This window comes from Chiloscyllium punctatum, chromosome 4 (genome assembly GCF_047496795.1).
Source record: "Chiloscyllium punctatum isolate Juve2018m chromosome 4, sChiPun1.3, whole genome shotgun sequence".
NCBI classification, from domain to species: Eukaryota; Metazoa; Chordata; class Chondrichthyes; order Orectolobiformes; family Hemiscylliidae; genus Chiloscyllium; species Chiloscyllium punctatum.
Genome location: NC_092742.1, coordinates 42,146,358 through 42,420,487, shown reverse-complemented (window position 1 = coordinate 42,420,487; position 274,130 = coordinate 42,146,358). Strand labels below are relative to the sequence as shown.

The following is a 274,130-nucleotide window of genomic DNA, read 5'->3' as shown; positions in this document are numbered from 1 at the left end:
CTTACTACCACCACCTTCCAATTTGTCCTGTGTATTTAAATTGTTAGATTGCTTCTCCAATATGTAATACTAGATGAGTAGTGGCTTTCTCCGCTTTATATTGGGAAGATTGAAGCTATCGTCTTCGGTTTTCAGCACAAACTCTGTACCCTTGCCTTTGACTCCATCTCTCCCCAGTATTTATCTGAGACTGACCCAGACTGTTCACATCCTTTAGTATCATCTGATTTCAATGACCTTCTGGCTACATATTTCCCATCAATAAGACCCCCAATTTCCACTTTCATTATATCTCCCAACAACTCTTCTGATTTTGCTTTCTGTTGCAACAGACACTCCAGGTACTAGGCTAGAGGCTGAAATAATAAGCTAGAATGCTTGACTAATCCAAAGCATTCCTGACTAGTCTATCTTCTATATCCACCATAAATCCGTTACAGGGGTTCTCTGATTTACAACTTACGAATGCCATCCTATACAGGGGTGTAATTTTAAAGATCTTGACATACAAAAATTTCCTTTACTTTTGAATGGCTACTTTCTATTGTTCTGCATTGTGTTCCAACTTGTGTACAAATCAACTTGTAAACAGTTTGCAGCCTCGGAACTGTAGTTATCCAGAATTTAGTGTCCTATGAACAAAATCAAGGTCACCTATCATTTTAAGTTCTTACTGACTAATACCAATTCCAAGATTAAGGAAAACTTTGCTTTTAAAAGTTGCATCCTTATTTTTAAATCTACCCATGACTAATGTCTATAATCTCCTCCAGTCCATCAAGATGCCTCTGCTCCTCCAATTCTGGTCTCTTCAGGATTCTGGATTTTAAATTGCTGCACAGTTGGCAGATATGCCTTAAGCTCTGGGCTACTCTCCCTAAAACTCACTAATTCTCCTATCTGATATTCCTTTAAAACCCATGTTTTGAGAAAGGTTTTGGTTATCTGCCGTTGTTTCCTGTGTGACTTGGTGTAAAATTTTGTTTGATCCAATACTTTGTGAAGTGCCTTTGGGAATTTAATACACAAAGGACATTATACAAATGCAAGATATTTGTGTAGTTCAAAAGTATTATAAAATAATATACAAACTACATTAATAATATAAGAAACAATGTTAGATGTTGAATTGTTTATTGAGTTCTTTTTCAAATGGATTAAATACTAAAGTCTTATTTAGACAATGTAATGATTAGTTTACTATTATTTTCTATTTATAATTCTGTAAAATGTTACTAGAATGTAGAAACGTCAGTGTTGACTTGCCAATAAATTTGGAATCATGTATATGGTTGAAAAATGAACCTTCCACAGGAATTATGTTTCCATATGATTTAGAACCGGACTGAAATGGTTTGGTTCTTTGACGACAAGCAAAATGGGATGAAGTACAGAAAAATGATAAATGGAGCAAACTAGTATTTTGTTCTTCTAATAAAAAAAAGCTAAAAATGAAAAAAGACTGAAAGAAATATTAATTCACCAAACAGCAAATGTTAAAGATGTAAACCATTTTATTAAGACTCTGACATAATTGTGTTTTCTAGAAAACAAGTTAAATGGTTGCAATGTACTAAAATAAGGCACTTTGGTATTCCATTTTATTTAATGATTGCAACTTTTTAATAAAAATGCACTTGAACAGGCTAGAAAAATATTGTGGTTCAATCCATTAAAATGCTCAATCCAGTTACTTTAGCCTAAAGAAAATCAAAAATCTATGTACAAAGATCATAAATATTGTAATATTTCTGTGAAAATACATAAACAGTTTAAAACTATTTGATGAAATTAAAAGTGAATTAAATTTCACTAGTGCAGATCAATATTTTAGGACAGAGACACAAACGCTGGTGTTTGTCTCTTATGGACGATTTGTGAAGATTGGAGGAGTGAAGCATATTAACCAATGTCTTCAGCTTTTGATCAACAAGTAAAATAATTTTATCCAACTTATTTCAGGTTAATATATCAGATATCAATTTGGGCTTATTCAATTTTTTTCAATGTGAGCTTTTAAACATAAGGCCTTCTAATATGAAATAAGTGAACATTTGATTGTAGCCCTGATTAAAAACTGAAGTTAGGAATAAGGCACAAACCTAATGATTGGCTTGTAGCCCAGTGGAAGACAGTTTAAAATATGATCTTTTACAATTTTTTTAAAAATTACAAAAGCTTTGATGTATAAAGGAGAATGGTTATTGAATAATCTTGAATTGTATTTGTTCTCAGTAGCCTTCACTTTTTCTTTCTGTAGAAGAGGGTAAATTGTAACATTTTGTAGTAGGTTTCCGTTTTCCTGGACACTATAAATAAATAAAAACTTAATGAATATAAGAGTAACAATATCAACCCCTGAAAGTATTTCTCTGTCATCTAATGCAGAATATGAAAATTGTAATGCTGATATGAAAGTGATCATAACTATTTGCTCATTACAGACAACTGGTGATGGTTTAACCTGAGGGTCACAATGCCTCAAGCAAGGAGTGAGGTTGAGGCAGAGATGACTTCTTTGTAACTTCAATTGGTGCTGGCATTGAATACACGCTGTTGGAGTTACTCTGCATCTCAAACCAGCCATCTAACCACTTAACTAACTCACCCCAATTGCAGATATTATGCATTTTAAGAATGCACAACTCTTCTTGAAGAAACTGCCATTCTGTGGTGTGAAAACTCTTTTTGATTTGAATATTAATTTGAAAATAGTGCAATATACACATGTACATAGTTTAAATGGAACTTATGATCAAACCATTTCCCCATATCATGCTTAATATCACAAACCAAAAGACAACATATTTTTCATTTTGAAAATATCACTAGTAGCTCTTATCAACACATACCATGGGTTCAGCTTCTTCTGTGTCTCTTGATTAGCCAAGTGGTTTAAATCAGATGTTACAGGTGAAGGGCACAGTTAGGAAATTCACTTTTAAAATATTTAACGATCAAGTTAATTACGTAGAATAGAAATAATTGGATGTATACTATGGGTAAGAAACTCTACAACTCTAGGAATTGAAATATTCAGAAGATCGAAAGAACTACTATCTGAGCCATGTGCAAAATGGCAGCAGGCATATAGGATCAGAGAGGTTAAAAGGATTCCTCAGAGATTTGAATGGGAGAAATTGCTTCTGACGCATGGGACACTGGCACCAGTACTGGGGAAAGAGCTGTTCTGTTGGGACAGGCTTATTTGAACTATTTTGGGACCAATGTACTGGTGAATTGCATAACTCAGATTATAATCAGTGCATCGGAGCTAATTAGAGAAAGGGGTAGATTCAATTGAAGAGAAGGTTTGAAAAATCAAAATGAAACAATCAAAATGAAATGAGCAGTGGTGCACGGTAGTGTAGAGGTGAATGATAATCAGACTGACTGGAAGGGCTAGATGATACATACAGGGTAGAGTTGAAATTAGAACCAGAATACATGAGTGGTAAAAAGTCAAAGTTTAAGGTTCTTTCATCTGAATGCATGCAGCATCTGTAACAAGACAGATGAGTTGATGGTACAGAGAAAAAGAAATGCATATGACTTGATTGTAGTAACAGAGTTATGATTCCAGAGTGACCAGGACGAACTTGATGTTTTGTGAAAGGAAAAGCTGATGGGGTAGTATTGTTAATAAAGGATGATATCAGTGTTGTGGTGAGTAGTGATACAGGTGCAATGGATACTTAAGTGGAATCCCTGGGTGAAAACAAGGAATATCAAGGGAAAGAGGTCTTTGGTGGTAGTTGTTATCAGTTCCTAGGTTGCCTTACTCTAGGACAAAGTATAAATCCGGAAATAATTCAAAGCATATAAGATGGTGACTCTCAAGTGTTATAGTGATATTAATCTGCTCATGGATGAGAGAAATGTGCAAGGGTAACATGGAAGACAAATTTGTGAAATGCATCAGAGATTGTTTCTCAGAGCAGTACATTGCACAACTTAAGCAAGAACAGGCTATTTAGATCTAGTATTCTATAATTAAGCAGGATTAATAAGAGAACTCTTAATTAAGAATCTCTAGTGGGTAATGATCATAATGCAGAATTTTAAATTCAGTCCCATGGGGCGAAAATCTGGTCTCAAATTAGTGTTCTCAACTTAAAAAAGTACAGCTATAAAGGTGTTAAGGAGGAGTATTCTGAAGTGGGTTGGGGACAACAGGTGAATGGGAAAGTCATTAGATGAGTAATGGCAGATATTTGGATTTAAATATTGTGACTGGAGAATTGATAATGGGGGACAGGGCAATAGCAGGTAATTGATACCAATATTCTGCATTGGTGTAAACATCCCAAAAAAAAATTACATTAGCAAAGCACTAATGGAAGTAAAGGCCTCTTAACAGTGCCTTTCATAAGGAACAAAGTAGTTGATAAAATAATGAGATTGTAGGCAGACTCGTCACCAGGACCTCATGGTTTGCACTTAGGGGTTTTAAAGGGAGTGACTGCAGAAAGAGTGGAGGCATTGGTCTAAATATTCTAAAACTCACTGGAATCTGGGAGGGTTCCAATGGATTGGAGAACTGCTAATATGTGACATCTCTGTTTGAGAAGGGAGGGAAACAAAGACGTGTGTTACAATGTGATGTAACAAATTCATTTTAAAAAAACCACAAGTCAACCAAACCAAATAATGGATTGGAGACAGCAAAGAGGTCAAGGGAGGTGTCATGGGGTACATGTGAATCATAAATCATAAATCATACAGTAAAGAAGAGGCCCTTAAGACTGTTAAGACTGTACTGACAAAAACTACTCTCAATTTATAGCAGTTCTACTTTCCAGCTCTTGGCCTAGTCATTTTATAATCAACTATTAAGATGTCATTACACTCTTCTAGACCAGGTCTCCTGGTGATTCCAGGCCTCCTGGTTTAGGAGTGGAGACACAACTACTTCACCAAAAGGGCCCTTCAACACTTGGCCGAGACATTTTCTAATCAACCTGTTCAAATATGTTATGATAGGCCTCTGGAGCATGTGGGACTTGAACTCAGGCCTTCTAGCTCAGAGGCAGGGACGCTACCACTGTACCATAAGTGCCCTAGTGCTTAGCCTCTTGAACGGTACTCCATATAATCAGAACTAGTCAAGTTATGTCTGCTTACCTAAGTTGACTTATTACAACTTTGGTAGAATTAGCATGCCTCGAGCTGAGGATGGTTGTTTCGAGAAATGCAATTGTAGATAATTTCTTAAATCAGTTTCTGTTCAGAGATGTTAACAGGCGGGACTTGAACCCAGGCCTTCTGGCTCAGAGGAAGGGACACTTGGCCTATTTTTCTTTGTATCCAGAAGTGCTCTTACACACAACTGAATGGCCTTTTCAACTGAACTGTCTTTTTTCTGTCACCAAACTTTAATCTATTTTTCTTAAAAAAACTGTTCAGAGATGTCATTACACACTTCTGGAGTAGGTCGGACTTGAATCTGGGCCTCCTGATATGAAGGTAGGGACACTGCCACTGTCTGCATAAGTCTCAGTATGAAGCCTATTTTCCTAACAAACTGTTCATACATGTTACTACACACCTCTGAAGCAGGTGAGAGTTAACCTGGGCCTCCTGACTTGGAGGTAGGGACAGAGAATATAGAACAGTACAGCACAGGAACTAGCCCTTTGCCCCATGATGATGTGCCACACATGATGCTAAATTAAACTCAACCTTTTCGCCTGCCCTTGGTGCATAACACTTAATTCCTTGCATATTTATGTGTTTATGTAAAAGTCCTTTAAATGTCCTTATCGTATCTGCCTCCACCACCGTCCTTGGCACAGCATTCCAGACACCTACCACTCTCCATATAAAATACCTGCCCCTCACATCTCCTTTGAACTTCCCCACGCACCCCTCCCCCAATACTCCTCCTCCCCACCCCTCACCTTAAATGCATGCCCTCCAGTATTAAATCTATTTCCCAGAGTTGAAATATCATGACTGCCACACCTATCTATGCACCTCATAATTTTATGGACTTTTCAAGTCTCCCCTCAGCCTCTGCTGCTCCAGAGAAAAAAACTCCTAGTTTTTCTAGCCTCATAACCTCTAATCCAGGCAACATCCTGGTAAACCTTGTCTCAACTCTCTCCAAACCTTCCACATTCTTCCTGTAATGTAGCAATCAGAACTGAATGCAAACTCTTAAGTGCGGCCTAACCAAAGTATTATGAAGCTGCAACATGACATCCTGACTCTTAATCAAACTGTCCAGAGATGTTATTACAACCTCTGAAGGAGGTGGGAGTTTACCTGGGCCTCCTGACTTGGAGGTAGGAACATAGAAAGTACAGCACATGAACAGGCCTTTTGTCCCAAGCCCTGATCAATAAAGACAAGCATTCTATATGCCTCCTTTACCATCTTATCTATTGTGTGGCCATTTTGACGAAACTAAAGTCTTGAACTCCAAGATCCTTCTGTACATCAATGCTGTTCAGGGTCCTGCTATTAACTGTACACCTTCCCTTAATATTTGAACTCCCAAAGTGCAACACCTCATACTTGCCTGATTAAATGTCACCTGCCAGTTCTTCACTCATTTGCAACTGATCTATATCCCACCATATTCTTTGAGAACCTTCTACACTATCCACAACTCCATTGATCTTTTTTGTCATCTGCAAACTTACTAACCCACCTATCTATGTTTCCATTCATTTATATATATCACAAACAGCAGAGCTCCTAGTATGTATTCATGTGGACCAACACTAGTCACAGCCAGAAAAATATCCTTCCACATCTACCTTCTGCCTTCTCCAGGCAAGCCAATTCTGAATCCAAGCAGGTATCTCACCACGGATCCCACACATCTCAATCTTTTAGATGAGTCTACTATCAGGAACCTTGTTGAAAGCTTTACTAAAATCCACGTAGACAACATCCACACTCTATCCTCGTCGACCACCTTTGTCACTGCCTTGAAAAATTCAATCAAGTTGGTAAGATGTGACCTGCTCCGCAGAAAGCCATGCTGAATGTCCCTAATTAGGCCATGCTTTTCCAAATGCATCTAAATCTTATACCCAAGAATTCTCTCCAATAACTTCCCAACCACCGAGGCTCACTGGTCTATAGTTTTTTGAATTATCCCTATTCCCTTCTTGAACAGAGGATCGACATTAGCTACTCGCCAATCCTCTGGGACCTCTGCAGTGGCTGGTAAGGATATGAAGATCTTGATCAAAGCCTCAGCAATCTCCTCTCTTGCCTCTCTCAATAAGCTGAAATAGATATCATCGTCCCTGGGGACTAATCTATCTTAGTGCTCTTCAAGAGATCACTTCTTTGCTGGTTTCAAAATACCCCAGCATATTAGCATAGTCCACACTAATCTCACTATCCTTCATGTCCTTCTCCTGGGTTAATACCGACACAAGGTACTCATTTAGGATCTCATCCAAATCCTCTGCCTCCAAACACAAGTTTCCTCCTTTTTCTTTGAGTGGTCCCACCTTCTCGCTAGTTATCTTTTTATTTTTTATGTATAGAATACCTTGGGATTCTCTTTAACCATACTTGCCAAGGTCATTTCAGGACACTGCAACTGTGCTATATGAGTTCCAGTACTTGGCCTATTTTCCTAATCAACCTGTTCAGAGATGTTATTATGCACCTCTAGAACAGATAGACTTGAAACAGAGTATCTCGGTCTAGGGGTAGGGATACTCTCACTGCACCACAAGACGGCTCCTTCCAGCACTTGGCCTACAGCCTTCAATGTGCGCTAAAGCAGCTGTTCCTGTGCTGCCTGAACTGCTGTGCTTTTCCAGCACCTCTAATCTAGAATCTGGTTTCCAGCATCTGTAGTCATTGTTTTTACCTCTTTGCTGAAGGGTCAATAACTAGGGATTTAGGGCGAAAGGCAGGAGACTTGGAGGGGATGTGACGAAAAGCTTTCTCACCAGAGGGTAGTGGAAATCTGGAAAGCACTGCCTAGGATGGGGCAGTGGGGGGGTGGTATGGCGTAGAGGCAGGAAGCTTCACAACTTTTTAAAAAATGTGGATGAGCACTTAAAATGTTGTGACATATGGGCCAAATGCTGTAAAGTGGGATTAGTGTAGATAGATTGACACAAACTTGATGGATGAAGGGCCTCTTGTGCTGTATGAATTATAACTCCCTTCCTCTCACATAGTCAGCAACTATAGATATTTTCAAATCAATTGTTCAACAATGTTATTACACACCTCTGGAATAGGTCAGACTTGATCCTTGGTCTCCTGCCTCAAAGGGAGGAACACTATCATTGCACCTCAAGAGCCCTCAACCAACCAATTAAAGTCTATAGGTCTATCATAACTATTAATTCAATTATGATCCTTAGCATTAATATATAACACAACTGTAAGCTTCAACATTATCCTATTTTTACACGGCATAAAATGATTTGTGATGTTAAGATTGATTATCACAAACTAAAACAAATTAGTTTGAATGCAAGTCATACTAAGTACTAAGTGATATATTCAATTGTTTGGATCACGATATTTATGTTCTCAAATGATTAATTTAAAAGACAACTCCAAAATTTAATCCAAAAACTTTTTTTCCAAAATTCACTACATACAAGAAAGAATAATATAAAGCTATTATAGGCAAAATTCTTATTTTATGACCATTTTAAGCTACGGCCTAAATTCAACAATGAACTTGGCAATGGTTGCTGTTATGGAATACTGTAATTTGACAATTTGAGCTGACTGTCCAGATGAAGCATTTGTTTTCGGGCATTTTTGTTTTAGCTACTATTAGCAACAGCAGAGCCTGCTGAGCAGGGCATCCACCATTAGCAAGGCACTGGTCATCAGCAGTGTTCAGGAACATGATGGTTGTGTGGAATTTTCTTTTTGTATATATCTGAACTTAAAATTTTTACTGAAATTTGCACAAACGTATCACTAATTAAAGTTTTGAGGCCTTATGTTCAGAATATATTGCTAATTGAATCTTTTTTCCAACTTTTACTTCATAAATATCCGAGAGAATAAATTTGGTAGAAATCAATTTTACACAAACCTGTGTGGCTGACATGTAGGTTAGCTGTTTTTACAGAAATGATGAAATCATTCACCCAGAGGGCACCATTTGAATAAAATTAAAATAAACCATTTCTTCGCAACTAATTGATGTCGGCCATTTTAAAAAAAAAGAAACAGACTAGATCTAAAAGTTGAAGTTTTAAATTGGAGAAAGGCCAATTTTGATGGTATTAGGCAAGAACTTTTAAAAGTGGATTGGGGACAAATGTTCTGGATTAGTGGTGCTGGAAGAGCACAGCAGTTCAGGCAGCATCCAAGTAGCTTCGAAATCGACGTTTCAAGCAAAAGCCCTTCATCAGGAATAAAGGCAGTGAGCCTGAAGTGTGGAGAGATAAGCTAGAGGAGGGTGGGGGTGACAAATGTTCACAGGTAAAGGGACGGCTGGAAAATGGGAAGTCAACTCTAGAGAGGACCTGCACCATAACTGGATAAATTGCAAAAAGTTCATTAGGAAAGGTACCGACCACATCGAGACTTCGTCAGGAACCACAAGGTTCAGGTGTTGTTGACAATCCTTTATGACCTGCCCTAAACAGTCTAGACATGACAGCAATTCAAATCCCATAAAACCATAGTAAAATTAAGTCATCCTCAATTCTGAAGGACTGTCTAAGAAGAAGTAGGGAAAACAGAAAGGGTTATGCTGATAGAATTAATTGAAACAGGATGGGAAGACTCATGTGGAGCATCAGAACATAGAACAGAACAACACAGCACAGACCCATCAGCCCTCAATGTTGTGCTGGCCTTTTATCTTACTCTAAGATCAGACTAACCTACATACCCTTCATTGTACTATCTTCCACATGCCTGTCCAAGTAAAAGTCCCTAATGTATCTGACCCTACTACCACTGGCGGCAGTGCATTCCATGCACCCACCACTGACCTCTCCCCCAAACCATCCTCCAATTACCTTAAAATTATGCCCCTTCATGATAGACATTTCTGCCATGGGAAAAAGTCTCTGGCTATCCACTCTATCGATGCCTCTCATTATCTTGTATATCTCTATCAAATCACCTCTCATCCTTCTTCGCTCCAATGAGAAAAGCCCTAGCGCCCTCAACCTTTCTTCATAAGACATACCATCCAGTCCAGATAGCATCCTGGTAAGTTTCCTCAGCAGCATCTCTAAAGCTTCCACATCTTTCCTATCATGAGGTGTCCAGAACTGAACACAATATTCCAAGTATGGTCTAATCAGAGTTTGAAAGAGCTGCAGCATAACCTCATGGCTCTTAAACTCAATTGCCCTGCTAATGAAAGGCAATACACCACACGCCTGCTTAACAGCCCTATCAACTTGGGTGGAACATTGAGGAATCTGCGGACATGGACCCTAAGATCCCTGTGTTCCTCCACACAGCCAAGAATTGTGCCTTTAACCCCGTATTCTGCATTCAAATTCAACTTTCAAAGTGAATGACTTCACACTTTTTGAGGTTGAACTCCATCTGCCACTTCTCAGCACAGATCTGCATTCTTCCATGTTCTCCAGACCAAAAGGTTAGCCATGGGCATCCGCATGGACCCAGCTATGCCAGTCACTTCATTCGATATATGGAACAGTCCATCTTCCGCAGCTACATTGGCACCACTCCCCACCTTTTCCTCCGCTACATCGATCACTGTATTGGCGCCACCTTATGCTCCCATGAGGAGGTTAAACAACTCATCAACTTCACGAACACTTCCACCCTGACCTCAAGTTCACCTAGACCATCTCGGACACCTCCCTCCCCTTGTTGGACCTCTCCATCTCCATTTCTGCCTCAACATGGACATATACTTCAAACCCACCGACTCCCACAGCTGCATGGACTACATCTCCTCCCATCCTGCCTCCTGCAAAAATGCTATTCCTTACTCCCAATTCCTCTGCCTCTGCCGCATCTACTCCCAGGAGGACCAATTCCAACATAGAACATCCCAGATGGCCTCCTTCATCAGGGACCACAATTTCCCCTCCCATGTGGTCAATGATGTCCTCTAAACATTTCCTCCACTTAGCGAACCTCCACCCTGAACCCCACCCCTCCAATCACAACAAACACAGAACCCTCTCCGGTCCTCCCCTTCCACCTGGCCAACCTCTGGATACAACCCTCTGCCATTTCTAATCATAGAAGATTATCAGAGAATCCCTACAGTGTGGAATCAGGCCATTTGGCCCAACAAGTCCACACTGACCCTCTGAAGACTATCCCACCCAGACCCTTTCCCCTATCTGATTACTCTACATTTCCCATGACTAATGCACATCATCTACATATCCTTGGACACCATGGGCAATTTAGCATAGCCAATTCACCTACTGCACATCTTTGGACCATGGCAGGAAACCGGAAGGAAACCCATGCAGACATGGGGAAAATGTGCAAACTCCACATAGACAATTGCCTGAGGCTGGAATTGAACCCAGGTCCCTGGCACTGTGAGACAGCTGTGCTAACCACTGAGCCACCATGCCGGCCTACAGACAGGCCCCATCACTAGGGATATAATTTCCTCCCCACCCCTATCTCTTTCCGCAGAGACCATTCCCTCTGTGACTCCCTTGTTAGGTCCACACCACCCACCAACACACCTTCCATTCCTGGCACCTTCCCTTGCCACTGCAAGAAGGGCAAAACCTGCGCCCACACCTCCACCCTCACCTCTGCCCAAGGTCTCAGTGGATCCTTTCCGTCCGACAGTGATTTACCTGTACTTCTCCACACGTATTTATGTTACTCTTCATGTGGTCTCCTCTACATTGGATGCCAACTTGCAGAACGTTTCAGAAAACATCTCTGGGACACACACACACACGAATCAATCCCACCACCCTGTGGCTGAACACTTCAATTCCCCCTCCCATTCTGCCAAGGACATGCAAGTACTTGGCCTCCTATTTGGTCAAACACTAGCCACCAGATGCCTGCAGGAAGAATGTCTTATCTTCTGCCTTGGGACCCGCCAATCACATGGGATCCATGTTGATTTCACCAGTTTCCTCATTTCCCATATCTCCCACCTTATCCCAGATTAAACCCTCTAACATGGCACTGCCCTCTTGATCTGTTCTATCTTTCCACCTCCCTTCCCACCGATCCGCTCCCCCCTCCTCTCCGACCTATCACTATCACCCCCCACCTTCATCCACATATCGCATTCCCAGATACCTTCCCCCTGGCCCCACACCCTTCCCATTTATCTCTCAGCGCCCTTGCCCAACACCCACCCCCGCACGATGAAGAGCTTATGCTTGATATGTCAACTCTCCTGCTCCTCAGATGCTTCCTGACTGGCTGTGCTTTTTCAGTACCACATTTTTCAACTCTGATCTCCAGAATCTGCAGTCCTCACTTTCTCCCAGTTCTGCACCCCGTCAATGTCCCACTGCAACCTACAACAGCTCTTCACACTATCCACAACTCCACCAACCTCCATGTCATTGACAAACTTACTAGCCCACTCTTCCACTTCCTCATCAAAGTCATTCATAAAAATCACAAAACGTAGAGGTCCAGAACCGATCCCGGCGGCCACCATTACTTGCAGCATTCACTCGATAATCCGAATTTGCTCTTTCTGAACTGTATTTTCTGTTTACCACCATGCAATTCAGTTTTCTACAGTACATTCAATTTCCTAGCCATAGATAATTTGCCTTCATTTCCATTAGCTTTGATTTTTGCTAACTACCTCTAATGTGGATCTTATTTCCACACAATCATAACAAAAATGCATCTTCACTAAACATGGCCGTTTCACTGTTTCTAAAAGGCAGGCCATCTATAATCACCTCCAATTTCTCTAGTGTTCCATCATTCCCTTTATTACAATAGGTAATTGTTGCTAATTACAGTAAGTTACCTCAAGAAATTTTAGACAAACAGATCTATAATTTCCTAGTTTCATTATCTCACCTTACATACATAGTAAGATTTGTAACTTTTGATCTAAAAGGACAACTTCTAAATCAGTTGAATTTTGGAAGATTATGGCTAAAGCGACTGTAATTTTATTATCTACTTTCTTTAAAACACTGAGGTGGAAACCATTAAATTCTGAGACTTTTGGCTATCTCACTGTCATTATTTTTTTCTAATATTATTTGCCTGCCTATATTAACTGAAATGAGTTCCAGACCTTGAATCATAATCAATTTTCCTGGGATATTAGCTATATGTAATCCTTTCCCTCCAATGCCATATTAGACTGCCACAAATTATTAAACAAGTCTACCATTTCCTTATTTTGTTTTAAAGCACCTTGACTACTCTTTTTCTTACATTGTTATAATAATCTTTCTGCTTCTGAAAACTATGCATATGTGCTGCAAGAAACATGCACATTTAAATGCTTGGCAAGGATAAGAGTACGCTCAGTTACAAAATACTTTCAGATGAAAACAAATCATTTGGACCATTACATCTGGTACCATACCTTAGAAACACAGAAAATAGGAGCAGAACTTTGGCCCTTTTAGTTTCCTCTGCTATTCAATATGATTATTGCTGATGATCCGTCTCAGTAATGCTTTTCCACTTTCTCCTCATACGACTTGATCCCTTTTAGTCCTTGGAACTATATTTAACTCCTTGAGAACATTCAATGTTTTGGCGTGAACCACCTTCTGTGGCAGAGAATTCCACAGGCTCACTATTCTCATGGTGAAGAGATTTATCCTCATCTGTCCTAAATGGCATACTCTGTATCCTTAAACTGTGACGGAAGTATAGTTTAGCATAACTACCTTATCTTTTGGAGAGGTTAGAGGATAAAGCAAACAGTGCCAAAAAAATTAATTTATACATACATGATTTATCTTCATTTGCATATAGTTCTTAAGATCTTGTGAATTTTTCATTAATTCATGTTTCAGGAATGTAGACAAAATGAAAATAGCTGCATTGCCTTGTAATCTGCAACGGAGGTAGCAATGGCAATGGATTCAAATGGAAATAATTTGAAGGTGTTAGTGTCCCTGTAATTAACTAAGCTGGTTGCCCATGGTATATACACTTTTATGCAAATAATTGAAATATGCCAAATATAAATGAAGTAGTGTACCACTGTTGATTGGAACCAATAAACTAGAATTCTGGCAGTGAAATGATCTCTAACCTGAAATGTCTGTTTCAAATCTTTAAAGTGAGCATGAAGTACAAAATGGTTAGGATTTTTTGATAAAATAAATGTAGCCTTTTACTAGAGCTGAACGAAAGATAAATTTCATACCTTGCTTTTTCCAATGTATTGTACAGATGGCACTTGGGGTAGAGTTCCATTTTCAGCCCTTGATGCTGTTGGAAAGACAGACTTTAAAGTCTGATTTGGGTAGGCAACAATCTTTGTTGTAGCTGGAACATTCAGCTTTGGCAGCTCCACAGGATATGGAGGAATCTGGCGTCGTATAGGAATTGCCTGTGGATAATTTTAATGCTGAAATAAACTTTGCTTGTTTAACAATTAGCCAATTAATTTTCATCGTGTCAATATTTGTATCCGATATGGTTTGGCATAAATTTTGAAAGATGGCATCCGAAGTAAAAGAATTGTAATGGTCATTAAACATCATTTTAAATTAAGGATCATATAACTTTACAGTAACCACCATAAAACGAAATATTATTGTGAATGGCTATATACTCCATGGTTTAAAAAAAAACTAATTATATTCTACAAAATTATATGTACGCTCAATAAATACGCAAAAGAATTGTTTAAAATGGGAAATTAAGTAGTTGAGAAACAACATGGTAAGTTTTGTTCTCACTGCCAACAGCTAATGCACCTATTGAATGCAAAAAATGTTTTCCAATACCGCTTCTTACAAATTTGACTTTTTAAAAATCAATTATTGGGATCACAGAATCCCTACAGTGTGGAAACAGGCCATTTGGCCTGACAAGTCCACACTAACCTTCTGAACAGTAACGCACCCAGCCCATTCCCTACCCTATTACTGTACATTTTCCATGATTAACACACCTAACCTGCACATCCCTGAACATGACAGGTGAATTGGCCATGCTAAATTGCCTAACCTGCACACCTTTTCGATCATGGGAGGAAACTGGAGCACCGGGAGGAAACCCATGCAGACATGGGGAAAACGTGCAAGCATTCACACAGACAGTTACCTGAGACTGGAATCAAACCTGGGTCCCTGGCATTCTGAGGCAGCAGTGCTAACCACTAAGCCACCATGCTAGAGTATCTCTTGCAAGACTTATATTTACTGACTATCCCTCGTGGCACTTTCAGAAGTGGTTGTGGGTCTTCTTTTTCAACAAATGCAGTCCATAAGGTGAAGCACATTTAGATAGGGGAGCTTCAGGACTTTAACAGAATGGTAATGAGAAAATGCCGATTTGTGTCCAAATTGCTGTGCCCTGTAACTTGAAGGAGAACTTGGGAGGTGATTGCATTTTCATGTTCCTGCTGCTCTTGTCCTTCCAGGGACTGGAAGTTGCAGATTTGGGAGAAACTGGCAGTGTATTCAGTAGATGGTACACACTGAAACCACAGAACCCCTGTAGTTGAACATGGAGTGCTGTTCAAGTGGATTGCTTCATCCTGTAAAATGCTGAGCTTCCAGAGTTTCTCACAAATGGACCAAAAGCAACCACCTCCGGACTTGAAAAGGACTCAGTCTATCTCAAATTACCTTGGAAAGACAAAGTGGGTACCTAGTGGCTATGGGTAGTATTTTCCACTAACAGGAAGTCAACATCAATTCAAAAGATGTTCTATCTACCACAAAACAGCAAAATTGTGTTTGTACTGCATTGCTGGTGCAACCTTTTAGAAATTTGTTTCTGAGATATGGATGCTGCTTTCTAGGCCAGCATTTATTGCCCTCGAGAAGGAGGTGCTAAACTGCATTCTTAACACTTGTAGGTCTCGAGGTATAGATATATTCACTGTTGTTAAAAACTTAATTTCAGGATTTTGACCCAGCAAAAGTGGAACAATGTTCATTCGCCTCCAGTGAGCAATGATCCTCAACTGCCGGTGATGACTCGCTGCCAGGTGGAGTGACCTCCCAGCCTGGGATGGCAATCTCCTGAACTGGTGCAGTGGCTTCCCGATGTGGATTGGCGACCTCCAGATCTGATACAATGGCCTCCTCCTGTAGGGGCCTTTCGGCATGGCTAGGCGATCTTCTAGCTTCCTGCAGCAGTGCTCTCATGTAGTGGCCTTCAGCTGGCATGGCGACCTTCCAACTTCCTGCAGTGGCCCCCCCCCGCATGGCGTGTCACCAGTGTGATGTGGTGCCAGAGCCCAGTGTGGATTAGAAGCTAAGTGCCAACAACTCTTCTCTATAATGCTGGACATTTTACTTTGTAACAAAAGATGTGCTTAGATACTTTTGTATCTAAGTTGCCACTGTAATTGGTGACATATAAACTTTTCACTAAACTCATTGAGTGACGTCGAACACTTCTTCCGCCGCCTCCGCCTCAGAGTTTACTTTTACAATCAGGACTCCCGCCACCTTCTGAAGACCCCTTCACTCGCCTCCAACACACTCCATCCACCTGGACACCCCGTGCTGGCCTATTAACCGCCCTCGACCTCCTCATTTCCAACTGCTGTTGAGACATTAACCATCTCAAACTGTCTACCCCCCACCCCCACTCCAACCTCTCACCCTCACAACACGCAGCTCTCCACTCCCTCTGCTCCAATCCCAACCTCACCATCAAATCAACAGATAAAAGGGGTACCTCTACATCGCTGAGGCCAGATGCCAACTCGAAGACACCTCCTCCTACTGCCCCCTCACCCCCATCACCAAACCATCATCTCCCAGACCATACACAACCTCATTACCTCAGGAGATCTCCCACCCACAGCTTCCAACTCTGTAGTCTGGGAACTCTGTACCGCCCGATTCTACCTCCTTCCCAAGATCCACAAGCCTGACCACCCTGGTCGACCCATTGTCTCAGCCTGCTCCTGCCCCACCAAACACATCTCCACCTACCTTGATACTGTCCTATTCCCCCCTAGTCCAGGAACTCCCCACATATGTTTGAGACACCACCCACGCCCTCCAGCTCCTCCAAGGCTTCAGTTTCCCCGGCCCCCAACACCTCATCTTTACCATGGACATCCAGTCCCTCTACACCTCCATCCGCCATGACCAGGGCCTCCAAGCCCTCTGTTTCCTCCTCTCCCGACATCCCCAACAGTAGCCTTCCACTGACACTCTCATTTGTTTGGCTGAACTGGTCCTCACCCTTAACAATTTCTCCTTCAAATTCTCCCACTTCCTCCATACCAAAGGGGTAGCCACGGGCACCCATATGGGCCCCAGGTATGCCTGTCTCTTTGTCAGCTACGTAGAACAGTCCATCTTCCGTAGTTACACCAGCAACACTCCCCACCTCTTCCTCTGCTATATTGATGACTGCATCGGCGCCACCTTGTGCTCCCACGAGGAGGTTGAGCAGTTCATCAACTTCACCAACACATTCCACCCCGACCTTAAATTCACCTGGGCCATCTCTGACACCTCCCTCCCCTTCCTGGACCTCTCCATCTCCATTAATGATAACCGACTTGACACTGACATTTTTTACAAACCCACCAACTCCCACAGCCACCTGGATTACACCTCTTCCCAACCCACCTCCTGCAAAAATGCCATTCCCGTATTCCCAATTCCTCCACCTCCACCGTATCTGTTCCCAGAAGGACTAGTTCAACCACAGAACACACCAGATGGCCTCCTTCTTTAGAGATCGCAATTTCCCTTCTCATGTGGTTGAAGATGCCCTCCAACGTATCTCATCCACATCTCGCACCTCCGCCCTTAAACCCCACCCCTCCAACCATAACAAGGACAGAATCCCCCTGGTCCTCACTTTTCACCCTACCAACCTTCGCATTAACCATATCATCTGCCGACATTTCTGCCAGCTCCAAACGGACCCCACTACCAGGAATATATTTCCCTACCCACCCCTTTCCAATTTGCGCAAAGACTGTTCCCTCCGTGACTACCTGGTCAGGTCCACACCCCCCACCCTCCCGTCCTGGCACACTCCCCTGCCACCACAGGAATTGCAAAACCTGCGCCCACACCTCCTCCCTCACCATGCCCACACCTCCTCACTCACCACCATCCCAAAGGAGCCTTCCAATCCAAAGTTTCACCTGCACATCCATCAATGTCATTTATTCTATCCGTTGTTCCCGATGCGGTTTCCTCTACATTAGGGAGACTGGACACCTCCTCGCAGAACACTTCAGGGAACATTTCCGGGACACCCGCACCAATCAACCCCACCGCTCTGTGGCCCAACATTTCAACTCCCCCTCCCACTCTGCTGAGGACATGCAGATCCTGGGCCTCCTCCACCACCACTCCCTCACCACCCAACACCTGGAGGAAGAACACCTCATCTTCCGCCTCAGAACACTTCAACCCCAGGGCATCAATGTGGACTTCACCAGTTTCCTCATTTTCCCTGCCCCCACCTCACCTCAGTTCCAACCTTCCAGCTCAGCACCTTCCTCATAACCTGTCTTACCTGCCTATCTCCCTTCCCACCTATTCGCTCCACCCTCCCCTCTGACCTATCACCCCATTCATCTATTGTACTCTTTGCTACCTTCGTCCACCGTCCTTCCTGACCTATCATCTCCATCCCCACCCCCATTCACCTATTGAACTCTTCGCTACTTTCTCCCCAGACCCCCACCCCCCATTTATCTCCACCCTGGAGGCTTCCTGCCTCTACTCTTGATGAAGGGCTTTTGCCCGAAATGTTGATTTTCCTGCTTCTCGGATGCTGCCTGACCTGCTGTGCTTTTCCAGCACCACTCTGATCTAAACCCTGGTTTCCAGCATCTGCAGTCCTCACTTTTGCCTCATTGAGTATATATGACAATAAAGGCTATTCTATTCTATTGAATGTTAATATATTCCAGAGGAAGGAGACTAGATGGCTTGCAGGTAAGTTGGTGCTTTTTCCATGCTTTTGCCCATCTAGGTAATCAAGGGCAAAGGTTTGAACACATTGTCAAACAAGCCTTGGTGGGTTGCTGTAATGGAACGTGTAGATGGTGCACACTGCTACACTGTGGGTGAATGCAGTGGGTCAAGGCAGTGAATGTTGAAAGTGGTGGCTCGATATCAATCAAGCTGGCTGTTCTTCTTTAGGTACTGACAGCTTTGTGTATTGCTGAACTAGTACCAATCTGGGCGAGTGCAGATTATTCCTTTACACTCCTGACTTGTGCCTTGTAGATGGTGCTCAGTCATTAGAAACAGTAGAAAAGATAAATTCAGAATTCCTAGACTGTGACCTGCTCTTGTAGCCATAGTATTTATGTGGTCAGTCCAGTTCAGTTTCCCATCAACAGTAAATCCTAGGATTAGTGATTGCTAAGGAACATAGGAACAAGAGTAGGCACTCAGCACCTACTTAGCATTCAGGAGCAGCAATGCCTAAATGTCAAGGGGTAATGTTTAGATTCTCTTTTTTTGCAGATGGTTATTAGAACTTTTGTGTGTGCTGCAAACGTTATTTGCTGCTTATAAACCTGTGACTGAATGCTGTTTAGGTCTTGCTGCATTGGACACTGAATCCCAACTTCTGGCCTTATGTTTATTGATGAAACACCAGGTGATGTCTGGGCTGAGAGCACTACTCGGGGAACTCCTGCAGTGACATCCCAGAACTGAGACAATTGACGTCCAATAATCATACCGCCTTCCTTAATTCTACGTTTGTCGCAACCAACAGTATTTTTCCCCAGACTCCCAGTGACTGCAGTTTTGCTACGACTCCCAAATACCGTATGTGGCCTCTTCTTCCCACTTTTCCAAGTCAGTCAGGTTTATTCTGAATATAAATGACCCAAGACATTTCTAACAACAGAATATATTCAATGTTCTTTATTTTAATGAACTAGAAAACAAATACTGCAAAAATATTACCCACTTAATGTTTACAATCACAAGTGAACCCTTGAACATGGACTTGTCCAAGTATCAGACTAGAACAGACAATTAGCTGGTTCAGTCTCAACTTCTAGTCAGTGATTAACCAATGTTTTCTCTGTGCTAGCTAATTTTGTTTTGAGGCAAGGGTTTTTTATAGTGAGGATTTTTTTTCCATGTTGCTTGATTAATGAACTTAGGACTTGCTTATATCTCCTGGGAGAGAGAGGCTTATCTCCCACTTTAATGAACTCTGACCTCAGCTTTAGCTTGCTTTTCACCATTTTGATGTCATCCAATCAACTGTATGATTGGATATTACCAAGTTACATTATTTGATGTAAACAAACACAATCCTTCAGCAAAATACAAACCAGTGACCTTTCTTATCATTTAGGTCATACCAGACTTCATATGACTTTGCCATCTCACTTAATTTCATTTCATTTAACTTCATTTCAGCTCACCCATTGCTATCTATGCATATTCAGTAACACGCAGCCTTGATGTCAAAGGCAGTAAACACTCACCTTATCTGAGATTCAGCTCATTTGTCCATGTTTGGTCCAAGGCATCATATCCTCTCTGCTCTTGTAATAAATGTCTTGACTAATAAAAGCAAGTAAAGTATATGCCTTAAGTACCTTTTCCACTTCAACAGTTGCCTTCAAGGATTTGTAGGTGTGCACACCAAAGTCACCCTAATTCTCTTTATGTTTTAGGGTCCTTTCATTCATTACATAATAATTTTCCATGTTCGTCCTACCAAAATGCATCGCCTCACTTTTTCAGGGTTAAATTCCATTTGCCACCATTCTGCCTATATGACCAACTGTCTACATAACGTACAGTCCAAAGCTTTCCTCCTCGCTATTTACCACACCACCACTTTTCATGTTATCTATGAACTTACAAATCAAACCTGCTCAATTTGTGTTTAGATAAATAATTGACACTACAAACAGCAAAGGACACAGTGCCAATTCCTACAGCATGCAGGTGGACGCAGACTTCCAGTCACAAAATCAATCTTTAACGGTTAGCCTCTGCCTCCTCCTACCAAGTCCATTATAAATCCAATTTTGAGAAAGTGAGGACTGCAGATGCTGGAGATCAGAGCTGAAAAATGTGTTGCTGGAAAAGCACAGCAGGTCAGGCAGCATCCAAGGAGCAGGAGAATCACCCGAAATGTTGATTCTCCTGTTCCTTGGATGCTGCCTGACCTGCTGTGCTTTTCCAGCAACACATTTTTCAGCTCTAAATCCAATTTTCCAAATTTCCCTGGATACCATGGGACTTACCTTCTTAAAGAGTCTCCCATGCAATGTGTGTCAGAAGGGAGGGGAGGTAATGGCAAATTGTTATCACTTGATTATTAATCCAGAGATCCAGGTTCAAATCCTGCCATTGTTTATGGTAAAATTTGAATTCAATAAAACTCTGGAGTTAAAAGGTTTAATGAAGCCATTGCCAATTGCTGGAGGAAAACCTATCTAATTCACTAATATCCTTTTGGGAATCTACCATCCTTACCTGGTATAGCCTACACATGACCCACAGCAATCTGGTTGATTCCTAACTGTTTTCTGGACAATTAACGATAAGAAAAAATTTTTGTGAATGAATTTTTAAAAATGTTGTTATTGAATTCTATGTAGAGAACATCAACAACACTATACTCATCCAACTACTAACCTCCTTAAAAAACTCAAATCAAATCTGTCAGATGTGATCACCCTCTGACAAAGACATCCCTGATTAATCCTTGCCTTTCCAAGTAGAGATTAATTTGGCCCCTCAGAGGTTTTTCCAAAAGTTTCCTTATCACTGATGTTAAACTCACGGGCCTATCATTCCCACGTTTATCCCTATCATCCTTCTTGAAAAATGGTACATCAACAGTCCTCCCAGTCCCTGGCATCTCCATGTGGCCAGAGAAGATTTGAAAATAAATGTCAGGACGCCTGTAATCTCTTACCTTGCCTGCTGCAGCCTAACTCATTGGGACTTGAAGATCTGTTCAATTTTAAACCTGCATAAACCACAAAAACTCTTCTTTCTCAATTGTATTTTAAGTATATCACAGTTTTCTTCCCTGATTTCCATACCCATATCATATTTCTCAATAGTAATGCAAAGTATTCATTTAAAGCCTCAGCTATATCTTCTGGATCCACACACTTTGGATAAGTCCTGCCCTTTCCCCCTAATACAATAGATTGAGATTTAGGTGATCGTGTGCATTAAGCACAAAAAAGGTTAGCATCATGTGCAGCAAGTAATTAAGAAGGCAAATGGAATTTTGGCCTTTTATTGCTGGAGTTTAAAAATAGGCAAGTTTTGTCACAACTATAGAGGCTGTACCTAGGGAACTGTGTACAATTTGGTGCCCAAATTTAAGTATCCATGATGATTATGCATGTGGGAGGTGCATCAGCTGCATCTCCCGATTGCCACATGTAGCACCTGGAGCTGCATATGGATTCACCATGATACATTCTTGAGGCTGAGAATGTCATGACTCGTATTTCAGTGAGTTGGTCACACTACTAGTAAAGGCTACACAGACCAAAAAAAAAAGTTGGATGATCACCAGGAAGACTAGTAAGTTTGGCCGTGCAGCAGACTATTGTGGCCATTCCTCTCTCAAAAGATACACAGCCTTGGATACTTTAGACAGAATGACCTCTCACAAGAAAACAACAGTAGCAGTCAGATCAGTGGCAACACAACTGGCTCTTTTGTATAGCCGGGAGGTTTGAAGTGTAGGCAAGTAGCAATGATAGGGTCTTCTTTAGGGGCACAGATAGGCATTTGTATGGCCACAAGCGAGATTCCAGGATGGTGTGTTGTCTCCCTGGTATCAGGGTCAAGAATGTCTCCAAGAGTGCACAGGATATTCTGAGGGGGAAGATGAGCAGCCAGAGATCATGGCTGCTCATCTTCCCCCTCAGAGTATTGGTACTAACCATACAGACAGAAAGACAAATGAAGTCCTGTAGAGTGAATCAGGAAGTAGGAAGTTGAAAAACAGGACCTCTATGGACATCGACCCTTTGCAGGTAGATGGGATTAGTTAGAACATCATTGTGGTTGGCACAAACCTGGTTGGCCGAAGGGCCTGTTCCTCTCCTGTACTGCTCTGTTTTAAGAAGTGAATTCCAGAATCTGTAAAGGATGTACTGACATTGCAGGCAGTTCAAAACAGATTTGCTGGGTTGGCTCTTTAGATGAAGATGACTAATTCAGAATGACTACACGTTAGGTATTTATTCATTATAGTTTAGAAGAATAAGTAGTGATCTTCTTCAAACATGCAAGATTTTAAGAGGTCTTGACAGGATGGACGTTGAGAAGATGTTTGCATTAAGGGAGGAATCTCAAACTAAAGAACATAGTTACATAATAAGGTAACACTCATTTAAAACAAAGATGCAAAGGAATTTCTTCAGCTAGAGGGTCATGAATGTCTGGAATTCTCAATCCCAGAGGATTGTGAAAGCAAGATCACTAAAATATTTAAAGAGGTAAACAGAAGATTGAAATATTGGGAAATTGAAGGTTGAGTCTTAGAGTCATACAGCACAAAAACAGACCTTTCGGTCCAACCAGTCCATGCCAACCATAAGCCCAAACTAAACTAGTTCCACCTGCCTCCACTTGATCCATATGCCTCCAAACATTTCTTATTCATATATTTATCATCTCTCTTTATGGCAGTAATTGACTCTTTGATTAATATTGTGACATACTTTTCTTTTACACTCCCCTCTAATGTGAAGATTTGATATGCCAGATTATTGTGCGGGCAGTCTTGCCCAACCTCAATCATGTATCTGTGATAGCAATGATGTCATATTCTCATGTTAATTAGCATCCTCAACTCATCTGGTTTATTATCATTTGTAAAGAGAGAAACAGGATTAATGTTGAGTCAAGTTAAGAACAGTCACACTGGACTTGAAATGTTAACATTGTTTCTCTTTCCACAGATGTTGCCAGATCTGTTAAACTTCTCTAGCATTTTCTTTGTGTTTCAGATTTCCAGCATCCACAGTATTTTGCTTTCATCCCATTGCCCCAGATGTATGTTTAAATATGTCTGAACAAATTGATGAAAAATAACCCACGCAGAAATGGATCTTGGGATCTAGGAATCTAAAGCCCTCCATTCTGCACCAAGTCTTCAGCCTAACAATGTGCTGGGGGTTATCACTAACCAGAAACTGAAATGAACTAGCTATACTTGTAAAGAACTAAACTGGACAAACCACCTGACATAAACCTATACACTGTTCTTCACACCCAGCAACTGGCAGGTTGAATCAAACAGCACGTTCTTTTGGTTGTCTGTAATAGTTACAGGAGAAAGTGAGGACTGCAGATGCTGGAGATCAGAGAGCTGAAAATGTGTTGCTGGAAAAGCGCAGCAGGTCAGGCAGCATCCAAGGAGCAGGAGAATTGACGTTTCGGGCATGAGCCCTTCTTCAAGAAGAAGGGCTGAAGATTCCTGAAGAAGGGCTCATGCCCGAAACGTCGATTCTCCTGCCCCTTGGATGCTGCCTGACCTGCTGCGCTTTGTAATAGTTACAGGACAAATCTGTGCATACAAAATATCTATTGTTAGATGTGATTCTGTGAACTTATTAAATAATTCTGACTGCACTACTAATTACACTCATGACTAATTTAGGTTAATCAGTCAATCTCCTAGTATGTTCTGAAGAAGGGTCACTGGACTTGCAACAGTCACTCTGATTTCACTGCCAGACTTGCTGAGGTTCTCCAGCAATTTCTATTTTTATTTGTTTCAGATCTCCCAGCATGGTTCATTTACGCTTGCTGAAAGCGACTTATATAGACAAAGACCCATTCCTTGCATATAAAAGGAACATGTTCAAACTTTTTGCTGTTTTTGAATAATCTGGGAGTGTGTAGAACTTAGTTTCCCATTACTTTCTCCTCAGCCAGTTAAATTACCAATGTCCTTTCCTCCTAATTGTTCAGCATTTGTGATTAGGACACAGCTAGCCAACATGTCAGTACCAGCAGCCCTGTGTCCATCAAGGTTTTTTCAACAAAATGTCATTGATCTGAAATGTTAACAGTCTCTCTCTCCCTCTACAGATAACAACTGGATTTGCTGAATATTCACAATATTCTAACTGTAGTCTAACCATTGCCTTTGCACAAACTCAAGTACCACACAATACAATCAGGTATATTTCTGGCTACTCAAGTGATTCACATGTCTCGGTCAAATGCAGATGGAAACTCGGATGGGAAGGATTATATATCTTATTTAATCCACTGAAGCCTCATTTACTCACATAGAGAATCAAACCAATCATCAGCAACTGATCCTGACTACCACATTCGGCATTTTACCCAGTCCACAGTTAAGATCCAAGTAATGGATAATAGATTATTTGATTGATGAAGGAATCTGCTAGTTTAAGAACAAAGAACAATCCAGCAGAGAAACAGGCACTTCAATGCTCCAAGCCTGCGCTGACACATTTTACCCCTCCATACTAAAACTGTCTTCCCTTATAGAATCCATATCCCTTTATTCCCTTCCTATTCTTGTATTCATCCAAGTGTTTCTTGAATGCTGCTATTCTGTCTGCTTCCATCACCTCCTTTGGCAATGCAATTTTTACACTCACCACCCTTCATGTGAAACACTTGCCTTGCACATCTCTTTTAAACTTCATCCCTCACACCTTGAACCTGTGATCCCTAGTAATTGGCCACTCCACCCTGGGAAAAAGCCTCATACTTTCTACTCTATCCATGCTTTTCACAATCTTACAAAGTTCTATCCAGTTGTCCCACAACCTCCTATGTTCCAGTGATAACAAATCCAGTATATCCAACCTTTCTTATTAGCTAAAATCCCACATACCAGGCAACATCCTGGTAAATCTTTTCTGTACCCTCTCCAAAGCATCCATATCTTCTGGTAGTGTGGTGACCAGAACTGCATGCACTATTCCAAGTGTGGCCTAAATAAATTGCACAAAGTTTCAGCATAACTTGTCTATCCTTAAACTCTATGCCCCTTCCAATGAAGGCAAGCTTGCCATAAGCCTTTTTTACTATCTTAACTACCTCTGCTGCCACCATCAGTGATTTGTGGACCTGCACCCCCAGATCCCTCTGCATATCAATGCACACATGGATTCTGCCAGTGTATAATTTCCACCTGTATGTGACCTTCCAAATGCAGGACCTCACGTTTGTCCAGATTAAACTCTATCTGCCATTTTTCCGTCCATGCTTCCAACTGACCTATATCCACTCCTACCCTCGGGAATCCTCCTCACTATCTGCAAACTCCACCAATCTTTATGTCGTCTGCAAACTTACTAATTAGACCAGCTGCATTTTCCTCCAAATCAGTTATGTAGATCACTAACAGCAGAGGTCCCAGCATTGATGCCTGTGGAATACCACTAGGTCACAACCCCCCATTCCAAAAAGCATCCTTCTACCACTATTCTTTGTCTCCTATGACTAAGCTAGTTCTGTGTACATCCTGCCAGCTCACCACTAAAACCATGTGACTTCATCTTGAAGTCTGTCATGAAGGATCTTTTCAAAAGCTTTACTGAAGTCCATGTAGAGAACAGCAACCACTTTTCCCTCAATTATCTTTGTCACCTCCTCAAAAAACTCAATCAAGTTAGTGAGGTATGTCCTTCCCCGTACAAAACCATGCTGTCTGTCGCTAATAAGTCTATTTACTTCTAAGTGTGTATAGACCTTGTCCCTGAGAATTTTTTCTAATAATTTCCCTATAACCGACATTAGTTTCACAGGCCTGTAATTTCCAGGATCACCCCTGTTACCCATCTTAAACATTGGTTCTTCTGGGACCTCACCTGTGGCCAAAGAGGATACAAAAATGTCTGTCAATGCCCCAGCAATTGGTTCTCTTGTCTTCCTCAACATTCTGGGATAGATGCCATCATGACCCGGGGACTTACCTACCTTAATACTTTTTAAGACGCACAACACCTCTTCCATTTTAATAGCAACTTGGCTTAGAAACTCCAAAAACTCATGGAACAGTTCAGTGAACATCTCTGATCCACACGCACTAACCAACCCCATCTTCCCTGAGATCATCCTTTCCCTGTCTACCCTATTGCTTCATAAATGTACATATATAATATATATTAAAGTGTTTTGAGAAGATTTGTAGCTCAGGTCGAGGATGTAGGTTCGCTCGCTGAGCTGGAAGGTTCATTTTCATTTTCATTGAAAACAAACCTTCCAGCTCAGCAAGCAAACCTACATCCAAATGCTAATTATTTTTCATGACTTATTTTCACCCTAATTCCTTGTTTAAGTTCTTTCCTGCTTTCCTTACATATTTTAGCATTATTAAACTTATTTTTACATGAGAGAAAGCATTGTAAATTGCTAAGATAGCTAAATGGGCAGACAGGTAGCAGAGGAAGGTCAATATGGAGAAGTGTGAGGTGTTGCATTTTGGGAGGATGAACATGGACAGACAGTATACAACAGGGAATACTAAGGAATGTAGAAGCAGATGAACTGGATTTTTATGTGCATGTTTCATTGAATGTAGCAGATCAAGTGAAATAAACAATATTATGAGTTTAATAAAGATATAGAGTACAAGAGGAAGGGTTATATAGAACTTATACGTTTGTTAGACCATTGCTGGTGAATTATGTACAATTTTGGATGCAACACTGTAAAAAGGATTTGAATGCAATGGACAGAGGTCAGCACAGATGAACAAAATTGACAGAGATGAGTAACTTAAGTGAGGGGAAGTGTGACAGAAATTTTCAAAATACAGACCATTCTGCTATAATGTGCGATTTGTTAACACAAATTTGCTATAAAACACTGATTGACAAATTGGGGGCACTGTTTCTAAAGTGGGAAGTTTTAAAGCACGTATTGACTATAATGCAATTCTGGCCCCAATATTTAAATGGTGCTGCTATTACCCAATTTTCTTCTAACAGAGGATTGCATAAGAACGGAATTACCGCATTACAGCGGAACTGACTGTATAGAGATGTGGATAGTGTATTTAAGAATAAACTGCTCCTGCTCATAAATGGATTGAGAACAAATGGCCACAGATTTAGTTATTTGCAAACATAGTTGTGATAAACTTCTTCATAAAATGAGTGGTTCAGGTCTGGAATTTAGTGCCTGCATGTGTGGCAAGACAGAGTCTATGAAACATTACAGATGGCATTAGATGATTATTTGAATATAAACAATATGCAAGGTTATGGAGACAAGACTGACACCAAGTCAATGATTGTTGGAAAGCCAATGCAGACATAATAGGCTGAATGGCAACCTTCTGTTCTGTAACAATGCTGTGACAGGAGATTGTGAGGACTGTAGATGCTGGAGAGTCAGAGTAGATAGAGCGTAGTGGTGGAGAAAGCACAGCAGGTCAGGCAGCATTTGATGTGCAGGAGAGTTGACATTTCAGGCAGGACCTTTCATCAAGACTAAAGAGGGGGAAGGGGGCTGAGAAATAAATAAGGTGAGGAGGGTGGGCTGAGCAAAAGGTAGGTGGGATGGCGACAGTTGGATGCAGGTAAGAGGGGATTGTGATAGGTCGGTGAGAGAGGTGAAGCAAATAGGTGGAAAGAGAGATGGACAGGTAGGTCAGGTCAAGAGTCGGAGGGCTGGATCTGGGATGGAGAGGGGAAATTTGAAAAATGGTGAATTCAATGTTGAGGCCATGTGGTTGTAGGCTCCTGAGGTGCAAGATGATTTGTTCATCCTCCAGTTTGCGGGTGGTCATGTTTAGGCAGCAGAGGAAGTACAGAATGGACATGTCATGTGGGAGTGGGAGGGAGAGTTGAACTGGATAGCTATCAGAAGGTGGGGTTGGTTGGTGTGTATGGACCAGAAATGTTCCCTGAACTGTTCCATGAGTTTTTGGAGTTACCCACTGAAGAATATCCAGTCTCTGACCTGTTCTTGTAACCATTACATTTCTGAGCTAATCCATTTAAACTCTGGTCAATGATAAATCCTAGAATGCTGATAATAAGGGACTCAGTGATGGTAATGTACTTAAGTGTGAAGGAAAATTCTCTTCTTCTTGTAATTGGTAATTGCCTGACACTTGCACAATGTGTATATTACTTGCTACTTATCAGCCAGTTTCATTAGAGTCATCTTGTTACATGCAGGCACAGACAGTTACAGTATCTAAAATGTCACAATTGTACTGAATGCAGTGCAATAATCATCAAATGTCCTCACCTCTGAACTTATGTTAGAGGGATGGTCATTGGTGAGCAGCTGAAAATGAAAGCTATTGGATACCGTCTGATTAACTCTTGTCCAAGAAATGACCCCAATTGTTGAAATATCAGCTTTACTAGCATTCCTTGATTCCTCATTTGAGCAACAGCTACTTTGTTGTCCCAACAATCATTCTCACATTGCCTCCAGAATTTAACACTTTTGCGCACATTTGAATCAATGAGTTTTAGAGCCAAGTGGCCCTGGTGAAACCTTTGCAGTGTGCCCACTTCCTCCATTGTCTGATGAATGTCTAATGAACAGAAATGCTACAGCTGCAAATGCTGATGGGTGTTCCTGCTGCTGGCCTTCATGAAGCTGGAGCTCTCCTTGCATCTTGGTCTTCCTGCTATATTATCTTGGACTGTGGATAAGCAAAGTCCATACTGATTTGAAAGATTACGGCTGAAAATTGGAGATTAGACATACAATCCTCTAAAATCATAAGGGCTCTTGTGGTACAGTGGTAGTGTATTAGGTCCTAAGCTAGAAGACCTGGGTTCAAGTCTCACCTTCTTCAGGAGTGTATAATGAACAGGTTGATTCAGAAAAAAAATACAAGTCCCACCTGCTCCAGATGTGTGCCTGAGCAGGTTGAGTTTTTTAAAAATCCTCCATCCTTCTCTACTTCTGAGCCAGGAAGCCTGAGTTTAAGTCCACCAGTTCCAAAGATTTGTAATTAAACCTCTGAACTGGTTGATAAGAAAGCATCTCCTCCAAAGTTGTGAACATTGTCTCTCTCACACAATTAGACAAAATTTAATATTTTTATCTGAATATTTTAACTGATGTATTGTCATGACACTTCTATGGAGTGGGTTGGACTTTAACTCAGGCCCTTTGACCCAGAGGTAAGGGCACTATCATTGTGCCACAAGAACCCTTGCAACTGATCTGTCAAATTACAACCCAGAAAGTGAACTCCTTGTTCTTCAATGGTAAATCATACTGCTTTATTGTTTTCTCAAAAGGTGATAGGTCTGGGCAAAAACACATTTGTTACTGAAATTTACAGAATTTTGTCCTTTAAGTCTATATTAAATATTAAATGTGTTATAAAACATGAAACTAGAGTAATATGTAAAATTCTCATTTCTGCTGAAGAAAAGTCTATGGTTCTGATTCCAATTTAAAAATATCTAAGGTTATAGAAATATGATGCAAATATTTACACTATTACCGAATTATGTACTTATTTCAGATAAATTCATTTGCAAAATAATTGATATTTGTTTTAATGGTGGAACTGTTGACTTTCTGTTAGAACTGAGAAAGGCAGGGTGGCAAGTACCAAAGTTTCTTATTTTACCTGCTTACGCCCCTTATGAATTCTCCAGAGGTTGTGCACCACAGCCGTGCTTAGATTGTTTTCATTCCCTTCTAAGCATCTAACTCTACGCTGGAAGGTGGCAGCTTGTTTCTCCGCTAATCTACAGGAAGGAGGCAATGCATAAATGTGCATAGTTTTGTTACTTAAAATGAATTAACATCTTTCTTCCTAAACTTAATAATCTATACAACTCATTAAAGATCTTAAATCAGACTCAATTTCCTATCCATTAACCTTACTCTAGCTGACAAATTGTGGTTACGAGTTTGTTTAAAATTTTATACATTCTAAAATCCCAATAGCACACTTACCATTCAGTTTTCCAATCTTAACTTTCAGCATTTGTTGATTTATCAATCAAATAATTCAAAATGTTTTTTCTAGATATCCCAGGTAGGTGTGGAGGGCACAAAGAAATGGCCCTGCACCAAAATAACAAAGCCAGAGGCACTCTGGACATTTGAGCCATTGGCCTCAATATACACATGTCGCAAATAAGGTGGAATGAAAAAGAATGGAACAAAGCAATGTAATTTCATGTAATTATGATGAATGGGAAGACAACAACTGGGTAGGAAGAATGGATCGTTGGTGGCAACTTAAAAGATGATCACTTAAAGAACTGACAATTAAGCCACATGAAAACCTAGTTTTTCAGATTCAAGCCAAGGCATTGTCAGCCATATTTTATATATTCTTTTATTTCCATAAGACTATAAGAAATAGGAACAAGTAGACCATTTGGCCCCTCAAGTCTGGTCCGCCATTCAATAAGATCATGGCTGATCTAACATTCCTCACATCTACCTTGCTGCCCTTTCCCCGTAATCCTCGATTCTCCTCCTGATCAAGAACCTAGAGATATCAGCAATATACAGAGGAACTGCAATTATCCGAATATCAATTACCCAAATATTGGATTATCTGAAGGAGATGTCGAGGTGCCGATAGAAACCTTACATCAAAGAGCTGTTTCTCTGATTGCATCTTTTGCTCACAGGTATAATGATTAAAAATGAACTCAGCTCACTGAAATGCTGCAAGAACAGTCCTGGACAGTCCAGTCACCATCTCTAAATGAATAACCTCCCGCTCTCTCTCCTCACACTTTCCCTGGAGTTCTACACAGGGATGTACCCTAAACCTGCCTTCCCCAGATAACCTCTCCAACATTAGTCATTACAGGGCAAAGGTGAAACCTGTCAAAAAGTCACAGTAAAACGTTATGTGTGTGTGTGCGCACGCGCACACGTGCTCTATTTGGAGACTTGTCCCACAAAGGCAGCAGCAGTCATACTGTTGGTGTACAGTCCGGCGAAGGGGAGGGAGGAGTCAGTCGGGGATGAGGCCACAGACGGGGGTCAGATAATGGGTGGGGTGGAAGGGGTAGGGTTGGAGGGCGGGCAGGGGAAGGGGTGGATGGGTTGGGGAGCGGATGGGGTGGGGGGGGGGTTTGAGGACAGGCGGGAGGTGGACAGGGGGGGCGAACGGTGGCAGGGTTGGGGGTCTGGGTGGGAGCAAACTGGGTGGGGGTGGGTCTTTTGGGGGGCAGGGTCAGACATAGATGGGGCAGAGTTTGGGGATGGGTGGATAGCAGGGATTGGTGCGTGGGTGTTCGCATGTGCTACTGCCTAGTCTCCTGAATGGGGAGCAGATTTCACAGAAAACTCCGAGCCCTAGAGGAGAGCCACTGAATCAATTAATCAAATTAATCAGTTATCCAAATGAAACAGTGCCTACCCATCTCTTTCAGATAATTGAGGTTCCTCTGTATAAGGATCCTAGCCTCATAGCTGTCTGTGGCAAAGAGTTCCAAAGACTCTCAACCTTCTGACAGAAGAAATTCCTCCTCAAGCTTAAAGTGGTAACCTTTTATTCTGAGAGTATGCCCTATGGTTCTAGACTCTCCCATGTGGGGGGATATTTTCTCAGCTTTTATCCTGTCAAGCCTCTTAAGCTTTATTTTTATTTCAATACAATCACCTCTCATTCTCCTAAATTCCAATCAGAACAGTCCTACCCAATTGAACCATCATGCATAAAACAATCCCTCCATATTAGGGATCATCCCAGTGAACAGGCTCTGAACCTGCTGCCAATGAAATTATATGTTTTCTTAAATAGGGCCAAAACTGCTCACAGCACTCCAGCACCTTGTGAAGTTGTAGTAAGACTTGCCTACTCTTATATTCCAACTGCCTTGAAATAAGGCTTAACACCCAATTAGCCTTCCTGATTACCTTCTGCATCTGTGCTAACTTTCTGTGTTTCATGCACAAGTACTCCCAAGTCCTTTTATGTTACCGCATTTTGCAGTTTCTCTTCATTAAAATAATATTGTTCTTTTGTTATCCCTTCCAAAATGAACAATTTTACATTTTCCCACATAATACTCCATTTGCCAACATTTTGCCCACTTATTTAACCCATCAACATCTCTCTGCAAACTGTATGTATCCTTTTCACAACCTGCCTTTCCACCTGTTTTTGTGTCATCTGCAAATTTGGCTACAATATATTCACTTCTTTCCAATAAATAATTAATATATATTGTAAACAGTTGTGGTCTCAGCACTGATCCCTGTGGAACCCCACCTGAAAAGTAATCTATGAGAAATCATTTAACAGGGTGGCTTAGAAATACAGTTACACAACACCCATTAAACAGATTCCTGAGTCTCCAGTAAGGAATGCCAAAAGCTCATGCTCAGGATGGTTCTAAAATAAGGTTAAAAGGCATCTGGATGGGTATATGAATAGGAAGGGTTTCGAGGGATATGGGCCAAGTGCTGAGAAATGGGACTAGATTAGGTTAGGATATCTGGTTGGCATAGATGAGTTGGACCGAAGGGTCTGTTTCCATGCCTTACATCTCTATGACACCAAAGTCAGTGATAGCACCAAAGACTAGGATAAATTCAGAATCCAGCAAAGGAAGACTAAAAAGAGAATAAAGACAGAGAAAATAACCTACAAGGGCATACTAGTGAGGAGTATAAATACTTGACAATACGTGCTTCTTTAAATATATAAAAAAGGAGAGAGAGGTCAAAATGAATGTCAAACTTAGAAAATGAATCTGGGAGATGGTTTAGGGGGAACAAGGAAATGGCAGAGGAGCTAAACAGATATTTTGCATCAGTCTTTACAGTGGAAGTTGCTTCGTACATTCCATTAATACTAAATAATATGGGGGAGCCAGCCTGAAAAAAACCCTTATCCACACTCGCTGTTTCCTGCTCATTAGCCAATTCTCTATCCATGCCAATATACTTCCTTTAACACCATGGGCTCTTATCTTAAGATTTAACATTTTGTGAGGTATCTTGTGGAAAGCCTTCTTTCAATGGAATATTTGAAGTATCTTCCACTGTAAACACTGATGCAAAATATCTGTTTAACTCTTCTGGTATTTTCTTGTCCCCTTAACCGGAGTCTTTTTTTTAAATTTTGACCTCTCTTCTCTTTTATATACGTAAAGAAGATCTTATTGTCAAGTATTTATATTCTCACTAGTTTGCCCTTGTAGTTTATGTTGTCTATCTTCACTTTCTTTTTAATCCTCCTTTGCTAGATTCTGAATTTACCTCAGTCTTTGGTGAATTTATCTCAGTCTTTCACTGACTTTGATGTCCTTATATTTTTGACCCATCATGAGCACGAGCTTCTGGCATTCCTTATGCTGTACATCTCTATGACTTATACTGGAGGTTCAGGAATCTGTTTAATGGGTGCTATGTAACCGTATTTGTAAGCCACCCTGTTAAGTGATTTCTCGCAGTCTACTTTGGATATTACTACTGCAAAGGAATAATTGCTTGGTAGTACAAAAACTTAAACAATGCTGCAAAGAAACAAAGCAAATGCTTAACATCATCTCATCAAGACTGATAACTAAGAAACCAAAATTGGAAAGGGGACACCAATTTACGTCACATGAGAACAGGGTGCTGATTGGTTGGCCAGGAGATAATTGGGAACTTTTAACTGTCAATCTTAGCAGAAAAGAACACAGATCAGGCAAATTGCACAGGATGTTGCTGTGGAGAATGCAGCTGGGATTGACAGTCTCCATAACCCTTTTCCAATGAAAATGGTGCAACATTTGGACAAACAGGGTTCTTCGTGTTAATACATGTCATTTCTAGCAGATGAAAACGTCTGCACTGTCAGCACAACTATTCATTCTGTATTAATTGATGTTCCTTTTACAAGTCTGGTTTCAAGCGTGACAGTGATGAGTGAGACATAATCAAAATAAATTAAATATTATTTTAAGGCAACCAATCCATAATGTCCCAGTTAGCATTTCCTTTGTGGAGAAAATACAGAATGAGGGGACATTCAACTTTATACCTATAAATCAAACCAATTTCTCAAGTGTAAAATAAAATGTTATTATTTTAATGAAAATATTTTCAAAACAATTGAAGAAACTTCATTGAGTGACAGGTGTGGAACAGCTCATTTGTCCAGTAGAAATATCTAGATTTGAACAGAGCAATAAACATAAATTCTCACTACATCTTTAAACAACTCCCACCTTCCAAAAGTAGGCTTAACCTGCAAGTAGCTGCTCCCAGTCTATGTTTGCCAGATCATATTTTAATGATATTGAAACTGGCCTGCTCCCATTTTAAACATTTAATGTCTGCACTATCCTTATCCCTTTCCACAATGAATGAAACTTAGAGTTGTGGTCACTATCCCCAAAATGCTCTCCCAAACCCAAACTGAAACTTCAATCATTTGACCAGCATCACTCCCTAGGTTTGGGTCTAACACTGCCACATCTCTCAGACTATACATGTACAGACACAAAATGCTCTCCTGGATGTACTTCTAAAATTCCAACCCATCTAATCCTTTCAGAATAAGGCGATCCCAGTTAATGTTAGCAAAGTTGAAATCCTCAACAACTATAATACTATTTTGCACTTATCTGTGATTTGCCTGCATATTTGCTCCTCTGTCTTACTCTGACTGTTAGGAGGCTGGTAGGTCCCAGCAAAGTAAACATCTCTTTTGATTTCTAAGCTCTACCCAGATGACCTCATTTGAACAGCCTTCTAGGAAATCCTCCCTCAGTACTGAAGTGATAGTGTCCTTTATCAATAATGCACTGTCCCCAACGTCCCATCTGAAGCTTCTATATTCTGGAATGTTGAGCTGCCCTTCATTCAACCAAGTCTCAGTGATTACAACAATATCATATTACCACATGCTGACCAATGCTTTAAGTTCATCCATTTTACTAGTCAAGCTCCTTGCATGAAGATATTTACAATTTAGCTTTCCAGACCTCTCATCATGCCCATGTTTTCTCTGCTGGACTATTTTAGCATTCCTTCTATGTCTGATTGGATCTTACTCCTGACTTTACATCTACTCTGTTCCCCATTCCCTGCCAAATTAGTTTAAAACCTCCCCAATAGCATGTGCAAACCTCTCAGTAATAATACTGTACTCACTCCAGTTCAGGTGCAACCCAGATGGCTTGTGGAGGTCCCACCTACCCCGCAAGCTGTCCCAATGAACCAAAAATCTAAAGCCTTCCCTCCTACACTATTCTTTGAGATACATTTTCCAATTACTACACCAGAAGCTCTGGCACTGCAAGTAATCCAGAGATTACAACTTCAGTAGTCTCTAACTCTCTAAATGCCTATTGCAGGAGGCAACCTCATTTCTTTTCTAATCCATATCACTGGTACTGATATGTACCTTAACTGCTGGCTGTTTACCCTCACCCTTCAGAATGTCCTGCAGCAGCCCCTGTGAAACATCCTTGAATGTGGCACCAGAGGGGTAACATACCATTCAAAAGTCTTGGTTGCTACCACAGAACTGCCTATCAGTTCCCCTTACAGTCAAGTCCCCTTCCACTGAAGGTCTCCTCATCTTTTTCCTCCCCTGCTCTGCAGTAGAGCCAACCATGATGCCACAAACTTGACTGTTGCCTGAGAGGTACCCCATCCTGCCAACAGTATCCAACATGGTATATCTGTTTGAGGTGGGGATGGCTACAGGGAACTCCTGTACGAGCTGGCTATGCTTACCAGTCTTCCCGTTGACCACTCAATGCTTTTCTGTCTGTGCAGCCCTTACTTGTGGCGTGACCACATCATTATATATACTATCCATGACATCCTCCAGTTGCTCCATGCGGTCAATCAGGAGTTGCAGCTGATAATATTTCCTGAATATGTGGTCACCATGAACACTTGAAGTGTTCCCGATTTCACACATATTGTTGGAGCAGCATTCTGCATGGAAGACTGGTCCATAAGGTAAGAGCCCACGGGATCCAAGGCAAGTTGGCAAACTGGATCCAAAGTCACAAAGTGTGGTGCTGGAAAAGCACAGCTGGTCAGGCACCATCCGAGTCGCAGGACGGTTGACGTTCTGAGCATAAGCTCTTCGTCAGGAATGGTGGGGGGGGGGGGGGGGGGGGGGGCAAGGGGCTGAAAGATAAATGGGAGGGGGTAGGATTGAGGGGGGGTGGGGGGAGGGAAGGTAGCTGCCAATGTGATAGGTAGATGGATGTTGGGAATGATGGTGATAGGTCGCAGCGGTTAGGTCAGAGGGAAGATGGACAGGTAGGACAGTTCAAAAGGGCGTTGCTGAGTTGAAGGGTTGAAGGGTTGAATCTGGGATAAGGTGGGGGGAGGGGGAGATTAGGAAACTGGTGAAATCGACATTGATCCCATGTGGTTTGAGGGTCCCAAGGTGGAAGATGAGGTGTTTTTCCTCCAGGTGTTGGGTGTTTAGAATTTGGCAGTAGAGGAGGCCCAGGACTTGCATGTCCTTGGTGGAGTGGGAGGGTGAGTTGAAGTATCAACCCCACTTCTGATACTGATCTCCCCTCTCCCCCCTTATCCCAGATCCTCCAACTCAGCATTGCCCTCTTGAACTGTCCTACCTGTCCATCTTCCTTCCCACCTATTTGCTCCACCCTATTGCCATCATACCCCAACTCCATCTACCTATTGCATTCCCAGCTACCTTCCAGCCAGCCCCACACCCCTCCCATTTAACTCTCAGCTATCCTGGGCACCCCCCACATTCCTGATGAAGAGCTTATGCTCAAAACATTGACTCTCCTGCTCCTCGAATGCTACCTGACCAGGTATTCTTTTCCAGCACCATACCTTTTGACTCTGATCTCCAGCATCTGCAGTCCTCAATTTCTCCAAACTGGATCCAAAGTTAGTTTGCAAATAGTGACACAGGGTAATAGTAGAGGGTCATTTTGGTGATTGGTACACTGCTGGTCATAGGCTTCCAAAGGGATCACTGTTGGGACCCTTGCTGTTATGTATGTTGCCGAGTTGAAGGTATAATTAGTAAGCTTGCATGTGACATGAAAATTGGTGGTGGTGTTAATAAAGAGGAGGATGGTCTCAGACTACAGCTGATAAATTGGACATAGAAAAGGCAAATGGAATTTAATCCTGGCAAGTGCAACATGATGCATTTGGGAGGTCTAATTAGGGAACGACATACACAATGAATGGTATGTCCCTTGAGAGTAAGGACGAACAAAGGGTCCTTGGTGTACAAGTCCATAGTTCCCTGATGGTGTCAGCACAGTAGACAGGTGAAGAAGGCATACAGGATGCTTGCCTTCATGAGCCAGGATGTAGAATAGAGGAGCAAGGAAGTTTTGTTACAACTTCATAAAACATGGGGGGGGGGGGGGGGGGCGGCGGTCACAGATGGAATACAAGGCGAAAATGAGGATTGCACACTTAACGTGGTGCTGGAATAGCACAACAGTTCAGACAGCATCGGAGGAGCAGGAAAATCGATGTTTTGGGGAAAAGCCCTTCATCAGGAATGAGGCAGGGGGCCTCTTGAATGGAGAGATAAATAGGAGGGGGGTGGGGCTGGGGAGAAGGTAGTGAATGTGCAATAGGTGGATGGAGGTGGGGATGAAGGTGATAGGTTGGAGAGGAGGGTGGAGCACCTCCATTCACCACTACACTCTTAGCTACCTTCTCCCCAGCCCAACCCCCCTCCCATTTATCTGTCCAGCGTGGAGGTTCCCTGCCTCATTCCTGATGAAGGGCTTTTCCCCGAAACATCCTGCTCCTCTGATGCTGTCTGACCTGCTGGGTTTTTCCACCACCACTCTCATCTTGAAAGATGGAATTCAGAAGTCCCCCCGCTGTACCTGCAGGGGTTACGTTCCAGGACCTACTGTGGAAGCCCAAAACCGCAGATAGGAGTGAACCCATTTATTTAAATGGGAAATGTACCTTCCCAGCAACCTCCTGATCTCTGGTGCTGGAACGTTCTCAATAATATGCTCGGACCATGATAATCCGTAGATAACTGAAACTTCGGAAGACAATTCCATTGATATGGGGGTCGCCCTGTACTGTATGCAAATCTGGTCACCACACTATAGGAAGGATGTGACTGCACTGGAGAGGGTGCAGAGGAGATTCACCAGGATGTTGCCTGGGATAAAAAGTCCTAGTTATGAGGACAGAGGCTGTGTTTGTTTTCTCAGGAGCACAGGAGGCTGAGGAGGGGGCCAAAATTATAAGAAACATAGGGTAGACCATGAGAATCTTTTCCCCGTGGCAGAATGTCTATGACCAGATAGCACAATTTTATTATGAGAAGTGATTTAAAGGGGATCAGAGGAATATTTTTCCCCACCAGAGGACAACAGAAATATGGAATGCACTGCCTGAGAGGGTAGTGGGAGCAGGAACATTCGCAACATTTAAACAGCTACTCGATAAGCACTCAAAATGCCAGGACATACTAAGCTATGTACCAAATACAATGGGATTAGTGTAGTTTGGGGTTTGTTGGTCAGTATAGACATGGTGGGATGAAAGGCCTGATTCTCTGCTGTATGATTATTCATTTTATAGTCAAAGACAGATTTAACACTGAATGGAAGGAAATAAATTTGCTTTACCTCAATTCACGAAAGTAAGGATGTTGTAATGCCCGCTTAGCAGTGATCCTTTCTTCAGGGTCATACTCCATCATTGCATTCATCAGCGAAATACTCTCAGAAGTTGTGTGTGGAATGAGGCAAGATATTCCTATTCCCTTTTTCTGTGGAAAGTCAAAACTCATTGCCCGAGTTCTACATTAAAAATCATATAAAAATAATAATTAATATAATTGAGTAGTTTTGTTTAAAACCAAACCATTTAAACATTAAGTAGAAGAAATCTACAAACATGAACAGAGGAAACCAAACACGTTGTTTGAACTTCAGTACTTGAGTATGGTTTTATAGAATTGCCTACTTCGTAAAACATCACCATTCAGCACTTTTAAGTATCAGAGTAATGACAAGATTACTAACAGAAAATGACAAAGGTTTCAAAGGCTTTGAAATTTCTTTTCCCATAACGAGAATATATCAACCAATTGATCTTTCTTCTACTAGATATTGTAAAAGCATCTTCAGTCAAACTGCAATTAGCACAGCACAGTAATAATGAGAAATTATACCCACTCTAGGGTACCATTATAACAGGCACCAATTGTCCACCAAAGAATGAGTGACAGTTGCAGTGACGTTTACTCATAATTGGAATGCACCTGCCTTTGCTTTAGTACTTCTAAGATACTGGCTACCATGCCAAATTGCCCTTGTCTTTGCTCTTTACAGCAAGGCAGTTGAAGGATATTATGAGAGACAAACTTTGGATTTGAACATAAAGGTCCAAATTTGCGTAAGCTGTATGAGATGTCCATTATTTAAGCCAAGAAGGAGAGTTGGGATACATCAGGAAAGGAAAAGGAAATAAACCAACCAAGCAGCTCTGCACTAGCTGGCATGATCATTCCCCTGAAAAACACGTATACAGTTTTGGATACTGTTGAGGGGGATGACTTACCAGAAGTATGCAGTGGGGCCCAGGTCTCTGGCACAGAGCCTGTCCCTGTTGTACAGAAGGGAAGGAGGAAAAGGGGGAGAGTGTTAGTCACTGGGGACCCAATAGTTAGAGGCTCAGATAGAAGGTTTGTTGGGAGTGAACGAGACTTGCGGTAGGTGTGTTGCCTCCCAGGTGCCAAGGTCTTGATGTCTTGGATCAGATCTCTGGGGTCCTGAAGGGAGAGGGTGGCCAGCCTCAAGTCGTTTTCCATGTAGGTACCAATGACATAGGTAGAAAGAGGGATAGGGATGCAAGGCAGGATTTCAGGGAGCTAGGTGGAAGCTGAGAGCTAGAACAAACAGAGTTGTTATCTCTGGTTTGTTACCCATGCCATGTGATAGCAAGGCAAGGAATAGGGAGAGATATCAGCTGCAAGGATGGTGCAGGAGGGAGGGTTTCAGGTTCTTGGATAATTAGGGCTCATTCTGGGGAAGGCGGGACTTGTACAAACAGGACGGTCTTCACTTGAACCAGGGGTACTAATATCCTGGGTGGGAAATTTGCTGGTGCTATTCGGGTGGTTTAAACTAGCCCAGCAGGGTGATGGGAACCGGAGGTATAGCTGCAGTGCACAGGAGGATGAGAGTACGAGGAACAGGGACAGGATTTCAGGGTCACAGGAATGTGCTGGCAGACAGCAAACTGGTTTGAAGTGTGTCTACTTCAATGCCAGAAGTATCTGAAATAAGGTAGGTGAGCTTGCAGCATGGATAGGTACCTGGGACTTTGATGTTGTGGAGACATGGATAGAGCAGGGTGAGGAAAGGATGTTGAAGTTCCAGGTTTAGATCTTTCATTAAGAACAGGCAAGGTGGTTAAAGAGGGGGAGGTATGGCCTTGTTAATCAAGGATAGTATAATGGTGAGAGAACTTTTGATAACGACTCGTCTACTGAGGTAGTGTGGACTGAAGTTAGAAACAGGAGAGGAGAGGTCACACTGCTTGGAGTTTTTATAGGCCTCTGCAGAGTTCCAGGGAGGTGGAAGAGAGGATTGACAAAATTATTCTGGGTAGGAGTGAAAGGAACAGGGTGGTCAAAATGGGAGCCTTTAACTTCCCCAACATTGACTGGAAATGCTTTAACTATAGTGTGTCAGATGGATCGTTTTTTGTCCAATGTGTACAGGAGAGTTTCCTGACACAGTATGTCGAAGGGCCGACAAGAGGGGAGGCTACACTGGATCTGGCGCTTAGTAATGAACCAGGCCAGGTGTTTGATTTAGTTGTAGGTGAGCACTTTGGAGAGAGTGACCATAATTCAGTTACGTTTAGTTTAGTGATGGAAAAGTGCATGCCACAGGTCAAGAGTTATCGATGGGGCATGGGCAATTATAATGTGATTAGGCAAGAATTAGGATACATAGAATGGGGAAGCAAAATGCAGGGGATGCAGACAATGGAAAGGTGGAGCTGGTTTAAGGAACAGATATTGCGTGTCCTTGATAGGTATGTCCCTGTCAGGCAGGGAGGAAATGATAAGGTAAGGGAACTGTGGTTTACTACAGAAATTGCATCTCTTGTTAAGAAGAAGGAGGCTTATGTGTTGATGAAGCAAGATGGTTCAGATGAGGCGATGGAGAGTTACAGATCAGCTAGGAAGGATTTAAAGAAAGAGTTAAGAAGAGCAAAGAGAGGACAACAGCAGTCTTTAGCAAATAGAATAAAGGAGAACCCTAAAGCTTTCTATAGGTATGTGAGGAATAAAAGGACAATTAGGGTAGGAATAGGTTCAGTCAAAGACAGAAGTGGGGAGCTGAGTATGGACCCTGTGGAGATCGGAGAGGTGCTAAACGAACATTTCTCATCGGTTTTCACTCCAGAAAAGGAGAATTTTGTAGAGGAGAAGAATGAGGTACATTATATTAGACTAGAAAGGATCGAGGTTACAAACAGGTGTTATCAATTCTAAAAGGAGTGAAAGTAGATAAGTCCCCTGGGACGGATGGGATTTATCCGAGGATTCTCTGGGAAACTAGGGAGGAGATAACAGAGCCCTTGGCTTTGATATTTGAGTCGTCATTGTCTACAGGTTTAGTACCAGAGGACTGGAGGATTGCAAATGTTGTGCCCTTGTTCAAGAAGGGCAGTAGAGATGACCCAGATAATTATGGACCAGTGAGCCTTACTTCCGTTGTAGGAAAGGCTTTGGAAAGGATTATAAGAGATAAGATTTATAATCATCTAGCAAGCATTAATTTGATTTCAGATAGTCAACATGGTTTCATCAAAGGCAGGTCATGTCTCACAAACCTCATTAAGGTTTTGAGAAGGTGACCAAGTATGTAGATGAGGGTAGGGCAGTTGATGTGGCATATATGGACTTCAGTAAAGCCTTTGTTAAGGTTCCACAAGGTAGGTTGTTGGAGAAAATGCAGAGGCATGGAATTGAGGGTGATTTAGCAGTTTGGATTAGAAACTGGCATACTGAAAGAAGGCAGCGAGTGGTGGTTGATGGAAAGTATTCAGCCTGTAGTCTGGTTACTAGTGGTGTGCCACAAGGATCTACTTTGGGACCACTGCTGTTTGTCATTTTTATAAATGACTTAGACGCAGGCATAGGTGGATGGATTAGTATATTTGCAGATGACACTAAAGTCGGTGGAGTAGTGGATAGTTTAGAAGAATTTTACAGGTTACAAGGGACTTGGATAAGCTGCAGAATTGGGCTGAGAGATGGCAAATGGAGTTCAATTGCAGCTAAATGTGAGATGATGCACTTTGGTAAGAATAACAGGAAGGCAGAGTACTGGGTCAATGGAAAGATTCTTGGTAGTGTGGATGTGCAGAAGGATCTTGGAGTCCATGTACATAGATCCCTGAAAGTTGCCACCGAGGTGGATAGTGCTGTTAAGAAGGCATACGGTGTGTTAGGTTTCATTTGTAGAGGGATTGAGTTCCGCAAGATCATGCTGCAACTATACAAAACGCTGGTGTGGCCACACTTGGAATGTTGTATACAGTTCTAGCCCCCATATTTCAGGAAGGGTGTGGAAGCACTGGAAACGGTGCAAAGGAGATTTACCAGGATGTTGCCTGATCTGAAGGGAAGGTCTTATGAGGGAAGGCTAAGAGACATGGGTCTGTTCTCATTGAAACGAAGAAGGCTGAGAGGGGATTTGATAGATGCATACAAGATGATCAGAGGATTAGATAGGGTAGACAGTGAAAGTCTTTTTCCTACGATGATGATGTCAGCTTGTACGAGGGGGCATAACTACAAATTGAGGGGTGATAGATTTCAGACAGATGTCAGAGACAGGTTCTTTACGAGAGAGTGGTAAGGGCGTGGAATGCCCTACCTGCTAATGTAGTCAACTCAGCCACATTAGGGAGATTTAAACAATCTTTAGATAAGCACATGGATGATTTTGGGATAATGTAGGGAGACAAGCTGAGAATAGTTCACAGGTTGGCGCAACATCGAGGGCTGAAGGGCCTGTTCTGCGCTATATTGTTCTATGTTCTATCTCATTGAATGGTGGAGCAAAATGATCTACTTCTGATTCTACACAGTCATAATCACAGAGTCTTACAGCACGGAAACAGACTCTTCAGTCCAACCAGGTCATGATGAACATAATCGCCAAACTAAACTAGTCTGCTCCCGGCCCATATCTCTCCAACCTTTCCTATTCATGTACTTATCCAAATATCTTTTAAATGCTGTAATTGTGCCTACATCCACCACTTCCTCAGAAGGTCATTCCTCACACGAACCACACTGTGTTAAAGAATTGCCCCCCATGAATTTTTTTAAATCCCTTTCTCCTTAAAAATGTGTCCACTATCCTTGAAATCCCCACCGTTGGGAAAAGGCAACTACCATTAACCCTATCTATATCCCCCATGATTTTACATACTTCTGTAAACATCTTGTGATCTTACAGGTTAGACACAGCCAAGTTTCCAGTTTTACCTTGCCTCTCCCTACATCCTTCCGGACAGTCAGTATCCAGTGGTCACACAGTAAGTGTTTCCCAGTCTATGTTCAGCATTGTCATATCTCACTTGTTATCCCCACAGTGGCAGTGTGGATGTCCAAATGGTCCTGATCCAATGGCCAACAGTTTTTAGGTATATGGCTGTCATTGACCTTATAACCACAGCTTAGCCAGTGTTATTGGGTTTAGAAATGTAGGTGAGATGGGGCCAAAAAAATCCCTTAACAGTAAATGGTCCAAATCAATATTCTATAAATTATCAGCGTTTATTGTAATTTAGGATCTACTTACTGTTTGAATTTCCTTAGCGTTTCAGAGTTCGGAGTTCCAATGACTTCATGGATCTTTGCAATTTGGTCAACTTCATTAGAACCAGGAAAAAGTGGCTGTAGACTGTGGTAAAACAATTTTGGAAATAAATCTGAAGTAATAATTCTGTGTTTCATTATGATAAAAAATTAAGTGTGTTGGAGATACTGGTTCATCTGTGGATACAGACGTTACAGAATTTTGGCCCACCAAATCCATATCAACATTTATCTATCCTGTGACTTCTTATAAAATGTAACCATTTCATTACAGTATACTTTCATCAACCACTCAATTTAATTTTTAATGTTGATTTTGTTTCCATTTCACCCACCAATTCTGAATGGAAATCCTCGAAACTCTTTTGGGAAAGAGCGTTCTCCTGTAATCTGGTTTACATGTTTTGCATTTAACCTTGATGTTTCATATATAGGATCCATCAGATTCTATCAAGCCTATCCTTTCAGAATTTTCTATATTTTCATATTAGCAAAGCATCTGCAATGCTCTAATGCAAAAAAAATCTATTTTCTACATGCCAGGCAGCATCTTAAAGTTTAGTCATTGTATCACCTCAGAAGCAACAACATCCTACCTGTAGGTTGTAGCTCTATACTATAGATAGTACTGTAACTGAGGGCTTGAGATTTTACACAGGCTGATTATTTTACCACTTGTTCCTGACATTCTATACTACTTGTGATAAATCCTCGAACTTGATTAACTTTGCTGCTTTGTCATTGTGAGATATCATCTTCCATGTCTTCTTGATATGCATCTCAAAATTCCTTAGTTCTTTCACAGCATAAACACTGCCACCATTCTGAATGTAAAGTTAATAAGGATTGAATGAGATTCATCCAAGGATACGGAGGAAAGTAAGGAAATTCCAATGGCACTGGCCAAAATTTTCCAAACCGCCTTACATGCAGGTGTGGTGCCAGAGGAATGGAGATTGGAAATGTTATACTCTTGCTCAATAAATGATGCAAGGCTGAGCCAATAAATTATAAACCATCCAATTAATCTCTATGATGGGAAACCTTTCATAAGTAACTACAGTGTATTCAGAACAAAACTAACACTCACTTGGACAAAAATAAACAAAGAACCATTGAAATCTGAAATAAATGTTTCAGTTTTTGTCTCAGTCACTTGAACAAATATAGATTAAGGAAAGCCACATGGATTTGTTAAAGGAAATTTGCTTGACCTTTTCGAGGAAGTAACACAGCCAGTTGATATTGGTATTTTTGGTGATGTACGTGGAGTGCCAAAAGGCTTTTTGAAAAAATGCCTCACAACAAGCCTGTCAGCAGAGTTACACCCCATGGAATAAAAGCAGTATAGAAAAAGATTAAGTGTGTGAGTGAAAGGTACAGATAGAGTTGATGGTGGTTGTCTTTTCCCTAAAATGGAGAATTTCAAGACTAGTTGGCACATTTTTAAAGTCAGAGGAAAGAGATTTTAAAAAAGACAGGGGAGGCAAATCTTTTTTTTACACATGTGGAATAAACTTGCTGAGGAAGTGATGGTTTCAGGCACAATTTCAAAGTTTAAAAGGCATTTGGATGGATATATGTATAGGAAAGGTTTGGAGGGATATGGGCCTGGGGCAGACGGGTGGGATTAGTTTAGTTTGGAATTATATTCAGCATAGACTGGTTAGACTGAAGGGTCTGTTTCTGTGCTTTATGACTCTATGAAACAATGGTGATGATTGTTTTTTTAGACCATCGATAGGTATATGTTGACCCCTTGGAATCCCAGAATTGGGCTCCTACTTTTCCTAATAAGTATAAATAACCTAAATTTTAGCACACAGGATACATTTAAAAGTTTGCAGATGTCACATGAAAAAACATGAAAGTACCATGAACTATGAAGAATAGTGAAGACAGACAAAATTGACTGCAGGAAACTTGAAATTATTCTTTGTTAAAAGAATGGGAAAGTTAGTACAAACTAAATGGTTCAACTTTAAAGTCAATGCAAGTGGTGACAGAACAGAAAATATATGTTTATAGATCATTTAAGGTCAGAAATCACATGACACCATGTTATAGTCCAACATGTTTATTTGAAATTACAAGCATTCAGAACACTGTTCCTTTGTCAGGACTTCACCTGACGATTTCAAATAAACCGTTGGACTATAACCTGGTGTTGTATGACTTTGTCCATCCCATTCTAACACTGGCACCTTCATGTCATTTAACTGGCAGAGTAGATAGACAGAAACTGTTCCTGTTCATACAAGGATCAAGAATCAAAATGGGAGTGAATTAAGATGATTGGCAAAATGAAGCAATGGGGACATTACAATTTTTTAGTATAAAAGATGGCTGGGATCTGGAATGCATTATCAAAAAAGGTGGAGGAGGCAAATTTCATCCCGACTTTCAAAATTGAATTGGGCAATCATATGGAGAGAGATAATATGGACAGCTAAAGGGAAATTAAGCATGTTGCTCTTGCAGAGTCAGCAGAGACACAATGTGTCCAAATGTTTGCCTCTATTCTATTCTATGATTCCATCAATATTTTTTCATTTGTAACCTCATTTGAAGTTATTGTTTTAAAGAATGAGTTATATCCCTTATTTTGCAATAAGGGGCAGAGTGATTATTTTAGATCAATACTAATTCATTAATATACATAATGAACAGAATTTGAAACATATATAATTCACTTCCAAACCACACTGAAAAGCTATTAACTGTATATCAGTTTCTCTTTTCTCTTAGCTTTGTATCTATTAATTTCCAGCGTGTTTTTTTTTAAAAAAAGGCTTTCTTAAAGGACTTGCACACTATATCACCGCATTTTCCATTTCTTTGCTCTTCAAAAGAATTTTAAGTAGTTTGTCAGGCATGTTTGTATTTTTAGAAAATTTTTGCTAGCTATTTCCAACTATTTTCTCAACAGTCGGACATGCTTTATTAATATCTCTGAAGTTTCCCCAATCATGGAAGCTAATCTCCTTCTACCTTTTTAAAAATTGGCACAGTATTGGTCACTTTTCAATTCTCTAGCATACATCCGCACTCAATTAACCTTTTAAATAGAAGTTCTGGGCTGTGCAAAATTCTCCTGCTGGAGCAGAAAATGTAACATAAGTTAAATGAACTTGATGACTTAGAAATAGGAGATCATGACACAAAATTTGATTTTCAGTGCATACAAATATATACACATGTAGCATGCAATGTTCAGAAAAACAATATTCAAAATCTAATTTATATTAATTTAAACACAATGCATTTTTATAGCTCGATCATTAACAGAGGTTTAAATAGATTAGTGATGCGTTACATTTTTATGTATTGTAAATTTGTCTACTTAGAAACAAGCACTGCATTTCAAAATAATTTATCAAATATAATTTGGAAGAACCCAAATTATTCAGTCAAAAAGATGCTTAACATAATACACATCTGCTTTAAGAATGTCATAATAAAAGTGACAAGACGACAAAAGTGATTACTGCAGATGCTGGAGAATAGAGCCAAGAATGTGGTGCTGGAAAAGCATAGCCAGTAAGGCAGCATCTGAGGAGCAGGAAAATCGATGTTTTGGGCAGAAGCCCTTCATCAGGAATGAGAGTGGGAGCCTCGGGGTGGAGAGATAAATGGAAGGAGAGTGGGGCTGGGGAGGAAGCTAGCTGAGAGTGGATGGAGGTGGGGTAATGGTGATAGGTCAGAGGGGAGAGTAGAGTGGATAGGTGGGATGGAAGATGGACAGGGAGACAGGTCATGAGGGCGGTGCTGTGCTGGAAGGTTGGAACTTGGGTAAGGTGGAGGGGGGGGGGGGAAGAGTGGGGAAACTGGTGAAATCCACATTGATGGATGTGGCATGGTGGCACATTGGTTAGCACTTTTGCCTCACAGCGCCAGAGACCCAGGTTCAATTCCCGCCTCAGGCGACTAACTGTGTGGAGTTTGCAAATTCTCCCCGTGTCTGCGTGGGTTTCCTCCAGGTGCTCCGGTTTCCTCCTACAGTCCAAAAATGTGCAGGTTAGGTGAATTGGCCATCCTAAATTGCCCGTAGTGTTAGGTGAAAGGGTAAATGTAGGGGAGGAGGTCTGGGTGGGTTGCACTTCGGTGGGTCGGTGTGAACTTGTTGGGCCGAAGGGCCTGTTTCCACACTGTAAATAATCTAATCTAACGTTTGATGCCATGGGGTTGGATGGTCCTGAGGCAGAAGATGAGGCATTTTTCCTCCAGGCATTGGGTGGTAAGGGAGTGGCAATGGAGGAGGCCCAGGACCTGCATGTCATCAGCAGAGTGGGAGGGGGAGTTAAAGTGTTCAGCTACGGGGTGATGGGGTTGATTGGTGCGGGTGAAAGTGACAAGAGACAGTGCTCATATTGATCGGATATCCATATATAGCCTGGATAACAGGAGAGTAGAAGTAGAAAATGGAAGTTAAAATACCATTGAGGGATAACAACCACAGAATTATTAGGGCAATATAAACTGGGATTCAGAAATATCAAAAGTCAAATTGTATTCATTCACAGGATTTGGGCTTCACTGGTAATGACAGTATTTATTACACATTCCAGATGTGCTGGAGAACAGGGAGGTGACATGCTTCTTGAACTGAAGTCTGTGTTATATAGGTACTTCCATACTGGTCCCAGGTGGGAAATACCAGGATTTTGGATGATAGTGAAGGAACAGTGATACATTTCCAAGTCAGGGTGGCAAGGGAGGCAATTGTAAATGGCAGTGTTCCCATGCATTTACTGCATTATCCAGATAGATGGAAGAAATTCCAGTTTGTGAGCTGCTATGGAAGGATGTTTGCAAATGTACTGTGGTTCATTTTGTAGAAGATTCATGCTGCAGCCACTTTGCACTGATGATGGAAGAAGTGAATGTTTAAGGTGGTAAATGTGTATCAGTCAAATGGAATGCTTAACCTGGCTGATGTGAGAGACATACTCTCCAAACAATTGGAGAGTATTCCCATTTACTCTTGATCTGTGCCTTTTAGGTAGTAGAAAGACTAACGAGTCAAGTGAGTCACTTGCCACAAACTATCCAACATTTAACCTGCTGTGGTAGCCAAAGTATGGATGCGGCTCATCCAGTTAAGTTTGTGATCACCCTCTAGATTTTTACAATGTCAGATACAAAAATGGTAAATACCATTGAACATTAAGGGAAGGCAATTACACTCTATCTAGTTGGAGATGGCACTTGTCTTGCGTGAATCTCAATTGCTGGTCTTCATTCTAATTTGAAAGTTTTTCAGGTTTTGTTGCAACTTTGAAGAGATTGCTTCTTATCTTAGGAATTGAGAATGGAACTAAATAGTGCAAAATTGTCAATAAACAACTCCAATTCTGACAATATTTTATGTTTAAAGGAAGTGAATTGAAAAAAGTGAATGAACAACTTAAACAAATTGATTTCATAGGGAGTTCTTCAAAATCACTCCAGTAGAGGGCATATTGAGAAGATCTCTGAAAGCGTAACGATGAACATGGAAGATATTATAATTCAACGTATTAAGCGTAAACTAAAACAAGCATGATCCTAAGCATGAGCCTGTAAATTAAAGCAAACCAAAGAGGAAAAGTTACATTTATAAAACTTAAGCAAGACTAGGTATGAAATTCATTATTCTTTCAGAAAGCTATCTTACGCCTACTGTGCCAAATAGGCTTTGGGGTATATGATTCAATACAGAAAACATCTCAACATAATGATTACAGAAGAGAAAAACCTAGAAAGAAGCACTTCTGTAGACAAAATGTAACAATTAAAAAAAAACATAACTTGAACAAATTAACCTGAAATATAACAGTTAACATTCCAAATCACCCCTTTTTCCAAGTATTCATAAGGGTACCCTTTCCAAACAGGATAGCAATGGCATGGCAATTCAATGATTTTTAAATAAATATAAGTCTTCAATAGATCTAAAGAGCTGGACACCAGTTAATAACTAGGGATAGAAGATATTTATTAATGAGTACTATGAGATGTAAGGATGAAATTTATGAAAGGTTGTCAATCATTATAAGGCAGTTACTAAACACAATGGAAGCATCAGCAGTTTGGAAACATTAATTTTATGACCATTCTTAAAACTACAATAAGTTAATCATAGACCACAGTGCACCCATTAATCTTGCTTCATTCCCATATAAAACTGTATTTTTGATTACTGGGAGTAAATATTAAAAGCTGTGAATGTTCGTTAGAATCTCTAAACTAATGCTCATTGCCAAAGGCACTCTGACTCAAACTCTACAACTAAATTTTAATGGACACTTTCCTAAATACTGTGCAGTTTTGCAATTTTAATCTCTTGGAAACTACATTTAACTTAATAATAACACTTTCAATATTAACTGCTAGGCAAGCCTATTGTGGCACTGTCAGAAATCTACTTCAGCAGTGTGAGTCGAGAGTGCGAACCAGAGGGCAGCTGGGAAGGTAAGTTAGAATGTAAAATACTTACCTCATGAATCAGCAGCCTCCACATCAGCAGGAGTCATGAGAGCACAAGCCAGGAGCAGCTGGGAAGGAAAATTTGAATATTAAATACTTACCTCATGAATTAGCACAGCGAAAGCTGAACAGAAACAGAAGTGGACACGGGGACTGCTGGGTAAGTGAACTAATAAATTTGGGTAGTGGCTAAACCTGAAACACTACACATGTGGTGCCTCCCACTGTCCTCCTCCTCCTCCTCTGACTAAAAAAAGACTGTGTGGAGGGTTGGTAAGGTAAGCTTTTTTAAATTTTTTTTTTTGGCAATTGTGAGCAGAGGGGATGGAAGCTATGGCAGTTATATGCTCTTTTTGTAGGATGTGGGAGATAAGGGTCACCACTACTGTCCCTGCTGACTTCACCAGCAAGAAATGCATTCAACTCCAGCTCCTCACAGACCACGTTAGAGAACTGGAGCTGGATGACCTTCAGGTCATTCAGGAGGCAGAGGTGGTGATAGAGAGGAGTTATAGGGAGGTAGTCACATCTAAATTACAGGATTAAGATGGCTGGATGACCATCAGGAGATGGAAAGGGAATAGGCAGTCAGTGCAGGGATCCCCTATGGCTATTCCCCTAAGAAGGAAATGGGGGGAGAATAGGAGAGTGATAGTGATATGAGATTCAATGGTTAGAGGAACAGACAGGAGATTCTGTGGTCGTGAACGAGACTTCTGGATGGTATACTGCCTCCTGGGTGCCAGGGTCAGGGATGTCTTGGATTGGGTCTACAGAATTCTTAAAGAGGAGGGCGAGCAGCCAGAAGTCATGGTACACGTTAGTAGCAATGACATAGCTAGGAAAAGGGATGAGGGCCGAAAAAATGAATATTGGAAGTTAGGTTGGAAGCTAAAAGGCAGGATGAGTAGAGTAGAAAGTTCAAGATTGCTAGCGGTGTCACGGGCTAGTGAAGCAAGGAACAGAGAGTGAGCGTAGCTGAACACATGGCTTCAGGGCTGATGTAGGAGGGAGGGCTTCAGATATGTGGTTCATTGGGATACCATCTCTGGGGGAGCTGGAACCTGTACAAGGAGGACAAGTTGCACTTGATCTTCAGGGGTACCAATATCCTGGGCGGGAGGTTTGCTAGAGCTCTTCAGGTGGGGGATGGGAACTGGAGCTACAGATCAGAGGATGGGGTAGCTGGTGAATATGTAGATACAGCGTGCAGAGACTCTGTGAGGAAGAACATATAGTTGATAGGACAAAGTTGCAGTCAGTGTGATGGGTCTATTTTAGTGCAAAAAGTGCCAGAAATAAGGGTAATGAACTTACAACATGGATCAGTACTTGTAACTATGATGTTGTGGCCATTACGAAGACTTGGATATCACTGACGCAGGAATGATTGTTAGATGTTCCAAGGTTTAGATATTTCAAATCGAACAGGGAGGTAGGTAAAAGAGGTGGGGAAGTGGCATTGCTAATCAGGGACAGTATCACAGCTGCAGAAAGGGAGGTCATCGAGGAGGGTTTGTCTACTGAGTCATTAGGGATGGAAGTCAGAAACTGGAAAAGGAGCAGTCACTTTATTGGGAGTTTTCTACAGACCCCCGCATATGCAACAGAGATACAGAGAAGCAGATTGGAGGCAGATTTTGGAAAGATGCAGAAGTAACAGGGTTGTTGCCATGGGTGACTTCAACTTCCCTAATATTGATTGGAACCTCCTTAGTGCGAATACTTTGGATGGAGCAGATTTTATCAGGTGTGTCCAGGATCTGACTCAGTATGTAGACAGGCCAATTAGAGGGGTAGTATTAGGAAGATGTGAGTGTACTGTACGTTTAAGAGAGTTAAAAGCTAGCAGAACTACCTGACACAGCACCAAGGGTTCCGAATAAGGTAACAATGTAACATTTGGTCGAAAGTGGTTGCCTGAATGCAAAAACAAATTCGAATTAGGCCAATCAGTTTAAATTATGCCCCCCAAAAAAACCCCAAACTCCAATCAAGTTTGAATTTAGTATATTGACAATCTTAAAAGCCAATGACACAGTCCGATTCTTTGAGGGTATAAGACCAGGGAAAATTGAACAGTTGAGAGGAGAACTGCCAAGCAACGACATCTGCAGACCGTCTGGAGAGTAGCTCTCTTAAATGTATCTTTATCGATCCATGACATGTGAAGCATAAGAAGAAGAAAAGAAGACACAAGAATATCCAAACAGAAGGTTTGATAGCTGGCTGGTTTTGAAAACTTGAATTTTTGGCTAATCCTAAATCAGTTGGGGGTGTTGGTTATATCGGATTAGAATTGTAGAGGCGGAAAGTAAAAGATAGATTAGAGGAAGGGGTTGTAAATAATTGTTAGTTAATTATTCTCTGTTATACCTTAAGAAATGAAGTTGTTAATTTCCTCCTTAAATAGTTCTTGGCCTCTCGAATTTTCACAGATGACTCCTCGGGATAAATCGTTTTTTGTGTTGCTGGTTTAAATTAAGCAGGAGGGTTTACAAAGTGTCGTATCAGAGGCCATATTGGAGTTGATGCTTGGCAACAACCCAGTTCAGGTGTCAGATCTCTCAGTGAGAAAGCATTTCAGTGACAGTAATTACAACTCCCTGACCTTTACTATACTCATGAAGAGGAATAGGAGCAGACGGTATGGGAAAGTGCTTAATTGGGGGAGGGGGAATTACCATGCTATTAGGCAGGAAGTATGGAGCATAAATTGGGATCAGATATTCTCAGAGAAATACACAAAAGAAATGTGGAGATTGTTTAAGGAGTACTTGCTGCGAGTGCTGGATAGGTTTGTCCCACTGAGGCAAGGATAGGATGGTAAGATGAAGGAACCTCGGGTGACAAGAGATGTGGAACATCTCTTGAAAAGGAAGAAGGAAGCTTACTTAAACTTGAGGAAGCAAGGATCAGACTGGGCTCTAGAGTGTTACAAGGTGGCCAGGAAGGAACTGAAGAATGGACTTAGGACAGCTAGAAGGGGGCATGAAAATGTCTTGGTGGGTAGGATTAAGGAAAACCCCATGGCATTTTACACTTAAGTGAAGAACAAGAGGAGGGCCAGAGTGAGGGTCAGGTTGATCAAGGATACTGGAGGGAATTTGTACCTGGAGTCAGAGGTGGAAGGGGGGTCCTTACTGAATACTTTGCTTCAGTATTCACTACTGAGAGGGACCTTGTTGTTTGTAAGGACAGTGTGAAACACACTGATATGCTCGAACAGTTTGATGTTAAGGTGTAGGATATGCTGGTAAATTTTGTAAAACATGAGGATAGATCAGTCCCCTGGGCCAGACGGGATATACCCAAAGTTACTATGGAAAGCAAGAGAAAATACTTCTGAGCCTTTGGCAATGATCTTTGTGTTCTCACTGTCCACTGGAGTAGTAGCAAATAATTAGAGTCTGGCAAACATTCAAGAAAGGGAATGGGAGTAACCCTGAGAAGTACAGAGCAGTTAGTCATACGTCAGTGGTGGACAAATTATTGGACAAGATTTATGATTACTTGGAAAAGCACAGATTGATTAGAGAGAGTCAGCATGGCTTTGAGAGGGGCAGGTCATGCCTCACAAGCCTTACTGAATTCTTTGAGGATGTGAGAAAACACAGCTATAATGACATTAGGAAATAAGTAGCCCTGGCGGGAGCCAAACTGAGTATAAACCTGTAACTCAGAAAAATAAGAACTTCAGATACATGGGAACACCACCACCTACAAGTTCCCTCCAAGCCACACAATCTTGCCTTAGAACTATATTGTAATTCCCTCACCATTGCTGGGACAAAATCCTACAACTTATTACTAAGAGTTGAGGACTTCTTACTACACCTGAAGGACTGCCGTGGTTCACAATTTATGGATTTTTTTCCAGGGAAATAAAGGATGGGCAACAAATGTCAGTAGAGCTAGTGCCACCCCATATACCACGGATGAATCAAACAAACATAAGAAATAGGAGTAGATCATTTGGCCCATTGAACCTATTCTGCCATGTTAAGATTACCACCAACTTGATTGTCACCTTAGCTCCACTTTTCTGGCTATTTCCATCAGCTTTTAATTCCTTTGTTGATCAAAAATCTGACTAAAACAGTTTTGAATACATTACACATACTAGTTTCATGTTTTGCTGTGGAAAAGAATTCCAAAAGTCTTGATGAATCTCTGCAAACAGAAATATTTCCTTGTTGCCATCTTTTAAACTGTGACCACCCCAGCTCTCGATTTTCCAATGAGAGAAAATGTTTCCCAGAATCTATCATAAAGTCAGAGTCCTCCAGCAAAGGCTTGCCCTTTGGTCCAAATTAGACCATGCCGATCAAAATGTCCGTCCATGCTAACTCGATTTCGCCGTACTTGGCCAGTATCCTTCTAAACCTTTCCTATCCATGTATTTGTCCAAATGCCTTTTAAATGTTGTTAATGTACCCGCTTCAACCACTTATGCAGGCAGCTCATTCTATATGCGTACCACCCTCTGTGTAAAAAAGTTGTCCCTCAAGCTCCCCTTTATTCTTTCCCCTCTAACCTTAAACTCTCAATCCTGGGAAAAAGACTAAGTGCATTCACACTATCCATTCCTCTCATGATCTTATACACTCTTGTCATGTCAAGCCCTTTTGGAATCTTATAATTCAATAATATTTACTATCATTCTTCTAAGTTTCAAAGAGTGCAGAAAACATAGTTGTGAACCACAAGAAGGTCATTTATCTGTTTATCTCTCAACAAACCCCACTAAAACAGATGATCTTGTCATATATTACTTGAATTTTTTTTGAGTGATCTTGCTGTAGCATATTGGTTACTGTGATTTCTTCCATTATTATCAGAACTGTACTTGGATATGTGGAAAAACCCTAATATGAATTTCCTTTCATCTAACACTTTTAAAACTTAACTCCAAACCAGCTTGACTGGATTTTAAATCAGAGCTTCTTACTTTATATCTAACATACAAATCAGAGCTTTGTATTTAACAAAACAGCCATTGTTATAATGATTAGTTGCTAGTTAACTATAAGAATATGTAATTGTTAAAATAGGGAAAAAATTTTCAAAAGATTTGAAGATGTATAAAGTTTATGATATCTTTCAGATTTGCCACCTTAACTCTGCGGCCTCCTTTAGCCTTGAAAAACATCTTTTTAGCATTCCTCCAAAACGGCATGTTCCTCTGACTGACTGACATTTTGGACATGACAAACCCTTCTCTTTGACTCACCATCCATAGCTATATCTTTCATGGTCTGGGCTGATGTTACTGGAATGCTCTCCCAAACCCCCTAATGCTTAAACTGCAAACTCTGTTGGCGGCATGATGTGGGCTGGTGAAGTCTGGCGTGGGACTATAATGGCAGCGAAGAAAAGGTTGGACTCTCTTTAAGTTAATTACTTTTTAATTTTAGGTTAATGAGAATGCTGTTGATTCATGGCAATTGTATAAACTTTTCACTCAATACATTTGACAATAATTTATTCAATCAATCAGCCAAATTTTCAGTTTAGGAAGCCTTCCTGAAACCTATCTCTTTGTCAATGGTTAAGTATCCAGTATCTTCCTGTTTGGCTAAACATTTATGGCAGGAGTCATAACTGCCACAAAAGAAGATGGTTGGCGGTCAGTCATTCCGTACTAGGACATCACTGCAGGAGTTCCTCAAAAGGCCCAACTATTTTCAGTGCTTAAACAACTTTCCTTCCATCATAAAATCAGAAATGCAGTTGTTTGCTGATGACTGAACAATTATCAGCACCATCTGCAACTCCTCAGATCTGGAGCAACCATTGTCAAAATACAACCAGACCTGGAAAATATGCAGGTTTGGGCTGACAAGTGGCAAGTAATTTCTGCACTGTACAAGAAAATAAACTTTGAGGATAAACTTACAAGTAATATCAAGATGGACAGCAGGAGCTTCTTTAAATACATGACAATAAAACTGACCTAAATATGTAAAAAGAAAGAGAGTGGCTAATGGGAACACAGGACCCTTAGAGAATGAGACTGGTGAAATAATGATAGTGAATCAGGAAACACAGAGTTATAGAGAGGTACAGCATGGAAACAGACCCTCGTTTATGCCGACCAGATATCCTAATCTAATCTAGTCCCATTTGCCAGCACTTGACCCATATCCCTCTAAATCCCTCCTATTCATAAACCCATCTAGATGCCTTTTAAATGCTGTAATTTGTACCAGTCTCCAGCACTTCCTCTGGCAGCTCATTCTATACAGCACCACCCACTGCATGAAAACGTTGCCCCTTAGGTCCCTTTTATATCTTTCCCCTCTCATCCTGAACTTATGCCCTCTAGTTCTGGACTCCCTCATCCTAGGGAAAAGATCTTGTCTATTTACTCTATCCAGTTTAAGGTCACCCTGACTTAAACCTACCAAGTTTTGCTCACCCATTATTTGTTTAATAATGTTCTTGTGAAGAGCTGCAGCTATTTTATTACATTAAAAGCATCATATAAATTGTTGTTATTGCTTCATAACTTCATTCTGCCAAGATATGGTTCCATAGTTTCCCTTTTGTCAGTCACCCAGTTTTCATGATGGGCTATTTGACCACAGTGTATCATAAGGTGGCATGATTGTTCAGTGGTTAGCACTGCTGCCTCACAGCGCAAGGGACTTGGGTTTGATTCCAACTCGGGTGACTGTCTGTGGGAAGTTTTAATGTTCTCCCCGTATCTGCGTGCTCCGGTTTCTTTTCCCCCCGCAGCAGAGGAGTTTAAATAATTTGCATTAGTACTCACAATAAAAAATATTAAAAGCATTCTAAAAATACCATCTAATTAAAGAGGAAAAGGGGAGAGGAAATAAGTAATTATGACGACAGAAAGAGTACTAAACAATCTACTGGGGCGAAAGACTAAGTCCCTTGAACCGCATGGGATATTAAAAGAAGTTGCTTCCAATATTGTTTAGATTCTGGAAAAGTACTTGAGACTTGGAAAACTGCTAAAGTAACACCTTTATTCAAAAACACAGGAGGTAAAAAAAAAAAGTGCCAGTTAACTTAATGTCAGTTGTTGGGAAATGTAGGGTGTACTGTACAGCATGCAATAGCAGAGCATTTGAAAACACATAATATAATCAAGCAGAGTCAGCAAGACTTTAATGAAGAGTAAAGAGGTAAGAAACAGGATAAAGGGAAAGAAGGGGATGTGATATATTTGGATTTCCAGTTGGTATAAGTTAGCACATATTTGGGTTAGCAAGTTTTGAGAAGATCTCTAGTTCAAGTTGAGATTCTGGATGTAGTTTTGCTCACTGAGCTGGAAGGCTAATTTTCAGACATTTCGTCACCATACTAGGCAACACCAGTGAGCCTGTGGACAAAGCACTGCTGATGATTCCTGCTTTCTTTTTATATGTTTGGGTTTATTTGGGTTGGTGATGTCATTTCCTGTTCTTTTCTCAGGAAGTGGTAAGTGGGGTCCAAGTCAATGTGTTTGTTGATAGAACTCTGGGTGGAATGCCATGCTTCTAGGAATTCATGCATGTGAATTCCTTGAAACTTGGCATTCCAACAGGAACACTATCAACAAATGCATTGACTTGGACCCCATTTACCACTCCCTGAGAAAAGAACAGGAAATGACATTATAGGAAACAGCATCACCAACCAAAGAAACTCAAACATATAAAAAGAAAGCAGGAATCATCGGCAGTGCTTTGTCTGGAGGCTCACTGAAGATGTTGCCTAGTATGGTGACAAAATGTCTGAAAATCAACCTTTCAGCTCAGCGAGCAAACCTACATCCAGAACATATTTGAGTATTCAATAAGATAAGAGCCCATAGTTGTGGAGGTCATATATTAACATACATTGAGGAGTGGCTAACTAATAGAAGGCAGAAAGTTTGGACAAAGGGATAGGGACATTTTAAAGGATGGCAACCCAAAATGAATGGAAAACCACAAGGATCAATGTTGGGGTCACATATATAAATGACTCGGATGAGGAAAGTAAAAATGTAGCAGTCAAGTTTGCAGATAACATAAAGATCGGGGGAAGGCAAGTGAGTCAGGAATGACAAAGAGTATGCAGAAGAATAAAGATAGGTCAAGTGACTAAGTAGAAACTTGGCACATGAAATGTATTGTAGGAAAGTGTGAGGTTTTTCACCTTAGCAGTGAGAAGAGGAGATGAACATTATTTAAATAGAGGAAGACTGCAGAAATCTACAGAAGACAATTTCGAAGCCTTGTGCATAAATTACAAAAAAGCTAACATACAAGTTCAGCAGGTATAAGGAAAGCAGACAAAATGTTGTCCTTTATTTCAAAGGAAACAGAGTATAAAATTAGGGTAAGACTTACTAAAACTGTACAAGATACTAGTTAGACCACAGCTGGAAAACGGAACAGTTTTGGTTCCCTTTTCTAAGGGACACAGTCCAGAGAAGGCTCACTAAGTTGATCTCTGATATAGAGGGACTATCTTTTGAGGAGAACTTTGTACTCATTGGGAATTTCGAAGAATGAGAGGCAACCTTATTGAAACATATATGATTCTTAGGGTACTTGACAGGGTAGATGCGGAGAAGATGCTTCCACTTGTGGGAGAATCTGGCATCAGAGGGGACATTCTCAGAGTACAGGGTTGCCCAATTACAGCACAGATGAGGAGGAATTTCTTCCTTCGGAGGGTCATGATTCTGTGGATTCTTTACCACAGAAGGCTCTAGAGTCTAATTCGAAGGTGAGATAGGCAGACTTTTAGCCAGTGAGGAAATCAAGGGTTAAGGGAAACTTGATTGAGGCAAGTGGAGTTGAGGATTATCAGATTAGCCATGATGTCACTGAATGGCAAAGAAGCCCCGATGTGCCAAATGGCTTTTTCTGTTCTTACATCTTCTGGTCTAGGACAAACATTTTTCAACAACATCACATAATAATTCGATAACAGTAGAATTCAAAGTTCACCTTGTTATTTCATAGAAAACACAGCCTGTGCTCCAGATGTCCATTTTGAAGCTGTAGTACCCATCTGTAAGAAGACATTCCGGGGCTCTATACCATCGGGTAGAAATATATTCTGTATATGGCTGCTTGGAGAGGACACTCCTACACGAACCAAAATCTGCCAACTTCAGCACGTTTTGCTGCAAGGTAAACCCAGCATATTTAAAACATGGAATAGTTACCAATATCATCTTTCTATTGGAATAAACTGTCCAGTTACAGAAAAGATCATAAAATCCACTTCATTTGTCTACTTCAATTTCCTTTTCTGAATGATTTTATTGGACTAAGTTGGAGTCATCCAAGGGACCAAATGGAAGAAGGGACTAACCTCAGCTAACAGAACTGATCATGATATAAATACAGGTTTCCATTTTAGTGAGCATTAGTAATTTAATAAATTTTAATTTTAGGCAAAGCTAGTTTCTCTTTCAATCGATTTCCCTCTAAATATTGTAATCAAACTCACTAAACAATCACGTGTTACCATTTGAATTTTTCTTTTTAACATTTTATTTCAGTAAAATACCCAAACCATTACATAGCCCTCAATAACCAATTTTAAAAGATAGCTGTTCATTTCATAACAAAAACATACTTTATTCATAATTTCTTAAACATGACTATCCAATCACATTCCGCAGGGAAGCACAAATTCTAGATGGACATCAATCCTTATTGCTCAAACAACAGCTCACATCCAAGTCTCTAAAGAACACAGAAGAGCAGGGATCACTGCTCCCCAATAAACCGTGACCTTAGTCTTGTATTTGAGATCTTGGTCCTCGGTCAACAAAAGGCTGAATTGGTGTGTTGGAGACCGATGAATTTCATTGTCCATACCTACCTTGCCAAGAGGTGGTTCTAAAGACATAAAAAATTATGTATTTTTCTTTCATGGGATATGGGAATCATTGGTGCCAGATTTTGTTGTTCATCCCTATTTGCCCTCAAGCAGCCAATCCCCTTCTTGAACTGCTGCAGACCTTGTGGTGTAGGGGTACACTCATAGTATTAAAGTTAACTACTTTTTCCAGGAACTTATCTATTTCTCACATGCTTCAGAGAAACAAACAAAATTGACCCTAATAAAAACAGAAGTTACTGGAAAAAGAATCAGTAGGTCTGACAGCAAGTATGTAAAGATAGCAGAATTAACATTAAGCAGAGCTAACAACTTTATAGAACACTTAAATTCTGACCACAAAAGTAACCCTAAACTTCCTGTTCCCTGGCTAACATCTCTCTCTCATGTTAGTTGCAGTGCTTCAGTAAAGATCAGGACAAACTGAAAGAACAGCAACTCATTTTCAACTTGGGGACCCTGCAGTCTCAGGACTCAATACTGAGTTATTTTTCCATGTCCCTACCCCAATCCCCAGGCCTTGTCATCATGTGGGCTGCTACCACAACCAACCCATTGTAATCTACTAATAGTTCCCATTTGCAACTCTTGATTCTCCCAGGCTGACCATTACCCATTCCTTTGTCTGCCCAAGCATTGTTCTCTATCTCTCTGGGCTCCAAATATCATTTACTCCTCTCACCCTAACTTCAGCACATATACTGACCTTTTCCTAGTTACAAATCAGTTCTGAAGAAGGGTCACTGGATCCAAAACATTAACTCTGCTTTCTCTCCACAGATGTTGTCAGACCTGTTGAGTTTTCTCCATCAATTTCTACTTTTGTTTTTGATTTCCAACATGTGAAGTTCTTCGGATGTTTTTTGTTTAAAATTGACATGAAGTTCAGTGTATGTGTAGGTGAATACACAAACACTACAAGCATTCTCTAGCTCTATGAATGAAGTTAAAGTGGTTTAATTTTGGACTGAAGGCAGTATAGATTTCCAACAAGGTCACCATGCCAGTAGGTAATTTGCTAGCTGTGAGATGCAATTTACAGCAAGGAAAAATGGAGGAGAGACAATGTGAAGGAAAACTGCTTTGGCTACATTGGCTGTACAACAAGTGCAAAATTCCAAATAAATGTCCTGATCTCCATTGTTAATTAAAGTATATTGGTCAGTCTGATGCCCTTCTCCCACCATTGAAAAGATAGATTTCAGTCTGACTGTTAAAAGTAATATGTCCTTAATTGTTCTGACAGATTGCAAACATACAGTGGAGATAGAGGTCACATTGCGACAGCAAGGCAAGCATTCACTGAAGGGGACAATTGTATTTCTCCAAACATTCCCTTTTTTATTAGCTTTTTCCATAGTATTTAGGTCTCTTAAAGGTCCTCTGGTATTAGCTGACTCCTAGGCGATGTTACTATTTCAGCTTTTTCATTTTCTCGCAGAGAATGTTGCAGTGGTAACTATTGTGTTTATCTAGTTTCGTTGCTAACAATAACTTTCTGGGATTGATGATCACTCTATACTCTGCGAAGGTGTAGTGGATATTGTCTTGACCCAATGCTTGCAGTGAAGGCACAGTTTTTCTAAGAAAAATCTCTGACTGCGATGATATATCTGGTCCTTGTTCTGATGAAGAGTCACAGGACTCAAAATGAAAACTGCTTTCTTCATGATTTTTAAACTTCTCTAAGGTCACTCCTCAGTCTCCAGCATTATTCAGCTTATTCAGCTTCTCCCTAAAGCTCAAATTCTCCAACGTTGGCAACATCCTTATAAATCTTTTGTGAACCCTTCCAAGTTTAACAACATCCTTTCTATAGCAGGGAAACTAGAATTGCACTCATTATTCCAAAAGTGGCCAAACCAATGTTCTGTACAGCCACAACATGACCTCCCAACTCCTGTACTCAATACGCTGACCAATAAAGGAAAGCATACCAAATGCTTTCTTCACTATCCTATCTACCTGTGACTCCATTTTCAAGGAGCTATGAACCTGCACTCCAAGGTCTCTTTGTTCAGCAACACTCTCCAGGACCTTACCATTAAGTGTATAAGTCTTGCTCTGATTTGGCTTTCCAAAATGCAGCATCTCACATTTATCTGAATTAAACTCCGCATCTGCCACTCCTCAGTCCACTGGCCAATCTCAACAAATCACGTTGTACTCTGAGGTAACCTTCTTCACTGTCCACTCCACCACCAAATTTGGTGTCATCTGAAAACTTACTAACCTTACCTCCTATATTCACATTCAAATCATTTATATACACGATTATACAAAAAGCAGTGGACCCAGCACTGAACCTCGTGGCACACCGCTGGTCACAGGCCTCTAGTCTGAAAAGCAACCCTCTGCCACTATCCCTCTCTCCTATATTTGAGCCAGTTCTGTATCAGAATGGCTACATAGCCCTGTATTTCATGTGATCTAACTTTGCCAACCAGTCTACCATGCGGAACCTTGTTGAATGCCTTATTGAAATCCATATAGATCACGTCCACCACTCTGCCTTCAATCATGTTCGTTTCTTCCTCAAAAAACTTAATCAAGTTAGTGAGACATGATCTCCCACTTACAAAGTCACACTGACTATCCTTAAATCAGTCCATACCTTTCCAAATACATGTAAATCCTGTCCCTCAAGATCCCCTTTAACAACTGTCCACCACTGATGTCAGGGTCACAGATCTATAATTTCTTGGTTTTTCCTTACCACCTTTCTTAAATAATAGTGAAGAGAGATTGGATAGACTGGGGTTGTTATCCTTGGAGCAGAGGAGGCTGAGAGGAACATGATTGAGATGTATAAAATTATGAGGGGCACAGACAGGTAGATTGGAACAAACATTTCCTCTTGATGAAGGATCAATAACCAGGGGACTGATTTAAGGTAATGGGGCAGGAGGTTTAGATGAGGTGAGAGTGAAAAAAACTTTCATCCAAAGGGTGGTGAGATTGTGGAACTCACCTCCTGGAAGGGTGGTAGAGGCAGAAATTCTCAAACATTTAAGTAGTGTTTAGATGTTCACTTGCGATGCCAAGGCATAGAAGGATTATAGGCCAAGTGCTGAAAAATGGGATTAAAATAGGTGGCTGTTTTTGACTGGCATAGACTTAATAAGCTGAAGAGTCTTTTTCTATGCCGTAGACCTCTATGACTTTATGACAAGAACAAGGAAGCACTAACTCCAAGAAATCCCTAATCCTTGTCCCAGCAAACTGATCCTGCTTGGAGATTTCTTCCTCCTGAGAAGGAAGACAATCTCTGGAAAACTGCAACATGAAGGGAAGGAATCAAGAAAATGAACTTCACAGAAATCTTCAACCTGACAAAATGTCTAGAACATGACAGTGTCATATTCTGACAGTGAGACAAGGGGACTGCAGCAGGTTTACACCATGTGTGCCATGACCGGTATTGACTTACACTGGATCAATCACCATCTTATCCAATTTACCATCTCAATCTATTTGGCCTCTAAACAGCAGAGGTAATAGAAGCAATGCTGCAAAAATATTAATGACTTAGGCCACTAAGGTACCAGCAAGGAGGCCCTTTTGTGTCAGTGCCTCATTACCAACCTCTCCAGCTCCTACAGCTAGAGTATATTTTTTCTGCTCAAACCTGAAGTCCACCATAACAAGCATCTATGATGAGGTCTTTGATCCTGACTAGCAAAAAACATCAGGACTCAACAAAATTATCAAGAGATACCTAACTGAGTACAAGTACAAAGTTTTCCTTGACTGGAAATTTTTCCATGGCTCAAGAGAAAAGCAGCAGTCTTACTGGTGTCAGAAAGTAACTCTATAGCAAAAAAAAACACAAAATAAAAGAACAAATAGTGGGTAAAAAGACTGCAGGAGATCCAGCGACTTGTAGACACCAACAAACACAGTTTCTTCAATACTATTGAGATGATAATCTATAGCCCAAGTCCAAAAGAACTTTCCCAGCTGAGAGTCAAGCATGAAAAGGAGCTCATCAAAAATGTGTTTTTGTGCAGTGTTCAGTGGACTGAATATTCTGCAGAATTCTTCAACTCCTTCAGCTTGAATGTCCTCAACTCCATTCCTCCATACCTGTCAAGCTAACACAGCCCAGAACAAAGCTGTAAAAGTATTTCAGTAAATGAGAAACAATTAGACCTCCATTGTTCATGGAATCTTTGCTGCAATTCAAAAAAATGACAACAATTCTTTACCATGGTATCCACCACCTAGCAAGCATACTGCACTTCTCATTCAATAAAATCTATTCTCCACCTTCCATCAAGAAGGGAGATTAAATTTATGTAGCAGTTTTTGTTGTTTCTGCAGGTACATTTTCTTTACACATTATAATGAATTACCAGCTCTCTGCTGTCTTCAATTTTAGGAGCCAGAATTTCTTCGTCCTCCACTTGGCCACTTACCTTTTAGGTAACCTTCCTTTTACATGGCTCCAGCAGCACTAGAAATTCCAAACAAGTGAGCACTAAGCATTAGGTATATTCCATATGGAAAGCTTCCCTGCATAAGTTAGACTAACCCCTGCTATTTTGTGGTCAGCAACTTTAGAAGTCTAATACCCAGAACACAAACCTATAGTTTTATATGTCAGAAATAATTAATATCAAGTTGGCATGGCAACACTCAATAACAGCTGGAAGACCCAGCAGTCTGTGGTGTCCAGGACACTGAACAACCTGTAGCCATTCCTAATAGAATGAAAGAATATATTTATGCAAATTTTTTTTTGGTAAATCAAACTGATTAACAGCTAATAATTTTACTTTGAGACACATAATTGGCATTATTACGTATGTAATTGCTGCCCAGCACAGTTATACATGCTCATACCCACATAGCTGGCACAGACAAAGAAGAAACTTAAGTTACAGAAAAATGGATAATACATGTAATTCTATCCACAAAATACTCCGAAGTTAAAGAAACAGGAAATTATATAGCAACATTTATAAATATGGTGTCACATGGTGTCAAAAAAAGCCAAATGAGTCTGCATAGTTGAACAACCTGATGAAAAATCTGAGATTAATCCATCTTGAATCTCTAATGTTCAGCCCATCACTTTCTATTTGGAGAAGACAAAAAGTTATGTTGCAAAGATAACACCTGCATTAGGGACATTTGTCATTGTGAAGTTGGGAAAAACTATTATCTGCTGTGAGGAGACTGGAAAATCATATGATAGGATTCTGTGGGACTCTTTCTGATGCCAACGATATATTTGGACTGGACCATTATACCATTCCCAACATGCATCCTGGGGTTCCAAAGCTATTTTCAATTCTTGCATTGTCAAATTCCAATGTACTTTTTAGCAAACATCCAGACCTAGTCCATTCACTATTCCCCAACTACCAGTTTAGATAATGTGTATATCACATTATCAAGGATTTAAAGTCTCAACATATAATATATCAATGCATTTACAGTACAGCATCATTGCTAATTCAATTTTAATCCAAATTAGTCAATGATTTTTCTTTGTATTCTGCAAGCCATATAGTTCAATTTTTGCAAAGATACAATGCCGATTCTTGTGCTTGTGAAAGTGACATCTCATGTTTGTGAGAAGCAATTTTAGTTTGCATATGCTACACATACAGAGTAAACTTCCCTCTACTCCACCTCAATCTCAAAAGTTCATGCATGCTAATTCAATTTGATCTTCTCGATTTCTCAGTCAAGAGCCTGAGTACATTCCCCTGGCAACACAGCTAGGATTGATAAATCACCATGTAACGGACGGCATAGCAAGACTGTGCCTGTGCCAGGTGGTGAGGCAACCATTAAGACAGAAAAATACTTATCCGATCTTGTCCTCACCAATCTATGTCACAGATTGGTCTGTTCATGATAGTTTCATTAGGAGTGACAATCATACAGCTGTTGTGGTGACCCAGTTCCTCCCATCCTGAGGTGTGGCACTGCCTCCATGCTAAATGGGACAGACTTTGAACAGGTCTAGTAACTCAAACATAAACAGAAGTTGCTGGAGAAACTTGGCAAGTCTGGCAGCATCCGTGGAGTGAAAAGAGTTGTTAACATTTCGAGTCTGGTGACCCTTCTTCAGAGCAGAATGATCTGAAGAATGATCAATGGCACATTTGACATCATCTTCAAGCCTACAAACTAGATAAAAGAGCATGTGAAGCAAGTGCGGGTTTCCTTCAAAGTCGCACATCATTCTGACTTAGAAGTAGATCACTGTTCCTTCACTGTCATTGAGTCAAAATTCTAGAACACCATTCCTGAAGAATTATGGATGTTCATACAATATATGGACTACAGCAGTTCAAGAAGGCAGCTCACCACCACGTTCTCCAGAGCAAATGGGACAGACACATGTTGGTCTGGACAAAAATACCCACATCTCATGAACGAATTTACAAAGAAATGCCACTACTCTGTAATACTGAGAGTTGAATCACATTTTTTTTTAAAAACCTACCTTAATTAAAATGTTTTCTGGCTTTACATCTCTGTGAAAAATTCCATTTCTGTGATGAATAAAAGCTTTGATGAACTAAATCAGTTGATCCATGATTTTCATTTATAATTCTCTCAGCAATTTCATCACTATACCATTCATATAACAATCAACTGTTATCAGTGGAGATATTTTTGTTTTACAATGAACATGTATATCTTGAACAGATTATTGCCACTATAATCCATTCAACAGTCCTAAAATTAAAATTTTTTTTAGACAGGTATTTCACACCACTGAAGCAGGGAGATTTGAAACCAGACCATAGTGTCCCTACCTCTGGACCACATCACTGTGCCACAAGAAGCATTCAGTCCATAAATTTGAACATCTTAAATTAATTGCTTAGTAATTAGCAAACAAAGGTAAGTCATACAATAGAGGCACTTCTACACACTGAGTCTCCACTGACTTAAAAAAAAACCTTTCTATACTAATGTTACTTTCCAGCATTTACCCACAACCTTGAATATTATGAAATTTTAAGTGCTCATCCAAGTGCTTTTTCAAGGTTGCGAGATATCGCATTTCTACTACCCACTCAGGCATTATGTTCCAGATTCCCAGCAGCCTCAGGGTCAAAAAGAACTTTTCCCTTAGTCCCCTCAAAACTTCCTGGCTTTCACCTTAAAATTATACCACCTTGTTATTGACCCTTGAACTAAGTTGTTCTATCTAACCGATCCACAGCCCTCACAATTTTATGCACCTCAGTCAGGTTCCCCTCAGGCTCCACTGGTCTACAACCAAGCCTATACAATCTCACTTCATAGCTAAAACACTCCATCCAGGCAATATCCTAGCGAATTTCCTCTGCAACCCTACAACGTAAACCCATCCTTCCCACTGTGTGGCAGCTGGATTTGTACAGAGTACTCCAACCGTGGCCTAACAGAAGTTTTGTACAGCTTCCAGTATCCCTGCTCTTATAATCTATGCCACAAACTGATAAAAGGTAAGCTTCCCATTTGGCTTCTTAACCATCCTCTGTTACATTGAGGTTCCTAGTGCCCTGTCATTCATTTAGTACTCCTTGTCTTGCACTTTGGAAGAAGTAACATCATGTCACACTTTTCAGAATTAAATTCCATCCTCCACTGATTTGCTTATCTGACCAACTCATTTTTATTTCTTTGTAACCTAAGACCTTCTTACTTTCTGTTAACAACCTCGCCAAACTTTGTGTCATCCACAAACTTATCTGCTCCACATTCTCAATTATATTGTTAGTATATACCACAAATATTCAGGGATTAAGCATAAGGGATTAGCCTCTAGTCACACCACATAGACAACCTTCAACCACCACCCTGTCTACTACCACTAAGCTAATTTTGGATCTAACTTGCCAAGTTATCCTGGATCCCATGTGTGTATACCTTCTTTATCAGTTTACCACTTAGCTTAACATTATTGGCTGGAAAATATTTATGATACCTATTTTCACTGCATATACTTTCCTTACCTGTGCATGTAATCAAGGGACTTACATAGTTGATACATGTAACTCTTTATTTTACCTTCAGGCAATGGGTTCCTCCGCCCTGTAAATAAAAGTGTTGGACATCTTAGTAAAGTCAACTGTGCTATTAAACAATAATTTTGCCTGCAGTCAAACTACTGCAGTTAAAGTAAAACTACAAACAGATAGAATGTGCTGGTTTATTTTTCACAGTCAAACTATTATTTGGTCTGCTCAATTTTAACTAATGCATGGAGTCATTAATGGAGGTGACTTTAAGTTTTGAGTTTCTGAGTGTTATAGTGACTTTTTCTTTATATTTCACAAGGACAGACATTATAATAACCATTCCATATTGAGATTTATTAAAATATAGAGTAATGGCTGAGACCATGACTAGAAATGTGCTACAAATCTCGTTATCCACACATCCACAATCTGGATGATTAATGAACTGTGAGAATTTCAAAACAAATAGGAGATTAATACAAATATAGAAGATAGGAGCAGGTGTAGCCATTCTCCCCCTTGAGTCTGCTCCACCATTCAATATGATCATGGCTGATCATCGCGCTCAATGCCCTGATTCTCACTCTCCCCCGGTATCCCTTGATCCTTTTAGCCACAACAGCTATATCTACTTTGCTCTTTAAAACACAATGTTTTGACCTCAGCCACTTTCTGTTGTCGGGAATTCTACAGGTTCACAACTTGCTGGGCAAAGACATTTCTCCTCATCTCATCTTAAAAGGTTTACTCCCTTATCCTAAACCATAAAGCCTGGTTCTGGACTTCCCCACTAATCAGGAACATTCTTCCTGCATCTAACCTGTCTAGTTCTGTTAGAATTTCATAGCTTTCTAGGAGGTCTCTCATCATTCTTCTATACTCCAGTGGGTACAATCTATTTCACTCAATCTCTCCTCATACATCAATCTGCCATCACAGGAATCAATTTGGTGAACGTTCACTGCAGTCTCTCAACAGCAAGAACATTCTTTCTTAAACAGATGACCAAAATTGTTATTATACTCCAGGTGTCATCTCACCAATGCCTTGTGTATAGCAGTTCAGACTACCAATAGTTTCATCTTTTACGGTTTCATCTGACAGCCTACCAACCAAGAACTTTGTCACAGAACTCCACTAGCCATTCCTATGTTGTTGAATAAAAGATATACTGACTGTAACATCACTTGATATTGTAACAAATACTAAAAAACCTAAGGCTCCCTTTCTGTTCTTTACTCTCGAGGCTTGGCTTTGCATTCAAAGCATTTGCCTCAAAAATAAGACTCCCTGCTACCAGCTCCAAAAATCTGAGGACACCAGTCATACTGAAACCTACCCTGAAATTAAATAAGATCATGTCTTTTTTTCTACATCCTCCTTTGTTTACATCAATATATAAAAACATTTAGTGGCATAGAAACACATTGGCTCTGATATTCTGCTGGGGCACAAAGCTACCAGAAACATGACAGTGACAATGAGATGATTCTTTCAGTTTCTTGGCTCAATGCATATTGTATAGCACAAGCAAGTACCAAACACTGTAAATACCAACTGGGATTTTGTGCCTTTTGCATGGAACCTAGTTGCTTTTTGCAGTAAATTCTTTAAGTTTCCTGAGTTATACAAGGTCACATGGTAAATAAATGCAGTTGTCACTGCTTTATAACTTCATATTGTTTTAATATTTAAATAGAGATAAGAACACATTGACAGGTCTGAAGAACTTAAACATCAGATTACTTATGCTCTTTGAGGAAACCCTGTAAGTACACCATAAAGAAGTTATCAAAAATGCTAGAGAGTGTGCCAGTTGAAATTTTGATAATCTGTTTCTCCTTCAATTATATTACTAATTAATTACCAATAAAGTAAATCAGGAAACCCTAGTATTATTTCTTCAGTTAAATGTGATGGCTGTGTTTAGTTAGGTACATTAGTCAGGGTAAATGTAGAGTAATAGGATAGGGAAATGGGTCTGGGGTAGATTACTCGTCAGAGGGTTGGCGTGGACTTGTTGGGCCAAATGATCAGTTTCCACACTGTAGGGATTCTATGAACAACTTCACATTCTTCTATATTATACTTCATTTGCCAACTTTTTGCCTATTTATTTATCCTGGCAATTTCTGTCTGTAAACGTTATGTATCCATCCTGCAACTGCCTTTCCACCTAACTTTGTGTTGTCTACAAATGTGGCTACAGTACCATTCACTTCCTTCTTCTAAGTCATTAATATACATTACACAGTCGTGGTCCCAGCACTGATCCCCATGCAATGCTACTGGTCATGAGGTGCAAACCTGAAAAAGAATCCCGTAAACAAAAACAGAAATTACTGGCAAAACTCAGCAGGTTTGGCAGCATCTGTGGGGAGAAATTTGAATCTAGTGACTCTTCATCAGAACTCCTTATTCCCACTTGCTGTTTCCTGTCATTAGCCAATTTTCTACCCATGCCAATAAAGTACCTCCAACATTGTGGGCTCTTATTTTAATACTCAACCATTTGTGAAGTACTTTGTCAAACAACTTCTGGAAGTCCAAATACAACACATCTACTGGATTCCTTCTATCCAAGCTGGTCGAGACTTCCTCAAAAAACTGTAATAAATTAATTAGACATGAGTTCCCTTGCACAAAATCACAGAAACTCCACAGCATGGAAGCAGACCATTCAGCCCAACTAGTCTACAACCACTCTCCAAACAGCATCCCACCCAGACCAACTCCCCTATCCTGCATTTCCCATGGCTAATCCACGTAACCTACATATCCATGGACGCTATGGAAACTTTAGCAGGGCCTAACCACCTAGCCTACACATCTTTGGTCTGTGGAAGGAAACTAGAGCACCCAGAGGAAACCCACACAGACACAGGGAGAACATGCAAACTCCACGCAGACAGTTCCTTGAGTGTAAAATTGAACCCAGGTCACTGGTGCTGTGAGGCAGCAGTGCTAACCACTGAGCTACTGTGCAGCCATGAAACCACGTCAACTCTGCTTGGTTAGATTATCATTTGCTAAACGTACTGCTATTACTTCCTAAATAATTGATTCCATACTTTTCCACCAATAAACATTGGGCTAATCATCTTACACTTACCTGGTTTTTGCCTCCTTTTCTTTTTAAATAGGGGTTTTATATTAGCAATTTTCCAAACCTCTGGTGCTTCTCCAGAACCCAACAATTTTTGAAAAAGTACAATTAATGCATTCAGTATGTATGGAGCTATTTCTTTTAGGATCCTAGGATGCAAGACATAGGGCCAGGGGACTTATCTGCCTTTAGCCCCATTAGTTTATCTAATACTACTTCTATAGTGATGGTGATGGCACTTAATTCTTTCCTTGCATTCTTTAGTAATAATTGGATGTCCAAAGTATCTTCCATGATAAAGACTAATGCAAAATATCTATTTAACTCCTTTGTTATTTCTTTCTTCCTCAAAATCATCTCCCCAGAATCATTTTCTAAGGGGTCTTTGTTCACTTTGATTTCTCTCTTTATTTTTATAGAGTTGTGGGAAGTGGAGCAGATGCACTGGAGCGCATTTTTGGCCACATGGGAGGAGAAATTGCGGTCCTTGAGGTTTCACGCCATCTGGGATGTTCTGAGTGGAATTACTCCTCCTGGGAACAGATGCGGTGGGGGTGGAGGAATTGGGAGTAAGGGATAGCATTTTTATTTGGGGGGGCGGGGGGGGACAGACGGACGGTGTTGAGAGGAGGTGGTTTGGAAGTAGTTGTCTGTGCTGAGTCAGTCATTGGAAATGGTGATGGAGACGTCCAGGAAGGGAAGGGAGATGTCCGAGATGGTCCAGGTGAACTGGAGGTCAGCGTGAAAAGGTGTTTGTGAAGTTGATGAACTGTTCAACCTCCTCGTGGGAGCACGAGGTGGTGCCAATACAGTCATCAATGTAGCAGAGGAACAGGTGGATAATAGTGTCGGTGTAACTAAAAAAGATGGACTATTCCACATACCTAAAAAGGCAGGCATAGCCAGGGCCCATGCGGGTGCCCATGGCTACCCCTTTGGTCTAGAAAAAGTCGGAGGGAAGATTTGAAGAAGAAGTTGTTGAGGGTGAGGACCAGTTCAGCCAATTGAAAAAGTGTGTCGGTTGAGGGGTACGGAGGGCTTAGAGGCCGTCGTCATGGCAGATGGATGTGCACAGGGACTGGATGTCTATGGTGAAGATGAGGCATTGGGGGCTGGGGAACTGAAAGTCATGGAGGATTTGGAGGCCATGCTCTTGATGTGGTCCCCTCTACATTGGGAAGACAGGATACCAAATTGCGGAACCGTTCAGAGAACCCCTCCTGGAAACACGCACCCAACAACCCCACTGCTCTGTGGCTGGCCACTTCAATCCCCCTCCCACTCCACCAAGGACATGCAAGTCCTGGGACTCCTCCACTGCCAAATCCAAGCCACCTGCCGCCTGGAGGAAGAATGCCTCATCCGCTTGCGAATCCCTAACCACTTGGCATTAATGTCAATTTCACCAGTTTCCTCATCTCCCCTCCGCCCACCTTATTTCAGATCCAACCCTCCAACTTGGCACCACCCTCTTGAACTATCCTAAGTATTCATCTTCCTTTCCACTTATCCGCTCCTCCCTCTGCTCCGACCTATCACCATCACCCCCCCCACCCAAATCTCCTACTATCACCTTCCAAGCTACCTTCCCCCAGCCCCACCCCCCTCCCATTTATCTCTCAGCCCCCACCAACCCACGCAGATTCCTGATGAAGGGCTTATGCCCAAAACGTCAACTTTCCTACTCCTCAGATGGTGCCTGACCTGCTGTGCTTTTCCAGCACCACACGTTTTGACTCTGATCTCCAGTCCTCACTTTCTCCTTCAGTTATATAGGGCATTGGTGAGCTCACATCTGGTGGTCTATCTGTAATACTGGTCTCCATACTTATGGAAGGATGTTAATGCATTGGAAGCAGTTTGGAGAAGGTTTAGTGATCTAATACTGGAATGAGCAGATCATCTCATCAGGAAAGGCTAGATAGATTAGGCTGAATATTGAATTTAGAAAAGTCACAAAGTGACTTCACTGAAACAGAAGAGCCTGAGGGAACCTGACTGGGTGAATGTCAAAAGGACTTTTCCTCTTGGGAAGAACTCTGAACTAGAGGTCACAGATTACAAAATAGGGGGCCACCCTTTTAAGAGCGAAGAAGAAACATTTTTTGTCTCAGAAGATTTGAAGTCTTCAGATTTCCCTTCCTCAAAAGATGTAGATAGTTTCCTGATTACTTAGGGAATGAAAAATTTGTAGATGTGCAGGAAGATAGAGGTTAAAATCAGATCAGCTGTAATCTTGTTGAATAGCAAAGCAGCCCCGAAGAGCCAAGTAGCTTACTCTTGCTCCTTGTTCGGATGAAAGAACACAAGTCATCAGAGCTCAATTCGATGACATTGAACCCAGTGATGCATTACAGGCAGACTAAAGAAAAGAGAAGGTAGATCCTGAAAGAGGGATTAGACAAACGTATAGTTGTTGTAGCTCTTTCCACTACTTAAAGATAAGATTGGTGGATCTTTGAAATTCCAGAGCATTGTAAGCAAAACCTGAAGAGGCTTTCCACGCATGTTTCATTTCTGGTGTAGACTGTCCATCAAATCTAGGTTGGCTGACATTGGTTAGGAATCAGACTGAAGTGTAGAAGCTGAAAATATTCATGAGTAATTTTGAACACTTTATGACTGAGATTGATGATAAATATGCCGAGTATATTGTAAATTATGAATTGGTTTAACAATCAACCTAATTCACCCATTAATTCTGTTTAATTGATGTGAATGTTGGATTTTAGAATATAGGTAGTGACTGCTTGTTTTTGGATTCTGTGTAGTAAACACTGAGTTTAAATGTTGGAATCTGACCACTTCATTCTTTCAGTCTAACTTGCATAAGGTTATATTATTCAATGAATAGATGTGAAGTGTTCAAGTATTTAATTAAGCTTCTGCTGGCTAAACATAAAATTTACTATTTCATTTTAACAAATCACTCTATTAAGTACAAGTAAAATGTGAAAAAAAAACTATGTTCATTATGTGCTTAAATTAGTTAAGCATCAATTTTGGGAATAACATAAGAAAATAATTTTCAAAATTTGTTTCACAGTACCTATTCAATGGTGGAGGATCTATATGCATCTGAAAAAAGAGATTTCAAGCCAAATTACTAAAAGTAAAAGCTTTCTGTATGTTTATTATTTCCTCTACTTTTTGCTGGCCAGTTTAAACTTAGAATCAGAGTTGTTAAAGTGCTGAATGAGACCACTAGACCCATTATGTTTGATATTTCAACTTAGTGACAATCTCCTTTCCTCGTAACCTTGCACATTGGGTGATTATTTATTTGGAAACAATGCCAACTTGAATGCCTCAATCTAACCTGCTTCCACCAATCTTTGAGAACTGCTGACCCTAACCTGTGTGTTTATGTTTTATATTTAGAGAGGTGTTTCAAAACAATAGGACAATCTTTCTTAATTAAATTTATTTCAAAACTTTCGGAAAGATTGGATTTCCTTAGAGATCAGATTATCAAAGATCATCTTACATTGTGGATGTAGGTTTCCTTGCTGAGCTGGATGGTTCATTTTTAGATGCTTTACCACCACACTAGGTAACATCATCATAGCTTCTGGATGAAGCACTGGTGGCGTGGCCCACTTTCTATTTATGTGTTTAGGTTCCCTTGGGTTGGTGATGTAATTCTCTGTGGTGACATCATTTCCTGTTCTTTTTCTTAGGGGGTGGTAAATGGGATCCAAGTTTATTGATAGAGTTCGAGTTGGAATGCCATGCTTCTGGGAATTCTCATGCGTGTCTCTGTTTGGCTTGTCCTAGGATGGATGTGTTGTCCCAGTCGAGGTGGTGTCCTTCCTCATCTGTATGTAAAGGTATTAGAGTGAATCATGTCTTTTTGTGGCTAGTTGATGTTCACGTATCCTGGTGGCTAGTTTTCTGCCTGTTTGTCCAATGTAGTAGACTGTAACAAACATTACAGAGAATTCCCAAAAACATGGCATTCCAACTCGAACTCTATCAACAACCACACTGACTTGGACACAAATTTCCCACCCCCTGAGAAAAAAACAGGGAATGACATCATCAACCCAAGGAAACCTAAAGACATAAATTGAAAGCGGGCCAGGCCACCAGTGCTTTATCTGGACGCTCACTGATGATGTTACCTAGTGTGGTGACAAAACATCTGAAAATGAACCTTCCAGTTCAGCAAGCAAACCTACATCCAGAACCTCAACCTGGACTACAAATCTCCTCAAAGCTAGGTCACCATCTTTTTCAAAACACTTCAAAACTGTATCCTCTAGTTCTCAATCTGTTTACAACAGTTTCTCCCTATCTACTCTGCCCAGAACCTTCATGATTTTGAAAACTCCTATCAAATCTCTTCTAATTGTCTTCTGTCTAAAGGAAACAACTTCCCTAGCCTTTCCTTATAATTGAAATGTCTCATCCCTGAAACCACTTTTACAAATCTCTGCTGCACTTCCTCCAACGCATTCACGTCCTTTCTATAGGGTGGCATCCAAAATTGTATGTACTACTCAGCTGAGGTCTAACTAGTGTTACACTAGTATCCTAGGTAAAAACAATGACTGCAGATGCTGGAAACCAGATTCTGGATTAGTGGTACGAGAAGAGCACAGCAGTTCAGGTAGCATCCAAGTAGCTTCGAAAATCGACGTTTCAGGCAAAAGCCCTGGATTCCTGATGAAGGGCTTTTGCCCGAAACGTCGATTTTGAAGCTACTTGGATGCTACCTGAACTGCTGTGCTCTTCCAGCACCACTAATCCAGAATTACACTATATCCTCCCCTCTCTTACACTATACTCCTATAATGAAGCCTACCTATTCTGCCACCTTTAATGACTTACGCACTCACCTTTTGCGCACCCTTTAGAGTACCCTTTACCCATTACTTTCCACTGTCCCACTGCGTCCCCATACCAAAGGTTTATCACCTCACAGTTCTCTGCACTGAACTTTATCTACCAACTACAAGCACACTCTACCAATATATCTTTTTGAGGTTCTATACTGCTTTTCTCACAATTTACAGGGACCAATACCAAACTAGAGACTCAGACAAACACCCGGCAACTATAGTAAGGACTGAATGACATCACAGACTCTAAAAAGAGACAGTGCAAGATAGCAGACGATGACACATTCCTCCCAGATCATTTCAATGCCTTCAATGCTCGCTTGGTGCAGAATTTCAGCAGAGAGGTAACACCTATTCTGACAAGTCCTGACAAAGCTATCCCAACAGTCACTGCATCAGAGGTCAGATCAGTTTTCCTTTGTGTGAATCCAAGGAAAGCGATGGGACCAGATGGAGTACCAGGCCGTGCACTCAGAAAATGCACAGATCAACTGGCAGAAGTCTTCTCGGACATCTTCAACCTGACTCTCCCTGTTCAAGAGGGCCAACATCATCCCTGTGCCTAAGAAGGCTCATGCAGCATGTCTCAATGACTACCGCCCAGTGGCCCTAACTTCGGTGGTCATGGCATTAATCAACTCCAGCCTCCCCATTATTCTTGACCCACTCCAATTTGCCTATCTGACCAACAGATCCACATAAGATGCTATATCATTTGCCCTTCACTCCTCCCTAGAACATCTTGACACCAAGAATAGCTAAGTGAGAATCCTACTCATTGACTACAGTTCAGTCGTCAAAATTATTATTTCCTCGAGACTGAATACTAAACTTAGGATCTCGGACTAATCCCCACTCTCTGCAACTGGATCCTCAGTTTCCTGACCCACAGGCCACAATCAGTGAAGATTGGGGACAATATTTCATCCTCACTAACACTCAACACTGGAGCCTCCCAGGGTGCGTACTCAAGCCCATACTGTATTCACTGTGTACCCATGACTGCGTCGCCAACAGACTAATGCCATTTACAAGTTCGCTGATGACACCACCATAGTCGGTCAAATCTCAGATAGCGACTAAACAGATTATAGATGGGAGGTAGAAGACCTGGAAAAATGGTGCACTGAGAACAATCTAGCTCTCAATGCCGGCAAAACCAAGGAACTCATTATTGAATTTTGGTGGGATGTTATTCATGCTCCCCTACACATTAACAGCACCAGAGGTGGAATGAGTGGAGAATGTAAAGCTCCTAGGAGTGGTCATCCACAACAAGCTTTCTTGGGCTCTTCATGTGGACGCACTGGTTACAAAGGCCCAACAACGTCTCTTCTTCCTCAAGCAGCTGAGGAAATTTGGCATGACAGCGAATACCCTTGCCAATTTGTACAGGTGCGCCATTGAGAGCGTGCTGTCTGAATGTATCACTACCTGGAATGGCAACTGTACCATTCAAGATCAGAGACAGCTACGGAGAGTGGTGAACTTGGCCCAGACAATCACAAAGGGCCAACATCCCATCTATAGAATCCACCTACCAGCCTCGCTGTTAAGATAAGGCTGCCAGCATTCGCAAAGATCCATCCCATCCTGGCAATGTATTTTTACAACCTCTTCCATCAGAGAGAAGGTACAGAAGCCAGAGCACACACACTAGCTGATTTCAAAACAATTTCTACCCTACTGTTGTTAGAATACTGAATGGTCTCACAAACTCTTAACATTTGCCTGTGCCTGTGTTTTTGTTTCTGCTGCTGTTTACCTATTATTTACTTATCAATGCTACTTACCTCTGTGATATGCCTGTATTGTTCGCAAGACAAAACTTTTTACTGTGCTTCGGTACAAGTGACAATAAATTCAATTAAATTCAATTCAATTCTCCGGAGACTTGTGCGGTCCTCAAACTTTGAAATTGCCCTTGCACACCAGGGTATTGATCTTATGTATTAAATATATTTAAAAAGAAAGAGGGTTGTATAATCTGATCCCTGAGGAACGCAAATCTTTTTAAATAGGTTTGAAATAAAGTAAATGTAGAAGAACCTTCCTATTATTTTGAAACACTTCTCAATACTATTTATAAACTCCATCTTCACCTAATTAATCAACTACAAGAATAACAAGGGAAGTGGGTACTCAGTAGAGTACAGGCTGCTGTCACATACTATGAAATTATTATTATAATTAGGCAACCTTTCCTCAAGGCTTTTTTATGCCTTTGATGCTCTGGCATTACAAAGCTGAAAAGAATTATCTTTATTAAGAGCTTCCAACTCACTGAAAAGACATCAGGCCAATTCACAAAGCTGATGAGTCAGAATTCAATCCTAGGACATTGCAACACATCAGGGAGGGAGATAGTTACCTAGATGATTTGTTTCAGGAGGTAGGTCAAAAATCCCATGACACGAGGTAATAGTCCCACAGATTTATTTGAAAATACAAGCTATTGGAGCCTTACTCCTTCTTCCGGGGCTAGTGAGAGAGGGAGCCCTTAGACATAGAATTTATAAGTAAAAGATCAAATAGTCATACAACCGATGTGGCTGTTAAATCTTTAAATCAGGTAGAATGGAGGCGGGGGGTGGCAATTGATTACCATATATACTCAAGTATAGGTCAATCTCATGTGTACGTCAACCCCTTATTTTGGCCAAAAACTCGTGTTTTCCATATATTTCATGTATAGGTTGACCTTACATATTATGAACCTCTTACAAAGAAAACCACATGTTTCACTTAAACCAAAATCAGTGCCGGGAGTGGAGGTTGGGTTGGTAGGGGGTGTGGACCTGATGAGGGAGTCGTGAAGGGAGTGGTCTCTCTGGAACGCTGATAGGGGTGGGGAGGGAAATATATCCGGCACCTTCCCCTGCAACCGCAAGAAGTGCAAAACTTGCACCCACACCTTCCTCCTCACCTCCCTCCAAGGCCCCAATGGATCGTTCAATGTCCGTCGCAAATTCACCTGCACCTCCACACACATCATTTACTGTATCCGTTGCACCCGATGTGGTCTCCTCTACATTGGGCCTACTTGCGGAACATTTCAGGGAACATCTCTGGACACCCGCACCAACCAACTCAACCGCCCCGTGGCTGAACACTTTAACTCCCCCTCCCACTCCGCCAAGGACATGCAGGTCCTTGGCCTCCTCCATCGCCAGACCCTGACCACACGACGCCTGGAGGAAGAGCGCCTCATCTTCCGCCTAGGAACCCTCCAACCACACGGGATGAATGTAGATTTCTCCAGCTTCCTCATTTCCCCTCCCCCCACCTTATCTCAGTCCCAACCCCTGGATTCAGCACCGCCCTCTTGACCTGCAATCTTCTTCCCGACCTCTCCGCCCCTACCCCCTCTCTGGCCTATCACCCTCACCCTCATCTCCTTCCACCTATTGTATTCCCAGCACCCCTCCCCCAAATTCCCTCCCCCCTACCCTTTATCTCAGCCCACTTGGCACAGCAGCCTCATTCTTGAAGAAGGGCTTATGCCTTAAACATCGATTTTCCTGCTCCTCAGATGCTGCCTTACCTGCTGTGTTTTTCCAGCACCACATTTTTCAACTCTGGTTTCCAGCATCTGCAGTCCTCACTTTCTCCCAGGCCATGACAATGTTGAAGAGTGTTATTTTGCAGGATTTCAATGACTTTGATATTGGGGCAGCATGGTGGTTCAGTGGTTAGCACTGCTGCCTCACAGCGCCAGGGACCTGGGTTCGATTCCAGCCTTGGACAACTGTGTGGAGTTTGCACATTCTCCCTGTGCCTGTATCGGTTTCCTCCAGGTGCTTTGTTTTCCTCCCACAATCCAAAGATGTGTAGATTAGGTGAATTGGCCATGCTAAATTGCCCATTGTGTTCAGGGATGTATTAGTCAGGGGTAAATATAGGATGGGGGAATGGGTCTGGATGGTTTACTCTTTGGAGGGTCGGTGTGGACTTATTGGGCTGAAATGCCTGTTTCCACACTGTAGGGATTCTATGATAAATTTTTGTACCAGTAATTACCTTCATTGTAATTCATTGTGTTTTTCTTCTTTACTCAGAATTAGTTGTGCGATCAAATCAACTTCTGCCAATAATACAGTATTCCAAAACGCAACATGAATTTCAGCCCCTCAAAACTTGTGCCTGTGTATTAGTCGACCCTCTAAACTGAACCTTTAAAATAGTCTTAAAAGTTTGACCGATACATGAGCATAAACATGTAATATGCACATCCCAGAATTCCTTTCAAATCACTGCCCCAAGATAACTTAATGCTTTATCAATATAAAAGAGGTGACATTTCAGGCGAGACAATGCATTTTAGGCGTGAGGTCTGGTTTGGAGTCAGTTTCACAACTTGGGAGTCAGACTGGTTTTACTTCTAAAGCAGGAACTTATAAAATGTCACATTGACTGACTTTCTACAAATAGTGCACTTTTTGAACAAAATAGTATGTATCTGTAAATACAAATCTGCAAATGCAAATTTACCCCATAGATGTATGTGTTGAGTGAGCTTGCACGCTCAAGTGTGCAAGAGAGTGAGACAGAGACTGTGTGAGTGTTTTTGTGTGACAGACTGTGTGTGTGAGTGTCTATGAGAGAGTGTATCGTATGGTGGGATCAGCTGTAGGGTGACATGAAGTCAAGATTCTGGTTGAGACTATCCTCATGGTTACTGAACTTGGCTCTCAACCTCTGCTCAGCATCTGGTATTGGGTTCAGGAATGTTCTGGAGCTAGTCACACCCCTTAAATTAACTACCTCCAATCTGGTCATTGGTTAGGGACAGCAAGGTGTGACTGAGTGAAACAGGTAGAGGCATGCAGAAGGCAGTACTGCAGAAGCTCTAGTCCTTGCCCTTGCAGCCCCAATAAAATATCCTTAACCCTGGCACCAGATAGGCAAAACAGCCTTTAGAAATCAATCCTGGCTACAGAGAACAGTGTCTAATCCCATAACCAGTGTCTTAGTCAAATATATAGCTAAATCCTATAATCATATTTACTTAGTTGCAGAAGCTTTTATAATGTTCTTGTTTTTCTAGACTACACTTGTATTCTATGGACTATTTCCTCATCAGTTTCTTGCTCCTCCTTTCCTGCATTTTAAAAACTTGCCAATCCTCACATTTTTTACTACTTTTGGTCACTTTATAAGCCTTTTTATTTAGCCTTATACAACTGCTGATCTCAGGTAATTTGTGATCAGTTACCTAAGAGGTAGTTGACTTTGTAAATAATTTTAAGAAACAACAGTTCAGAAGTCAGTGGTGTCTTCAATCCCTCCATGACATTGTTCAGAGTATGTATCTATCATAAGTGATCGAGTACTTACCATGTCTGTGAAGAGTAGGCAGACAGCAGAAAAGCAAGTTTTTAAAAGTGCCTGGATCATGGTGAAAAGGCAAAGATTGCACATTGGAATAGCCACAGTGTTCCACATCAGGAAAGAAAGACCAGTGATTGAGAAATGTATCAACCAAAGTGATACTTCAAGTGCATTAAAAATAAAATCCATGAAGCCTGCAAAAGATGAGCAACTCGACCAAGCTGTATTTTTGAGGTTTTCACAGCAGAAGAATCACATTACGATTTTCCCTTGTGTCAATGCCACCAGTACTCGTCGTTATGCTAATCCACGTTGCTTCAAGAACTCGTTTCCCAGGAAATACAGAGCACAAAACAAGGCATGGTGATTCCTAAATCTGGCCCAATGATACTAGAAAAAGCTGCCAGTTTCCCTGAACAACTCTACACCAGTGAGGCCGATGACAACGTATCATTGGGCTGGTTACAACGCTTCAAACATCGTCACGTTATTAGGCAGAGCTGAAGTCTGCGGATGACAGCACCGTGGAAGGATACAGACAGAAACTACAATCCATCATTCATGAAGAAAATTATGAACCTGAGCAATTGTACAATGCTGATGAAAGTGGATTGTTTTGGTGTGCACTGCCAGACAAAACACTTGTATCCACCGCAGAAAAGCAGGTGTCGGGACATAAAATGCAGAAGAATCACATTACGATTTTCCCTTGTGTCAATGCCACCAATACTCATCTGCATCGGGCGTTATGCTAATCCACATTGCTTCAAGAACTCGTTTCCCATGAAGTACAGAGCACAAAACAAGGCATGGATGACATATCCACTTTTCTCATCCTGATTTCAGGAAGAATTTGTACCTGTCATCAGGTTACATTAAGCAAGCGCTGGACTTGAACAATGTGCCTTCTGCTTGTTAACAACGCAGGGGCACACACTATGAAAGCAGCCAATTAAGAATCACCAGACGGAGCTATCAAGTGCTTATTTTTACCAAACATGACTTCAAGGTTACAGCTGCTCGATCAGGGAATCATCGCAATAATGAAAAAAAATGCCCTAACATGTTGCGTGCCGCCCTTGGTGAAGACAGTGCAGACAAAGGAGTGCAGGAAATTATGAAAACATTCACAGTCAAGGACGCTTTGTTCATGATTGCTGAACCTTGGGACCGCATCAAGCCATCAATTAGTCGTGCAGTGTTGGTAGAGTGGCTTGCATATTGGTAGTCATGACAGTGAAGAGGACACCTCTCCAGCTCAAAGGCTAACCACTGACATCACCGAGAACTGCAGACAGTTGGGATTAGGAGACTTTGTAGATCGATGTTTGGGTAAACTGCGACAACGACATCGGTACAGAGACACTCAGTAATGATCAGATAATCAACGTAGTTGCGGAAAAACAGCGGAAAAGTATGGACACCGTGGATGGTAAGGAAAATCAGATACTGACACCTCCTTCAGTCCCGATGAACAATGCTATCGACAGCTTGCAACTTATCATGGAGTGGTATGAAACACAAGGTGAAGCTGATGCCATTACGTTGATGCATCTTTGTCAAATGTTATCGTTTGCAAAAAAAAGACAGCAGCACCTCAAACAACAGTGGCTGGATATTTCCTTCGAAAAATAATAACCGACTTCCATCCCAATGAATTTTATTTACAAAAAAAAAGTGATTTGGTTTGTAAAATATCATGAATTTTTAAGCGATATCCAGTGATTGTACAAATTTAATGATTGAATGAAACAAAATCTCTGTAAACATGCTTTTTAACATAATTATGTGCAATATGGCTTCATTTAAAGATCAAATCAATTATCCGAATGAAAAACTGCCCACCCATCGCCTTCAGATAATAGAGGTTCCTCTGTAATCACTTGTTGTGTTCTTGCCTTATTTAAGTTGGTGAGTTGCTAAAGTTCCACGTGACCTTTGCACCTTCTACAGAATTCAACTGTCAAAAGAAATTCCATTAAATGATCTTCTTAACGTTTTTAACTGGATGCTCTTTACCAGCTAGCAGGCTCCCATGCATACTTCCCAGCCATGCCTAGAAAACTGCCCAGGAATGTGGATATGGCCTAACAGGATCTCCCTTTGCTTTCCAAGCCAAATACACTGAATTGTTATTGGAAGGGGGTGGGAGGAAGAGGCGACATAGTTCAGACAGTCTTTATAGACTAAAGGGGAGTTAACAATAACACTGCTTCTGATAGCTCTCTGGAGACCAGAGATCTTTAGTGGTCTTCAAGTCCTCAGCTACTTCCAGTGTGACCTGGCTGACATCCTGTGCAAGTATCCCTGCATGCCCCAGAAGCCTCCTCACTGATGTTGTCATTTGATTGATTGATTTTACACTTTGTCTTTAAAGTGAGACAACAGGACAGATCATGCAACATATTTCCAGAACACTCACCAAAGAACACGTTCAGATGTGAGAGGAGCCCAGCACTAACATTAAAAGGTCAGGTCCAATGATTCTGTGACACAGTCACCAGGTCAGTTAAAAGGACACCACACTTCATAATAAATCTGTATTAGCATTTTCCTCTTTGCGATCCACTGTCTTCAGAGACCCACGAAGCAAAGCTTATCTGCAACCTCACTTCGGAGGGACTGCTTGCATTCATGTGCATTCAGTGATTCACCGCCACATACAAATTCCAATTCTATACAAACCTTTCAGGTAAATGCATTGTTGAGATGGCGGATGGGAATATCACTTTAAGTGAAGGGGCCCCTTCTTCAGTGCTATAATGTTCCACTAGGGGCTGCTACGGCTAGAATGCCAATAGTATTTTGGGAGTCTAAAAGCACAAGATCAAAGCAAAACAGGAGCACAATGAAAAGCAACAGGACTATGATTGCTTCAAATTAAAGTATGGTAATCATGAGAGGGCAGCAGGAAGGTGAGTTGGGTGTTGAGAAGGGATGTAAAGTAGTAACAGTATAATTTTCAATCTTTTCAATTATGCTGGATGTCACAGGCTCACTACAGATTGCACAGTGTTCAATATCTTTTTGTAATGCCTCAGATACTGAAGCTATCAATGCATGGATACAGCATCCAGGCTTGGACTGAGTGGCAAGCATATTTGCACAAGTCTCAAATAATTACCACCTCCAAATGAAGAATCTAACTACCAATCCATGACATTCAATGGCACTACTGTTGCTGAACCTCCAATTATATCCAATGCATTATCAACAAGCAGAAATTTATATGGACCAGCCATATAAATACTCTATAAGAAGATTTAAGCCTTGGAAGTCCAACAATAGGTAAAACTTTCTAAATTCCCAAAGAATTTCTTGACTTGTGCCTTACACATGATGGAGTGAGGAAATACTCTCACTGAATTGCAACGCCAAACAACACCAAAGAAGCTTGGCACAATTGCGGACAAAGCTTGCTTGGCAACCTATCCACCACCTTAAATATTCACTCACTCCACCAGTAGTGGAGTGGAAGTAGTGTGTACCACCTACAACTTGCCAGAGCTCCTGCAACAACACTTTCCAAATGGCATGGTGGTTCAGTGGTTAGCATTGTTGTCTCACAGCACCAAGGACCAGGATTTGATTCCCACCTCAGGCGACTGTGTGGAGTTTGCACATTCTACCAATGTCTGCATGGGTTTCCTCCAGGTGTTCCGGTTTCCTCCCACAGTCCAGAGATGTGCAGGTCATGTGAATTGGCCATGCTACGTTGCCAATAGTCTTAGGTGCATTAGTCAGGGGTAAATATAGGATCGGGGAATGGGTCTGGGTGAGTTATTCTTCGGAGTGTAAGTATGGACATGTTGGGTCAAAGGGCCTGTTTCCATACTGTATGGAATCTAATCTAATCTAATCAAACCCATCACCTCTAATACCTAAAAGGTGGGAAATTGCCTTTAGCGCTTTCTTTTCCCAAAACAGAAAAGAAAAACCTGATCTGGAAATGATCATTTCTTTACTGTCACTGACCCAATATCCTGAAATTCCCTCCCTAGAAGCACGTGTGCACAAATAGCCCATAAAAACTACTGCAGTTCAAAGTGGTTCACTATCAGCTTCTCAAATGAAATCAGGAATGGGTAATAACTGCTGACTTCAATGTGTACATAGTCCCAGGAATCATTTAAATATATAGTTGTGGCATATAAAATAATGTTGATTTTAAAATTATTGATAAAGTTGCAAACAATTTGTCAAAAGGCAAACAATCCAATAGTACTGACCTTGTATGAGCTCATAGATATTCATATCCATTAGTTCACATATTAGAGCAAGAGACCCAGACTTCTTATCACTGAAAAAAAAGAGAAAAAATAAACTAGTTACATTTGTTTAGATGTAATGGAAAAATACTTTCAAGAGAAAAATTATTAACCTTATTTTTAAATGTTTTCCTCACTGTTCCATTTTTGACTCTAATTTTAAATGCAACTTGTTTAGATAGCAGTGGAGTGTTTAAAGTTTCATGGATCACTTCCTAAGTTTCAATTCTCAAACCAGCTGTAATCTGATAGATAAACCAGTGCACCGGGAAAAAGAATACCAATACCTGTACATCTCAGAAGGCTACAGATATCATAACAGGAAAAGAAAACAGAAGTTTATAGAAAGAAATGTTAGACACAAAAATACAGGAAAAATAGAAGGTAGTCAACATTTCACATCTTAAGACATGTCCTGAGGACTGAAATACAGGTGAACAGCATTTTAAAAATCTGGATAAGAGAATGAGTAAAAACAGAAATTGGTGAAATCCTTGAATGGAGAACAGGAAAGGATTAAGTAGCAAATATGAAACAAGCAGGAGACTACAGAACATAGTGAGTTAACAGACAAGATACGGCTTGTGAATAACTAAAGAGATACTTGGAAAATAAAAAATGAAACTAATGTTCTGGGTGTCTAATGGAAGGGAAAAATGCAGGTCAACATGAAGGGTGCAGACCAATACCAGCGCAATCTTGGAGAACCCTTGTAAATTGATGTTTTCCTCTGATTGTCCCACCCAAATTATTCACATATTATTTATAGCATATGGCTTTGTAAGCTCTTGTGGCACCATGAGAAGTCCCAAGTTCAAATCCCATTTACTCTAGAAGGTGGTCACAAGTTTGAACAGGTGGATTAAAAATATCTATAAAATTTGATTTCTCTCATTAGTTGTTCTCTTGATATTATGCCTGTGATTTACTCATTATCTTTCTGCCTGCTACTTGTCTATATCCCAGTGCTAAAGTGAGATTTCAAGATTTGAAACATGTTTTTTAAATGTAGATGTCTGAAACAAAAGCCGAACATAATAAGGATTTTTGAATTATAGGTATACATGTAATATTTTACACATTTATTTTACATTAGAAAGAAACCTGGTTGAGCAATTTGATGTTCAGTTCTTGTGCACTTCATAGTGACTGGCTCAAAAGCAATACTTAAATATGTACTTAAATACACTGTACTTAAATATACTTCATAGGAGTTAAAATGATCTCGCTATCATACACAATGCAGAAAAGAATGCTATTTCTTCTTTGCATAATTTTAAAAATCTTTTTTTAAAACATAAGGGAACTTTAATAACTCATCTTGCTCTGGCACTGGTGTGATACTGTCCATCAATCATATGTAGAGGCAGTCTTGTTGCAGTTCTGAGAGTGCTTTGAGCCAATACAATACTATCCTTCACATGACCCAGCTGAAATTCCCTTCTGAAAATGAGCTGAAGAACATTGCTGCAGATTACCTGGATGAATAGTCAATATTACAATATCATTTAACCTGTGCAAGGTTCTAACCACAGCTCACATGAAACTGTAAGTATGTTTGTGGCATTGTTACCTCAGGCTGGTAGTGGTGCTTTTATACGCAATGGTACCTTTATAAAAGATCTGCAAAATCATGCTACTTCTGCAGAACTAGAGAGATTGCAGTTCTCCAATCTCTCTGCAAAGAAGCATGCATAGTGCAGCTGGACACCAGTTAGTATATTGCTTGCTCTTGGTTGTTACTCCAGAAGAATCTTGTTCAATGACTTCCAAAGTACAGGACTTAGGTGCATATCTGCATGCTGCTGAGCAGAGTGAGAAGTGTACAGTGGTCTCCAACTTGGATGTTTCATTAGTCTTCTGCGCTTAATCACCAGTAATGTTTAAGTCACCAAGTGAAAATTCAACCATCTACTTACTGCCTCAATGAGTTGTAAGTATCTGGGCTGGTGCATTAATTTGTACAAGTCTGTGACAATCCCTCAGGTGACTGACCTACTTTGAATTGGCATTTTCATCCTGAAACATCTCCAGTAGGACATTAAAGGGTCCATGGGAGATTAAGGCATGAATTAGAACTTAAGAAACATGTATTTTAAATGATCATTAGCAACTGACATTAGGATCACATTAGTTAGTATTGTGGACTGATGTTTAATTCAGTCACTACATGGATGACAGTTGCCCTCGTCTTCAAAGGCTACTGATGTCTAGCAATTCTTCCCATGTCTCAGTTGCAAGTCCAACCATCATCCTGTCTCTTCTTGCCCTGTGCTTACCTCTACTGCCAGGAAAACAAGAATGGACTTATGAGTGATGATAATAATAATGACTGAGGATTCAAGATTATTATGACAGTGGCATAGCATTGCATAAATATGAGTACGAGGATAAATGGATAATCAAATAAAAGGATGAGGAAGTGGCAGACGGAAGCATAGCTGTATCAGCAAGCCAAATGTGAGGAGTGATATACTGGATGCAATTTGAGGCAGGAGAAGAAATGCACATCAGAATAAAAAGGTGAATATGCTATTGAACTCATCTTTTGTTCCCTGCATTAGCCATTAAAAAGCTTTCAGCAGTGAATCCAGGAGCACAGGACTACACTTGCAACTGATGTTCACACTTCACCTTTGTTTAAAAATAAAACATACAACAAAAAGAATGGCAGAAAGGAGTTCTGATGTTCAAAGACTGTGCCTTGTTTTAAGATGCATAGAATCATAGAGATGTACAGCATGGAAACAGACCTTTCGGTCCAACCTGTCCATGCCGACCAGATATCCCAACCCAATCTAGTCCCACCTGCCAGCACCCGGCCCATATCCCTCCAAACCCTTCCTATTCATATACCCATCTAAATGCCTCTTAAATGTTGCAATTGTACCAGCCTCCACCACTTCCTCTGGCAGCTCACTCCATACATGTACCACCTTCTGCGTAAAGGTCCCCCTACAAATGGGAAGAAGAAGCAGGGGGAAAAAAAAACAATCAAATTGCACACTGTTTGTTCATGTGAAGCATGAGCTGCTGGCTAGGCCAGAATTTATTGGCTATTCATAACTGTTTTGTTCATTATTGGACTGCTGCAGTCTATGGATACCCAGAGTGTTATTTGGAAGAAAGGTCAAGGATTTTGACCCGGTGACAGGAAAGATATAGTTTATTTCCAGTGATGCTGGGGATTAACTTGGCTCTGATCTTGTCATGGAGGGAAGGTTATTGAAGATGGTTCAGCACAGAACACTACTACTAAAGGAACTGAGGCAGAGATGATCGACTTCCTACAACATTTTCTTCACTAGTTGGAGCCATTCCAGGAGGTTTTCTACAATGACACTAGCTCAGTTTTGCTAGAGCTTCACATATTGATCAAGTGCTGCCTTGATGTCAAGGACAATCACTCAGCTCAACTCTGGAGTTCATCCTGTTTATTCATGTTTGCATAAGGTAGTAACAGATGTCAGGAGTATTCCTGCACAACCCAACTGGAATGTCAAGAGAGCAGATTATTCCTTAGCAAGTACCAGTTGATAGGGTTATTGATGATTCCTTCCTTCAATTTTCTGAAAATTGAAAAAAGACTGATGGCAGTTATTAGCTGGTTTGGAGTTGTTTTTTGTGAACAGAACATTCATAAGCAATTTTTCACATTCTCAGATGGTTGAAACAACTTGGTTAGGGGTATGAAACCAAAAGAGAAAATGCTGGAAAATCTCAGCAGGTCTGGCAGCATCTGTGAGAGAAAAGAGCTGATGTTTCGAGTCTAACTGACCCTTTGACAAAGGGTCAGTTAGACTCGAAACATCAGCTCTTTTCTCTCCTTATAGATGCTGCCAGACCTACTGAGATTTTCCAGCATTTTGTCTTTTGGTTTCAGATTCCAGCAACTGTAGTAATTTGCTTTTATCCTTGGTTAGGGGTATGGATAGTTCTGCATTATGTCTTCAATACTATTGCTGGTTTGTTGTCAGGATCTTTGAAGTATTCAGTGCCTTCAGCTGTTTCTTGATCATATGCAGTAAGTCAAATTGGCTGAAGAGTGGTAACTGTGATGCTAGGGATGTCAGGATGAGGCCAAGATAAATCACGCAATCAGCAGTTTAGTGGAAGGTGGATACAAATATTTCAGTCTTTTTTCATTGTGCGGGGCTTCCAGATCATGAAGGATGGAGATTTCACTGGAGTTGCCTCTTCCTGTACATGTTTAGTTCTCCATCATGAATCTCACTGAATGTGGCAGTACTGAAGAGTTTCAATCTAATCCACTGGTCAAGGAATCACTTAGGCCTCTCTATTACATGCAGTTTCTTCCATCTGGATTGCAGTAACCTCAACTTTTAGTTTCATAAGAAGGGCACCTCATTTTTAAGTGTGCCAAGTGATGTTCAACAGGATTCATCTCTCAGCACAGTTATAATGGTGAATATGTCAGAACATGAGATTACATATCGGTATTAAATATAATTCTTCCTCATGGATGCTCAGTAATGAGCCACTTGAAATGTTCAAAGTCTGCTACATTTAACACAATGGTATGTCACACAAAACAAAGGAAGAAGGTGAACTTTCTATCCACAATGACTCATTAAGGTGGCCACTCCTATCAATACTGTAACAGATGAATGCAACTGCAAAAACAGGATTGACAAGAATGAGGTCACTACCATTTTACCATCTTGTTGGTTTGCTCACCACCTGCTAGAGGTCCAAATTGTCAGCCACATCTTTAGGAATTGGCCAGCACTATTAGTAATAACATATCAAGGCACGCTTTTTATTTTAAAAAAAATGATATTCATACCAAATAGAATTTCCTTAACTTTCACATGTCCAGGGTTCAAACTTAACTCTGGCTTCAATTCCCTCTCTTGAGATTCTGATAGCCTCTTCCTGGAGCTTTCATAGAACAGTACTACAACCTTTTCAGCTCAAATAACCCTTCCAAGGTTTTAACCAAACACTCCTGATCTGGAACTTTGAAACTAAACTCCTTACTTGGAGATAATCTCTAACAGTAGTACTACTACTTCCCTTTCTTAGGAACAACTGCTTGACACATTCAACTTCAGCTAAGACTTTTACAAACTGCTCTGAACTGAAACTAGAAAGTTTTTTGCTTTGGAAGCCTCCAAAATTACAGAATCTTCTATCTTAAGGCCTAACAAACTACATTGTTTTTTTTTGCTCAAACTCTCCCAACATAAACAAACGCCCTTACACTCTGAAGAAGGATTATTCCAGTTGAATGACAGGGAATTCCAGCCAAATGGCCTAAGCCTCACTCTAATTTCACCCGTTTATACCTGGAAACACTATAACTTATGGTTTGGTATGGATTACGGAGAATTTCAAGAAGGCAAAGGTAAGTCATGCATGTAATAGGCGCAAGTTAATGTAGTAAGTATGACGTGCTAACTCAGCAGGTGCTTAAGTTGCAGTGGCCCAACTTAGCAACTGGGGTGGTGAGGCCTGAAAAACAACTGAAAGTTCTCATACTTTGAACTTTAGAAATCATAAATATAATAAAACAGAATCAGTTCTGTTTGACTATTCTCTTCCCAACTAACTCTTTCCCCTCAGCTGGTGTCCAGTCAAGATTATTTTGCAAGATACTGGAGGTAATTCTGCTACGAAGCCAGAAATCCAGCAGGCAGTCAATGCTTTCACGAGGGCAGAAAAACCAGAGAGCAAAAAAAAAGTAGCCATAATTCGAAACATTCATTAAACAGCACAGTGGAAAGAGTAATTCCAATGAGACCGTTGTATTTTAAACACTTTCTGAAACAATGCTTAAAAATAAGGTTAGAACTTTGTCAGAATTGTACTACATAAAGTATAATTCTCAGGAAACGTGGACAAGTTGCTCTATCCATTGACTAGAAATAGACAAATTTGCATTTACACTGACAACAGACAATAAACAGCCACATCACATAAATATTCTAAATATTGTGCAACATTAAAACAGAGGGAGAAAGTGAGGACTGCAGATGTTGGAGATCAGAGTCGAAAAGTGTGGTGCTGGAAAAGCACATCCAGTCAGGCAGCATTCAAGAAGCAGGAGAGTCGACATTTCAAGCAAAAGCTCTTCATCAGGAATGAGGGGTTTGGCCAAGGTGGCTAAGAGATAAATGGGAGGGGATGGAGCTGGGAATGCAATAGGTAGATGGAGGTGGGGGGTGATGATGATAGGACGGAAAGGAGGGTGGAGTGGATAGGTAGGAAGCAAGATGGACACGTAGGACAGTTCAAGAGGGCGGTGCTGAGTTGGAAGGATAGATCTGGGATAAAAGCGGAGGGGGGGTGGAAATGTAGAAACTGGTGAAATCTACATTGATCCCATGTGGTTAGAGGGTCGCAAGGCAGAACATGAGGCATTCCTCTTCCAGACCTATCACCATCACACCCCACCTCCATCTACCTTATTGCATTCCCAGCTACTTCCCCCAAGCCCCACTCCCTCCCATTTATCTCTCAGTCCCCTTGGGCCACCCTTCATTCCTGATGCTCAAAACATCAACTCTCCTGCCTGACCAGCTGTGCTTTTCCAGCACCACACTTTTCGACAGCATTAAAACAGAGGATATTTACTGATTCTATAAATCATAAATGCAAAACATTCCTCAGGTTCAGACATCTTTGCTTAGCGGGTCAAAGGAAGGTATATAATTCTTGTTCATGAATATATTTAATTATAATATGCAATGAAGCAACACTTACTAGGCCACTTCATGTAACTGAAGAATATTAGGATGTAAACTCAGTCTGCGCATTGCTTGAATTTCACGTAGGTTGTTCACTTGCTCCATGCTGATCACAAAATTTGAACAAGACATGATTATCTGGTTGTTTTTTTAAAATCATCAGATAGCATGAAATTACAGTTTATAAATTTCAACTGAACCTCAAATTCTATTTGAACATTTTCATGTTTTTAAAGAGTTTCAATGTCTCATTTCCTTTGTAAATGAAAAACAATCACTGCATTTTAAACTTTTTATACTAGTTACAAGTGACAGCATACCTACTGCCTACTGTACTGCATACCACTAAATAAAATTTGATACAGATGTTCACTTAAGAACTAGGAGCAGGTGTTAGCCAATCAGCAGTCCCTCACACCTGCTACGCCACTTGATACTATCATAGCTGGTTTAATCTCACCTCAACTCTCGTGCTTGCTTCCTATAACTCTTCAACCCATTACTAATTAAAAATCTATCTCCTCAACTTTATGCAATGTCCCAGCATCCACTACACTCTTGTGTATTATTTTCTATAGATTTGGAAGCCATTCACCCAGAAAAAGACTTGATTTTAGTTTTTTCTAATTATTGGTTTTGTGATTTTTTTAAAAGATCTGGTTTGAAACTGAACCGTACCGATTAGGAAGAAAATTACAAATCCTCCATCCCACTGCCAGCTAAACAAATCAAAGAACTGATGAGAGTGGTGGCAATGAGGGCTGTTAAAGTCCAGATTTAGTAAAATCAGCACAGTTTTGATAACATCCTCCATTACTCTGCTGTATTCAACTTCTCACAACAGCAACTGGGAGTGAAGTAAATGAGTAAATTTATTTTGCATCAATTCTGACTGAATCCTGTCATTATAAAGTTAGCCAACATAAGTGTGATTAGAAAGGTCTAGAGGATGTCGTGACTCAGCACTGGTTCTCCAACTTGAAGGGAGTCAGGACTGAAAGGCAGGGAACTGGAGGCTAGTAAGAAGAGCTTGGGACTTGACCTGTGGAAGGCGTTAAAACAAAATGCAGAAAAACAAGTTAGTTGCTGCATATTCCGGCATATGGAAAACCTACTGCATCATTGACCTCATAGCCTAGACATTAGGAGGTATATTTTCATGGAGTTGGAAAGATGCCACAAAGCACCAAGGCAAATATGACAGTACCCAACTCCAACAGGTAGGAAACCCAAGATCAGCAGGGACTTTGACTCGGAATTCAGAAGACCCTATTTTAGCTTTTGCAAGGGCCTTGCTGTCAATAAGTGAGGTTCCCCATTTTGGTCAGAAGAATAGAAAGGAAACATATTATCTAAGAGGAAAGAAACAAATCGGTGCTTAAGTGCAGAGGGATCTGGATGTCTTTATGCACAAATTGCCAAAAACTAGAACGCAGGTAATAAAAGGAAAACAGAATTTTGGCATTCACTGCTAAAGGAATAGATGTTAAAGTAGACAAATGTTACTGCAATTGTATGAAGCATTAGTGAGACTCTATCTGGAGGATTACATTAAGCTTTGGTCCCCTTGAAGGATGTAGTTGCATTTGAGGTACTAGAGGAGATTCAATAGGTTGAATTTAGAGGTAAGGTATTTTGTCTTGGGAATATTTTATAAGGCTAAATTGTACACTTTCTGGAATTTGGAAGAATAAAAGGAAATCCAATTGAGGTATATGATGCTAAAGGGGATTGATAATGTATATGTAGAGGATGTTTCCTCTGGAGAGGCAATCAAAAATAAACGGTCAGAGTTTTAAGATAAGGGATAGTAGATCTGAAACACAGACAAGTGTAAATTCCTTCTGTCAAAAGGTTGTGCCTCTGGTGTTCATTATTCCAGAGATTGATGGATGCTCGGGCATTGAGTAAATTTACTCAGATTTTTGCATTAGTAACTGGTTGATGGGTTATGGGCATAACTAAGAGTTGCGGCTGAGATGAGATTAGCAATAATTGTATTGAATAGTGAAGCAAGCCAGAGGAGCTGAATTGTCTACTCCTGCTCCGAGTTAGTATAGCAAATGCACATTAATGGAATAAATATGAATTTAAAGAATAAACCTGCATACGTGTTATGATTTGACGTTTTCCCAATTCCCTGCTCTTTAAACTTGGGGGAAAAAATTCATAGACTACAGCTGGACAAAAATAGTTTCTGGTTTAGAAAATGCTTTGTGGTTTTGCTGTGTTTTGGGATTGAAGTTAATGCTTTCAGAAACTTATCCAGTGTGGAAACTGTTGTGACTCGCAGTTCAGTTTTAGTTTTAGAGAGCTACTGATAGCGAATGAACTCAGGAGAAGCATTCAGCTCCAAACTCCAGCAGTTCCAGGACTAAGATCAGGGAACAACTTTTGGAGCAATGCAACCGCTCGGTTATTCTGATGGATAATCCCTCAGGCTTGAAGGCAATTTTGCAAAGGAAAAGAAAGTCCAAACCAGGCTCTTTATGGAGGGCACGGAGCTGGCTCTGATTGTCAGGGCTGAAGAAAATGAAATCCAAAAGCGAAACTCAAAAGCCACATTGAAGCAGAGAAAGGTGAGCTGCTTTGCTCTTTGCCCCTCTCTTGGGAGGCCCAAATACTGTTACAATCTATCTCATAAATATCAAGCATACAATCTCTTTCTCCTGGAACAGTCAAGGCCACAATGACCTTTATTCCCTGTGCGTGAACAACAATAAGGTCGAACTGGAGATTGGAGTAGGAAAATGAAACCACCTTTGACTGTCTTTGACATTCATTCCTACAACGGACTGCTGTCTGCTGCAAACTTGAATCAGATCCCTGTGTGAACTATTCTCCAGGTTCTGAGGTCACCCACTTACACAATGTAATCCTGCCACTCTCTGGAAGTGACCCTGTTTCCATTTCAGATTTCTATCAAAAGCCAATTCCTGTTTACTTGTCTGCACAAGCTGTCTCAAGGCAGAATTAGATGTGCATAACAAATCATTTGAGGTGATAGAACTGTTTGTCCTAAACAGTTTGAGCCCCATGGTTAGGAGCAAGGTGTTTTGGAAGTTTGGGATGGAGGGCTGCAGAGAATTGATTGTTGAGTTTGAGAGACACTTCTGATGGAATGTATTGAAACTAAATGTGAAACCGCTGACAGGTAGATCTGAACAAGGTCACACAGATATGGAAACTGATAATGACTGGCTTTGATTGGGGATATCATTTGACTTCTACATGACACAGAAGGCTCACACCCAATGCAACACATGTATCTGAATTTTGAAAGTGAGGCAGTTTTGATTAAAAACTGCAATTTTAGCAAACTGAATCCTGGAGTTTGGTACATCATGTCCAGTAACTGCTTTTGAGTGTAACACTGGTGATTTTGATGAAGTTGGACATAGGAGATGAACAGAGAAAATCATGTGAAGCAACAGTGAAAGGAAAATGATTTGATGAAGCAGCAATTGATGACAGTGCAGTCAGATCATTTTCCACACTATATGATCTTTGAATGCAGGTGACTCCAAAATTGGTGGACAATGAAGCAGGTTATCTAAGAGTACAATAAGATCCTGATCAGCTGGACCAATGGCCGTGGAGTGGCAAATGGAGTTTAATGTAGATAAATGCAAGGTGTTGTATTTTGATAAGACAAACCACAGCAGGACTTACGTTGTTAATGGTAAGTCTCTGGGGAGTGTTGTCAAACAGAGAGACCCAGGGTACAGGTACATTGTTCCTTGAAAGGGAGGTCGCAGGTAAATTGTTGGTGAAAAAGGCATTTCACATGATTGTCTTCATTCGTCACATTACCAAGTACAAGAGGTGGGACATCATATTGCAGCAATACAGGGCATTCATGAGGCCACTTTTAGAATATTGTATAAAATTCTGGTCACCCTGCTATAGGAAGGATGTTATTAAACTGAAAAGGGTGCAGAAAAGATTTACAAATATGTTACCAAACTGGAAGGTTTGCATTGTAAGGAGAGGCTGGACGGTTAGGACTTTATTCCCTGGATTGTTGAAGGCTAAGGGCTGACCTTACAGAAGTTTACAGAATCATGAGAGGCATAGATTAGGTGACTAGCCAAGATGTAAGAGAGGAGCTTACTAACATTTTTCACAGAGAGGGGCGTACATATATGGAATGAACTGCCAACGGAAGTGGCAGAGGAGGGTGCAATTACTGCATTTAAAAGACATTTGGACAGGTAGATGGTTAGGAAAGGGTTAGAAGGATATGGGCCAAACACAAGAAATGGGACTGGGTTTAATTTAGGAAACCTGGTCAACATGAATGAGTTAGACCAAAGGTCTGTTTCTGTGCTGTATGACTCTTATAATCATATATGTGCACAAATGGCCTCCAACCCACAGAAATACTTGGCCAACTTGAACTAAAATGCTTGTTTATCTATTTGACAATATTCATCACAACTCAAATTGTGATGGTGTCAATGAGGTTAATAGAATTAAAATTTGTTTAGAAAAATGGAAAAATAACAAACAAGAAATAGCAAAGCAATAGTCAGAGCTAATTTTCCAATTGTAGTATGCTGGTACCCCAAGGGTATCATGTAAAATGGTGAAAGATGATTTCAAGAGATATCCTCAAGTCAACCAGATTAATAATTGGGGAGCATTAATGGTCATGGTTACTCTAAATAGACCTTTACCTTTCCCCTGCAAAGATACCACAGTTACTGAGATTGTTAAAGGGAACTTTAATTAATTTATAGTGAAATATATTCTTACTTTGTAAATATTAGACATAATTATATTTCAGCAACATCTGTGAAGCTTGTGCTGTAATATAACTGAGCACAGACTGTTATCAGTGAAGAACTGAATTTACCCCCTCTTTAAACTGTGTTTCTAAGTTTCCTTGCAGGGGATGTTGTTGAGAGAATGTACAGGAAGCTGGTGGCTGTTGTTTGTTTAGTCAGATTGCCTAAGCAGCAGTAGAGACTAAGACACTGAAGAAAAGCCCCAGCTGGGCACTGAACCAATATTAAAACAGCAAATTCAGAATCATGGCCACCTTGATGCCACTAAACTGCTTCTGTGACGTACCAAAAACTACCATCAATGGTAACTTGGAATTAACCTTCCCTGTCAAAGCAAGACTTGCATTTATACTGTACCTTTCATACCAGTATCAGCATAGTGATACTTCTCTGGACTTCCTCCAATGGCAGTACATCATTCCTTAGAGAAGGACCCAAAACTATTCACAGTATTCCAGCTGTGGTCTGACTAGTGCCTTGAATAGTTATAGCAAAAACCTCCTTGCTTTTAAACTTAAGCCCCTTTGAAATAAAGGCCAACATTCCATTTCTTTTCCCTATTGTCCACTGTATTCGGGTTTTGGCTTTTTGTGATTCCTTAAGACCACATAAGAGATAAGAACAGGAGTAGACTGTTCGGCACCTTGAGCCTGTTCCACCATTTGATAGGATGATGGATAATTCTTCACATCCACTTTCCTGTGTGCTCCCCACAACACTTGATTCCCTGGATGATTGAGAATTTATTTCAGATTTAAATATACATAAGGACTCTGCCCCACAGACCCACAGTTCCAAAGACTCTCAACCCTCAGAGAAGAAATTCCTCCTCATCTCAATCTTAAATTGGTGCCCCTTAATTCTCAAACTGTGTCCCTCTGGTTGTAGACTCTCCCATGAGGGAAACCTCCTCTTAGCATTTACCCTGTCAAGCCCTTTAATAATCCTATATGGTTCAATTAGATAATTTCTCATTCTTCTAATCTACGGTGAGTAGAGTCCCAGCGTATATAACCTTTGCTTTTCAAGCCATCCACTGACACCAGGGATCATCCTAGTGAACTTTCTCTGAACTACCACTAGTGAAATAATATATTTTCTTCAGGGGACCAACACAGCTCACAATATTCCAGATGGGATTTCTCCTGTTACAGTTACAGAAAGACTTTCCTACTCAGCACGTACAAGGATGTCCAAATCATTCTATTTTGTAGCTTTCCACAGTCTTTCTCCATTTGCAGGTTTCCCTGACATAAGAAGGATATTATTAAATTGGAAAGGGTTCCAAAAAGATTTACCAGGAGGATGCCATGACTAGAAAATTTGAGTTATAAAGAAGAGGCTGGATAGGCTGGGACCAGTTTCACTGGAATGTAGCAGGTTAAGGAGTGACCTTACAGAGGCTTATAAAATCATGAGGGTCACAGACAAGAACAGCAAAGGTCTTTTCCCAAGGGTGAGAGAATTCAAAACTGGAGGGTCTTTTTTTTAAGAAAGGTGAAAGGAGAAAGATTTAAAAGGAAACTGAACAGCAACCTAGAGGGTGGTTCATATGTGGAACGAACTTCCAGGGGAAGTGTTAGATTCAGGTATAGTTACAACATTTGAAAGATAGTTAGATAGATACATAAATAAGAAAGGTTGAGGCTTATGGGCCAAATGCAGACCTTGGAGTACAGGTTTATAGTTCCTTAAAAGTAGAGTCGCAGGTGAATAGGATAGTGAAGAAGGCATTTGGCATGCTTTCCTTTATTGGTCAGAGCATTGGGAGGAGTCATGTTGTGGCTGTACAGGACATTGGTTAGGACATTTTTGGAATATTGCATGCAATTCTGGTCTCCTTCCTATCGGAAGGATGTTCTGAAACTTGAAAGGATTCAGAAAAGATTTACAAGGATGTTGCTAGGGTTGGAGGTTTTGAACTATAGGGAGTAGATGAATAGGTTGGGGGCTGTTTTTCCTGGAGCATCGGAGGCTGAGGGGTGACCTTATAGAGGTTTACAAAATCATGAGGGGCATTAATAGGGTAAATAGACAAGATATTTTTCCTCGGGTGGGAGGAGTCCAGAACTAAAAGGTACAGGTTTAGGGTGAGAGGGGAAAGATTTAAAAGGGACCCAATGGGCAACTTTTTCACACAGAGTACGTGTATGGAATGAGCTGCCAGAGGAAAGATTGGAGGCAGGTACAATTACAACATTTAAAAGGCACCTGGATGGGAATATGAATAGGAAGGGTTTAGAGGAATATGGGCCAAGTGCTTGCAAATGGGACTAGATTAGGCTAGGATATTTTGGTTGGCATGGACAAGTTGGACTGAAAGATCTTTTTCTGTGTTGTTCACCTCTACAACTCTATAAATGGGACTAATTTAGTTTGGGAAACTTGGCATGGATGAGTTAGACTGAAGGTTTCTTTCCATGCTATGACTCTATGGTCTGATGGGACATCAGCTGGAGATTAGAAAAACATTAACATCTGATCATGAGGTTTCAATAAAGCACTTTATTGATCAAGTAATATTATAGTGTCATTATCAATGTTTGGCTGGGTTTCAAAAGCTACAATTATCTCAGCTGGGGTTTAGAATTCACAACTTGATTAACAATTAAAAACATTAGCTGTCTTTGGTATGGGGTTTGAGTGGAGGCTTGTTCATTTTAAAAAGAAATTAACACTTGAGATTTAAAAGCTTTGGGTGAGTGGGAGTTTATTTTTACTATTAAGTACAGCCTCTCCCTGTAGCTCAAATCCTCCAACCCTAGAAACACCCTTGTAAATCTTTTCTGAATCCTTTCACATTTCACAATATCTTTCCGATAGGAAGGAGACCAAAATTGCATACAATATTCCAACAGTGGCCTAACCAATGTCCTGTACAGCCGCAACATGACCTCCCAACTCCTGTACTCAATACTCTGACCAATAAAAGAAAGCATACCAAACGCCTTCTTCACTATCTTATCTACCTGTGACTCCACTTTCAAGGAGCATGAACCTGCACTCCAAGGTCTCTTTGTTCAGCAACCGTCCCTAGGACCTTAGTGTATAAGTCCTGCTAAGGTTTGCTTTCCCAAAATGCAGCACCTCACATTTATCTGAATTAAACTCCATCTGCCACTAATCAGCCCATTGACCCATCTGGTCAAGATCCTGTTGTAATCTGAGGTAACCCTCTTCACTGTCCACTACATCTCCAATTTTGGTGTCATCTGCAAACTTACTACCTGTACCTCTTATGCTCACATCCAAATCATTTGTGTAAATGACAAAAAGTAGAGGACCCAGCACCGATCCTGTGGCATTCCACTGGTCACAGGCTTCCAGTCTGAAAAACAACCCTCCAACACCACCCTCTGTCTTCTACATTGAGCTAGTTCTGTATCCAAATGGCTACTTCTCCCTGTATTCCGTGAGATCTAACCTTGCTAATCAGTCTCCCATGGGGAACCTTGTCAACGCCTTACTTAACATATCAAAAGTAACTAGACTGAATTCATTCAAAGCAAGGCTTTGAGCTTAGGACAGAACTAACAGGCCCTTTTCAGTTCATCTATGCTGAGTCTACCACATCTAACTCACCTAAAATTACTCATACCATGTCATTCACTCTCTACTGTACCATTGATATTGATTTTCCATCTCTCGTTAGTTCATTCTGCACTATGCACCATCTCAATATCTCCAGATCACGTTTGCACATTGCCTCCCCCCTTCCCCAACCCACATCTCATCCACATTGGAACTGAACTCCCCACTCTTGTCAAATACTGTTTTCTGAGTTCTCAGAAGGGAAAAAAGTTTAAATTTGCAAATAAGATAGTTGATGAATTAAACTATTATGTATATCAAATGAAGCCCCAGTTTGTCCAATATATTAATTTCCATTTCTACTTGTTTTAAGTCGAGAGTGGGGTGCTGGCAAGGTACAGCAGATCAGGCAGCACCCGAGGAACAGGGGAATCAACGTTTCAGGGAAGAGCCTTTCATGAGGATCACATTTTTTAAAACCTAGTTCCTTGTTTCAACCCAAAATTCTAAAGCAGCTCCTCGTGTTGTTGATCTGTGCATGTTTCCAGGATCCTAGCTCCCATCAAACTTGCCATAGTTGGGAAAAAGAATCTGGTTTCTGTTCTTTTTAGGCAAAGAAGTTATCTGATCTGACCACAAGGGTGGTTGACTCTTAACTGCCCTCTGGGGAAATTAGGGATGGGTGAGAAACGTTTGCCCAGCCAGTGAAGCCCACAATGAATACTAAAAAAGTAAAGAAAAATAGAAACTGCTAGGAAAAACTCAATGTCAACATCGTGGGGAAAATGCAGAGTTAACGGTTTGGATCCAGCCACATTTTCTGTTTTTGTTTCGGATTTCCGGCATTCGCAGTTCATTGGGTTTTTTTCTGCTTTTAAAAAAAAGGTCAAATTACAGACGTCGTTACATAGCACGTTATATTTTATGAGAACGGATCACTCGAACCGAAACGTTAACTCTGATTTCTCTCCACTGATGTTGCTAGCTTTTCCAGCAGTTTTTTTTGTGTGTGGCTGATTTTAGTTTAGATTAGATTAGATTCTCTACAGTATAGAAACAGGCCCTTCAGCCTAACCAGTCCATACCAACCCCTCCAAAAAGTAACCCAACCCAGGCCCACTTCCCTCTGACTAACGCACCTATCACTGTGATATCATAGTGATCACTATAGGCAATTTAACGAGGCCAATTCACTTGAGCTGCACATCTTTGGATTGTGGGAGGAAACCCACGCAGAGATCACCCAAGGCTGGAATTGAACCTCGGACACTGGTCCTGTGAGGCAGCAGTGCTAACCACTGAACCACCGTGCGATTCACAGCATCTGTAGTTCTTTCGGTTTTTATTTGTTATATTTTAAACTTAGCTTCTTACTACAGCAGCAACCTGATTAAATAAATTTCGAATCAAGGTAGACATACTGGGACTGGATCTTGAGAATTCCAATGGTACAGTACAGTTGGTTGTTTTTAGGAAACTTTTGCTTTCTCCGAGTTAAAAGTGACAACATTGAACTACATAAATGGTCAGTATCCAAAAAATTATTTTTAAAATCTCATGCTGATAAACCAAGGTCCATTGTAGTTAAAATATATTCGAATAAATTCTAATGACCGCTTTTAACAAGTAGTACAAATGACTTGCACTTGGTAAGTTCGACTAAAAAAGCTCCTTGGATTTAAAAGAAAACATTACATTAAGTTATCTCAGAAAGGTAATTTCATTAGGTGATTATAAAATCAATTTACCTTTCGACATGTTGTTTCATCTTTTTACAAGCGTAGTAGATTCCATCTTTTAAGCTTTGCGCCTTCCAGACCTCCGAAAATGTCCCTTCGCCTATTTTAGATATTAGTCGGTAGTCTTTTTTCAAAAGAAGAGTACTTGATTAAAAAATGCATTACTGGCTCACAGCAGACGTGGACGGACTCCATGTTTTATTGAAATTTACACGGGTGGATCGCATGCCATTCGCAAACACCAGGCTCACATATCTCGCTATTAGGCTCGCACAAAAAAACCCAGGTGTGCATAAGACGGCAGGCGATCACTGTCGAGCAAATGTTCGACGACAGCGCCCATTTTTCGGCTGTTAAATTTCGTAGTTTTTTTTAAAAAAGTGATCATTCTTACTCGACTCGTGGTTTTAAATTAGGGACACAAACCAAAAGTTAAATGCCTAATTTACTTTTCAGTCTGAAACATCATCGCGAACGCAGGTAAGGGAATTCGAGCAGCATTGACCACAGGCCGCGTGCCGCAATCTCGCATCGTTGCCATGGAGACCGGACACAGCTGCCCGTTGCTGCCAGCTCGCGCCGCTTTTGGATGGGGGCAGGACCCTCCTTTTGTGAGCGGACAGTGTGCCCTTTCCTTAATTTGTAAGTCGTATATTGTTAAAAAATTTAAATCCTTATACTTGGTCGCAGCCAACCTTTTGTACGTGCTCTTCTCTAAAACTAAATCAATATTTTAAAGATGACAATGGCCGGGGCGGGTTGGTCGCCCGACCTACACCGAGGGCATCGGCACAGTTTAAAGCGGCAACCTCATGACCATTAGGTAGGTCAGCAGTCCATCTCAGATAGCCTCATTATATGTGTGGTGATGCATCGTGACTGATTCCATCACTTTAGTTAGTGGCCCAGTCTTTAGAAAGCGGATTTTTTTTAAACTGCTGGATAGTTAGTGCTTTTGGCAGCCAGCCGTCTTATCTGGAATTATTTATAGTTAATTTGATTTCACATTCCACTGATTGTACAGCATTTGGTACCCAAAAATCACATGGAATGATGCTTCACGAACTGTGAAAGGCTAGCTTTTAACACCAAAAATGATCTAGTCAGCAATTTCATCGCTTTGCTTCCCTAACTTCTCAATGTTTGAGATCACTGTGCTCGGAACCTGGAACTCTCATTCGGAACGGGTGGTCGAGACAGACACTCTCGCTTTATTTCAGAATGTCTACTTGAATTGCCGTATCTGTCAGCTTCAAACCTAATACTGATAAAGATGGGTAGCTTTTTGTCACCAGTACTGTACAGATATGAAAGGTCAAATGGCCTCCTGTGTTGTAAATTTTCCATGATAACAGAACCAAAACGGTAACCTCGATCATATCAAAGTGTAAAAGTGGCATTTATTTATTTATTTATCTCCAATGCCCTTTCTATCCTGCATTTTCTTATGACCTCATTTTCTCTACCTTGCTTTCTCTGTCTCTTTTTATCAGCTCTCTTCAAAGTCTGCTCTTCAGTGGGGTTTGTGGGCACCCGCATGATGTTTCTCTTGCTTTCTCTGCCTGGAGAGTGAGAAAGCAACAGAATCGCAAGATGGGATTACTCCAATTGATATGATGTAAGTGAAAGCACTCTTTTAAACTTAGAGCATATAGTTTTAAATGGAGTTTTAACTAATGCACAACTTGCCTTCAAGCATTCTCTTGCTCAGAAATGTGTGAACGAAAGAAAAATATCAAGACTCCAAAATGGAAATCATACAATTTTACAATACAGAAAAATCATCTGATTCTTAGCACCAGCATCAAAAGAAATGTAGTCTAATTTCCCTGTCCTACACCCCCCCATACCCTTTTCATCTGTATACATTGATTCCATTTTAAAAGTAAATTTGCAGTGTTTATGACCGCTATGCTAATTGCATGAGGCAACAAAATCAAGATTGGTCTGGTGCAGGCAACCTATACTTGTTTAACCTCTTAAAAACATTCAACAAAGTTAAATTCAATATTACAATGTAACAATTACATCTTAAAGGCATGTCACAGTTTCAAAAAAATCAAATGGAGCACATATGGTCTGGAAATTTTTTGAAGATATTAATTTTTTTTGGATATAACTCAAGTTTCCCCTATAAGTGTGTTGAAAAAAAAACTCTTTCACAATCTTTCATTTGAATCAAAGCAGAAAGCACAGTGTAGAGGTTACTTTATTCAGCTTTTGGAATTTTCAGCTTTGGCAAATCTTTACAACAACTTCTGTTGCTCATAACTTGGGGTGGTAATTACATGCTGAAAATGTGTTGCTGGAAAAGCGCAGCAGGTCAGGCAGCATCCAAGGAACAGGAGAATCGACGTTTCGGGCATAAGCCCTTCTTCAGGAATGAGGAAAGTGTGTCCAGCAGGCTAAGATAAAAGGTAGGGAGGAGGGACTTGGTGGAGGGGCGTTGGAAATGTAATAGGTGGAAGGAGGTCAAGGTGAGGGTGATGGGCCGGAGTGAGGTGGGGGTGGAGAGGTCAGGAAGAAGATTGCAGGTTAGGAAGGCGGTGCTGAGTTCGAGGGATTTGACTGAGACAAGGTGGGGGTAGGGGAAATGAGGAAACTGGAGAAATCTGCGTTCATCCCTTGTGGTTGGAGGGTTCCTAGGCGGAAGATGAGGCGCTCTTCCTCCAACCGTCGTGTTGCTATGGTCTGGCAATGGAGGCTTGGTGGAGTGGGAGGGGGAGTTGAAGTGTTGAGCTACGGGGTGGTTGGGTTGGTTGGTCCGGGTGTCCCAGAGGTGTTCTCTGAAACGTTCCGCAAGTAGGCGGCCTGTCTCCCCAATATAGAGGAGGCCACATCGGGTGCAGCAGTGTAATTACATGGCAATTTTTATTCCAGTCTGAATTATTTTCAAATGTAGACTTCAATATAAGAGACCCTGGAGTATAATTGATTTGCTTGCTCCCATCCAATAGCCCTCTACAGTTATAACAATACAAAGTACAATCAATAACAAATATATTTTTCCCATTAGTGATGATATGTAGGTTTTAACCAAATTGGCTTTCACAACCTGCAGTGTATGAAATTGTTTGCAATAGACACATTAGTGCATATTTTATGGATAAATGGATCATCTGTCCCTGACTCTGAACACTATATTACTGACTGCAAATTATATTCAAAGAATTTATTTCTCTTTACTATAATTGACAATTAATGACACACCTGTATTGTTACTCTATTGTGATCAAGTCACTGGATCAACCCTCGTTCAATGAGGAGTGAAGGACACCATGCAGGAGCAGCACTAGTCACACTTAAAACGAGGTGGCAACCCGGTGAAGTTTTAGTGGAGGACTTAGACACAATATACTATGGATAGAGCCAAGTGAGATCACCAAAAAAACCAAAAAAACACTGTACACAAGAACAACAACAACCACATGTGTCCTTAACGCCTGTATGATTCAAAAATTTGTGTTTCAGACTAACTGTGCCCTTAGCCAAGCTGTTCCTGTAAAACTACAACACAGGCATCAACCCAATATTGAATCATTTCCCAGATTGGTCCTGCTCATGAAAAGCACGTTAAATAAAGTACAACCAATAGTCTACTCTCAATTATTAGCAAAATGAGTGAAAGTGTTGCCAGTTGTTATCACAACATAATTACTTAGCATTACTGAGTTGGTTGTTGCTCAGTCAGAATTCTGCCAAGGCCACTAGCTCAACCTTGGTCATCACAGACTAAAGAATTGAATTGCAGAAATGACCTGAGAGTGACTGCCTTTGACATCTGGACAACATTTTTCTGAAGTTGGGACCAAGAAGCCATAGCATAATTGAAGACAATGGGAATAAAGAGCGGAAAAAATCCTTTGACTGAAGTCATATTTGGCACAAAAGAACATGTTTGAGATTGTTGGAGGCCGCGCATCCCAATCCTATGTCCACAACTATTTTCAGCTACTTCCCACCAATCTAATGTCAGAAATGGGTATTTTCACTGATGATTGAATAGTAATTAGTACCATTTGAACCTCCTCAGAAACTAAAACTGTACCTGCATGCAGTAAGATCTGGGCAACATTTAGACTTTGGTTAAGTGTCAAGTAACATTAGTGTCATCCATATACAAAGCAATGACCATTTCATCAAGAGAAAATCTAACATCTCGTCTTGAGATTCAGCATTATTTCACTTGCTGAATCTCTCCACTATCAATTACCGTGGAGTTGATATTGATTAGAAATGTAACTTAACCAGCGATATAAGCTCTAGAGCCACAGGAACACAGAGGTTGGAAATTCTCGTACAAGTAATTCCTCTCCTGAAGTTTGAAAAGTCTGATCACAAAGCACAAGCTAACATTATTATTTCCACTCACTTAAATAGTCTTTTGCTAGAAATTCTGTGTCTTACGATCTTACTTTCCACAACTACCTGATGAAGGAGTAGCGCTCTGAAAGCCAGTGCTTCCAAATAAACCTGTTGCACTATAATCTGGTGTTGTGTGATTTTTAACTTTGTACACCGCAGTCCAACATTGGCTTCTCCAAATCATTAGGTAGTCTATATGATATTAGCACAATATATTGTTCATTCCTCTGATTTAACTGTTAGAAATTCACATAAAAAGGTTGTGAATTAAAAATAAATACATTCTGTCTTTATTCCATAAGCAAGCTTATATGTGTACTTACCTGGGAAGCAATGTTTTCTGGTGTTTTGGTCCTCTAAATTTAAAAGATTATATAAAGTAGTTATTAATAAGATCCTGAAGTAATTCTTCCATAAAATTTTTTGATTCACTTGTCCTAAAAAATCCATTTATAGTAGCTTTGTAAAAGTCAATAAAGGTATTTTGAAGTGCAGAACTCTCTCATTCTTATTCTTTACTGTATTTAAATCTACCTCTGTCCATTATCAGTTCTGTGGTAGACCCTTTTGGCTTCTCTATTGCGTTTAGTTATAACTTTTTTAATATCTCTGAGAAGGCAAATCTGTTAAATTTATTCACATCAAACCTTTCAGACTGTCAGTCCATGAAGTCATATCAGTTTATTATTACATCATTTTTCAACAGTACAAGCCACAGTGATCAGGATATATTTTCCACTAAATATAATAAATATTTTCAATGGCAAATCTACTACAATAAAGTATAAAGTCAACCTCACCACATTGCTGTCAAATGATATTATTTTCCATAATATTAGCAGGTCACGTGCAAAATCTTATCACCCACAGGGTTGAGGCTTTGAAGGTAGGGGAGTCATTTTGGAAAAGTGCACATTGGGTTGTATACACAATAAGATTTGCCTCCAAGTGATCCTATTGAAGGTAAGTTTGGAACAGCAATAGATATCTGCCCAAAAGAAGCTGGTAGTCAATTATTGGCAATCACATGCTAATTGGGAGGGCACAATGGTTATGCCACCATCTCCATGATGGTGCAATAGGCTACCACCACCAAAGATCTGGTAGATGGCTGGAGAAAGCATCCTGTTGTAAGTAGAGGGTGGGTCCAATGATGCCTGCTTTAATTCCATCCTCCATTCAGTGGTGGACCAAAGGGCTACAGCTGTAGCTGCATACCAATGTGCACCTTTCCAAAATTATAAAACCCCACCATCTCCAAATCTGTCAGCATGTGGTGACATACATACATTATGCATGTAATATATGTTTCATACATTATGTGCTACATTATGAAAATGAACGTATCATTTGACAGCAGGAGGATGACAAATTTGTTGGTGGTGAAGTTGATTTGATACCTTATCAACTTGGTAGATTTATTGTTGAAGATATTTACCTCTATTTCATTGGCTTGATAGCACGACCACTGTTTTTTTTGTTATACATTCAAAATGTTTCAGAGGTCGCTTCCTTTGTGAGGTACCCTCCAGTCTCCCACCTGTCTTTAGCAGCTTTGTCCACCTGTCTTTAGCAGCTTTGTCCACCTCTCCTGTTGAGACTGCCTTTTGCTCAGATCTTGGGAGCTTTGATTGGCCCTCCTACATTTCTAGCCTTCTTGCCAATCTGAATTGGACATAGTTAAAAATCACACAACACCAGGTTATAGTCCAACAGGTTTAATTGGAAGCATAATAGTGAATCATCTGATGTAGGAGCGTCACTCCGAAAGCTAGCGTGCTTCCAATTAAACCTGTTGGACTATAACCTGGTGTTGTGTGACTTTTAACTTTGTACACCCCAGTCCAACACCGGCATCTCCAAATCGTGAATTGGACATGGCTGCTAAAGGCAGCCTGTTAAGTGGCCACCTCCAGGAAGATTGTACAGGCAAGCAGATCTCAAACTGTTGGAGTTGGACCTGGAAGTGTTCTGGTCTAAATGTAAATTCTAAGGAGATAAGATTCTACCCATTGATTTTCTGTGTAAAAATAAAGGCAGACTACTGTACATAGAAAATAAGAAGGTATTGGTTGTTAGTTTTAATTATTTTCTTTAGATACTCTTCAGAAGTTCCACATCACTGTTGCTATGGGTGAGGAGATCTTATTTCTAAAGAACTTAGTTATTTGAGAAGATCAGCTACTATCTTTATTAAGTGAACACAGCATGTGAATAATTCCCAATTTTTACCTGTGGGAGGCTAAATATACATAGTTACCCTTGTAACTGAATACCAGAGAAAGGAAACTTTCATTTATTGGGGCTTTTCTCATCCAATGAATGTCATAAAAAATTTTGAATGTTATAGTAGTGTTTTGCTGTCACTGCCATAATGTTGGAAATATGTTAAGCAATTTGTGCATAGGAAACACACACTAAATTATTACATCTTAGATAATGAAAGACAATCTAATATTTTTGTGTTGTTGTTTGAAGAATAAAAATTAACCAACACACTGGAGATAATTCCCCTACCTCAAAGTACTGCCATGGGATCTTTTACATCTACTCAAGCAGCTACCCAATCTACCTGTAGTGCAGCACACACATTTCTGCAGTGAAGTGTAAGCATAGACACTTGTACTCCAGCCCTAGAGTATGACTTGAACCCTGAGCCTTGTGACACAGAAGCAAGCATGCTAACAAATGAGCTAGAAATTCAATGATGCTTCAGTGATTTTATGTGTCCCTATCCATGGACTGGGAGGCCTGTGTTGAAGTCCCATCTGTTTCAAAGGTGTGTAATAACTTCTCTGAACAAGTAATAAAATAGAGAAATGTTTTAAAAAGTTGCCTATGCCCATACTGATCTGAAAATGCCTGATATCATTTGATCTCAGAAGCTAAGCAAGCTCATGCCTAGTTAGTACTTGGATGGGATACTGCCTGGGAATACCAGGTACTGTCAGCTCAGCTGTTGTGGCACAGTGGTAGTGCTCCTACCCCTGCATGGGGAGGCCCAGGTTCAAATCCCATCTACTCCAGAGGTGTACAATAACATCTGAGCAGGTCATTTAGAAAATATGTTAAAATCTTTTAAAAAGGCCCCTTGACATTCAGTGGTATTACCAATGCTAAATCCCACACTATCGACATCTGGGATTTACAACTGATTTTTATAAAAGCTGAACCACTCACATAGATACCATAGCTCACCAGGTCAGTAGTTTACTTCCAAAACATCTTGAATATGTACAAGCCACAATTTAAGACTGTAAGGGAATATTCTCCAATTGCTTGAATGAATGCACTTCTAACACATAAGCTCAACCCATTCAGGTCAAAGCAGTTCCCTTGATCAGGACACACATCCACTCCCTCCACCACCAGAATACGATAAATGTGTTGTATCCCATGCAATGGTATACTGCATCAAGTCATTTGGTCTTCTTCAGTAGCCCCTCTCAAACTGTAATATCTAGGAGAAGGGCAGCATGTGCAAAAGAATACTACCATTACCAAATGTATCTTCCAGAACTTTGATACGTCCTTGTTCTTTCAAAATCTTGGAATTCTCTATTAAATAGCATGTGACAGTATATTTACAGATAACCTTTTCCTCGTGGGGGAATCTGTAACTAAGGGGCACAGTTTAGAAATAACATTTTGGTATAATAAACTATTTGACAACTCAAGCTCACTCATTCAATAAAATCTGGCTGACCTGGTTGCACCCTTAACTTCTCTTTCCTATCTGCTCCTCCATAACTCTGAACTTTCTGGTCAACCAAATTCTAACACAGCTTTAAATATATTCAATGACATATAACTTCACTGCTTGCTGGGCAAGAAAATTCCAAATAATAAAAGGAATCTTGGAGAGAAGAAATTCCTCATAATCTTTAATGGGAGGTCTCTTATTTTGAAACTGTGCCCTCTAGTTATAGATTCCCCTAGAAGGAAAATATTGTCTGTATTATCTCCCTGTCAACCACCTTCAGAACCTTTTATGTTTCAATGAGATCACTTGTAATTGTGGTAAATTTCAATGATTAAAAAGGACCTCGCTGCTTAATCTTTCATCACAGAATCAGAAATCAACCCTATGAATCTTCTCTAAATTGCTTCCAATGCAAGTATGCCCCTCCTCATGTAAGGTGACCAAAGTTGTACACAGTATTTTAAGTATGGCCTTACCAATGACCTGTACACACATAGAACAAATTCCCTACTTTTATACTCCATTCATCCTTGCAATAAAACCAAACTCCACCTGCCATCTTTTTCCCAGTCATTCAAAATTTGCAGACAATTTGTCTCTTCCCCACAACTTGCTTTCCTTCTCATCTTAGTATTATCACTAAATTTGGATGAAGTTCCTTCATCTATGGTATTGAATGCATTCAAGGCTATCTTAGACATTTTATATCAACAAAGTAGTCAAAAGTTATGGGGTGCAAACTCAGCAGGAATGTGGAGTTCAGGCTCCAATCAGATCAGGCATATCTTTTTGAATGTGTTCGGGCTAGTCTACTCTAATTTCTTATGACCTAATATTACAACTTGCATTTATAGAGTACCTTTGGTATAGTAATACATGCCAAACTGCTTGAAAACAGTGATTACAGTCATCTTTTTAATATTCAGATTTCCAAAATTCCAAACTCACCAAATAAGCTCGACATTGGATTTCTTGTCAGGTTTTGTCAAAGTGAAGACCTGACAGATTCAGCTCGCTGGTATGCCAAAATTTGGAAACTGGGCTCCAACATTTTAGGGCATGCTCCATGGGTGCCATCCTCACACACCCAGTGTCTGCAGAGAGTGACAGTTGACATGTGCCAGCCTCTAAGAACACAAATGTCTGATTCACCAACATGTCATTTCTGCACTTGTGTTACTTGGGCAGCACCAGCAAGTGTCAAAGTAATGCAGTAGAAAGAACATTCCAGAAAACATAACCAACTCAAGAACTGGAGCAAGCTGCATCTCTAGGCCCTTTGTTAGCTGTCATAGCTCTCATTCATTCGGCACTCAGCTGGATGTTCACAGTATCCTTGCTCATATTACTGCCAAGCTGCCTTCCTGCACAACTCAGGAATCAGAGATTAGGAATTTTTCTCTCAAAAGGTAGTGAATCTGTGGAATTTTCTACCAGAGAGCTATGAGAAAGGAAACAACAGAGGCCTTGACCCAATTTTTTAATAAATCTTCTCTGGCCACAGGGAAGTACCAATGGACTGGGAGAATAGCTAATTTGGTTCCACTTTACAAGAAAGGTGGTAAGGATAGACCAGGAACTATAGACCAGCAAATTCCCATTAAAAAGTGTTAGGGAATGTATTGGAAAAGTAGGGAAGGAGAAAATTAATCTCTATTTAGAGAGTTTGTTCAGGGATAGTCAGACAGAAGTCATGCCCCACAAATCTAGATAAATTTTGACAGGGTGACCAAGTAGATGAAGGTATGGTAGTTGGTGTACTCTGTATGGGATTCAGCAAGGCCTTTGACAAGGCCCCATATATGAAACTGATAAAGAGAGTCAACGTTCATGGGATGCAGGGTAACATGGCAAGTTGGATCCAAAATTGGCTTAATGGCAGGAGACAGAGGGAGGTGGTACAAGGATATTTGTGTAACTGGAGCCCAATGTGTAGTGGTGTACCACAGGGATTGGTGCTGAGTCCTTTATTGTTTGTGATCTTCATAAATGTTGTAATTGAAATCAAAGGGAGGATGATAACTAAGCTTGCAGTTAACATGAAGATTGGCTGTGTGATGACAACGAGGAGGAAGGTGTTAGGTTACAGGAGCATATAAATGGATTAGTCAGATGAGGAGATCAGTGGCAGTTGGATAAATGTGATGCACTTTGGAAGAAGGAACAAGCCAAGGAAGTACTCAATGAATGGCAGGACACCAGGAAGCTCAAAAGGAAAAGAGGGGGTTGGGGCAAGGGGCATGGCGGCAGGTGGTCGAAGGGTGGTTGGTGTGTTCAAATACAAGTGAAAGTAGCAGCGCAAGTTAACAAGGAATCTAACAAATACAGGATGTTTACCTTTATCAGTCAAGGCATAGATTACAAGAGCCGGGTGGTTACGTTGGAGCTGTACAAAATTTTGGTTAGGCCACAACTGAAATACCGCATGTACGTCTAATTACCACATTCTAGGAAGAATGTGATTGTACTGAAGGGGCTGTGGAGAAGATACACCAAGATGTTCCTTTGGATGGAATGTTTCAGCTATGAAGAAAGGCTAGCTAAGCTAGGATAGTTTTCTTTGGAGCACAGAAGGTTGAGTTGTATAAGATTATGAGTGACATTTACAGTGTGAATAGAAAGCAGCTGTTTGCTTGGTCAAAGGTCAAGAATAAGAGACACACTTCTCAAGTGAAAGGTAGAATGTTTAGAGGGATTTTTAAATAAAACTCCTTTCACCTAGAAGCTTGTGCCCACTGGTGTAGCGCAAGATTTGGTGCTGGCACTCTTTCTATTTGTAGTGTACATTAATGGTCTAGACACTAATCGTAGGAGGTTTGCTCAGTAACTTTGCAAATGGTGGGGCTCTGAAATGCACTGTCTGGGACGGTAGTTGAGACAGGTAATCTGGCGACCTTTAATAAGTAATTGGATGAACACTTGAGTGTCATAACATTCAAGGCTGTGGGACTAGTGTAGGCAATATATAGTGTATTTTTGGTGGGACAGACTAGCTGGGCTGAATGGCCTTTGTACTTATGATTCTATGTGTGGGAGAAAATATTATCGACTTTCAGATGATTAAAATTGGATAAGTATCCATGCCCAGGTGCGATGTATCCTGGGCTACAGTGGGGGACAAGAAAAAGATTGACCTGACATTAATTTTTCAAATTCTGCCTGATCATTGTAAAGATGTTAGGGCTCTGGAGAACAACTAAAGTGGTACTATTATTCAAGGAAGGTAGTAGGGATAAACCAGGGCACTCTAGGCCAGTGAGTCAAATGATAAAGGTAAGGAAACTTTTGGAAAAAATTCTGAAACAAAATTAATTTCCACTTGGAGAGGCAAGGATTGATCAAGGATAGTCAGCATGGCTTTGTCAAGGGAAGATAGTGATTACATTTTGTGGGTACGTGATTAGGTGTATAAGGTGAGGTAGTTGATGTAGTCCAAATGGACTTGCGTAAACCTTTTGACAAGGTATTGCATGGGAGATTGATGAACAAGGTCATGAACTCATAGAATCCAGGGCAATTTGGCAAATTGATCCATAATTAGTTTAGTGGATAAGGCAGAGGGTGATGGTTGAAGGTTGTTTTTGTGATTAGATTTGCCTACTGGTGTAGCGCAAGATTTGGTGCTGGCACTCTTTCTATTTGTAATGTACATTAATGGTCTAGACACTAATTGTAGGAGGTTTGCTCAGTAACGTTTTGCAAATGGTGGTAAGCAGCAAGGAGGAGAGCTTTAAAACCCAGAAGGATACAGATGGGTTTGTCAGACGAGCACAACAGTGCCAAATGAAATTCAATCTAGAGAAATCTGAGGTGATGCATTTTGGAAGGATTAACAAAGCAAGACATGATGAATGGGAGGACCTCAGGAAGTACAAATGATCAGAGGGACCTTGATGTGCAATGTCTACCAATCCTTGAAGGCAACAACACAGGTGGATAAGATAATAAGAAAGCATATGGCACATTTGCTTTTATTAGTTGAGGCAGATATATGGGAACACCATCATCTGAGAGTACCTCACCAACCACTGACTTGGAAACATATCGCCATTCCTTCACCGTCGCTGGGACAAAATAGTTTAATTTGCTTCCTCCTAACATTCTGGGTCTACGTATAGCACATGGATTGCCAAGGCTCAAGAAGGCAGCTCTGTCTCAAGGGCAACTAGGGACCGGAAATAAGTTCTGATCCTGTCAGTGTCACCTGCATCCCAAGAGAGAGAACTTTTCTTTGTAAACCTATTCAGTGACTTGGCCTCTACCGCCCTCTGTGGTAGAGAATTCCACAAGTGCACCACCCTCTGAATCAAGAAATTGCAAGTTGTTTAAGTTTGAAATGGCCTATCTTATCCTCATATCATGAGACACTGACCTCTTGTTCTGTGTCAACCCCATTTAATCAGGGGAATCTTTATTACTGCAACACCACATACTGCATGGTTAGAAGTTTATACATGTCGATGAGATCTCCTATTTAAAAAAAACAATGAACGACTAAAGGTTTAATATGGAAGAGAAAATCAGTGTACAAGAGGATAAAGGTAGGAAATTTTCACTTTCCAAACATAGACTGGGACTGCCATTGTGTTAAGGACTTGGGAAGAATTTGTTAAGTATGTACAAGATAACTTCCTTTTTTACTAGAGAAGGAGCAATACGTGACCTTCTGTTAGGAAATAAGGCAGAATAAGTGACCGAGGTGTCACTGAGAGAGCACTTTGCAGCAAGTGATCATAATTCTATTAGTTTTAAAATAGTTACTGTTCAAAAAGTTAAAGTTTAAATTGAAGTAAGGTAAATTTTGACACTATTAGACAGGAAGGGCTTTTGCCCGAAACGTCGATTTCGCTGCTCGTTGGATGCTGCCTGAACTGCTGTGCTCTTCCAGCACCACTAATCCAGGAACTTACAAAAGTTGATTGGGGAGATGATTCGCAGGTGAAGGGATGTTTGGGAAGTGGAAGGCCTTTAAAAATGAGATAACAGGAGTTCAGAGATACTATGTTCCCGTTAGTGTGAAAGGCAAGGCTGGTATGGACAGGGAATGCTGGATGACTCGAGGAATTGAGGCTCTGAACAAGAAAAGTAAGGAGGCATGTATCAGGATCGAGTGAATCCATAGAGGAGCATAAGGTTAGTATGAGTACTCTTAAGAGGGAAATCAGGAGAGCAAAAAGGGGACATGAGATAGCTTTGGCAAATTGAATTAGAATTAGCATTTAGAATTTATTGTCATGTTACAAGAAAAAAAAAGTGTGTTCTTTGTCGCCCTACCATGGCACCTATATTAATGACAAAAGTCATGGTAAAATAATAAGTTACAAAAAGTACATATAAGACAAAGTTCATCAAAATCCATTTAAAGGCTCCTGATCTCAAAGAAAGCCGATCAAGAGATAATAGACACAGCCGAACTGAGAACCACATCCATGACAAGAATGATATGATGGGACAAAAGCCGAAATGCCACTCCTGTTGGCCAAAAGCCTCCAAAGAGAAACCACCGCCAAGAATGCCACTTAGAAAAATGCTGGGCCGTTAGATCACTGGGGCAAGGCAAGATCGCCACCCATGGACAAAATGGTACACTGAGACATCGGAACACTGAACCAGAAATGCTCGCTGTACAGTTAAGGAGAATCCAAAGAGATTCTACACATGTTGCTTACATTACAGGCAAAAGAGTAACTAGGGAGAAAATAGGACTCCTTAAAGCTCTATGTGGCTCTCTATATGTGGAACCACAGGAGATGGGCAAGATACCAAACAAATATTCCATGTCAGTATTTACTGTGGACAAGGACGTGGAAGGTAAGGAACTTGAGGAAAAAAATAAGGGTGTCTTGTAAAGTATTCATGTTACAGAAGGGGAGGTGCTAGAGATCTTAAAATACATAAAATTAGATAAATTTACAGGACCTGATCTGGTGTGTACCAGGACTTTGTGGGAGGCTAGAGAAATGATTGCTGCGCCCCTTGTTGAGATATTTATATCATCCACAGCTACGGGTGAGGTACCAGAAGACTGGAGGTTAGAAAACATGGTGTCATTATTTAAGAAAGGCTATAAGGAAAAGCTAGGGAACTATAGACCAGTGAGCCTTAGGTCAGTGGTAGGTAAGCTGTTGGAGGGGATTCTGAGGGACAGGTTTTACATGCATTTGGAAATGCAAGAATTGTTTAGGGATAGTCAACATGACTTTGTGTGTGGGAAATTATGTCTCACAAATTTGATTAAGACTTTTGAAGAGGTGACAAAGAAAAGTGATGAAGGCAGTGTGATAAACGTTGTCTATATGGATTTCATCAAAGTGTTCAACAAGGTTCTGGATCATAGACTGGCTAGTAAGGTTAGTAGAAAGTGATGACTGCAGATGCTGGAAATCAAAGTCGAGAGTGTGGTGCTGGAAAAGCACAGCGGGTCAGGCAACATCCGAGGAGCAGGAGAATCGACGTTTCAGACATAAGCCCTTCATCAGGAATGGGGCTTGTGGGCTGGGGGGTGCTGAGAGATAAATGGAGGGAGGTGGGGTTGGGAGGGAAAGGTAGCTGAGAATGTGATGGGCAGATGAAGGTGAGGGAGAAGGTGATAGGTCGGAGAGGAAGGTGGTGCAGATCGATGGAAAAGGTGATGGACAGATGAGGAAGGCAGTTCCAAGTTGGAGGCCTTGGGACTGGGATTATGTGGGGAGAAGGGAAATGAGGAAACTCTTGAAATCTACATTGCAACCACACAAACTCAGGGTCCCAAGGTTGAATATGAGGCGTTCTTCCTCCAAGTGTCGGGTGGTTAGGGTTTGGTGATGGAGGAGGCCCTAGGGCCTGCATGTCTATGGTAGAGTGGAAGGGGAAGTTAGGTATTCAGCTACGGGGCGGTGGGGTTGGTTGGTGCGGGTGTCCCAGAGATGTTTTCTGAAACAATCTGCAAGTAGGCATCCTATCTCCCCGATGTATAGGAGACGACAACGGACAAACCCCACCCCTCCCAATGCAACAAGGACAGAACCCCATTTGGTCCTCACCTTCCACCCCTCCGCATATATTGCATCATCCTCTGCCACCTACAAATGGACCCCACCATCAGAGATATGATTTCCCTCCCCACCCCATCAGCATTCCGGAGGGACCATTCCCCTCACAACTCCCTCATCAGGTCCAAATCCCCACCAGCCCACATCCCACTCCCAGCACCTTCCCCTGCCACTCCAGGAAGTGCAAACTCTGTGCCCACACCACTCCCCTCACCTCTGTCCAAGGCCCCAAAGGACCCTTCCACATCCAACAGAAATTTACCTGTACCTCCACCAATGTCATCTACTGCACTTTTGCGCCCAATTTCGTCTCCTCTGCATTGGGGAGACAGGACACCTACTTGCAGATCATTTCAGATTACATCTCTGGGGCACCTGCACCAAACAACCCCCTCCCAAACCGTCAAGGGCATGCGGGTCCTGGGCCTCCTCCATTGCCAAACCCTTACCACCTGACGCCTGGAAGAAGAATGCCTTATATTTTGCCTTGAGACCCTGCAACAACATGGGATCAACATGGATTTCAAACAGTTTCCTCATTTCCCCTCCCCCTACATTATCCCAATTCCAAACCTCCAACTTGGCATTGCCCTCCTGACCTGTCCATCACCTTTCCCATCTATCTGCTCCACCCTCCTCCCCGACCTATCACCTTCTCCCTCACCTTGATCGACCTATCGCATTCTCAGCTACCTTCCCCACCCCCCCCAACCCCACCCATTTATCTCTCAGCAACGCCACCCCTCACCCTGCCCGGCCTGCAGCCTCATTCCTAATGAAGGGCTTATGCCCGAAACGTTGATTCTCCCACTCCTCAGATGGTGCCTGACCTGCTGTGCTTTTGCCAACACCACCCTTTTGGCTAGTAAGGTTAGGTCACCTAGTATACATGGGGGATCTAGCCAATTGGATACAAAATTGGCTTGAAGATAGGAGACAGAGTGGTAATGGAGGGTGGAGGGTTGCTTTTCAGACTGGAGGCCTATGACCAATGGATTTGTCCTGGGATCATTGATTTTTGTCATTTATATAAATGATTTGGATGCGAATATAATGGGTATTTGTTAGTAAATTTGCACATGACATCAAAATAGGTGCTGTTGTGGACAGTGAAAAAGATCATCTGAGTACTATGGGACCTATATTCGTTAGGTCAACTGTCGGAGCAGTGGTGGATGGAGTTTAATTTAGATAAGATAAATTAGTGTTGTATTTTGGTAGGGCCTTAGGGAATGTTGCCGAACGAAGAGACCTAAGGCTACAGGTATACGGGTCCTTGAAAGCGGAGGTGAAGATGATGTTTGGTATGCTTTCTTTCATTGGTCAGTGCATTGAGTATAGGAGTTGGGATGTCATGTTGTGGTTGTATAGGACCTTGGTGAGGCCACTTTTAGAATGCTGCATCTAAGTCTTGTCACCCTGCCATAAGAAAAATGTTGTTAAACTTGAGAGGGTGCACAAAAGATGTTGCTGTAACTGGTCTGAGTTATAGGGAGAGGCTAAATAAGATGGGGCATTTTTCCTAAGGAGGCCAAGGGATTACCAGGCCAAGGGATTACCTTACAGAGGTAAGGTATGGATAGGTATAGAGGTAAGGATATTCAATCTCTCTACACTTCCATCCACCATAACCAGGGCCTCTCCCGAAGTCCCCAACAATACCCTTTCACCGACACTCTCATTCGTTTGGCTGAACTGGTCCTCACCCTTAACAATTTCTCCTTCGAATCCTCCCACTTCCTCCAGACCAAAGGGGTAGCCATGGGCACCTGTATGGGCCCCAGCTATGCCTGTCTCTTTGTTGGCTACGTAGAACAGTCCATCTTCCGTAATTACGCCGGCACCACTCCCCACCTCTTCCTCTGCTACATTGATGACTGCATTGGCGCCACCTCGTGCTCCCGTGAGGAGGTTGAGCAATTCATCAACTTCACCAATACATTCCACCCTGACCTTAGATTTACCTGGACCATCTCTGACACCTCTCTCCCCTTCCTGGACCTCTCCATCTCCATTAATGACGACCGACTTGACACCAACATTTTTTAAAAACCCACTGACTCCCACAGCTACCTGGATTATACCTCTTCCCACCCTACCTCCTGCAAAAATGCCATCCCCTATTCCCAATTCCTCCGCCTCCGCCGTATCTGCTCCCAGGAGGACCAGTTCCACCACAGAACACATCAGATGGCCTCCTTCTTTAGAGACCGCAATTTCCCTTCCCACGTGGTCAAAGATGCCCTCCAACACATCTCGTTCACATCCCGCACCTCCAACCGTAACAAGGACAGAACCCCCCCCCGGTGCTCACATTCCACCCTACCAATCTTCAAATAAACCAAATCATCCACCGGACATTTCTGCCACCTCCAAACAGACCCCACCACCAGGGATATATTTCCCTCCCCACCACTTTTTGCCTTCCGCAAAGATCGTTCCTTCCGTGACTACCTGGTCAGGTCCACACCCCCCAACAACCCACCCTCCCGTCCTGGCACCTTCCCCTGCCACCGCAGGAACTGTAAAACCTGTGCCCAAACCTCCTCCCTCACCTCCATCTACGGTCCCAAAGGAGCCTTCCACATCCATCAAAGTTTTACCTGCACATCTACCAATATCATTTATTGTATCCGTTGCTCCCGATGCGGTCTCCTCTACACTGGGGAGACTGGACGCCTCCTAGGGAACATCTCTGGACACCCACACCAATCAACCACACCTCCCTGTAGCCCAACACTTCAACTCCCCCTCCCACTCAGCCGAGGACACGGAGGTCCTGGGCCTCCTTCACCGCCGCTCCCTCAACACCCGATGCCTGGAAGAGAACGCCTCATCTTCTGCCTCGGAACACTTCAACCCCAGGGCATAAATGTGGATGTCACCAGTTTCCTCATTTCCCCTTCCCCCACCTCACCCCAGCTCCAAACTTCCAGCTCAGCACTGTCCCCATGACTTGACTTACCTGCCTATCTTCCTTTACACATACACTCCACCCTCCTCCCTGACCTATCACCTTCATCCCCTCCCCCACTCACCTATTGTACTCTATGCTATTTTCGCCCCACCCCCACCCTCCTCTCATTTATCTCTCCACCCTTCAGGCACTCTGCCTGTATTCCTGATGAAGGGCTTTTGCCCGAAACGTCGATTTTACTGCTCCTCAGATGCTGCCTGAACTGCTGTGCTTTTCCAGCACCACTCTAATCTAAACTCTGGTTTCCAGCATCTGCAGTCATTGTTTTTACCCTGTTATTACTTTACAGAAGTTTATAAATCATGAGGAGCTTGGATAGGGTACACAGCCAAAGTATTTTTTCTAGAGTGTGGGTGTACAAAACTAGAGAGCATAGTTTTAAGGTGAGAGGGCAAAGATTTAAAAAGGACCTCAATGGTCACTTTTTCATGCAGAGGGTGGTGTATGTTTGGAACATGTTGCCAGAGGAAGTGGTGGAGGTAGATACAAGTGCAACATGTAAAAAGCATCTGGATTGTTTAGTGGGATATGGGCCAAATGCTGGCAAATGGGACTAGGTCAGATTGGGATGCCTGGTTGGTGCAGATGAGTTGGACCGAAGAGTCTGTTTCTGTGCTGTATAGCTCTGTGAATCAAACTTAGCTAAAAATAAAAAGACTGTTAGAGTTTCTTCAGATATTTACAAAAAAAAAGTTAACAAAGTGAACATTAGTCCTGTAAAACGAGCTGTCCGAGAAGTTTCTAATAGCAATTTGTTACAAGAGGACAAAGGAAATGCTTCAAGGATACCTTTAGTGCATCCTTGAAAAACTGTAGCTTCCCCAATAATTCATGGGAATATCTTGCCCAAGACAGCACAATCTGGAAAAGAAGCATCTGTGAAGGTTCCAACCATTTCTCAGCATCTCCAACAGCTGGAGACCCTTGTGACAACAGCAGAAGGAACATGTAAAAGTTTGAGAACCCTATTTACTCACCCTATCAAACCCTTATGCTAGAATATTCAGATCCAGCATTAGATTGATAAATCATTTTAGGACTACTGTTCTGGAGTTGAAGAAAGTCATCTTCAGTCCTCTGGGACTACCTTAGAAGATGAAGAGCACCTATGGAAAGTGAGTTTTTGGAACTTATTTTTTTCACTATTAGGAGATGGCAGATGAATCAAGTAAATATGTTGCATTAACCGTCCCCTGGATAAAGAAGTAACATTCCAGAAGCAGGAAAAAAAATCAGGAAATAGGAGGGAGGGAATAACTAAAATAAAGAATTGAAGATAGAGATGAGAGTATTTTTCATCACAGAGGGCGGTGACTCTCTGAAACTCTCTCTTCCTCACAACGCAGTGAAAGTAATGTCAAATCAAATATATTTGATTGCATGAATAAGCCATTTTTTTTTAAACTCAAAGAGAGAGTTTGTTGTGGGTCATTTTCAAATTAGTGTTGACAAACAGATGATGTGGTGGAACAAATTTTGAAAGGGAAAATAAAAATAAAAATCACCTTTGTTCCGGACAGAAGAACAAAATTGTAAAATCTTTAAAATTCATCTCATGCTCTTTTCCATGACAGTTCCTTTATCTGCCCACCTTGCAACATGTTCTCCTTTTCTTGACTGGTAACCTAATCAAATTACCTCATCCTAAGGGATGTGATCAAATCTTGGGATAAAGAATCCAGATGATATTTCCCCTCCCTAATGTTTCACAGTGATTGTAGAGCTGAAGATAGTGGAACCGCAGCTCATATTGTAGATGCATTTGCCCTGGATCACAGTGGCTTCACAGAGCTCCCACATTCTGCAAATGGAATGCACCACCTACCCAGCCATCCTTAATCTGTTTTAATGTATTACTTATTTCATCTTTGTTTTATTTTCCTTTTGTATATATTGGAATAGTCTTACCACCAAATCTGTATTATGCAGATAGCTAGCTTTCTGCACCAACCCCACCCCCCGGCACCTTCACACACACACACACACACACACACACACACACACACACACACACACACTTAAGAACCAATGCCTATAGGGTGAAAAAAAACTTAGAAAGAGCAAAAGGAGTAGCTCCTTTCCTTCTTCTGCTAACTCCCTTATGAACCAAATATGTTGAAAATCACACATCCCAGCTCTTGCAGCTAAACTTTGTAATTCCTACACAGTCTACCCAACTAAACATTTTAAAGAGTAGAGATTCAGATTGATTGGTTGCCTCAATGTCTTTAGCAATACTGATTTTGAACTAAATATGTTTGGTATTCTATAACTTTTTATTTCAAACTTTTTAGTGGAATGCAATGACTTACCAAGCAATGTAGCTGCAAATGTGGTGAGTATGCCCCCGTAGTTAAATTGACAGCAAACACACTCTCTTTGAGCTCAACTTTTCTGTGTGACACCTGCCCAAACCAATTCCAGTCATTATCCCTAACAAGGTGACTACCATCCTCCCGTTTCAAGCTTTCTTCTCAAATGTACTAATGCTCCTATTTTAATGAAACACTCATATTGTTTGTTGCTTTTGTTGTTTGTGCTTGTTGCACTTTGTTTTTTCACCTGGTAGCAACTACTAAACGTTGCTTTTTCATTTCTCAAGTGCCCATGTAGTTTCTTCCACATTACCTCCTCTTCTTGCTTGCATATATCTGCAAACTACATGATTATGCCCCACACACCTGCGCAGTCCTTTTCAAAGATAACTCTGTCTGTTTCTCTCAGAAAAAAAGTTTGTAATAAAAGGAGTCCTGAACTGGTGGAGAACAAGCAACGTAGAGAACCTCAGTGAGATGAAAGTCTTGGCAGTAACAACAAACAGGGCATGTGAAACAAAGATTTGGTAGCATGGAGTATGGAAACACAACACATTTCTAAGAACATAACAGTACAAGAACTGGGAGCAGGAGTAGGCAACTTATCCATTAACTTCTCACGCTTTCTTCATGTCAATGGTGTGGCTACAGGCACCCGCATGCTCCCAGTCATGCCGGTCTCTGTGGGGTACATAGAATATTCCTTGTTCCAGTCCTATTAGGGTCTCTCCCAAAACTCTTTCTTCAGTACATTGACGACACTATTGGTGCTGATTCCCTCTCTCATCTTGGACAAGTGTGGATTTAATTAAGGAATGTCAGTACAAGCTGATTAAAGGCAAATCATATTTAACTGACTTGTTTTGAGTATTTTGGTGACATAATAGGAGGTTGATGACAGCAATGTGGTTGATACTATACACATAGTCTTACTTACAATGGAAATTTTCAGTTGTTGGCTTACCAGCAAAGCTGAAGCTCATCGGCCATTAGAGAAAGTGGCAGCATGGTTATGAAGTTGGTTGAGTCAATGACAGAAATGTGAGTAATGTGAATGGATGTTTATTAAACGAGCTAACACAAAAACTTGGAAACATTGAAAAATGTGAGAAGGATTGTGATAAACTTTAAACAAAACATGAGCCAAGATTAGAGTGGTGCCACAAAAGCATAGCAAGTCAGGCAGCATCCGAGGAGCAGAAAAATCGACATTTTGGGCAAAAGCCCTTCATCGGATGCTGCCTGACCTGCTGTGCTTTTCCAACACCACTCTAATCTTGACTCTAATCTCCAGCATCTGCAGTACCCACTTCAACCTTTAAAGAAAACATGGGCAGACTGGTGGAATGGGCAAAGATATGGAGAGAAATGTAAAGTGATGCAAATTGTTAGCAAGAATTAAACAAGGCAAAATAAATAGTACAATTCAAAGGGGTGTGCAGGACCAGAAAGATTTCAGGTTTAGAGCAGGCTGAGAAAGTGGTGGAAAAAAAAGGGATCCTGAGTTTTATAAATAGAGAAATAGAGTAGAAAAGTAAAGGAGTTATGATGAACCTTTATGAGAAAAAAAGGTTTTGTGACAAATTCTGTGCATCATACTTTAGGAAAGGTTTGAAAGCTATAGGGAGCTGCAGCAAAGGTTTACAAGAAAGAATCTAAGAATGAGATTTCAGTTATGAGTATAAGTTGGGAAGGCTTCTTATAGAAGGTTCAGAGGAGGTTTGATGATGGTATTTTGACTCTCTGCAGGCTCTAGACAGAGCTGAAAGAGAGAAACTGTTGGCAGGTGGGCCAACGACCAAAGGACATGGATGTAAAGTGAATTGCAAAAGAAGAAACAGTAACATAAGGAAGATTTTTTTCTTAACACAGTGACTACTTCGGATCAGGAATGTGGAGGAGGAAAATTCAATCATGGTTTTCAAAAGAAGAGTTGGAAAAGAACCAGAGCAAAAAAATTACTAGCTTATTGAAAAAGGATAGGGAATAGGACTAGCAGAGCTGGCATGGACACAACATGCCAAATAGCCTCCTCTTGTGCTACAAATTCTAAATGTTATAATTCTAAACAACTAGGTATGAATATAACATTCATCCCTTCAGATGTGTTCTACAATTGAGTTAAGTCATGGTTGAACTCCACCTCAGCATCATTAATCTGGTTTTACTTAACAAAACACTGACTTCAGTCTTGAAAATGCCCAGGTTTACATGATCCTTTGTTTGAAAGTGAAATCTGAACTCTGAAGTCAACTATGAAATCATCGAGCATAATATTATCTCATTGTTCTCCATTTTACTAGCAAGAAAATCATGTTCCTTTACCTATTTTATAAAATCTCCTATCATTGTAAACATTTGACTAGACGCTCTTTCCTGCTAAATTTAAAGGAAATAAATGTAATGGATTATTTCCTGATATTTTAACATTTTATATTCTAGTAAATCTGCAATGAAGAGGTCCAAGGCCTCTGTGTCCCTACCTTAAATTAAATAAAAGGTTTATTTGAAATCACAAGCTTTGCTCCTTTGTCAGGACTTCACCTGATGAAGGGGCAATACTCCAAAAGCTTGTGATTTCAAATTAACCTGTTGGACTATGACCTGGTGTCATCTGACTTATGACTTTATTCACCCCAGTCCAACAAAGGCATCTCTACATCTTAATAAAAACAGACTGTGTTGAAAATACTCAGCATGTTTGGCAGCGTTTGTATACTAATCATCATATTGCACTCAAAACGTTAACTCTGTCCACTGCCAAACATGCTGAGTATTTCCAGCTGTCTGCTTTTAATTCAGATTTCCAGCATCCATAGTTTTTTGCTACATGTGCTTCTCAATGTTTGGTGCTCAACACTGAATGCTCTGGAGACCTATCAAGGTTCTATGCAACTGAAACATAATTTCTTCCCCTCTTTACTCCAGTCCATTTGAAATGAATGCCATTTTTATAATTTTTTTTCATGTGCATGATTTTTTTTGTGTACTGGACAAAAATAAAACGCTTTGTACCTCCAGTCTCTTGTCCCTCCTCATTAAGAAAATGTTATGATTTTTTGTTAAGAACGACAATAGAGACCGAATTATCGTCTTTAATAATTTACAGTTACTTTTGTTTTCTCAATATTCAGTAAAATATCAACTCACCTTTAGCTCTGAGTAACTTGCTGAATGTGAAATGAACCAGCACCTTTTGGTTGTAACAAGGTTTCTCTCTAACAGTTCCGTCATTCAATAAGTCTATCATACTTGTCATGTCGAATAAGATTGTTGTAGTTCTCCACCTTGACGGAAATCACTTACATGCAAGTCCTGAAAAAAAGGAGAAATGTCCGCCGATCCTGCATGAGTTTGTTTACTCCGGTTTCCAGGCGATTTTGGATTTCAACAGTCCCCGCGCACCGCACCACCCCTACGTCCTCCCCCGCCCCCGACAAAATGAAACTCTTCGGTTCCAAATTTGAAACTTCAAGTTAAAGGAATGCATAATAATTGAAATGACGTTTTAATATTTAAAGATTTATATTTCCATTGCGTCTCCTGAACTCCAGGAACATTGATCGGGGTAATTTGATCCAAAACTATTAATTGCTAGTTTTACACATGGCTTTGTGCCAAAACAGAATACGAAGCAACTTTTAGAGGATTTCAAAAAGATTTCACAGAGTATCTGCTAATAACCATGTCATTACAAGTTGATTTAAAATATTCCTTGAAAGGAATTTATTGTTTAAGTTACTTAAGTTCTCCGTTCTAAGATATCTGAAAACAATCCCAATGAGAACACTTTTTCAGTTTCGACTTTCTGTCCGGTTCACGTACATAATTCAAAGGTTCAGTTCGATGTCGTTTGCTATTTACATTGTCCACTTACCCTATAGAGAATTGACTGTACCCTATATTTTGTTTGCAGAAGCTGACACAAAACTGCAATTTGGATCAATGTCTGTCTCTTTAGTGGGAGGTATAGGCAATAATACAGATTGGGGTCAGGAGAACGAGACAAATGTGCTCAAGCAAATATCAATAGACAGCTCTGGACAAAAGGGCACAACAAGCACAAATATCAAGTCAGTACATGGAGTTGCAGGAATTTGATTTTTAGGACCATGATTAGCAGACTCCATTTGAAATTTACATTCAGCTAAATATAAAAGGGATTTAGCTGGTATGTAGAATTTGTGCCCTGAATATTGGTCCCAAATTCAGTAGGCACAAAAGCAAGTTCACAGCACATCCATTTAACTGTGCATAAAATATGTTGTGGTAAGAAGGATGATAGGAGTTGAGAATCACCTCAAATAATTGATGGATTCCACTGCTTGGTGTTAGCTTTACAAGATGGGACCTCACTGCCAATGTCCCACTTAGGTTTAAGAAATTGCCTCAGAACTTTGATAAGTTCAGTTGAGGTAGTTTTCTGTATTACTTTTGATCGGTGAACAAACTGATTCTGGAAAAGCAAGGTCTGCTACAAGTGAAACACCTTAGCCATCTTCCCATATATCCTTGAGAATATAAAGAATAAAGCTAAATACAGCATAGGAACAGGCCCTTTGGCCCACCAAGACTATGGCGATACATGATGTCTTTCTAAACTAACAATCTTTTGCCTCTACATGATCTGTATCCCTTTAATTCCTGCCTATTTATATATCTGTCAGGATGCCTCAAAGTATTGTATCTGCCTCCATCACCTTTTCTGGCAGTGCGTTCAAGACCTTATCACCCTCTGTGTAAAACAAAAATTACCTCGCAGATCTCCTTTAAACTTATCCCCTTTTATGTTCAACCTATGTCCCCTAGTGATTGATGTGTCAACCCTTGGAAAAAGGCCCTGACTATCCATTCTATCAAGTCCCTCATAATTTTGTGAACTATTGTCAAGTCACCTCTCATCCTTTCAACATTCAGATGAAAACAAACCAAGTTTGTCCAATATCTCTTATACCCTCCAAACCAGGCGACATCCTAGTAAATCTTTTATGTACCCACTCCAAAGGCTCCAGATCCTTCTGGTAGCATGGCAACCAGAACTGTACACAGCTAGTCCACATTTTGGAATATTAACAGCTGGCACAAGACTTGCAAATATTTAAAGTTTATGCCCTGACTGATGAAGGCAAGCATGCCATATGCCTTCTTGACCATCTCATCAACTTGTATTGCCACTTTCAGGGAACTGTGGACCTGTATGCCTAGATTCCTCTGTATGTTGCATCTATTTAAAGGATTCTGCCATTTACTGTACAATTCTCTCCAGCATTAGATTTTCCAAAATGCATCACCTTGCATTTGTCCAGATAAATTCCATCTGCCATTTCTTTGTCCAAGCCTATCTATGTAGAATCATAGTAATAGATTCAGAGATGTACAGCACAGAAACAGACTCATGGGTCCAAATCGTCCATGCTGACCAGATATCCTAAATTAATCTAGTCCCATTTGCCAACATTTGGCCCATATAGTTCTAAATCCTTCCTAGTCATGTAACTATCAAGATGTCTTTTAAATGTTACAACTGTACCAGGTTCCACCAACTCCTCTGATAGCTCATTCCATACACACATCATCCTCTGCTTGAAAAGGTTGCCCCTAAACATCTTTTAAATCTTTCCCCTCTCACCGTTAATCTATGCCCTGCAGTTAAGACCTCGACTATTCATCCTATCCGTACTCCTCATGATTTTATAAACCTCAGTCACTGTAGACTTGATGGGCCAATTAGCCAGCTTCCACAACTGTGGGGATTTTATGATTCTAGAACCTAAAATATCAACATCATTTCCCAACCTTTGCCTTTCCAGTGGGAAACCTGCCCAATTTATAAAACTGCCCCTTATATTCCATCCCTCCAAGCCTTCATTGTGTTAAAAATTATTCCAGTCATTATTGCTGGAAAAATTCAGCAGGTCTGGCCACATGTATGGAAAGGAACAGAGTTAACTTTCATTCCTCCTTGGTTCTGAATAGGAGTTGTCCTGGACTCAAAAATGTTAACTCAGTTTCTCTCTCTCGATAGATATTTCCAGACATATGAATTTCTCCAGCATTCCCCAATTTCATTTCAGGTTTCTGGCATTTATAGTATTTTGCTTTTGATATATGTTATGGATCCTGGTGACCAGAATTACATCCAGTACTCTAAATGCAGCTGCATGAATGATTTCAAAAATGACTTGATAAGCTTACTATTTCAGCTCAGTTCTGCACAGTAATATCCCTTTACACACTGCCACGGAGCACCACTATGATATCTTCAATTTATTGCCAATCAATTGTAAAATCTACTTTGTACCATCTGCACAGTCAGCCATTGTGTTTTGAGATTCCTGGCTGTTAATTATTTATCAAAATATTAAACAAAGAGGTCACAAGAGGAATCCCAACAGATCTCTCACATTCCAGCGTTAGCTCCCCTAGTGACAATCCCGTGCCATTAATTCTGATGGTTGCTGAACTCATCCTTGTGGCACTCCACTGGTCACAGGCCTCCAGTCTGAAAAGCGACCCTCCACCACCACCCTCTGTTTTCTACCTTTGAGCCAGTTCTGTATCCAAGTGGCTAGTTCTCCCTGTACTCCATGAGATCTAACCTTGCTAATCAGTCTCCCATGAGGAACCTTCTCGAACGCCTTACTGAAGTCCATATAGATCACATCTACCGCTCTGCCCTCATCAATCCTCTTTGTTACTTCTTCAAAAAGCTCAATCAAGTTTGTGAGACATGATTTCCCACACACAAAGCCATGTTGACTATCCCTAATCAGTTCTTGCCTTTCCAAATACATGTACATCCTGTCCCTCAGGATTCCCTCCAACAACTTGCTCACCACTGAGGTCAGGCTCACCGGTCTATAGTTCCCTGACTTGTCCTTACCACCCTTCTTAAACAGTGGCACTACGTTTGCTAATCTCCAGTCTTCCGGCACCTTACCTGTGACTATCGATGATACAGATATCTCAGCAAGAGGCCCAGCAATCAGTTCTCTGGCTTCCCACAGAGTTCTCGGGTACACCTGATCAGGTCCTGGGGATTTAACCACCTTTATCCGTTTCAAGATATCCAACACTTCCTCCTCTGCAATCTGGACATTTTGCAAGATGTCACCATCTATTTCCCTACAGGCTATATCTTCCATATCCTTTTCCACAGTAAATACTGATGCAAAATACTCATTTAGTATCTCCCCCATTTTCTGCAGCTCCACACAAAGGCCTCCTTGCTGATCCTTGAGGGGCCCTATTCTCTCCCTCGTTACCCTTTTGTCCTTAATGTATTTGTAAAAACCCTTTGGATTCTCCTTAATTCTATTTGCTAAAGCTATCTCATGTCCCCTTTTGGCCCTCCTGATTTCCCTCTTAAGTATACTCCTACTGCCTTTATACTCTAAGGATTCACTCGATCTATCCTGTCTATACCTGACATATGCTTCCTTCTTTTTCTTAACCAAACCCTCAATTTCTTTAGTTATCCAGCATTCCCTATACCTACCAGCCTTCCCTTTCACCCTGACAGGAATATACTTTCTCTCGATTCTCATTATCTCATTTCTGAAAGCTTCCCATTTTCCAGCTGTACCTTTACCTGCGAACATCTGCCCCCAATCAGCTTTCATAAGTTCTTGCCTAATACAGTCAAAATTGGCCTTTCTCCAATTTAGAACTTCAACTTTTAGATCTGGTCTCTCCTTTTCCATCACGATTTTAAATCTAATAGAATTATGGTCACTGGCCCCAAAGTGCTCCCCCACTGACACCTCAGTCACCTGCCCTGACTTATTTCCCAAGAGTAGGTCAAGTTTTGCACCTTCTCTAGTAGGTACATCCACATACTGAATCAGAAAATTGTCTTGTACGCACTTAAGAAATTCCTCTTCATCTAAACCTTTAACACTCTGGCAGTCCCAGTCGATGTTTGTAAAGTTAAAATCCCCTACCATAACCACCCTATTATTCTTACAGATTGCTGAGATCTCCTTACAAGTTTGTTTCTCAATTTCCCTCTGACTATTAGGGGGTCTATAATACATTCCCAATAAGGTAATCATCCCTTTCTTATTTCTCAGTTCCATCCAAATAACTTCCCTGGAGGTATTTCTGGGAATATACTCCCTCAGCACAGGTGTAATGCTATCCCTTATCAAAAATGCCACTCCCCCTCTTATCTTGCCTCCCTTTCTATCCTTCCTGTAGCATTTGTATCCTGGAACATTAAGCTGCCAGTCCTGCCCATCCCTGAGCCATGTTTCTGTAATTGCTATGATATTCCAGTCCCATGTTCCTAACCATGCCCTGAGTTCATCTGCCTTCCCTGTTAGGCTCCTTGCATTGAAGTTTAATTTATTAGTCCTACCTTCTCCCTGCTTGCCATGATTGTTTGACTCACTTCTGTTCTCAACTGTACTCGTCTCAGATTGATCTCTTTCCTTACTATCTCCCTGGGTCCCACCCCCCCCACCTTACTAGTTTAAATCCTCCCGAGCAGCTATAGCAAATTTCCCTGCTAGTATATTAGTCCCCTTCCAATTTAGGTGCAATCCGTCCTTCTTGTACAGGTCACTTCTACCCCAAAAGAGATTCCAATGATCCAAAAATGTGAATCCTTCTCCCATACACCAGCTCCTCAGCCATGCATTCATCTGCTCTATCGTTCTATTCCTGCCCTCACTAGCTCGTAGCACTGGGAATAATCCAGATATTACTACCCTTGAGGACCTCCTTTTTAAATTTCTGCCTAATTCTTTTTAATCTCCCTTCAGAATCTCAACCTTTTCCCATCCTATGTCGTTGGTTCCAATGTGGACAATGACCTCTTGCTGGCCACTCTCCTCCGTGAGAACATTCTGCACCCTCTCTGAGACATCCTTGATCCTGGCACCGGGGAAGCAACACACCATTCTGCTTTTTCTCTGCTGGCCACAGAAACATCTTTCTGTACCTCGGACTATAGAATCCTCTAACACAATTGATCTCTTGGAAGCCGACATACCCCTCGTTGCATTAGAGCCAGTCTCCATCCCAGAAACTTGACTGTTTGTGCTACGTTCCCCTGAGAATCCATCACCCCCTACATTTTCCAAAACAGCATACCTGTTTGAAATGGGTATATCCACAAAAGACTCCTGCATTAGGTGCCTACCTGTTTTACTTTTCCTGGAGTTAATCCATCTATGTGACTGTATCTGAGACTTTCCCCCCCTTCCTATAACTGCCATCCATCACATACTGTTTCTGTTGCAAATTCCTCATTGCTTCTAACTGTTTCTCCAAATCGATCCATTCGATCTGATAAGATTCACATCCAACAGCATTTATAGCAGATATAATCCGCAGTAACCCTGAAACACTCTTTAAACTTCCACATCTAACAAGAAGTGCATATCACTGTACTAAAGGCCATTTTTGCTCCTTCACAATCTGCAGACCAGGTGACTGCTGATCTACAGCTCCTAATGCAAATAAAACTGCCAGTCCACAGACAACTTACTGCCTCGGGATTTCCTTTTTTTCAGGTTCTGTCTCTGATTCTGGCAGGTTCTTGTTTTCAACAGAAGCCATGTCGCTTTTGTTGTTTACTGTTCCGTGCAGCGATTACAGGCAAGCCTCTCGGAATGTCCTTGTAGCACTTCTCTGCCTCATGAGAGCACACTGGAGACTCAAAACCTCTGTAGGTGATTTGCTTTGATAAGTGAGTAAGTTCCTGGCATTCTGGGTATATGGTCTGGACCATAGTGGAAGTGAGAGAGGCATTGTTGAAGTCTTCCTGGTGAACTGCTCCTGTCAATAAATTGCAGCAGATGCTTATGAATGTTATATATCTTAAAGTATCCTCTGGCAATCCTTCTCACTATCTGCAGCTCCCCCATTCCTGAGGTCATCTATAAACTTACTATATCAGGTCACCTACATTCTCTTCCAAATCACATATATATATATATATATTACAACAGCAGGGATCAGCACCCTTCCATCGCTACTTTCTTTCTCAGTGACTATAGGAATATAGTCGTCCACCCTGCATACATGTCCAAACCAGAGAAACTTTATCCTTTTGATTAGCCTCACTAACTTACCCTAGAAATTATTGTATTTTTGGTGACTTTGTCTCTTAGTGTGATATTGAGAGTCTATTGTACATTTTGTTAATGGAAATTATTGAGCCCTGTTTCTAGGTTGGTACAGGTTATCCAAGCTCTGAAGTATAATAGAAGTGCACACACAGGCCTTGTGTACATTTTGTGTACAGAACATTGACAGTTGGATTTTGAACTTGTGTCATGTGAGTTTTGATGTGAATGTATTAAGGAGTTTAATAATTAGCTTGTCATTATTTTTGGTATAATAAGTTTTCTAAAACCAATATGAGGAAAGTAGTTTCTGGGATACTAATGGGATTTTGTTTGCATTGGGAGAATTTTGAGTGGGCAGAACAACAGTGGGAGCATTAGTTTAGAAAAATTAGGATTTTTTTGCTTGGAGAAGACCCCGTTATTTGGAAAGCGTTTTTTCCAGTTTGCAGAAATCCTGCTTTAAGTTTAATATTTAAAAAGTTTCTCCTAAAGAAAGGTGTTAATTTAGAAAATAGGTTACCCCAGTAAATTATTTTTGTTGAGCCCAACAAAAACTGTTGGTTAGAAGCCCGAAAGGATTATTTGAAACTGAGAAAGTCTAGGCTCAGCTTGTGTACTTTTAAGGATGAGTCTGTCAAACTCTCAAGATTGGAAACTGAAGGAAAAAGTTAAGTTAAACTGATAGATGTGATAGAAAAGCAAATTCTCTTTGGTGTTTGAACACAATAAAGTGGGACAGATGGAGTTGTCGTTTTACTATATGTTTTAAAATCTTCCAAATATATTTATATTTAAATCTTTTGGTTTATTATATTTTATCTTCTTTTATAATTGCCTGTTCATTCTTAAGGGCAACCTAGTGGCTCAGTGGTTAGCCCCACAACATCAGGGACCCAGGTTCAATTCCACCCTTGAGCAACTGTCTGTATGCAGTTTGCACATTTCCCCGTGTTAAGCAGGTTAGGGGTTAGGTGAACTGGCCACGCTAGGTTCCTCCTTGCGTTGAGGGATGTGCAGGGTAGGTGGTTTAGCCTTGGGAAATGTAGGGCTACAGGGATAGGGTAGGGTGTTAGGTCTGGGTGGGATGCTCTTTGGACAGTTGGTGTGGACTTGATGGACTGAATGGCCTGCTTCCACACTGTAGGGATTCTATAAATTAGAAGACATTTGCACAAATTGTCATGGCACCATGTGAGGAACACGCCACTGGCACTAACATGACCTGATAATCATCATAAGATGCAATCCATCCAGCGCTCTTTACATTTGCACTTATGATAGTCAAATTCTAATACAGATCACTTGCTTGTCAGTAACATGGTGAAAGTCTAACCATGATAATATGCAAGTTCAAACACAGAAGTCAATCAACATGAAAGTATTAGTAAGACATAATGACTGCAAATTTTCCTATCCTGGCACTGGTCAAAATGTAAGGTGATATGTCGTGGAACAGGCAGTTGCTTTTCTACTTATTAAGGCAAAATTATGAAATTGCAGCAATGTAATCAACAAGTCAGAGCAACTATGAATGGCAGCACTTCTATCGCAGTTGAGGGGAATTATTGCAAAGTGTATTCCACCCTAAATAGATCTCAAGAAAATAAATTCAATGTGGAGATTTTGAAAGCATTGAAGGCATGCTTTCACCTAAATTGTACATAACTTATGAATGGTTTGTGTTCAACATTAAAGCTAAAAGTCAAAAAGAACTTAGTGATAGAAAAGGGACTACAACACTGCAGCTCAACGAATCCTGTGAATTCAGGTACCTGAAAGAAAATTTCAAAGTATTTAGAACAAAGAACATAGAACAGTCCAGCATAGTTCAGGCCTTTCATCCCTTGATGTTAGAACATAGAACATAGAACATAGAACAATACAGCACAGAACAGGCCCTTCGGCCCACGATGTTGTGCCGAACTTCTATCCTAGATTAAGCACCCATCCATGTACCTATCCAAATGCTGCTTAAAGGTCGCCAATGAATCTGACTCTACCACTCCCACGGGCAGCGCATTCCATGCCCCCACCACTCTCTGGGTGAAGAACCCACCCCTGACATCTCCCCTATACCATCCACCCTTCACCTTAAATTTATGTCCCCTTGTAACACTCTGTTGTACCCGGGGAAAAAGTTTCTGACTGTCTACTCTATCTATTCCTCTGATCATCTTATAAACCTCTATCAAGTCACCCCTCATCCTTCGCCGTTCCAACGAGAAAAGGCCGAGAACTCTCAACCTATCCTCGTACGACCTACTCTCCATTCCAGGCAACATCCTGGTAAATCTTCTCTGCACCCTCTCCAAAGCTTCCACATCTTTCCTAAAGTGAGGCGACCAGAACTGCACACAGTACTCCAAATGTGGCCTAACCAAAGTCCTGTACAGCTGCAACATCACCTCACGACTCTTGAATTCAATCCCTCTGCTAATGAACGATAATACTCCATAGGCCTTCTTACAAACTCTATCCACCTGAGTGGCAACCTTCAAAGATCTATGTACATAGACCCCAAGATCCCTCTGTTCCTCCACCTGACCAAGAACCCTACCATTAACCCTGTATTCCGCATTCTTATTTGTTCTTCCAAAATGGACAACTTCACACTTGGCAGGGTTGAACTCCATCTGCCACTCCTCAGCCCAGCTCTGCATCTTATCTAAGTCCCTCTGCAGCCGACAACAGCCCTCCTCACTGTCCACAACTCCACCTATCTTTGTATCATCTGCAAATTTACTGACCCACCCTTCGACTCCCTCATCTAAGTCATTAATAAAAATTACAAACAGCAGAGGACCCAGAACTGATCCCTGCGGAACTCCACTTGTAACTGGACTCCATGCTGAAAATTTACCATCTACTACCACTCTCTGCCTTCGACCGGTTAGCCAGTTTTCTATCCAATTGGCCAAATTTCCCTCTATCCCATGCCTCCTGACTTTCCGCATAAGCCTACCATGGGGAACCTTATCAAATGCCTTACTAAAATCCATGTACACTACATCCACTGCTCTACCCTCATCCACATGCTTGGTCACCTCCTCGAAGAATTCAATAAGACTTGTAAGGCAAGACCTACCCTTCACAAATCCGTGCTGGCTGTCCCTAATCAAGCAGTGCCGTTCCAGATACTCGTAAATCCTATCCCTCAGTACCCTTTCCATTACTTTGCCTACCACAGAAGTAAGACTAACTGGCCTGTAATTCCCGGGGTTATCCCTATTCCCTTTTTTGAACAGGGGCACAACATTTGCTACTCTCCAGTCCCCTGGTACCACCCCCGTTGCCAGTGAAGACGAGAAGATCATTGCCAACGGTACTGCAATTTCCTCTCTTGCTTCCCACATAATCCTAGGATATATCCCGTCAGGCCCGGGGAACTTGTCTATCCTCAAGTTGTTCAAAATGTCCAACACATCTTCCTTCCTAACAGATATCTCTTCTAGCTTATCAGTCCGTTTCACACTCTCCTCTTCAACAATACAGTCCCTCTCGTTCATAAATACTGAAGAGAAGTACTTGTTCAAGACCTCTCCTATCTCTTCCGACTCAATACACAGTCTCCCACCACTGTCCTTGATCGGACCTACCCTCGTTCTCGTCATTCTCAGGTTTCTCACATACGCATAGAATGCCTTGGGGTTATCCTTGATCCTATCCGCCAGGGATTTTTCATGCCCTCTCTTAGCTCTCCTAATCCCTTTCTTCAGGTCCCTTCTGGCTATCCTGTATCCCTCCACTGCTCTGTCTGAACCTTGTTTCCTCAACCTTATGTAAGCCTCCTTCTTCCTCTTTACTAGACATTCAACCTCCCTCGTCAACCAAGGCTCCCTCACACGACCATTTCTTTCCTGCCTGATCGGTACATACATATCAAGGACACGTCGTATCTGCTCCTTGAAAAAGTCCCACATTTCCACCACATCCTTCCCTGACAGCCTATGCTCCCAACGTATGCTCCTCAAATCCTGTCTTACAGCATCGTAATTTCCCTTCCCCCAATTGTAGAAACTTCCTTGTTGTGCGCACCTATCTCTCTCCATAACCAAGGTGAAAGTCACAGAATTGTGGTCGCCATCACCAAAATGTTCACCCACTAACAAGCCCACCACTTGTCCCGGTTCGTTACCGAGTACCAAATCCAATATGGCCTCCCCTCTGGTTGGACAATCTACATACTGCGTTAGAAAAGCTTCCTGGACACACTGCACAAACACCCCCCCATCCAATCTACTTGATCTAAAGAGCTTCCAATCAATATTTGGGAAGTTGAAGTCGCCCATGACTACGACCCTGTGGCTTCTGCACCTTTCCAAAATCTGTTTCCCAATCTGTTTCTCCACATCTCTGCTGCTATTGGGGGGCCTATAATAAACACCCAACAAGGTGACTGCACCTTTCCTATTTCTGACTTCAGCCCATACTACCTCCAGAGGCAGATCCCCCTCAAACTTCCTTTCTGCAACCGTTATACCATTTCTAATTAGCAATGCCACCCCCCCTCCTTTTTTACCACCCTCCCTAATCTTACTGAAACATCTGTACCCAGGAACCTCCAACAGCCATTCCTGTCCCTCATCTATCCATGTTTCCGTGATGGCTACAACATCGTAGTCCCAGGTACCGATCCATGCCTTAAGTTCACCCACCTTATTTCTGATACTCCTTGCATTGAAGTATACGCACTTGAGCCCATCTCTGTGTCTGTAAGTAGTCCCTGTCAGTGCTACCTTCTCCACAGCCTCCCTACAGTCTTGGACATCCTGACACACAGCTAGCTTACTTGCTGGACTACAAGTCCGGATCCCATCCCCCTGCCAAATTAGTTTAAACCCCCCCGAAGAGTGCTAGCAAACCTACCCCCCAGGATATTGGTGCCCTTCTGGTTCAGGTGCAACCCGTCCTGTTTATACAGGTCCCACCTTCCCCAGAATGCAGTCCAATTGTCCAAATATCTGAAGCCCTCCCTCCTACACCATCCTTGCAGCCACGTGTTCAACTGCACTCTCTCCCTATTCTTTGCCTCTCTGTCACGTGGCACCGGCAACAACCCAGAGATGACGACTCTGTCTGTCCTAGCCTTTAGCTTCCAGCCTAACTCCTTGAGCTCTTGAATGACCTCCCCGCCCCTCTTCCTACCTATGTCGTTGGTGCCAATGTGTACCACGACTTCTGGCTGCACACCCTCCCCCTTAAGGATGTTGTGCTGACTTTTTATCCTACTCTAAAGATAAAACTAATAGCATTGTAATTCCCACTCCCCCAATTAAATAATTTCCCATATCATCTGCTCCTATTCCTGTACGTGACTATAGCAAAGTCAGGAAGTTGTGATCACTGAAATACTCTCCCACCGAGAAATCTGACACCTGGTCTGGTTCGTTGCCAAACACCAAATCCAATATGGCCTCCCTTCTCGTCAGCCTATCTACATATTGAGTCAGGAATCCTTCCTGGACACACCTGACAAAGTATTTCAACTAAGGAGGTTCCAGTCAATATTAGGGAATTCAAAAGTCACCCATGTCAAAAGTCACCTTTCCAAAATCTGCCTTCCAATCTGCTCCTCTGTTCATCATCATATTCCAATTTGCAGGAGTTTGCTGAACAGAAATTAGTTACCATGTTTCCTTCATTACAACAGACTTCAGAAAGTACTTCATTGGCTGCAAAATGCTTTATAATGTCTGGTGGTCATAGAGATCGTCATATAGATATAAACCTTTCTCTTTGAACACAAAGTTGTGCTGTGCTTGGTTTACCTTTGAAAGTCCATTTGGCCCTTTAAACAAAGTTATGGCTGGTATTTTCACTCAACTGCATGTCAAAAAGTTGAAGAATGAATGGGGCATAGGCAACACTATGGAGTTTTGGTGGGAGCTGAAACATTATCTGTTTTCCTTAAGTTCAATTGATACATATTTGAGCACAAGCATGGCTTAAATAATTCTGGTTCAAATGTCTGACAAGGTGGTTATGAATTGTCTTATTTGGATGGCAGTGGCCAACTGGAGAGATCCTTTTTCTTTGGATAAATGCAGGATAACATGCATCAAGAAGAGAACCTTGAGAACTCCAAGGTTTGGAGTTTTGGACAAGGTATGAAGAAAACACAGTATATCTCTGCCTTTTGATACCAGTTAAGAATAGTTCTTTACAGGTACTGCAGAGAATCAGATATTGCACACACTATTACAATTTTCAACATAATTGCTTTAAAAAAATGATGGAAAGAAAATCCAGTAGCTTACAAATGGAATTTATGCAAATAATCTGCAGTGTAAAATGCTGTGAACAGTACGATCCTGACCATACATTTTAAATCCCATGAATCACTGATCACCATGAATTGAGAGTAACCTCTAGCCCCATCTACATCAATGAAACTGAGGTTGGGAGGGTGGAGACCATCAAGTTCCTCAGAATGACGATAACCAACCGCGTTGGTGCGATAGTCAAGAAGGCACAACAACACCTCTTCTTCCTCAGGCGACTCAGGATATTTGGCATGTCAATACGGACCCTCACCAACTTCTACAGATGCACCATTGAAAGCTTAATGTCCAAATGCATAATAGCCTGGTATGGCAACAGCTTTACCCAGGACCATAAGAAACTACAGAGTGATTTAAAGTAATCTAATCTAATCTAAGAAGGTGTGGATAGCCCAAACTGTCACAGAAGCTAACCTTCCATCCATGGACTCCATTTACACAGCTTGTTACTGTGGAAAGGCTGCCAACATCATCAAAGACCCATTGCATCCTCATAATGACCTCCTATAACCACTTCTGTCAGGTAGAAAATACAGAAGCCTGAATACAGGCATGAGCAGATTCAGGAACAGCTTCTATTTGGCCAATAGTAATACTGATGAATGAACTTTCTAGCCTCAAATAATACTGCTCTTGTTAATGTTGATCTCACCTAGCTCAGACCCTGTGCAATGTAACTTTGTATGCCTAAGTCTTTTTGATTTGTACATATTTGCTTATTATGATCTGCTTGTACTTTCCATAAACAAAACTTTTCACTAGACTTCAGTACGTGACAATAAATCAATGAAATCAAATTTAATCCACATAAGCATAACTTCAATGGCATAATGCTGTTTCCCAGTAACCAGCCCTGTTCACTAAGTCAAAACAGGAGAGTATTACTTAAAAGCTTCAGTGTTGGCAGATATGTTCAATATTTCAGGTGTTGTCCTATAATATTTTGACTTGCGCGGTCGCAGTATGGAGGTTTGGCCTTCGTTTCTTACCGTATGGAGTTGGTTCTTGCGCAGATAACCGCGGAGACGGTGGCAGGACCCTCCGCTTGGACTGGCGGCGAAAATGAAGTCGCGATTCAACACCATCGATATCCGAGCGATTGTATCTGAACTGCAGAGGTACTGGAAGGTTTTCCTTACTCCGTATAAGCTTGACTATTAACTTGCTGAAAATCTCGCCATATGATTCGGAAACATGTTCGAGTTTCTGGGCCACGCAGCAAACTGTCAGTGACACCAAGCTGTATTTGTAAAGCGCCTTTAACGTTGCAAGGCATCAGGAGAGCGGGGGCGGGATTTAGTCCAAACCTAACCAAGTGTCTTCGTGGAAAGTGGGGTTTTAGAAGGTTCCCAGTTAGCCCTGTCCTACTTAACCGCTGTTCGATTTTGTAACGTTTTGTTTTAGTGATTTTATTTACATTTGCCCTTGTGGACGGTGCTGACAAAGCTAGCAAAATGAACATTTTTTTGGCCATCAAATTGCCTGTAGATGATAGTAATGATTATATTATACAGGGTTGTAATGCATGCAGTGTACTTCTCGTTTAGAGTGAATTCCAGGTTTTTGACTGAGCAACAGTGAAGGAATGGCAACATATTTATAGGTCTTAATGAGTATACAGAGTCATACAGCACAGAACGGACCCTTCGGTCCATCTCGTCCGCACCGACCTTCCCAGACTAGTTCTGGGGAGCATTTGCAGGTAGTGGTTTCCGAAAAATATGCTGTTCGTATTTTAGTTGGTAACTTCACAAGGCAATCTTGAAGGCTTGTTGACTTGCTGCAATATGTTTGGTAGACAGTATACATTGCTCACACTCTGCGGTCGTGGTTGAGGGAGTAACTGTTTAAGATGGCGGATAAATGCCATTCAGTCAGACTGTTCTATCCTGGATTTTATTTAACTTTTTGAGTGTTGATGGAGTTGCAGTTTTCTAGGCAAATGGAGAATATTCCTGCTTTAGGAATTCAGGAATTGAGTTACTTGCTGCAGAAATCTGAGACTCTGATTTGCTCTTCTAGCTACTCTATTTATATGGCTGGTCAAGTTAAGTTGATGGTCACTGTTAATTCCCAGGCTCCTGGTGTGGGGTTCAGTGAGGGTAACACCAAGATATTGTTTGAATGAAGATCAATATCAAGGGAAGATTTTCATACTGGACATGCCCTTGCCTTGTGGGTGATGTGAATGTTTGTACGTATCAGTCCAAGCCTGAATGATGCCATAAAAACAGAAGGTGCTGGAGAAACTCAGCAGCATTTGTGAAGAGAAAAACAGAGTTAATGCTTAATATTGTGACCTTTTGTCAGAATTGAAAGCAGTTGCGAAATAGTTATTTAGCTTATGACTTAATGTGTGGTGTGCAGTGGTGGTAGAAGGAAGAGAGAGAGGAAAGTGTGAATCAAATTGATGGAGATGCGCTGAGAGAGAGAATAAAGAGAAGCAGACAAAGGGATTGCTGATGATAAACTAAGAGAGCAAAATGCTAACTGGGCACTAACAGACTGTGTGAATATTTGAAAATGGGTTGCCTGTGCTGGGAGCAAACCATACAAATCGGGATCACCTTTGTTGGGGGTGGCCAGCAAACCTGGAGGAAGATGTTCATGTTCTGAAATTGTGAAACTCAATATTGGGTCCTCAGTGATGCAAGGCATCTTTGTGGATGATGAGGTCCAGCTTGCAATGAACTTCACTTGAGTACTGTAGCAAGCCTGAGATAGAAATGTTGGTGTGGGAACTCTGTGGTGTGTTGAAGTGGCAAGCAACTGAAAGCTTGAAGTCATTTTTGTAGGTGTTTGGCAAAGCTGACATCCAATCTGCATTTCACCTTCTTTCCTTGAACTCTCTGTTTCCATTTCAGGGAATAAACTGTCCACTGCAAAACCACTGATTCCCATAGCTACCTTTACTATAGCTCTTCACACCCCCATGAACTGCAAGGACTCCTGGTTCCTTTGTCTATGTCGTATCTGTTTGGATGATGCCACCTTCCAGAACAGCACTGCTGACATGTCTGTCTGTCTTGCATAATCGGGGTTTCCCACCCACTGTGGTTGACAAGGCCATCAACTGCATTGACCTATCACCTGTACCTCTGCCCTTGCCCCTTCCCATCACTCAGAATAGTGAACCTCTTATCCTACTTTTCATCCCATCAGCCTTCACGTTCAACGGATAATCTCTGACATGTCAGACAACTCCAGGACACCACTGCCAAACATCTCTTCCCCTCACTCCCCTGTCTGCATTTCACAGGGATTGTTCCCTCCAGGACACCCTAGTCCATTCCACGATCACCAACACCACCTCCTCCTCTCCATGGCACCTTCCTATGTAACCACACAAGATGCAACACCTGCTCCTTCACCACCTCCCTGCTCATCATCCAAGGGCATAAACAGTCTTTCCAGGTGAAGCAGCATTTCACCAATACTCCTCCAATCTTGCATATTGTATTCGCCGCACCCAGTGTGGCCTACTCTACTTGCGTTTGGTTTCTCTAGATTGTGTGTTCACTTTGCGGAACACCTCCAGTCTGTGCGTAAGCAGGACCCTGACTTTACCGTAGTGGGTCAATTTAACACTGCATCCTGCTTGAATGCCCACGTCTTTCCTCTGCATGCCGTAGTCTTCCACTGAATCACACTGCAAACTGGAGGAACAATGTCCCATCTTCAGACTAGGCACTTTACAGTCTTCTAGACTTAATTTAAAGGTGTTGAACTCAATATTGTGAACCAACTCTCATTTTTTTCCCAATCTTTTAACTTGTTATCATTCCACTTGGTGTCCTTTCACACCATTGTTCTACCATTCTCCTGTTCCAAACACTTAAACTGAGCTATCAGCATCTTTTCTCCATCAGCAACCTATACCCAATATGCTCACCATCACCCCTCAAATATTGCATAAATGCTGTCCCCTCCACACTTCACCTTTAGCTCTGATGGAAGGTCATCCAAACTTGAAACGTCAGCTTACTCCCTCTCCATGGATGTTGTCTGATTTGCTGTGATCTTCAGCATTTGTTGTTTTTACTGCATTTCATCTATTGCTGGAAAATCTCAACATCCACAGTTCTTTGGATTTTTGAAATTCTACATTTCACTTCCCCATTACAGAGGAGACCATATTCTGAACAGCAATTATGATAAACTAGAAGGTGTGTTTGAGACCTTGAATAGTGAGAAGAGAGAAAGTAAATGGGCAAGTGTTGCATCTTCTGCATGGGAACATGCTGTAGAGGTGAGAGGAGGTATTAGGAGCGAAGGCGGAGTGGACCAAAGTGCCCGGAAGGGAACAGACGCCATGGAATGTTGACAAAGGAGAAGAGGGGATTAAAGTGTCTGGTGGTGACATCCTGCTGGAGGTGGCAGAAATGACCCCTTACGTTCCTTTGGATGTGGAGGCTGGTGCGGTGGAAATTGAGGTCAAAGTGGACCCTATTGCTGTTGAAGGGAAGGAGTGAGGCCAGAAATGTGAGACATGGGTTGGACACAGCTTAGGGCCCTGTCAGCCACAGTGGTGCGGAAGCCTCAGTTGATGAAAAAGGTGAACATGTCTGAGGCCAAATGTGATGGAGAAACTAAAATAATGGATTGGAGTCCTTGCAGGAATCAGGTGTGAGGACGTGTAGTCAAGGCAGTGGCCAGCTTGTTCCCAAAAAAGGAAACACAGTCTGTGATGAACCAGGTGAAGGTGAGAGAAAGTTGGAAACTTGAAACAAAATTGATCTGTTTTTCCAATTCCAAATGAGATAGGGAGGCAGCATCAATTATGTCAACAATTACTGATGAAAATGTTGTGGGACAGCCTGAGTAGGATTGGAATAAGGAATGTTCCACATAACTCACAAGGAGACAGGCATGTCTGGGGCTCATGTGGGGTGGAGAATGGGGGTGGTTCAGGCCTTTTAAAGAAGTGGAGAGCTAACGGACCATCCTGATGGGGGATGTACATCTGTTTAGCATAGGTCATCACACTGATTGTCAATTTATTGCCATTCAATGAAATTAATGTGCTTCATGCAAAAACCCTCTGCTCACCCATCCCCTAGCTTTTTGACCTTGCAAAGATCAGTGCCCCACACGCCTGCTGTCTGATGAAAATCCATCAGCTCTTTTGAAACAATCCAAACTCTGGTTACACCAAGGTTGTATTGAGGCCTGGAACTGAGTGATCATGTCGCGGCTTGCGTTGAGCAGATTATTGTTGAGTAAGTGTTGGTTGTTAAAAACATTGTCACTTTCCATCGCTTTGTTCATGATTGAAAATGGGCAGATTGTAATTGGACTGGATTGGATTGGATTGGATTTGTCTTGCTTTAATGGTCTGGATTGACTTGGATGACTTTCCACATTGCAGGGTGGATGTTCAGTGTCATAGATAAGGCAGTGTTTTGGATTACACCAATAGACATTGTTATTGCCCAGAGCTTTTGCTGCATCCAATGCATTTTTAATATCCTTAATTACCCTGAACTGAGTGAAGACTGGCACCTGTTATGCTGGGCAGCTCAGTAGGAGACTGAAATCCATCTTTTCTCGTTAAAGGTGATGAGAAATGACTTAAGCCTTTTCTTTTGTACAGATCTGCTGGGCTGTCCCATCACTGAAGAAGTGGATATTTGTGAAGTCTGCTCCTCCAATTAGTCATTCAATCAGACATTATTAACCACTTCTTTATGGCAGAACTGTGATGCTTGATCTGGTCAGTTGATTTGTGGTTGCTTGGCTCTACAACATGCTCCTCTTATATGCATGCTATGGCCCTTGTTTTTTAGCTTCCTCTGATAGACACCTTATAGCAATACAGTGCAAAACAGGCCCTTAGGCCCTTGATGTTGCGCCAACCTGTGAACTATTCTCAGTTTGTCCCCCCCCCTACACTATCCCATCATTATCCATGTGTTTATCCAAGGATTGTTTAAACCTCCCTAATGTGGCTGAGTTGACTACATTGGCAGGTAGGGTGTTCCACGCCCTTACCACTCTGAGTAAAGGACCTACCTCTGACATCTGTCTTAAATGTATCATCCCCTCAATTTGCAGTTATGCCCCCTCGTACAAGCTGTCATCATCATCCTAGGAAAAAGGCTTTCACTGTCTACCCTATCTAATCCTCTGATCATCTTGTATGTCTCTATCAAATCCCCTCTTAGCTGCCTTCTTTCCATTGAGAACAGACCCAAGTCTCTCAGCCATTCCTCATAAGACCTTCCCTCTAGACCATCTTTTCCAATGCTTCTATATTCTTCCCGAAATATGGCGACCAGAACTGTATACAATATTCCAAGTGTGGCTTCACTAGTGTTTTGTGTAGTTGCAGCATGATATTGTGGCTCCGGAACTCAATCCCTCTATGAAACCTAACCCACCTTATGCCTTCTTAACAGCACTATCAACCTGGGTGGCAACTTTTAGGGATCTATGTACATGGACTCCAAGATCCCTCTGTACATCCACGCTACCAAGAATCTTTTCATTGACCTAGTACTCTGTCTCCTGTTATTCTTCCCAAAGTGCATCACCTCACATTTAGCTGCATTGAACTCCATTTGCCACCTCTCAGCCCAATTCTGCAGTTTATCCAAGTCCCCCTGCAACCTGTAACATTCTTCCAAACTGTCCACTACTCCACCAACTTTAGTGTCATCTGTAAATTTACTAATCCATCCAGCTATGCCTGCATCAGAGTCATTTATAAAAATGACAAACAGCAGTGGTCCCAAAATAGATCCTTGTGGCACACCACTAGTAACCAGACTCCAGGTTGAATATTTTCCATCAATCACCACTCGTTGCCTTCTTTCAGAAAGCCAGTTTCTAATCCAAACTGCTAAGTCACCCTCAATTCCATGCCTCTGCATTTTTGTCAACAGCCTACCATGTGGAACCTTATCAAAGGCTTTACTGAAGTCCATGTATACCATGTCAACTACCCTACCCTCATCTACATGCTTGGTCACCTTCTCAAAACCTCAGTGAGGTTTGTGAGACATGACCTGCCCTTGAGAAAACCATGTTGACTATCTGAAATCAAATTGTTGCTTTCTAGATGATTATAAATATTATAATCCTTTCCAAAACCTTTCCTGCAACAGAAGTAAGGCTTACTGGCCTATAATTACCTGGGTCATCTCTACTGCCCTTCTGGAACAAAGACACAACATTTGCAATCCTCCAGTCCTCTGGTACTAAACCTGTAGACAATGATGACTCCAATATCAACGCCAAAGGTTCTGCTACCTCCTCCCTAGCTTCCCACAGAATCCTCAGTTATATCCTATCCGGCCCAGGGGACTTGTCTACTTTCACTCCTTTTAGAATTGATAACACCTGTTTGTAACTAACCTCAATCCTTTCTAGTCTAATATCTCGTACCTCATTCTTCTACAATAATCTCCTTTACCCGAGTGAAAACTGATGAGAAATGATCGTTTAGCAGCTGTCCAATCTCCACAGGGTCCACACTCAACTTTCCTCTTCTGTCTTTGACTGGCCCTATTCTTACCCTCGTATTCCTTTTATTCCTCACCATACCTATAGAAAGCTTTGGGGTTCTCCTTTATTCTATTTGCTAAAGACTGCTCGTGTCCTCTCTTTGCTCTTCTTAACTCTCCCTTTAAATCCTTCCTAGCTGATCTGTAATTCTCCATCGCCTCATCTGAACCATCTTGCTTCATCAACACATGGCCTTGTTAGTCAAGGATAGTATAACGGTGGCTGAAAGAACTTTAGACGAGGACTCATCCACTGAAGTAGTGTGGGCTGAGGTTAGAAACACGAGAGGAGAGGTCACACTGCTTGGAGTTTTTATAGGCCTCTGCAGAGTTCCAGGGAGGTGGAAGAGAGGATTGGCAAAATTATTCCGTGTACTCCTTCTGCTTAACAAGAGATGCAATTTCTGTAGTAAACCACACTTCCCTTACCTTATCACTTCCTCCCTGCCTGACAGGGACATACCTATCAAGGACACGCAATATCTGTTCCTTAAACCAGCTCCACCTTTCCATTGTCTGCATCCCCTGCATTTTGATTCCCCATTCTATGCATCCTAATTCTTGCCCCATCGATAACTCTTGACCTGTGGTATGTACCTATCCCTTTTCATCGCTAAACTAAATGTAACTAAATTATGGTCACTCTCTCAAGTGCTCACCTACAACTAAATCAAACACTTGGCCTGGTTCATTACCAAGCACCAGATCCAGTGTGGCCTCCCCTTTTGTCAGCCCTTCAAATTACTGTGTCAGGAAACCCTCCTGTACACATTGGACAAAAACTGATCCATCCGACATACTAGCGTTGTAGCATTTTCAGTCAATGTTGGGGAGGTTAAAGTTCCACATAATGACCACCCTGTTCCTTTCACTCCTACACGGAATAATTTTGCCAATCCTCTCTTCCACCTCCCTGGAACTCTGCAGAGGCCTATAAAAACTCCAAGCAGTGTGACCTCTCCTCTCGTGTTTCTAACCTCAGCCCACACTACTTCAGTGGATGAGTCCTCGTCTAAAGTTCTTTCAGCCACCGTTATACTATCCTTGACTAACAAGGCCACACCTCACCCTCTTTTACCGCCTTGCCTGTTCTTAATGAAAGATCTAAACCCTGGAACCTGCAACATCCATTCCTCAACCTGCTCAGGGTGAGGAATATGCCTTCTGGCAGCCTTTCTCATACTCCTTATTGGAAAGGAAATGTAGTGCTATGTAAGTGTCCCTACCTCAAGCCCTGTTTGCCAGAGGTGTGTCATAACAGGTTGATTTAAAATAACTGTACTCCTTATTGAATTCCTCCCTTTTCTTTACTTTTTTAGTTAGTAGATTTGTTTTGAATCTATCCCATTTAGTAGGTGGTCATGCAAAACAGCATGATTGATTGTGAAAATGGAACTCAGTTTGTAAAAACGGCAGTGGTTGCTTTTGGTAATACTGTCATAGATATTTGCACATGCAATAAGTTTAATGAGGATGAGATCAAAAAGTTTTTTTTCCTCGTGTAGATTCCCTCAGCTCTTTCCATTGACCAAGTTTGGCTGATAAGTCCTTCATATAAGCCATCTCCTTCAATAGTGGCACTATTTGAGCATTTCTTGGTGAAGGACTTTCAAGTTTAATACTTCATGTATATTTTCAATATTTGGACCTCACTGCCTGCAAAAGTGGTTGAGATAGAAATCATCACAATATTTAAAAGGTATTTTAGATGAATGTTTGAAACACATACAATGCTATGGGCCAAATGCTGGGAAATGGGATTAGAATAGACAGGTGTTTAATGACCTATGTGAACACAGTCGACCAAGAGGCTTCTTTCCATGACACTGACATTATGATCTGAGACAGAAAGGGGCAATGCTGTGTGTCAGTGAGTTTGTGATGCAGTAAGACATCTACATGTCTACTACTTAGAACTACCAAAAAGAAAATGAAAAGTGTTCTTTGTCATTTGTGGAAATTGCTTCTGTACAAATGTATGCTGTTTTGCCCAAATAACAATTGTAATTCATTTCAAACATTATTCATCTGTTGTATAGGTGCTTGAATTGCCTTGGAGATGTGAAAGGCACTATATAAAGCTAGGTTTTTTTTGTGTGATGTACAGGGGTTCTCTGGATTACAAATGTTTGACTTATGAATGCTTGTACTTACATCCATATGGCATCTTGTTTGTAATTTTAAAGATCTGACCTATAAGTGTTTCTAGTACTTACGGTTACAGTTTGTTCTCCTGTAATGTGCACTTTGTCAATGCGATTTGGCTATAATGCGATTGGTGAATTGGAGAACAATATTTTTAAAACACAAACTCCCATTGGCTATTATGCACTTCCATCCCCAATTACTTTAAGTCCATTTTAGGTGTTTAGTTCAGGTCAAGCAAAGGTGGCTGGATAATAGAGAGCAATTTTTTTCTGACTTTAATGTTGATGTTTTCGAGGATGTTTTTAGAAATTATTGCAGGAGCAAAGATTTAGATTTAAGATTCTCCACATTCTGAGCTATGCACAAAGCCATTCTCCCACCATTGGTGAGCTTTCTGAGAGCATCAAAGTGCTATTTCTACCTCTGAGCACAATTTTTCTCATTCAACTCATGGACGAGGGTGCAATAGCAGCTTTTAAAGCTTATTATTTAAGGCGCACGTTTGGGAAGCTGATTGCAGCTACCGAGGAGTATAATGAGGACAGTGTTCTTCAATTTTGGAAGAGCTTTAACATTATGAATGCTATTGATAGCATTGTGGAAGGCAGGGGTGATGTCAGTGAGGACTGCTTACACGCAGTTTGGCGGAAGGTTCTCCCAGATTTTCTTCATGATTTAAAGGTGTTCATCCATCTGAGGAGTTTCCAGCAATCAAAGAACATTGTGTTGCTCTTGCAAAGCAAGTTGGATTTGAAGAAGCGGAGACTTATCTATAACTTGTTGCTGCGGGGGAAATTGAAGTTTGAGATGAAGATGATGAAGTCCAGAATGCAGCATTACGAGAACTTTCCACTTTTTTGTTTTGTCTTCTATCCTGAGGGAAGTTGAGAAGCAGTTGCAGCTCTTAGACAATGACAACAATGGAACATGCAGCAGGATAGCAGTTAGTGGCATAAAGTCTTATCTGGCATCTTCTATGAACAGCTTCTTAATGAAAGAAGAAAGATGGCAAAGCAGATGTTTTTTTTTAAGCTAGGCGACACCAAAATTGGAGGTGTAGTGGATAGCAAAGAAGGTTATCTCCGAATACAATGGGATCTTGATCAGATGGGTCAGTGGGCCGAGGAGTGGCAGGTGAAGTTTAATTTCTATAAATGTGAGGTGTTGCATTTTGTAAAGGCAAATTTTAGCAGGACTTATACACTTAATGGTAAGTCCTGGGGAGTGTTGCTGAACAAAAAGACCTTGGATTGCAGGTTCATAGTTCATTGAAAGTGGAGTTGCAGGTAGATAGGATAGTGAAGATGTTTGGTATGCTTACCTTTATTGGTCAGTGCATTGAGTGTATGATTTGAAAGGTCATGTTACAGCTGTACAGGACATTGGTTAGGCCACTTTTGCAATATTGTGTGCAATTCTGGTCTCCCTGCTATAGGAAGGATGTTGTGAAACTTGGAAGGGTTCAGAAAAGATTTACAAGGATGTTGCCAGGGTTGGATGGTTCGTGTAATAGGGAGAGGCTAAATAGACTGGGGTATTTTCCCTGGAGTGTTGGAGGCTGAGGGATGACCTTTATAGACTTTTGTAAAATCATATGAGTAGAGTAAATAGACAAGGTCTTTTCCCTGTGATTGGGGGGAGTCCAGAACTGGCTTTAGGGTGAGAGGGAAAAGATTTAAAAAGAATCTAAGAGGTGACCTTTTCACACAGAGAGTGGTGTGTGAATGGAATGAGCTGCCAGAGGAAGTGATGGAGGCTGGTACAATTGCAACATATAAAAGGTATCTGGATGGGTATATGAATAGGAACGGTTTAGAGGGATATGGTTCAAATGCTGGCAAATGGGACTCGATTAATTTAGGATATCTGGTTGGCATGGACCGCAGGGTCTGTTTCTGGGCTGTACATCTCTATGACTCTCTATAATTAAATATTGTCCCACATGGAGAAGTACCGATTTAATGGCTGAGGGAGGACTGTATATGGCAATCAGCAGGACATTTCCTTGCCCATGTTAAATCTGAAGCTATGAGACTTCATGGGGTCCAGAGTCAACATTGAGGACTCCCAGGGCAACTCCTTCCTGACTGTATATCACTGTGCCACCACCTCTGCTGGGACTGATCTACCAGTGAGACAGGACATATCCAGGGATGGTGATAGTAGTGTTTGGGACATTGTCTATTAGCTATAATTCCGTACAGATGACTATATCAGGCTGTTGCATGACTAGTCTGTGAGACAGCTCTCCCAACTTTGCCACTAGCCCTCAGATATTAGTGAGGAGGACTTTGCAGGATCAACAGGTCTGTTTCTGTCGTTGTCTTTGGTGCCTAGGTTGATACTAGGTGACCTGTTCGGTTTCATTTCTTTGAGATTTTCTAGAGGTTGGTACAACTGAATTGCTTGCGAGGCCATTTCGGAGGGCAATTGAGAGTCAACCATATTGCTGTGGGTCTGGAGTCACATGTGGTCCAGACCAGGTGTGGATGGCAGATTTACTTCCCTAAAGGACATAAGTGAACCAGATGGGTTTTTCTGAGAATGAGCATGCTTTCATGACAATCAGTAGATTCTTAATTCCAAATTTTAAAAATATAGAGTACAAATTTCACATCTACTATGGTGAGATTCGAACCCGGGTTTGAATTAGATGAGTTTCTGGATTAATAATCTAGCAATAATAGCATTAGGCCATCGTCAACCCTGCAGTGTTAAATGAAAAGCTGATTTCCAGCCAATTGGCTATGAATAACAAAGATTGTATTTTTGGGTTCTTGTGGCGCAGTGATGGTATTCCTAGGTCTGGGCTAGAAGGCCCAGGTTCAAATCCTACCTGTCATCACATATCTAAACAGGTTGTTTGTAGATACCTTTTTAATGATAAAAAGATGCAGGAGTGTTAGGAGTGTATTAGCACAAATTATCGAAGGTAGCAGATCAGGTTGAGGAAATGGTTGATAAACCGTTCAGGATCATAGCCTTTTTATAAATTGTGTGGAAATAGAAACAACAAAGTCCTGGTGAACCTTTCATAAAACATTAAATCATCCTTAAATAAAATAAATGTTCAATCCTGGTCACCTTTTTTTTTATAGATTAGATTATTTTAAGAAGGATGCAGGAAAGATTCAAAAACATAGTTCTGATAATGAAAGGATAGATTGGCAAAGTCTGTTACTGTTCTCAGCTGAAAGGAGATTTGATACAGGTTTTCAAAATCATGAGGATTTGGATGGAATACATAGGTAGAAAAATGAGAACCAGAGGATAGTGATTTAAGATAATTGTCTTTGGCAAAAGAACCAATGTGAAGGAAAATCTCTTTTTACGCAAGTATTTAAGATTTAGATTGTAGTACCTGATAGTTTAAATGATTCAATTTTCAGCTTTCATAAGGGAATTGGATAATTACTTGGAGAGGCAATTTGCAGGATGGGGAGTTCGAAGGAGCTTTTAGAGAGTTAAGAGGCTGGATGAGCAGAACGGTCACATTTTGCGCTGTAAACATTCCATAATAAACTACTTGGTTTTATGATGGTTATGTATACGTTTTTCATTATTTGTCCATATTTAAAACAATTTAAATTTTTTGTTTCTTTTTCAGCTTACTAGGAATGAGGGTAAACAATGTGTATGATGTGGACAACAAAACTTACCTCATTCGACTTCAGAAGTAAGTTTCACTATGTGACTTGTGATTTGTTGGATCTGTCAAAGTGCTACGCATCAGTAAATAAATTGTGTAATTATTATTTTCTGTACACTTTTTTTATTTTTATATTTGTGTCTATCTTTGATCTAGAGCATATGTCATGATTTGGAGATGCTGGTGTTGGATTGGGGTGTACAAAGTTAAAAATCACACACCACCAGGTCATAGATCAATAGGTTTAATTGGAAGCACTAGCTTTTGGAGCGCTGCTCCTTCTTCAGGTGGTTGTCACAGTGGTTAGCACTGCTGCCTCACAGTGCCAGAGACCCAGCGCCAGCGCCAATTCCCGCCTCAGGCGACTGACTGTGTGGAGTTTGCACATGCTCCCCGTGTCTGCGTGGGTTTCCTCCAGGTGCTCCGGTTTCCTCCCACAGTCCAACAATATGCAGGTTAGGTGAATTGACTATGCTAAATTGCCCCTTGTATTGGGGGCAGGGATAAATGTAGGGGAATGGGTCTGGGTGTGTTGTGCTTCGGCGAGTCGGTGTGGACTTGTTGGGCCGAAGGGCCTGTTTCCACACTGTAAGTAATCTAATCTAAAAAAAATGTCAAACTGTTGCTTGGTTGTCTGTGAGACAGTTCTCCCAATTTTGGCAGAAGTTCCAGATGTATTCTCTAGAATTTTGTAGCATAAGAGACAATGTAATTGACACCTACAAAATACTTAAGAGGGTTAGACAGAGTAGATGCAGGTAAGATATTTCCTTTTGGTTGAGGAGTATATGAAAATAAGGGGGATGCCATTTAGGACTTGAGATGAGGAGAACCAATTTTAGAGTTTGAATTGAGGTTTTTCCTCCAGATAGCTGTGGAAACTTCGCCTTTGAATATATTTAGATTTTGATATTCTTTCTGAACTCAAATGCAGATTATATGTATACTGTAGGTAAAAGGGTTGAACAATTCAATCAACCATGATTATTATAAAGCATGGAGCAGTCTTAATGGACTGAATGGCCTACTCTTATTCCAGCCTTTTCTATAGGGTGGGGGAAGTTCAAAACTAGGCAACATATATTTTTAAGGTGAGAGAAGATAGATATAAAAGGTACTTGAGGGGCAATTTATCGCAGAGGGTAGTTAGTATGTGGAATGAATTGCGTGGAAGAAGTAGTAGATGCAGATAGTTACTGCATCTAAAAGACGTTTGGGCAGGTACATAAATAAGGAAGTTTTAGAGGGATATTGGCCAAAACAGACAAGTGGGATTAGCTTTAGTTTGGGAAACTTGGTTGGCGTGGACTAGTTGGGGAATCCCAAATGCATGTGACCTGTAAGCCTCTCTTGCTTCATCTCCGAGATTATATAAGAGTACAAAATTCTTACAATTTAAATTATTACCTTTTATGTACTAATGGCATCAATGTTACACTATAACAAGCCAAGATACCTACAAGCCAGGCTTGAGCTAAGGTTTTAAAAGCATTAGCAGAGTAGCGGCATCACCTCTTACCTCCAAGAGCTCTCTCAGGCTACTCCCTCTATTGCTGCAAACAAGCTGTCTTTATACATAAATTGGTACTGAGATTACAAAAACATCACATGTCCTTAATCAGATAAGCAGCAATAAAGTGGCAAAGGTTTGTAGAGGAAGAGAAACTAATTGACAGGTCTGAGTAAACTTGACTAGTTAAGTTTCATGCACATCAAAGTGGGAAACCCTGATCAAGCCAGACCAAATGGACAATTGCTTTGTCTAGATAAGCTTTCCTTTTAACAGTAAATCATAGAAGAGAATTATGTGGAAAAGGTTATGAGGTAACCTCGCTCAGCTGACGTGCCTAGTACCATTGTCCTACAACATGGCTTTTTAAAAAAATCATGTTAGATTCCCAAAAGGCAAATTAATTTGATAACATTCCTGATCTTGAGCTCCAGGGGACAACACACAAACATTCAGTCCATGACAAGCAAGTGTACAGTCAAATCAGACCAGAAAGAGTTGACCTTTCCACCAACTTCTGTCCTGTCTCTCCTTCTCTCATGTATGAACATCTTCCAACTTTCTTTCTATCTTAGTTTCAGCTTTTGTGTTTACCCAGCTTGTAAGGGTAATGAGACATTCACATTCCTGAATAGTCAAGATTAAAGAGTTTAGATTCATAAATTCAAATCTGCTGAATGTGGTATACATGAAAATGTATCAGGATTGTTCTATTACGTGCATATTCCACTCAGCTTATTAAATCACAAGTTCTTTTCCGACTTGTGTATGTTTTTTTTTAGGAGCCTTCAATATAAACCAGAAATTCAGTTATCTAACATCCAACTGTAAAATATGCGGAGGTTCCAGCTCTCTGGGTCAAAAGGAAGTACTGCCACATACTCCACAAGTGAACAAATGTTATCTCCTTATTTACACTGATCCATTGACACTTAGAACAGATATCCTTAATTCTTTTGAACAAATGCCCCCCCCCCCTTATTCCCCAATCCCCTGTGGTAATGTGCTTTCCTGCAACTCCTATAGCAGATGTGTCACACGTAAGGCTACAAGCTTTCTCACATGCTGTATGACTGTTAGGAAGGAGGGCTTTGCAGGGTTGATGGAGTTGAATTTAACGATCGCAGTTAGATTTTTTTTCTTCGAAGCTGGTGAATCTTTGCAATTCTTCTCCTCAAAAGGCAATGAAGAATTATGTTTGAATATTAGGGTGGATTTTTGATAATGTGACGATTCTATGGCTCTAAGAGGTGTATTTTGTCTTAATTTTTATCAAGGAGAGGTTTTGAGCCATAGGTAATGAGCTGTCTCCTCGAAGTCAATTAAGTAAACAGATTGTGAGGCTTTGGTTTTTTTTCAAGTTAGAACAGTAGAAGCTGCATGAATGGATGGGGTCAGGGTCTTACAGAGCTAGGGCTTTAGTTTAGCTGTCAGTAGTTGTTGGGTTGTGAAGGTGGCGGTGGAAACATTTACATCTCTCTCTGCCACAGAGAAAGGCTGGAGTTCTCTCCGCTGCCAGAATAACATGTGAAACGATCCATTTTACTCACTTTGCCTTTGCCTTAGTTGTGTTTGTGGAATGTTACTATATTGGAACAGTTGCTGTTTAGTTAAATTAATCTATTATTCTGTTAAGTTTTCCAATTGAGTTAAAGTTATACCAATTCTTCTTTCTTTTCTTGGTATTTTAACTAGGTTTTATATTGTACTTTGCTTAAAGCCAAGTAGTGTGACTAATTGAATTGCGTCTGGAACACAGCACCTTACACTTGCCTTGAAATAAGATTAAAAATTTGGTCTACACTATCTCCTTGATATAGTTGTAGTGAGTTTAGTCTGGTCCATAACAATAATCAAAAGGGTGATCTTTATCATGGATGTGAAGGAATGTGAAATAATCAGTTCAGCCAACACTTTCTGAATGGAGGAGGAGCTTTGAGGGGCCTACTCTCATCTTGGACTTATAGACTTGGTGAGCCAAAGACGCTCTGTTATACTGTATGATTCTAAATTCATAATTCGTATGTCATGATTTGGCGATGCCGGTGTTGGACTGGGGTGTACAAAGTTTAAAAATCACACACCACCAGGTCATAGTTCAACAGGTTTAATTGGAAGCACTAGCTTTTGGAGCGCTGCTCCTTCTTCAGGTGGTTGTCACCTGATGAAGGAGCAGCGCTCCGAAAGCTAGTGCTTCCAATTAAACCTGTTGAACTATGACCTGGTGTTGTGATTTTTAATTCGTATGTGTTTGTCATTATAATGCAATGACAAAGTTTACAGTATGCAATGTAATTGCAAAGTTAGTTTACTGTGCCCATATTAACAGACTCCCACATTGTATAATTAGCTTGTTTCCATTCTGTCTTTTTTTCATTTTGCAGGCCAGAATCAAAAGCTGTACTTCTGGTTGAATCTGGCATCCGGATCCACACAACTGAGTTTGAATGGCCAAAGAATATGATGCCTTCAGGCTTTGCAATGAAGGTAGAAAGTGACCGTTACCCACTGCAGAATTCTTCGAATAATTTTATAATTTTAACACATTTTTAGTAAGCTTTGACAATTGCACAGTATATTGAACATCTGTATCCTTAATATATAATTGCATCTTGTTCAATTGCATCTGTACTATCTACCAAGCAATAATTGAATGTACAGGTGGTAATTTAGTAAATGTTTGAATTGAGTTGTTTTTTCCCAAAAATAATTTTTGTATTCATTAACTTTGTGGATATGAGCCTTAAAATGATAAAATCTGTGAAACGGGAAACACAAAGTATGAGAACCAGTCACATGAATTAATTTTACTGTTGTTGTGATAAATGATCATTTTGGGAGAGACTTAGAAACAGTGCTTTTAACTGCAAGAATGGTTTGTTCTATGTAATTTTATTAATTCCCCTTGGCAGAAAGCTTCACAACTACAAGACACCAACTTAAGGTGAATGAAAAAAGAAGCAATGGCAACAAGTACTTATCTAACCAATGGAGCTAGACTGCAATGCTTGGGAATGTGGTGGAGGCTAATTCAGTTCTAAAATTCAGAAAGGCATTAGATTAGCTCCTGAAGAGAGTATGCAGCGCAACAGAAAAAGAATGCAGTTGTGTGTGGTCAATTTGCTCTTGCAGAGAGTTGGCACAGGCATTATTGATTGGCTTCCTTTTTTAATTGCTTCTTCACTGTTTGCGAAAATAGCTTTAGCTTTTAAAAAAAACTCCCTGGTCACTGAATCTATGTTAGATATGCTGTGTTCTATTTTGTAACTAAGTTGAAATATGGCGGATCTTCCTGTTTTCTCTAGTCCTGATTCAGTCATAAAACATCCCCTTTCTCCTGTCTGTCTCACTTTGTTGTCACTGTTTGACTTAGAGAGAATCTTTGCTAAAACTGTGATTTTTGTTTTCGTTACAGTGCCGTAAACATTTAAAATCGCGAAGATTAATCCACATTAAGCAACTTGGTGTTGATAGGATAGTTGATTTTCAATTTGGCTCCGATCAAGCAGCTTACCACGTGATTGTTGAACTATACGACCGAGTAAGTCACTCAAATTCACTTTCGTCTGCATGTTTTGAACAGGTTCATTGTTGTACAAAGTTGACAACATTTAATGGTATTTTTTGCATGGCATCTGAAATGTGGGCATTCTTCCCTATTCTTTTATGTTCCATGTTTTTTGGAATAAGTCTCTGGATTCTGTCAATAATACTGCCATTGGTTGTCCAGTCAGACCAAAGAGAATTTTATTGTACACCAGTAGTTCTTTATTTAATTTGAATATATACATTCTCATTTGAAGAATAAAATAGTCTAAACTACAATTCTTTCATCTGTGCATTCTCTATCTTTTTAAGATTTTTGGAATTTGGAAATAATGCACAATAGTTCAGTATATCTCAGTAGGTACTGTGCAGGGATTCTCTACAACTCTTCACTGTCTTTGCCAATTATTTTGTTTTGCTTTTTTTTTATTGGGACATTAGATCATCAGTCTGAGAAATAACTAGTACAGTGGTTAGCACATTGTCTAGCAACTTGGTACAAATGAAGTCCAGGTTAATAGGTTAACTATTTCCTTATCAGATGGCTGAAACCTTTTTTTTTGTGCGTACAATTGTTTGTATAGCCTCAACTCCCCGTCTGCCGAAATGGCTATATAATACAGCTCTACTCAGTTCAGCACAAGTTGACATTAATTGTTCAGAGGAGATATGGATAACTGATCCACCATATGGTCAGTGTGAAGGAGGTTTTGCCTGATTGAGATGGGGGCTGAGTGAGTATATCTGCGAATTAGGTGCAGAGCGGGAAAGAGGTGTTATAGAGGTTCCTGTAGGAAGTAGTGTACTGAGTGAGGAGTTTGAAGTGTGGGGAGGAAGTGCTCTACACGTTTTCATTTAACTTAACTGTTGGTAGTAAATTTATTAGGGACTTGATTTTAAAAGGCTGTAAATAGAAAATTAAATGGCTGTAAATTTCAGTTTTCAGTAGCTAACTGAAAACATCAGGGAAGCGAGGATCACTTTTTTTTTAATTCACAAGATGTGGGCATTGCTGGTTAGGCCAGCATTTATTGCCCATTCCTAATTATCCATGGGGCATTTAAGAGGCAACTGTTGCTGTGGGTCTGGAGTCACACATGGTACAGATCAGGCAAGAATGGCAGTTTCCTTTCCTAACGGACATTAGTGAACCAGATGGTATTTTTCTGGCAATTGACAAAGGTTTCATAGTCATCGTTCGACTAGTATTTCCAGATTCTTATTCAATTCAAATTCCACAATTTGCCATGGCAGATGACCTTGAATCAGGTCCCCAAACATTACCTTATCTCTTGATTAATAGTCTAGGGATAATACAACTTGACCACTGTCTTTCGCACTACAATAAAGTATTATAAGCAATTCAAAGCAGATAAAGTAAATGTAAGGAAAATAAAGTTAAGGCAAAGCAGTGCAGTTTAGTAGAGTGGAATGTGTGGCCTCTAATATATTATAAGGAGTACCTTGCAGCGCTGAAGAATGAGGCTGTGTTGAAGGATTCAAGGATCAATTAGGCTAGAGCTAAGGAACAAAAATGGTGCATTTACATTGTTGTTTTAGTGTATAGTAGGATAGTAAAGGAGATATAAAATAGGTACATTTATAGTTGTGAAAACAAGAAAAGTTTTGCTCTCAGCTGAGCAGACCCATTAACAAGATGGGGTGGTTGTAATCAAATGGAGGATAGAGGTCATGCTTTGAAGTTGTTGAACTTAATATTGAGTGTGAGTCTGTAGGGTGCTAAAGTGGAAAGATGAGGTGGTATTCCGTATTGCATTGAGTTTTGTTGGAACATTGTAGTGGGCCTGGAAGTAAGGTGGTTTATCGAAATGGCAAGGTTGGGGTCATTCTTATAGATGGAGCCCCCTGCACTTTAAAGAGCAGTGTTAAGAATAGTCATGGTATATTTCCTCAAAAGGGAAAGGTAGGGCAAACAAACCCAGAACTCCCTGGGTGACAATTGTTATGATTCCAGCTGATGTTATTCTGGCCAACTCTCATCTCGGGCTGGAATCTGGCTTCATAGAGCAATTTCATTTGGTTTTAATGAGAGTGTCTCTCTATAAATTATAAACACAATACTGCTGACAGTCATTATGCAAAAAATTCATCTTGCAAAAGAAATGAAGATAAACTAGAAGAAACCAAACTATTTATATGTCTACCATGTTTAAAGATTTCAAAACAAATTATTTCAAAATATATTCCCATTAATTGCAAAAAAGCACTTCTTCACTGATCCCAAATGCTCGCATGAGAGAGAATCTCCTTCTCTATTACCTGTGAAAGTTTTATTTAACTTTTGACTTCAATTCTCAGTCTGGAGAATCTGACAGCCTCTTCCTGGAGCCTTTGTACATCTGAGTTTGAACTTTCTCAGCTACAGATAATCCCTTTAGGGTTTTACCCAATTCTTTGGTCTGGATTTGTAACAAAATCCCTTGCTGAGGTGTTTGTTTTTTTGTTTTAGAGATCTAAATTATCTTCTCCCTTTTTCGGGAGCAATGCTTTATGCATTCATCTTCTAGGAACCCTTCAGAATTCCCTAAACTGAAAATAACGCTGAAAGGTTTCTTTCTAAGGTATTGGTGGTTCACCTGAAGCTTAAATCATAGTCAGAATCTTCAAACGGAGAACCTGATTATATTACAATAGATTGTATGTCACTTGTAAAATCTCCCGATGTAAACAAAAACGGCTTAGTTCTTTTAAGATGTCTCTCTCCAAACTATTTTAGAGAAATCACCATGGCTACAAAAATACTTATTAAGACACCCATAAACCGCCATAAAACATTCGTTCAAAATTCAAAAACGAATGATATTAAAATGTATATAAATCATTCTGCTTGCATCACACAAAGAAGATATAAATTGAGGTAAAGAAAAGTAAGCTTTGGCAAGTCAGGTAGAAAACAGAATTGGGAACCAAGAGAAATATACAAGGTCCAGAGGGGACATGAAAGAAATCTTAAAAAGGCAAGGAGGAATTCTGAGAAAAGTCTAAAATCTTGAAGTCTAAATAGTAAAAAGAGGAATAGATCTGATTAGGAACCAAAATGGGAATTTACGCACGGAGGCAAGAGTCATGGCTAATTATATTAAATTAAATTATTGCACCTGACTTTACCAAGGAAGTAAGTAATAGCAAGGCTATGGTGACAGAGATAGAAACACCGTGACTGGAACAGTCTAAAATTGCTAAGGAAGAAGTATTGGATAGACTTTTAGCACTTAAATTTGACAAAGCACTGGGATTAAATGAGATTCATCCAAGGATATTGAAGCAAATGACTGGAAATTGCAAGGCCCCTGGCTTTAACCTTTTGGTTGTCCTTCGATTCCGGAGGGGTGCCAGAAGACTGGAAAATTGCAAACATCACTCTTGTTCAAAAAAGGTTGCAATGATAAGCCTAGCAATTATAGACCAACCTGTTCACATCAGTGTGGGGAAAATTCTAGAAACAATTATACAGGATAGAGCTTCTGGTAACATGGAAAAGGATGGTTAATTTTCTTTTCATTTGTGGGATTTTGTCCTTGTTGGCTGTGTATGTATGTATGTTCTTTCCTTCCCTTTGTCTGTCATTTTCCATCCTTTTTTCTTCCCCTTTTTCTGTTTCCCTTTTTTTTCCCTTTCCTTCTTCCTTTTTACCTTTTTTTTTTCACTCTGGGGAGAAAAAGGAAACATAGGGTTTTATTTATTTGAAAAAGAGATTTGGCAAGACCTGGTAGAAGTATTTAAAATTATAGGTTGGGCAGGGTAGATCTGGAGACAATTTTTCCGCTTGTGGGAGAATGCAAAATTAGAGGCAGTTAAATACACGTTATTCCTACTCAGTTCAATAGGGAAATAAGAAAATTCTTTTTCAAGTTAGTGCTTAAAACAAATGACAAGGCTACTTTCAGAAGATGAATACCTGAGACAAGCTGAAGTCGACTAGATGGAATGGACGAACTTTGTGTGGCAATAAAATCAGTTTACACTTCTTTGTCCAAATGAACCTGTCTTTGTGATGTTTTTTCTACATGAATCTTTACCTTTTTCCAGTTAGTTGATATCAGCTTCCTTAATGCTGATAGGTACAAAGGACATTAACTTCTCCGTTCTTCATGTCATATAATTAAATTGAAGCTGTAAAAATGCAAATATGGGTGCGTGTACTTGATATTTTCATGAAATTTAAATCTGCTTGTGATTCTTGGTTTCTGCCAGGATTTTTGTTTTTGATATTTTCTACCTGTGTATTTGCAGGGTAACATAATCCTCACTGACAATGAGTATACAATTCTAAATCTCCTGCGTTTCCGTACTGATGAGGTGCAAGATGTGAAGTTTGCTGTTCGTGAACGATATCCTGTTGATCGTGCTAAACGTCCAGAGCCTCCACTATCTTTAGAGAGGTACTGTCATCATACAAATCATTTGAAATTAATGAAATCTAAATACATTTATGACATTGTCTTTAACTTTATAATGTTTCTGGTGGATGAAGTGTTATACTTTGCCTTGAGCGATACTTTTCAATTGAAATTAATTTTCAATTAAATGTGTTAAGATCTTCAATACCTAAATTTTATTACTGTTTAGGAAATCGGGTGTTCAACATTAAACCACGTTTTCCCCTCCCATTTAAGTGCTTTGCATAAAGTTGAAACAACTTGGGATTGTCCAGATAATGAACTATTGTTCTCTTCTGCGTAATCTTTTCAGCTCCTAGAACTATTTGAGATCTTTGCATTGCTCCAACTCTGGCTTCTTGCATATCTCTGATTTTACTTGCTCCATCGATGGTAGTTGTGCCTTCAACTGCCTGGGTCTTGAGTTCTAGAATTGCCACTTTAAACCTTCCTCTGTCTTTATTTTTCATGTATTTCTTACAACCTGCCTGTACCCTGTCCATGCAGTTATGTTTGACCCTCAATATGTAGTCACCATCACCAAGATTGCCTGTTTCCACCTTAACCTTAACCTTCAACCTTGTCTTGATCATCTGCTATTGAAACCCTTATTCACACCAATGCGATATCTAGATTTTGATTATTCTGATGCTGTCCTGGTCAACATCCCATTTTCCACCTTTTAAAAACCTTTGCTCATACTTATGACACAGCGGTACAAAATTCGACTATCCAATTCCTTTTCAATCCACTTTTCCTCTTCTCTCTGCTCTTCCTCTTTTTTTCCTCGTTTAAGGTGCACCTCTCTCTCTCTTTGACCAAACTGTTGACTATCAATTCTGAAATCATTGTCTGGCAATTTTTATTTTGTTGGTTGTTTCAGATTCTTGTTATGAATGTGCATTAAATAACATTTTAAAGCATTACGAAAGGATTTATATAGCTGCATATTGGTACATGATACTGGAGATTTGCATCAGGAATTTCTTTTTAAAAAAACGCTGACTAAATATCTTGTTTAATATTGGAAAGAAACAGAGCACAACAAGCAAAGTTACAAGAAGATTTTCAATCAGGTGTACAATGGGCATATGTTTGACCGAGCACCTTAACATCTATCTAAAACCACAGTTGGGAGGCCCAAATTATTTAAAGTTGAGCCTCTTTTAAATAATCCCATAGTTTTGACCTTGCAAGAATACTGCTCCAGATGAGTAAAGCAAATATCTGTCCCACTTTTGTAAATTTAAAGTCTGTGATACTGTTTCTGTTGATTTTAAACTTCTTCATCTTTTGTGTTGAAATTGACTGGCTGTAACCCTCATAAATTATAGAATGAACACCTCAACAAATTTTCACGCACTTATTTGTTTCAGTAGTTTTGTATTGTTGTCGATTTGGTGATAGATGACAAAAGTGCAGTAGTGTCCTTTTCATGCTTATTTAAATATTAATGGATGATATATTTAGCATTTCTTTCAGGTGCATTTCAGATTGTCATTACCTAAATGGTGTTGGATTGAATTTCCTTCCTTGTTCCCAGACAAAAGTTGGTCAAAGCACATCTTGAATAGAACTTAATTCAGTTGTATTTCAGTATTTTGTTGACTGCTGAGGCTTGAAATGATGCGAGCAAAGATAAACCCTTTAGAACAGAAATTCATCCAGAATCCGAGAAAGGTATTCTGATGCTGCAGGACTACAGGACTGGTAATAACAAATGGCCTAGCATCCCTTTTTGGTTGTTTTCTAACATGAGCCAAAAGTTACCTCACTCCAGTGATCCTGTTTGCCTGTCCTGAAAAGGTAGTGATTACTTTTCCAGAAGTGCGATAAAGTTATTGACAGATTGAATCTGAGAGGCCTTGTGGCAACCTTGGCATACATTTCTTTGTGCATTTCTTTGTACTGTAGCAAGAAGCGCATTCCACAGCAAAACAAACCTCTAAGGAAAACTTTCTGAAATCAATCCCATTTACATTTTATTTCAATAAGACCACTTCTTCTGAGGCGGTAAGTGAACACAAAATGAAAGAGGGGACCTTTCTTTTGATCTCAGGAACTGAGTTAACCAGATTTAATGCAGTAGAAAATTCCTGCACAGCATAATTTTCAATTTTTCATTAATGCATCTATATATTGAAGTAATTAAAGGTGCCATTCTTTGTAATTGTTGAAATTTCTAATTGTTCTACAGGTTGACCGAGGTCTTGGCTAATACACCAAAAGGAGAACAAATCAAGAAAGTACTCAATCCCCACCTTTGTGAGTTGTTTTTTTAAAAATAAGTACAGTAGATAAATGATCAAAATCAAGAAATCTCTGAGATGTCAATATACTAGTTGCATTATAATATTCTCAATGTTGTGGAATAAAATCAGGAAAAGTAAGTATTGAAGTATTGCTAATGCAAAACAAAGTACTGCAGGTGCTGGAAATATAATTTTAAAAATCAGAAAATGCTGGAAAAGAAGCAGGTCAGGCAGCAAATGTGGAGGTCAAATCAGAGTTAATGTTGCAGTCTCAATAGAATTGGGAAAAGATTTTGTTGTAACAGATTTTAAGTAAGTTGAAAGACTGAAAGAAAGAATGGAAAAGAGCAAAGCAAGAACTTTTGTCAGAGAGAAGAGCAGAACTTCTTCAAGATGAGCATTCTGGAAAGAGGAGTATGAATGAATTAAATATGAATATAAAAGCTTTTGTACTTGCTCAAAAGGTATGATTGTGGATTAGTGATGGTAAACACTTAAGGAAATATTTCATTTGACTTAAAAAAATGGATGTTTCAATTAAAAAGTCCACAGGGAAGTATTCCATATGTAGAAAACTAAAGAACTTAAAAATATTATTAGAAAAGAGCTTTATAATATTGCCAAGAAATCTTCAACAGGAAAAGACGGAATAGATAAACTATTTCTGCAGGTTGGCGATTCTGGAAGTAGGGGGCATGATCTGAGAATCAGGGCCAGACTGTTCAGGAGAGATGTTAGGAAGCACTTCTATAAACAAAGGGTGGAAAATGTTTGGAAGTTTTTCCACAAATGGCAGTGGATGCTGAATCAATCGTCAGTTTTAAATCTGAATTAGATCCCTTTGTGAAGCAACAGTATTAAGGCATATAGGCCAAAGTCAGGTATATGGAATTAGGCTACAGATCAGCCATGATCTCATTGAATGGTGGAACATGCTCAAGGGCTTAAAGACCTAATTCTGTTTCAGTGTTCCTAATGGTAAGTTTGAGGACTAGGACAGTTTTATAAATTAGCAAGTAAAGACCAAATAATCAATATTATGAGAAAGTATAACATTAATTAATATTAAAATGAAAATAGATCGTAAGACTTTGTAGAAGTAAGAAAGAAATGAAAACTGTAACAGAAGCAAATGTGAGTCCCATTAGAGCTTAAAAGGAGAATTTATGACAAGGAATAAGGAAATGGCTCATGTCAATATTTTGTGTTGGCCTTCATAGTTGACAACTGAAAACACCTGAGAATTGAGTTAGTGTGGAGTTAAGGCAAGTGAGAGAGGGAAGGCATTGCCGTGTCTTGTTCTGACTATTTTTGAGATGAGCTACATCTGTGAGTGGGCTGAAATAAATACGGGGCTTTGTTGAGAAGGGCGAACAGAACAGCAATAAGGTAAGATTCCATTCATCCCCCCCCCCCCCCCCAAACCCGGCCAAGTGTGCTAGTCGTTAAAGGGGCAGAGATGGCAGTGAGTGGAGTGACATGTTCCTCCTGTCAGATGTGGGAGATGAGGGAGCAGTTGAGTTTCCTTGGTGACTATGTCTGAATGAAATTTGTCAGGCTACAGCTCCTCTCAAAGCGCATGGATTAGTTGGAGTGGCAGTAGGAAGCATTGAGGAGTAGTATTGAGGAGTATATAGGAAGCAGAGATTCTACACGTGTATTAAGGCCAAAAGAGTAATTAGGCAGAGAATAGGACTCCTTAAAGGTCAAGGCCATCTGTGTACGGAACGACAACGACAATGAGACCTAAATGAATATTTTGTTTTAGTATTTACCATCTTGAAAGACATGGGAGTTCGGGAACTTGGGTAAATAAAAAATAATGATGATGATGTCTTCAAGAGAGTACACATTTCAGCAGAGGAGGTGCTGGAGGTCTTAAAATGCATAAAGGTAGACAAATCCCCAAGACCTGATCAATTAGATGGAAAAGGATCGACTAGGCCTCAAAGTTGAAGCTCTAAATTGGAGGAAGGCTAATTTTGACGGTATCCGGCAAGAACTCTCAAGCTGATTTGAGATAGATGTTCGCAGGTAGAGGGATGGCTGGAAAATGGAAAGCCTTCAGAAATGAGATAATGAGAGTCCAGAGATAGTATATTCCATTTGGGTGAAAGGAAAGGCTGGTAGTTCTAGGGAAAGCTGGATGACTAAAGAAATCGAGGGTTTGGTTAAGAAAAAGGGGGAAGCATATGCCAGGTATAGACAGGATAGATCGAGTGAATCCTTAGAAAAGTAAAAAGTCAGTAGGAGTATACTTAAGAGGGAAATCAGGAGGGCAAAAAGGGGACATGAGATAGCTTTGGCAAATAGGGTTAAGGAGAATCCAAAAGGTTTTTACAAATACATTAAGGACAAAAAGGTAACTAGGGAGAAATAAAGTTCCTCAAAGATCAGCAAGGTGGCTTTTGTGTGGAGCTGCAGGAAATGGGGGACATACAAAACACGTATTTTGCATCAGTGTTTACTGTGGAAAAGGACATGGAAGATATAGAATGTAGGGAAATAGATAGTGACATCTTGAAAAATGTCCATATTACAGAGGAGGAAGTGCTGGATATCTTGAAACGCATAAAAGTGGATTAATCCCCAGGACCTGATCAGGTGTACCTATTACTCTGTGGGAAGCTAGGGAAGTGATTGCTGGGCCTCTTGCTGAGATATTGGTATCATTGATAGTCACTGATGACTTGCCAGAAGACTGGAAGTTAGCTAACATGGTGCCAGTATTTAAGAAAGGTGGTAAGGACAAGCCAGATGTCGGTGGTGGGCAAGTTCTTGGAGGGGATCCTAGGAGGGATAGGATGTACATGTATTTGGAAAGGCAAGGACTGATTAGGAATAGTCAATATGGCTTTGTGCATGAGAAATCGTGTCTTGATTTGAGTTTTTTGAAGAAGTAACAAAGAGGATTGCTGAGGGCAGAATGGTGGACGTGACCTATGGGAGACTGGTTAGCAAGGTTACATTTCATGGAATACAGGGAGAACTCACCATTTGGATACAGAACTGGCTCAAAGGTAGAAAACAGAGGGTGGTGATGGAGGGATGTTTTTCAGACTGGAGGCCTGTGACCAGTGGAGTACTACAAGGCTTGGTGCTGCATCCACTACTTTTTGTCATTTATATAAATGATTTTGATATGAACGTGGAAGGTATAGGTAGTAAGTTGGCAGATGACACCAAAATTGGAGGTGTAGTGGACAACGAAGAAGGTTACCTCCGATTACAACAGGATCTTGATCAGATGAGCAAATGGGCTGACGAGTGGCAAATGGAGTTTAATTTAGATAAATTTTGGAAAGGCAAATCAGGGCAGTACTTAAACACTTAATAGTAAGGTCCTCATGAGTGTTGTTGTCCAAAGAGACCTTGGAGTGCAGGTTCATAGCTCCTTGAAAGTGGAGTCACAGGTAGATAGGACAGTGAAGAAGGTGTTCGGTATGCTTTCCTTTTATTGGTCAGAGTATTGAGTACAGGAGTTGGGAGGTTTGCAGCTATACAGGACATTGGTTAGGCCACCTTTGGAATATTGCGTACAATTTTGGTCTCCTTCCTATCGGAACGATGTTGTGAAACTTGAAAGGGTTCAGAAAAGATTGACAAGGATGTTGTCAGGGTTGGAGGATTTGAGCCATAGGGACAGATATTCCCTGTTTTCCCTGGAGCGTCGGAGGCTGAGGGGTGACCTTTATAGAGGTTTGTAACATTATGAGGGACATGGATAAGGTAAATAGACAAAGCCTCTTCACTGGGATGGGGAAATCCAGAAGTAGGTTTAGGGTGAGAAGGGAACTATATAAAAGAGACCTAAGGGGCAACTTGTTCATGCAGAGGTTGGTGCGTGTGTGGAGTGGGCTGCCGGAGGAAGTGGTGTCGGCTAGTATAATTGCAATATTTAAAAGGCAAGTGATTAGGAAAGGTTTGGGGGGGGATATAGGCCATATGCTGGCAGGTGGGACTAGATTGGGATGGGATATCTGGGCCGCGTGGACGAGTGGGACCAAAGGGTCTGTTGCCGTGCTGTACGTTTCTTATGACTCTAAGTGTATCCCAGGACATTGAGAAGCAAGAGAAGAAATTATGGGGCCCCTGGCTGAGATATTTGTATCATTGACAGCCCTGTCTGAATTGCTGGAAATCTGGAGATTGCCTAATGATTTTCCATTATGGTCGGTTCTGATATAATGCGATAGATCCATTCTCGTGTTATAAGAATCGTGCAATAGCTGCGCCATTTAAACTAATGTGGCTGGTATTGTGTTATAGCCAATACAGGTATGAAAATTTCACATTCTCCAAATAACAGTCTAAATTCTTCAATTGCGTTAAAGTTATTTCACGTTGAAGAAACGCGTTATAGCAGAACCGACTGTATTTAAGAAAGGCTGCGAGGAAAAACCATGGATCTATAGAGTGGTGAGCCTGACATCACCAGTAGATGAATACTGAGCTTTGTTGAGGAGGGCAAACAGCAGTAAGGTAAGGTCTTTTTTTTTTCTCCCGTAATTGGTAATATAATGGACAACGAAGAAGGTTATCTAAGAGTTCAATGGCATCTTCATCAGTCTGGCCAGTGGCTGAGGAATGGCAGATGGAGCTAAGCGCAGATAAATTTGGGATGTTGCGTTTTTGTAAGACAACCAGGGCAGGACTTTATACAATTAATGGTTGGGCCCTGGAGAGTGTTGTCAATCAGGGGAACTTAGGGGGTGTAGATACATAGTTCTTTGAATGTGGTGTCACCGGTAGACAGACAGGGTGGTGAAGAAGGCATTTGACATGCTTGCCTTCATTGGTCAGATCATTGAGTACAGGAGTTGGGACATCATGGTATGAGTATACATGACACTTTTGGAATTCTGCTTACAATTCTGGTTGCTGTGTTCTAGGATGGATGCTATTATAGTGGAAAGGTGCAAATAAAAATTTACAAGAATGCTACCGAGACTGTGGGCTTGAGTTATAAGGAGAGGCTGGGACTTTTTTCCTTGGAGTGTAGGAAGCTGAAGGGTGACCTTTATAGCCTTATAAGCTGGAAAGTAAGTGTCTTGTAATGACAATGAATCCAAATCCATTGTTGATTATTGGAAAAACCCATCAGTTTCACTAATGTCCTTTCGGGAAGGAAACTGCCATCTTTACCTGGTCTGGCCGACATGTGATTCCAGTTCCACAACAATGTGATTTACTTTTATCTACCCTCTTGGTAATTAGAGATGGGCAATAAATGCTGGCCTAGCCAGTGGTGCCCTCATCCTGTGAATGAACTTTCAAAGGAAAAATCAGGGGGCATACTCTTGTCCCGTTTCTTTATCAGTCGAAACAAACACTCAGACACAGTATGGCTCTACCTTCTTCACCTTTTTTCCAAGCGATGGAGAGAAAGCGATCACCCATGTACACAAGGATATGAGTTCTCCGTCTTCTCTCAAACAGTAGATTCTTAAGGAATTATATAGTCACTTACAGGAAGTGGCATGAAAATAAGGCAACATTTATATGGATTGGGTGACCGTTACAATCAGCAAGCATCAACAGTAAAGAATTAGGCATCTGGCATTACACAATAGATGTTCTTCACCTTGTTAAACCACTACCCTTTCCTCCAGCACCTCGTTGTTTACTGCAAGTTCTTATCTGGTTAAAGTCATGGTGGCTGAGCCTTTGTCTCAGAACACTAAACTTAACTCTTTTCCCCTACCTGTTCATACCTTATACATATTCTCATTCCCTCCTTTATCATTTCATGATAACCATTGGCACTACCAGCTTTCAGAAGACTCAGCCCATATTTAAGCAAGTTATTGATACACAACATACAGTGATTATAACAACAATTATTACTAGTCCATGCAATAGACAGGAGCTGCAGGATCCTCCCACGTGGAAAAATGTGTTCACCAGTAAAGTTCTTAGTGACTACTCCACTCCCTCCAAGTCGAGTAGAAACGAGCCAGTTATCCAAAATCTCCTTCAGTAAAGTCCAACCAGAAAACAAAATCCAGTCTGTCCTTCTACATCACGCCACGGAGAAATCGGAATTCTTTGATAAGGGCAGTTAAATACTTAACAAAACTGACGAGACTTCCATCCTTGTGGACATGCTTCAGATGGAGGATACCAGTGCATCTGAGTGTGAAGTGCTGCAGCTACAGCAGCAGGCTAGGTGAATGCAGCACTCTTTGCTGCTTCTGCTCTCGCTCTGCTGTCAAATGTAACAAAGCCAACTTGCTGCTTTGATTTTAGCTTGATCAGTGAACCTTCAGATCCCTTAACTGATTGAAAGACAAGATAAAGCTCATGTGGTTTAATGTCCAGAGGAAGGCCACTGACACTAAGCATACGGACCTCCTCTTCACCATTGTTAGCTTCTTCACTTTGCGTGCTCATGACTGAGGAACTGATTGAATCCGTTGGATCAGTTGGCGGAGGGGCAGCTGGTGGTCCAAAGGCGTGCTTGATCTGTAAATGGAGAAACTCTTGAAATGATGTTAGCTGCTGAAAATATCTCCACATTTCCTCTCATTCCTTCCTTGCTAAGGTGGGTATCAGAATAAAGACAGTCACAAATTTCACTACACTAAATTGTGTCTGCCTATTTCGACATTTTCTTGAAGTCTGTTACTCTGGTCATATTTATGACATTATCAAGTTTTATACAATCCATAAAGTTCTAAATTGTACTGCCTAAACAATTCGGTCAATTATAAACAACAATTAGTGGTCCTTACATCAAACCCTCTGGGTACCTCATTTTAGGTTATTCAAAAATTATTTCCCTTTAACAAATTAATACTTGGTGAATTGGACTCACCATATAAATGTAGTAGCTACAAGAGCAGGTAAGAGCTGAGGAATAATGCAGAGAGGAACTCTCCTCCTCACTCCCCAAAGCCTATGCATCATCTGTTTACAAGGCACAAGTCATGAATGTGATGGAATATTGCCCACCTGCTTGATTTGCAGATCCAATAACAGTCAAGAAGCATACTCCTCAGGACAAAGCAGCCTGCTTGTTTGGCACCATACCCACAAACATATTCTCTCTCCACCACTGACACTCAGTACACACTGCTGCTACTGTCCACAAGCTGCGCATCAAAAATTCACCAAAGATCCTTTGACAGCATCTTCCAAACCTGCAACCACTTCCTTTGAGAAGGACAAGGGTAGTAGATACATGGGAATACCACCACATGCAAGTTCCCCTCCAAGCCAGTCACTGCCACCTTGGAAATATATCACTGTTCCTTTTATTGTTGTTAGGTCAAAGTTCTCTCTTAGGGCCATTGTGGGTACATTTGATTGCAGTGGTTCAAGAAAGAAGTTGACCGCCAGCTTCTCAAAGGCAACTAAGAATGTGCAATAAATGCTGGCCCCCAAGTGACGTCCACATCTTATGAGTGAATTTAAAAAACAAATTTGTTGAAGTTTTTAATATTGAACTCATCAGGACAATTTGCAAGAAATGCCAGTGTAAAGGGAAACAACATTCATACTGCACGAAAGAAGAGGGCTGAATGGTTGGCCAAGTGAGCTTTAGGTACAGATATGTTGACATACAGATAGTACAAGTGACTGATGACTCTTAATGGTTTATGCTGAACAATTGAGCTGAGAAGCTGTGTTATAATCAGAAACTACAATAAGCAGTTGAGCTTTAATTTTGGGGATAGTTGAGGTGCTTTCTTTTTATTTTCTCTCATATGATTGATATCGTGTTTCATTCGAGGCCAGTAAGTAAACTAAGTTGAGTTACATAAAATACACATAACAGAAATAACCATTTAGCCCAATTTTCGCTGCTGGTGTGTATTGGTCACCTAAGTTTTCTCCTATATATTCTTCAAATCCATTCTGTATTTCGAGAAGATAGCTTCCCATGTTATAAGAATTTGTTATGAGGAAGTTAAGTTTTTGTTTCAAAGGTTCAGAGCAAGTTGATTACTTCTCATGGGCCACATTAATGTAAAATAGCTTAAAAATCTATCTAAGATATGTCAGATTGTTTGTGGTTGTACAGATCATTGGTTAGGCCACTTTTGGAATACTGCATTCAATTTTGGTCTCCCAGATATAGGAAAGATGTTGTTTTACAAGGATGTTGCCAGAGTTGAAGGGTTTGAGCGAAAGTTAGAGGCTATTTTCCCTGGAGTGTTGGAAGCTGAGGGGTGATCTTATAGCAGTTTATGAAATCATGAGGAGCATGGACAGAGTGAATAACCAAGGTTTTCTCCCCAGGGTAGGGAGGTCCAAAACTAGAGAGCATAGGTTTAAGGTGAAAGAGAAAACCTTGGGGCAACTTTTTCATGCAGAGAGTGGTGCATATTTGGAATGAGCTGCCAGAGGAAGTGGTGGAGGCTGGTACAATTACAACATGTAAAGGTATCTGGATGAGTATATGAATAAGAAGGGTTTAGAGGGATATGGGCCAAGTGCAGGTAAATGAGATTTGATTAATTTAGGATATCTGATTGAAATGGATGAGTTGGACCAAAGGATCTGTTTCTGTGCTTTACATCTATATGACTCTATACCTAGTGGCTTATGAGGTAAATAAAGCATCTGGGTCTGTTTCCTAAAGTGTATTTTCCTAGAGCAGGACACCAGCCTGTCACCAAAAGCTGTAGGTTGGGGGCACTACTCTACATTAAACATAACTGACGAGGAGATTCTCCCACTTCCATTATCAACTATAAATGTATTGGAAGGATTTACAGGTCAATAATCAACTTATTTGGCCATATTTTGAATGCAGAATTGTTATGGTGCAGAAGGAAGCCATTTGGACAACACTGGGTGCACTGATGAATATTATGATTTGGTGCCATTCTCCTGCCATTTTGCCATGATCTTCCACATTTTGTATTCATACAATCATCTAACACCCTATTTAATGCCTCATTTCAACCTATCTCTGCCATACTTGCAGACTAATTACTCTGTGGAAAAAAAATTTTCAATATCACATTTGCTTCTTTTGCAAATGATTTTTTTTATCTTATACTTTCTCCTTCTTAATTCTTTTATGGAAAGGGACCGTTTCTCTCTACCTATTCTACCCTTCCCTCCTCATGCAAAGGTGTGTAAAAGGCAAATGTAAAGGCATTGTATCTGAATATGTACAGCATTAGCAATAAAGTGAACAGACTAACAGTGCAAATAGTTGTACATGGGTTTGATGTAATTGTGATTACCAAGACATGGCTGCCTGGTGACCAAGGTTAGGAGCTAAATATTCAAGACTATTCAGTCTTTCGGAAGATCAGGCCTAAAGGTAAAGGAGGTGGGTAGCATTGTTACTAAAGGACGAAATCAGTGCAACGAGAAGAATGTTGACACAGAAACCTAGATTTAGAAATGGTTTTGGTGGAACTAAAAATCATCAAGGAATGAAAAACATTGGGAATTATCTATTGATCTTCAAACAATAGAGGGAACATAGAGCTCAACATTAAGTGGAAACTTCGAGAAGCCTCCAACTAAGGTAACTGTTAATAATCATGGATGATTTTAATCATCATGTGGCTGGGCAAACTAAATTAGCAATAATATTGTGGCAGATGAATTCCTGGATTGTGTGCAATATCTTTTTAAGAACAGTACTTCAATGAACCAACTCGTAATAGACTATCCTAGATTTGGCATTGTGCAATGAGAAGGCATTAATTAATTAATCCTGTTGTGAAGGGTTCCTTAGGGAAGAGGGACCAAAACATTTGAATCTTCATTGAGTCAGAAAGTGAAGTTGCCCAATTTAAAACTCTTAAATCCAATCATAGGAAACTACAAAGGTATGAGGGTGAGTTGGTTATGGTTGATTGGGTAACTTCATTGTCATGGCTTTCAATCGGTGGCTAACATTTAAAGGACAAATGCATACATTGCGGCAGTTATATATTGCTTGCTTATGCAAAAACACAACAGGAAAAGTAGCCCAACTATGGTTAACAAAAGAAATTAAGGATTGTATTCAGTCCAAAGCAGAGTCATATAAAATTGCTAAAAATTTAGGTGGCCTGGGATTGGGTGCAAATTAGAATTCAGTAAAGAAGAACCAAACAATTTAAGACATAAAACATGTAAATTGTTAAGGAACATAAAAGTGAACTGTGATAGATAAGTATGTTTTTAAAAAAAGACAAATGCAGGTCCCGTACAGTCTGGAACAGTATAATTGATAACATTGAGCAAAAAAAATGATAAAACAATTAAACAACTATTTTAGTTCTGTCTTTCTGAATGAAATAATGGTCTCATGATAAGGAGGATTTAAAGGCAAATAGAATCAATACAAAGGTGGTGCTGGAGAAATTAATAGTACTTAAAACTGATAAACCTCCAGAACTTTAGAACCTGCATCACAGAGTACTGGAAATAGTGGTCGTCAAAAAGACGGAGGGAAAAATAGGGAATTACAGGGCCTGATTATCTTAACATACATAGTAGGGAAAATTCTAGAATCTTTTTTAAAGTGTGATAACAGGGCACTTTGAATACTTTAAAGGGATTAGACAAAGCATGGATTTCTGGAGGAAAATCATGTTTGACAAACCTATTGAGGTTTTTGAGGATGAAATTAATAGAACTGAAAAGGAAAAAACAATGAATGCAGTGTATTTGGATTTTCTGAAAGCCTTTAATAAAATCCAATTTAAGAGATTAATTTAATGCGATTTTGGAGAGGATTTGTAGCTCGGGTTGTACGTTTGCTCGCTGAACTGGTAGATTTGTTCTCAGACATTTTGTTACCATGCTAGATAACATCATCAGTGAGCCTCCAATGAAACACTGGTGCTCTGCCCCACTTGTTATTTGTGTCTTGCTCTGTGGTGAGTGATATCTCTTCCAGTTCTGTTTCTGAGAGGTTGGCAAATGGGGTCCGATTTGATGTAATGGAGTTCCAGTTTGAATGCCAGGCCTTTAGGAGTTCAGTGTGTGTCTTTGTTTAGCCCTGTCCTGGGGTGGATGCATTGTCCCAGTCGAACTGGGGACCCTCTTGTTCTGTGTGTATGGATACCAATGAAAGTTGGTCATGTCGTTTGGTGGCTAGTTTCCTGCCCGTTTGTCCAATGTAATGTTTGTTGCAGTCCTTGCATGGTATTTTGTATATGGCGTTCATTCTGCTGGTTGTTGGTACGTGGTCCTTTAATCAGGAACTGTTTGTGTGATGTAAGGTTTGTGGGCTACAATGATGCCAAGGGAGTAGTCTGGTCATCATCTCCAAGATATCTTTGACGTATGGCAGGGTGGCTAGAGTCTCTGACTTCCTGTTTAGGTCTATTGTGCAGGAATCGGTGGACTGTGCTTTTTGGGTACCCGTTGTTTCTGAATATGTTGTATAGGTGTTTTTCTTCAGCTTCTCATAGTACCTGGGTGCTGCAGTGTGTTATGGATCATTTAAATAATGTCCTTATGCAGCTTCATTTGTGCGTGTTGGGATGATTGCTTCTATAGTTGAATATCTGGTCAATGTGTGTGGTTTTCCTGTAAACGCTGATCTGCAGCTCTCCATTTGGCTTTTCACTGTACTGTGAGATCCGGCAAGGCGAGTCTGTTGTTGTTCTTTTCCCCTTTGGTGAACTTTATAAGTAAGGATGTTGTTTGTGTGTTTGTAGATTTCTTCTAATTTGTTGTGTTTCATGATGACTAAGATGTCATTGACATATTGGATCCAAAGCTTTGGCTGGATCGCAGGAAGGGCTGTTCATTCTAACTTCTGCATAACTGCTTCTGCTAAGAGTCCTGATATTGGTGATTCCATAGGCATCCCGTTGATTTGTTTGTAGAACTTGTCGTTGAAGGTGAAGTGGGTAGTGAGACACAAGTCTACTATTTTAAGGATGCTGTCCTTGCTGATGGAGTTGGTGCTGAGAGGTGTTTGTGTCCTTTGTCCATCGAGCAATGAGGCCAGTGTTTTATTAACTAAGGTAATTTTTATTCATGTGAATAGGGCTGTCACGTTGAAGGAAACCATGAACGTGTCCTCTACTGTGGTGTCTTTCTTAAGGAATTTCTGGGTGGAGTGGATGGAGTGGGTTGAGTCTTCAGCTAGGTTTTTCAGTTTACATTGCAGTTCCTTTTGCTAGTCTGTATGTTGGTGTACTGGGAAGTGAGACTATGGGTCTGAGGTGGGCCCCTTGTTTGTGTACCTTCGGTAATCTGTTGAAACAGGGTGTGTTGGATCCTTAAGATTTCATTCTTTTGGAGGTCTGCCTTGTTAATTTCACCTGTATTGTGTAGTTTTCTCAGGGATTATTGTAATACAGTTTTATAGCTGTGGAGTCGGGTCCATCGCCACCTGTTGGTAGGTATTGGTACCTGCGAATAGTGTGTTTGGTTTTTCAACATATTGTGCTCTAGTCAGGATGACAGTCATGCGCCCTTTGTCTGCTAGTAGGATTACGATATTTCTGTTTTTTTCTGAGACCTTCAGAGTTTTCCTTTCCAGTGTCGTAGAGTCATAGAGATGTACAGCATGGAAACAGATCCTTCGGTCCAACTTGTCCATGCCGACCAGATATCCCAACCCAATCTAGTTTCATGTGCTAGTATCCAGCCTATATCCCTCCAAACCCTTCCTATGCATATACATGTCCAGATACCTTTTATATGTTGCAATTGTTTGAGCCTCCACCACTTGCTCTGGCAGCTCATTCCATCCACGTATAACCCTCTGCGTGGAAAAAGTTCCCCTTGGTTCTCTTTTATATCTTGTCCCTCTCACCCTAAACCTATGCCCTCTAGTTCTGGACTCCCCCACCCCAGGGAGCAGACTTTGTCTATTTATCCTATCCATGCCCCTCATGATTTTATAAACCTTTATAAGTTCACCCCACAGCTCCAGGGAAAACAGCCCCAGCGTATTCAACCTCTTCCTGGATCTCAAATCCTCCAACCCTGGCAACATCCTTGTAAATCATTTCTGAACCTTTCCAAGTTTCACAGCATCCTTCTGGTAGGAAGGAGATCAGAATTGCATGTAATATTCCAGAAGTGGCCTAATCAATGTCCTGTGCAGCCACAACATGACCTCCCAACTCCTGTATTTAATACTCTGACCAATAAAGGAAAGCATACCAAATGCCTTCACTATCCTATCCACCTGCGACTCTACTTTCAAGGAGCTATGAATCTGCACTCCAAGGTGTCTTTGTTCAGCAACACTTCCTAGGACCTTACCATTAAGTGTTTTGTTCCTGCTAAAATTTGCTGCCCCAAAATGCAACACTTCGCATTTATCTAAATTAAACTCCATCTGCCATTCCTCAGTCCATTGGCTCATCTGATCAAGATCCCATTGTAGTCTGAGGTATCCTTCTTCGCTGTCCACTACACCTGTAATTTTGGTGTCATCTGCAAACTTACTAACTATACCTGTTATGCTTACATCCCAATCATTTATATAAATGATGAAAAGTAGTGGACCCAGCGCCGATGCTTGTGGCACTCTATTGGTCACAGGCCTGCAGTCTGAAAAACAACCCTCCACCACCACCACCCTGTGTCTTCTGCCTTTGAGCCAGTTCTGTATCCAAATGGCTAATTCTCCCTGTATTCCATGAAATGTAACTTTGCTAACCAGTCTCTCATGGGGGAACCTTGTCAAAGTCTTATTGAAGTCTATATCGATCACGTCTACCGCTCTGCCCTCATTAATCCTCTTTGTTACTTCAAAAAGATCAATCAAGTTTGTGAGATACGATTTCCCATGCACAAAACCATGGTGACTATCCCTAATCAGTCCTTGCCTTTCCAAATACATGTACATCATGTACATCAGGATTCCCTCCAAGAACTTGCCCACCACCAACATCAGCGTCTCTGGTCTATAGTTCCCTGACTTTTCCTTACCACCGTCCTTTAACAGTGGCACCACATTAGCCAACCTCCAGTCTTCTGGCACCTCACCTGTGACGGCTGATGATACAAATGTGTTGAGGGTGTTCTCTTCTTTCTTTCTGCTTAATGTTGGTGCTACTGTCTTCCTTCGATTCAGCCCAAGCTTTGGGTCTGCTCTGTGGATGACATCTTTGTCATCAACAAACACAACAAATTAGAAGAAACCCACATACGCATAAACAACATCCTTACTGATGTAAAGTTCACCAAAGTGGAAGAGAATAACAGCAGACTCCCCTTCCTGGACGTCATAGTAGAATGAAAAGCCAGTGGAGAGCTGCAGACCAGCATCTACAGGAAAGCCACACACACTGACCAGATACTCAACAGCAGGAGCAGTCATCCCAACATGCGCAAATGGACCTGCATCAGGACGTTATTTAGGATCCACAACACACTGCAGCACCCAGGAAGTATGAGAAGCCGAAGAAAAACACTTATACGGATTCAGGAACAACAGGTACCCAATTAGCGCAGCCCTCTTGATTCCTGCACAACAGACCTAAACAGGAAGACACAACATGCCCAGAGACTATCTCCACACTGCCATATATAAGACAACTCAGAGATGATGACCAGACTACTCCGACCTCTAGGCACCATGGTAGCCCACAAACCTACCACCACAATGAACCAGCTCCTGATTAATTTAAAGGACCCTGTAACAACAACCAGCAAAACAAACGCCATATACAACATACCCTGCAAGGACTACAACAAACATTAGTTTGGACAAACGGACAAAAAAACTAGCCACCAGTATACATGAGCACCAATTAGCCACTAAAGACATGACCAGCTTCCACTGGTATCCACACACACACACACACACACACACACACACCCACACACACACACAGGCGAAGAGGGACACTAATTCTACTGGGACAATACATCTATTCTGGGACCGACTAAAGAAAGACACTCATGGCAATTCCTAGAGACCTGGCATTCAAACTGGAATTCCATTAACAACCAGATAGATTTGGACCTCATTTACTGATGTCTCAGAAACCGAGCCAGAAGTGATATCGCCCACCACACCTTTAGATACATTAAATAGAAAGCGGGACGGCACATAGTGCTTTGTTGGAGGCACAACGATGATGTAACCTAGCATGATGATGAAATGTCTGAGAACATGCTCAGAGAGCAAACATACAACCAGATTAAATTAATGAACATGGGTTTGGGGTAATATATTTGCAAGGATTAAGAATTGACTATCAGACAAGAAACAGTTGGAAGAAATGGGTCTTTTCTAGAATAGAAGTCGAAAACTAATGGGGTACCACAGGATTCAGTGCTTGGGCTACAGATATTTGCATTCATATCAACAATCTTGATTTGTGAATCAAATGCAATATTTCCAAGTTTGTTGCCCACAATGCTAGGTGGGATTGTGAGTGGTGAAGAGGATGTAATGAGGCTTCAATGCAACTTGGATAAGCTGAGCGAAATGGACAAATACATGTCAGATGCTGGTATAATGTGGATAAGTGTGAAGTTATCCAATTTGACAGGAAAATGAAATGGCAGATTGTTATATAACAGTGATAGACTGAGAATTATCAACTTACGATAGAAACTAGGTGGCTTTGTACACCAGTCACTGAAATCAAGCTTTAAGTGTATCAAGGAGTTGAGAAGGCAAATGGTTTGTTGGCCTTCATTGCAAAAGTGATTGAATGGAGGATCAAGGATACCTTACTGTAGTTGTACAGAGCTGAAATAAGGCTCCAACTGGAGTACTGTATGCAATTTTGGTCCTCTTAACTAAGAATGGATATACTTGCCAAAAGAGGGCTGCAGTGAAGGTTGAGCAGACTAATTCTTGGGATGGTAAGATTGTCATGGAGATAAGATTGAATTGGCTATGCCTGAATTCAGTGGAGTCCTGGGAATATCATGATATTTATAAAATGCTTATAAGGCTGAGCGGGAACTTCTAGTACAAGAGATCAAAGTCTTTGGATATGAGGTAGACCATTTAGGACTGAGATGAGAAATTTAGTTAGAGGGTGAAGAGTCTACCAGATTTTGGAGGCCAAGTCATTGAATAGGTTTAAGAAGACAATAGACTTCTGCAAATTAAATCATCAAGAGGTATGGGGAGCAGGCAGGAGGGTGAGACTTGGATCGGGTAACAGCCATGATCATTTGAATCAGGGAGCAGGCTTGATGGGCTGAATAACCTGTTCCAGTGTTCAATATTTCTGTCAGGTATCCTCTTCTTCTCTTTGACAATCTATCTTCACTACTGCAATTTCTCACCCCTAGATCCATTGGTGTAAAACGTTTGAACTGCCGTGCCACCTTTAGTGATTTATGAATGTATACATCTAGATTTCTCTGTTCCTGCACACCCTTCAGGAGTGAATACTTTTGTTTTGTGCTGAATCTCTGAGTTCTTTCTACCTAAATGTATCACCTCACGTTTTTCAGTGTTGAACTTCATCATCTGCCACCTATCTGCCAACTGCAGCAACTTGTCAGTGTCATTTCACGTTTACACAGTCCTCCTCCTCCTCACAATTTAGTGGTTCCAGGTTTCATATCATTTATGAAAAATGTCCCCACAATATCGAGATCTAGATGGTTAACATATATTTGGAAAAGCAAGCATCCGAAAACTATCCCCTGGGAAACTCTACTATGAATGTTTCTCCACTTCAAAATATCAGTTGGTCGTTGTGCTTTGTTTCCTATCCCTCAACCAGTTTTTTTTAATCCCAGTTGCTATTGCCCCTTTTAATTTCATGAGCTATAACTTTTCTTAGTCTGTTATGTGGCACTATTATTGAACACCTGTTCGGAGTCCACAGACACCACATCGACAGCATTGCCCTCATTGGCGCTCTCTGTTATGTCTCTCAAAACTCCAAGTTAGTTAAATGCAGTTTCTGCTCAAGAAATTTATACTGACTTTTCCTAATTAACCCACCTTTTTTCATGTTACTATTAATTCTACCCTGAATAATTGTTTTAAGAAATTTCCCCGCCTCTAAAGTTAAACTGATTAGTCTACAATTGCTAGGCTTATCATGCAGTCTTTCTCTGAATGCAGGTGTGACATTTGCAGTTCTCTAGCAGTACCCCAGGAATACTGAAAAATTGCAGGCATCTTTAATTTTTGCTTTCACTTTCTTCAATATGAATGGATGCACCTTGTGTAGCTTTCGTGCTTTACCAAATTTAAGTACAAACAGCACATTCAATATGTTAAGATGAAGTTATCAATTTTAAACTGTCCTAATGACTAAATGTCCTTCTCTGTCACACTGACTTGGGCAGTATCACTTTCCTTATAAGAATGACGCATTGTATTAATTTAACACCTCAGCCATGTGTAAATACACTTTTTCATCTCAAATCATACTGTACTCCTTTTTCCTGCATATGTGCCTGCAGATGACTTTGATATTTCACTTTGCTTGCTAACAGTCTTTTTGAATCTATCTTTCCTACTTTTATTTACATTTTCACTTCCCTTTTGAACCTTCTGTACTCAGATTGGTTCTTATTGTATTTTCTACCTGGCACCTGTCATTAGCACACTTTTTTTTCTTTCGATCTTAATTTCTACCCCTTTTCAAGCAGGGAGCTCTGGCTGTTTGTCCCACCTTTGTTTCAACCATGCCTGAACCATCTCTTTGAAGGTAATTCATTTGTTAGCTAAAGATGTTTCCCCCTTGGTTCCAGTGCATCCAACCCCATTTAAAGTCAGCAGTCTTCCAGTGAATTACTTTAATTTGGATTGACCTATCCCACTCTCATCCTGCACTGGATGATGCTGTGCTTACTATGCCTGAAGTGCTGCTCCCACTGACACCTGCTGTATTTGGCCCACCTTGTTCCCAAGAATTTGGTCTAGCGTGCCTTCTTTATTGTATTATACTGAACAAGTACTGCTGTAGAAAATTCTCATGACCACAATTTAGGAATGTTTGTCCCTTTGTGCTCTTTACACTACCACTACCTCAGTCTGTATTTGGGTAAGTAAAGCTCATCGTTGCAGTTACTGTATGTTATTTCCACCTTTCTATAATATTCTTGCAAATAAGTTCCTCTGCACCCTTCCCACTAATTGGTGGTCTATTGACTATGCTGGCATTATGATTGCGCCCTTCTTGCCCCTTTGTTCCTGCCAAATCAACTCTGTCTGTGAATACTCTGAGAAATCCTTTTTTCTGCGACACTCCTGAATCAAAAATAAATCATGCCTCTTTTTTCTTTTCCTATCTCTTCCCCACTATATATGGTGTGTAGAATTTATTTTTGTAAATATATTTATGAAGAAAAATGATTTTAAATTTTTTACAAAGTTACAAAATCACAACAAAACATTATAATAACCTTTTACTACTCTACTCCACAAACCATTGAGGAAAGAAGAAAAAATCTACAAAAAGTACGACAAATAACTAAAAGAAAACTAAATTAAACCAAGTTAAACCAAAGTAAATTAAATTACGTTCATTTAAATTACCGCACTCAGTGCAATCCCACTAAAGCTCCCCACCACCAGGAGCATCAGTAGGTATATCCATATTTGTTCAGGATTCTTCCTCCCAGTGGCCCCCGGGCTGCCAGACTTAACCCTCATGACTACATAAGGCCCTGACCAGCTTAGCCGACAAGTCTGCAGCTATGTAGTTCAGAAAGGGCTGCCATGCTCTATAAAACAGTTCCATTTTCTGGTGCTCACACCTGCAAGGAAATCCGGGGGATGTGCTCCACAACTAATCAATGCCACCCTGAGAATCCTGGGGGATTCTCCGACACTCAGCTCACCAGAATGCCCTTCCTTACAGAATAAAAGAATACTAAACAGTTTCCTCCAAAGAAGGGAGACCAGGCAAACCCAAAACGAGGAACACCGGATCCACCCCAACCTCAGTTCCCAAGACCCCTTGCAAAACACGCTCAATGGCATCCCAATACCTACAAAGCTTGTGGCATGACCACAAGCAATGAGCAAGAGTGCTAACATCTGTTTTACATTTGGGGATGCTCCTGAACCAAACCTTGCAAGCTGCTCAGTGCCAAATGAGCTCCGGGTTACCCTCAATCGCCCAGCCTGTGGGCCACTACAAATCAAAAATCCTCCTTATGCTCTACCAAACATCCTCCCATACCTCTGACGAGACCCCTCCCACCCCAAACCCCCGAATCCAGATTCCACATAACCGCCCAATGTTTCTCGAAACGCCACTTTCCCAACAAATGACAGAGGGTGCTGACTGAGAGAGCACCCAAAGACTGAAGCACACTCCCCTTTATACCTGACCCATCAATGTACTTCCCCTCTGTACAAAGTCTCCAACCTGAAGGATATGAAAGAGGTTCCTCCTACATAGCCCATACCTCTGACTCAGCTGCTCGAAAGACATCATGACCCCCTCCCCCCGGTCAAACAAATGTCCCAAACAGGAGACTCCCCTAGATTCCCAGAGCCCAAAGCCAGAGTCCATCAATCCCGTCTGGAATCTCAATGCTCCTACTATGGGAGTGAAAGGGGGAGTTCCTTGTAGGTTGTCCTCACCTAATTGCATCATTGTCCATGCTTTAACCTTGCCAAGGGCAATCTGATTTTTTCAGTGGTCCACAACAGTTCCCATCCCGTCCATGAGCAACAAATTGACGAGGGGGCATTTTGCCTGGGAGGCCTTATTGTCCAACCAGATTAACCGTGGGTCCTGGCAAGTCCAGTCAGCGATATAAGAAAGTAAGGAACTTAATTTATGTTATCCAAAATCTGGGAAGGCCAAGATCCTCCAAGTGCCTAAGGTCCTGTCTTATCTAGTGACTGCACAAAATTAGCTTTATATAATTTATCAAAGGCCAGTGGGGAATATGTAAACCCAGACCTATCCTTACTTGAGTCATGTCCCTGTTTAAGTATTATAATTCTGCACTTGAAACTTATCTCTCTTATTGACTATACTCTGTGAATTCATATACATTTAGAGTTATAGAGTCATAGAGATGTACAGTACAGCAACAGACCCTTCGGTCCCACTCTTCCATGCCGACCAGATTTAATTTTGTTTTCCTTTCTTGTGCGCCATGGTATTACTCGCTTATGTATTTTCTGATTCCCACAGCCCTGCCAAGTTAGTTTAAATTCCCCCCAACAGCACAAGCAAAGCACGCTGCCAGAGTTCAGTCCCAGGCTAGGTTCAGGTGCAACTTGTCTGGCCTGTACAGGTATGATTGTTTCCAATGCCCCAAGAATCCGAAGCCCTCCCTCTTGTACTAACTTTCCAGCTACATATACACTGATCTGTTTTATCCTCTGTTTATCTTTACTCACTTGCATGGTTGCTGGGGTAATAATTTGGGGTACGGCTTACTAATTTTGTATCCAGCTGCCTAAATTCTGACTGCAGGACCACATAGCCAGTCTGATCAATTTCATGGACACCAGCGTGGATCATGACCGCTGGCTGTGCACTCTCTTCTTTCTGCCCAGCTTCTTTTGGAGTACTTTGTGGTCACCCATTCCCTGCACACCCCTACCCGCTTGAGTGACCATCTTTCTGGGTGTACTACTTTACATAGTTCTGCGCCTGATGGATGCACCATCGAGATTCCAGCTGTTGATGAAGCACCAAAATCTGTAGTTAGTGACATGTGCTTGTCTAGATCACGTGAACTGTCCACAGCTTACCACACGCCACAGGTTGGGCATTCTACGTAATTGTGCTGCCATGTCATACTTGTATACTATTTGCTATAAAATTAAAATGTTCTTGCTGTTATTTGTTTGTTTCTTCAAAGTCTCCCGATTGTCACCAGTCCTTAACAGTGACTGCTCGGGAAGGAATCCCTCCTCCACCTCAAGCAAGCTTAATTTGTTGCATTGGACTTTATTTAAAGCACCTCTTTCCCCTTGTCTATCGTGTGCCTTTCATGACCATCAAAACCTGAACTGGGACTCAAACCTAGAGTTTCTGGCTCAGAGAGAGAGATGCTTTGCACTGTACCCCAAGAACTTTACCTTTTTATAAACTGTAATTATGTCATGTTAGATAACAGGGCAGAGTGCTGGCTTCCCAGATACATCTAAACAGTACAAGAAAGTATCAGTTTTCCAGAGAAACAAAAACAGAAATTGCTGGTGAAATTGGCAGCATCTGTGAGGAGAAAGCAGAATTAACATGTAATTCAGTTCTGATGAAGAGTCACTGGACTTAAATTATTAACTCTGTTTTCTTCCCATGGGTGCTGCTGGAGCCACTGAGCTTTGCCAGCGTTTTGTTTTTGTTTCAGATTTCCAGCATCCACAGTTCTTTATTTTATTTAGCTTTCCAGAATATGTGGACTGATACACTTGTATGTAATAATTCTAGAATGCCATTTTTAACTCTATGTAGCAAGTGATTAATATACTATTCAGCATTGAACCTGAAATTAAGTATATTTAAAGTGGCCAACAATTTTTCAAATTCGACATAGAAAATTTCACATTCCAGATCAAAATATTTTTCAATCTATCAAAATACTTTTGTTTTAAAGCTTGTGGAGCAACACTGATTGAACATTGCCTGATGAAATTTGGATTCTCGAGTAACACAAAAGTAGGCGAAGATTTTGATTTGTCTAAAGGTAAGTTTGTAGGAGCAATGAAATATCTCCTTTTTTTAAATTTTGCTTGTTTTTGTAGTGCTATTCAAACTATTTTTATAAAGTGTATTTTATCATTTAAGTTCATGACTGGTTTTTAAAATTAATTACACATTATAGTAAAAATTGTAATCACTTGATTAATAAAAGCAAAATTCTTTTTTTTAAAAAATTGCACATATTTTCTCTCTGCTTCATTTTTCATGTTAAATTCTTCTTTGATCATATTAGGTTTAATTTTTTATTTCTAGATGGAGTGAAACTTTTGGCTGCTCTACACTCGGCTGAGGATTTTATGGAGATGACGGCTAACTTTAAAGGACAGGTAGTCATGTGGAATCATTTCCTTGGTGTTACTAAATTGCCTTCTTTTCTGCAAGTTATTTTCCATTCTGTAATTGGATATCTCTGTCTCAGATACCATTGTGGTCTAGTGTCTGCTTTGCTCATCGCTAATTTTGGATATAGCTAGGAAAAGTAATGTAAAAATTTGTAGTTGATTTTAAAATATGTGGGAAAATACTTCTTGGTTAAAATAATATTATGGTAGTGAATAGGTTCTGAATGGAAATGGGCTTAATGTTTTGGAAAAGCTCAGTGATTTTGAGGCAGAGTGCAAGCTCCCAGAACATTTCAGGCTGCACATCAGGTTAACAAAATGAGAAGTGAATAAATTCTAGGTTTTAGTATGCAATTTACAAGCTAACAGCAATGATGAACCAAATTAAATATTAATAAGGTGCCACTTATTGTACCAAATGTAGTATTGAGGATTTTCGAGAGATTAAAATACAGGCTCACTAACATGCTTCTTGAATAATGCTGAAAAAAGACTTTTTGTCAAAGCCTTTCATTTTGCACTCATCGAGACAATTTGCAAGAGTACCAGTCCAAAGAAAAATAAAGTTACATTTATATTATGTGAGAGGAGAGTGATTACTGGTTGCCAAACAGACTGTGGTGGACGTTTTGCTGTCGAAATGCACCCATTGATGCTGATTGACATGTAACCGCCAGACTTGGTTCACATTTAAACCAGGAGATTGACTCTAATTAGCTAGGACAGTATACTAAGAAATGAATCAGCAAATGGCTGTCATTTATTTTGTTGAGATGGAACAGATGCAGTGCATGTACTTTTTTTTTTCTGCCTTCAAAGGACAGGGGTTAATATATCTAGCTTCCAATATGTGTACGTGCACAATGCAATGATCCTGAGTGACAATAATAAATTGGTTGTCAGTACAATTCTTTGCAGATGGGATTATTCAGCAAATGTTGCCCAAATACAGATTCACAATTATTCTTGAATGCTATGTTGTAAGTTACGTCAATTTTCCTGCTCTCTGCTGCCTGACCAGCTGTGCTTTTCCTGCATCACAAACCCCACTCTGGTCTCCAGCATCTGCGGTCCTCACTTTTTCTCCTGGTTGGATTTAGTCAGTACCTTGCTTGTAGTGAACAATTAAAGGGCCACACTGTTTGATATGATCTGCCAGTTTTTGAGATATATGGCCTGTGTAATTGGCATTACACTGCTACTGAAATTCATGCAGCACAGAGTGTAACTTTGTAGCAATATCGTGTTAGTCCATTTGTGATTTTATGACAGCAGAGTGAAACAGCGAGTTTCATCTGTTGGTTAAATTATAATGTGAGGTACAGTGGGCAGTTTTCAAGGCCAAGAGTTGCTGCCTGAAGAACTTTAATGAATCTATGCCATATACAGTGGGAAACTACATGCATGAGGTAGCCATTATCTTGTAAGGTGGCTTTGATGCCTCTTATTTCAGCATCACTAATGCTGCAGTTGAGTTAAGTTTCAATGATACTATGTTTGCCAAAATAGATAATGTGGGCGTGGGAACCCTAGGCTCACTCTTGCAAATATCTTTGTTGGATTCCATGAGAAAAGTGTGTTTGATGGAATGATACCTGCACTCCTATCTCTTGCATATTTCATGGGCTCCATCCTAAAGCATGTTTGAAATGGAGCAATCAAATGAGCTACCTTTTATTTGATCTCTTACATGAGAAATCAGCCAGGGGTTCTCCAGTACTGTCAAACCTACTTTCACTGGTCAGTGTATATGTTAGGTTCCTACAGTTCCACATGCTACGAGATTGACCTTACCAGAAATCTCTCAAATATGGTGCGAGCCATTTGTTCACCATGCAAACTTGATGCTGAGGTGTCTCTTGTGTCTCTACTACATAGTAGCAGTTAAAACTTACAAAGTGGTATGAATAATTAACCAGCTTTTTCTGGCATTGCTTTCTGTAGTTAATTTTTGAGAGTTGGGATGTGATTGTCTTTCAAAAAAAAACTGCCTATGCTAGAAATATGAAATGAAAACAGTCATTGCTGGAAATCCAGTCTAGCACCATTCATGGAAAGTGATAGTATTAACATTTCAAGTTTGTGATATTATCAGAATTAGGATCAGTTAGACATTTTAATAGTTTTTGAGTGGAAGGAGAAGTATGCTGCAAAAACGAAAAGGCTGCATTATGTTGGACAGGAGACATTAAATGACAAAATGTTTCACGGTGCAAGGCCAAAGCAGATGGAAGAAGTAAAACAAAAGATGGACTAAATTTGCCCAATACCTAAGCATGTGGGTAATGGTGAGTCTGTTGGGGAAAATATGGTAAGATCAGAAAAGTGACATTGTTGACAGAGGAAAATAAAGCCTGATTCGTTTTTACAACCAGGTTTGGAAAGGTGAGGTGAGAATTTCACTGGTGAGTGGTGAAAAACCTATTTGCACAATTTTACATCTTACCATGACTCAAATGTCCATCATTTATATATGTTTTCCTATTCTCCCACACATCGGAAAGAAACTAGATGGTGTCAGTTCCTGGCACCAGAATTATGTGGGGTCCCTGACGCACATCTCCACATGTTGTTCTGACCTTGATCTTGGACACCAGTCCTTAACGCCTCAGGTTTGGTTCCATGAGCAGTGAGCACTGCATCCCCTTGTCCATGAGGCATGGCATCAAACAAATACTGGCCTTATCACATCATTATGGCCTATCTTATTCACTTAGAATACAGCCCTCCACTTCAGTGTTGCATTTTGGAATGCAGTGAATGTTTTCATTGTAATCCTTCTGCCATGCCACTGGTATGTTGGGGGCAAACATCCACTTCAGAGCGCATTTCTGAGGGAGAGGCTCCACGTATTTGTGATATGGTGCCATTCAAAGGGCAATAGAATTAAACAGACACCTGTGCAGTACAGATTTATATTAGGGCAATGATGTGCAACATCCATCAAGAGGCAGCCCCCTGGCTGCCTTGTTAGGGACCTTTATATCTCAATGCTTGGAAGACAATGTCTTTGTATGTGCAGAGACTGCTGAAAAATCATATTAGCAAGGTGATACTTTGTTTCTAATATTACCCATATAGGCTGTTTGGATTGTGCTGAGTAGATCCCGGTGCAAAAGCTATTGTCATCCTTGTGGCCGCTGCGGTAAGGGCTGTGACTGTATGACTCTGTGAATGGATGAGAAGTGCATGCATCTGAAAGCTCAGGATCACCATCAACCTCCAGCAGCCCCTTCCCACTAGTGCAGTGCTTCCATCTACTGGTGTCCTGATGATGTGACAAAGATGCAAAAGGGACAAAATTGTTTGTCTTCCCTGAAATGCCATGAAGCCCAGAATGACATGGTGGAGCTTTACTCCTTCCAGAGGTAGAGGTCAGAATGCCATGTGTTATCTGGAGTATTTGCGATTAAACACTGTCTTCCACTGTGGCCATCAAAAACCATAGTATGGCTTCTCCACATCAGCATTTCATGCAGGTGATGTATTGGGATTCATACTGGTACTGTCCATGCAGAATGCAGTTTGATCATCAGAGCCTCTGCTCCACACAATTAGAAGGCGTACTGAAGCTGTGGGTTGTCCAGAGGCGCTTCTCTTTTTCAAAGGGGAGAATGTAAAGGTGCCACTGGTAGACCAAAGAGGGAATGAGTTGCAAAGTAGAGGTAGAGATTCGACCATGTTAAGAATATAGTTGCAGTGGCAATAATGGGAGAGCTGTATCACACTTGACAGTGATCTTTCTTCATTTTTGGGACATGGAGGTCTCAGCATCACCATGTCAGCTGTCACAGTCCTCTGGTAGGGCAAGAATTCTCTCCTTTGTAAGGAATGTGAATATGGATGTTGAGCACATCACCACCCATCTTCAAGCACTCTCTCCTATTGTAGGACAGTTTCTTCTGGAATGAGACAACTGGAAGATTTCAGTGAGCTAAAAGTAGCTGGCAGAACTGTTAGTGTTGACGCAGGTGGGGAAAGTGATGAGGCATCCTGAGTCAGGTGCGCTGGGGGCTGAGAGGTTAGATATTGCATATAGTATTGAGAATGGTAGACCATGAGCTTTAGTGGGAGGTGGGGGTAGTTGCAGAATTAGAGTGAATGTGAGATAGCAAAGAGATAGGTGACACTTAATTACAGTACACACTTGCCATGGACACCACACTATTTGTGTACAGCAATGGATTGAAAGGTTATCAGAGGTAGGCAGAGATAAGGATTTGAAGTTACAATCAGATCAACAATGATCTTATTAAATGATGGCGTAGAGTTGATTAGCTGAACAGCCAATTCCTTTTTGATTCTTATGTTTTCATGAACCAGATGACAACTTCAGAACGGGGGGGTCTGGTGCCATGGTTTCTGAAAGTCCTGAGAAAATAAGATGGTCTTCCATTTCATCACCCCATCCACTAGGACCTGCAGGTCCCTGATGGCAAAGTGAGATGCTAACCTGCCTCCATTGGCCACCTCTGGAGTAATTCTTCAAACCTTGCAACTGTGAAAGGTGGTTCTTGACTCACAGTGCTTGACCTAGTACACTTGTGTGCACCACGTTTGGTGGTGTTAAAGTGGGTCTGGAGTAGGAATCTCAGAAGGTCCTGACAGTGGTGAATATGACTGAGGCATAGTGAGTATGCAATGAGGTCAATAGTGGAGAAAATGGTGAGAAAACTCATTAGAGCTCAAAGAAACTTCTATGGAACTCTCTGGAATTGAGACTTTCGCCAGGTTTTGGTAAATTTCATGCTGATTTGTTGAGATAGTTTTAAAGAAGACAGCTATTAAAATTTTACAACAACGTATTTTCCTTTTTGTACTTTTGGTTAGGGTTATATAATACAGAAACAAGACAGGAAGCCAAGTTTGGATCCAGACAAACCACCTGAGGAGTTATTAACGTAAGTGTCATATCTCTTGCTTTGAACTATGACGATGAAAGACCGTCCTTTTTTTTTTGAAAAAAACGCATGTTTTTCTCTTTTGCAGCTATGAGGAATTTCATCCGTTTCTTTATGAACAGCATGCAAAGTATTCTTGCATAGTGTTCGACTCATTTGATAAGGTGATAATACCCTTCGGGATTTTATTTTTTTGTTCTTAATTTTATTTTGTTAGCTATTCAGTCGTATTTAGGAATGTTGTGGGATACCTGGTTAGAAAATGTCAGTTTCTAACACTGATTTTGTAACATGTACAAATAGGATAACTTCTTCAATAAGTGCATTCAGTAACACGATCAAACAGAAGGTTTTGTTACAAATCCATATTCACATTGCAGGAGAAAGGAAGTTATTTGGGATCAAGGCTTCTCATGAGAAGTGCACTATCTTACATGGACCCTAATTGTATGATTTTAGTTATAATTTGACTCTTATTCCATTGTCCTCATTATTCTTTCAAAAATCTTTTAGCACCCTGCATTTCGGTTTAATGTTCATATATAGTTTTGATATAGATTAGCTTTTCTGTAACAGAGTAACTACTCCAGCAAAAATGAAGGCAAAAGACTAAACAGCAGTTCTGTTTTCTAGTAGGATTATTTGGCTGTGATATACACAGGAGTTCCAACAACTCTCTTTGAATTACCTTTTTGTTGAGAGCATCTGGCTTACATACTTGCAAAAAAGCTAAAAATACAAGCACTTCCTCATTGCCAATAACACGTTTATCATTAATTCTGTATTTAAAGGAAATCCATCGTCTAATCATATGCTTAAATAAAGTAACTGGAAAGAAATATCTAGGATTTAAATATTCTTGCTCAAAATATAAGGTGAATGTTCCCTTTCGTATGTGTTCTGTCATGGGGATTGATTATGTACGCTGTTGTTAACTGCAGTTATCTCTTTGTTTGATCCCTATGATTCAAAAAGCTGGAAAGCATGAAAACCTTTGGTCTAACTTGTCCATGCTGACCAGATATCATAAATTAATCTAGTCCCATTTGCTAGCATTTGACTCATACCACTCTAAACTCTTCCTATTCATACATCCATTCAGATGCCTTTTAAATATTGTAATTATACCAGCCTCTACCACTTTCTGTGGCAGCTTATTTCAAACAAGCACCCATCCTCTGCATGAAAATGTTTCTCCTGAGGTCCCTCTTTAAATCTTTCCCGTCTCACCTTAAACCTATGCCCTGTAGTTTTGGACTCTACTGCCCTGGGAAATGACCTTTAGTTATTCACTCTATCTGTGACCGTCACGATTTTATAAATCTCCGTAAAACCTCACCCCTCAGCCTCTGACACTCCAGAGAAAGTACCCCCAGCCTATTTGGCTTCTCCCTATACCTCAAATCTGCCAATCTTGGCAACATCCTTGTAGATATTTTCTGAACCCTTTCAAGTTTTGCATCATTCTTCCTATAGCAGGAAGAATGTGCACACTATTCCAAAACCTATTCCCAACTCCTATATTAAATGCACAGACCAGTAAAGGCAAACATACCAAATACAACTTTCACTGTCCCATTTACCTGCGACTCCAAGAATTGTGAATCTACACTTCAAGGTCTCTCTGTTCAGCAACACTCCCCAAGACCTTACCATTAAGTGTGTAAGTCCTGTCCTGATTTGCCTTTCCAAAATGTAGCTCCTCATATTTATCTCAGTTATTCCATTGGCCCATCTGATCAAGATCCTACGCTGAGGTAACCTTCTTGGCTGATCACTGCATCACCAGTTTTGGTGTTATCTCAAACTTGCTAACCATATGTACTAAGTTCACATCCAAATCATTTATATAAATGACAAAAAGCAGTGGACCCAGCGTCAATCTTTGCGGCACAGCATTTGTCACAAGCCTCCAGTTTGAAAAGCATCTCTCTACCACCACTCTCTATCTCCTACATTTTGAGCCAGTTCTGTATCCAAATGGCTAGTTCTCCCTACATTCCATATATTACTTACCAGGTGAAATGATATAAAACAATGACTGGCATTTTGTTCCATTTGTAATACTGTAATCATTACTAGAAATACATGACATTTATAATTATTATCTATAACATCCCATTAAATGTAGATTACTGTATGTACTGTAAATAAAATTTCAGTGAAAAATTGTTGCCATTAAACATTGAGTATGAAAGGAAAATTATTAATTTTGCAGGTTGCTTATTTTTGAGTCTGAAATATAAGGAAAAATCTTTGAATTATTTGTCTAATACCAGAGAATAAAATCCTTGGCAAAATTGTGATTCATTTTGAAGTGGAAACAAAACTCATATTTATTATTCCAATAATAAATCAGTGAAAGCTGGACCATAAAAGCCAGGAAGGCCCCCCATTTGTTCTTAGTCCGTACTGCGTTTGTTTATTTCAATTGGGATGCAGACAGGACTACTGAGCTGGTTTTGGTGTCTATTGGTTGCAGAGTTTCTGTTCTTAATAGTTACGAAACAACATCTGTTGGAAGTACAGGTAAAGGCAGGATTGGGCTTGAGTTTAGTGTACATTCTGAACTAAATAGTTCACTAACACTCAGTGTTCAAAAACCGATTTCAGCCTTGTGCGACTGTGTGGAGTTTGCACATTCTCCCTGTGTCTGCGTGGGTTTCCTCCGGGTGCTCCAGTTTCCTCCCACAATCCAAAGATGTGCAGGTTAGGTGAATTGGCCATGCTAAATTGCCCCTAGTGTTCAGGGATGTATAGGTTAGGTGCATTAGTCAGGTAAACATAGGGTGGGGGAATGGGTCTGGGCTCCTCTTCGGAGGGTCGATGTGGACTTGTTGGGCTGAAGGGCCTGTTTGCACTCTGTAGGGAATCTAATTCTAATTTTTAATCTTTTTTACTGACATTGTAAAATCTATTTTTGTTCAGGCAGTTGATGAGTTTTACTCAAAGCTAGAAAGCCAGAAAATAGACTTAAAAGCTTTGCAACAGGTAAGATTTGACTGGTTATAACAGCCCTTAAAAGTTATGTTTTATTTTAAATTCTGTAATTGCGCATTATTGATATTTCTCTGTGTCTTCTCTCAGCAGCTAGCTGCACAGTCATTCCATGCAGTTTTCCATGTTGAAGATATACCTTTAGCATTCTAACTTATGATTGTTTTGGCGTAAGTGGGACATAAATACTAGTATGAGCTAGTTTAGCCATGTGATTTATATCTTATGAGATTTTGCCAAATTTGTTGCGACTTCTCTCTCCTTCATCTTTTGAGGCATTGTGGTTGTAGTGACACTAGACATTCATGATTACATTTACAGAAATATTTTTATTTTTCAATTTTTTTTGTTGGCTAGAAAGAAAGCGATCCTCAGCCATTAAATTAAAGTCCTCCCATTTTAAGATATAGGCAATTCCTTGCAGAATAGCTCACGTTTATCCTAGAAATATGCAGCACCCATCAAGGTAAATCTTTCTTCCTTGTACTGGATTGTGTTTTGTTTTGTGGGTCAAGTTCCCAAACCTTCTTTTGCTATCATGTGGCTGAGGATGAAATGTTGATAACTGTATGCGCGTCCCCTAAATTTGTTTCATAATGTCCTAAATTCAGTTTATTAGTCTTTATTTCTTTATATAATATTGAGAAAATTTTATCAAGATTTGCTGCTTAAAGCATCTTTCAATTGATAAACCTGATAAGTGCAATTTATTGTTTCTCTTTTGTGGGGTTCAAATGAGAATGCTTCTTCCCATTGCTGTTGAAACCAAAATGTTCAAACTTTGGCAAGAGAACAACAGTTGAAAGGGCTGCAATCAGTTGGGCAATTTTGCACTCTGAGATTGCAAACTTTGGCAAGTGTGATGAGTTAAATGAGTGAAAATCCAAAAATAAAATTCCTGCTATTGAGAAAACCTTTTGCAATTCAGTCCTCCCTCCTTCCATGGCTAGATCACCTTCTCACTATCAGGTAATGAGAAGTCTGTATTCATGCATTTGCATCTCATTAATTACCTTACTCAACAGTTTAACTTTACCTTTTCAAATAATTTCTGTCCAATTGAGATTCTTGACATTTCAGAAACCTGCAAAAACTAAGTGCATACCTGGTAACTTTTTGGTACTCTGCCTCCAGTCGAGGTGAGAACACAGTTTCCACTGCCTCTTCTGACACCTTCACTGTGCTTATTGTGCCTTAGACATTATATAAGTGCCTCTAGGTCTCTGAAGTATAACTCCAGCCATCGGGGCAAAATCACAATGCCAGCATCAGTTTTTTAGATGCCACTTTGGGCATAATGAGGTTACAGCTTTTCTTTCACAGTGGTGCTTGAGACAGCAGCATCAGCTTCTCAAGTGACAAATTAGCACAAGGCAAAGCAAGCAGTTTGTATCTAAACAGGAAGCTTCTACACAGAAGTAAAGATAAGTAACTTGTGGCTATAGGAGACCATGAAAGCTCTTACATGTTGCTTTACAGCATTGTGATGTGTTAAAATCAGCTTATGTGGCAAACATGTTGTATATGCTTGAAGAGTGTGACGATGTGTGCATGGGAAAAGCCAGGTGTGCTTAGTGAGTCAAATACAGACTCCCATCAGCCAGGGAATATGCCACATTGAGTCCAAGAGCTGGGCTATTTCTAGTTTGGGTTTTGGCCACATGAAAGCAGTTTCCACAAGATCATAAGATAAAGGAGCAGACTATTCATGTGGCCCATTGAGTCCCCTCTACCATTTGATCATGGCTACTCTGTTTTTCAACCCCATTCTCCTGCCTTCTCCCCATAATCTTTGATCCCCCTTATTAACCAAGCATTTAACCCTGTCTTCAATACACTCAGTGACTTGACCTCCACAACTTTCTGTGGCCATGGGTTCCACAGATTCACCACCCTCTGGCTGAAGAAATTCCTCCTCATTTCAATTCTAAAGGATCATCTCTTCATTCTGAGGCTGCGCCCTTAGGTCCTAGCCTCCTATTAGTCAAAACATCTCGATGCCCACTCTATCCAGGCCTCTTAGTATTCTGTAAGTTTCAGTGAGATCCCCTCCTCTTTCTTCTAAACTCCCATCAAGTACAGACGAGAAGTCCTCATCTGCCCCTCATATAACAAGTCCTATATCTCTGGGATCATTCATGTAGACTTCCTCTGGACCCCTGCAAGGCCAGCACATATACAGGACCCAAAATGGCTCACTATATTCTAAATATGGTCTGACCAGAGCCTTATGCAGCCTCAGCAGCTCTTGTGTTCTAGCCCTCTCAAAATGAATGCTAACATTGGATTTGTCTTCCTAAGTGCCATCTGAACTTGCATGTTAACTGTAATCAGGACTCCTAAGTCCCTTTATGCTTCAGAAATCTGAAGCCTTTCCTTATTTAGGAAATAGTCTGTATCTCTATTCTACTGACCATGTGCATAACATCACACTTTCCCACATTGTATTCCATCTACCACTTCATTGCTCATGCTTCTAGCCTGTCCAAGCCCTTTTGCAGCCTCTCTACCTTCTCAACACTATCTGTCCTTCCACCTATCTTTGGGTCATCTGCTTCAGTCTGTTGATTCGGGCCAGGGTTAGTCCTGGCAGTCAAACAAAATTAGTCTTGGTCATTCAACTGGGGCCAACTGACATCCATATTGTGGTGTTGGGGATGTGGGCAGTTCATGTCTGAGAACTGGGCTAATTGTGCTAGTCCCTCAGTCATTGAGCGCAGTCACAGGGAGCGAGAGGGATACTTCACAGTTATGAAGTGAGGTGTTTGGAGGTAAAGGCAATTTGTTATATTCTTGTCCCTATATGTAAAGGTGCAGAGCCAGCAAAAGTATTGGCACGTTGATATGAGTAAAATTGAGATGTTGATAGTCACTTAAAACAGCTCATCTGAAACCAGGAGAAGGGACGCTAGGGGCAAAGGGGGTGCTATATAAAAGGAGCAATGAAGAATAGGGTTTTTGGGGTGGTGTAGATGGATTCGAGTTACTGCACTGACCTCACCACATGGATCCAAAAATCAACTGCAACTGGTTTTGATGTCAACAAAGTAGTTCTCAAAGTGGAAGGAATGAATAACTGACCTTTTGAAAGAGAATGGAGTTCAGGACTGGAATGTGAGGCATTCTCAAAAGCTAATCCAATAATCATGGTACAGTGATTACATAGTGTTTGTCTGTCTTCAGTACACAGAGCAGAATGTGCTACCATGTCAGCTGCAGGAACTTCAATTATAAATGGTCTTGTGGCACAGTGTAGTACCTCTACATCTGGCCCAAAAGGTTTGGCTGGGTTTAAGTTTCACCTCTGAATGATGTGACGACCATGGAGATGTGACATAATGTGTTCAGAAATGTTGATTTTATTTTTGACACTTGTATCATTAAATTCTGACCTAATTTCATGAAAGACTGATTGAGAGTGCATTGTGTCCTGATTAGTATCTTCTAAGCTGAGTCAATGAAGCAAAGTACATTCACTCAAAACTGTTACAAAGTCCCTGTTAATTAAACCAAACACCTTTTAAAATGCGAGTGACCGAGAACTCCTAAATTCCACTATTTAAAGAAATTTTCTTTTCTTTATTTTCTTAACTCTAATAGTGAACACTAAGCAACGACAATTTACAAACCCAAGCCTCCCTTTTCCTAACTACTTACTATCTGACCCCATTCTATAAAATATGCTGTTCCAATAAGACACTTATTAAAATTACATTAATTTAATCTCAAAACTACACCGCCTTCGTCTTCCCTGCTCTCTTCAGTTTTCCTACTGCTGATCTCCCTGGGTTGTTGTCTTTCTTTTCACTGTAAATAGGCTTTGCGTGAAAAGATACCTTTGATTAAAAAGGATTTTTTTCTTAATTTCATAAAGATCATGTTATTAGATGGGCATTTAGCTCTACGGGAATTCATCTCTCTATGGCGGTTGCTCTCTGACTAAATTTCAAAATGTCCGCATTCTTATACTCCCCACATTGGATCATCTCCTTAGTTTGATGTTGGCAAAACAATAACATCAAACGTGATTGGGTTTTAGTATCCCGGGGCATAGTTTAAACTGGTTAAATTCGAATTGTTGTCAAAACAGCAACCAAAACTCTGGTATCCATTTCACAGCCAGTGTTACATATTTTCAATTTTCCAGTACACTCTGAAACTGCCATCTAGGCAGATACACAGGTGCCTGTAATCTGTCAGTTCAGAACAGCATTCTCTCTCTTAAAGGTATAGCGCATGTCTTCAACTTCATAACAATGCTTCATTGGCTAAGTAGCCAAGGTGTGTGGTCTTTAGGACTGAGAGCAGGTATCATATCATCTCTCAGAAAACAAAGGCTGCTGGATAGGGTTACTGAGCTAGGTTTGGAGTTTGGGGAGGGTTAGGGTGCTCATGGTGGCAACAGAGATCGTTCTGGTATCCACTTCATTCCAAGGTCACCTGGATATTTTATTGGAGCACTTTACATGAGGTCAGACTAAATGCAGATTGGAAGAGGTATTCTCAAGCTTAAAACTAATCTGCAGTAGCACATTCTTTCAAGCTATTAATTCTGAACTATTGTCCAGTTGGCCTTTAAATCCAGAACGTGATTTGCTGAGTGGTACAGTGGTTTCTACTGCCTCAAAGTGCAAGGACCTGGGTTCAATCCAGCTTTGGGCATCTGTCTGTGTGAAGTTTGCATGTTCTCCCCAGGTCTGCATGGATGCTCTAGTTTCCTCCCACATCCAGTGATAGGCAGGTTAGTGGATTGGCCATGGTTAAAACCTTACACAGGGTTACAGGGATGGTGTGTGAGGTTGGGTCCAGGTGCTGTTCGGATGGTTGTTGCAGACTGATGGGCTGAATGACTTCTTTCTGCACTATAGGGATTCTAGGAATCTGTTTTGAAATTTTACAAGTGAAAGGTTGCATCCATTGATGATTAGGGTGGACAAAATGCTTGGTATACATCATGCCTTCCATTTCATCTTTCAAGGAAAAACAAGCATTGAAGAAACTGGAAAATGTTCGTAAAGACCATGAAAAAAGATTGGATGCATTACAAGCAAATCAGGTAAGACTAGTTATAAATGTGTAACAATATAGAGAGTATGAAGGGTAAATATAAACTTGCTGCTGTGAATGCTAATCTAAGTGCAGTAGACTTTTTGACGATATTGTGTACATAACTTTCTTTAGTTTGGATTGGAGACTTGGTGATTTTCATCTTGCAGATTGAGATGAACTGGATAGCTGCAGCAGTTATCACCTTTCATTTTGCAGCATCTCTATCAGATATTCTTCTCATCTCCCTTTCCCTAGTCTTTACTGGATTTTTTACTCTGTGGGAATCATCTACTTCACACCACACTCCTAACCACTCAATCACGCCTCCTTGCTGCAGTACTCACTGACGTCATTAATGACCATCACTCCACTCCAGTTCTTTCCCCATAGAAACAACTGTTATCCCTTTTCAAAATTCTATAATTAGCCTCCAACTGACTTTTATATGCTCCTCTCAGTTGTCATTGCATTGTTGGTACCTAGCTTTGTGTTCCTCCTTGCCGTAGTCCCATGTATTTACCTGTTCAGGGTGCTCTGCCCTGCCCAAAGCACCGAGGCTAAACAGGTAAAAGTTAATGGGATGTTGAAAGCACAGCGCTGTTTTGATTTCTCACCCTCCGCATTGTGGATATGCTAACAGTACGTGGACTGCAGGGGCCCAAGAGTCTGTCTCGCCATCACTTTCTGGAGGGCTGTTATGGATGAGCAATATACGCTGTCCTTGCCAATGAGTATGTTGCCTGGGATGAAAAGTCTCTTACGAGGAGTTTGTGTATCAGGACAATTGGAGGAAAAATCCAGTGGCTCACCGACAATGTGTTTTGGAGGATCAGTTAAAGTAGGATGTTCTGATGCGGTGGGGAGGGGGGGGGGGGGAGGGAGGAGGGAGAGGGAGAGGGAGAGGGAGGGGGAGAGGAGCGGTATTGCATGCAGCGTGCACAGACAAAAGCATGTGCGCTCTTTGCCTGAAATGTTGTTATGTCATCTCCTCTCTGCAATAGTGGATGCAATGTGCAAGATGCCATCCATGTGAAAATTTCATGGCCGTGGCCACCACCTTAGCCACTGACATAGTGGTTCTTGTTTTGCTTTGTATTGCAGGTGCAGTAAATGGCAAACTTCCTTTACTGAAGTGCAGACATCTCACGCTGTTCCTTGCTGAGACTTAGGAAGGAATGTTACTTTCTGAACATTTTAGTCTATGGATGAGAACTCTTCTCCTTCCCATTCTAGCAGCTGTCTGCTCTTCTAGTTTCTGCAGGTGCCTTGAAGTCAATGAGAAATCCTTCACCACCCCGTTACACCAATTTGGAAGATGATGGAAAGCACTAGTAACTCACCTTTTAAGTGGTTGATGATGCCTTTAATTTTCACTGGTGAAGGCCTGTCCTGCTTAATGCGTGTTTGATGATGAAAGGTTCAGAGAAGCTGATGGCTGAAGCATTGAGCTCCAAATTGGCAGTGCTGGCATCAACAGATTAATGTCATTATCTGCCTTTTGTTTGCAGACATCGGCTGGACCTATGCCCTTGCCCAAGAGGGTGTTCAGCATAATTAACAAAAGTCTGTAAACACCATTTCGACTTGAGGTGATACCTGTAAGTCCGAAAGAGTGGGTGCTCTTGAGCTTCTGACACCATATCTTCTCCATCAGATAATCCATTTACTCCCACCTCAATTAGATCATGCATCTCTCCTCCTATCTTAGCCCATCTACTGTTGAAAACCTATCTTTTTGTTATTTTCAGACTTGGTGACTTCAATAATCTCCTGACTACCTTTCTCTAAGAACCTGCTTGTATCTTATCCCACACAAAGCTCTCCTCTTTGTGCTCTCTGACTATTTTAGGTCCTCGGTTGTTCACATTGCTTGATGTCTGTGACCTACACACCTTCCTCTCCTCCCAAATACTGAGCTAAGGCTCTTGCTCTGAAATTTGTTCCCTACGTCATTAATTTGATTTCTTCCTTTAAGCACGCCTTAAAATTCACATACTTGATTTCCCTTCCGTCAATATTATTAATTGGTGAGATGACCTTTTTTAGTATATTCCTGAAATAATGTTTTTCTACCTTAATGTGATATATTTGTATTAATAAATATTGTTTATACATATATTTGTTATAAATTACTTTGAATGACATTTATTTCAAGTGCAATTAAATTTTATCCACGTTTTTGTTTCAATAGGAATATGACAAGTTGAAAGGAGAGCTAATTGAGATGAATCTGAATGCTGTTGATAAAGCTATTGAAGTGATACGCAGTGCCTTAGCTAATCAGATTGACTGGACAGAAATTGGGAGCATTGTAAAAGAAGCACAGGAACAAGAAGATGCAGTAGCTTGTTCCATTAAAGAGCTGAAACTGAGCACCAACCACATTACTATGTTGCTGAAGTAAGCATTTTATTTCAATCAATGTAAACTCTTAATCCAAAAAATATAACTTTTCATTTTCAATTTTGAAGAAGGATTTCAGTGCACAATATAGCACATAATTTAATTGGTTTACAGTTATGAAAAATTGCATATTAATTCTAATTTGTGATGAATTGGAAAATATTAATATAATCCTTGCTGATGTGATAAAAGTAAAATATTACGGATGCTCTAAATCTGAAATAGAAACAAATTGCTAGAAAAACTGAGCAGGTCTGATAGCATCCATGGAGAGGAAAACAGATTTAACATTGAGTTCTATGACCCTTAGCAGTTTCTGCTTTTATAACTGTTTATGTGAATCTGTCATTCAAATTCTCATACAGTCATGCAGCATAGAAACAGGCACTTCTGCCCATCATTTCTATGCTGACTAACAAACACCAAGCTACATTAATCCCATTTACTTGCACTTGGTCCATAGCCAACTGTACCCTGGCATTTTAAGTACTCATCCAGATGTATCTTAAATGTTGCAAGAATATCTGCCTCCACCACCCCCTCAGGCAGCATGTTCCATGTATCTACCATCCTATGGGTGAAAAAACCTTTTCTCAGATCTCCCCTAAATCACTTATTCCTCACCTGAAACTTGTGCCCTCTGGTATTAGACGCATCTCCCATGGGGGAAAGATTCTCATGAACTACTCTGTCTATGTTTCTGAAAATTTTGTATACCTCAATTAGATTTCCCCTTCAACCACCTCTGCTCCAAGGAAATCCAGTCTCTCCTCATAAGAGACTTTTCATCCCAGGCAACATACTCATGAATCTCTTCTGCACCCTCTCCAGTGCAAGCACATCCTTCTGATAGTGTTGAGATCAGAACTGCATACAGTATTCCATCTGTAACCTAATCAATGTTTTATGAAGTTGTAACAAGACTTCCTTGTTCCTATATTCTGCACCCCAGCTCATGAAAGCAAGCATTCCATATTCCTCCAGCATCCTGTCTAACTGTGCTGACACCCCTCCAGGATCTATGGACTTGTACACCAAGATTTCTTTGTTCCTAAGTACACTCTAGGGACCAACCATTCATGTGTACGTGCTTCCCTTATTAGACTTCCCAAAGTGCGTCATCTTGCACTTATTGGGATTAAATTCCATCTGCCATTGCTTTGCCCAATTTACCAGCTGATTAATATCAAATTGTAGCCTGAGACCATCTTCCTCACTATGAATGACATCCCAATTTTTGTGTAATTTGCAAATTTACCAGTCAAACATTCTGCATTCTTATTCAAGTTGTTAATGTACGTAACAAACAGCAAGAGTCCCAGCACCTACTTCTGTGGTGCACTGCTGATCAGAAGCTTCCAATTACAAAAACAATCTCCACTATCACCCTTTGTCTCCTATTTGTAAGCTGATTTTAGATCCAGTTTGTCAACTTGTTGGATTCAATGGGCTCTTACCTTTTGGACCAGCCTTCCAAGTGGGTTCTTGTCAAATTCTCAAGATGTATGACTTGTTAAATCTAATGATTTATGGTATCAACAAACTACTAACAAATGTAAGAAAAAAGTATGTTTTTGAGCTCTTGTAAATTTCTTGAAAAATTGTTTTCTGAGAAATATTTTCAGGAGTTAGATAAATGCATGACTACTGCTCTGCACATTTCAAATTTACATTGTGACAGGTAGAATTTTCCTGTTGCAAATAGAGTCATTTACATCAGAGAATGAAGTAGAATTCCCCAATGAGTATGTAATTTATGCTTTGTTATTCAGTAATAACAAAAGACCTTGAAATTCTTCCATATACAATAACAGCAATTGTTATATACAGCCAAGTCTTTGTGATCCATGTGTGAGACTTTTGTTTTGGTTGCTGTATTTGTTGTTCCACAATAACAAACTTGCTGAAATACTAATCTGGGTGTTGGTATTGTATTTTTGTGTAAAAGCTGTATAAGATTCTGTACACATGGTAGAACATATCTGTACATAGAAATATACTCTTGGAGCTGATGATTTTTCAGTCTAAGTCCCTTGTCAGGAATCGAAATAATAAGTTTGGAACTGGATTGCAACTACATTCCTATTGGATTGTGGGTACTTTAAATTTAGTTGACATTTTAATAATTTTGCATTGCATATTGTGTATTAGCTATTAGATAACCAAAGTAATTACAGAAAGGACATAATGCACTCTTGAATGGCTAACTTCTAATTACTAGAGCTTTAAAGATAACATCAGACATACAGATACATCAGTGGATACTTTATAAAAATGTTGTGATGGCCCAATTTGACAACATTGTAAGACTAAGCATTGGGACATGCATAATCTTATTTAAATCTTTAATGTAAGTGTTGTGTTCTGTACCTAAGGCATGAAGTGGTGATCAAGTCTGAGGTATGGTGATCCTCAGGTTATACTACACCAGTTGTCTCTCTGTAATGATTGAGCAGTCCTCTGGTCTGGTAAGACTGTGGTGTCTTGAGTTTACTATATTGGATCACTTCTTAGACACTTCCTTTCTGGACTAGAAGACTGTGTTTCTCCAGTAATTCATAATAACTTCTCTGCTGAATGAATATCTCCATTGTGCTGTGCTAACTAGAACTGAATATAGGATTCAGTGTGTTGACAGAGCACATTTAATTTCCTTGACTTTTTTTACTCATTCATGGGATATGGTCTTCGCTGGCTAAAGCATCATTTATTGCCTCTCCCAAATTGCCCAGGTTGTGGTTAGGAGTTAACCACATTTCTGTGGACCTGGTGTCATATGTAAGTCAGACTAGGTAAGGGTGGCAGATTTCCTTCCCTGAAGGATTTTCTTTTTAATTTATTCATTCACAGGATGAGGGCATCACTGGCTAGCAGCATTTATTGCACATTCCGAATTGTCCAAAGGGCAGTTAAGAGTCAACCACATTGCTGTGGGTCTGGAGTCACGTGTAGGCCAGACCAGTTAAGGATAGCAGTTTCCTTCCCTAAAAGACATGAGTGAACCATATGGCTTTTTATGACTGTCAACAGTGGTTACATGATTTTCATGAAGTTTGCTGATTATTCCAGTGAATTCAGACAATGGACCATGATGGGATTTAAATCCCATGTCCCTAAAATATTAACCTATGTTTCTGGATTACTAGTTGAGTGTCATTACCACTATGCCATTGCCTCCCCTCAATTATTCACAGGGATGTAAGTTTCACTGGCAAGGCTAACATGTATTGCCTATCCCTAACCACAATTATTTAACCTGAAAGCAGACAAGTTGCCAGGATCTAATGGCCAGAATCTAAGCATTTTAATTAAGTGGCTGCAAAGGTAATGGAGGTATTTAGTCTAATTATTCCAGAACTCACTGGAGGGTTCCAGCAGAGTGGAAGTCTGCTAATGTGATTCCCCCCACCACCCCACCCCCATTCATGAAGGGAAGGAGACAGAAAGTGGGAAACTTTAGATCAGTTAGCCTAAAATCTGTTATTAGTAAAATAGAAGAGTCCATTATTCTTTAGCAGTCCCTCTGGGTCGAGGATAACTTGTTTCCATTCCATGGGGGGGGATGAGTTCTGTGGTGGCTGAATAGTCCAATCTTAGATCTGCAGACTCTGCCACGGAAGAGGCATGTGGGTGCGATGCTATAGATTCTACGTGCTGTTTCCATTTGGCATCCATGTGTTCCACTCAATGATGCTTAAAGTGATTGATGCCTTTGCAGATGCTTCTTCTCCAATTTGTTGTTGGGATTGGTGGGAATGTTGTGTTTGTTTAGGGAGGCACTCCGGGTGCTCCACTCTGGTGGGGAGCTTCACAGGGGGTGGAATATTCCAGCAGGAAGGTGAAGAAGAGTGTTGGTGCAATAGTACGGCCCTACCTGACCCCAGTTTACATTCATATTGGGTCTGTAGTGAATCTGTTGATGAGGACCATAGTTTGCGTGTCAAGCAAGGTGGCACAGTAATTAGTACTTCTGCCTAATAGTGTCAGGGACCCAGGTTTGATTCTAGCTTTGGGTCTCTGTGCAATTTGCAGGTTCTCCCTGTGTCTGTATGGATGCTCTGGTTTCCTCACACAGTCCAAAGATAGGCAGGTTAGCTGGATTGGCCATTCTAAATTGCTCTGTCGAGTTCAAGGATGTGCAGGTTTAGGTGGATTAGCCATGGTTAATGTGGGGTTACAGGTCTAGGCTAGGAGGGCAAGTCTGGGTTGGATGTTGTTTTGGAGAGTTGGTGCAGACTTGATAGGTTGAATGGCCTTAAGTGCACTGCAGGGATTCAAGGATTCTGTGATAAATAGGCACATTTCTGCAGGCAGTCGAATTTGAGAATGTCCCACAGTCCCTCGCAGTTGACAGACATAGACGTAGGCCTTGGCCTTTATGAGGTTGGAGAAAGCCGTAGATAGACACCACTGCTGTGGCTAGACTCCAATAACCTCAGAAGAAAGTCTTGCATTGAGCCACTCAGTCTGTTGACCAGAAAACACCAAGACTGGTTCGATCAGAAAATCCAGGATCTTCTAGTCTGCAAGCGCAAGGTCTTCCTGAGCTGATGGCTCTGCCAAACCTTGAGTGAGAAAAAACAAACTGACTGACAACTGAGTGTTGAGGTGAAACAGAAAACCCTAAAAAATAGCTGTCCTTCTAAGTGATAGAGATCACAGGTTTGGAAGGTGCTGGCACAGGACCCTTGGTGAATAGGATCTTGTAGAATGCATACAATGGCAGCAGTATGTGTGAAATTTTAGCTTCGTTTATTGGGAGTCCATGTTAACTTTAGCCTTATTTAAAGTTTGGGGATAGCTTGGAGGCCGTCCAGCCAGCAACAAGGCAGATTATCACAAAGGTCTTGGGAATACAGAATGGGGAATAAGTGACTGCAATGGCCCAAATTATGTTCGTGGAGCTTGGAGGAATATGAGTCATTGTATATCTTTGCTCCAGTGGTGACAGCTTCTACAGAGTAAAACTTTGAGTCATAGAGTGATAGTGATAGAGACACAGAAACAGAACCTTTGGATAAACCCATACATGCCAACCAGGTATCCTAAATAAATATAGCCCCATTTACCAGCATTTGGCCCATATTTCTTTAAGCCCTTCCTACTCCTATATCGATCCTGATGCCTTTTGAATGCTGTAATTGTACCAGCCTCCACCACTTTCCCTGGCAACTCCTTTCGTACTCGCACCATCCTCTGTGTAAAACCTTTGCCCCTTAGATCCTTTTAAGTCCTTCCCCTCTCACTCTAAACCTATGCCATCTTGTTTTGGACTTCCCTACCCAGGGAAAAGATCTTTTATCTAGTTATCCTATCTATGCCCCTCATGATTTTGTAAACCTCTATAAGGTCACCCCTCAATCTCTGACACTCCAGGGAAAATAGCCCCAGTCTATTCAGCCTCTCTGTAAGGCTCAAACCCTCTAATCCTGGCAAAACCCTTGTAAATCTTTGCTGAACTCTTTCAAGTTTCACAACATCCTTTCTATAGCAGGGAGACCAGAATTGCACTACAACAGATTCCGTGCTTAGTGGGGCATGATAGGTCTCCAGTCTATGATAAATGGATGAGGCTGTTAGCTGAGCTGGACAGTAATGTTAGTTGTTTAGTGTCACATTGTCTGATTTGATTTTAGCACCTGTACCACCCTGTTCCTACTGATTCAAGGATATTCTGTATTTGTGTAACAGCTGATTGGAACTGCCCATCAAACAGAGAAATCTGCATCCCTTACATTTGCCATAATATTCATAACTTTTTAAGATTTTGATTTTAGGAAGTCAATTTAAAATGACGTTATTCAATAGAAGATCTTTGATGGATAGTAACCTTATCTCTCTCTCTCTCGATTCTTCTTTCGTTCATATCAATAAAATCTTTCAAGTTCTATTGAATAGAAAATAAGGTGTTGGTGGCTGTGCATCTTGATTTATTCTTCCTATCCTAATTCTGAATCCTCTTGCCTCATACCTTTAAACAACATGAAATTGAGGTGATCAGGTATACTTTTGAACTCTTGTTGGATGTGAGTGTCGCTAGTAAAGCCTCCATCTGTTGCCCATCCCTTGGTGCCTTCCAGAAGTTGGCAGTTATTCTTGAATTGCTCCAGTCTGTATGATGTAGGATTTCCCGCGTGCACACATGCTGTTGCTGTTGCACAGAGAAGGAATGACAATTTATGGTTCTAAGTCAGGATGCTTGTAGCTTGAAGAGTTACTTGCAGGTGCTAGTATTACTATGTACGATTCCCCATTGGATAATTGTGAGGTAACCACTGCTTAAATAATTTAATATAAATATATATTTCTGTACTTTGTTCAGAAACCCATATATAAGTGATGATGAAGATCAAGATGATATTGATCTGGATGAAGATGTTCAAAATGAACAAGCAAAGCCCAAAAAGAAAAAGGATAAAAAGAAGCAGCAAAAGAAAATGCTACAAAAAAACAGACCAGTGTTAGTGGATGTGGATCTTAGTCTGTCTGCTTATGCTAATGCAAAAAAGTAAGTATTCACAAAGAAAACCTAATATATCTGTGATAGTTGGGTGCTTTCTCATAAATGGAATATATACAATTAGTTGTTTTAACTTTAAATCTGCATAGAATACAAATTCAAAATTTAAATTTGATGTCTATAATTAAGCTATAATTGTGAAAAATGATTTTCCACTTAAATAATTTCTTGATTGTTATTGAAATCACAGAATATTTCTTGAGTAGTAAAAGTGGTGTAAGTGGAAAAACCTCTGTACCTTACTGATTATGGTTGATTAGACTTTAATTTCTGTTTGAAGAAATCAACAAAATTTTGAATTATGTTCTAAGGAATTGTAGAACACCGAATTATTGAACAATGACAACTGTTGAGCATTTTTTAATTTGTTCATGGGATATGGATCTTGTTGGTAAGGTGAGCATTTATTGTCTATCCCTAATTACCCTGGAGAAGGTTCTGGTTAGCTGCCTCCTTGAACTGCTGTTGTCTTTGGCATTCTGGCAATACTACTGAAGACGTGTACTTCAGAATTTGCTGCACTCCTAGCAAATCTGTACCAGTACAACTACAACACTGGCATTTACCCACCAATGTGGAAAATTGCCCAGGTATGTTCAATACACACAAAGCAGGTCAAATCTGACCTAGCCAATCACTGCACTATCAGCCTACTCTCGATCATCATTAGGTGATGAAAGGTGTCGACAATAGTGCTATCAAGCATCATTGGCTGAGCAGTAACCAGTTCAGTGATGCTCTCTTTGTGTTATGTCAGGGGCAATCGGTTCCTGACCTCATTACAGCTTTGGTTCAAACATGGACACAGGAGCTGAATTCCAGATATGAGATGAAAGAGAGAGCCCATGAGATCACAGCCACAGTTGACAAAGTGTGGCATCAAAGAGTTGGAGCAAAACAGAGGTAAGTGGGAGTCAGGGGAAATCCGTTTGCTGGTTGGAGTTGTGCCTAGCACAAAGAAAGATGTTTGTGGTCCTATAATGCGGTGACCAGAACTGTATGCAATACTCCAAATGCAGCATGATCTCATGTTTCCAAAACTTAATCCTTCTTCCAATAACAGCTAACACACTGTATGCCTTCTTAACAACCCTATCAACCTGGGTGGCAACTTTCATGGATCTATGTACCTGGACACTGAGATCTCTCTACTCATCTACACTACCAAGAATCTTACAATTAACCCAGTACTCTGCATTCCTGTTACTCCTTCCAAAGTGAATCACCTCACAGTTTTCTGGATTAAACTCCATTTGCAATCTCCCAGCCCAGCTCTGCAGCTTATCTGTGTCTGTCTGTAACCTACAACATCCTTCGTCACTATCCGCAACTCTACCAGTCTTGGTGTTATCCGCAAATTTATTAATCCATCCTTCTCTGCACTCATCCTGGTCATTTATAAGAATGATGAATAACAGTGGACCAAAACAGATCCTTGTGGTACCCCACCAGTAACTGAACTCCAGGATGAATGTTTCCCATCAATAACCACCCGCTGTCTTCTTTCAGCTCGTCAATTTCTGATCCAAACTGCTAAATCACCCATAATCCCATGCTTCCGTATTTTGTGCAATAGCCTACCTTATCAAACACCTTACTGAAATCCATATACATCACACCAACTGCTTTACCCTCATCCATCTGTTTGGTCACCTTCTCAAAGAACAAAATCAGGTTTATGAGGCACGATCTACCCTTCACAAAACAGTGTTGACTATCCCGAATGAACTTATTCCTTTCTAGATGATCATAAATCCTATCTCTTATAACCCTTTCCAACATTTTACCCACAACCAAAGTAAGGCTCGAAGGTCTATAATTTCCAGGGTTGTCTCTACTCCCCTTCTTGAACAAGGGAACAACATTTGCTATCCTCTAGTCTTCTGGCACCATTCCTGTAGACAATAATGACATAAAGATCAAAGAAAAGGCTCAGCAATCTCCTCCGTGGCTTCCCAGAAAATCCTAGGATAAATCCCATCTGGCCCAGGGGACTTATCTATTTTTTACACTTGCCAGAATTGCTAACACCTCCTCCTTTTGCATCTCAATTCCATCGAGTCTAGTAGCCTGTATCTCAGTATTCTCCTCGACCATATTGTCTTTTTCTATGTGCATACTGATGAAAAGTATTCATTTAGCACTTTTCCTATCTCTTCCGACTTCATGCACAACTTCCCACTACTATGCTTGATTGGACCTAATTTTACTCTAAATCATTCTTTTATTCCTAATTTACCTACAGAAAGCCTTTGGGTTTTCCTTGATCCTATCCACCAATGACTTGGATCGCCAAGAGACTTTGGAATACCGGTTCATAGCTCCTTGAAAGTGGAGTTGCAGGTAGATAGGATAATGAAGAAGGCATTTGGTTTGCTTTCCTTTATTGGTCAGAGTACTGAGTGGCTGTACAGGACATTGGTTAGGCCACTATTGGAATATTGCGTGCAATTCTGGTCTCCTTCCTCTCGGAAAGATGTTGTGAAATTTGAAAAGATTCAGAAAAGATTTACAAGGATGTTGCCAGGGTTGGAGGATTTGAGCTATTGGGAGAGGCTGAACAGGCTGGGGCTGTTTTCCCTGGAGTGTTGGAGGCTGAGGGGTGTCCTTATAGAAATTTATAAGATCATGAGGGGCGTGGATAGGATAAACAGACTAAGTCTTTTCCCTGGGATGGGTGAGTCCAGAACTAGAAGGCCTAGGTTTAGGGTGAGATGGGAAAGATATAAAAGAGACCTAAGGGGCAGCTTTTTCACGGAGGGTGGTACATATATGGAATGAGCTGCCAGAGGAAATGGTGGAGGCTAGTATGATTGCAACATTTAAAAGGCATCTGGAAAGATATATGAATAGAAAGGGTTTGGAGGGACATGGGCCGGGTGCTGGCAAGTGAGACTAGATTGGGTTGGGATATCTGGTTGGTATGGATGGATTGACCGAAGGGTCTGTTTCTGTGCTGTATGACTCTATGACTTCTCATGTCCCCTCCAGGCTGCTCCTAGCTGTCTTTAGGTCTTTCCTGGCTAACTTGTAACTCTCAAGCACCCTAACTGAGCCATCACATCTCATCCTAACATGAGCCTTATTCTTCCTCTTGACAAGAGATTAAACTTCCTTAGTAAACCACGGCTCCCACTCTCAACAACTTCCTTCCTGCCTAACTGGTACACACCTATCAAGGACAAGCAGTAGCTGATCCTTGAGTAAGCTCCACATTTCGACTGTGTCCATCCCCTACAGTTTCCTTCCCCATCCTATGCATCCAAAATCTTGCCTAATCGCATTGTAATTGCCTTTCCCCCAGCTATATCTTTTACCCTGCAGTATATACCTATCCCTTTCCATCACTAAAGTAAACACAACTGAATTATGGTCACTATCACCAAAGTGCTCACCTACCTCCAAATCTAACACCTGGCTGGGTGCATTACCCAGTACCAAATCTAACGTGACCTCGCCCTTTTTTGGCCTGTTTTCATACTATGTCAAGAAACCCTCCTGCCCATACTGGATAAAAACTGACCCATTTAAAGTACTTGAGCTGTACTATTCCCAGTTAATATTTGGAAAGTTAAAATCCCCCATAACGACTGCCCTGTCACTCTCGCTCCTATCGAGGATCATCTTTGCTATCCTATCCTCTACCTCTCTGGAACTATTTGGAAGCCTATAGAAAACCCTCAACAAGGTAACTTCGTCTTTCCTGTTTCAAATCTCAGCCATTATTACCTCAGAAGACGAGTCCTCAAATGTCCTTTCTGCAACAGTGCCGTACTGCCCCTCTTTTACCATTTTTTCTGTTCTTACAGAAACATCTAAATCTGGGTTTCGCAATAAGCAATCCTGTCCCTGCTGTACCCTTCAGGGTAGTGACCTAGACCCAACCATATACAGCTGCTTCACCAGTGACCTTCCTTTCATCATAAGGTTAGAAATGAGGATGTTTGCTGATGACTATATGATGTTCAGCACTGTTAGTGACTTCTCAAATGCTGAAACCATCCATGTCTAAATGCAGCAAGACCTGGACATTATCCAGGTTTGGGCTGACAAGTGGCAAGTAACATTCACGTAGGTGTCAGGCAACACTAATCTCCAACAGGGAGAATCTAGCCATCACCTTTTTGACATTCTGTGGCATTACCTTCACTGAATCCCCACTATTAACATCCTTGAGATTACAATTAACCAGAAACTGACCTGGACTTAGGAGCTAAATAATGTGGCTACATGAGACTAGGAATAGTGCAGTGAGAGACAATTCACTTCCTGATTTCACAAAGCCTGACCATTATCTACAAGCCCCAAGTCAGGAGTCTGGTGGAATACTCTCCATTTGTCTTGAGTGAAGCTTCAATAACACTCAACTTGTCATGAGCTTGATCAAAACAGCCCACTTGATTGGGAGCACATTCACAAACATCCACTCCCTCTACCACTGATGCTCAGTAGCAACAGTGTATACTATTTACAAGATGTACTGCAGAAATTCTCCAAGGGTCCTTAGGTAGCACCTTCCAACCTACAACCAACCTACTATTAGGAAAGGCAAGGGCAGCAGACACATAGGAACACCACCAACTGCAACTTGCCCTCCGAGCTGCAAGCTGTCCTGATCAATGTTCCCTCTAAGTTGCACATGTGCGCAGCCACTCCAAGTGTCCATGGGTCGCTTTGGTTCCAGCAGTCATTGCTGCGCACAGACCTCCAAGGTCATGCAGAAGAAAAACAATCAACAGGAATCCCCTTATCCTGATTCGGAAATATTGCTGTTCCTTCACTGTCACTGGATCAAAATCCTGGAACTTCCTTCTTAACAGCAATGTGGATGTAATTTAGCAAACGGACCGTGGCATTTCAAGAAGGCAGCTCACCACCACCACCTCAATGGCAACTAGGGATGGGCGATAAATGCTAGCCCAACCAGTGCAGCCCATAACTCATGAATAAATAAATGGGTTGCAAGGAGCAGTTGTTGAATTCTTTCTTCAGACATTATTACTGCCTGACGTTTGTGTCACTTGATGTTACTTGCAACTTGTCAGCCCGAGCTTTGATGTTGTCCATATATTACTGTACTTGGACATGTATTGCTTTTGTATCTGAGGAGTCATGAATAGTGTTGAATATTGTGCAATGATCTGTAATCATTTATTCTGACCTTGTGGTGGAGGGAAGGTCCTTGATGATGGATACTTGGCCCTAGGGCACCACCCAGTGGAGATCCTGCATAATGTCTTGAGATTGAGATGATTTGACTTCCAACAACCACCAATGTACATCTCTATGACTCTATGACAAGGTCTTCATTTGTACTAGGCATGAGTCCAACCAGTAGAGAGTTTTCCCCTGACTCTCATTGGCTCTAGTTTTGTTTGGGTTCCTTGATGTCATTTATGTGCTACCTTGATTTCAACATAGTCACTCTCACCGTGGTTTAGGAGGTCAGCTGTTTTGTTCATGTTTGTACCAAGGCAGTAATGAGGTCAGGTGCTTTTTTTTATTCTACATCCCTAATTGCCCAGAGAGCAATTATGGATTAACCACATTGCCATAGGTCTGCAGTCAATTGTTAAGCAAGACCAGGTAAGGAAGACTGATTTCCTTCCCTAAAAGACACACATGAACTAGATGGGTTTTTACGACAATCAACATTGCTTACATGTTCATCATTAAACTAGCTTTTTAATTCCAGATTCTACTAATTAAAATTTCACCATCTGCCATGTTGGGATTTGAACCCACGTTCCCAAAAAATTCATCTAGATTACTAGTCCAGTGATATTTCTACTTTACCACTACCTCCAAGTTAGCAGTGTTGCAGCTGTACTGGAACATTTTTGTTCGAGGTGTGACTTGTTCTGGAACTCCAGGTCTTCAGTGTTGCTGCCGGAATGTTTTCAGTGTCCAATAACTTGTGTAGTATCCAGTATCTTCACCCATTTCATGATGTCACAGAGTCAATCAAATTGGTTGGTGACTGGCACCTGTGCTGCTCTGCAACCTCCTGAAGGAGGCCAAAATGGATGAACTGCTTAGCCCTCCGGACTCGATATCGAGTTCAATAATTTTAGGATCTGAACTCTTCCATGTCTTAGCCTCCTATCCTATACACTAGGCCTTTTTATTACATAGTCTGCCATTATACACTACCTATCGTTAGCCACCAACAGTCTCCATTAACAGCTATTCATTCTCCCAGCCAGATCGTTATTAGTTCCTTTGTCCAAATGTTCTTTTTTTTTGGGCTCTATCCACACTCCTTGCTCCCTCCCCCCACCTTATCTTCTGCATATAAACCAACATTTCCTAGCTACCATTAGTTCTGAGGAAGGTTTGCCAAATGCAAAACGTTAACTTTGATTTCTCTTCACAAATGCTGCCAGACCTGAGCTTTTACAGCAACTTCAGTTTTTGTTTCTGATCAATTTAACACATCTGGTTGGTGGGGATATTGGTGGCAAATATTTTATTGATGAGCTGGGCTCCTAATAATTGGGAAAGGGGAAAATTGTGGAGCCACCTCCTGTTATTTACTTAACTTATCACCGTTCATAATTGGATGTGGCAAAACTACAGAGCTTACATTTGATTTTTTTTTGATGTGGAATGGCTCAGCTCTGTCTATTGCATGCTGCACTACCAGTTAACAAACAAGTGGACCTGTGCCACATCTTCATTAGGTTATCACCTCATTTTTGGATATACTTAGTTTGCCTTTCTGCATTCTTCATTGAATTAAAGTTGATCTCCCATGTGGAAGGTAATGGTAGCACTGGAAACATGTCAGGCCATTGGTTTGCTTCTGGCCATGATTCCGCTGCTTTTGGTTGCTCACTGCCTAATGGATGGTCAGTCTTGAGTTCTTAGATCTGCCAAAGTGTGTCACACTTAGCACATTTATAGAGTCACACAATACGTTGAAACATATTCAAAATGTGACAATGGTATTTTGTCTCCACAATGATTATGTGGTGGTCATTACCAGTTATACTGTTATGGACAGATGCATTTGCCAAGGAAGGTTGATGAGGATGAAATCAAGTAGGTTTTTTCTTTTTGTTTGTTGTCTTACCATTTGATATATACTCAGTCCAGCAGCATTACCCTTTAGGCTTGATCAGCTCAGGTAGCAGTGGTTCTACTGCGTCGATGTTGGGGATGCAAACTCAAGATTCCACACATTACTTTTTGAGCCCTTGTCACCCTTGGTGCTTCATTCAAATAATGCCGTGTGATAGGTATAGAGTCATGAATCATCAGCATGAAGGGGTGGGAGGTAGAGGCTGATGTTAATCAGTAGGATGATTCCTTATCCACGTTTGATCTGATGGGCCCCTGAGGCAATGTTGAAGAATTCCAGCTAACTCCATCCTGTTTGTATACTTTTGTGCCTGGCACCTCTGGTTGGTATGATTTGCTAATTGTATGCATCATTATCAAAGGATTGTGATGGTTGGAACATTGTCACCGTCACAAAATCACATATTGTAGACAATGTCAAGCTGTAGCTCAACTTGTTTGTGTGACAGTTCTCTCAATTTTGACATAAGCCCCAGATATAGTAAGGAAGGCCTTTGCTAGATAGGCAGAGTTTGGTTAGTTATTGTTATTTCTGGTGCCTCAGTAAATGCCTGTTGGTCAGTCTTATTTAATTTCTTTCCTTAGACTTTATAACAGTTTGATACACTTGAAAGACTTGCCAGGTCATTTCAGAAAGCATTTAAGACCCACTCACATTGCTGTGGGTCTGATTAAGGCCAGAACAGGTAGGGGCATGAGTGAACCAGGTGTGGTTTTAGCAACAAAAACGTGCTTTTTCTGATATCACTGATTTTTAAACATTGAAATCAGAATTCACCGTATACTGTGGTGGGATTCAAAACTTCATGTCCCCAGTAGATAAGCCCGGTGCTCTCGGTTACTAATCCATTTACATTACTATTGTATCATTGCCTTCTGAAGTGTGAAGCTTGATTTTACTCTTTCTGAAGTGTCGCAATGTACATTAAATATACAAGAAACTTCAATTTTATGTCAATTTCTCTTCTCCCTCAAAGTTCCCATTTTCCCAACATTTTTCAAAAAAAAGTTAATATTTTTTATCAGTAAGTATAACTTGGTTGGGATTCTGACACTAATGGTCAAATTCATCACCAAGATGTGCGAATGATTTACTAACCTGGACTGTAACCCTAATGGTTATTCTGAATTGCTCACAACTTCAGTTTCCAAGCTAAGACTGATGCAGCAACAATAGTGCACTGTCAGCCTGTTTTGCATACTGTTTCATTGAACTGCTGTGGCTACGAAATTGTAGTTTGAAAAACAGATTTTATCGTAGCTGTATGTAGGGTTAATGTAATTATAATAATAGAAGAATATAGTTATAAAAAGAACAATCCGGTAGTAAAAAAAGAAAATATTGTTTTTGTTGTAATATCTGTTGTTTTGATGTTCACTTCTTGCTGGTTAACAGATGGTGAATATGTTAATACTGTTTCAAATGATATTCTGGTGCAGATATTATGATCACAAAAGGCATGCAGCAAAGAAGGAACAGAAGACAGTTGAAGCTGCAGAAAAGGTAAGAAATATTCCACATTGAAAGAGAAGTGATAGCACTGATATCATTAATGAAGAAAGGTGGTTTGTGATGCTGCTTTCCTGGGATTTGGTATATGTGTGTGTCCTGTCACTTCTAATTAATTTCTCCCTGATTGTGTCTAGAGCAGCAGTATGAAAAGCAGGAAGCAGAGAATGCAAACAAATTTCTGTCTTGATTTTAGAAAGTTATATTTAACACCTGTTATTCTCTTCATTTTTGTCAGGTCTGGATTTCACTGGGCCCGAACCTTTTTGTTCGGGTGTTGGTGATTCATTCCTAGGCTTCTACCAATTTTGGGTTGGCCATGTGGTTTGTGCAAGTAGCGAAATGAAAAGATCAGTTCTGATTTGTTTGTATGGTAGGAAAGTGTCTTCAAATGCCAGCATCTGTGAATAAGAAATCAAATGAGGGTGGAGAAAAATTTTATTTTTATTTCTGATTTATGTAGCATATTAGTACCAGAGAATTTAATTTTGGCCTCAAGTGGATATAATTTATTTACCCCTAATTGTTGTATAAACATCTCGCTCCTTTTTTAAATGTTAGGATATTCTGAGATAACCTCTTGATTTTAGCAAATGCTTCTATGTTTGTGGAGTATCTAAAAGAGACATTACCCAGAATCTTATCTGTCTCATTAATTTCCTTTTTGGGATTCTAATATAAAACGTTCATTGTTTTAAAATTTATTTTTGATTTCCTTATGTTCTCTACTTGCACTTTTGACTTAAAATGACTATGTTAAATTGGTTTTCTTTCAACAAAAATCTTTATTAATGTATTAATTTCCTTTTAGGCATTTAAATCAGCGGAGAAAAAGACAAAAAGAACATTAAAAGAAGTTCAAACTGTTATTACAATTCAGAAGGCAAGAAAAGTATATTGGTGGGTTGTGTGATATTTGTTATAGATATTTTTAATTGACCTGGTCAGACACATCATGACCCATCTCGAGAGCAGCTGTGAATTGAACCCAGGCCTTTTGACCAAGAGATAGGAACACGTTCATTATTCTACAAGAGCTTAATATTTATTATTTGAATATGGAATAAGTTCCTTCTAATAAGCCTGTAACTTGAGAGTTTGATAATCTATTTAAATGAGTTAGAGTACAATAGTAGTTCTGATAAAGAAGAAACGTAAATTGCTGGAGGAACTCAGCAGTTCTGGCAGCATCAGTGGAAAGAAAGCAAAATTAATGTTTTGGATCCTGTGACCCTTACTCAGAATTGATTGTAGATAGGAAAAGATTGGTTATATATGTTTAAGGTGGGAAGGAGGGAGGAGTAAACAACAGGTGAAGATGAAGCTCAAAGAGAGGGAACAGCAATTGGGCAGACAAAGAAATGAGTAATGGTCAGCCTGGAAGAATTAGTAGTTGCTCATGGGAACCATTTGTAGTTGACAGTGGGTTGGTATCTGTAGCTGCATTTGTGATGGCGGGCTGGTAACTGGGGGTGAGTAAACAACATGGAAGAAGGCTCTAGGGGCCTAATATTACTGAACTTCTAAATTGTGTCCAAAGGCTGCAGAGCCCCCAAGCAGAAAATGAGCTTTGCTGGAGCATTACAGCAAAACTGAGACAGATGTCCAGGGAACATGGTGGTGTATTGAAGTGGTAGACAACTGGAAGTTCAGAGACATTTTTTGCAGACAGATTGTAGCTGTTCTGCAAAGTCATTACCCAGTCTGCATTTCGTTTCTCCAATGTAGAGGGGACCACATTGTGAGCAGTGAGCACAGTAGACAGATTGTGCAAAGTGCAGGTAAATTGCTGCTTCACCTGGAAGATGTGCCTGGTGCCTTCAACATACTACTGTGTCCCCTGGTCAACATCTCTGTCTCAGGCTTGCTGCGGTGCTCCAGTGAAGCTCAGCACAAGCTGGAAAAACAGTATCTCATTTTCAGCAATCTTCAGGACTCATTATAGAGTTCAATAATTGTAGGGCCTCAGTACCTCTTCCAAGTCCTTCGCCCAACTCCCGCATACCAGGCCTTGTGATCACATAGGCTGCTTCCACAATCAACTTGTCAGCTATTAATTGTCCTCATTAGCAGTTATTGATTCTTCCAGGCTGAGTATTACCCATTCCTTTGTCCAGCTGCTGTTCTCTCTCTTTCTCAGCACCATCTTCATCTGTTGATTACTCCTTCTTCTACCCCCACTCCAGCTTTCTAGAAAAATTCTGAGGCAGATGTCACTCATTTATGAAATCTACGTAATGCAGGTGTCCATTATCTGAAGGAGCAGGAGAATCGACGTTTCCGGCATAAGCCCTTGTTCAGGAATGAGGAGAGTGTGCTAAGCAGGCTAAGATAAAAGGTAGGGAGGAGGGACTTGGAGGATGGGTGCTGGAAATGCGATAGGTGGAAGGAGATTAAGGTGAGGGTGATAGGCCAGAGTGGGGGTGGAGGAGAGGTCAGGAAGAAGATTGCAGGTTAGGAAGCTGGTGCTGAGTTCGAGGGTTGGGACTGAGACAAGGTGGGGGGAGGGGAAATGAGGAAACTGGAGAAATCTGAGTTCATCCTTTGTGTTTGGAGGGTTCCTAGGCAGAAGATGAGGCGCTCTTCCGCCAGCCGTCGTGTTGCTATGGTCTGGCGATGGAGGAGTCCAAGGACCTGCGTGTCGTTGGTGGAGTGGGAGGGGGAGTTGAAGTGTTGAGCCATGGGGTGGTTGGGTTGGTTGGTCCGGATGTCCCAGAGGCGTTCTCTGAAACGTTCCGCAAGTAGGCGGCCTGTCTCCCCAATAGAGAGGAGGCCACATCAGGTGCAGCGGATGCAATAAATGATGTGTGTGGAGGTGCAGGTGAATTTGTGGCGGATATGGAAGGATCCCTTGGGGCCTTGGAGGGAAGTAAGGGGGGAGGTGTGGGCGCAAGTTTTGCATTTCTTGCGGTTGCAGGGGAAAGTGCCGGGAGTGGAGGTTGGGTTGGTGGGGGGGGTGTGGACCTGACGAGGGAGTCACGTAGGGAATGGTCTTTTCGGAACGCTGATAGGGGAGGGGAGGGAAATATATCCTTGGTGGTGGGGTCAGTTTGCAGGTGGCGGAAATGACGACGGATGACATGATGTATATGGAGGTTGGTGGGGTGGTAGGTGAGGACCAGTGGGGTTCTGTCCTGGTGGCGATTGGACCTGGCATAAAGAAAAGGAAATCCACTTCACAGGGATTGCTTATCTTTTGTGGCAGGATCAGGAGCAAGTTGTGCAAGATCCAGGCCAGTGCATGACTTGATTGGATGTTGGTGAAAAATACAGATACCAGTCATCTGTTTAAAGTATTTTGAAATTGAATTTGATTTCAGTGCATTTATTAAAATAGCAGTTTTTTGATCTATTCTGAATCTTGTGCTTTTTGTATCAACTTCAGTCAATTTCTAATATTCTAATGCATGTATGAAGGTATATTTAATTTCGATGATTGAAGCATTTTTAATAAATTTGTAGCAAATCTTATTAACTGAAGGATTTATAAGATTTGCTGCTAGTTTCAGTTTGACTGTTTAAAATGGCCAATTTTGTCATGTGGAGTTTGAGCTATAGTGAGAGGCTGAATAGGCTGGGGTTTCTTTTCCCTAGAGTGTTGGAGGCTGAGGGGTGACCTCAGAGAGGTTTACAAAATCATGAGAAGCATGGATAGGGTAAATAGCAAAGCTCTTTTCCCCTAGCGGGCAGAGGATTAAGGTGAGAGGAGAAAGATTTAAAAGGGACCTGCGGGTTAACTCTTTTCATACAGAGCGTGACGCATGTGTGGAATGAGCTACCTGAGGAAATGGTGGAGGCAGTTATTGTTGCAGCATTTAAAAGGCATCTGGATGGGTATGAGAATAGGAAGGGTTGAAGGGATATGGGCCAAATGCTGACAAAAGGGACTTGATCAGTTTAGAAAATCTGGTCAGCGTGGAAGAGTTGGACTGAAGGGTCTGGTTCCACTCTGTACAGCTGTATGATTCTATGACTCAATTCAAATTATCACTGACTTTTATTTTCTTTGTTAGGTTTGAGAAGTTCTTGTGGTTTATCAGCAGTGAAAACTACCTCGTTATAGCTGGTCGAGACCAGCAACAAAATGAGTTGATTGTCAAACGGTATCTTAAATCAGGTTTGTTTGTACTGTTGCTTCCTTTTTCCAAAGGTTATTGTTAATTGCATCTACATTTATTAGTGTGCAATTCACTGGGGTTGGTACCTGATGCAAAGCCATCAGGGAATAGAGATATGTTGTTGAAACTCTGCCAAATATCTGCTAGAAAAGTAGTAGCCTGCATTTTAGTCAAACCTCATTCATCCAAAAATTGATTCTCCCGCCAAACCATCCTATTTTGATTGCATTCCTAACTCTGTTACCTAGTTTTTTTTAGATTAGATTAGATTACTTACAGTTGAGTAGATTATCAGGCAATGAATGAAGATATTTTTCTTAACCGAACTTATAAGTTTATATATTGCGAGTTCCCATTATAATTATTTGATTCTGCTTGGTAGAAACAACAACTTGCAAATCATTCCCAAGCACTTCACAGCAATGTTACCAATAAATTTAACAAGTCATGCTTGGATATGATGAAAGTGAATGGAAGATTTAGAATTCATCATATTTGTATTTGATGTAAGGAATTTCAACTTGAAAGTCATTGAGTACGTAGAGGGTGAAAAATGTGGGATTATCCAGGAAAGTATTAGAGTGATCACAAAGGTATATGTTATGGAGTAATTCACAGGAAAAGAGAGGCAGAGAAGTTTACAGAGGATTTCAGAGCTCAGGATTTGGGCACCTGAAGACATGGAACCCCAATAGTAGGGTAAGAGGTGTGACAAGTGAGTTAGATATCAGAATTGGAGGAACACAAGGAGAGTATTTCTGCAGATTGGAGGTCTGTGACCAGTGATGTTCCATAGGAATCAGTGCTAGGTCTGCTGTTGTTTGTCATTTATATAAATTGTTACGATGCACTGTACTAATTAAAACTAAAACACTCTAAAAGCTCGCCTTGCCTTGTAATCTGCTAACAGTGTGAGTGAGTGAAAGAAAACCCCTGATTTCCATTGTTTAAAGAAACTAAACAGAAACTATTAACAAATCTGAGCTACCTTTTCTTAACTAATCACTATCTGACCCACAACTCTATAAAAATGCTGCTGCAATAACACAATTATTAAACATTAAATCACTTAATCTCTCAAAGTCCACACAGTCTCTTATGCAGTCTTCCTTCCAGTTTTCCAAATATGCTGTCTTTTCCCTGGGTCGTCTTCTATGATTTTTTTTACTGGAAAAGGTACTTTTAATAGATGATGCCTTCTGAGAGGTTTCTTTAAAGAGTTTTGAGAGCCATTTTCAGATGACCTGTGCTCTCCAGTTCGATATGCAGTTAGCTCTGACTAATTTCAAAGTGCCGTTCCTTTTTTTACCCCCAACAATGTACCTTTTTGTTGGTCCAATGTTGTCAATACAGTAAATTCAAATTCAATTGAGTTTTTGTATCCTGGGTATAATTTAAATTAATTGATTAAATTCAAATCCGGTTGTCCTAACATCACAACAGCGGACCTAGCACTGATTCCTATGGAACATCACTGGTCACAGACCTCCAATCTGCAGAAATACTCTCCTTGTGTTCCTCCAATTCTGATATCTAACTCACTTGTAACACCTCTTACCCTACTACCCCGAGCTGAATATTACATTTTATCAATTCTCAACACTCTCTCCAGCTGTCTGCTAGACACAGACATGTGCTGTCACAATCTCTCAGCTCAGAGAAGCAGTTTCTGTCTTAAACTGACTGTACACTCTTTTGACTTCGTAACAAAATGATTTGGATATGAATTTGGGAAGCATGGTTAATAAGTTTGTGGATGATACCAAGATTGGTGGTTTGTTGACAGTAAAGAAGGTTATCTAAGATTGCAAAGGAATCTTGATCAGTTGGGCCAATGACAGATAGAGTTTATTTTGGATTATTGCATTTTGGCAAGATGAACAAGGGCAGGGCTTATACAATTAATGGAAGGACCCTAGGTACTATAGTCGAACAGATCATCAAGGGGTCAGGTACATAGTTCTTGGAAAGTTGTGTCACAGGTGGACAGGGTGGTAAAGAAGACATTTAACATAGAGTCATAGAAACGTACAGCACGGAAACAGACCCTTCGGTCCAATGCATCCATGCTGACCAGATATCCCAACCCAATCTCGTCCCACCTGCCAGCACCCGGCCCATATCCTTCCAAAACCTTCCTATTCTTATACCCATCCAAATGCCTCTTAAATGTTGCGGTTGTACCGGCCTTCACCACTTCCTCTGGCAGCTCATTCCATACACGTACCACCCTCTGTGTGAGAAAGTTGCCCCTTAGGTTTCTTTTATATCTTCTCCTCTCGCCCTAAACCTATGCCCTCTAGTTCTAGACTCCCCGACCCCAGGGAAAAGACTTTGCCTATTTATCCTATCCGTGCCCCTCATAATTTTGTAAACCTCCTATAAGGTCACCCCTCAGCCTCCGACGCTACAGGGAAAACAGCCCCAACCTGTTCAGCCCCCTTTCAAGTTTCACAACATCTTTTCGATAGGAAGGAGACCAGGATTGTACGCCAATATTCCAACATTGGCCTAACCAATGTCCTGTACAGCCGCAACATGACCTCCCAACTCCTGTACTCAATACTCTGACCAATAAAGGAAAGCATACCAAATGCCTTCTTCACTATCCTATCTACCTGCGACTCCACTTTCAAGGAGCTATGAGCCTGCACTCCAAGGTCTCTTTGTTCAGCAACACTCCCTAGGACCTTACCATGAAATGTATAAGTCCAGCTATGATTTGCTTTCCCCAAAGTGCAGCACCTCACATTTATCTGAATTAAACTCCATCTGCCACTTCTCAGCCCATGAACCCATCTGGTCCAGATCCTGTTGTAATCTGAGGTAACCCTCTTCGCTGTCCACTACACCTCCAATTTTGGTGTCATCTGCAAACTTACTAACTGTAACTCTCATGCTCGCATCCAAATCATTTATGTAAATGACAAAAAGTAGAGGATCCAGCACCAATCCTTGTGACACTCCACTAGTCACAGGCCTCCAGTCTGAAAAACTACCCTCCACCACCACCACCACCACCCTCTGTCTTCTACCTTTGAGCCAGTTCTGTATCCAAATGGCTAGTTCTCCCTGTATTCCATGAGATCTAACCTTGCTAATCAGTCTCCCATGGGAACCTTGTCAAACGCCTTACTGAAGTCCATATAGATCACATTTACTGCTCTGCCCTCATCAATCTTCTTTGTTACTTCTTCAAAAAACTCAATCAAGTTTGTGAGACATGATTTCCCATGCACAAAGCCATGTTGACTATCCTGAATCAGTCCTTTGCCTTTCCAAATACATGTACATCCTGTCCCTCAGGATTCCCTCCAACAATTTGTCTGCCACTGATGTCAGGCTCGCTGGTCTATAATTCCCTGGCTTGTCCTTACCTCCCTTCTTAAACAGTGGCAGTATGTTAGCCAATCTCCAGTCTTCTGGCACCTCACCTGTGACTATCGATGATACAACTATCTCAGCAAGAGGCCCAGCAATCACTCCCTTAGCTTCCCACAGAGTTCCAGGGCACACCTGATCAGGTCCTGGGGATTTATCCACCTTTGTCTTTCAAGACATCCAGCACGTCCTCCTCTGTAATATGGAAATTTTTCAAGATGTCACCATCTATTTCCCTACATTCTATATCTTCCATGTCCTTTTCCACAGTGAATACTGATGCAAAATACTCATCTAGTATCTCCCCCATTTTCTGCAGCTCCACACAAAGACCATTGGGATGTCATGTTGCAATTGTACAGGATGCTGGTGAGACCACTTGTGGAATACCGTATTCAGTTCTGGTTGCCCTGCTATAGGAGGGATATTATTAAATTAAAGAGAGTTCAGCAAAATTTACCAGGGTATTGCTGGGACTGGAGAGTTTGAGTTATAAGGAGAGGTTAGGTAGGCTGGGCTATTTTTATTGGAGCATAGAAGGTTGAGGGATAGCCTTATAGAGGTTTTTAAAATCAGGAGGAGCATAGATAAAGTATTGTTCGTAGGGTGGCAAGTTCAAAACTAGGGTGCATATTTTTAAGGTGAGAGAAGAAAGATAGATTTAAAAGGGATATGAGGGGGCGACGTTTTCGCACACAAGGTCGTTCGTATGTGGAATGACTGCCTGAGGAAGTGGTAGATGAAGGTACAGTTGAATATTTAAAAGACATTTGGACAGGTACATGAATAGGCAGGTTTTAAAGAGAACTGAGCCAAACAGCGATAAATGGGAATTTAGTTTAGTTTAAGAAATGTGGTCAGCATAGATGAGCTGAACCAAAGGGTCTGTTTCCACGTTGTATGGTTTTATGACAAGAACTGGGAAGGTTGTAGAGCTGAGGATGTTAGAAAGTGGGAGGATAGGGTCATGGAGGGAAGTTGAGCATTTTAACATCGAGATGTAGCTGAACCAGCAGTCATTGTAGGTCATTGAGCAGATTAATGGACAACAGCAGCTTGGTGGGACTTAAATTTGGGTAGCAAAGTTTCAAATGAATTCAAGTGTATTTAGTGAAGTCTATATACAACAAAGGCATGGATAATGCAGGGATAGAGACAAGTAGATGTGGACAGAGACAATCGAAAGTGGATGGCTTGGGAGGTTTGTTGGTTACAGAAGAGGTTATTGGGCTGCAAACCTATCTCTGGATCAAATAGAAAACTAGCTTGTGAAATGTGGCTTAGTCTGAGCCAGGGAGGGATTAGAACATAGAAGAGTAGAACACAGAAGAGTACAGCACAGAACAGGCCCTTCAGCCCACTATGTTGACCATTGATCCTCATGTAAGGTAAACCTAATGTACAAACCCTCAAATTTCTGTGACTATATGCATGCCCAGCAGTCTCTTAAATATCCCCAATGACCTTGCTTCCACAACTGCTGCTGGCAACGCATTCCATGCTCTCTCAACTCTCTGCATAAAGAAACCGCCTCTGATATCCCCTCTATACTTTCCGCCAAACAGCTTAAAACTAAGACCCCTCGTGTTAACAACTTCTGCCCTGGGAAAAAGTCTCAGGCTATCATCTCTATCTATACCTCTCATTATCTTGTACACCTCAATTAGGTCCCCTCTCTTCCTTTTTTCCAATGAAAAAAGTCCGAGCTCAGTCAACCTCTCTTCGTAAGATAAGCCCTCCATTCCAGGCAGCATCCTGGTAAACCTCCTCTGAACCCTCTCCAAAGCATCCACATCTTTCCTGTAATAGGGTGACCAGAACTGAACACAGTATTCCAAGTGTGGTCTAACCAAAGTTTTTATAGAGCTGCAACAAGATCTCATAGCTCCTAAACTTAATCCCCCTGTTAATGAAAGCCAAAACACCATATGCTTTCTTAGCAATCCTGTCCACTTGGCAAATCGAAGTAGTGCCTTCTTACACCAGTAAAAAGTATTAATATTTAAAATACTATGAGAACTATTTATGTGTTACTTGTGCAAAGAAAAGAGGTGGACGGGGTAGGAATTGGTTCTCTACATAAATTGTTCATGGTTTAGGAGATGTGAACAATGTTTTTAAAAAAAACTGCAGAGAAATTATTTCCATGACTCAGTCTTCTGATATCCTCGAAGGTTCTCAAGGATAGTTCTGCTCTTGTGCACTTTGTGAAATATCCTGCCAGTAAAAAAGAACGTGTTGCGGTGCCAAATAAACACAGTAAATATGAGTGAATGGGATGGAATGGTGTTATTAGCAGGATGCAGCTCAGGGGCACTGGGAATGTTTTGGGCTTGTCAGCAAAATTCTCTATCCCTATAGTTCCCCAAATAGTACATTTGCAAATAACAATCATTTATTAAAATAAAAAAATGCAATTAACTTGGGTTTACTTTATTAGAAGTTGCCACGACTGACTTTTCTCAATGAGAACTTAAGTGCCATGTATATTAAAATAATAGGTGATCTTCTGCAAATTCTTGCATTAACGTTTGGCCAAAAATCCTTACTATTTCTTATGTCACATGTATAAGATAATCTCCCACCTTCTGGTAAAAAAAAATCCATATTTATACCTACTTGCCACCAAAATCAGACTTCCCCTGGTGCAAATGTACTTTTTCATGGAAACACAGTAGAGCACACTATTGAAGTTTTAGTGCCTTGAAAATGCACATGTCAACGTTTGCTGTCCAGGTTACCATCTCATTGGTGTGTCCTACATTCCTGCCAAACCTTCTCTTTTAATACAGCCATATAATATCAAGATGAAATAACAGATATACAGCCCAGAGATGACTAATATTTATACAGCATCGAAGTAATTTATCATGTCAGAACATTAAAGGTTGAAGGAAGCTACACTACTCAAGCAGTTGCCTGAGAGTAAATGTGCAAAAACAGGGAAGCCTAGCTTGTGGCTGCAGTTGGAAAATGAAGTCACAAAATAGGTCCACAAAAATCACCAGAGTGAATGCTCAGTTTCTTATGGTTTTATCTGGACGGATCAAAAAATTGGGCATTGCGGATTCAAAGTTAGCTCTGGGTGGTGTAGCAGGTCTTTGAAGAGAACCATTTTGTACACTGACAAAATATCAAGGTTTCATAGTATCTTCCAACAGAACTTGACTGTAGCCTTATTGAATTTCAGCATATTGTAAACAAACATAAAAATAATGGATACAGATTGGCCTGTATTGGGAACATTGAGATTGCCATGAGTTTTTGACATGTCAGCCAGTGAACCGTGACCAAAGTTGGAAATTAAACTATATGTGAAAACAACATGAAAGGATTAGATTGGCTGTTGTACTGTCACCATTGTACACAAGAGAAAAAACTGTATTTCTCAAAAGGAGTAATCTTCAACATTCATAGAGAATGGATGGATGAAGGCTGCTGGAAACTCTGAGGAAAGCTTAAAGTTTCTGACCAGAGAATGATGTAAAGGAAACTCTTCTTATTGGAGACATGTTCAGATCACACCTTGCTAATGTGTTGCAATCTAACTTCAACAGCAATGATATTGCTGTGACTTCTGATGGTCAGACCAATCATTTGATGCCTTGTTCGAGGAGTTGTTCATAGAGAATATGAAGAAAAAGTGGAATGATCAGATTCTTGGTGCCACTCTTTAAGAAGAGCGGTAAGGACAAGCCAGGGAACAGTAGACCGGTGAGCCTGACCTCGGTGGTGAGTAAGTTGTTGGAAGGAAACCTGAGGAACAGAATGTATATGTATTTGGAAAGGCGAGGACTGATTAGGGATAGTCAACATGGCTTTGTGTGTGGGAAATCATGTCTCACAAACTTGATTGAGTTTTTTGAAAAGAAGTAACAAAGAAGATTGAGGGCAGAGCAGTAAATGTGATCTATATGGACTTCAGTAAGGCGTTCGACAAGGTTCCCATGGGATACTGATTAGCAAGGTTAGATCTCATGGAATACAGGGAGAACTAGCCATTTGGATACCAAACTGGCTCAGAGGTAGAAGACAGAGAGTGGTGGTGGTGGTGGAGGGTAGTTTTTCAGACTGGAGGCCAGTGTCCAGTGGAGTGCCACAAGCATCGGTGCTGAGTCCTCTACTTTAGATTAGATTAGATTACTTACAGTGTGGAAACAGGCCCTTCGGCCCAACAAGTCCACACCGCCCCGCCGAAGCGCAACCCACCCGTACCCTTACATCTACCCCTTACCTACACTACGGGCAATTTAGCATGGCCAATTCACCTGACCTGCACATCTTTGGACTGTGGGAGGAAACCGGAGCACCCGGAGGAAACCCACGCAGACAGGGGGAGAACGTGCAAACTCCACACAGTCAGTCGCCTGAGGCGGGAATTGAACCCGGGTCTCTGGCGCTGTGAGGCAGCAGTGCTAACCACTGTGCCACCGTGCCGCCCATTTACATAAATGATTTGGATGTGAGCATAAGAGGTACAGTTAGTAAGTTTGCAGATGACACCAAAATTGGAGGTGTCGTGGACAGCGAAGAAGGTTGCCTCAGATTAAAACAGGATCTTTACCAGATGGGCCAATGGGCTGATTAGTGGCAGATGGAGTTTAATTCAGATAAATGCAAGGTGCTGCATTTTGGGAAAGCAAATCTTAGCAGGACTTATACACTTAATGGTAAGGTCCTAGGGAGTGTTGCTGAACAAAGACACCTTGGAGTGCGGGTTCATAACTCCTTGAAAGTGGAGTCGCAGGTAGATAGGATAGTGAAGGCGGCGTTTGGTGTGCTTTCCTTTATTGGTCAGAGTATGGAGTACAGGAGTTGGGAGGTCATGTTTTGGCTGTACAGGACATTGGTTAGGCCACTGTTGGAACATTGCGTGCAATCCTGGTCTCCTTCCAATCAGAAAGATGTGAAACTTGAAAGGGTCCAGAAAAGATTTACAAGGATGTTGCCAGGGTTGGAGAATCTGAGCTATAGGGAGAGGTTGAACAGGCTGTGGCTGTTTTCCCTGGAGCGTCGGAGGCTGAGGGGTGACCTTATAGAGGTTTACAAAATTATGAGGGGCATGGATCGGGTAAATAGTCAAAATCTCTTCCCTGGGGTTGGGGAGTCCAGAACTAGAGGGCATAGGTTTAGGGTGAGAGGGGAAAATATATAAAAGAGACCTAAGGGGCAACTTTTTCACTGAGGGTGGTATGTGTATGGAATGAGCTGCCAAAGGAAGTGGTGGAGGTTGGTACAATGGCAACATTGAAGAGGTATTTGGATGGCTATATGAATAGAAAGGGTTTGGAGGGATATGGGCCGGGTGGTGGCAGGTGGGACTAGATTAGGTTGGGATATCTGGTCGGCATGGACAGGTTGGACCGAAGGGTCTATTTCCATGCTGTAAATCTCTGACTACATGACTCTAAGAGATGACATTCATCGAGGGATGCAGTGTATGAGTTCTAACATTAACAACCTCTTTCGCATGGGGTGTAGAGGACATGGATAAAATCAGAGCCAAGATTATCATCAAATTATTCAATAAGTATCACTTTTGATATGATAGAAGATAACTATTTGTGGATTAATATGGCTGATGACATGATTGTTATTGAAGGTGATTAGGGGGGTGCTGGAAATGCACAGCAGTTCAGGCAGCATCCAAGGAGCAGGAAAATCGATGTTTCGGGCAAAAGCCCTTCATCAGGAATAGAGGCAGAGTGTCTGCAGGGTGGAGAGATAAATGAGTGGAGGGAGGGGGTGAGGAGAAAGTAGCATAGAGTACAGTGGGTGAATGGGGGTGGTGATGGTGGTGATAGGTCAGGGCGGAGGGTGGGGGAAGGTAGCAAAGAGTACAATGGGTTAATGGGGATGGGGATGAAAGTGATAGGTCAGAGAGGAGGGTGGAGTGGATAGGTGGAAAGAAAGATTGGCAGGTAGGACAAGTCATGGGGACAGTGCTGAGCTGGAAGTTTGGAGCTGGGGTGAGGTGGGGGAAGGGGAAATGAAACTGGTGAAGCCCACCCACAGCTTCCAACCTCATAGTCCGGGATCCCCGCACTGCCCAGTTCTATCTCTTTCCCAAGATCCACAAGCCTGACCATCCTGGCCGACCCATTGTCTCAGCATGTCCTGCCCCACTGAACTCCTCTCTACCTACCTCGACACTGGACTATCCCCCCTAGTCCAGGAACTCCCCACATACGTTCGAGATACCATCCATGCCCTCCACCTCCTCCAAGACTTCTGTTTCCCGGGCCCCCAACGCCTCATCTTCACTATGGATATCCAATCCCTCTACACCTCCATCCGCCATGACCAGGGCCTCCAAGCCATCTGTTTCTTCCTCTCCTGATGTCCCCAACAGTACCCTTCCACCGACGCTCTCATTCGTTTGGCTGAATTGGTCCTCGCCCTCAATTTCTGCTTCGAATCCTCCCATTTCCTCCAGACCAAAGGGGTAGTCATGGGCACCCATATCGGCCCCAGCTATGCCTGTCACTTTGTTGGCTACGTAGAACAGTCCATCTTCCGGAGTTGCACCGGCACCACTCCCCACCTATTCCTTCGCTACATCGATGACTGCATTGGCGCCACCTCGTGCTCCCGTGAGGAGGTTGAGCAATTCATCAACTTCACCAACACATTCCACCCTGACCTTAAATTTACCTGGACCATCTCTTACACCTCGCTCCCCTTCTTGGACCTCTCCATCTCCATTAATGACGACCGACTTGACAGTGACATTTTTTTTTACAAACCCACCGACTCCCACAGCTACCTGGATTACACCTCTTCCCACCCTACCTCCTGCAAAACTGCCATCCCGTATTCCCAATTCCTCCGCCTCTTTTTTTGTTTTAGATTACTTACAGTGTGGAAACAGGCCCTTTGGCCCAATAAGTCCACACCGCCCCGCCGAAGCGCAACCCACCCATACCCCTACCCCTACATCTACCCCTTACCTAACACTACGGGCAATTTAGCATGGCCAATTCGCCTGACCTGCACATCTTTGGACTGTGGGAGGAAACCGGAGCACCCGGAGGAAACCCACGCAGACACGGGGAGAATGTGCAAACTCCACACAGAGAGTCGCCTGAGGCGGGAATTGAACCCGGGTGTCTGGCGCTGTGAGGCAGCAGTGCTAACCACTGTGCCACCGTGCCACCTCACTCTCAGGAGGACCAGTTCCACCACAGAACAAAGCAGATGGCCTCTTCTTTAGAGACTGCAATTTCCCTTCCCACGTGGTCAAAGATGCCCTACAACGCATCTCGTCCACGTCCCGCACCTCCGCCCTCAGACCGCACCCCTTCAACTGTAACAAGGACAGAACCCCCCAGTGCTCACCTTCCACCCTACCAACCTTCACATAAACCAAATCATCCGCCGACATTTCCGCCACCTCCAAACGGACCCCACCACCTATATTTCCTCCCCACCCCTATCCGCCTTCCGCAAAGACCATTCCCTCTGTGACTACTTGGTCAGGTACACGCCCCCCCCCCCAACAACCCACCCTCCCGTCCTGGCACCTTCCACTGCAGGAATTGCAAAACCTGCGCCCACACCTCCTCCCTCACCTGCATCCAAGGTCCCAAAGGAGCCTTCCACATCCATCAAAGTTTCACCTGCACATCCACCAATATCATTTATTGTATCCATTGCTCCCGATGCGGTCTCCTCTACATTGGGGCGACGATGCCTTCTAGCAGAGCGCTTCAGGGAACGTCTCTGGGATACCCGCACCAATCAACCACACCGCCCTCTGACCCAACGTTTCAACTCCCCCTCCCACTCAGCCGAGGACATGGGGGTCCTGGGCCTCCTTCACAGCTGCTCCCCTCACCACCCAACACCTGGAGAAAGAACGCCTCATCTTCCATCTTGGAACACTTCAATCCCAGGGCATCAATGTGGACTTCACCAGTTTCCTCATTTCCCCTTTCCCCCACTTCGCCCCAGCTCCAAACTTCCAGCTCAGCACTGTCCCTATGACTTGTCCTATCTGCCTATCTTCCTTTCCGCCTATCTTCCTTTCCACCTATCCCACTCCACCCTCTTCTCTGACCTATCACCTTCATCCCCACCCCCATTCACCCATTGTACTCTTTGCTATCTTCCCCCACCCTCCTCCCTGACCTATCACCTCCATCCCCACCCCCATTCACCTACTGTACTCTATGCTACTTTCTCCCCACCCCCATTCTCCTCTCATTTATCTTTCCACCCTGCAGGCACTCTGCCTCTGTTCCTGATGAAGGACTTTTGCCCAAAACGTCAATTTTCCTGCTCCTCGGATGCTGCCTGAACTGTTGTGCTTTTCCAGCACCACACTCATCTGGTTTCCAGCATCTGCAGCCCTTGTTTTTACTTTATTGAAGATGATGTTGATCTGTATGATGTAATAATGAGAGATGCAGATTGGATATTTGGTGCTGAAAATGAGGAGTTGAAGATAATTTCCATGAATTTTTAATGCATGTTTTGCAATTAAGTCGTGCTCTTTTCCATATGGTGATAAAAATTGAAATTGTATAATTTTATATGCTTCTTGATTTTGATGAATTTGATACAATTAATGAATTTAGCATACACAAATTAATGACTGACGACTGTCAATGAAAATTCAAAATAGAAATACTTTTAGATTCCTTTTCTGCCAGCTCTAGGGGTGGAGTCGGTAGGCACAGTTTCTGACCTGTGATCTCTGTGATCAGTTGATTTGGTGACAAAATAGATAGTTAGCTGAGAAGGTGGATTTCCACTTCAAATATTACTCATATAAATTGACCTCCCATCACAACTTGAATATTATTGATTGTTCTGCTATTAACGTGCGTTCCGTTAACATGAATTCATTGTAATGCGATTGAATTGGGGACACTGTTTCTAAAGCGCAAACGTTTAAAATGTGTGTTGGCTGTAACGCAATTTCATCACCAACACTTTGAGTGCTGTTTCTAAAGTGCAATTTTTCTGTACTGCTGGGTTGCACAATAATGCAATCATGGCTTGTTCTCATAAGTCCACTTTCTGCTGTTTACCTAAACATTTGGCCTCAGCAACGCAACTTTTTATATGAGTATTGTTATCTTTAACAACTGGTTTAGCATTTGTGTCTTTAAAATATCTGAGCATTGGAATAGAAGTCAATTCAAACTCTTGGAATGTGTCATGCCAAACCATTAAATCACAGCCAATCTTCCAGAAATGTTTCAGGAAGAGAATCAGAATTAAGACTGGAGCAGCGCTTCAATTCTACACTGGACCCACAATTAGATTTTTTTCAGAAATCGAAAAGCTGGGCTTTTATTGACTTTTTTTAAAATGAAGACAATCCAGGAATCCACATTCTTCAAACTCTAGTCCACTGAGATTATGAAATATGAAATTTTCATGACATGATCGTATTGAATCATTTTATCATTTTAAAACTTTGCTTAGATCATTTCTCAAACTTCTAAATTTGAAGAGAAATAAATAATACTTTTAAATTGAGTTTATGTAAACCATGTGCAAAACTTAATTTTGTTTTAAGTCCTGGTATCATTCTGATGAATTGTGAATTGTTACGGAGTTGAGGTTCTTGAGGTTTGGTGCCCAGACGAATGCAGTACTCCAGACAGTTCTTACTCTGTAGAATTAAAGCATTGCATTCTGATCTTTGTACTTCAACTGCTTTGTGACGAGTATTTTTGTCACCATTTTTGACCTATTTTGAAAGCATTAACTGCTTAGAGTCATAGCGATGTAAAGTACAGAAACAGACCCTTTGGTCCAATTCGTCCATGCCGACCAGATATCCTAGCCTAATCTAGTCCCATTTGCCAGCATTTGGTCCATATACCTCTTAAACCAGAACTGATTTTCTGAACCTATTTTAATTTCCACGGGCTTGTAGAAATCTTCTGTGTTTCCAGGAAATTAAATGTGGACCTGTACTTATTTCTGGGAAATCTGTATAATCCTGTATTTATCAAGCAATTGTCAACATTTCCTCTACCCTGTCTCCTTCCAATATTATTCCTGTGGGCCAAAAGTGTGACAAACTATTCAAAACCTAAATGCATCAAAACTAAGCGTCATCCTTTTAAAATCACCACACATGTAGTTCATTGGCATTTGCTGGTGATCACTAGGAATCCTAACCATTTTTACCTTTTTTCCTGAATTTGGAATTTCGGGGCCAGTTGTAGTATTGTTTTTGTTTTCTTTATTTTTATGGTGGCTCTTGTTCATTTTGAATTTTGTTTTTTAGGTGATATTTATGTACATGCAGATCTCCATGGTGCTACCAGCTGTGTCATCAAGAACCCAAAAGGTCAATTCATTTAATGTTTCATGTTACAAATTGGTTTCCATGCTGCTTTACATGAAAAGTTTTGTTATTGTTATTCTTTACTTACAGGGGAACCAATTCCACCACGTACATTAACTGAAGCTGGCACAATGGCAGTTTGCTACAGTGCTGCATGGGAAGCACGTGTAATTACTAGTGCTTGGTGGGTCTATCATAATCAGGTAACTAGCTATAATGGCATTTTTTTCTCCATGCTATTACACTGTGGACGTCTGCACATTAAACATCTCTAGTCAAACTAGATTGCTAATCTTTTGAATACAAAAGAGAGACATACTTTCATACCTCAGGAATCCTAAAACTTTGCAGCCAGCGGATCACATTTGAAGTGCAGTTACTGTTGTGGAAAACACAGCACCTGATATGCATGTAGGAAGAGCCCACAAAAAATAATGTTAATGTCTAGTAACGTTGTTTGCACCATAAATATTGACCTGATAATTAGTGAGAATTCCCCGACTCTTCTTCAAATAATGAACATTTACATTCACTTGAAATGGGCCCCGATTTAACATGTCATTTGAGAATTATCTCAGCAGTACTACATACCTTCAGTGCATAAACCCTCTGGAGTGAGACTTGAACTCTCAAACTTCTGAGTCAGGTGATATTGTGATCACATGTGAGACATGGTTGACACAGTAATCTAAATATGTGGGGCTGTTTTTTTCCTTTCTACTCTAAGTAATCTGACAGCGTGGATTGCCTACCCATTGAAATACACAGGATAAAAATTGAATGAGCAATTTGTTTTGCCAAATTCTGGTGAAGATAAAAATCTACCATATATCAATGAAGATATTTATTATAAAATGAATCAAAATAAGATTTAATTGAAGTAGGCCTGGTTAAGTTAGGATTTGTATGTAGTGATGGTTGAATAATCAATAGCAATATTCGCAAAAATGAAGAAAATGTAAATGTGTTAAAATTACATGGGGTTGGATGTAATTTAGTCGGTTGGATCGAGGAACGGCTAACTTACAAAAAACAGTGTGTTGGGATAAATGAGTTTTTTTTTCATTGGCAAGATGTAATTATTGGGGGTGCCACAAGGTTCAGTCCTTGCATCCATATTAATAACTTAGATGTGGGAATAAAAGATACTATAAGCCAAATTTGTAGGTAATACTGACAGACATGGGAAAGTAAGTTGCAATAAAGATAAAAATATAGATTTGCAGATGGACGTGGAACAGTTAGGTGAATGGGCCAGAATTTGGCAGATGAAGGTTAACATGGATAAGTGTGAGGTTTTGGTTGAAAGAATAGAAAGGCAACTTATGTGAATGGAAAGAAACCTTAGGGTGCTTCAATACAAAGAGATTTGCGTGCCCTTGTACATGAATCACAGAAAATTAATATGCAAGTACAATAGGTAATAAAGAAGGCAAATAGATTTGTGGCATTTATTGCTCAAGTTGTTGCTGAAATTGTGCTAGGTATTAGTGAGACCGCACTTGGAGTGTTGGATGAAGCTTTGGTCCCTCTACTTGAAGAGGGATGTTGTTGCATTGGAAGTGGCTCAGAGGAGAATCACTAGATTGATTTCAGAGGTGAGGGGTTTGTCTTGAGAGAGAGCAATTTAGGCCTATACGCTGTAGAGTTTAGAAGTATGAGAGAAGATCTAATTAAGGTATATATATGCTAAAGGGGATTGACAAAATAAATGTAGAGTGAGCATTTCCTCATTGGGCACTCTAAAATGAGAGGCCGTAGTTTTAGGAGATGGGATAGTAGAGTTAAATCAGTTTAGGAAAATTTAATTCTATCAAAGGGTGATGAACCTGTCGAATTCACTACTTCAGAATATGGTGGATGATGTAACACTGAGTAAATTTGAAGAGGAGATAGATTTTTTTTTAATCAGTAAAGGTTAAAGGGAGAATGGGCAGGAAGGTGGAGTTTTGACCAAGATGAGATCAGGTATGATCGTATTCAATGGTGGAGCAGACCTGAGGGACTGAATTGCCTACTCCTGCCCCTAGTTCTTATGTCATTATGTAAAAGTAAAATTGTTTGTTTATACAGATTATTCTGACTATTTGCTGTTAATCATTTTTACAATGCTTTTAAAAGTGTGTTTTCAAGTATTTTTTCCTTGTTTCTGTACCACATTTTTTTCCCAGCAGTTTCAGCACCCTGCTGAATCAGGAATGGCTGTTCACTGGAAAGTGCAATCAAATTACTTCCTTTCTATAGAATCATAGAATTTTACTGTAAAGAAGGGACCATTCAACCCAAAATATCTGTACCGTCTCTTGAAAGAGCTACTCGGCTCGTCCCATTCTCCAACCCTATATCCATAGCCCTCTAGATTCATCTCCTTTCAAATATATATCCAGCTCTCTTTTAAAACCTTGTATGGAATCTGCCTCCAGCACACTTCCAGGAAACACATTCTAGATCCTAACAACTCTGAGAAAATACTTTTTTTTAAAAGAAGTTATTCTCTTCCTGTGCTCAAGTGCCTTGATTCTGCTGGATACTTTCACACAACTATGTAGCAGTGGTTGGTAACTACTTGTTTGTGTAACTGCATGAACCGATCTTCTTATGTTGTGGCAAACACCAAGTTACTTCTCTTTTACGATCCTCATTCCCTTCCCAACCCACCAAATCATTCTTTAGTGGTTTGTATTTCACATCTTAAAGTGAATTTATTTGATTATTCACTTATTAATTTGTGAAGAAGAAAAAAATAGATTGTTTGTTGGCCCATAAGATCTGATCTTGGGCTCACATTAACTTCACTACTGCTAAGATAAATGACATTAGACCTGTACGCCTGTTTTTCTTCAAGTTCTTAACCTTAGTTTATATCATGTCAGTCTTCCATCTGGTAACTAGATTGGTCCCTGATTACAAGTATTAACAGGGATTAACCATTTAAAACAGATTAGACAAAATGTTTTCTCACACTGATTTGGCACTGTAACGTACAGGTAGTTCTCAAATAAAGCGTATTTCGGCAGGGCAATTTGGCTACAATGTCGCTAAAGAATTAGGAACGGTATTTTCAAGAATGCTTATGTCTGTTCACAATAGTGTGATTCCAGCGGTGAGCGTTTTGCACACTTTGTTCTGTGTTTCCACCAAAATCTCTGCACCATTCTGCGCATGCGCCATGTAAACGCAGAAGTCTGCATGCCATTCTGCATGTGTCAATGTCCGCGGCTGTCAGAGAATATGGAAGTTACCATATTGTACATTGAGCGCTTTAGCTCAAAAATTAAATTAATCAATGTTCATTGCTTTCCCTCTGAGGCAAGAATATACTTGTATAATTCCTGTATAAGACCTGCATTATTCCTGCAGGACTGCATTACTCTTATACAAACTATTTGCCTTTCTAATCTGTTCTTGTACCTGTATATCTCTCAATCAACCAAAGCTGTCCACTTCTGCAAGTGCAACTGCACGTGAAGGTAGTGATGATGATGACCTTCTGTCCCTGCATTAACAATATTTTTTCAATGTAATGTGTTCACTTTACTTCTATTTCATTAATAAGTATGATTTCAACCTTCATTCAGGCTGTCCTAAACTTTGTTAGGCTTTTGGTGATATTTGTATGATTGTGAATGTTTGTTTTTTTTGTCGTCTGCTCCTAATTCCACTTTTTCTATAGGCCCCATTATTTCTGTTAAGCGATTTTCTATTAAGCGAACTTTCGCTGGAACTCAACTGTGACCTTATAGGAGAATGACCTCCTTGTAGTTTTGAAGCTAGCAGAAATGATGAATTCCTCAGGGTTATGCATAATGATTTAAGCTGCCAAACTGGATAGTTCTAAAATCAGTGTGACATTTCATGTGGGGTGACATTTCATACCAAACTTTTGTGGTGTTTTTTTTTTGATGAAAAAAATTACCTGGCCTTGATTTTTACAGCATCATTCCATGATCTGGGTATAGTCGGAAATGTTTGACAGCAGAATTGCAAATGTTGAGCTGCTTATTCCATAGTATTTGACACATATTGGTGATATCACATTGGCTCATAATTTTTATTTACATCTGTTTCAAAATAACCATAAATAAATGTAGAAAATACATTCGCAAATGTGCTATCTTTAAATCTTCAGGTATCAAAAACAGCACCCACAGGAGAATATCTGACCACAGGAAGTTTCATGATCAGAGGTAAGTAGAATGTTACCGATCTTCATCTTGATTTAGTGGCTTGATAATTTGACATTTTGATTATGAATATGATATTTCCATTATTTTAGATTTTTCAACCTGAGATTTTCTGCCACAAATCATTTTCAACTATAAACCTTAATTTGTTTAAAAGAATGTTTTTGTCAAGAGATGTTGATTCCCTTCCCAGATAGTCATAAGGTTAGAAGGCCAGGTAGGTTGCGAATTATTTTGATTTGGTTAAAATAACTGCATTAATTCAATGTGGGAAGGTTTGAAGATGGAAATGTTTTCAGCATGATGGTAATTTGCATGATTTTCTTTTTTTAATCTGATTTGGTTGTGTAATGCTTTGCAGACGTGTTGTTGTTGTTAGTTATTGCTTGATCTCCAAAATAAATTTTATACCATTTCTTTGTGTTTTCAGGTAAAAAGAACTATCTTCCACCTTCTTATCTTATGATGGGATTTGGCTTTTTATTTAAGGTAATGTATTACTACTTTTCTAGAAACTTAAGATGGAAAAAGATGAAAACTGAAACACCAAATATAGTTGGACCCCTTAATTATATTTGGCGGTTGTGCTAAAGTGTGATAAAGTTAAAAATCATACAACACCAGGTTATCGTGTCAACAAGTTCATTTAAAAGTACTAGCTTTCAAAAGTGTTGCTTCTTCATCAGGTAAATAGTGGGGCAGGATCATAAGACAGAGTTTATAGCAAAAGATCCCGGGATCTTTTGCTGTAAACTCTCTGTGTCTTATGATCCTGCCCCAGTAGTTATCTGATGAGGAAGCAGTGCTCTGAAGGTTAGTAATTCCAAATGAACCTGTTGGACCATAACCTGGTGTTGTGTGATTTTTAACTTTGTCCACCCTAGTCCAACACCGGCATCTCCACATCATAAAGTGTGCTAGTAAATTAGTTTGTATGGAATGTATTTATACAGTGTCATTCACAGTAGGAGCTGAAATTCCGATGTTAAACAGCCTGTCAGGAAGTGCAAGGTATTTGTTCAGACACAGCCCTCCCCTCCAATACTTCTTGCACCAACTAGAAACTGAATGGAGTGGGTTCAGTTGTAGAATAGTTACAGCACAGTAGCAGGCAATTTGACCTGTCCTGTCCGTACTAGTTCTTTGTAAGAATAACTCAACTAATTCTGTTTCCATTCCCTTTCCCTGTAGGCTTGTAATTTATTTCCTCTTCAGGGTGCTTATCCAGTTCCCTTTCTGAAGGCGACAATTAAAACCAGACTTGCATGAAATGTATTCCAGATCCTAACCAGTCAGTGTAAAAATGATATTCCTCTTATTGCCTTTGGTTCTTGCGCCACTAATGTTGGGTTGTGTCTTCGGGTTCTCAACCTTTTACACCATTTTTAAAAAAAACTCAAGATTGGGATCTGGGCCTCACTGGGCCAGCATTTATTTCTTGTCTTAATGGATCCCTCATGATTTTAAACACTTTTCTGTCAAATTTACTGATATCCTTCCCTAAGGCAAAAACTTTCCACCTTTTGCAATTATTCACATAATTAAAGCTTGTCTTCTATTGAATCATTTTTGTAAATCTTTTCTGAACTCCCTCTAAAACCTTCACATCCTGCCTAGAGTGTGTTAGCTAGAATTGTACAAACTTCTCCAATTGCAACATTTCTTCATAACTTCCTTGCTTTTGTGCACTCTGCATCTATTTATAAAGCTGAGAATTCTGTATGTCTTTTTAACATCTTTCTAAACTGTTGCCCTTCTACTTGGATCACAAGATCCATCTGTATATCAATGCTCTTAAGTGTCCATCTGTTTCAGCATACTTAGAACTTTCAGCATCTTGTGAAAGTTTGTACTTCTACTGAAAAATAGTCAAGAAGAGAACATTTGCAAGTATCTTGCTTGGTAAGTTACTATTTCCTAATAAATTTCATAGGTTTTTTTCGTACCTAGGTTGATGAACAATTTATATGCAGGCACGTAGGTGAGCGGAAAGTAAAAGTACAAGATGAAGACATGGAGACGGTAACTAGCAGCACATCAGAACTATTTTCTGAGGACACTATACCTTTAGGTAATGAAGAAAATTGATACATAAAATTATATGTCACAACATTTATGAGAAGCTTTCAGAATTTATTTGTTCAATTGAACCTTTATAAAATTGCATCCGTAAGAAATTCATCTCCAGGAAGAAGAAACATATTAAGGGGAGGGCGAAGTAACGATGGCTGACAAGGGAAGTCTAGAACTGAGAGAAAACATACAAAGTGATTAAGATTATTGGGAAGGCTTTTAAAGAGAACAGCAAAAGATAACTAAAAAAAGCAATGGAGGGGAGAACATGAGAGTAAGCTAGCTAGCAATTTAAAAGAAGATGGCAAAAGCTTTTTTAGATCTCGAAAAGGAAGAGAACTGCTGGAAAATGAGGGTGGAGAAGTAATAATGGGAACAAAAGAATGGTGGAGGAACTGAATAGGTATTTTGTATCAATTTCTGCAGTAGAAGTCACCAGTGGCATATGAGAACTTCAGGAGAGTCAGGTGGCAAAGGTAGGAGCTGTCGTTAAGGAGAAGATGCTGGGGAAGCTGAAAGGCTGAAGGGGGATAAATTGCCCAGACCAGATGGACTACACCCCAGAGTTCTGAATTAGATAGTTGAAGAGATTGTGGCGGTAATCTTTCAGGAATCACTGGAGTCAGAGAGCGTCCGAGAGGACTGGAAAATGGCTAATGTAACACTCCTGTTGAAGAAGGGATGGAGCCAAAAGATAGGAAACTAAAAGCCCATTAGCCTGACCTCAGTCATTGGTATGATTTTAGAGTCCTGTTGTTAAGGAGAAAATGAGGACTGCAGATACTGGAGATCAGAGTCGAAATGTGTGGCACTGGAAAAGCACAGCTGGAGAGTCGATGTTTCTGGCATAAGCCCCTCATCAGAAATGTTGCTGGTGAAGGGCTTACTCCTGAAACGTCAACTCTCCTGCTTCTCAAATGCTGCCTGATCTGCTGTTCTTTTCAAGCACCACACTTTTTGACTGACTTTATGAAGGTTGAGTTTGAGGAGTACTTAGAGGTGCATAGTAAAATAGGGCTGAGTAAGGGAGGTCAATGCGTGACAAATATGCTCTAATTCTTTGAGGAGCTAATGAGCACGTTAGACAAAGAAGAGCCAGTGGCTGTGATCTATTTGGATTTCAAGAAAGCCTTGATAAGGTACCGCACAGGAGGCTGCTAAATAAAGTAAGAGCCCCTGGGGCAAGGTACAGACACAGTTAGAGGACTGGCTGACTGGCAGAAGGCAGTCAGTGAGAATTAAAGTTCCATGAAAGGACGAGTGGAGTTTTACAAAAGTTAATGTTGGGACTGTAACTATACATGTTAAACATTAACGCTCTGGACAAAGAAACTGAGGGTATTGCTGCTAAGTTTGCAAATGAGACAAAGATCGGTAGGGGACAGGTAACGTAGTAGAAGTGGGGAAGCTGTCGAAGAACTTGGACAGGCTAGGAGAGTGGGCAAAGGAGTGGAAGATGGAATATGAGGAAAGTGTAAGGTTGTACACTTTGATAGGAAGAATAGAGGCATAGAATGTTTTCTAAACTGGGAAAGGCTTTGGCAGACTGAAGCTCAAAAGGGATTTGGGAGTCCTGTTTCGTAAGTTTAACGTGCAGGTTCAACTGGCAGTTAGGTAGACAAATACAATGTTAACATTCATTTGAAGAAGGTTAGAATACAAAAGCAGAAATGTACTGCTGGATAAGGCTGTAGTCAGATCGCAGTTTTAATATTGCGAGCAGTTTTGAGGTCCATATCTAAGGAAGGATGTGCTGTATTGGAGGGGGTCCAGAGAAAGTTTACAAGCATGATCCCAGGATGGAGGGCTTGTGTATGAGGAACGGTTGCGCACTTTTGGAGTCTAGAAGATTATGGAGGGAATCTGATCGAAACCTAGAGAACTGAGAGTCCTCGATAGAGTGGATTGGTGAAGAGACGAGTAGGAAATACCAGGACCCGAGGACACAGCCTCTGAGTTGAAGGGATGACCCTTTTAGAACTGAGATAATGAGTTTCTTTAGCCAGAAGGTGGTTAATTTATGGAACTCATTGTTGTAGAGGGCTGTGGAGGCCAAGTCCTTGAGTTTATTTAAGACCGATAAATAGGTTCTTGATTGGTGAGGGGATTAAGGATTATGGGGATAAGGCAGGAAAATTAAAAACCTGTTCGTCATGATTGAATGGCAGAGCAGACTCAATGGCCTAATTCTCTACCTATATTTATTGGTATACTTTCACCTGAAATATTGCCATCTGTAATGCAACATTTTGAGTGATAACATGGTGTGATGTATGCATAGCTTTATAGCAACTGTAAGGCTGTTCAATAATTCTCCCCTTTAGAAATATGAAATTAGATTAGATTAGATTATTTACAGTGTGGAAACAGGCCCTTCGGCCTAACAAGTCCACACCGACCCGCCGAAGCGCAACCCACCCATACCCCTACATCTACCCCTTACCTAACACTACGGGCAATTTAGCATGGCCAATTCACCTGACCTGCACATCTTTGTGACTGTGGGAGGAAACCGGAGCACCCAGAGGAAACCCATGCAGACACGGGGAGAATGTGCAAACTCCACACAGTCAGTCGCCTGAGGCAGGAATTGAACCCGGGTCTCTGGTGCTGTGAGGCAGCAGTGCCGCCCACAAATAGAAAGGATGAATCTGCTGATAATCAAAAACTGAGCTAAATAAAATTCAGTGACCTAATTTACCATACATTTTCAGTTCCCTTGCTGAATTATGATGTGCATAATATGCCTAACAGGAGTACATTTAAAATATTCTGCACAAGCCTGAAAACATGCAATGTGACTATCATAAAAAGCTTTTGTTGCAAAATGGCAGTTGCTTTAAACAATGACATCTTCTTCCACAGAACTATTGATAACTTTTTGAACAATCTGGGATTTGGTTTGTATTTGTATCTTAAATACTGGAAATGTTTTAAGTATATGTCTTGGGTGATCGTCATTATTTAATGTATTACTTCAGAGAGCAAGGTCAAAATTTGGACATAAACGTGGGATTAAGGTAGAAGTTTTAAACATTTTAAAGTGATTTTGAAATATTGATTTTTGTTTTTTCCCAGCTTCCCCAGCACCTTTCTCCTCAATGATTGATTTCCGAAACTGTTTTTTCAGATACAATTCAGTAATAATTATGAACTTAGTACATCAATAAAAACAGTTACACCCTGTTCAACAAGTTGTCACTTTTTGTTTCAAATGATTCCGATGTGAGATTTTTGGTGAAAAAGTAAGTTCTTGCTTGCTCAGTAAATTTATAAATCATTGCAGATTGGGTGCATCAACAGTGCATCAGTTGGTAAAGCATCGAATCATCTAGATTTCTGTGTTCAACTGTTCATATGCAGACTCCTGAAATTTCTCCCACTTTCAAAGTAGTGACCAATTATAAAGACCAATATTGACAGTTTTCTGGTTCACTACTACCCCAAAATGGGCCGTGATTCCGGTTGTCCTTTTCTTTCACTGAAATTCTGCTCCTGAAATAGCATTCAAAAGTATGAAAGATAACTTTGAAATGCAAAGATTCAAGCCATTGAGCTGTTAGGCAATGAGAAAGTTATGATTTTAAAAGAAAGTGAACTATCTTTTGATAATATTATAAACCTTTCCATAATGACTTCAAACAGGAGTATAATATTTTACTGCTTTATTGGTGTAGAGGAGAACATCAGAACCATACAACCTATATTAGTTAAACTCAACTTTCTGTATATTGAATGTATATACAGAATATATATATATGTGTGTGTGTGTATTAATTTTACAGTTCATGTGTCCATATATCATTGTCTAAATTTTTAGCTTACATTATAAAATATGATTTGCTTCATTAATATCAATGCACTATGATTAATGCAAATTGTAATTCAAAACTCTTTTGTTAAGCCCAATCAGACGATGATGAAAGCAGTAGCGATGAAAACAAGGAGACTGGTACAGAAGCTGGAAACAATCATTGTGAGGAGCTGAAGGGGATTGGAGTAGGTCAGCAGGATGAGAGCAGTAGTGATGATGACAAAGAGGCTCCTACACAAGCTGGAAAAGACCAGTATAAAGAGGTGCACAGGGTTGCAGATGTTCAACAGAACAATGATGATAGCAGTAGTTCTGATGATACAGAGACCAGTATTGAAGCTGAAAACAACCACCATGAAGAGGTGCAAAGAGATGCAGTGGATCACCAGGATACTGAGAGCAGTAGTGGTGATGAGAAAGAGGTCAGTACAGAAACTGATAACAAGCAGTGCAAAGAGGTGCATGTGACTGCAAACGACCAAAAGGACAAGGCCGAAGATGAATTGGACAAACCAGCTAAAAAGGATGAACTGAAAGATTCTGGAGATTTGCAGAAGGTTGAGATAGATCAGGATGAAGAAGAAAATGCAAACTTTAGTTATCCTGACACAGCTATTGATCTGTCGCATCTTCAGTCAAAGAGGTAATTTTCATTTAATATGGATTTCAAATATATGTGAGAAATCACACTATCTCTCCATAGCCTTGCCCACCTCCCTAACTCTAATTTCTTTAGCTTCACACACTTGAAATATCTACACTCCTCTCTGCCTGCTGAACATTCACTATTTTCACTGGCTGCACATTTGGTTGCCATGTCTTTGGTTGCTTCATCCCCAAGTCTATAATTCCATCCCTAAACCTCCCTGGCTGTCTAACTCACCTTTTGCCATTAAATACCCCCTCCTCCACAAAACATACCTCTTTCGATCATCTGGCTAAATATCTCCCTATGTGACCCTGTGTTGTGTTTTGTTTTATAATGTTCCTGTGAAGGGCCTTAAGACTATTATGTTTAATAGTACTGTATAAAAACAAGTTTTGTTACCTTCAACTTTAAGTGCTTAATAAATCTACTTAGCAGTTAGAAAACAAACTCATGGTAGCAGTGACTTGATATGTTTATGTAACAGATGTTGAATTTAGCTCCTTGTACTAAACTAAATCATCTTCTATACTATACTTCAGTTAAATTCCTTATGTATTGCTTGATTTTGTGACTTTCATCAATGACCCACATTAACTGGTTTAACCAACTCTTTTTTTTTTCTGAGGTTCTATACCGACTCTTTGATTTCATTTGGCATCTGAACCTCCGACAATGTAGTTCTCCCTCACTACTGCATTGCAGTGTGAGCCTTGATATTTGCGTTCAGGTCCTAAGTGAAACGCAAACCTGCACCCTTCTTTCCATCTTACCGGTGAAATTATGACAGATTGAGCTAACACATTGAATTCATGAACCAGATCTCTCATACAAATGCTTCTGTTACAGCTGGTCTTATTTTTGCTACAAATAATTATTACATATCCCACTGGTAACAACAGTCCAAGGTTAAAGCGTAAATTTGCTTACTTAAATACTCAATATTCTTTGGAATTAAGAGGCTTTTTGTTTACTGCTAGTTGGATTATGTTATCCATTGCCAATTACTGATTACTCACAGTTTTGTCTATGGTGCTACTGTTTTAGCCACATTCACTAATTCATTTATGCTTTGCACTACCACCAGATTTGCATGTTCGGTTTGCAAACACATATCAATGGTAATTGAAAATGTAAGACACTTTCAGCTAATAAAACAAACTTCTGTACTGTGCATTTCATAAGTTTTGTGATAAATGCACAACATGTCTATTCTGTGTGAATGAGTTTTGAGAGCACATTTCTGACAGTACCTATTCATTATTTACTGCTGAGAAAGGCAAATCGTATGTAGATGCCAGTTAGACACTTGCCGAACACATTAACTACTAATAACCGGAAGGCAACATTTTGCAAAAATCGTCATTTGTCAGAGATAATGGTATCATGAATTGAGTGCTATGGTCATCAATTATGCCTCAATAATGAAACATCATGTCACATATGCAAATTTTCAAAATGTAAATAATGCAACTTTTTTCATATTACCAAACCATTAGGGTCTTTAGGAGTCTTATAATAAAACAGATCTAATTATTATATTAAATCTTATTTTCAACAGATCTATCCAGATACATAACACATCATTGAAAGAAGAACTGATTGAAGAAATATGGGTAAAATATGACTTTAGTTTAACTTTAGAGTGTATAAGTTCTTGTATTTTCTCTGATTAAACTCAGTTTTACTATGAATGTTGCAATGAGTTAGAATGCTAATTTTTCACCTTTCTGATTTAGATTTGAATACACCTCAGTTTGTTGGGACGGATCTGTCCCTGTGGTCTGTCGGGTGGTTAAACGAATTAAGTTTGAGTTTTGGTGTTATTAATAGGAGGTACATTCTTGTTATGCTGATTGGTACTTAATTGGTAGTTTCCTTCAAATTGATTACACAAATTGGAATTCACATGGTTTTCTACTTTGCTTCCAGAAAGTGATTCACTTTGTTTTTATGGTGCAAGTAACTTAACCAAAGATGAGATGAATAGCATTGTTTGTGACAAATATCAAAATTCAAGTGTCCCTTTTTGTTTGATGCATGCACAAATTTAAAGCAAGCTTGAAAATATTCAACCACAATTTAAGCTATTGTTTCAAAGGCATTTTCCACGTGCTCGATGAGGAAACCAGCAAAACTGAATGGTTTAAACACTTGATAAATTTGAGAATGGAAAGTTATTTGGATTTTCTTTCATGAAGTTGACAAATATCTATGCCATAGAATTTTAATGTGTTCCCAAATGTGGAAATCCAGGGTCAGCAAGAAGCATTTTTAGGTCATGAAAGTTATCTAAAGATGTAATGTAGCATTCCCTTTGCTTTGTTCCAACATAAGATTTCCGTCCTGTGACCTGGCTAGATTCAAATCTTGGCATGTAGCTTCAAAGGATAGTTTTCCAATTGCATTACATGACCCAATTCCCCAGTATAGACTCTAATTCTATATCATTGCTTTATTGTATGTACATCCATCAATTCAGTGGCCCCATTCACTACTTTCCCTGAAGTGAGAATTCTTTGAATTTGTCAATTTTGCTGAATAACGTGCATCAATTTAAGATTTGTGTAGTTTTTTTTTTACATAGGTGAGTTAACTCTCAGATCTCAGATTCATTTTCAATTAGAAATGTGCTAAAATATTTTTGTTTCGTGCTGGCCATGTTAATGACATTTATGTGGTGTCTCAGTGTATTTTCTCTTTAATTGTACTTCTGGTATACATGTAATTAGTTTATCCTATGTTATACTTCATTTGTAATATTATTGTCAGTATCAGTTGTGAGTTTGCCACATCCAACTAAATCAAGGTCAAAAGCTTGTTTCTTTTTACAGGTTGATGGGAAATCACAAAGTCGGAAACACCTATCAGTCAAAGAAAGGAAGTGAGTTTCATTTAGAAATGTTGTAAAATAAAGAAGCTTTTACCTGATGTGTGTCAATTCGTGTGATGCTGGTAAAGCACAACAGGTCAGGCAGCATCCGAGGAGCAGGCGAATCAACATTTTGGGCATAAGCCCTTCACCAGAAATTAGGCGTCTGTGCTGGGGGTGCTGAGAGATAAATGCGAGAGGGTTGGGCTGGGGTAGAAGGTGGCTGAGATTGCAATAAGTAGATGAAGATGGGGGTGAAGGTGATGGATCGGAGAGGAAGGTGGAGCGGATAAATGGGAAAGACTATGGGCAGTTCAAGAGGGTGGTGCCGAGTTGGAGGCTTGGGACTGAGATAAGGTAGGGGGGAGGAAAATGAGGAAACTGGTGATATTCACATTAATTCAGTGTGGTTACAGGTTCCCAAGGCAGAGAATGAGGCCTTCTTCCTCCAGCTGTTGGGTTGTTAGGGTTTGGCATGTCTTTGATGAGTGGGAGGAGAAGTTAAAATATTCAGCCACGGGGCAGTGGGGTTGGTTGGTGCGTGTACCTCAGATATGTTCTCTGAAATGATCTGCAAGTTGGCATCCTGTCACCCCGATGAGACCACATTTGGTGCAATGGTTACAGTAGATGATATTTATGGAGGTACACTTAAATTTCTTTTGGATGTGGAAGGATCCTTTGGGCCTTGGACGGAGGTGAGGGGGAGGTGTGGGTGCAGGTTTTGCACTTCCTGCGATGGCAGGGGAAGGTGCTGGGACTAGGGTGAGGATGGGGGCAGGGGGTGTGGATCTGACCAGGGAGTCACGGAGGGAATGGTCTCTCCAAAATGCTCATGGGGTGGGGAGGGAAATATATTCCTAGTGGTGGGGTCCATTTGTAGATGGCGGAAAATGCCATAATGTATACGGAGGTTGGTGGGATGAAAGGTGAAGACCAGGGGTGTTCTGTACATTGGTGCATTGAGAGGGGTGGGATTCAAGGGCAGAGGTGCAGCAAGTGGGTGAGATGCGCTGGAAGGCATTGTCGACCACATGGGAGGGGAAATTGCAGTCTTTGAAGAAGGAGACTATCTGGAATTTTCTATGGTGGAATTGGTCATCCTGGGAATAGATGTGGCGGAGGTGGAGGAATTGGGAATAAGGGATGGTGTTTTTACAGGAGGCAAAATGGAAGGAGCTGTAGTCCAGGTAGCTGTGGGTTTGTAGTAGATGTCCTAGTTATTCGGTCGCTGGAGGTGGAGCTGGAGAGGTCCAGGAAGGGGAGGGAGGTGTCTGAGATGGTCCAGGTGAATTTGAGCTTGGGATAAAAGTTGTTAGTGAAATTGATGAACTGTTCAATCTCCTCGTGGGAGCACGAGGTAGCGCCGATACAATCATCCAAGTAGCGGAGGAAAAGGTGGGGGATGGTGCCTGTGTAGCTGAGGAAGATGGATTGTTCCATGTACCGACAAAGAGGCAGGAATAGCTGGGGCCCATGCGAGTGCCCATGGCCACCCCTTTGGTTTGGAGGAAGTGGGAGGATTGGAAGGAGAAGTTGTGAAGGGTGAGGACCAGTTCAGCTAGGTGGATGAGGGTGTCAGTGGAGGGAACTGGTTGAGACAGTGTGAGAGGAAGAAATGGAAGGCTTGGAGGCCTTCGACGTGGCGGATAGATGTATATGGAGACTGGATGTTCATGGTGAAGATTGGAAATCTTTGCAGGGGGATTGAAAAGGTCCATCTTTGGCAGCTACACCGGCACCATCCCCCATCTTTTCCTCTGCTGCATTGATGACTGTATCGATGCTACCTCCGTGCTCCCATGAGGAGGTCGAACAGTTAATCAACTTCACTAATGCCTTTCATCCCTATCTCAAATTCACCTGGACCGTCTTGGACACCTCCCTCTCCTTCCTAGACCCCTCCATCTCCATCTCCATCTCTGTTGACTGACTAGCCACGGACATCTACTACAAACCCACGAACTCCCACAGCTACCTGGACTACACCTCCGTCCAAGGCCCCAAAGGAATCTTCCACATCCTTCCGTGCCTCCTATTCTGCCTTGGGCTCTCCAACCACATGGGATCAATATGGATATCACCAGTTTCCTGATTTCCCCTCCCCCTACCTTATCCCATTCCCAAGCCTCCAACATGGCACCGCCCTCTTGACCTGTCCATCGTCTTTTGCATCTATCCGCTTCACCTTCCTCTCCGACCAATCACCTTCTCTCCTACCTTCATCTACCTATTGCATTTTCAGCTACCTTCCCCTGCCAACCACAGCCCCCTGCCATTTATCTCTCAGTCCCCCTGGCCCAGATGTCTCATTCCTGATGAAGGGCTTATGCCCGAAACGTCGATTCTCCTGCTTCTCTGATGCTGCCTGACCTGCTGTGCCTTTCCAGCACCACACTCTCGACTCTGATCTCGAGCATCTGCAGTCCTCACTTTCTCCTAGTTGATTTTCCCCCTTTACCTGATATGTGCCTGTACTAGTCATTGATAGAATATCCGAACTTTCAGAATTTTTGTATTGAGGGATTAGTAGTAAGATCACATGACTTGTAACTATTTTCTCAGGTTTTCACCAAACAAATGCTGATGAACTAAGTTAACTTGTGCTTTTCAGTTTTTATTGATCATCCTGATTACTTAAACCCCGTATTATCCAGTTGACTTCACTCATAAAGGAGTGCATTCAGTTTAAAGCAGTATAACTTCAGCATCTCCTGTGTATCCTGATGCCTTTTGTTTTGCTTTTCTTTATTTTTATTCAGAACAGAAATTATATTTAGTTAGCAAGAACTAAAAAAGGAAGAATAAGAAAGACCTATTCATTGACTAAATTAAACAAATGTTCAGTTGCTGGTTGAAAGTGAGTTTAGTTGATATTGAATTAGCAACAATTATCTTGGCTAATTTGCTGCTAATATGATGGAATGAATTTCTTTTGATTTTCCAGAGAAATGAAGAGAAAGAAAAAACTGGCGTCTGAGGATTCTGAACAAATAATTCAGTTAGAAACTAGAAAAACACAATCTGTGGAAGAACAGGATACAAAAAAATCATCATCTTCTCAACAGCCTTTGAAAAGAGGACAAAAGGTAATGGGAGGAGGGAAGGCAATTACGAATCAGTCGTAGCTGCAGGCTTAGCGAGCAACACCAACATCTAATGTAGGAACAAAAAAAATTGTTTTTTGTCTTAATATGTAATGAGTCCCATTTATCAGATGATAATTTGTTAGTTATCAGTTTGATATAAGAATCTTCAAGTACTTATACTGACATCAAGGCAGTATTTGACATCGAAGAGTATGGTATCGAAGAGTTTTGGAAAAGCAAGAATCCATGAGATTCATGAAGAAAACTCTTTGCTGAGTGTAGTCATATCTGACACAAAGGAAGATGATTGAGTTTGTTGGATGTCAGTCATCTCAGATGTACAACGTTACCGCAGGAGTATCCTAGGCCCAATCAACTGCTTTATCAATGATCTTCCCTCCTTGAAAATGTCAGAAGTGGATATTCACTGATGATTACACTGTGTTCAACACTGTTTTTGACTCCCCAGATACTTAATCAGTCCCTTTCCAAATGTAGTAAGACATGGACAGTATCCAGTTTTGTGCTGACAAATGCCAAGTTAAATCTGTAACGCACAAATGGAACTCCATTTCTATCGGTGAATTTCCCATGATCCTAGGGGAATTGGATTCGCCATTAACCCGAAAAAGAATTGGACCGGCTGAATAAATACTATGGCTACAAGAGTTGGTCAAAGGCTAGGGATCCTGCAGCAAGTAATATATTGCTAGTGCTGTATAGTGGAAATATATTGTTACTCCATCACATTCCTGATGCTTTCTAAATAGTGGATGTGCTTTGAGGAGTCAGGTAGTGAATTGCTTGCTACAGAGTGAAAAAACTGAAAGAACTGCAAATGCTGGAGATTAGAAACAAAGGCAGAAATTGCTTGAAAAACTCAGCAAATCTGGCAGCATCTATGGAGAGGGATCACTGGACCTGAAGTGTTAACTCTGATACATCTCCCAAGATGCTGCCAAACCTGTTGAGTTTTTGTTGCAATTTCTGTTTTTAGTTCAGGTCCCAGAGTGAAACCTGGCTTGATAGATCAGATTTTTCTTTTTAACCTATCAAGGTAGTATTTCACTATTCCCCAGGCATGCAATGCTGCTGATTTAGTTTTAACAATAATACAAAAGTTTATTTTGCAAAGGAAGTGAAGACAAAATAAACTAAACTATTTAGATATAAAACTATTTTAAGATTTAAAAATACAAAGTAAAATAAAACGTAATCTCATCCGTCCACAACACCATCACTTTACAGTACTCAACTATCAGACTTCCTTTCTCTATCACATCTGACTTAAACGTTCCTTTCAAATCCTTGACAGTGTTGATTAGTCACACAACATAGTTTAAATTGTCTTAGGTTCAAATAAACCATACAGGTTTCTGACCAAACCATTTAGGACTGAGATAAGGAGAAATTTCTTCTTGCAGAGGGTGATGAGCCTATGAAAATCACTACCACAGAAAGCAGTTGAGGCCAAAACATTGTATGCTTTCAAAAAGAAGGTCGATATAGTTTTTAGGGCTAAAGGGATGAAAGAGTGTGGAGAGAAAGAGGGAACAGGGTACGGAGTTGAATGATCAGAAACAATCATATTGAATGATGGAGTAGACTTGAAGCACTGAATATTTTCTATCCTTAACTATGCTGAACAAATTCCTTTCTTGAGACAAAATTATTCTTGGACCTAACTTCATCAAACCCTGATGAAAATTGAAACCAAAAGCTTCCCAGTTTATGGGATTTTTCTCCACCAGCAAAAGAAAATCATGCTTTTATTCTTTGAAACCCAAAAAACAGGCTAGCGCCTTTCAATGTTTACTCACGTCAATCATAAAACTCTCTGAGCAAATAAATTCCTGTTAACAGTCCAAAAACTGCGCTGTCTCATAACCAGTTGAAAAATCATGGCTCTGAAAACTGATAAGTTAATTATTAAACCACCTATGTACATATATCATAATCCACATGCTGCTAGTTCAAAATGCAATATGATGCATATGTGTTAATTGTTCATTTTAATCACATAGCTTACGTAAGTAATATTATTTCAAACAAAAATAAAGAGTCAGCCCTTTTCCCCAGTAGTATCTTTTACCGACAGTTAGTTAGTGAAATATCATTCCCATCTTAGCATTCTTTTTATTGCTTACTCAACAGAGTTATAAACATTTAAATTTTCAGACGTTTTGCACATTCAACAGATGTCGACTTTATGTTAGTGTCTGTACCCGAGTTGCAGATACCTGCTAATTCACTGACTCTTCTGAACAGAATGTTTCAAAAAGCCTTGTCTAACTAACTGCGAGGACTGTTTCAGACTCCTTTTCCAACTCAGATTGCCTAGCAACCTTCTCCTATTATGAATCACGTACTTTCATCTACACTTGATTGTAGCCCCTGACCATCGGTAGGTACACTTTCAGCTTAAGTGCCCAAGTTGCTTGCTAGTCGTTTTGCTAAAGTGACTGGCTTTCTTGGAAATGATGATTGAAGTCATTGGTCAAAAATGACTTTCTGGCCTCTTGGGGATAAAAAACAAGTGCCCTTCACAGAACGAAAACCAAAACTCATTTATCTTTACTGTAGAATGAAAATTTCCAAATGATATATTAGCAATTTTTACCGCACTTAACGGGAGTGATAGTCTGAATTTGGCTGTTAAATTATGTTTAATGATGTGTAATGACAACACTGGGTGCCTGATGAGCACCATGTAAAAATATAAATTAGAAATAATTCTATTAATTTTTCTGATAATTAAGTGTATATCTCCATATATCATCATCACTATCATCATAACTGGTATTCAGAGGCAAATGAACGCGGCAATGAACTTGGGTTCAAATCAAGTGAAAATATTACTGCTTGTGTTGCTGAACAGAGACCTTGGAATGTAGGTTCATAGTTCCTTCAAAGTGGAGTCGCAGGTAGACAGGAAAGCGAAGAAGGCATTTTGTATGCTTTCCTTTGTTGGTCAGTGCATTGAGTATAGGAGTTGGGAAGTCATGTTGCGGTGCACAGGACATTGGTTAGGCCACTGTTTGAATACTACATACAATTCTGGTCTCCCTGCTATAGGAAGGATGTTGTGAAACTTGAAAAGGTTCATAAAAGATTTACAAGGCTGTTGCTAAAGTTGGAGGGTTTGACCTACAGAGAGAGGTTGAATAGGCTGGGGCTGTTTTCCCTGGAGCATTGGAGACTGAGGGGTGACCTTATAGAGGTTTGTAAAATCATGAGGGGCATGGATAGGTTAAATAGACAAGATCTTTTCCCCAGGGTGGGGGAGTTGAAAACTAGAGGGCATAGATTTAAGGTGAGAGGGGAAAAAATTAAAAGGGATCTAAGGGGCAGCATTTTCATGCAGAGAGTAGTGCGTGTATGGAATGAGCTGCCAGAGGAAGTGGTGGAGGGGTATAATTACAGCATTTAAAAGTCATCTGGAAAGGTATATGAATAGGAAGGGTTTAGAGAGATATGGGCTAAATGCTGGCAAATGAGACTAGATTAATTTAGGATATCTGGTCAGCATGGACAAGTTGGACCAAAATGGTCTTGTTTCCATGCTGTATATCTATATGACATCTGATGACTCAAAGTAGTTATTATTCTGTGTTTTGCATTATTCAGGCTAAACTGAAGAAAATTAAAGAAAAATATAAAGATCAAGATGAAGAGGATCGTGAATTAATGATGAAATTACTTGGGGTATGAATAAGTTTGCATTATACAGATTATATTTTAAAATGCATTAGGTATTGGATTTTAATTTATATTATCTGAATCCAGTCAGCAGGCTCAAGTAAAGAGGAAAAGACGAAGAAAGGTAAAAAGGGAAAAGCAAAAAAAACTACTAAACAGCAGGTGAAGCAACAGTCTTCAAACAAAACGAGTAGTGTTGAAAGCAAAGAGCAAAATCTCGACCTTGTTACACATCATATGGCAGAAGTTACTATAGAGGAGAGTGCTGTCGAAGATCATCAAGAAGTAAGGCATTGGAGTCCATTTAAACATTAATATTCTGAAAAAAAGTTAGTTTCACCAACTAACAAAAATGGCACTGTATACTTCTGCAATAAATTAACGTCCTTTATTAACATTTGTGTTTTATGAATATGTAGGACCAAGACGAACCAGAGCAAGATCTGCAAGCGGCTGAGGTTTGTTGGTTATTAATAAAATAAAAAGTTCAAAATGATTATTATTATTTTTAATGGCCTTATCCTCAGACTTGCCAGTTAAGTTTGAGAAATCAGTTGAGAACAGATTCTATTGAGATTAAGTGGGACTGAAGAATGGCTAATGGTATATCTATTTTCAAAAGGAAAGGTTGAGGTAACCTGACAAAAGACAATTCAACATCAGTTTGGGAGGGAGGGGGAAATTATACAATTAATTAAATATTTAATTACTAAATATCTAGATGAAGATTTTAAAAATTAGAAATAACACTCAGAAAGGAAAACTGCTTAGCAAACTGAGAACCAATTTAACAAATGATATATATAACATAGAACAGTTCAGCATAGTACAGGCCCTTCGGCCCTCTACGTTGTGCCAATCTTTTATCCTGCTCTTAAGATCAAGCTAACCTACACACCCTTCATTCAGTATCATCCATGTACCTATCCAAGAGTCACTTAAATGTCCATAATGCTGGCAGTGCATTCCACACATCCATCACTATAAGTAAATAACCAACATTTGACATCTTCCCCAAACCTTCGTCCACTCACCTTAAAGTTATACCCTCTTGTGATAGCCATGACAAACAAAATCTCTGACTATTCACTCTGTCTATGTCTCTCATCATCATGTACACCTCTATCAAGTCATCTCTCATTCTTCTTCGCTCCAATGAGAAAAGCCCTCGCTCCCGCAAGCTTTCCTCATAAGACATGCCCTCTAGTCCAGGCAGCATTCTGGTAAATCTCCTCTGCACCCTCTGTAAAGTTTTCACATCCTTATAAAGAGGCAACCAGAACTGAACAATATTCCAAGTGTGATCTAACCTGAGCTCTGTAGAGCTGCAGCATAACCTTGAGGCTCTTAAACTCAATTGCTTTCCTAATGAAAGCCAACAAACCATACAATCCTATCAAGTTGGGTGGCAACTTTGAGGACATTGACCCCAAGATCCCTCTATTCCTCCACAATTCTAAGAATCCTGCCTTTAACCCTGTATTCTGTATTCATATGTAACCTTTCAAAATGAATTACTTCACACTTTTCCAGGTTGAACTCCATCTGCTGCTTATCAGCTCAGTTCTGCATCATCTCAATGTCTCGTTGTAACCTCCAATTGCTCTCCACACTATCCACTATTTTACCAATCTTTGTGTCATCGGCAAACTCGCTAACCTACCCTTCGACTTCCTCATCCAAGTCCTTCATAAAAATCACAAAGAGGAAAGGTCCCAGTACACATCCCTGCAGAATACCACTGATCACGGAGCTTCAGGCTGAATACTTTCCATTTACTATCTCTGTCTTCTATGGTCCAGCCAATTCTGTATCCAGACAGCTATATTTCCCTGTATATCATGCTTCCTCACTTTCTGAATGAGCCTACCATGGGGAACCTTACCAAACTGCTTTTTTTAAAAAAAAATTCACATGCACCACATCCACTGCTCCATCTTCATTAATATGTTTGTCACATCCTCAATTCAATAAGGCTTGTGAGGCATGACCCGCCCCTCTCAAAGCAATGCTGACTATCTCTAATCAAACTATGTTTTTCCAAGTAATCATAAATCCTCTCTCTCAGAATCCTTTCTAGTAATTTACCCACCACAGATGTAAGATTGACTAGTCTGTAATTCCCAGCATTATCCCTATTCCCTTCTTTAAACAATGCAATAACATTTGCCACCCTCCAATCATCTGGCACTACTCCAGTAAATAGTGAGGAAGCAAGATCATCGCCAAAGGCACAGCAATCTCCTTCTTCACTTCCCATAGAAATCTTGCTTATATCCTGTCTGAGTCAGGGGACTTATCTATCCTTATGATTTTCAAAATGTTCAGCACTTCTCCTTAACATTAACCTGGTTGAGCATATCAGTCTATTTCATGCTGTCCTCACAAATGACAAGATCCCTCAGTAGTGAATACTTAAGCAAAGTTATTAAGGACCTCCCCTACCACCTCTGACTCCAGGCACAAGTTCCCTCCATTGATTGGTCCTACCCTCATTTTGGCCATCCTCTTTGTTCCTCACATAAGTATAGAATTCCTTAGGATTTTGCTTAATCCTACCCGTTAAAGCTTTTTCATGCCGTTAAACCTGTCCTCAGCCCATTCTTCAGTTCCTTCCTGATTACCTTGTAACCTCGAGAACCCTGTCTGATCTTTGCTTCCTTAACCCTAAATAAGCTTCCTTCTTCCTCTTGACTAGATGTTCCACATCCCTTGTCACTTTAGGTTCCTTTACCGCCTCAGTGGGACAAACCTATCCAGCACTATCAGCAAGTACTCCTTAAACAACCTCCACATTTCTGTCATGCATTTCCCTGAGAATGTGTTCCCAATTTAGGCACCCCAGTTCCTGCCTAATATTATTGTAATTTCCCTTCCCCCAATTAAATTTTCCTTCTCCCCCTTTCCTATATTGTCTGCTCCTATCCCTGTCCATGACTATAGTAAGGTCAGGGAGTTGGGATCACTGAAGTGCTCTCCCACCAAGAGATCCGACACCTGACTTGTTTCATTGCCATTCGTTAATCCAATATGGCCTCCTCTCTAGTAGGCCGATCTACATATTGAGTCAGGAATCCTTCCTGGACACACCTGACAAAGTCTGCTCCATCCAAACTATTCACACTAAGGAGGTCCCAATCGTTATTAGGGAAGATAAAGTCAAACATGACAATAGCCTTATAATTTCTGCACCTTTCCAAAATCTGCCTCCCAATCTGCTCCATCGTGTCTCTGTTGCTGCGGGGGAGGGGGGGGATTCTAAAAAAAACTCTCAAGAAAATGACTGCTCCTTTCTTGTTTCTGACTTCAACCCATAATGACTCAGTCTCCTTGATGACCTCCCTTTTTGCAGCTGTGGTACTACCCCTGATTTGCAATACCACTCCCCCACCTCTTTTACCTCCCTTTCTATTCATTTTGAAAATCTAAAGCCTGGAACGTTCAACAATCATTCCTGCCCTTGTGATATCCAAGTCTCCATAATGACCACAACATCATAGAGTTTGGATCAGTACTTGGAACTAAGTTCATCACCTTTACTGATACTTCTTGTGTTAAAATAGACACACTTCAACCCATCACACTGACTGCAACTTTGCCCTATCAACTGTCTATCCTTCCTCACAGACTCTCTGCACACTGTATCTGGCTGTTCACTAGCTAATCCATCCTCAAACTACTAGCTACTCCATCCCCTAGCCAAACTTGATTAAACCCTCCTGAAGAGCTTGAGCAAACTACCCGCTCAGGATATTGGTGCCCCTCCAGTTCAGGGGCAACCCGTCCTCCTTGTACAGGTCCCACCTTCCCCAGAAGGTATCCCAATGATCCACATCTGTGAAGGCCTCCCCCCTACACCAGCCTGGCAGCCACGTGTTCATTTGCACTCACTTTCTGTTCCTAGCCTCGCTAACCCGTAACACTGGTAGCAATCCTGAGATTACTACTCTGCTTGCCCTGCCTTTTTAGCTTTCAACCTAATTCCCTATATTCTCTTTTCAGGTCTTCATCCTTTTTCCTAGCTATGTCATGATACGATGTGTACCATGACTTCTGGCTGCTCCCCCTTCCCCTTAAGCATCCTGTAAACTCGATCTGAGACATCCCTGACCCTAGCACCCCAGAGACAACATACCATCAGGAATTTGGTTCGCAACCACAGAATGTCCTGTCTGTTCCTCTCACCAATCTTCTTTGGTTGGGTGGGGTGGCATGAAGAGAATATGTGCATTTTAGAAAGCTTTGGACAGAATACAACATATTGGAGAAGACTCCGGGAAAAGCGATGTTCTAATTGGAAAAATAATAGATTCTTAACAGGGTAAATACAGAGATTGATCCTAGACCCTTCCACAGAGTAAACGGAGGGCATAATCTCAAAGTAAGAAGTCACCCATTTGAGACAGAGATGAGGAGAGATTTGTTCTGAGAGAGGTGAATTTGTGGAATTCTTTACCTCAGATGGCTTTCGAGGCTGGGTCATTAAGTATATTGATAGTTGAAATAGACAGTGGCGTTGAGAATGATCAGATCAGCCATGATCTTATGCAGTGGTTGAGCATACCCAGACGGCCTACTTCTGTTACTACATCTTATGGTTTTATGGCAATAGTACAATAGTGAGAGCAAATTGTTCGTCAGATTGCATTCAAGTGAGGACATAGATATTCTTTGAAAACTTATATTTACAGTATTAAATTTCATAGTCTTTTCATTTCAGGAGGGTGAGAAATTGCTGAACTCACTAACTGGTCAGCCTTATCTGGATGATGTGTTGCTGTTTGCTGTACCTTTCTGTGCTCCATACACTGCCATGAATAATTATAAGTAAGTATCATTTAAAAAATTACTAAGAATTTACTTCAGTTGTTTAAGATAATGAGAATGAACAAATAAGTGAACCTTTAGTGAGAAACTTGTTGCTTCAAGGCCCCTTTTCAGGACTTGGAGTACATAATCTAAGCTGACTGTTCATTTATTCATTGAGATAATCCTGCATTTTAGGGCACACCTTTCTAAAGATTAACATCTTTATCAAAAGACTTGATTTTGAACAACATGCAGTCTGCTGGCGATTTGACTACCTTTTAATCCCTAAACCAAAATCAGCAAGACATATAAGCAAATCATTAGAGTAGCTATGGAAAAGTAAAAAAGAAAATGTAAACCTGAAAGTATTCATTTGGAGGAGGGTATTTTCAGTGAATTGCAAAGTGACCTGGTCCAAGTTATCTTTTGAGAGCTGAGTCAGCCAGACCGCAGGGAGACACCTCTCCTCGGGATTACACGGCAGCTAGGCCAAGTATAAATAAAAATCTAACAATGTCATCATTTGAAAATTGCAAGTGCAAGCATTGATGAGAAGCTGCTGTTAGGGAATGTGTTTAAGTAGCTTTAACTAGAAAAACGTATAATTTGTAAAACAGGAAGCTACTTAGATTTCAGTAAGGAACCTTCAAAATGGAAGTAAAGTTAATGAAAGCCAAATTAAAATAAAGTTAATGTAACCAAAGTAAAGTTGTTACTAGTAAGTTTATATTTATTCTAAGGGTACCTAATAGTTTAGAGTTACACAGGTCAGCTGAGCCAAACAGAGTGCACATGTTGTGATATGTGTGATATCATGTGTCCCAAACATATCTGCAGGAAGTATTACCACTTGAATTCTGGGTTTTGGAAATTGAGCTACAGCCTAAGCCTCTGTTGTGTATTTGTGAGGCAGTAACTTTGTGGATAGCAGGTATAGGGAAATGATCGCACTGCAGGTGAGTAGCATGTAAACAGAAAGGAAATGAGTGACCACTAGGTAGCCTAGGAGAGCCATGCAGGTCGTGCAGGATGTCCTTGAATCTCTCCTGCTAGCTAAATGGTAGTCTGTTTGGGAAACTAGTGAAGGCTGTGGCACCTTACATGGCACAATGGATGAGGATGGAGGAAGAAGAATGGAAGGACATAGGAGATTTCAGATTAAATGTGACTCCAGGATGTTGTGTTATCTCTCTGAAGCCAGGATGAAGGATATCCTGGAGTGGCTACAAGACATCCTTCTGGAAAAACAATCAGAATCTGTGGTTCACATTGATGCCAACAATGTAGGTAGGAAGAAGGTTGAGGTCCTGAAAGCAGATTTCAGGAGTTAGAAAAGAAATTTCAAAAACCTGAACTGAAGGACTGTAATGTCCTAGCAAATCAAATAACTAGGGCTATAGACAAAGCTTTAAACTAAATAGGTTGGGAGAGAGGCGGGGGGGTCAGTTATAGGGGAAATTAGAACGCCCGAATTAAAGGAAGAGGTAAGAGTGCAGAACTGTGGAGGGGTTATTAAAATCTCTTGCACAGACACAAATAGGACAGAGTGTATGGAAAGGATTAGCAATGAAACATCAAGCACCTCCCCCCCCCCCCCCCCCCACTGGACAAATGAATGACAAGAGAAGAGGGACAGTTAGTACAGGACTGAAGGTGTTATATCTGAATGCACACAGCGTAATGTATAAGGTAAATGAGCTTGTAATGCAGATCGAAATTGGCAGGTATGATATGGTGGGCATCACAGAGACGTGGCTGCAAGAAGATCACAATTGGGAGATGAATATTCAAGGATATACATCCTATCAAAAAGATAAGCACGTGGGCAGAGGGTGTGGGTAGCCTTATTAGTAAGAAATTACATTAAATCAATAGTAAGAAATGAAGTAGGGTCAAATGGGGTAGAATCTGTGTGGAACCACAAAGGTAAAAAACCAATTGGAATTATCTACAGGCCTCCAAACGGCACTCAGGAGCTAGAAAAGGTGTGTAGCAAGGGCAAAGTTACAGTGATCATGGGCGATTTTAATACGCAGGTGGACTGGGAAAATCAGGTTGATAGTGGATTGCAAGGAAAGGAATTTGTGGAATGTCTACAAGATGGCTTTTTGGAGCTGTTTGCAATGGAGCCCACCAGGGAACAGGTAATACTAAATTTAATATTGTGCAATGAAGCAGACTTGATAAGGGAGCTTAAGTGAAGGAACTCTTAAGAGGCAATGATCATAATATGATTTAATTTACTCTGCAATTTGAGAGGGAGAAAATAGGATCAGAGATAACGGTGTTACAGCTGAGTAAAGATAACTACAGAGGCGTGAGGGAGGAGCTCAACAGAATTGACTGGGAGAGGAGCCTAGCAGGAAAGGCAGTGGAACAGCAGTGGCAGGAGTTTTTGGGAGTAGCTCAGGAGACACAGCAGAGATTCATCCCATGGAGAAAGAAGCATAGTACTGGGAACTGGGAGGATGAGGCAACCATGGCTGACTAGGGAAGTCAGGATTGGCATAAAAGCAAAGGAGAAAGCATATAATGTGGCAAAGGGCAGTGGGAAACCCAGAGGATCGGGAAGCTTACAAAGACCAACAGAGGGCAACAAAAAAAATGAGGGCAAAGATTAAATATGAGAGTAAACTAACCAGTAGTATAAAGGAAGACTCTAAGAGTTTCTTTAGATACATACAGGACAAAAGGGGGCATTGGGCTGCTGGAAAATGATGCTGGAGAGAGTAGTGGGGAACAAGGAAATGGCTGAGGAACTGAATAATTACCTTCAAAACCTCTTAAACCCCCTGAGAGATTAAATTCCTCCTCATCTCAGTCCTAAATTGGCAACCCTTTTTTCTGCCCTTTGGTGCTAGAGTCTTCTATGACTGGAACTGTCCTCTCAGCATTTACCCTGTCAAGCCTGTTATGAATATAGTAATTATGGGTGACTTCAATCTGTAAATAGACCGAGTAAACCAATTGAGTGTTAAAGCTCTGAAGATAAGTTTCTGGAGTGTGTTAGGGATGGTTTTCTAGAACAGTATGTTAAGGTGCTCACAGGAAGATGTGCTGTTTTATGTAATGTAAAAGGACTAATTATCTTTTTATGACAGAACCTTTAGGGATGGTGACTACATTATGTTAGCATTTTACATTTTGTTTGAAATCGAGGCAGTTCAATCTGGAGCATTGTTGTTCAATTCAAATAAGGGAAAGTATGAAGACATGCACAAATTGGCTGGTGTTGTGATGATACTATGGCCTGAAGAGGTGTATTTTCACCTTTTTTTTAATGAAGAAAGATTGAGACAGAGGTGCTGAGCAGTCTGCCTCAAAGCCAATATGGGTTGTGATTGAATAATTAATTGGGCTAAAAGTTAATAAGTGCTTAGGATATGATATTTTATATCCCAGAGCTTTAAAAGAGCTGGCTATAATAGTTGGTGCATTGGTGATCATTCTCCCAAATTTTGTAGATTGTGGAAAGATTCCTGCATCTTGGCAGCTAGCAAATGCCATTCCACTACTTAAAGTGGAAACAAATGAGAAAAGAAGGAAGTATAGACTTGTTAGCTGTACATCAACAACAGGGCTACAATAGAATATATTATACAGGATGAAATAACTGAATGCTTGGATAATAATAATCTAATGGATATGGTCAGCATGGATTTGTAAATAGGAAATAATGTTTCACAAATTTGTTGGAGTTTTTGAGGAGGTTATTAATACAATTGATACAGGGATGTAGTTTACTAGGATCTTCAGACTTTTGATAAGATTCTCCTGCCTCCCAAAAGAAATTGTTTGGCAAAATTAAAGTACATGGGATAGTGGGTAATTTACCACCATGGATTAAGGATTGGTTAATAGGCTTATCTTTTTGGTCACTGGAGAGGTACTGGAGGACAATAATATGATAGCGTTATTCAAGAACTGTGGTAAGGATAAATCAAAGAACTAGAAGCCAGTGAGTCTAGTATCACTGGTAGGAAAACTTCTGGGAAAAGTTCTTAAGGTCAGAATTAGTCTACACTTCAAGAGATCAGGATTAATCACGGATAGTCAGTCTAGCTTTGTCGGGGGGTGATCTTCTCTGACAGGTTTGATTTGAGTTGTGTGGAGGTGACTAGGTGTGGCTCAGGGTACTGCAGTTGATGTAGTCTACAGTGACTTCGGTAAGACAGTGACAAAGTCTTGTATAAAAGTCTGCTCAGGATGGTAACAACCCAAGGGATACAGGGCAGGATGGCAAATTGGATCCAAAACTGGTTTAATGGAAGGAGGCAGATGGTTGAAGATTGCTTTTGTGACTGGAAGTCTTATGTCCAGTGGCATCTGCAGTGTTCATTGCTGAGTCCCTTGCTGTTATAATGCACATAATTACCTAGACACAAGATTTGATCAGGTGACATGAAAATGCCAATGAGGAAAGCCTTAGAATAATACAGGCAGGTTGGTCAGATGAGGCACAGCAGTTGGCAAATGGAATTTAATCTGTACAAGTGAGATGATGCATTTTGAGAGGCAAGGGAGTACACCATGAATTGTAGAATCCTAGGAAGTAAAAGGATCAGAGGAACCTTGGTGTGCATGTTCCTTTTAAGGCAACAGATTGAGTGAATGAGGTGGTTTAGGAGGCATTTTTTTTCTGGTGGGGATTGATACTTGCCTTTATTGGTCAGGGCATTGATTAAAAAACAGGGAGGTTGTGAAGGACCTATAAAGACAATTGGGCTACAGCTGTGCAATTCTGCTTACTAAACTCTAGGAATGATGTGGTTACGTTAGATGGGGTGCAGAGGGGATTCACCAGGAAATTGCCTTGGTTGGAGTGTTCCTGCTACGAACAGAGGCTAGATAGGCTGGGACTGCTTTTGTATCTCTTCATGAAACTCAGTGATTCTAGGCAGAAAACAGTCAGAATAAACAAGTCATTCTAACATTGGCAGCCTATGACTAATACAAAGTGAGGACTGCAGATGCTAGAGGAAAGCCCTCACGTTTCGGGCATAAGCCCTTCATCTGTTCTTCTGCTCCTCGGATACTGTCTGACGTGCTGTGCTTTTCCAGCACCACACTGTCAACAGCCCATGACTAGTGGGATACTGCAAGGCTCAGTACTTGGTCCCCAGGTGTTCATAATATATGTTGAAAGATTTGGATGTAGGATTCAAATGTAATATCTCCCAATTCGCAGTTGATATAAAGCTAAGTGAGAAGCATGCTGTGCAGAGGATGCAGAGTTGTTTCAGGTTTAATAAGTAAGCAAGAGCATGGCAAATGGAATCTAATGTGGAAAATGTGAGGTTATCCACATTGGCAGGAGAGACAGATATACTGGAATTTCTTAAATGGCAAGAAGTTGGAAAATGTCGATGTACAAGGTTATTGTATTCAACAAGCCACTGAAGGCTGTCATAGAAATGGAGCAAGGTATTAAGAAGGCTAATGCAATGTTAGCCTTTATTGCAGGATTTGAGTTCAGCACCACTAATTCAGAAACAGGAATATTGAAGCCTTGCTTCAGTTGTATAAAAGCTTAATTTGACTGCATCTGGAATGCTGAATGGAATTTTGGTCTGTTTACCTTGAAAGTTGGTGCTGAGCTGCCTTCTTGAATCACAGTCCATGGACTATAAGTAGAGTCAAAATGCCATTAGGGAGGGAATTCCAGGATATTGACCCAGCAACATTTCCAAGTCAGATGGCGAGTGGCTTGGAGGGGAACTTGCAGGTGGTGGTGTTTCCATGTATCTGCTGATCTGCTGCCCCTATCTTTTGACATGGAGGTGGGGGGGGTGGGGGGGTTGTGAGTTTGGAAGGGGCTACTAACAATTTTGGTGAATTTATGCAGTACATTTTGTAGGTAGTACATACTGCTGCCACTGAGCTTTGGTATTAGAGTGATTTGATGTTTGTGGATGTGGTGCCAATCAAGCAAGCTGCTCTGTTCTGAATGTGTCAAAATTTTTTGTTGTTGGAGTTGCACCCATCCAGGCAAGTGGTAATTATTCCATCACACTCTTGATTTGTTCCTTGTAAATGGTGAGCAGGCACTGGAGAGTCAGGATGGGAGTCACTCACTGCAGTATTCCTAGCTTCTGTCCTGCTTTTGTAATCACTGTATTTTATATGGAGAGTCCAGTTGAGTTTCTGGTCAGTGGTAACCCCCAGGATATTAATAGTGGAACCACCATTGAATGTCATGGGGTGATGGTTCAATTTTCTCTTGCCGGAGATGGTCATTGCCTGGCATTTGTGTAACATGTTGCCACTTTTCAGCCCAATCATGAATGTTGTTTTGCTGCATTTGGACATGTATTGACTGCTTCAGTATCTGAGGAGTTGTGAATGGTGCTGAACATTGGGAAATCATTGACAAACATCCCCACTTCCTACGTTATGATAGAGGGAGGTCATTGATGAATTAGCTGAAGATTGTTGGGCCGAGGAGATTCGTCTGAGGAACTCCCACAGCGATGTCCTGGTAATGTTTGTCCTGGTTGGGGAATGTAGAATGGGGCAAAATATGAAATTAAGGACCAAGATGAGGATACATTTGTTCACAGATAAATACAGAATTCCAAATATTCAGTAATTCAGATGGCTGTGGAACTTCAGTCTTTTAAAATAAGTTTAAGGTAGATATTGATGGATTTCTAACTCCCAATGGCATAAAGGGTTATGAGGATAATGTAGGTAAAAGGCATTGAATTGTTCCATCAATCACAGTTGTATTCAACAAGCAGAGTCAACTGGCCTAATCCTGTTGCCATTTGGAATTACAGTGGAGAGAGAGTTAACATTTCGGGTCCACTGAAGCTTTATTAAAATTGTTTTTTTAAAAAAATACTTTGTTATTAAATTTGTTCATGGAATGTGAGCATCATGCTCGGCCAGCATTTATTGCCCATCTTTAACTTCCCTTGAACAGATGGCTTGCTCAGACGTTTTAGAAAGCACTTAAGCGTCAACCACATTGCTGTAAGCCCTGAGTCTCTAGTAGGGCTGACCAGATACGGATGGTCACCATTTGGTAGTTTTAAATTCCAGATTTTATTTAATTCACATTTCACTGTCTGTGAAACCTGTTTCTAGATTACTAGGCAAGTTACAATGCCACTATAAAACACTGAGAAAGGAAATTAATGACAGAGTGTATAAACCTTAAATGGTGGGTGATGTAGTAGCAGTGTCACTTGACCAGTTACCCAGAACCACCATGGCAGAGGGTAAAATTTGAATTAAATAAAAATAATCTGGAATTTGTGATGAGACTATGCCTTTAAGAGAGTGGTGTTTAGTGCTGTTTCTCTTGTAGAGGACTTTTGCCACAGTGGGAGTAGAATGTCTCCTTCAGACAGTTGGTAAACAGCTTTTGAATTTTCCCTGGGTGTTTTTTTTAAATGAGACAAGAGTGGGTGGTGTCAGAGCTCTCTCAGACTCAGGAAGGCTTTTAATTTTGCTTTCAGGTAGGAGAACATAGAACAGTACAACACAGGAACAGGCCCTTCAACCCATGATATTGTGCCAAACATCACACCAAATGGAACTAATCCCTTCTGACTGCCCTTGATCCATATCCCTCCATATTCATGTGCTTATTTAAAAGTCCCTTAAATGCCCTTATTGTATCTGCCTCAACTACAACCCCTGGCAGTGCGTTTCAGACTCCTACAACTCTCTGCATTTAAAAAAAACGTGCCCCTCACAACTCCTTTGCACTTCCTCCTCTCACCTTAAATGCATGCCCCTAGTATTGAACATTTCAATTCTGGGAAAAACTTCGACTGTCAACCCTGTCTATGCATCTCATAATTTTATTATCTTCTATTCTCCCCTCAGCCTCAAGAAAACAACCTGAGCTTTTCTAGCCTTTTATAGCGCATACTCTCTCTAATCCAGGCAACATCCTGGAAAACCTCTTCTGAACTCTCTGCAAAGCCTCCACATCCTTTCTGTAATGTGGTGAACAGAACTGAATGCAATACTCTAAGTGTGGTCTAACCAAATTTTTATCAAGCTGCAACATGACATCCTGTCGCTTATACTCATTTCCCCAACCAAGCATGCCAAATGCCTTCTTTACCACCCTATCTACTTAAGTACCCAATTTCAGGGAGCTATGGACTTGAATCTCAAGATCCTTCTGTACAGCAGTGTTGAGTACTGCCATTAACTGTATACATACTTTATCTTAACGTTTGATCTCCCAAACTGCAGCACCTCGCACTAACCAGAGTAAACTCCATCCGTCATTTCTCCACCCATATCTATAACTGATCTGTATGCTGCTGTACCCAGTCAGCCTCCATCACTAACCACAACTCCACCAATCTTTGTATCATCTGCAAATTTATTAACCCACCCATCTGTATGTTCATCTAAGTCACTGATATATATTACAAACAGCCAAGGTCCCAGTACGGATCCCTGCAGAACACTACAAGTCACTGACCTTCAGCCTGAAAAACACCCTTCCACCACTACCCTCTGGGTTCTATGGGTAAGCCGATTCTGAATCCATGGCTCCCATGCATCTTTATCTTCTACGATGAGGAACCTTGTCAAAAGCCATACTAAAATCCATGTAAACAACATCCACTACTCTCCACATTGATTACCTTTGCTGCCACCTTAAAAAAATTCAATTAAGTTGGTAAGACATGACCTGACCTGCACAAAGCCATGCTGACTGTCCCCAATTAGACCATGTTTTTCGAAATGTGCGTAAATCCTATCCTTAGGAATTCTCTCCAATAGCTTCCCAACCACCAATGTGAGACTCGCTGGTCTGTAGTTTCCTGAATTATCCCTGTTTCAAAGTTTGGGAGAAGATTTGTAGCTCGGGTGCTTCATTGTTGTGGTTCTGTTCACTGAGCTGGGAATGTGTTGCAGACGTTTCGTCCCCTGTCTAAGTAACATTCTCAGTGCTTGGGAGCTTCCTGTGAAGCGCTTCTGTGATCTTTCCTGCGGCATTTGTAGTGGTTTGAATCTGCTGCTTCCGGTTGTCCGTTCCAGCTGTCCACTGCAGTGGTTGGTATATTGGGTCCAGGTCGATGTGCTTATTGATTGAATCTGTGGATGAATGTGGATTCAAGCACTGAGGATGTCACCTAGACAGGGGACGAAACGCCTGCAACACGAATTTCCAGCTCGGCGAACAGAACCACAACATCCCTGTTTCACTTCTTGAACAAGGAAACTCGCCATTCCTCTGGGACCTTTCCAGTGACTAGCATGGATGCAAAGATCTCTGTCAAGGCCCTAACAATCTCCTCCTCTCTTGCCCCTCTCAGTAACCTGGAGTAGATACCATCATGCCCTGGGGACTTATCTACCTTAATGCTCCTCAAGAGATCCAACAATACTACTTTCTTGATCTCAAAATACCCTAGCATACTACTCCTTGGATGCTGCCTGAACTGCTGTGCTTTTCCAGCACCACTAATCCTAGCATATTAGCTCCATACAAATCTCACAATCCTCTATATCCTTCTCCTGGGTGAATACTGATGCAAAGTACTCATTTAGGATTTCACCTACATTCTCTGCTTCCAAGCACAAATTCCCTCCTTTATCCTTGAGTGGTTCTATCTTCTCCCTGGTTTATTCTCTTTTTAAAATATGTATAGAGTGCCTTGGAATTCTCTTTAACTCTACTTGCCAAGGTAATTTCATGGCCCCTTCTTCCTCTCCTAATTCCCTGCTCGAGTACTTTCATGCTTTCCTTATATTCCTCGCAGGCTCTGTCTGATTTTAGCTTTCTGAACCTTACATCTGCTTATTTTTTCATTTTGGCCAAATTCACAACCTCTCTTGTTATCCAAGGGCCCTTTACCTTGCCATTCTTGTCCTCCCTCCTTACTGGAATGTGCCAGTGTTGAACTCTCATCAGCAGGTGTTTAAATAATTCCCACGTATGAAATATGGACTTGCCTGATAAGACCACTTCCCAGTTAATACTCCCTGGTTTATAACAAATTAAAAGCTACCAAATGGTGACCACGATTAATTGCCCCCCAAAAAAATGTCTGTTGCAAAACGGCAGAACAAAATGGAAAGAATGTTTGAAAGAAAATTTGAAACAATGTAGTAATTAAGGGGAATAAATCAAAAGCACAAATAGAAACAAAAAACATTGTTGAGAAAGTTCCAGGTCTGGCAGCATCTGTGGAGAGAAATCAGTTAACATTATGGATCGGGTGACCCTTCAGAACGGCGCAAATAGAAATTTGCCTTACACAAAACAGTTGGTCTCTAAATCAAAAAGTTAAACTTAATTTACTAGAATGTATTTGCAAGTATTGATTGTTTTGTACTTGAATGAAATCTTTGCAATTTTAGTAACATTTTTGAGGTAGCTGAAATTCAGTTAACAGAGACAAGTATATTTGAACTAAACTGTTTAATTTGTATTGTTCTATTTCAGATACAAAGTGAAACTCACACCTGGAACACAGAAAAAAGGGAAGGGTATGTAAATTTATGGTAATGCTTCTTCACAAATTTGCTTTGAATTGATGACGTAAACACTCTTTGATTTGTCTTTTTTATAGCGGCTAAAACAGCCTTGCACAACTTCATGCATTCCAAAGAAGCCGTGCCACGGGAAAAAGATTTATTACGCAGTGTAAAGGTAAAACACATTTCAGAATAGTTTCTGCACAATGAAACAACTACTTTTTCAGGAGTGGTATCTAACAAAAACATTTTAGAAATGAATTTTTTGGGAAGGCAGTGACACAGTGTTACTGAATGACATTAGTAAACCAGAACACCAGCTAATGTTCTGGGCACATGGATTTTAATTCCATCATGGCAGATGGAGAGACTTAATTCTGGAATTTAAAAAAGCCACGTACCCATTGTTGTACAAACTCATCTAGTTCAGTAATGTCCTTTTAAAGAAATCTGCCAACCTAACCCTGTCTGACCTATATGTGACTTCAGACCTGCAATAACGGGGTTGACTCTTAACTGATCTCTGTTTAATGCTGGCCCAGTGTGCGATGAGTTTTCTTTAAAAAAGTTTATTAATACAGAACACACCTTTCAAGCCACAGGTTATAAGAAAGCCTTTTGCTCATTATAGTTAAATGTAACATGTTTACTTTTATTCCCTTTTGAATTAATTCACAAACAGTGGTCATTACGTCAGGGCAAGTTGTTAGTGCATGGAAGAGGCAGTTGTAGTCAAGATTAATGATCAATGAACACCTATAAGATTCATGAGATTTGCATAGTTGAACACAAAAATATACTATTTGAAGGAAATTCAGACAGTGAATGAATTTAAAATTAAATGAACTTGGAATACATTGTGCACACTTGCCATAGTTTATTATAGTAATTTGAATAAAACTGTTGCAAAAGCTGATGTTACTTAATTAGTTATCTAACTGTACTTAATCATTCAAGAAATGTGGATGCCACTGTTTGAGGAACACAGGAAGTTAGCACAGAGGTACAGCAAATGTCACATTGACCTTAATAGCAAAAGACATGGAGTACAAGAGTCCTACAATGTTGCAGGACTTTGATGAGACCATTCTTTAAATATTATAATTTATAAGTCGAACAATTTTAATAATAGTAGATTTGAGGATTCACTTTACAATCTCCAAATCAATTATTGTTTTAAATTGATTCTCTTAAACTCAGCCTAAAAGTTCACTAAAGAGTGTCTTGTGGCGCAGTCTTCTGGGTTTAAGTCCTACCTGCTCCAGTGGCATCTCATTAATATGCCCGAGAAGGTTCATTGTTTAATGACCTGATTAATTACAAAATACATATCTTTTCTATGTCTGATAAACATAAATTCTGCAAAATATGTGAAAACATATGATACTTAATAAAAGTAGTCATTTTTCAGATGGATATTTGATCACAACTTGGTTGACTGGATACACTATTTTTCTTCTCTTCTGTCTTCAAGCTTGTTCTTCAGCACTGAACTACTAAGAATTGCCACTTATTGATCCTCGCGAGCCACTTACCAAACCATGATCGGAGACATTCTGAACTTTAACTGGCATGAACAATCTTTGATTAGTTAAGCAGTGTATTCCTAATTAGTTTCTTCAAAAGTAATAGTCATCTTCAGTCTTTGATATGCCAATCACTTTTGTAACACCTTGTGTCTCTTGGCTTAATAACTCCATGGATCCTTACCAAGTTAAACAGAGTCATTGGTGCTATGCTGCAGGTCTGTTTTGTGTGTAATGTAACCCCCAGTGATTTAGAATCATCATCCCCCTCTAAAATTCCAAGAACAATGTGTGGCTCCATACTAACTGATCCCTAAACCAAATTAGATTCCCTACAGTGTGGAAACAGGCACTTCGGCCCAACCAGTCCATACTGACCCTCTGAAGAGTAACCCACCCAGACCAATTTCCCTCTGACTAATGCACCAAACACTATGGGCAATTTAGCATAGCCAATTCACCTGACCTCCACACATTTGGACTGTGGGAGGAAACAGGAGGACCCGGAGGAAACCCACGCAGACACAGGGAGAATGTGCAAACTCCACACAATCGCTGGAATCGAACCTGGGACTCTGGTGCTGAGAGGCAGCTGTGCTAATCACTGAGCCACTGTGCTGCCAAGTTCAAAGTAACCATTACAAAACAAACAGGGGCCTGTTATATATGTTAAATTTAAAAGATGAAACAATTATGATTCATATTTATGTTCTGGTGTAAAAGCTGCAATCTCTTCTAAGGCATTTTCACATTTGTTAGCCTAAATCTACATTAGCTTGAGCCATAAAAATAACTGTAAACCTTGTTTCCTTCTTTCATGTTTCACAATTAACCATCATAAAATATAATTAAGTGCCTCATTTGTGAATTAAGTCTACATTATTTATTAATGAAAAATAATCACTCCTGCTACTGCAGGATTATGTTAAGACATCTGACAATTTAAAAATAAACCTTTTTAAACGTTTAATTTCTCTCCCTTATCACCCCAGAATCCATTAGAAAATTTGGAGAAGAAACTGAGTTTATGTTCTGGTGATAACTGTAGACTAAAAACTTTTATCTTTCTCTTGTTTAGGATACAGATTTGTCAAGAAACATACCTGGCAAGGTGAAGGTTTCAGCACCTAACCTATTAGCTAATAAAAGGAAGTAATTACATGGGATTTACTTTGGTTTGAATTTACATGACAGTCCTTGGAGATATTAATATGTAGCACATCTAAAGAAAACCCCAGAGAGCTGATTGATTAAAAATTTAAATATGACCAGAATAAGTGATTAACACATGTATGTGTACTTGGTTTTGTGCTGCCTGAAGCTTGGAAATAAAGCTGCTGTTGAACATTGATGTGCACCTTATCCAGACTGACTGATTTAACTCATTTCTAAATAAATGCATGAATATGTTTTAAAAATCATTTATTCATTCAATAAATCTGATCAAAGCATTATTACTGGGAAATTGTAGAGAGGAAAGAGTGGAGTATTGCATCAAATTCTTTTATTTATGCCATGTATCAAAAATAATTTTTTTGACATATTAGTATCAATATTCATCAATTAGCTGTAATTCTTTTAAAACATTATGTCAATATTTAGAGAGATGCCTCTAGTTTGAC

At 40.7% G+C, this 274,130-nt stretch overlaps 2 protein-coding genes across 2 annotated transcripts; one reads left to right on the top strand and one right to left on the bottom strand.

Annotated features, from left to right (window-relative positions):
- Nucleotides 1–1,496: 1,496 nt before the first annotated feature.
- Nucleotides 1,497–127,129, bottom strand: LOC140476224 (MAPK/MAK/MRK overlapping kinase-like). The gene is made up of 12 exons (XM_072568479.1): nucleotides 126,980–127,129; nucleotides 103,448–103,562; nucleotides 93,395–93,484; nucleotides 86,630–86,700; nucleotides 69,114–69,192; nucleotides 67,610–67,658; nucleotides 60,243–60,421; nucleotides 44,807–44,908; nucleotides 39,599–39,772; nucleotides 30,640–30,760; nucleotides 14,288–14,473; nucleotides 1,497–2,309 (listed from the first exon to the last, which is right to left on the bottom strand). The coding sequence occupies exons 1-12, from the start codon at nucleotides 127,086–127,088 to the stop codon at nucleotides 2,232–2,234; spliced, it is 1,353 nt and encodes a 450-aa protein (XP_072424580.1). The 5' UTR covers nucleotides 127,089–127,129; the 3' UTR covers nucleotides 1,497–2,231.
- Nucleotides 127,130–141,193: 14,064 nt separating this feature from the next.
- LOC140476223 (ribosome quality control complex subunit NEMF-like) lies at nucleotides 141,194–273,859 on the top strand. Its single transcript, XM_072568478.1, has 33 exons — nucleotides 141,194–141,304; nucleotides 153,447–153,515; nucleotides 157,383–157,485; nucleotides 158,414–158,539; nucleotides 162,799–162,947; nucleotides 165,142–165,209; nucleotides 186,623–186,712; nucleotides 186,982–187,055; nucleotides 191,901–191,971; nucleotides 192,060–192,135; nucleotides 194,900–194,962; nucleotides 199,947–200,024; nucleotides 202,209–202,417; nucleotides 208,743–208,928; nucleotides 217,464–217,527; nucleotides 218,345–218,433; nucleotides 221,547–221,650; nucleotides 235,282–235,344; nucleotides 235,432–235,544; nucleotides 239,471–239,528; nucleotides 239,956–240,014; nucleotides 241,476–241,596; nucleotides 245,503–246,055; nucleotides 247,620–247,674; nucleotides 248,893–248,942; nucleotides 251,878–252,019; nucleotides 255,647–255,724; nucleotides 255,806–256,003; nucleotides 256,138–256,176; nucleotides 260,439–260,545; nucleotides 270,951–270,994; nucleotides 271,078–271,157; nucleotides 273,587–273,859. Exons 1-33 carry the CDS (start codon nucleotides 141,249–141,251, stop codon nucleotides 273,662–273,664), a joined length of 3,513 nt encoding a protein of 1,170 aa, XP_072424579.1. The 5' UTR covers nucleotides 141,194–141,248; the 3' UTR covers nucleotides 273,665–273,859.
- Nucleotides 273,860–274,130: the final 271 nt, after the last annotated feature.

Bases quoted from the DNA above. Each gene is read 5' to 3' on its own strand.
- LOC140476224 (XM_072568479.1), bottom strand. From the start codon at position 127,088: ATGACAAGTATGATAGACTTATTGAATGACGGAACTGTTAGAGAGAAA. The intron at 69,193-86,629 runs GTCAGTACTATT...TTTTATTTACAG, and splicing joins TATCTATGAGCTCATACAAG to GGCGGAGGAACCCATTGCCT. The intron at 44,909-60,242 runs GTGAACTTTGAA...GTTTTACCACAG, and splicing joins GTTTTCTATGAAATAACAAG to TCTACAGCCACTTTTTCCTG.
- LOC140476223 (XM_072568478.1), top strand. From the start codon at position 141,249: ATGAAGTCGCGATTCAACACCATCGATATCCGAGCGATTGTATCTGAA. The intron at 187,056-191,900 runs GTAGTCATGTGG...ACTTTTGGTTAG, and splicing joins CGGCTAACTTTAAAGGACAG to GGTTATATAATACAGAAACA. The intron at 270,995-271,077 runs GTATGTAAATTT...TCTTTTTTATAG, and splicing joins AACACAGAAAAAAGGGAAGG to CGGCTAAAACAGCCTTGCAC.